We start from the raw sequence: 288,358 nt of genomic DNA on the forward strand, positions 1-288,358 counted from the left end.
GCATGAGTCTCATGGGTTGCAGCATGTACTATGCCACCCATGGGAGTCCATGCAAACCGTCTGCAGGCCTGCCATTTGCAGCCTGTGTGAAAAGGTGCATACACCCTTTCACTGTTGGTCACTATACAGGTCTCTCTAAATAACCCCTATGGAAGGCCCTTCCAGCCCGAAGTGCAGACTGCAAGCCCCTGTGTGTGTGGACACCCCTGCATGAGCAGAGGTGGCCCTACAAACTCAAGTTCCAATTCCCTGGACTTTGTAAATGCGGGAAAGCCATTTTAGCTATGTACTGGCCACTGGTCACTACTTGTGGTCCAGCCACATAATGGTAACTCTGAACATAGGCATGTTTGGTATCAAACATGCGGAAACATACCCCAACACTGACTCCAGTATTGGTGGCATGATTCCATGGACTCTGGGGGCTCCTTTGATGACCCCCCCTCACCCCCCCACTACTGCACCTTCTAGTCTTTCAGGGTCTGCAAGTAGCTCACGCTGCTGCAGCCCCGGAGGCAGGATTCTGCCCTTCTGCTGCTTGAGCAGCTCGCGCAGGGGAAGGCAGAACAAAGGATTTCCTGTGGGAGAGGGGATGCAACCGCCTCTCCCTTGAATATAGGTGTCACTGGGCTGGAGAGGGGTAGCCTCCCCACACCACCGGTTTTGCTTTGAAGGGCACATTTGGGGCCCTCCTTGCATAATCCGGTTTTCTCCAACACAGGTGGCGGTTCAGAGGGGTCCTCTCTGCCTTCTGCCAGCTTGGAAGACGGTGAGCCCTTGCCTCTTCCTTCAAGACAGAACCCCTGTGCACCGCCACTGTTGCAGCAACCAAGGCTTGTTGACTCCTGTTCCGAGGGATCTTCAGGCTCCAAGTATCTCCAGCCCCCAGCACTCTGCAAGGACAGTCTCCTCTCTGCTGCGCCAGCAATGTGGGACTCCTCTTCAGGTGTGCTTACTGGGCCTCCCTGCGACATACTGTGCCTGCTGCCAGTGGGTTGCCTGTGTGGATTACGACTGCTTCTGCTGGCTCTCCCAACTGCTGAGGGTCACCCTGGACTCCCCTCCAAGGGTCAAGTCTCCAGGACCTTGTTGGTCCTCTTCAGCCTTGCAACTCTTTTTTTGCCCCTCTTGCATTTGCCAAGGCTTGATGGTGGTACTCCTGCACCACTGACTGCCTGTGACCCGACAACTGAGGTGGGAAACCACCTGCACTGCTCAAAGGACTCCTCTTCAGCTCCTGGGCTCCACAGATGGTCGTCTTCTTCCCTCGTCGACCTGGTTCTGCATCCACAAAAGTGTGGGTAGAAGCTCCTGCCCCCACTGGACACTCCATCGTGGACTGTACTCTGTCACCTTCTTTTGCAGGTCCTCTTCTACTGGAATCCACCTTTGCTTTCTTCTTGTCTGGTCCTGTTCTTTCACAATCCTTTTTCTAAGTCCTCCTTTTAGTCCCTGGGAAGACCAGGCACTTACCTCTGCTCTCCTGGTCGTGGGGGTCCTTTTAGTCCCTGGGAAGACCAGGTACTCACCTCTTGGGGGTTCTAGTTCTTCCAGCTCCCTTTTAACAACACCATGTCCTTGGGTGGGGGACTATCTCACATTCCATTTTCTTAGTATATGGTTTGGCCCTCCCCTAGGGCCTTTCTATGTTTACCAAGTATGCCAATGCTTGTTGTTTCTATGCTATTTTGTGATGGCTAATATGTATATGATTAGTGTGTACTTACCTCCAGTTGGGGGTGATTGTCTAAAAGTAATCTAGTGTTGTGTTACCCTAATAAAGGACCTTTATTTTTGTAACAATGTGTGGTTCTTTCATGTGTGATAAGTGCTATGTGACTATAGTGGCATTGCATAAGCTTTGCACATCTCCTAGATAAGTCTTGGCTGCTCATCCACTGCTACCTCTAGAGAGCCCTGGCATCCTAGACACTGTCTACACTTAACTAATACAGGATACCTAGGCCTGGTATAGGGTGACAACACCATAGGTGTCCACCACACACCAGGCCAGCTTCCTACACCCAGGGCTTTGGTACACCAGGGCTCCCCCATGGGTCGCAGCATGTATTATGCCACCCATGGGAGCCCATGCAAACTGTGTCTGCTGGCTTGCCATTGCAGACTGTGTGAAAAGGTACATGCACCCTTTTACTACCGGTCACTGCACCAGGTCACTGTAAGTCACCGCTAGGGTAGGACCTCCTAGCCCATAAGGTGGAGTGCAGGTTCCTGTGTGTGAGGGTGCCCCTGCACAAGCAGAGGTGCCCCTACAAACTCCAGCTTCAATGTACTGGGCTTTGTAAGTACGGGAAAGCTATTTTTACCCGTGTACTGGCCACAGGACACTACTACCTGTGTCCAGCTATATAATGGTTACTCCAAACCTGGGCATGTTTGGTATCAAACATATTGGAATCATACCCCAATTCTTGGCTGCTCAACACAGCTACCACTAGAAAGCCCTGGCTTCCTAGACACTATTTCACTAACTAATATGGTTCACCTGGACCTGGTATAAGGTGCAAACTCCATAGGTGTCCACCACACCAGGCCAGCTTCCTACAATGACGACCAGCGCATGCGGCACACTGATGTTGTTCCCCCCCCCCCCCAAAGCACTGATCCAGTCGGGAAAGGTATTGTTGGAAAGAAGAGAATCTCCCCTTTTCAAAGGTACCTTTCCCAAGAGGATCCCTGCTTGGGGATTGCCCAAGGAGGGATTTCTCAAGCAGGGATCCACCCACTATACACCAGGGAGGGGGTGCAGCCTGTTGGGCAAGGGCTTTTGCTCCCCCAGTATTTTGGGGGGAATAATTCAGTCTTTCTGCCCACCCGTGGGGCAGAAAGCACACAAGGCATCAGGGACCACTTTTGTTCTCAATCTATAGGGGTGGGGGCTGTCCCAAACGGCACAAGCCAATGCCCCCACTCGATATAATAGATGGGCACAGTCTTTCTGCTTCCATCCCCCAAAGGCAGATGGGGTAATTACCTCCCAGAAAGCTCACGAGACACCAAGGAAAATATATATATATATATATGCTGCCACTCACTCTCCACGCATAGAGGTTTAGATTATGCAGGCACAGGTGGAAGACTCTGCCCTGCTGCTGCAAGAGAAGGTCCTCATGAAGCAGCCGCCTAAGCAGAGGACTGAAGCTCATGCCCAGACGTTTCAGGTACCACACTCTCCTGGCCCATTCTGGAGCTACTAGGATAACTTGGGCTTGGTTGTTTCTCATCTTCAGAACTTAGGGCAGGAAAGGCAGCGGTGGGAAGGAAAGCAGGTGTATCATGCCCCACTCTAGGCAGAATGAGTATTAGAGAGAGGAAGCCTTCTTGGAAACTCCAGTGAGCAAACCTGTTGACACTGCACGTTCTCAGCAGTGGCAAGAGATTGAGCCAGGGTTCTTCCCATTCCTGGTAAATGCTCTGCATCACTTCTGGGAGTAACTGCCATTCGTGCTACACTATGAGTCAAATGAGTTAGTCTGCCCTCACGTTTAAAGATTCTGCCAGGCGTTAAACCATCAGGAAAATGCCCTGACAATTTTGCCAGTTACAGAGGCACTGCCCTCCTGGCACAGCGCCCAGGGCCCCACCCTGCCCTCCTTACTGCAGTGCCACATGGCGGTGGTGTTGTCTTTAAGAACTTGAACCAGCATCCCCATAATGGACGGCAAGAAGGCTTTCAACGCCAAGCAAATGGCCCACAACTCCAACAGGTTGATGTGGAATTGTGTCTCTGCCTGAGACCAGTGTCCTTTGATCTCCATCTCTCCTAGATGTCCTGGTGGGATTGGGAAAGGGGTCTGCTGCTGGTCCAATTGCAGTCAAGCAGCCACCTCTAGAAGTCTTGTGCAATCTCCTCCAAACTTTTGGAACCAGATAGGCTTCCTTGGTGCAAGGCCCCCTGAGACTTCAGATCCCACTGAAGAGCTCACATATATCACTTGGCATGGTCTATGAGAAGGAGCCAATAGTCCAAGAGGTCTCAGAGGCATCTGCATTGAGACCCAAGACCGAGGCTGAAACATCGGGATCATAGCCTGAAAGTCTTGGACACTCTGATCTGGAGGGAAAGCCCAGTAACACGCTTTATCTGGGATGGCTCCTATACAAGGAAGGCTTTGTAAAAGAGTCAGGTGGGATTTTGGCATGTTGATAGTGAACTCCACAGACGTGAGGAGGTTTGCCAAGATCTGGATGTGGTCCACTACTGACTGTGCTGAGCCCGCCTTCAACAGCTCATCGAAGGTGTGGAAGACTGGTACACTGAAACTGTAAAAGTATCCCGTGACCACCACCATCACCTTCTTGAACACCAGAGGGGCACTGGTGAAGCCAAACGAAAGCATGGCAAACTGAAAATGCTTGTGGCTTACCTTAAAATGCAAGTAGCACTTGTAAGCCTGCAAGACGGGAGCATCGTCCTGCAGGTCTGTACTATGATCCAGTCTTATGATGCAGAGCAGACAGAACTTGAGCCAGCATTAGCATCTTGAATTTGTCCTTTTGTATGAAGAAATTGAGAGGCTGAAGATACAAAATTGGACAAATGCCTCTGCCCTTTTACGCACAAGGAAATAACAGAAATAACATCCAGTTTTCATATCCAATGCTGGGACTCTCTCTATGGCTCCTTTAGCCAAAAGAACCTGAACTTCCTGTAGCACAATGGGCAAATATTAGTCTGAAAGCTGCTCTGTGGTGGATGTAAGAAGAAGCAGGTTGGAGAAGAACAGCTGGGCGTAGCTATGTTGAATGATCAGTAGTACCCACCTATATAATATGGCCTGTCACCCACTGAAAAAATTACTGATTCTATCACCCTCAGTGCGGTCATGTGCCACTTAAGGCAAACTAAAGAGTCCTGGAGGCTGCTGCTGGATGGGCAGGTGACTGGGAGGTTCGCTGCCCCTACAGATCTGGATACTGTCTACTGAATCCCCTACCCTAAAAGGACTGGGGTGTCTGTTGTTGGGGTAGTGGGCTTTGGTGTTGCCAGTAATTGAAAGCGTGAAGCCTCGAAAGGCGCAAAGCTTTGGGGATACTACCTTGTAGTTGTGGAGACACCTTGGAAGTGTAAAGGTTATCTATGAGTGACGCCTGAAAGTCACCCAAGAAGCTTATGGATCTCATCCATGCTTGGCATCAGAGAACTACGCTGATTCTAAATGCTCTGTTTAAAAAGGTTGGACGTGTCCAGGCCTGTGCCAGGTTGGAACAGAGTGCCTCTGGAACTGTTGGTAAGATCTCTGTGACCATGTCCCAAGCTGTATGGGAATACATACCCAGCAAGCAGGTGGCCTTGACTGTCCAGAAGTCTAGACTAGCTAATGAGAACATTTACTTTCCAAATGTCAACTCTTTTTAACTCTCTGTTTTAGTAGGGGGGTCAAATGAAAAGCAGTGGGATTAACCCTGTGATTGGAGGCCCTTAGAAGTAGGATGCTGAATCAGGAGGACAGGGTCCACTGGAGCAGGTCTGTGGGTTTGTGCTACCTGTCTGTTCACAGGTTGACAACAGGTTTTAGCCCAAGTAACTATAATTGCATCTGTCAGGGCAATGGTGAATGACAGCAAGGGTTTGGATAAGGTCTTCAGACGTTGTAAGACTTAGGAGAGGATGCTGGTTTTCCCTTCAAAAGACGGTAACTAAGTCCAGGAATTCAGCTGCATGTCTGATGACTACAGTGAAGGAGGCTGTTTCTTCCACTGAAGGGCTAGGGGGAACACAACCCAGTGTCAGAAGAAGAGTTGAATCCACTGTGCTCTTGTAGATCGAAATAAAAATTGTTATGATCATAATGTGGGGGAAATTCATCATCATCACCAAAAGCTGGCTGACTTGGTCACAGTCCGATCTGAAAGGAGCACTGATGTGCAGCACCTAAGCAACAGGGAACACTTAAGGATTTAGGAGGCCAAATACGAACATATTTTGGGGTCCCTGTCCGGAACAGCTTTGAATTTATGATCCAATACAAGCTCTTTCATGTCCTCTTTGGCCAGGTTACCTACTATGCACCGGAACACTCTTCCGAATTCTGAATGTGTCTACGTCTAATATTCAAGGAAAGTGATATGTGTTTTCAGAATTGTAACACAGCAGCAGTTCACCAACATTAATGCACATTTTTTTGGATGTTCCATGAAACATAAAAATTAAATTTCTCGGCAATAGCTCTGTAACAGACTCTCACACATTACAAATAAACGAAAGGAAAACGGTATTTAAAACAATTTGTTTACAAGATAATCAAGGGCATCAGGAAAGACTCTGCAGAACAGAGTTTGGTGTACTCGGAGGCCCCCATAAAAGACTTTGCCCATATCTTTAAACGTCTATTGCTGAGCAAGTGTGCTGATTTATCAAAATCAGAATGGATTGGGGACGGGGACATCAGAATTGTTTGGGGGTGCGACAGAGGTCGGGATAGATTTGGTTCAGAGTTGGACAACACAATAGGATCAGTTTCCTTCTGGCACTGCGCCTCATGTCGACATAGCAGGAAACGGTGTGGATCATGTGAGGTCTGCTCTGGAGCTGGGGCTGAACCGGAAGCAGGTTCTGGAGGCATAGACGGCACTGAGTGTCGCCAGTAGACCTGGAAATTTGGGGTGCATTGGTGACGCACAGGTGGCTTCACAATTCCAGATCGCATTTGGGTGCCTCAGGGCACATGGAATTGTGGCCCGAACCGAAACACCAGAGTCACAAGTCAAGGAGATCTGTCACAGATATTTCCTTCCAAGAGACTCTACAAGGCATATACCCTGTAGTTTTTGGAGGGGACATATTCCCTTGCACATTGGAGAGGAGATTTGAGGGAAAACAAAATAAGAAAAAAGATAGGAGCTAGTTCGAGATTTACATACGAACGCTCGGACAGAAAGAAAGACACTGAAGTCTAGCATACTTGGGTGGCGCTTATATACAGCTCTGTCACTTCTCGGGTAGACTAGGGTCAACGCGGAGCTGCACAATGTCACCTTTCGGGGCTCAGGGGCTATGGTAAAAAATGTGTCTGATCCAGTCTGGTACCTGGGGATATTCCAAAGATGAGAAATCTAAAGTTAGAATTATCCATCAGAACGTGTATGTTACATGTGGTTTGATGACGTGAGCTCTCTTGCTAAAGCTGAGTGAAAGCGACACCTAAAAAGGACATAAAACCACACATGTATAAATGCATACATAATCACAAACACACATATTCAAGCATGCATTCAGACACACAAATAATGCACTCCCTATTCAATGAATTAAGCGTTCCTCCTCTAAACCGAAAACACACCCAGGGAATGCCATCACCTGCTGACAGGTTCATCTCTTTATTTATACATTTTTTTCTATTTTTTTCTTATTTCTTACTTATAAAAAATTCGCATTATATTCCACAGTTGATTCATTTCCGATTCAAACCCTCTCCCCACCCACAGTAAAAAATCCCTTCACCACTTGGACTCTGCAAAGGTGGCTCACCATCATCACCAGTCCCCCCCTCCCCCCCCCCTCCCCCCGGTGTTGGACTGTGTGAGATCCATCGGAGGGCCGCCTGACTCTTTCAGGCTCCTCTTCTAAAGTACATTGAGTTTTATAGACTCCAGTACAGGCCTCAGCTGCAAGAGGTCTCTATTTACATTGTACTGAGGGTCTTTCATGTAGTCCAGCTGTATGTGAAACAAAGTCTGGTAATCACGCAGGTCTAATCTACACTGCCCTCTTATCCAGAGTTAGATCAACGTGGGTCACCCCAGATCTGTGTGTGGTTGGTATGCTCCTGCCCACCCCATACCAAAGCCAGAGGGCTACTGCCTGAGAACAGTGTGTTTCTTCTGAATCTTTTGGAACCTGTTTAAGAAACAAACTTCTCTTCCCTCACCCATGGTGGGGTTAAAGGAGCAACCACCAAACCTGGAGTAAAGGGGAGTTCACCTTGACATGGGAGCTGCAAACAAAGGAGATATTACTGAGCCAAGAAGGAGATGAGCTATCAAAAGTCAGAGTGCTGCATGAAGATTAAGTACCAAAGTGCCTGGGGATGGCACGAGAGAGGATGTGTCGTTAGTCTGGACTGCCAGAAGTGATGCCCAATTTGGGGTGGAATGAGCATGAGAGGTGGTACGGGAAGGAGGGCTATACCCAGTCTTACATGGCATAAGCAGAAGAGGTGCAGCAAGCTTTAATTGCGCAACAAGAAAAAGGGAGGATAGTGCCAGGGCAGTGAGCGTGAGGCTCAAAAAAGAAGGATATTGCCAAGTTCAGGAGAGTCCAAGCTGACAAGGTATAGCCAGGAACAGGGATTGTAAAAAACAAGCAAAGGAAACATTATCCAGCCACGGGATACCCAGGGATAGAACTTATCCTTAGGCCTCATGATACTTCAGATAGCAAAGTATCGCTAATCTGGAAATGCCTTGGTTAGATGTGGTTTCATCCTACGTGTGGATGTGATATTGCTTGGGCCAAAGGTATCAGGGGCCAAGTCCAGGAACTATCAGGATAGGAAACCCTCATCTCTCTTGCTGTACAGCACTGACACATGCTATATACCGGAGCCTAACTACCTGCCTGCAAAAGCTGCAAAGCAGCGTTTACCGAAAGATCTTCACCTATTGTCGCCCTTTTTAAGCGTATTTCCAGATCTGATTTGCTCCAGGAAAAGTGATGACACAGATTCCTTTTACACAAGATGTGGTACCTCTGTTCATTTTCTACTATGACAAGAAGAGTATCCAATGTGAAGCTGACATACGCTTCAGAGATTTTCTGTTAAAACGTCAAATATGAATGCAGTATTCTGGTCTCCTTCAGACTCAAAGCCACACGTCACAAATCCAAAACCCAGCAGCACCCACTCAGGTGTAGCAAGGACAAGAAAAATGCACAACTGTCATTTCAATGATAATACCTTAAGCCTGTGCTTGAAAAGCTGGCGCCAACCTCGGTCAAAGTCCACACTATAGTGCTTAGTGAGAGTTATGTACAGAGAGGTCCATGTCACTGCCTCATTAAACTCCATTACTAGGGTGGCTTTCATTTCTATGTTGAAGATTGAAATGTAAGCTGATAGACCCTACAACACAAACTTGCATTTCTGCAAGGAGCTGACCTTAGTACGTTTGTTCTTATGAGATAAAGTGCCTTTGATATCCAGAAACATGGCAGATACAGATTGACGTAGCTCAAATTACTACTGAGAAACTTTAGGACCAAAATGAAGGTTTGTCCTAACTCCTTCTGCTTCATGTTGAAAGACTGCATTTAAGGTTAAAGCGAAAGCCTTAAATATACTAACTTTTCCAGCATATGTAATAGACACAACAAAAATGGGCCTGAAGGTCGTTAACCTTAGATAGGACCATCTAACGAGTTAGAAAGCAAATTTCGGGGTGGCTAAAACTCAAACACCATGCCCATTAATATTTTGTAATAGAAGAGTTGTCTGAGTTGGAAGGAACCATCGGCAAACAAGAGCGAGATGAGATGTCTATGAAATTGTATTTCAAGAGAAATACTTTAGACAAAAGAAGATAGTAAGAACAAAACTATTCCTAAAACTAGAAATTGCACAAAGGGGCTTTCTCTACTTGTCTGTCAAAGAGGCTTGACATGTAGCGATGCAACCTATTTCATTTTGCAAGCCAGACAGCATAATGATTTTCCAAAACTCGATGATGAAAGTCTATTTGATTTCTTGGTGGAATTCCTTCAATCTAACTTGATGACTTCAAAACCTTTATCTGAAAGATCCAAGCCATCATTTACCCCTTCAAGAGGCACAGCAACAAACCACGTCGTTGGCTGGGGATGAATAATTTTGCATTCGGTCCGGCTCAAGAGATCCTCGGAGCTGGAATAGAGGTACTCTAAGACATTCGGTGTATAACAAGTGACAAATTCAAGATGATGAAATGAAGACTACTGTTCATTTGATTATTTTCATTTTCTAAAGTAACTTGGGATACACTGCAAAATTTATAGTACCAAGCTCTCACTTCTACTAAGTTCCTATTTTGCCCTTTAGCTTGAGTAGAGAAAGGGACATTTGGGCTTCTTTGGTGAGATCAAACCATCTCCAGATGTCCCCCACTTCAGGAAAACATTTTCCAAGAAATCCTTCATCTTTAGCCGATAAGAGGAGCCTTAAATTGGTCGCAATTATTAACAAGTTGTTGAAAGACAGATGACAGCTGAATTTCATTATCTCTGGAGAGTATTAGTGCACTGACCTGAAGTTCAGGATGATGGTGGAGTAATAAGGAGCTCCTTTGAGGGATCTACAGAAACACGCTTCTCCAACAGCACTTTAACAGATCTTAGAAGAACTTCACCTCTACCAGAAGACACTGGTAAGGGAAGGGTCATTTCCTGAAGCCTGGACCTCCCAGGACCTCACTGCGCCCCTTAATATTACCAGGGTGGAAGGAAAGTGCTTAAAAATATCTCCGCTGGTGGGGCTGCAAATCTGTCTGCACTGGTCCCTTGCAGCACGAAAAAAAATCAAATCCTCTGGAAATGTGTCAGACTGCGACCAACAAAGCATCCTTGTGTTTATTTTAGAAATGGCAGGAGACTTCTGGAATTTGTGATTCCTCTTCAGAGGTCATTATAGGAAGTCATCACCCTACACAGGGGAACAAATAACGGCAACATCACTTATACACCTTCCACCTGGAGGAGATGGCTACGCTGGCAGAGACAAGGAAGAGGGAATTAAAAAAATCCTAGTGCCTACAAAGAACTAATGTCAAAGGCATCAGTCCAGATAGTGCAAATCACTATGACACAACCCTCTATGAAATTGTGGTCTAAACAGAATTTGAGTCTGAGCACTATGATGAGCTGTTCGCTTCACCTGTCCTTACTGGCAAAAGTTGCTCTCTGCTGACAGCATATGTGTCGATGGACCATGCCTCTTCTCAGACTGATCCTGTCTGCACAGTGGGTGAACACACTTCATCTCAACTCCTCTCTCTGCTCCTAGGGAGAATGCCTTGTCTCAAAGGAATGCTTGAGGCACTGGTAACGATGCAGAGACTACCAGTGTCAAGGAGGGCGCTGGAATCGCTAAGGACTTTTCTTTTTATCATGAGGGCTGAACCTTCCCTTGTAGTTACTAAAAATTCAGGTTTTAAGCTGGGCTACCATAACCCACTCATACTTTAGAGAAACTGGAGAACTATTCTAGCCTCTGTCCTGTGCTTTGCTTGAGGCTCAGAGGCACCAGTGAAATCTATTCAATCAGTGTTTGACCAACTGAAAGATAAGAAAACAATGAAACCGTTTTTGTTTTACTTTGAAGACCACATCAGCAGTTTAGCAAGTCTCGGCTCCACGTAAAGTCAGAGCAGAGGTAGCTTGATTTAAGGTTGTGGCCAGCCCCAGATGTGTCAGATAAGACAAACACTTGCCTAGCACATTACAGCACGTGGAGGTGAGGGTCTGCTCATGGAAATTATACAAACATGACCTTTCTCCTAAGAAGTACTGGTAAGGTATTTTTCAACCAAATGTAACTTGAGGAAGAATTCCAGCAGTAACATCTTGTGCTTTGAGTGAAGCAGAGCTTATTTCAACTTAAAAAAAAAAAAAAAAAACGAAAAAAAAACAATACTGACTTAAGGGATAGCACATCTTTTACCTAGTCTCATCTCAGAAGGGGGATGAATACCACAGGTGTGTAGAGCTCATGAACACAAACGAAAGAAAATGGCTCAGTAAGGTTTGGACAATGACCCAAGCCCTCTGGGTAATGCATTGGCCTTCCGGCAGCTCAGAATATCCTGTACGTTATGAGGCTCCCGTTGCAGACGGAGTTCTACTTCAGAGCTTTAAGAAGCAGTGGGGTATACATTCAAGGAAGCTGGGTTCTTCGTGCATGGAGAAAGAAACCTAAAGTCCAAAGTGAAAGGGTCAAAGGTGCTTCAGAGACCTATGGATCCCTCCCCCCACCAGCTCTGGCCCAAAAGCAGACAACCTAATTAATTCACCAAAATTCCTGGTTTCCTTGGATTCTGCTAGCACCACAGGGTGTTGTTCACTTTATCGTTTGCTTTGGTACAATGCAACCTCTCCCCGTGGGCTGTCTCTATTCAGTCTCTCATTGACCTAATGGAGAGTGACCTCATTGTTGTGACTGGGGTGAGAAGAGGGTATCTACAAACAAGCGTCCCAGTGTAGTTGCAGATCATGGCCGTCCAGAAAGTCTGTGGAGAAGACACTGGGCGTGGTGGTGCTGAGTGGCGCCAGGCTCATGGCAGGCACCCCAGAAAGCTCCAGCCAGTCCATGCTGTCCAAATTGGCATCGGCCAGGTCCAGGCCTAGGCTGCCCACCCCGTCATGGGAAAAGTGCAAGTCTGAGGTGTCCATAGGGGAGGGCGGGTGGTCCAAGATGGCTGCGCTGCTAAGCATCTCACTGTGCAGGTCATCAATGAGTGAGAGGGGGGCCGTGCCATCCTGGTCCCCAGTGAGCAACGGCACACCAGTTGTACTCTCCAGGAAGTCCTCCAACCGGCCTTGAGGTGAGGTGGAAGAGGCCTCACCAGGGCCAGCTGGGCTAGCAGGATGCAGTTCCACAGGGAGGCGAATGGATGGTGGCAAGTCCCCTCTGGCCTCTGATGTTTCGGGGGGTGATGGTAGGGAGCACTTTGGTGCTGATGGAGAGAGCTGTTTGAAGTCAACAGGGATCTCTGGGGAGGAGAAAAAGAGAGGAGAATCAGAAGTCTGCATTCACTCTAGCACAACCAATGACGCGCGTATCTTCGCCATACACCACCTTTAAGTCTGGTTAGCTCTAGGTTAAGGTGGTATTTCAACCATATGCAATGTCCACTTCTGTGCCACGCTTACTGCTCAAATGGTTATATATATATATATTTTTTTAAAAGGACACCATCGCTCACCCACACACAGTGGCATGCTTTTTTTGTACACGAGACAGGTCTCAGTTAATTAAAATTGGATTAAATGTGGATAACGTGTTTGATATTTATGATCTACAAGATTTCGAGCACAGGGATAGGGTGACTGGTGATTTTGGGACACCCAATAGGTAACATGATGTCACATGGCTTTCGTCAGGACCCCAGGGCCTTCGTAACTGGCCTGTATTGATGTATCTAGTCCTATTTGTGGTGTGGCTAATGCAAGAATTCTATAACCTGTCGGCTAGTGTCATCAGGTATAGTGGCTACTGTCCTATGGAGAGAACGTTACAGCAAAACACATTGGTTTAGTCGCTCAAGACCGCATTTATCTTGTTCACGCAGTTTCCAATCACCCTAATTTATGTGGCTTAAATACCTCAAGTGCTCACCACAAATTATGTTTTAACCCAAGCAGACATCACCCAATTTTAAGTAGCACTATTAACTTCACGTGTTGTGAAAAGATTGCTGTCTAGTCTGGTTCACTCAGACTATTTAATCATTTAACCCCAAAAAGACTAGAGAAAGGTGCCACCCATCATCCCATTAGTCCAATGCAGGGAATATGCTCTCATAGCTGCTCCTGTTGATAGACCTGCTTCTGTGCCTCAATTAGTGAGAGACAGAGACACCGTTTGTTTCTTATGGAAGTCGATTGGTGTGTTTGTAGCATCGCATCTGACATAATTACGTGCCATTCTAGCTATATTTCTCACCATCGTGGAAGTCTGGGGATTGCAGTGTTGAAATGTTGAAAACACTTGTCCTAGACCTTGTGTTTTCGGGTGCAAACTGGCACCTATCTTCATATCAGCAAGCAATAATTCACCTAAGAGTGCTCCACTAGTCAAGTGGAGGTGGGGTGAAGACTGGCTGCCCACTTATGGTTGGGGATTTGAGAGTATGGAACAAAAAGCAGGACAGCTTTCACATGCCTCATGCCTCCTCTGGGATCACGGGATGTCTCTTCTGGCACCATGATGCAAGAGGAGCACATTTGTAATTATATTTCAGAAAGGCATAACAATTGAAATTAACAGTGCAAAACTTTTAGATCGAATGATTACAATTGATGTAACTGCCATGCAGATTTTATTTTTACATTTTCAAACTTAGTTTCAAACTCCATGCCTTTCAAAGGATATGTTTCAAACTTTTAATGCAATATGCAACAGTTGGAGGGTGGTGATGGGAGAGGGACAGCAGGCTTGAATCAGATTATTCCAACACCAGGATCATAAGAAGGCCTCTAGATTGTTACCTTTTTTGCAGTGTTTATTTCACCTAATGATATGATCATGTGATTAAGGGGAGGGAGGGCACTAGATTTTGTATTGTTCTGTCCTCTCCCATAGCTTGTTTCATTTTAAGAGATTTTGGAGTCACTATCCAAATTGGAGAACTCACAATTCCAGTTTGGGAGAATTTCTAAAGTTACCAAGTCTTGGCCTTGAACAGGACAACTTGTAGGGCATCATGCAACAAGACGAGGATGGAAGGTGATTCAGCTTAAAAAGCAGAGTGAGATTCTTATTGTTCCAACATCTGCCCTATCTCCTGTTTCTTTCTACTCTTCCCTCTCGTTTTAGGGATGTAAGTAAGATGTCAATGGTGGATTGTCAAGTAAGTCAATTACAGTTCAAATGGGAACTAATTGGGCTCAGGAGTCTTTAAAAACCTGCTGTTTCTCAGGGGTGGAAAGTGAGGGATTAATGGCGAGTGGCCCAGGAAGATAAACTGCAGTTAAAATAAGGATGAATTGGCCCCAAGAGCCCTCAACTGCCTACAATCAGCCATCTCTTGTGGGATACAAAGTGAGATGCAGGCTACTTCACTTCTTCTCTGGCCAAGACTCAAGCTCAACTACACTCTGAATCTAATGTTCACCTGTACTTTTGAATGTGCTCTCAATTGTGCATTGTGAGACCCCAGCTCCATCTTATGACTCATCATCTAGCATTATCCTCCTCATGAACCCCCAGTCTGCCTACACACCTTCACCTCAGATTGCTCATAGCACATTCCTGCTGAGACTCAAGCTTACCACACTCAAGATCCTACCTTCATCTCTGAGTGCCCACAGGCGCTCTTCTCCACTGGACACTGGGACTCACCTAAACTCTGTACCACACATTCACCTCTGACCACTCACCACTACTTCTTCTACCTGAGACTTAGGCCCACCTCCACACAACACCATACTGTCTCCTCTCAATGTCCGACACCCTCCATCTCCTCCCAAGACCTCGCTCACCTCCACTCCGTATCAGGATGTCAAACAAGTCATCCATCTGCTGGCTGGAGGTTCGGTTTTCCTGAAATGAGAACACAGCGTTATTGTACTACTGCCCTTAATTAAGGAAACATCAATCCATGCCCTCAATCCAAGCAGAGTGCCAAAGCCAGAGTTTAACCAGAACATGGAAACCCCAACCCTCCCACCCTATAAAGTACCATAACTCTTACAACAGATTCAGAACAAAAAAAACATGTTCATGACAACAAACTTGTCAAAAGCTCCCCAAAATGTGTGGCAGGGTCACAGGATGGAAGAACTGAGCAAATGCCCGATGTTAGAAAAATGAATAGGTAACTCACTTGGTTTATAGAGGTGAGGAGTTGGAGAATAGACGTTGTGGGAAGAATGTTGGAATTTTGGGTGTCCCAGAGGACAGAGATGGAGTTCTGAAAGAAAAGCAGAGGATTGCTCTTCATAAATGGTGTGCAGTAGTCAGATACCACATACTGGGAAAAGCACTCAGAGGAACCACCCTCTCTAAGCCAAAGAATTTGGAAGAACCACCATGAGCGTTAACAAAGCATAGATATTCTGGAATTAAATAAGATGTGTATTTTAACGCTCTACTTCTTGTTTTGCTCACATAGAATGAAAAGCCCCATCCGGTGAATGACTGTTTTGTTCTCTAATTTAGGGTGGATACCGTACAGCAAACAGTTATTTATCTGAAGTACAATTTGTCTAACCCTTTTATCTGTCATAGATTAAGCATGTCTTGCATATTCCTGAAACTAGAGGCCAGATCTTTAATGAACTTCAAAAAAACAGAATCCTGTAGTTATAAGCAGAGGGAAATCTCTGAAGTTCTGTTTGACAATATCCGGTCTTATTACAGAACCCTCTTGCCCTTGATGCCTCTGTCTGATTCCTTTAGTTGTGGAGAAAGCTTAACCTATGAAAGATACTGAACTAAAAAACCAGAGCAACAGGCAAGCAACGTTTTTTGCAGCATGTTTCTGTAACAGACGTGTTTACCAAGAAAAGAGTAGCAAATACAGATGATCTTGAAGAAGCAAGTGTTCAACTAAAAATGCCCTAATCTGAGCAGAATTCTAAACACTACATGGCCTCATTGGATTCTAATGCATGTCAAGATAATCAAACAACAGTGCCTGGCAAAGATGTGTACAGAGTGGCAATTTGCAGCTTTGCATATTTCAACTGGAAGAAATTGTTTCCAGAGTGCAACCATGGCTGCCTAACTTCTAATGAAACGTACTATGAGCTTTTCAAATAGTAGTCAATTTTTTAAAAATTGTTCCACTTAAAATATATATTACATGAACAACTCTGTCAGACTTTCTCATTGTCTCCCCTACCTACACTATTAAACTGAATGGCCATCCGGCCACATAAGAAGTTTACAACACGGACAATAAAACAAGTAAACAAGTGGTAGTAATATAAAACCTACGAAGGCAGACTTGATTATGATTTGGACTTACAGAGTACAACATGTCCCCAGGGCACCTCACACATGTGCACAGCCTCACTATCCTTGACCAAATGCCCAAAAGAGCGTTGCTTAAACCTCTTAACGGATTAGGTTTTATACATTTATCACTTTTTCTTTTACTAGAAAGATCTGTTTTAGAAATACACTACCTTACAATAAGAAAACATTGTCCAGTATGGAAAACGTTTTTTTATATATGATGCTGGGTTTGTAGCTTACATTGCAGATGTATAGGCTGTGCACTCTCCTGCCATGTAGGTTTGGAATAATACAAATTATTTTCCTTTGGATGTCTCCGGCATTATTCTAGACAGTGGTATACATCCAGCATAAGCTCTGTTTGTTCTTCTAGAAGGCTGCATGTCTTCAGCTGTGATTGACTTATCATGGAATAGTATCACACCCTTTTTACTTACTTACAGAGGTAGCAGTAGTGAGCTATTTCATCTGCTTTCACTGTGGAGGTGGCACCTACCTGAAACAATTCGACCTTTTTCTTGATACCAGACTGCAGGAGAAACGACAAATTAGCTGGCAGAAGTCCCAGGTAAGCAGTGTGGATTTTGGATTATTAAAGTCCATGTTTTCCTAAAACCTCAAGGTACATCTGCCACCATTATTATACTCAGGTGTGGCTGCCTGCTCTGTGGATTTCCCCACTAAATGGCCACAGCTTTTTGTGGCACTGAGCCCTGGGATTCCCAAATGCCCAGTACTCGCGTCTAGTGGTTGTTGATGCATTCCTGCAATGCTCACATCTTTAACCTTGGAAAGAGATAGAAACAAATAGAAAGCTTTCATCGAAAAAAGAAGACAGAGACCTGCAGAGACACCAAAGCTTGGAAAGTGAGAATGAAGTTTGCGAGAGACAATATTCTTTTGAATGGGAGTGTATGAAACCACTGTCCGAAACTGTATTTTAAGGTCTATTATGCGAAGTTTTTACTTCTTATAAAACACTTTGCAACCTTAGGACTTCTCAGCAGCTCATTAATATTCAACAGTTTGAAGGGGAATCAAACTGGACTTCCCTGCTTTCACTACAAGTGTGTCATGGTGCACAAATTAAGAGATGGCCACAAAGAAAGTAATCTTACTGTTCATTTACATTCATGCCTTACTTTTAGAGCTGGCTGCGGCACACAACTGGTGAAGACATGCCCTTGAATCTAAAACTGGCAGCTGGAGAAGTTTTCTGTCTACTACAAATCTGTATCTATTGCAAACAGGAGTTTGAAGAACATTACACTAAAGATCGATTTTGTCTCAAAATCCCACTTCTTAGCCAGATCATTTTACGGAGTGGAGATTCCTTTGTAAGCAAACAAGCATATTCTATGACTCAAGGTCCAAGGCAGGATCAAAACCTAGGTCCTTTCAGCAATAAGACCTTCCCTACCTCCATTTATACATGAATATATGAAAGTCATCTGAAGTAATTTTGGATGCTTTCTCATCTCTGGCCCACCTACCTCTGTGACCAATCTAAAATAAAACTCGAACTTTAGGGTTTCCTACCAGAGCTTCTTATAGAACATGGATTGAGTGTTCTTATGGTGACAGATTTAACACAGACAAGTTCATCAAGGCAATTACCCACACATACTTTGCCAATCAGACTCAAACAGCTAATAAGTAGGCAAAGTGCACCAATGCTCACTTAGAAAAAGCAGCCAATATGGAACCTGTACAATATACCTTTGCAGTTGATCTCAGGAATATTTCTGTTGATGTGCAGCAAAAAAAAACCAATGATTTTCAACTGGATGGGGGTCAGAAATCAGAAGATGGTGGAGGATCCAGAAAGGTTCTCAGAATTCCAGGGCAGATCCTCACTAGCTTGCTCTAGACCTGTTCTTTTCTGGAGGCCACAAGCAGTTGATATTGCACATCTGACCAGTGTATGTGAAGCATGTAAATATTTGAGAGATCACTACTGTAAAATTATAGGGGCGAGGGAACTCTGAGCATACAGATGATCTGTTGGGGGGGAATGAGAGCCAAATACAAAAAAGCCTTTAGAGGGACATTTTATGGAAAAGTGGGACATATAAAAAACTGAGTCGCAAAGGCCACAATGCTATATGGAATGAAAACAAAATAGCAGCAGGTGTAAGAAGGGACAGGAGAGGTGTACTGCTCCTAAGTTTGTCGACACAGATAAGTGGTATGCAGGAAGGCTTCACCCATATCTGCAGTGACCATGGTTTTGATGGGTCCCCACCCCATTTCGCTGAACCACAAAGTCTCACCTCTGCCGATTTCGGCTGCTGCTTCACTGCCTCCTCATAGCCTGGTGGCTCCTTGGCTCTAGGTACTGCCGGTGGTGTGAAAAATATGGAAGTTGGAGAGTCTGTCTGTGGGGCTGGCAGCACCGGAGATCCTGGATGGGAAGAGTTCTGTACACAAGAGGAGGGAGGTGAGAGAGGGACAGACCAAAACAGAATATGAATAAACAAATCCAAATTAGATGAACACTTTCCACACCTCACCTAAGCCAAGCCTCTTCCTGCCGCAATGCCTAACCAACCTATATTCACCAACTTTCTCTATTTTCCTGGACCCAAGCATGTCTCTTACCTTTTCCCCAACATTTTCCCCTAGCCCCCTGTGCCTACATGACCAACATTCTGTAGACTCCATCAAAACATTAAATGTTTCCCTGGCTCCTATACACCATTTCACCTTGTGCCACCAGCCATTTTGCTGGTCCCATGAGTTCTGTTGCCCTAATGTTACCCACATCAGGCATGCAAAAACACAGCCCACTTCACGGTCTCAGAAGTCCTCAGAGTCCCTGACCTGGTCTAGTCTCTCCTTTCGCTTGTAACCCAAATTACTCTGTCCCTCTCCCACTGCCCACTTTCCTTTTCATGTCTCACATAGCTCCATGCCACTTACACCCCACATATCTCACCCCTCTCGGAGTGCCTCCATGGTCTTAGTTGATAGTACTTACCTTCTTCCCGGCCCCTGGCTGGTTGGTGCCTTTACTTCTCTTTGGAGACCGTTTGTGAAGCCCGTTGAAGAAAGGCTGGAGGTTGGGCAGTGCAGAGAAGGAGATGACAGAGCTGGGGAGGTCTTCTGCACCCATAGTGCTGTGCAGTGCTGGGTTCTGGCCCTACACAGAAGAAAAAGTTACTTATCATCGGTAACCCTCTTTCTTTCTATTTAGCCACAAATTCCTCACCTTGTAAATGCCCCTAGCCCCCCAGACTGGATCCATCCATTTTTCACAGCCTTGCTCCTGCACAAGAGCAGGTGGCATTGTGCAGCTTCATATCCACTTTCTCCTACCTCGGAAATCATGGCAGTCACATATAAGCACCACCCCTTTGTAGAGACATCAGTTTCTTTCATGACTCCGTCCAACCAGTCGGACACGGATCTGAACAAGTTCTCAAATGTGACATTGCGTAGCTCTCCAATTTGGGGCCTTTTTATAGATGGAGAAAAGAGTCAATTTCATAGAAAGGGATGGGCAGGGAAGTGAGAAATCTGTGATTAAAAACAGTATCCACCAAAATATTCTTCTTATGGATACTTTAAACCTCAGATTCTTCACCTTGTGGAAAGATATCAAAGCACTACCTTCCAAGGTGGTGGGTGTGTAGAATGGCTCAAACCAAAAAAATAGCCAAAGTAGCCCTCCCAGCAGAGCCGCCATCAAGGCAATCATTTTTTAATGACGCCTACGTCATGGGTTGACAGATGTCCAAGACAGGCACTCCACATGCCAATGCAGTGGAAGCAGCATTAGCTCTGGTCGAATGAACCCTCAGACCTTTTAAAGGCTGTGTCAATCAATCAATCAAAAAATTTGTAGAGCGCGCTACTCACCCGTGAGGGTCTCAAGGCGCTGGAGGAGGGGAAACCGGGAAGGTCACTGATCGAACAGCCATGTCTTGAGCTGTGTCTTGGCCAATACATAATACATTTCAAGACAGAAGAGTATTTACCTTGATATAGTCCTTGACTGCACGCTTTACCCTTCTTTGCCACAGCAAACCTCACAAAAAGCTGATCAATGTAAAAGATCTAGACTCTTTTGGGGTCTGAACAGTGAAGCATCTCCTCTTTCGAGGGACAAAGTGGAGGAAAAAGTGGCAGTGGGTGATGGATTGTCCAATATGAAAAGATGTCACAGTCTTCAGGAGAATTGCCACCCTAGTCCATAACACCAGTTTGCTCATGAAAAAAGTGGTACATGGTGGAAGAACAGAGAGAGCTTGTAGCTCACTTATGTGAAGAGCTGAACATATTGCTATGAAAAAGACTATTTTGGGAGTCAGTAGATGTATGGACTACTGTGCATCGGCTCAAAAAGGGGTACACACCACTAAATTGAGAACCAAAATAAGGTCCCACTTTGGCATAACGAAAGACTTGGGTGGAAACATATAAGCCAGACCTTTAACAAAATGTGTAATAATGATGTCCATAGGCGATGTGCTCTAGTTTCTTTTATTGAATCCTGGATAAATATCTCATCCACAGGTAAACAGCCCACAGCTCTCCTCACATCATTTTCCTCCTTCCCCAAGCCTTGACTAACCACCCACAGAATCTCCATCCCCACATTCCATGTCCCAAGAAGTATTCCATGAAAAGATATGGATGGGCTACATAAACTACAGGTGAGAATACCACACACCTTCCCCCCAAAACCAACACAGTAAACAAACCTCAGAAACTATAAACATCATATACAAGAATCAAGTATGCTCTACAATATAAATAAACCTACATAACAAAATTCATTCAGAATATATAGAAAATCAGACACTTTTCCTCTTTGAGATCACAATACGATTGAGATTCCATATGCGGCCATCATCAACTTTTACAGCATTTTTGAACAATTTCTTTACTCTAAACGGACCCCAAAATTTGCTTTCACCCTTACCCAAAACAGGTCTCTTAACCAAAACTTCATCACCAACATTCACATTCACATCACATACATGTTTCGTTCCATCAAAGTACTCCTTCCTTTTCTCCACTGAATTTTCCTCACACGTCCTGTCATACTCTCCATGTGACCAAGAGACAGCTTTATCCTTACCCCCAGTAACCCAACCAGGAACAAGCATCGTATTGGGTTTCCTTCCCCTGAATAACTCAAAAGGAACAGATCCTGTCGTAACATGTGGTGTAAAACGATAAGCTATCAAGAATTTTCTCAAGCCTTCCTTCCAACATCTCCCTGCAGTTACCTCCAACTACACACACTCCTTCACACACCTATTAAACCTTTCAACAATACCATTCCCTTCAGGATGATATAACGAGCACAACTTGTGCTTAATCCCCAATCCTTTCAGATACCCCTCCATTTCTTTGGACACAAATTGTGGACCATTATCAGTAAGGATGGCATTGGGAAAACCCTCTCGAGCAAACACCTCTTCCAGAAGATTGATTATTCTTTTAGTTTCAATACTACTAACTATACCAATTTCCACCCATCTGGAAAATTGGTCAATTAAAACCAAAATATAACTGCTTCCACCCTTACCATAAACAGGTCCAACAATATCCATTGCTACAACATCCCACGGCCTGTTCGATAAACTCCTAATACCCATCGAAGGTACTCTCGTTTTATAGATTTTGTCGCTATTACAACAGTCAGAGCAGTCTCTAATTACTCTTTCAATACCTAAATCCATCCCAGGCCACCAATAATTCAAACGAATCCTAGCTTTGGTTTTACTTATGCCCTGATGCCCACTGTGACCAAGTTGAATGATCCTCTCAACTAACGCACTCGGTACCACTAATCTCTCACCACGAAACAGTAGACCATCTGAAACTGACAACTCATCCCTCATCTTCCAGAACGTTTTCAAGATATTAGAATTCCTTACATCATCAAAATTCCATTTGTCCTTAAGGGAATCACATACTTTTTGCAAAACGGAATCATTTGCAACAGCATGAACCCAGTCATCATGGCCAACAATTCCTTCCGTAACACTACACACACTGAAATCGTTTTCCGGGCTTTCACACACATTTTCCTCTGAAACCGATGACAGTCTGGACAAACAGTCAGCTGTATTGTTATACGCTCCTGGAACATAAAACATTTGAAAATTAAAATCCTGAAGATTAACCACCCACCTACTTATCCTGGAGGAAATTTGGTCAAGACCCTTTTTCATAAAAACTTCAATCAAAGGCTTGTGGTCAGTATACACATGAAAAGGTCTTCCCCATACAAAATTTTTGAATTTGTTTACAGACCAAAAAACACCTAACGCTTCTCTCTCAATTGTGGAATAATTCACCTCAGATCCTTTTAAAGTTCGTGAACAATACACTATCGGTTTCCAATCCTGTCCTTCTCCTTTCTGTAAGAGAACACCACCTAAACCTTTCGTGCTAGCATCAGTCATGATCACACTCAACTCATTTGGATTGAACGATTTCAAACAACCCACACTAGACAATTGCTTTTTCACAACTACAAACTCGTTTTCACACAAATCACTCCACACATATTCAATACCTTTTTTCAGTAATCTCCGCATATTTTCTGTTATCATAGCTAAGTTAGGTAGAAACTTTCCATGAAACTCCACCATACCAAAGAAAGCCTGCAATTCTTCTTTGTTCTTGGGCGACTGTAGTCTTAAAATACCTTCTATCAAATCTTGTTTTGGGTATAGACCAGTAGAAGAAATTCTGTGCCCCAAATACTCTATTTCTTCCTTACTAAAATGACACTTACTGAGTTTTAACGTGAGCCCATGACCTTGTAGGATACCCAAGACTCTCCTAACCCTTTCTTCATGTTCTTCTTTAGTTCTCCCATACACCAGAATGTCATCTTGAAAATATTTCACACCTTTCTCCGCCCTAAATAGATCATGCATTAACCTTTGAAACACCGATGAGGCTGATACCAACCCAAACGGCATCCTTATGTATCTAAACGTTCCAAAAGGAGTAATGAACGTAGTGAGATTCCTTGAATCTGCATGAAGCTTCACCTGATGGTAGGCTGAGGCTAAGTCTAACGTACTAAAATATTTGGCACCATGCAAAAGTGTAACCATTTCCGTGATATTTGGAAGTGGAAATAAATCACTCACAACAGCCTTATTTAGATTCCTTAAGTCGACACACAGTCTGATATTCCCCGAGGGCTTACGTGCGACAACAATCGGAGAAACCCATTCTGAAGCTTCAACAGGTTCAATGATCCCACTCTGACATAGATTATTCAACTCTTTCTCCACATCATCCCTCACCGATATTGGTATTGGCCGTACCTTACAAGCCACAGGAATTGCACCTTCCTTAAGTTTGATGTGATGTACATATTTGGTGAGACAACCTAGAGTGTCACTAAACACACCCTTGAATTCACGCACAAAACTTGGTACACTTTCCTTATTAACTTCTGTAGAAATTTCACACACATTATTAATACTCTTAAGAAAGTCTTTTTTGAGTAAAACAGGTGTGGTATTGTTAGGATCTAAGATGACCTCTAGTTCTCTTTGATGGGGCCAGCTTAAGACGCTATCCCCTTTTACCGGAACATAGATCTTGGCATAAATGGAGTTTGACTTGAATACAATTTCCGATTTAAAGTATCCCCTTAGCTCAATAGTTAGACCTCCATAGCCCCCAGGGACAACATCTGGGTCTTCCAATTGTACTTTATCACTTAAATATTTGTCAAATATCTCATTTGACATCAACGTCAACCATGCTCCAGAATCAAAGAGAACCTCACACTTAATACCACACATTATTACAGTGTCTCTCGGATAATACTTTTTCTTCCCTTGCTCATCAACCATCAATATACAATCCTGTATCATTTTGACTGTTGAATCCTTCTGTGACCTACAGCATTTCGCAAAGTGCCCACGTTTTCCACATATTTTGCAGATAGCATTCATAGCAGGACACTTTTTAAAGGATGCAAAATGTCCTAAATTTCCACATCGAAAGCATTTGGTATCTTTGAATTTCGGTCTCTGAATTTGTGTTAGTTTCGCATTATCCTTTTCTCCTTCTGCAACTAATGCATGATTTTCCTGTTGCTCGTTTTTAGGAAATACTTTATTCACTGAAGGAAATCTGTTCTTTTCTAATTCCCCCACACATGCTAAGGTATGTTCCACACTTTTGGCAATTGTCACAACTTCTTGTAGAGACGGATCGTCCTTACTCCAAAGCTCTTGCCTGATCTTGTCACTTGAGCATAAATTGATCCCTTATACGTTCTTCTAACATTAATCCAAATTTGCACGTAGCTGCCAATTTCCTTAAAGCAGTAATGTACTCCTCTATAGATTCATTTGGAGCTTGTTCCCGCATACCAAAGTGATATCGCTCCAGAATTGTGCTAATCTTAGGAAGATAGTGTAAATCTAGTTTCTTTATACAGAGTTCAAATTCATTTAAATCCGTTCCTTCATCCTCTGGCTCAGGTAAAGTTTCAAAAATTTCCAGTCCTTCACACCCCAAACAATGCATAAGAAGAGAAACTTTTCTTTCATTTGATAGCGATGAACCACATACTCTTGTATAGTGCAAAAATGACTTTTTCCATTTTGACCAAATAATAGGTGCTTCTCCAGGTACTGTTAAAAAAAACGGAGGTGGAGGTATATTTTGCATTATGGTTATTTTTTAGAGAAGAATTGAATCACAATAAAAATTAAATCTTCTAAAGATATAATCTTATAGTAATTCCTTTATGTTTTACCTTTGAATTACTATTTTGTAGAATATCAAAGTCATTAGTATGTCATTCAAACATGAAGACCATTTTCTACAGGCAATTCACCTTGTACTGTGTGAAGAAAACTTTAAGCTGTGGGCTGTTGGCTGTGTCGGGGCTGCCAAATATTGTTGTAGACTATTTCAAGCTGTTTCACGATGGCACCGTAGCTGCAGGTGAGTTAATTCTTCCTTACTCTAAATGTTTGATTTTCACCATTTAAAGATAACCCGTTCGTTGTTAAATGACCACCACAAGCGTTATCTATGGAGCCTTTTCTGAAAGTGCCGCAACAAGCGCGCGATCGTCATCTGCCCTGTTCTTCTGAAACGGAGCGCGCAACTAAACAGACACACGGCGCCCGAATGCAGCGCTCTGCTGGAGCGTGACAGCGCTCGCGGAAACCATTCGGTATTTTAAATATAAACCCAAACGTCGAGTTACTTGCGACAATTACAGAAAAGTATTTTTCTCGGTGAAAAAAAAAAAACGTAATGGTTCCCACCTTCACCATACCATTAGAGTAAAACTTTTCCTCAAGCAGGCAGTTTATTACTAGGATCTTTGGATGTTTTCCTTTCTTCCTTTGTATTTTCTTTTTTCTCTTCTGTACTTTTCCTTCAATATTCTCACTCTTAAATAAAGAAACCAATCCATAAAATTAGAACTGAAAACAAATAAAACTCACCAACTGTACCTCCTGAAAACAGTACAATAGGTTCCAACTGTCCAACGAAAATCATAAATCCAACTGCTGTGTTGAGATATTCCATTGAACACATCCCATCCTCGTCGCCAGTGTAATAATGATGTCCATAGGCGATGTGCTCTAGTTTCTTTTATTGAATCTTGGATAAATATCTCATCCACAGGTAAACAGCCCACAGCTCTCCTCACATCATTTTCCTCCTTCCCCAAGCCTTGACTAACCACCCACAGAATCTCCATCCCCACATTCCATGTCCCAAGAAGTATTCCATGAAAAGATATGGATGGGCTACATAAACTACAGGTGAGAATACCACAAAATGCATCACAACAGGTGATTAAAATAATGGAGGATAGCCAAAAAGTGCATAAAAGCTGAAAGGGTTTAAAAAAAAAAAAAGTCTTCGCTGAGCTAAAGACAGCCCAAAAAGCAGATAATCTGACAACTTATCCTGTAATAGGTTTACACTGTAAAAGTTACACAGGCCACAAACTTGTCCCAGTGTCCATCATTAACAGATTTTGGATCTGGACACCTGGCTGCCAGAATGACATCCACTACTTGGTGAAGCGAACAAAGGCAATCATCTGTTGCCGCTCAATCACTATGATTCAAGGTGTAGATTGTGCAGGTCGGTGGGTAGGACCCTCCCCTGTTGCTGTGACAGAAAATCCTCTCGAAGCTACAGCAATGTTGGAAGACAGATGCTCATGCCCTGAAGATCCATGTCCCACACTCTCTTGCCACTATTTGGAGCCACTACGATGACTTGGGCCCAGTAGTTCCTTATTTCTTTTAGAACTTGGGACAGGAGAGGCAGTGGCAGGAAGGCATGCATACAGGAGTATCATCGTTCTTTCTAGGCAGAATGTGACTCAGAGAAAGAGACTTCTTGAAAACTTCAATGTGCTAAAGTGTTGACAGTGCGTTCTTGGCGGTGACGAGGAGATCAATCAAGGGTCCTTCCAATTGCTGAAAGACTCCCTAGTCCACCTTGGGTGTAGCTAATGATCCCTCTAATTTTTTTCCCCTTTATGCGGATAATAAAGGTGCGTTGTGCAGTACAGCCAAGGATGCAAGCACCGAAGACAAGCTACTACTTAATATGCAAGTATGTGTTTCGTGCAAGCTACCAAAATCAGTGGCATAGCAAGGGTACCATCAGCCTTAATCTAAACCAGAAAAAATGACCTCCTCTCACCTTTGGTTTGGCATTTTAAGACTCCCATTACAGTGGCGCAGTGGGCTCCTTGCACCTCTGAGTACCGCTGACTCAGTCATGTGCCCTAATCATCCTATGTATAATTTATCTCTCCTCGCTATTGTCATGAATCTCTTATCGCCTCCTCACATCTTTACTTATCTCTGTCCTCTTCCACTCTATCTCTCTCGCTTGTCCTTATCTCGTTCCTCCCTTTTAATTTTGTCTTGTCTCCTTGAATCTCCTTTCTCACTTTTTTCCCTGTCCTGATCTCCTTTACTTCTACCTCATCCTGCCTCCTCTCTCTGCAAACGAAAGCCTCCTATTCTCTCTTCCCCAAACTCTCTCTAATCTCAGAGTCCTCTCTCTCATTCTACCCTTTCTCTATCAAATCTATATCTTGACTGTGCTTCTCTCAAACTCTGACCACCTTGGTTGCCACCTCTGTCTACCTATCCCCTTTTAAAAAAATCTGTTTTATTCAAGTTTTCAATTTGTTACATTCGAAGAACACAACTACAAAACAACCCTGAATGGAGGTGGGGGGGAGGGGAGCAGGAAACATGGCGGCCGGTGAGGATGCGGGTCGCTGAGCGCGTGAGCAGAGGGGCCTAGCCGGAGGGAGGGGGAAGGAGCGTGAGGCACCTGGATATGCTGGTTTACCTCGGGCACAGAGGAAAGCAAGGTTAGCTCCAGAGTTATTGTGCTCTGGACCTACGCAGTCCTGGAGCTTAGGAGGAGCTGTTCATCTGTTGCACGCTTCCATCTCTGAGGAGGTCGAAGCAGGGGCAGAGTCAGCACAAGCAGGGTGCTGACCCTGAAGGAATGTGCAGTGGATGGTGCATCTGTGGCTGGGGTAAGAGGAAGGAGGAGATTTTCTAGGCCAAACTTTGCGGGCACAAGAGAAGGAGATAGTAGGTTCGGCCGGAGGAAGCGCAGAGAGAAAAGGCCCTGGGGGAAAAAAAGACGTTTGTGCTTCTGGGAAGGTGAACAGAATTAAAGGTAAGAGTGGGGACTGGAGGGGGGTGCTAGGAGAGTATGCAGAAGAGGACACAACATGGGATCCCAAAGGAGGAAGGGTGTAAGTGGAGGAGAAGTAATTTGAGAACCAAGTCAAGCAAGAAAGGGAAAGCGAAGTCCCCTGTGGGTGGGAGGCAAAGAATCACCCCATCGTTAAGGTCCTACTTTAAAATTCTCCCCTCAGTGGCGTTAGGTAATTCTTGCAGTCCCATGGAGGAAGGGGGAGAGGAGGAAATTGAATTTCTTGCCAATATAGCGGTGGATAAGGAGGGGACTAAGGTACAACGAGTAGAGACGGCAGTGGTGGATAAGGGCGAGGAAACTAAAAGGACAGTTCCCTGCCCCGGGGGTAAATCTGGAGGTTCAAAGTGAACAGACCGGAGAGACCTCCTCTGTAGAGAACCCCCCAGGCTGGGTCAAGGCACAAAAAAAATAATGCACCAGGTCAAGCGCAAACTTCGATGATGGAGGAAGGGGCGGAAACCCAAATGAACTCCCCTATAGAAGTGATGATAGTAAGGTTTTTGGAGGAGATTAAAAAGGAGTTTGCAGTGTCTGAGGAAAATCAAGCCGGTATAAGAGAGGCCTCCGAAATATTGGAAACAAAATTTGATTTGTTGGCTAAAAGAATGCAGGTATTGGGAGAGACAGTAGAAGTTCTGAAAGGAGACTTAGTGTTAAATAAGCAGGACTTGCTGCAATCAAAAGTGAGTGAACAAGACCTACAAGATAAATTGGAACGGCTAGAGAATGCGGCAAGGAGAACAATTAGAGAATTTTAAATATACCAGAGGGGGTGGAAGGAGATGATATCAAGTCGTACATAGTCTCACTTATCAAGAGTGCACCGCAGTTGGAGGAGACAGATACGGTCATTGCTGCAGATATTTAGAAGATCCATAGGGACCCCTTTTTGGAGACTTCCCAGTCAAAAAAAAGCCACAAAAGATTTTGGTGAATTTTCAGACCTATGCACTGAAAGAGAAGATTTTGTTAAAAGCATTAAAACAAAAAACTTTAAGGGGGAAGGATTTCTCTTTTGAAGTTAGGGTGGATCTTGCCAGAAGTACTCTCAACAAACAGTGGAAACTAGGGAAACGTCTTGAGGACTTCATGTGATGTATAATAACAAGATGTATGATGTGAGAGATCTAAAAACAGCGGATGAACTGTTAGGGACTATCAGGAATGGAACATCCTAGATAAGGAGGTTGAGTTTATTTTCTCATGTTACTCTGGCAAGGTCTCTCGGAGGCGCTCCTAATCTGGGCACATCAGCTACCCCATAATGAGACATGGACGGGTTCCCCTTAGGTGAGGTATGGGGGGAGTGGGGGTCACGGAGTGGAGTAGAGGGGGAACACAGGGTGGGAAGCATTAAGGAGGAAAAGGGGGAAAAACACTCATTCACCTCAGGCTTACTAAGCGGCAATACTATTTTAAAGAAGAAAAGGGGTATTGACTACATGAAACTGGGAGGGGAAAGCAGTTTGTTGCGAGTTATGACATGGAATGTGAATGGGTTGAGAATTAGAGGAAGGAAAAAATAGAATTCTGCAATACCTGAGGGATACTCCAGCGCATATTATAATTTTGCAGGAGACCCATTTGACAGGAAGGGAGTATTTGAAACTGTTTAAAGCTGAAAAGTGGGTCCAATATTTGGTGTGCACAGAAAATAACTCTAACATTGGGGTTAGGCTATAATAATTAAGTGGCAGATTAATGCATTAGTCTTAAAAGCTGTTTCAGATAATACAGGATGCTGGTCGGGTCGATTGCCAATGATTTGAAACCGATGAGGAAGATGTTTTTTCACCTTTTGGATTTTCCTAACCTGGTCATTATGGCAGGGGACTTCAATGTGTTGCTGGGCAATAATTGGATAGATCATCAAGTGCGAGGTCAACAGTCATGCCAAAACCAAAGACTTTCTTAAGACAAAAATGAGAGAACTTGGTCTATGTGATATTTGGAGAGTAAGAGCAGAGGTTTTCTCATTTAGGAATAAGAAATACGGCCATGCTTCTAGGATAGACTATTTTTTGATAGCTCAAGGACTAGTGGAAGCGGTTGATAAATTAGATTATATGGCTGCACATTTATCGGACCATTCGGCCGTGGCATTAACAATTAAATTCACCACAAAAAGGGAGATGGACACTAGACCAGTATAGAGTTGCTGGAGAACGATGTTATGACAACTGTTTATCGAGACAGAAGAGTTCTTCAAATTTAATATTGGTTTGTCACCAATAAGTGTGATGTGGGATGCATTTAAGGCGTTTATAAGAGGTAAAATAATGAGCCTCACTATAGTCAGGAATAGGAAGTATAAGATGGATATGAACACATTGGAAGAGAAATTGGCTGAGTGTGACCATTTAGGAAAGGGTGGGGTAGAGTCTTTAGACAAGTTGGAAGTCACGAGGAGATACTTGAAAACACAATTGGAGGAGTTACTACAGATAAGGTTAAAAAAAAAAGATGGGATGCTAGCAAATTAGCCCATTTTGAGTATGGAGAGAATGCAGGGAAACCGGTAGCATGGAATGCTAAGACAGATAAGACCAAAAACTATATTAGAGAGCTAGCCGATCGAATGGGGGTGAGATGGACAAATAGTAATGATAAGGGAGGCTTTCCAATTGTTCTATTCACAGCTATACAAGGATGGTATAGTGGTAACGACAGAAGAGGTTAGAAGATGGGTGGGTGCGGATATTCTTCCCAAAATTACAGCCATAGAGAAGGATTTTATGAATAAAAAAAATTACCAAGTGAGAGATTATGTCTGCGCTTAGGCTGGGTAAGGGAGGGAAATCGGCAGGCCCGAATGGTATCCCGATAGAATTGTATAAAATATTGGGGGAAGCAATTGTGCCAATTATGTTAGCTTTGTTTGAAGAGATTTATGAGAAGGGGGAGAAACCTCCAGAATCTTGGAATGATGCAATAATAACTTTGGTTTTGCAGCCAGGCAAAAATCTGCCTTGATGCGAGTCCTACAGAGTGATCTCACTATTGAACGCAGATTATAAGATCTTTGCTAAGGTGATGGCGGAAAGAGGCTGAATAATGTGGTGGGTGGGCTTCTTCATAAGGATCAGAAGGGCTTCACAAGGGTAGGCACCATCATGAGCTAACATCTTTAATAGGGGCTTCTGATCTGGCAATAACGTTTAGCCTCCCTTTAGCAGTTGTAACGTTGAATGCCTCAAAGGCTTTCGATAAGAGTGAAGTGGGCCTTTTTAGTTACCATCTTAAATAAATACGGATTTGGGGACAAATTCTGACGGATGTTGGGCCAAATCTATTAGAATCCCTCAGCTAGGGTACTAGTAAGCGGGAGTTTGACTTCTGCTTTTCAAATAACTAGGGGCACAAGACAGGGGTGTCCACTTTCAACGATATTGTTTAATTTATACATTTAACCTTTAGCCAGAAGAGTAAGGCAGGACCAGAGGATTTTACCCTTTTTGTATGGTGGATGGGAGAAAAAAGTCTCTCTATATGCCGATGATTTTCTTCTGTGGATACCGGTTTTACGTACAGCATTGCCGGCAGTCTTAGATATAGCTGAGGAGTTTGGAAGAAAGTCGGGCTATTAGGTCAACGCAGAGAAGACAGAAATAATGGTGTGGAATCAGAGGTTGGAGAGCCCGCTAATAAAAACTAAAATGAGATACTTAGGCATTAAGATTGTACAAGATATTGAGCAGATTTCAGTTGTTAACCTTAAAAAAGTGCGTGCGGAGTCCTGCAATTTGATGAAAGGCTGGATGTATTTACCTCTGTCAATTTTGGATAGAATGAACTTGGTGAAGATGGTAATTCTGCCCAAGGTTAGTTTTTTATTTAATTCAATCCCGTTACAATTTGATAAAACGCTGGTGGCTAAGATCCAACAAGACATTAACTCATTTATATGGGCACAGATGGGAGTAAGAATCTCATGGAAGAAGCTACGGAGAAGAAGGGAGAAAGGGGGATTAGCGGTACCTGATTTGCAGCTATATGGTTGGGGATTACAACTTAAAAACGATAGGATGATCTTCTCCGCCCCGACACCACAGAGGTGGGATGCATGTTTAAGGCTACGCCAGGGGAAGTGAAGGGGGGGGGGTTCAAATTATTTTCTGTTTAAATTCGGGGAAAGGAAGGGTGGGCACAGAAAGCAGGTAGGAGTCTTGGCTCAAAGCATCAGAGAGAAAAAGATAATGGAAGACCCCTCCCAAAAAAAGTAGTGGCTATCTGGTATTGAGAAATGGTTGATGTAGTGGACGGTGAATTTAACTTAGCCAACAACTTATGGGGAGATTCCTTCCTTAAAGTACAACTGCAGACTGCAGAATGTGTGGCAGGCATGTAGGCGTACTTTGTACTCAGTGGTTAAACCGGCCCCTTACAAATGGAACCAACTACATGTACTGCATAGGTCATATTTGTCACCTTGTAAGCTGTCAAAAATGGGGTAGATTGGGGTGGCAAAATGCGGAATGTGTGGAATAGAAAAGGCTATGGATGTCCACATGTTTTTTTTTTTTTTTATATATATATATATAATTTTATTGTAAGCACTGCAAAATGATACAAAACCCAAGAGGGACCGAGGTCCCAACATTTACAAACAATAATACTAAATTAATCAAAGAATATAGGCAACGGATGGAACATTGGGACATTGTCAATTGTTCTTCGAAAACATACCACAATAATCACTATAATCAAAAAAAAAAAAACAATAGAGGGGAAGAGAAATAAAAGGGAAAGGGAAATAAAAGTCAGGGATGGGGAATAAGCAGAACATCGTGCTATAGGACGTCTTTGTACAGGGGAGCAGAAGAGAATAGGAGGGGTAGACAATTTAATAGGGTGGTGGGAGCAGGAAAACAATGTCATCTGGCCCCCCGGGAGTGGAGAGTTCACTCCTCCCTGTATCGGTATCCGGATTGTAAGCAAGTTGCAATGCTTTTATACAGTGTGACATCAAGATGAGGTTGGATATCTTTACATTTGAAGGCAGGCTGTCAGGGTGGTGGTATACGCCTGGGTGGTGAGTTGCCGAGATAGCAGATCAGTCTGGATATCAGGGTCTGAGTTCTTTAGCTTCTCTCGGCACAGTCCATGCTTATTACTTAGTGTTCTTATGCTGACGCAGATGGATGGGTCTACGACCGAAGCTTGCTAATGAGAATAGAAGAGACCTGGATAGTGCCCCTGATGGAACTGAGGGAAAGGGAGAGGAAAAATGGAGAGTAGGAAAAGAAGAAAAAAGAAAAACTAATAAGGGGAGGGGAAGAAGGGTGATCCATCAAAGAAAAAAAGAGAGAAGGGGGGTGGGAGGTGGGGGAGGGGGGGGGAGGAGGGAAAGTGGGGGAGAAAGGGGAGGGTAGGTGGTTTCAGGCAGCATACGGTCGTCCCCCAGTAAGGAAGGGGGGCATACTTGGTTGAATAATTGGGCTTGATCTTGTAGGTTATAGATGATTCTTTCATGCATGGTGATACGGGTCATAGCTATGATCCATTCTTCCGGGGTTGGGGAGACAGCCGATCACCAGTGGCGTAGGATGCAGATTTTTGCAGTGGCTAGCGCTGTGTGTAGCAATCTCTTGTGCGGTCTGGTTAAGTCTGGGAGAGAGGTCGTGTCATATAAAAGTATGAGAGAGGGGGGGAGTGGTGCCAGGAGTATCATGGATTCAGCCAGGGTGGAGCCCACCACGCCCCACAGCAGTCGGATCGTTGGGCATTCGGTAAGGATAGGTTTTAGATCGCAGTATGTCTCTGGGCATCGCCAGCACTTCGCGTGTGGGAGAAGTCCTGTGCTGTGCAGTTTTGCTGGGGACCAGTGCCAGTCGTGTAGGACCTTGAAGAGGCAAAACTTTAAACGTGCCTCTCGGGTACCTCTGTCCAGAGCCTCTAGGATGTCTTCCCAGTCCTCCGGTTTTAGTGCCTGTTGTAGTCGGGTTTGCCTTTTTAAGCGCAGCTTATCCAAGAGGGGTTGGGAATAGAGATGCCGGGTAATTAGGTCATAGAAACCCGCCATGATTCCCCTATGCTGTCCCCACTGTTGCAAGTAGGCCACTATGGGTGAAGACCGGGATCCCCATCGGATAGTCTCGGTCCCCTGACAGATGCAGTGCTTGAGTTGCAAATATCTCCACTCTTGGCTCGGTTGAAGATTGAATTCTTCCCGTTGCCTGAGGAAAGATTTGAGCGTGTCGTTTTCCAGGATCTGGGAAAGAGTATGGATGCCAGCCCTCCTCCACTGCGGCCAGTCAAGCACTTCACCGCCTATCCGAAGTCCACTGTTACGCCACAGGGGTGCGTGGAGGAGGGGTGCGTGGAGGAGAGGATGGACCCCGAGCAGGCGGTGGGCCCTTTGCCAGGCTGCTCGCGTCACCTTCAAGATGGGGTTCACCGAATTGACGGATGGGAGGTCGTCGCGATAAGGCCCTCCGAGTCCCTCATTCGCGGATAGCAATAGCTTCTCCACGGCAATCCACTGGGGCGGATCCGGGACTTTGGACAAAGTGTGGGACAGCTGGGACAGGTGTAGTGCGAGTGAATAATGCTCTACCGACAGAAGCCCCATGCCTCCGTGGGAGCGGGGGGCTAGGAGTTTAGCAGACGATAAGTGTGGTCGCATTAAGCCCCATACAAATGATCTGATGAGTGCATCTATGTTTCGTAGCGTATGGAGAGGCACCTGTAGGGGGAGGAGTCCTAGAATATAGGTGAAACAGGGCACCTTGACCATCCTTACCGCTTGTACTCGACCCCACATAGACAGGCCCAATTGACTCCATTTTGCAAAATCAAGCTTCGTCCGTGCAATGAGGGGGTTGATGTTGTCCGGCACCATATGCACTAGGCCCGGATTGACTAGCATTCCCAGGTAACGTTTCGGTGTCCAGCGAAATCGGAAGCCTAGGAGTGCTGCTCTTGTAGTCATCCGCGAGAGGGGGAGCGCCTCGCTCTTTTCCCAGTTGATGCTGTAGTCGGAGAGGATTGCAAATCCATTGATGACCTCCAACAGGGCTGGTATGGATCTTTCTAGATCTGTGAGAGTTAATAGGACGTCATTGGCATATAGATAGATTTTAGAAATACCTACCGGTAACGTGAGACCTGTGATGGAGGGGGAGGAGCGGATAGCTGCAACAAGGGGCTCCATTGCTAGCAGGAACAGAAGTGGTGAGAGGGGGCAACCCTGTCGTGTACCTCTACGGATGGGGAAGGGGTCTGAGAGAAAGGCTCCACAATGGACTCTTGCCGCGGGCTGGTCGTAGAGTAGTCTCACCATTGAGATAAATCTGTCTCCTAGACCAAATCTCTCCAGTGTTGTAAACAGGTAAGACCACTCTATGTGATCGAATGCATTTTCCGCGTCCAAGGACAGGGCCAGCGCCTCCTCCTGTAGGTCCCTAGAGGCCCATAGGGTATGGCATATGGTGCGCAAGTGGTTCCTTGAGGTGCGGCCTGGTACAAACCCCACTTGTGTGTGGTGGATCAGAGACGGTATGACTTTGCGTAGCCTGTTGGCCAGGATACTTGCTAGGATTTTGATGGCACCGTTTAAGAGAGATATGGGTCGATAACTGCCACACAGCAGGGGGTCTCTCCCGGGTTTTGGTATGATGGCTATCATGGCATTATTGGACGGATGTCCACATGTTTGCGGAATGTCTGGAAATCCAAAATTTTTGGGAGGCAGTGGGGATAATGGTCTCAAGGGTATTCGGGGGTCGAGATTCGGATTAACCTCCTTTTGGTTATCTTCTGTAGATTTCAGAGGATGAGAAACCTTAAAAGGGACACACAGAAACTGCTGTTTTATGCCATATTGTTAGCTAAATCTGCAGGAAATGGGTAGGCAAGGTTTCCCTGTCCTATAAAGAGTGACTGGACCAACTGGCATTTGCATTTAAAATGGACACAGTAATGGGGATCACCAAGGTGAATACATTTTGGTTACCGGTTAAAGCTTGGATGGGTAAATACATGGTGATGAAACAATATCTTGACCTATGATTACTCACCTTCTGTGCCTTGCGAAGCTGTTTAATCCAGTTTGGTATATCAACCCCGTGTGAGGTATGATGAGAGAGAAGAAGGCCCTCCCGGTTAATGAAGCAGGTTGGTCACAAAGAGTGAGGAAGACCTGGAGTCCAGGGTGAATGAGGACAAAAAAAAAAACCAAGAAAAAAAAAAAATATATACAAAACAAAACCCTTCCCCCACCCTCCTCGGATAACAGCAATCATGTGCAAAACCACTTAACTACCGTACTAATGAACTTCTTTCCCTCAGAGATTAACCCATTAGAGTGCCTGGTGTTGCCCTATAGTCTTTTAATTGTCCCTTTCAATCCTTTTCCCTCCCCTCTTGTTACCTAACACCTTTTGTTATTATCATCCTTCCTTCCTTCCCTTTTCCTATCCATTCTATGTTTCACACCCCTTTCATTCTTCACCTCAGCATTTCTTGCTTATTCACTTATTCCTTTTTACTCTCACTCCCATAGTTCATCCTCGCCATACATGCCCCCTTTTCTCTCTACACTTGTCTCCCTTTTATCTCACTCTCTCCTCCAAATCATCTTCTCTCTTCATTTTTCTATTATTTCGGTCCTTCCTATTACTCTGCTTTACTATCCTGCACCTTTTCTTTCTTTCCAGTCCCCGTTCTTTTCTCCTTGTCTCTACTCTCCCATCTTTATTTTCATTCGGTCTTTCCTACATCCTTTGTCAATTTTCTAACACTCTGACTACTCTGCCTTTATTCTCTCCACTTTATATCCCATTATCACTTACCCTTCTATGTCCTTTCTTTATTTCCCTCCTCAATATCACTCCTCCGTAGTTCCTCACTCCTCCTCCCAGCCTCTTTTTATCCAGCTCTATTGCATTCCAACCGTCTATTTTTCTTCATTTCCGTTGCCTTTTTGCCTCATTTTTCAACTTCCACCATGTCTCCTTGTCCTCTTTTCTTTTCTACCTCATGACAAGCTCCTACACAAACCCAGTGAATGACCATTTGGCCTGTGCAGTTGGGGTGATAACTCTAGTCGCTAATGATGTCCCCCACTCTGAGTAGCCTCTGACTCTTACGCAGCAGGGCCTCAAATATTGCACCTACTTACCCTAGGTTGCTGCCTTCCAATAATTGTAGGTAAATGGGGCCTAGATTGCAAGCTGGCTACTGTTGGCCACAATGTATGCGCGGGCACCCTCAGCATGTACCGGACCTCGGAAGGTCCCTCTACCAGAGTAAGCTCCTCTGTGGGTATATGCATGCCCTACATTTCACAGGATTAAATACGTGAAAGGTTGTGTGTAGGAGTGTAAATCAGCCTTCAAGACCCATGTGCTGAGTTCCCTTTCTTCACAGAGCTGTAACTCCATCTAACTGAGTTAAGGTTTCTTCACTGGCACCTCCAGAGCCCAGTGCTGATGTCCCCATTCACCTTGAGTTTTCCATAGTACTGACATGCTTATTTTCTGTGTTCCCTGCAAGCCATTCTATAAATCCTTCATACCACTTCCCCTGTGCTGAAGTGCCTGTCTCAGAGTGTCAGCCCTCCAAACTCTACCCCCAGTCGTTACCCCTGTCCGCTAGTGAGAGCAGACTGATCCTCTGAACTCTACTCTACCCCCAGTGCTTACCCCTGTCCGCTAGTGAGAGCAGACTGATCCTCTGAACTCTACTTCACATGGATATGGAGGATTGCATGCCTGACTACTCCTTCTCATTTGCACTAACTGAAGCGTCCAGCCAAAAGTTATACCTTGATGAACTATTTCCCAACTCATTGATGCTCAGTGTATCGACCTTGGATGAAAGGCTTAAATTACAACCTGAGCTCAAAATTCTCCTTAATCTGGCTCACTATTCCAAGAATAGAGCTCTCCCAACCTGCCATCTGAGGGCCTGGTGCCACAGGAAACATGGGACCTCTCCTTGCCCCCCTCTAAGATGCCCTTCAGTATGACTAACTCAAAGGAGTGGAAGGAAGGGAGTGCACAAGCAAGATGCTGCTGGCACTGAAAAAAAGGGGTAATGGGGTGAAGAGCGGGGTAGGCTGAGCCAAGGGTAATCTCTGGAGAGAAGCTGGGACCGGAGCCTCAGCAGTGGATTAGACATAACAGGGGTGCTCTAAACTGGGCCTGCTTTATCAGAGCTACTCAATTTACGGCCTTGTGCCTTAAATACTGCACAGCTGTCTTTATTTGACCTTCAGTGATATCAGCTAAAAGTAGGACTAGGGCAGGAATCTGGAGTTCTTGACTGACTTGGACTAGACTCCTGTTCTTCTGGGCAACTGCTTTGGGAATGAAAATGTCACTTACCCAGAGTACATCTGTTGGTGGCATCAGTCGCAGTAGATTCGCATGTTCTGCAATAGCTCGCCATCTGGTGTTGGGCCGGAGTGTTACAAGTTGTTTTTCTTCGAAGAAGTCTTTCGAGTCACGGGACCGAGTGACTCCTCCTTTTGTCTCCATTGCGCATGGGCGTCGACTCTATCCTCGATTGTTTTTCCCCGCAGAGGGTGAGGTAGGAGTTGAATTGTAGTAATAGTGCCCATGCAATGGAGTGACTAAGTATGCACCTATTTAAGGTTGAGATGATACATATATAAATAATTGAAGGTAACTTCTAAACTGCTACAGGCTCCCGGGGAGGCGGGTGGGCACATGCGAATCTACTGCGACTGATGCCACGAACAGATGTACACTGGGTAAGTGACATTTTCAGTTCGATGGCATCTGTCGCTGTAGATACGCATGTTCTGCATAGACTAGTAAGCAGTTATTTCCCCAAAAGCGGTGGATCAGCCTGTAGGAGTGGAAGTAGTCTGAAATAATGTCCTTAATACGGCTTGACCTACTGTGGCTTGTTGTGCGGATAACACGTCTACACAGTAGTGCTTGGTGAATGTGTGAGGCGTAGACCATGTGGCTGCCTTACATATTTCTTGCATTGGGATGTTTCCTAGAAAGGCCATGGTAGCACCTTTCTTTCTGGTTGAGTGTGCCCTTGGTGTAATGGGCAGCTGTCGTTTAGCTTTAAGGTAGCAGATTTGGATGCATTTAACTATCCATCTGGCTATACCTTGTTTTGAAATTGGGTTTCCTGCGTGAGGTTTTTGAAATGCAATAAAGAGTTGTTTAGTCTTTCTGATGTTTTTTGTTCTGTCAATGTAATACATTAATGCTCTTTTGACATCTAATGTATGTAGTGCCCTTTCAGCTACGGTATCTGGCTGTGGAAAGAACACTGGAAGTTCCACTGTTTGATTTAGATGGAACGGTGAAATAACCTTTGGCAAAAATTTAGGATTGGTTCTTAGGACGACTTTATTTTTGTGTAGTTGTATAAAAGGTTCCTGTATAGTAAACGCCTGAATCTCGCTTACTCTTCTTAGGGAAGTAATGGCGATGAGAAATGCCACCTTCCAGGTTAGGAACTGTATGTCGCAGGAGTGCATGGGTTCAAAAGGTGGACCCATAAGTCTAGTTAGGACAACATTTAGGTTCCATGAAGGAACAGGTGGTGTTCTTGGTGGTATAATTCTCCTAAGGCCCTCCATGAATGCTTTAATGACTGGTATCCTATATAGGGAAGTTGAATAGGTAGTTTGCAGGTATGCAGATATTGCTGCAAGGTGAATCTTAATGGAAGAGAAAGCTAGGTTAGATTTTTGTAAGTGAAGCAAGTAACCCACTACCTGTTCTGGAGTTGTGTGTAATGGTTGTATTTGATTAATATGGCAGTAGCAAACAAACCTCTTCCATTTACTTGCATAGCAGTGCCTGGTGGATGGCCTTCTGGCTTGTTTTATGACTTCCATACATTCTTGGGTAAGTTGTAAGTGCCCGAATTCTAGGATTTCAGGAGCCAGATTGCTAGATTCAGCGATGCTGGATCTGGGTGTCTGATCTTTTGGTTGTGCTGTGTCAACAGATCTGGCCTGTTGGGCAATTTGATGCAGGGTACCACTGATAGGTCTAGCAGCGTTGTGTACCAGGGTTGCCTTGCCCAAGTTGGTGCTATCAATATGAGTTTGAGTTTGCTTTGACTGAGTTTGTTTACCAGGTAAGGAAGGAGAGGGAGAGGAGGAAAAGCGTAAGCAAATATCCCTGACCAGTTCATCCATAGGGCATTGCCTTGGGATTGTTTGTGTGGGTATCTGGATGCGAAGTTTTGGCATTTTGCGTTCTCCCTTGTCGCAAACAAGTCTATTTGAGGTGTTCCCCAGAGTTTGAAATAAGTGTTCAGAATTTGGGGGTGAATTTCCCATTCGTGGACCTGTTGGTGATCTCGAGAGAGATTGTCTGCGAGTTGATTTTGTATCCCTGGTATAAACTGTGCAATTAGGCGAATTTGGTTGTGAATTGCCCAATGCCAAATTTTTTGTGCCAGCAGGCTTAACTGCGTGGAGTGCGTCCCCCCCTGCTTGTTTAGATAATACATTGTTGTCATGTTGTCTGTTTTGACGAGAATGTATTTGTGAACTATTATTGGTTGGAAAGCTTTTAGTGCTTGAAAAACTGCTAGAAGTTCTAGGTGATTGATATGCAGTTTTGTTTGATGTACGTTCCATTGTCCTTGTATGCTGTGTTGATCGAGGTGTGCTCCCCACCCTGTCATGGAAGCATCTGTTGTTATTACGTATTGTGGCACTGGGTCTTGGAAAGGCCGCCCCTTGTTTAAATTTATGTTGTTCCACCACAGAAGCGAGAGGTAAGTTTGGCGGTCTATTAACACCAGATCTAGAAGGTGACCCTGTGCTTGAGACCACTGTGATGCTAGGCATTGTTGTAAGGGCCTCATGTGCAGTCTTGCGTTTGGGACAATGGCTATGCATGATGACATCATGCCTAGGAGTTGTAATACCATCTTTGCTTGTATCTTTTGTGTTGGATACATGCGTTGTATGATGGTGTTGAAATTTTGAATTCTTTGTGGACTTGGAGTGGCTACTCCTTTTGATGTGTCTATTATGGCTCCCAGGTATTGTTGTACCTTGCGTGGCAGAATTTTGGATTTTGTGAAATTGACGGTGAACCCTAGTTTGAAGAGGGTTTGTATGATATGATTTGTGTGATTTGAGCACTCTATTAACGAATGGGCCTTGATTAGCCAGTCGTGTAGATATGGGAACACATGTATCTGCTGCCTTCTTATGTGTGCTGCGACTACCGCTAGACATTTGGTAAAGACTCTTGGTGCGGTTGTTAATCCGAAAGGCAGTACCTTGAATTGGTAATGTATTCCTTTGAATACAAACCTTAGGTATTTCCTGTGCGATGGGTGTATTGGTATATGGAAATAAGCATCCTTGAGGTCTAAAGTTGCCATGTAGTCGTGCAGCTTTAGCAATGGCAATACTTCTTGTAGTGTGACCATGTGGAAGTGGTCTGACTTGATGAAAGTGTTCACTACTCTGAGGTCTAGGATTGGTCTCAGTGTTTTGTCCTTCTTTGGTATCAGAAAGTACAGTGAGTAAACTCCTGTGTTTATTTGTGTGTTTGGCACTAATTCGATTGCATTCTTTTGCAATAGTGCCTGCACTTCTATCTCCAGGAGATTGGAATGGTGTGTTGTTAAATTTTGTGCTTTTGGTGGTATGTTTGGAGGGAATTGTAGAAATTCTATGCAATAACCATGTTGGATAATTGCTAGAACCCAAGTGTCTGTAGTGATTTTCTCCCATGCTCTGTAATAATGACCTATTCGTCCCCCCACTGGTGTTGTGTGGAGGGGGTGAATGACATGTGAGTCACTGTTTAGTAGTAGGGGTTTTGGGGCTTTGGAATCTTCCTCTATTTCTAGGGAATTGCCCTCCTCTATATTGTCCCCGAAAACCTCCTCTATACTGTCCTTGGTAACTGGACGGTGTGGCTTGTGAGGTGCTGGCTTGTGTGCTTTGACCCCGAAACCCCCCTCGAAAGGGCGTTTTACGGAATGAGCTGTAATTCCCTCTGCTCTGCGGGGAGTAGAGTGCGCCCATGGCTTTGGCAGTGTCCGTATCTTTTTTGAGTTTCTCAATCGCTGTGTCCACTTCTGGACCGAACAGTTCTTTTTCATTAAAAGGCATATTGAGAACTGCTTGTTGAATCTCTGGTTTAAATCCAGACGTTCGGAGCCATGCATGCCTTCTGATAGTTACAGATGTATTAATTGTCCGTGCAGCTGTATCTGCAGCGTCCATGGAGGAGCGGATCTGGTTGTTGGAGATGGCCTGTCCCTCCTCAACCACTTGTTTTGCCCTATTTTGTAAGTCCTTGGGCAGATGTTCAATGAGATGTTGCATCTCGTCCCAGTGGGCTCTGTCATAGCGCGCAAGTAGTGCCTGGGAGTTCGCGATGCGCCACTGGTTTGCAGCTTGTGCTGCGACTCTTTTACCAGCTGCATCAAACTTGCGGCTTTCTTTATCTGGGGGTGGTGCATCTCCAGATGTGTGAGAGTTGGCCCTTTTCCTAGCTGCTCCTACAACAACAGAGTCTGGTGGCAGCTGTGTAGTGATGAAAACCGGGTCCGTAGGAGGCGGCTTATACTTTTTTTCTACCCTTGGTGTGATTGCCCTACTTTTAACCGGCTCCTTAAAGATGTCTTTTGCGTGGCGGAGCATACCAGGGAGCATAGGCAGGCTTTGGTATGAGCTGTGGGTGGAGGAGAGTGTGTTGAATAAGAAATCATCCTCGACCTGTTCTGAGTGGAGGCTTACGTGGTGAAATTGTGCTGCTCTAGCCACCACTTGAGAGTACGCGGTGCTGTCTTCTGGTGGAGATGGCTTCGCAGGGTATGCCTCCGGACTGTTATCTGACACTGGGGCGTCGTATAGGTCCCATGCGTCCTGATCTTGGTCACCCTGGCTCATGGTGGTGTGAGCTGGGGAGTGTGATGGAGTTTGTGCTGGTGAAACGTCAATCACGGGCGGAGGTGAGGGTGGTGGTGTAACTCTTTTCACCACTTTTGGTTGTGGTGTTTGTTCCGTCTGGAACTCCAACCTCCTCTTTCTCCTAATGGGGGGAAGGGTGCTTATTTTTCCTGTCCCCTGCTGAATGAAGATACGCTTTTGCGTATGGTCCACATCAGTTGCTTGTAGCTCTTCCTCAAACCTATGCTTTTGCATTTGGGAGGTTAGCGAGTGCTCTTCTGTATAAGAGCCTGAAGCTGGGTCGCTTGCAGTTTGTTTCGGCATCGAAACTTTGTCTGCGTGTTTTTTCGGCTCCGAGGTGACTTTTTTCCTTTTCGGGGCCGAAACCTCTCGGCGTCGATCTGTTTCTGTGCCGCTGTCTCGGCGTCGAGCCGTGTCCACACCGGCATCTCGGTGTCGAGGCTTGTCTCCAGCACTTTCTCGGTCCCGAGAAGGCTGCGTGCCGGTGTCTCGACCGGAGTCGGACGATCTCGGCACTGTTTGGGCCTTTTTCGGTGCCGATGGTCGGTCACCGAATTTATGGGTCGAGCCATGGCCTGGTGGCAGTGGCGTCCCCTGGGCCTTGTAAATGTGTCTCTGTGTGGTTTTTGACGTCTTACTCACGGTTTGTGTATCGTCGAATCCTTCGGAGTCGGAGTCTTGGATCGAGAAGGTACCTTCCTCTTCCTGTTCCTCGAACTCCCGTTGGGCTGTCGGTGCGGACGCCATCTGAAGTCTTCTGGCTCGACGGTCTCGGAGTGTTTTTCGGGACCGGAACGCACGACAGGCCTCGCAGGTGTCTTCGCTGTGCTCAGGTGACAGGCACAGGTTGCAGACCAAGTGTTGGTCTGTGTAGGGGTATTTATTGTGGCATTTGGGGCAGAAACGAAACGGGGTCCGTTCCATCGGCGTTCTTCAGCACGCGGTCGGGCCGACCAGGCCCCGACGGAGGATCGAAAAAACTACCCCGAAGGGCACCGGAGCTCTTCGATCTTCGATGCGGTGTTGAATGTAAGTACGCCGATCCCGAACGCAACAATACCGACGAAAATCTACCGAAATTAGCTAATTGTCCGTTCCGAAACTCGGAGCGACAGGAACACGTCCGAACCCGATGGCGGAAAAAAAACAATCGAGGATAAAGTCGACGCCCATGAGCAATGGAGACAAAAGGAGGAGTCACTCGGTCCCGTGACTCGAAAGACTTCTTCGAAGAAAAACAACTTGTAACACTCCGGCCCAACACCAGATGGCGAGCTATTGCAGAACATGCGTATCTACAGCGACAGATGCCATCGAACATATGGTTCAGTTTCCAGGCAAAACCCTAATCTTTCCTCATTGACTGATCACACCTCCGAGGCCCTTCCCAACAGAGGCACACAGCACAAACAGATCTTGGAGCTGTACTCTTCCATCCCTAGCTACGGCTGCCAGAAGAAGTGCAGGCCCAGCCCGGATCAATGCCAAGCATTGGTGGCTGCTGTCTTTTAAAGTGGGGTGGCATAAGTAGGACTATTATAAAGAGGCTTACCTTGACGATGCAGGCACTCTGAGTCCTGAGGTTAATCCTGCTGCCTTGCGCTGCCTGCTTCTAAAGAAGTAACCTAGCTGGGAAAAATAAGCCCGAGCTCCCCAGCCAATCCAAGCACTGCTCTTTTGCTGCATATAACACTAAGCAGCATAAAAGCATAGCTAGGATTGGCTGGGGCATGCAAGCACAACACTTCATTGAAGACCGATGGGGCTGTGTCTTTGCTGACACAACTCCATGGTAGCCTTCAATGTGGAAGCCCAAACTGCGCATGTCAGATTTGCCACAGTAAAATTTCAGTCTCAGCCCCTTTACCCCTATAAATAAATCGCCGCTGATGCCAAGTACAGTGAATTTACATTGGGCTAAAAATCAGTTATTCAGTTTTAAGTAAAAAAAAAAAAAAAAAAGCAATCTTTATAAATTTTGTTTAAGAAACACTACTTCCATAGCGCCTGTGGTGGCGCACATGCAACAATCTTTTTTGGCGACCCTCTCAATGACCTCCTTCTCTATGGATTCTCTCACTGCCATCCTCCATCAGCACTTTACATCACAGAGACAATCATTATACAGAGACAGTGAATCATATGTGTGTAAATCAGTCTATAGTCTATGAGACAATGAAGATTAAAAGATATAGGAATCACGTCATTGCTACTATCAGGCAGTGTATTTAAAGATTATTTGGTCTGGAGAAGCACAAACTCAGGATTTAAAACGTACCCCAGTGGTTGGGTGGTAGCTTTACAAATAAGACTCTACTTCCACCCAAACAAATTCTTTCTAGCAACAGTAGGACCATGAATGACCAGGAAAACAATATAAAAGTTCTAACCTATCCCATGCAGTTTGCAAGCAGCTCTTTGACCACAATTCATAGGTCACTGTGCTGTATTAGGATTATAACTTATGAATTGCAAGTAACAAAAGGACCCCTGCGACAAAAGCAGTAACCCACTGAGCTATTCACATCAACAAAGGTTCTGTGAGTTGCATGGTAAACGTACTTCGCAGCAGGTGTATTAACTCTCTGCACTACTTTATAAGTCAAAACTGGCACTAGACAAAGATCCAAATCTCTCCAGAAAGAACATTAATCACCAGAGTTATCTTGACATTTTTATTGTTGCTTTAAAACTGCTGAACACACAGCACAACCCTAAAACCAGCCCCGCTCCATAGGCATCCTGAACCCATGTATTTGAAGGAGCTCTCGTATGTGATAACGAACGAAAAAAGGCTTGGTAAAAAAGCATTTGGCAAGTCTTTAAAAAAATAATCCAGTTCAACATGCTTACTTCACCATGCCCTAAAATGCTCCATTCTGAAATTAAAGGAAGCAGCAGCCCCTTTGTCTTTGGTGCATGTCCTGGTCCTCCGGCAGTGCAGCCTGCTACACACAAAAGAGGAGTTGTCACACCTGAGAATAGAGGAGTTTGCTCACCTGCTGTATGGCATCGTTGAAATGTCTTTTTATTATCCCTTTTGGTCCTGGCCAGGGCACTCCCAGAGACAATCTCGTCACAGGAAGAGGCAAGGCTACACATGCGGGCAGCCTGAAGGGAACATAGGGTGTAGCTGTCAATCGTGATCCACTAGGCACTGCCGAATGGGTTTGTCGGTTTGCATCGTTTAAAGATCCTGCTAGGTGGTTTTACGACAAGGGAGATGCCCTACGGACTCGACCAATTCCAGAGGCACACGACCCATAACCCCACATTGTCCTGCTTGATGCAGTAGAACATGACAATAATGTGGTCGGCGAGGAGCTGGACCAGCCTCGCTTTGATGGACAGTCGGAAGACCTACAATGCCAAGCAAAAGGTCCACAACTGCAACAGGGAGATGTGATGGTGAGTCTTCGCCAGATACCATAGCACTATGATCTCTACCTCTTCCAGATAACCTCCTCAAACCAACAGCGATGCATTTATCACCACCCTCAGGTATCGGAGGGGTATGGAATGGGTTCTGCCACTGGACCAATTGCAGTTGAGCAGCCACCACTCAAGGTCTTTTGCAGTCTCATTTGAAACCTGGACGGAATCAGACAGATTTCTCAGGTGCTGATCCCACTGCAGAGCTAGCATGTGCTAACTGGTGCAGTTGAGAAGCAGGTTTTAGGAGGCCAAGAAGTCTCAGAGCCACTGTCACTGAGGCTAAGGAATGAGTCTGAAACAATGGGATCATAGCCAGAATGTCTTGGATTTTCTGAACTCAAGTGCCACCTTGAACAAGCTCGAGCAGCTTGGTAGCCGTACCAGGCACAGCAGAGGACTGAGCAGTGCGCTGCCTCTGAGTGCCTGGACGTTGTCGGCTGGATCCCTAACACCTGTCTCAAAAGGACTGAAGGTGTCTATAGCTGTGGAGGTGGGCTGAGGCACCGTAAGAAGCAAGTTATTTACCTGTACACTGTGGTTCTCCAGTATTTATCTCTTTTATAGATTCACATGCTTGAATCTTGTCCATCGTAGGAGTACCACGGTAATAGTAATAAAAGCAGTGCTAAGGCATTAGCATTAAACTCTGTTGAAAAAAACAATAGCAGTTAGAAGCTAATTCTCATTGATTTAATACACCAAAACGTCAGCTAATCAGAGCAAAGGCCCTGAAGCTCTCATCCCCTGCAGAGCCACCATACCTCAGATTTCAAGCACAAATGTAAATAAAGTAATAGTGGTATACAACTGGTCAGTCTTAACGGGGAGGAGGGAGGGTCGCATGTGAATCTATAAAAGATATCCATACTGGCGAACCACAGTGTATAGGTAAGTAACCTGTTTCTTCTTCAGTATTATATCTTTAACAGATTCACGTGCTTGAATGAAACTAGTTAGCAGTATTCAATGAAAAATGGTGGTCGGACCCACCCCGCTATGAGATACTGTAGGAAATTGGCTCTGTATGTACTATCTCAAAGTGAGAGATAGTGTGCACAGAGTCCAAGGGTTACCCTTAGAGGTTGATAGTGGCAAAATTAGATAATACCAATGCTCTATTTTGTGGTAGTGTGGTCGAGCAGTAGGCTTATCAGAGGGTAGTGTTAAGCATTTGTTGTACATACACAGGCAATAAATGAGGAACACACACTCAAAGACTTACTCCAGGCCAATAGGTTTTTATATTGAAAAATACCTTTTCTTAGTTTATTTTAAGAACCACAGGTTCAAGATTTGCAGTATGCAAAAACAACAAGTGATGGACGGAATGCTGAACATTGTCAAACATTCACCCCCAGTCACAGATCTGGGTTTAATCCATCGTTTTTTTGCTGCCCATGCCATTCCAGTTTGGACCCAGCCATATGCAAATCAGTCTTGACCCTGTTCCCCATGGGAACAGTCCAGCCCGAACTGCTAGGCCAGGTCTTCCCTGGACTGGAAACAAGCATCCTGGGACCGGTTTCGGGGTTTCACCCCTCATCAGACAGGCTAGCTTGAATCCAGTGGCATGGGAAGCACGGGACCCACGTCTGGGCATACCCTTCCCACTTAGGGCGACAAATGCAAAAACAACAAGTGATGGACGGAATGCTGAACATTGTCAAACATTCACCCCCAGTCACAGATCTGGGTTTAATCCATCGTTTTTTTGCTGCCCATGCCATTCCAGTTTGGACCCAGCCATATGCAAATCAGTCTTGACCCTGTTCCCCATGGGAACAGTCCAGCCCGAACTGCTAGGCCAGGTCTTCCCTGGACTGGAAACAAGCATCCTGGGACCGGTTTCGGGATGGATTAAACCCAGATCTATGACTGGGGGTGAGTGTTTGACAATGTTCAGCATTCCGTCCATCACTTGTTGTTTTTGCTTTGTCGCCCTAAGTGGGAAGGGTATGCCCAGACGTGGGTCCCGTGCTTCCCATGCCACTGGATTCAAGCTAGCCTGGCTGATGAGGGGTGAAACCCCGAAACCGGTCCCAGGATGCTTGTTTCCGGTCCAGTGAGGACCTGGCTTGGCAGTTCGGTCTGGACTGTTCCCATGAGGAACAGGGTCAAGACTGATTTGCATATGGCTGGGTCCAAACTGGGGTGGCATGGTAAGCAAAAGAACGATGGATTAAACCCAGATCTATGACTGGGGGTGAGTGTTTGACAATGTTCAGCATTCCGTCCATCACTTGTTGTTTTTGCTTTGTCGCCCTAAGTGGGAAGGGTATGCCCAGACGTGGGTCCCGTGCTTCCCATGCCACTGGATTCAAGCTAGCCTGGCTGATGAGGGGTGAAACCCCGAAACCGGTCCCAGGATGCTTGTTTCCGGTCCAGTGAGGACCTGGCTTGGCAGTTCGGTCTGGACTGTTCCCATGAGGAACAGGGTCAAGACTGATTTGCATATGGCTGGGTCCAAACTGGGGTGGCATGGTAAGCAAAAGAACGATGGATTAAACCCAGATCTATGACTGGGGGTGAGTGTTTGACAATGTTCAGCATTCCGTCCATCACTTGTTGTTTTTGCTTTGTCGCCCTAAGTGGGAAGGGTATGCCCAGACGTGGGTCCCGTGCTTCCCATGCCACTGGATTCAAGCTAGCCTGGCTGATGAGGGGTGAAACCCCGAAACCGGTCCCAGGATGCTTGTTTCCGGTCCAGTGAGGACCTGGCTTGGCAGTTCGGTCTGGACTGTTCCCATGAGGAACAGGGTCAAGACTGATTTGCATATGGCTGGGTCCAAACTTGGGTGGCATGGTAAGCAAAAGAACAATGGATTAAACCCAGATCTATGACTGGGGGTGAGTGTTTGACAATGTTCAGCATTCCGTCCATCACTTGTTGTTTTTGCTCAAGATTTGCAGTAAACACTTTAAATGCAAGGTACTTCACTTAGATACTTTAGGAACTTTGAATAAAAGCAATATCATATACAGTCTTTGTAAAAATGGCAATAAGCTATTTTCAAAGTGGACACTGTGCAAAAATCAACAGTTCCTGGGGGAGGTAAGTAAAGGTTAGATTAGGAGGTAAGTAAGACACAAGTCTCAGTTCTGGGGCACAGGCAGCCCACTGTTGGGGGTTCAAGGCAACCCCAAAGTAACCACACCAGCAGCTCAGGGCCGGTCAGGTGCAGAGGTCAAAGAGGTGCTCAAAACACATAGGCGCCTATGGAGAACAGGGGTGCTCCGGTTCCAGTCTGCCAGCAGGTAAGTACCTGCGTCCTTGGGGGGCAGACCAGGGGGGGTTTGTAGAGCACTGGGGGGGGAGGTGGGGGGGGGGGTTGGAGGGACACAAGTAGGCACACAAAACACTCCCTCAGCGGCACAGGGGCGTCTGGGTGCAGTGTGCAAAGCAGGCATCGGGTTTCAGGTAGGAAACAATGGATGGACCCGGGGGTCACTCTAGTGGTGCAGGCAGGCACAGGGGGGCTTCTCGGGACAGCCACCACCTGGGTTAGGCAGAGGGTCGCCTGGGGGTCACTCCTGCGATGAAGTTTGGTTCCTTCAGGTCCTGGGGGCTGCGGGTGCAGGGTTGGTTCCAGGCGTCGGGTCCCTTGTTACAGGCAGTCGCGGTCAGGGGGAGCCTCTGGATTCTCTCGGCAGGCGTCGCTGTGGGAGCTCAGGGGGGTCGTCTCTGGTTACTCACGTGCTCGCAGTCGCCGGGGAGTCCTCCCTGAGGTGTTGGTTCTCTGAATCTCGAGCCGGGGGCGTCGGGTGCAGAGTGAGAAGTCTCACGCTTCCGGCGGGAAACGTGTAGTCTTTGGAAGTTGCTTCTTTGTTGCAAATAAGTAGCTGGTTTTGAACAGGGCCGCTGTTCATTGGAGTTTCTTGGTCCTTTAGTCCAGGGCAGTCGTCTACAGGCGCGCAGCAGAGGGCAGGTTCCCGGACACACCAAGGACGTGATACATTCGTTTTCCTTGGTTGATGCTAGCGCAGACCTAGGGAGCCCAATCTCTAATATGGGATGGGCGACTATACTGACCGATTGACTTAGGCATATTCTGTCTTCCACTCTGTAAGTAACTGTACGTGCACTTGATAATATTACTGATATATAGGAGAAGTAGTTTTATAATCACAGGCTTTTTTTGTGGGTCCTGAAGAAGCGTCACTGGATCACTTTGTGACCAAACATAGACGCGAAACATGTTGACGATGCAGGATTAGGTGAACTACCTTCCCTGATTATAGAGTGTAACGGTACATTATTCCCAGTAACACTCTGATATTTTTGTTTTTAATATTGGCCTGAACCCAATTTCTATCGCATTAAAACAGTGGCTTAGGTTCAGAGCTAATTTTAGAGTCTTGTCTTTTGTTCTACACTCTCCATCTTTGATTCAATTCTTTTCCCAGACCACCGTTGTTAGCAATTTTATTATGGTTGAGTGCCACCCAGAATGCTGGGCGGCCCGCCAGGCATTGCAGCACCAGTCTGGCGAGGAGTAAGCCCGATGATGATACCTGTCACCCAAAAGTGTGCTTGAGGGCTCTCCTAAGTATACTCAGTATAGATTTGCCACCTCTGATCTCTTTCTTGTTTTCTCTCTGTCGTGGAACAGTGCACTTATTTTGATATTATACAGTCCTCTGAGGCTTCAGAGGTCGCTGGTCCCTGTTGGATGCGTCGCTGGTTGCAGGTTTTCGAAGTGGAGACAGGCCGGTAGGGCTGGGGCCAAAGCAGTTGTAATCTTCCTCCTTCTCTGCAGGCTTGTAGGTCAGCAGTCCTTCTTGTTTCTTCAGGTTGCAGGAATCTAGTTTCCTAGGTTCTGGGGTGCCCTTATACTGAATTTAGGAGTGTGTTTAGGTCTGGGAGGGCAGTAGCCAATGGCTACTGTCCTTGAGGGTGGCTCCACCCTCTTTGTGCCTCCTCCCTGTGGGGAGGGGGGCACATCCCTAATCCTATTGGGGGAATCCTTCAAACTCAAGATGGAGGATTTCTCAAGGCAGGGGTCACCTCAGCTCAGGACACATTAGGGGCTGTCCTGACTGGTGGGTGACTCCTCCTTGTTTTTCTCATTATCTCCTCCAGCCCTGATGCCAAAAGTGGGGGCAGTGGCCGGAGGGGCGGGCATCTCCACTAGCTGGGATGCCCTGGGGCGCTGTATCAAAAGGGGTGAGCCTTTGAGGCTCACCGCCAGGTGTTACAGTTCCTGCAGGGGGAGGAGAGAAGCACCTCCACCCAGTACAGGCTTTGTTCCTGGCCACAGAGTGACAAAGGCACTCTCCCCATGTGGCCAGCAGCATGTCTGGTGTGTGGCAGGCTGGCAGAAACTGGCCAGCCTACACTAGAAGTCGGATTGGTATTCAGGGGGCATCTCCAAGATGCCCTCTGGGTGTATGTTACAATAAATTGCACACTGGCATCAGTGTTCATTTATTGTGCTAAGAAGTTTGACACCAAACTTCCCAGATTTCAGTGTAGCCATTATGGAACTGTGGAGTTTGTGTTTGACAAACTCCCAGACCATATACTCTTATGGCTACCCTGCACTTACAATGTCTAAGGTTTTGCTTAGACACTGTAGAGGCATAGTGCTCATGCACATATACCCTCACCTGTGGTATAGTGCACCCTGCCTTAGGGCTGTAAGGCCTGCTAGAGGGGTGACTTACCTATGCCACAGGCAGTGTGAGGTTGGCATGGCACTCTGAGGGGAGTGCCATGTCGACATAGTCTTTTTCTCCCCACCACCACACACAAGCTGTGAGACAGTTTGCATGTGATGAGTGAGGGGTCCCCAGGGTGGCATAGGACATGCTGCAGCCCTTAGAGACCTTCCCTGGCATCTGGGCCCTTAGTACCTGGGGTACAAGTTACAAGGGACTTACCCGAGTGCCAGGGTTGTGCCAATTGTGGAGACAAAGGTACAGTTTAGGGAAAGAACACTGGTGCTGGGGCCTGGTTAGCAGGGTCCCAGCACACTTTCAATCAAAAGTTAGCAACAGCAAAGGCAAAAAGTTCGGGGGTAACCATTCCAAGGAGGCATTTCCTTACAAGTACCCATCGAGAGATGGTACGTTTTCCACAACCTTCCCTTTCTTCACACCCAAATACCCAACAAAGAGCTGATCGTCCACCCGAAAATCTGAAGTATGATTTAGATAGAACACAAATGCTTTTTTGGGGTCCAGGCGGTGAAGTCTCTCCTCCTCATGAGAAGCATGTGGAGGTGCGTAAAAAGTAGGCAAGGTGATGGACTGGCCTACATGAAAAGGCGTAACAACCTTGAGGAGGAAGGAAGCCCTAGTGCGCAACACAACTTTGTCAGGGTGCACAGACCAGAATGGAGGGTTGGAAGAAAGAACTTGAAGTGAGGAGCCGCAAAGGGCAACTGTGCATCGGCTCAAAGGGAGTACACATTAAGTAAGGACAAGATTGAGGTACCACTGAAGCATGATAAATGGAGTGTGAGGAAACAAATGGGTGAGACCTTTTAAGTAATTTATTCCCAAAAGGAGATTTAAAGAGTGAGGGCTGATCAAGTAGCTTCAGAAAGGCCAAAATGGCCGATAAATACCCTTTAAGGGTGCCCAAAGCAGAGCCCAGCTGGGCCAAAGAAAGAATGAACAAAAGAACCTCAGATAGAGGAACAGAAAAGGGATCAACAGATTTTTGGTACACCGGATTTGGAGGGGACCTCGGTGGCCAGAGCTGAAGCTGCCGGCACAGAACCCACAGGCCCCCCGACAAACCCCCTGAGCCCGAAGGCACCGTATCGTGGTCAGCCTTCCCAAAAATGAGGGGCATTGGCCTCATAAAACTCCTTTAATTAGGCAGGGGTTGCTCCGGTCCCCGGAAATTCAGGGAAGCGTGGAGTGGACCCAGAAGCAGGCTCTGAAGACGTAGGTCTCGGGCATCTACGCTCTTCCTGTGTCGCATCAGCTGAGCGACAGGATGAAGTCGAAGGGCGACGGGACCGCTTAGACGACTTCTTCTTCTTCTTACCTGTGCCCAAAGACTTGGAGGAAGAAGAATTGTGGTGGCTCTGCAAACGGTCTAGAGACCTTCCCCTTGGGCGAGACCGGGACCTATGCGGAGTCGAGCGCCGGGCCGCCATGAGCTTGAGGGACTGCTCTCTCAAGGTCCTCGGGGGCATGGCCTGGCACCCAGAGCACGACTTCGTATCAAGGTCGCGCTCCAAGCACCACAAACAGACCAGATGCGGATCCGTCACCATGTGGTGACAGTCCTCCTATGGCTTGTAACTGGTCTTCGTGGACATCTCGACACACCAAAAACTCACCAAAGAACTCGACAAAACTGTCAAACACTGTCAAAGAGAGACCAGGGTAGCTGTCTCCGGATCAGTGTGTGGCGTGGAAAGAAAATAATTGACATTACTGCGCTAAGGCGTCGTCTATGTACTACTCCCGACGTCATCACGACGACTATGATGCCAACAACGCCAGCGGAGGAGACCGACGCCACCTACCGATGCACAAGTGTATTGCCCGAAGAAAATATCTCCAGATCCAGTCTGACGTCTGGGGGAAAGTTCTAAGGTAAGGAATCTGTCACCAGAAGTCTCTATCAGATCTGGTAAACCATTACACATAAAATAATACAGAAGAATTGAGATTAATACCTGCATACATTACGAGAACAGTCTTCGCAGGGTAGCCTGGCCAGCCACTACATCTGCCTTACTTCAGGAATAAAGGCAGTAATGCTTTGTGAAAGTATAGGTGTTCGCCCATGTCACTGCCCTGAAGATGTCCGGTAAAGACACTCCTGCGAAGAGGGCTGATGATGCTGAAACCTTGAGTGAGTCTTCCCCTTTGCAGCCAGCAGACATCCAACATTCTCATGACATTGTTGAAGAGACCCAGCGAGCACTACTAGCCCACATTAAGGCTTGACCTTTTCTTGAAGCAGAGAAAGAAATGAGCAATTGATTTGATTTTCATAAAGTTTTTGTCCTTTGCAAGTAGAACTTTAAACAACCCTTCATGTCCAGAGAAGAAATATGTTACTTACCTGTAACTGTAGTTCTCCAGTATTGGACACTTTCATAGACGAGAGCGTCGTCGACGGGGGGCATCGCCGACGGATGTGTTGTCGCGAGAAAAGCGCCGACGAGATGGGGTGCACCGTCGACAAGGATGATACTGTCGACGACGAAGATCCTGTAGCAGCTGCCGTCGACATAGGGTATCGTCGACAATGGCATCGTTGACAGTGCAGAGCTAGGCTTCTTAAATCTGTGAAGCACTTTAGGAGGAGGAGTGGCCGGCTCTGAAGCAGTTTTCTTAACTTTTTTGAGGGATTCTGTACCCAGTCTTTTCTTCTGTGGAGGGCCATGCTTTGATGTCTTTTTCCTAGGTGGCTCTTGCCCCTCAGAACTTTCTTGTTTTCTTTTAAGAGGTGTTTTAGGGGCAGAAATAGAAGAAGAGGCACTGTCCTCATCAGAGGCAGAGTGTCCAGTCTGACCCTCCATGTCCTTCAGGGTCTTGGTAGAAAACTTCCTGCAGATTTTGCAGTCCTTAGTCTCGTGGCTGGAGTAAAGGCAGTAAATACACTCCTCGTGTGGATCCTCCACATATAATCTCTTTTTTAAGCATGAGGCACAGGATCTGAAAAGGCCTTTCTTTGGTGTCTCTGACATGGCAGCCAGTTTGAATCACCAGAGTAGATAGAAATATCCAAAAGCTGAGGAAATCAGCCACTCATTTTGCACTCCTGGGACATGCTCCTCTTTCAATGCAATGTCGTTGGCTATCAGTCTCTCCCGTATTTGCTGTGCTTGGGCTGAGATAACTGGAGATCTCATCCCTCTTTAATTTAGCAGATAGAACATGGTGGTACTGTTGTCTGTCCTGACGAGAAACGACGAGCCTCGTAACCTTGGAAGGAAGGCCTGAAGATCGCGAAAGACTCCTTCAATTCCAGGAGATTTATGTGACATAATGCTTCTTGACTGGACCACTTCCTGTGGACCTCTAGATCCTTCAGGTGGGCTCGGCATCTGTCCATGGAGGCATCTGTTGTCATCACCACCTGGGATACTGTAGGTAGGAAGGAGAGACCCTGAGAGATGTTTGCTTTGACCATCCACCAGGCCATCTTCATCTACAAGTTTATTGAAATGATGTCAGTAAAAGAACCCAAACAAGGTGTCCACTGAGCATCGGGCTGTTCCTTAAAAGGTCTCATGTACAGGCGGCAATTGAGAATTACCAGGATGCAGGATGACATCAGAAACGCACCCTTTTGGTATTTTTAGCCTGAATATTATCTAGAATTCCCCATCCCCACTCCCTCATCTCCGCAAAGCGGGTGTAGGGACTTGTGCTGGCTCGTTTAGACAATCATCTGCCATCTTACCATCTGAATAGAGGCATTTCATACCACTGTGTATCTTATTTCTGTTCGGAATCTGCAGTCTAGCAGACATCTTATCCTTGATTTAGGCCTGTTCAATTTTGGCTAGGAGGATTGTCAGCATGGAGAGGTAGATGTAATATATAATATATAGGTGTGAATAGCAAGTACTTATTTGTGATTTCTCGCTTGTAGGTGCATCCTTTATAAACATCTTGTGCTGATGATGACCCGTTTCTGACGGATTTAGTATTTTGGGTCGAAATGTCAACATGTTTTAATGGGGACTGTTGATCAATTTGACTGTGATTTTCAACATCGCCATCTTGGGTGTTGTATTTAAGATCATAAGATCCGGTAAAGTCACATATTGTATAAAAGTGTATATAACACTGGTGCACTTTATACTCATTTTACCCACCTTCACTGCGCCATCAGTTTATAGGAGCACCTATGTATGTAAATTATAGCTCTTTTCCTTTAGTTTTTTTTAATTTTTTATAAAAAAGATTATTTTCCATGAGAAATATAAAATCATAACTTTTTTTCAAAAGGAAGCACAATTTTGTTGAAGTTCAAATAAAGGTCATTATTGACAGAATAAACCTTACCTACAAGGGTTTTATTTCATTACTTGCTATGGAAGTCAAAGGCTATACTTCCCCTGGAAGGATCATTTGTTGGATGCTCTCTCAAGCAGATCGTGAAAAATGCCGAAATCCACAGGCAGTGAATCGACTGGTGGTGGTGGAGGAGACGCTGGCATTGGTGTGACATAATCATCTCACTCATCATGGACATTGGTATCTATCTGAAGCTCACCCTCTTCCAACTGCTGGTCATCACTGTCCTGGAAAGTATCCAGAATTGATATTTGTAGGAAAGTTCACTTGTTGGCATGGTTACCACCCCACTTTTTGCCTAATATTGAATCCAACTAGACTGAGAGTGTGCTGGGATCCTGCTAACCAGGCCCCAGCACCAGTGTTCTTTCCCAAAAACTGTACTATTGTTCCCATAATTGGCACACCCCTGGCACACAGTCAAGTTCCTTGTAAGAGGTAACCATTGTACCAAGGGCCCTATGGCCAGAGAAGGCCTCCAAGGGCTGCAGCATATATTATGTCACCCTGGGGGACCCCTCACCACGCACATGCACACTGCCTTTGCAGTTTGTGTGTGTTGGTGGGAAGGAAATTGGCAAAGTCAACATGGCACCCCTCACAGTGTGCCATGCCCACAAACCCCTGCCTGTGGAACAGGTAAGTCACCCCTCTAGCAGGTTTTACAGCCCTAAGGGTATATCTGCATGAGCAATATGCCCCTACAGTGTCTAAGTCCATTCTTAGACATTGTAAGTGCAGTGTGGCCATACTGAGTACACGGGCTGGGAGGTTGTCATTACGAACTCCACAGCTCCATAACGGCTTCACTGAACACTGAGAATTTTAGCATCAAACTTCTCAGCGCAATATACCACACTGATGCCAGTGTTGGTTCATTGAAAAATGCATCCAGACGGCATCTTAGCCTGTATGTTAGCCAAACTGCTAGTGCAGGACTGACTGGTTGTGACCACATGGGGTGAAAGCCTTTATGCTCTCTGTGGCCAGAAACAAAGCCTGCACTGGGTGGAGGTGCTTCACACCTCCCCCCCTGCAGGAAATGTATCACCTGTGGTGAGCCTCAAAGGCTCAGGCCTCTTACAGTGCTCCCAGGGCACTCCAGCTAGTGTAGATGCGAGCCCCCGGACAAAGCCCAACTTTGGCAGCAAGTCCGGCAGGAACATTTAGGGAAAACAAGGAGGAGTGACTACCTCAGCTGGGACCGCCACTAAGGTGTCCAGAGCTGAGGTGACCCCCCCCTCCATGCAAAGTCCTTGATCTTAGTTTGAAGGATAGGGACCAATAGGGCTAGGTCTCTGTCCCCCTCCCCAAAGGGAGTGGACACAATAAGGGTGTAGCCACCCTCAGGGAAAGCAGCCATTGGCTGCTGCCCTTTGACCCCTTGCAGGCCCCTAAATGCAGGACTTAAGGGCTTCCCTGAACCTAGCTCGCCAGATTCCTGGTGACCTCACATGAAGAAGAAGGACTGCTACGCTGCCCATGAGCAGAGCAGACTGAAGACGCAAACTGACTTGGCCCCAGCCCCACCGACCTGTCTCCAGCTTCAAACGCCCTGCAAAAAAAAGGCGACGCATCCTGCAGGACCAGCAACCTCTGAAAAGCATCCAGAGGACTGCCTGCACCCCGGAGGGGTAAGAACTCCTGTGGACAGAGGCCCTGTCTAAGAAAAAACTCCATCTGAGGACTCCAGAGCCTCCCTGGATCCGCAAGTCCTGTCCACTCTGCGCCCAACGCCCACAGCCTGGGTCCAGGTGGCCCAACGGACTAGAGCGGGTCCCAGGCGATTCTGAGCAAGTGCCCACCCTTGGTTGACCCCTCCTGTCCACCCAGACGACGCCTCCAGCCTGAATCCGGAGGATCCCTCTGACCGCTACAGAACCACATGAAGATTCCCAATGCTTAAAAAGGTACCCCTGCAACAGTAGCCCCCTTACCCTGGGAAATCTGACCTTTGGTGCAGCAACGTCCAGCAGGCAGCCCACCTCCTTCTCCAGCCTTTGGTTTCCTGGACCCTATCCCCTGGACTTTACCTGCAGCATCTTTGTGGACCTCAGGGTTCCCGTATAGGAAAACATTGGGAGCCCGACACTGTGTTTGCACCCTGCACCCGAAGACGCGGGTACTTACCTGCCAGCAGGCCTGATTACAAGTGCCCCCAGTCTCTATAGGAGCCCGTGTTAAATCAACCTCAACTTTGACCTCTGCACCCGTTCGGCCCTGGGCTGCTAGTGGTGGGTGTTTGGGGTTAACTTGAACAACAACCTGTTGACATCTTAACCCCCCAAGACTGGAACTGTAAGTCCTGTACTTACCTCAAAACCGTAGTAACTTTTCTCCCCCACCCAGACCTTTTGCTGAAAATTATAGTGTCAACTTTTAAAACAGATTATTGGTATTTATTCAAAAACTGTTCAACTTGTCAAATTGAACCAATGTGGTATTAATATATATGTTGGATACTTACTTGCAAATGTACATACCTGCAACTTGAATCTTGTGGTTCTAGACATAAAGTAACAAAATATATATTTGCTATAATAAAACCATTGGCCTGGAGTTAGTCATTGAGTGTGTGCTTCACTTTATTGCCTGTGTGTGTGTACAACAAATGCTTTGCACTACCCTCTGACCGACCACACTACCTCAAAAGAGAGCATTAGTATTATCTATTTTAGCCTCTGGGGAACCCATGGACTCTTGGCACACAATATCTCTTTTTGATATAGTATATACAGTGCCAGCTTCCTACAATATTGGTGGGGATATAGGTCTGTCTTTCTGAAGCCTAGGTGTGCTCTGCGGAGCAGGAGTTGTGTTCGGGACCTCCCACCTCGTGGAGGCTGCTGAGTGAGGTTAACGTCAGGGAACCGTGTATAACAGTAATTTAGCATCAGGTGTAAGTCTGTGACCAGTGTAATTGAAACACTGATGGAAGGTTCCTGAACATCGTGCTGCTCATCCTCTTCTTCCTCATACAGATAATGCTCCTGGAACATATCATATTGTTAAACAGAGATATGCCCCTAACAGAACAAGAGTAATCGCCTTCAAGGTAGGCTAACTGATCACCTTCCGCTTCGTCGCCCTCTGATTCCTGACACTTCACCCTTTATTCCAAAGGGCTGTACATGGGGCCAAATATACTTTCATCCTTTAGATTCCTGAAATTCCAGTGGAGAAATGTTTGAAAAGTCATGAGGAAGAGATGGAGTTGTGCCCTTACTGGGAATGTGGAGGATGAATTTTACCCCCGTCGACGGGTGCATCGACGGAGGTGCAGATGACGCACAACTGAGAGGAATCTTTGTAGATGGGGCAGCAGTGGGAGTGACCCTCGGCACTGAAGTGGTTGGTGAGGAATTCTTCGTTATCGGAGACGGTCTCATTGCCATAGACGAGGGTATCGTTGTCACGTTTCTGTCAACGACGCGGACGCCATTGTCAACATAGTGGACCTCGGCATCAACACTGGTGACTGCGGATGTTCTTGGTGACACAGAAGCCATAGACAGTAAGTTCATCATTGACGGTGCTGTTGACGGTTGATTGGTCTTTGATGAGGGCTCCTTGAATGGGGTATGAGGAGCAGATGGAGGTGCTGAATCAGACCTGTGATGAGGAAGAAGGGCCAGCTGGCTCTTTTCTTGATCTTTTTTCCTTACTAGTCTATCTGCTGTGAGTCCTAGATTTTTTTTTAGAGACTGTGAGATCTGATTCTCCCTCTTTCTAGAGGAGGTATGAATCTTCTCCTCACACTCTGAGTCTGAGATAGCCTATTTTTGTAGCCATAGAAGAAATCCATCCTCCTGGTCTTTGAGGGTTTTTGCACTAAACGTCTGGCAGTACTTGCATTTTTTCAGCTTATGTTTAAGATAAAGATGGTACAGGCATTCTTTTTGTGGATCCTCAGAATAGAGCCTGGATTTTCTACAAGTCTTGAAAGGCCTAAAAAAACCCTTGTTAGACTCAGACATTTTGTGTGGAAACACAGCGAAACACACTTCCAAACTGTACCTCAGATGATGGTAAAAGGTGTAGATATGAACTGGAAACTGTAAGTCAAAAACGTTAACAGTGACACACTCTGACTGAGCAGAAGTCAGGGAGACTCCCTAACACACAACGTACGGTAAGAAATCTGAGGTATGGAGGCTCTGCAGGGGATGAGTGCTTCAGGATCCCTGCTCTGATTGGTTGACGTTTGGATGTATTTAATCAAAGTGAATTGGCTTCTAACTGCTATTGTTTTTTCCTTGGAGTTTAATGTTAATGGTTTAGCACTACTTTTAATACTATTACCGTGGGACTCCCACCATGATGATGGGGAAGATTCAAGAATGTGAATCTATAAATGATGCAATACTGGAGAAGGGGTTAAACTTGTGGAAATACTGGCACAGGGAGGCCAAAGGAGAGCGTAGTGGGCCTACTTTCTTTGAAACGCTCAGGACTGAGTGTTTTATCTCCAAAGGGACAGGTGCTGTCAAATGGCATGTCTGGGGGTGATAGCCCACACTCTCTGAGGCCAGAAACTATGCCTGCTCCAGAGGAAGGTGTTCACCCCTCCTCCAGCAAAATGGCTAGTGAATCTGCAAACCAAGGCCAGGGACTTCAAAGTCCCTGCAGCCTTTGATATGTGACTCCGGGTTTCACCGACCTGGTAGATGCCCTCCCTGAGGCCCATTTGGCACCAGAACAGGCGGAAAATTAGCTATGCTAGTAGGCGTGTTACACTTCCAGGCTAGTCACACCCCTAAGTTGGGCTGCGCCTGATATGCCCCACAAAGGAAGGGTTTCACCATTTTGTTTTTGGTGCAACTTGGAACTCTGGGACAGGGTTATGCCAACTCCCAACAGGAAGTGGTCACATTGAGGGGTGTAGTCACACCAGGGGTAAGTAGCCCATTGTCAACTACCCTACACTCCCCTAAACTGAGTATTTATGTGGCCCACCTGACACCAGGGACGCAGATTCGATTGGCTAAGGAAGAAAAAGGACAAAAAAACAGCTGATCAGCGTGAGAGCTGTTGACTAGCTGTGAACTTTTGGCGCCAAACACTGCCTACCTGCTGCTGTCCTGACAATCACAAGGGCCCGACTTGCCCTGTAGCTGTGCATCTTCCAAAAGCCTCGGGGGGCTGCCAGCACTTCGCCAACCAGGCAGCATCTCCCTTGGAGTTAAGGAGCCACTTCCGGGCAACCCACAGGCACAGACCGTAACCTCCAGTCCTTTGATCTGCTGACCACCAGGTCCACCGATGCAGCAGTCACAGAGGAGGAGGTCACCATGCTCCAGGAGGACATACCCATCTTCCAACCAAGTTTGGAGACACCAAGACCCCCAGGAGTTGCCCTACAGCAATACCTGAGGCACCGGAGCGGTTGCCAGCACCAATGCTTGTTTGTGTCTAGACCAGACACCACTGCGACTACAACCGACCTGCTCACCGAGAGATGACAGAACCTACGAGGCTGACCACAAGAGTGGCACTGCTGTTTGTTTTTCTTCCCGCTTTGCAGGTCTGACTAAGAACCGTGGGTGCTTTCAACACATAGGAACCACTGACCAAAACCCTCTTCACCCGAGCCCCCTGGCCTGGGTCCACAAACAGACTCTGCCCCCTTGCTGCCAGGACCCTCATAAACTGACCCCCCCCACCCCCATTGGGAGCTCCCGGGCTTTCCCCCAAGTCCCCCTCTGCATCCTGCTTCTAGGTGGCCCCTCTTCTTCGCCAACGGTGCAGGGCGCAAGGCTACCGACCCATCCAACACATCGGCACCCAGACACTCCAGGGCAGGTAAATCTGAACTGCTGGTGGCTCACTTGACCTTGACTCCCCTAGCACGTTGAGACCTAAAAGGGACCCCCGAAATACATTTGCAAGCACTTGTATGTAGTACATGTTTCTATCTTCATAGGAAAGCATTACCGTGTAAAAAAGCATTGGTTTGACATTTCTGCCTCATTGAAAAAATTGATAACTCAAACAGTACTTACCTAATTCTGAAGATTTTGGGATCTAAAATAATATAAAAATATGTGCTATTTTTCTAAATTGGTAGTGAGTTTCTTCTTGGGTGTATATCTCATTTATTGACTGTGTGTTCAACAAATGCTTAACATTATCCTCCGATAAGCCTAAACTGCTTGCCCACACTACCATAAAAAGAGCATTTGGGATTAATGAACAAGTTACTTACCTTCGGTAACAAGGTATCTGGTAGAGACTCTATCTAGCTGCAGATTCCTTACCTTAGAATTCCCTGGCGTCAGCTCCGAATCCGGAGTTTTTTCTGAGCAGTACCCTGCGCGCGCGGCGGACGGCGTTGTTCGGATCCGCGTGCGTCAACCAGCTCCGCGTGCGTCGTCAGCGTCATTGGAGCCGTCTATGACGTCACTGTTGTCTATATAGACGCCGTCTCGGCGCGCGTACGCCAGTTCTTTTCCACAACTTCCCGTGCCAGAAGCGCAGAGTCGTGGAAGAACCAACCAATACACTTTTAACCTCTTTGACTGTTTGGTGTAAAAACACTTTCATACCTTGGGGAGGAAAGAGGCACGAGTTCTTAACACCACCTTGTCAGGATATATCATGAGATAAGGAGGTTTAGAAGATAAAGCCTGCAGCTCACTCACTCTCCTGGCAGATGTAACTGCCACCAAAAAGGCTGTCTTAATAGTGAGCAGCCGGAGAGGACAGTTATGCAAGGGCTCGAAAGGAGCACACATAAGGAAGGTAAGAACCAGATTAAGATCCCACTGGGGCATAATGAAAGGCACAGGTGGGAACAGATGTACAAGCCCTTTCAAAAACCTCTGTACTATAGGTGATTTAAACAGAGATGGTTGATCAGGCAACTGAAGAAAAGCCGATAAGGCTGCAAGATAGCCCTTAAGAGTCCCCCAACGAGGAACCCTGCTGGGCGAGAGACAAAATAAACAAAAGGATGTTAGACAGAGAAGAAGAAAGAGGATCAATAGACCTCTCTGAACTATAAGAAACAAAACGTTTCCAACGGCAGGCGTAGATCTACTTAGTTGAGGGACGCCTGGCTGCCAGAATGACATCACTCGGGAGGGAGGTCATAAACCATCAACTGTCACTGCTCAATCTCCACGCATGAAGGCGCAGCGTTGACAGGTTCGGGTGGAGAACCTTCCCCTGCTGCTGCGACAGAAGATCCTCCCGAAGAGGCAGCCTGATTGGAGGACCGATGCTCATTTTGAGAAGCTCTGGATACCAAACTCTCCGTGCCCAATCCGAAGCCACAAGGATTACTTGGGCCCGGTCATTCTTGATTTTCTTGAGAACTCTGGGCAGAAGTGGCATAAGCGGAAAAGCGTACAGGAGGCCTGAACGCCACTCGTGACGAAAAGCATCACCTAGCGATAGCCCCCTTGGAAACTCCAACGCGCAAAACTGCTGACATTGCGCGTTCTCTGCGGAGGCGAACAGATCTAACCAAGGCTCTCTCCACTTCTGAAAGAGTCCTTGCGCCACCTCCGGATGGAGACACCATTCGTGATCCTCTAAGCATTTTCGGCTGAGTTCGTCTGCTCTGGCGTTCAGAGAACCTGCCAGGTGTTGAACCACCAGGGTCATTCCCTGCTGTTCCAGCCAAGTCCAGAGGTTTAAAGCCTCTTGACCAAGGGTCCACGACCCCACACTGCCCTGCTTGTTGCAGTACCACATTGCGGTAGTGTTGACCGTGAACACCTGCACAACCTTCCCTTTCACAACAGGAAGAAATGCTTTTAATGCTAGCCGGATCGCCCGAAGCTCCAACAAGTTGATGTCGAGCCCAGATTCCGCCGGAGACCAGTGACTTCTGATCTCCACCTCCCCCAGATGGCCGCCCCATCCCAGAAGTGATGCATCTGTCACTACCGTTAGATCTGGTTGGGGAAGGGAGAGGGGTCTGCCCTTGACCCATTCGCAGTTCACTAACCACCACTGCAGATCTTCCGCAGTCCTCTCCGAGATCTGTACCACGTCGGTAAGATTTCCCTGATGCTGTGCCCATTGGAACTTCAGGTCCCACTGCAGAGCCCTCATGCGCCATCTGGCATGCTTGACCAACAGGATGCAGGAAGCCATGAGTCCCAGCAGCCTCAAAGTCTGTCTCACCGAGATCCAGGATAGAGGCCGAAACATCGGAATCATAACCTGAATATCCTGAACCCGCTGATCGGGAGGATAAGCCCGATACTGCACTGTGTCCAGAACAGTTCCGATGAAAGAGAGCTTCTGAGAGGGAGTCAGGTGTGACTTCGGCACATTTATAGTGAACCCCAGCGAATGCAAGAGGTCCGCCGTCATCTGGAGGGGGGTGACGAGAGCCTGGGGCGTAGGAGCCTTCAACAGCCAATCGTCCAGGTAGGGGAAGACTGAAATCCCTGACCTGCGCAAATGAGCTGCCACCACCGCCATCACCTTTGTGAACACCCGAGGGGCACTGGCGAGACCGAAAGGAAGCACGGTAAACTGATAGTGCTCGTGGCCCATCTTGAACCGCAGGTAACGCCTGTGGCTTGGCAGGATAGGAATATGGAAATACGCATCCTGCAAATCCAACGCTACCATCCAGTCTCCTTGGTCTAGGGCAGACAAAACCTGAGCAAGAGTGAGCATCTTGAATTTCTCCTTCTTGAGGAAGAGATTGACGTCCCTTAAATCCAAAATAGGGCAAAGGCCTTTGTTCTTTTTGGGAATCAGAAAGTAGCGGGTATAACAACCACTGCCTACTTCTGATATTGGGACTCTTTCTATGGCTACCTTGGCCAAAAGAGCCGTAACTTCCTCGCGGAGCAAAGCTAAATGGCCCTCCATCAGCCATTCCTTTGTCGGAGGGATAGAAGGAGGGAAAGACTGGAAGGGAAGGGAGTAGCCCCTCCATATGATCTGTAGGACCCACTTGTCCGTGGTGATGGAAAGCCAGTGAGGGAGATGAAAACAAATTCTCCCTCCAACTGGACGGACGTGATCCCGCAGAACCACACTAGGAGGGCTTGGGCGCAGTGGAGGGGGGCTGTGTGGCGGCCGACCTCTGGCCAGACCCTCTGGGTCTGATGGTACCACAACCACGTCCTCTTCTGGGATGCTGTGAAGCCTGAGGACGGTGGCTAAACTGTGGCTGGCGTGGTACCACGCCCCTCCCGAAGCCTCAGAAGGGGCGAAAGACAGACTGCTGTCATACCAGTGCTGAAAGGCCCAAGGATCTGGCCGTGGCTCGAGAATCCTTGAACCTCTCAAGCGCGGAGTCTGCCTTTTCGCCAAAAAGGCGAGAGTCATCAAAGGGCATGTCCATCAAGCTGGACTGGACATCCCCTGGAAAACCAGTAGAACGTAGCCAGACGTGGCGACGTAGGGCCACTGACGATGAAATCGCTCTGCCCAGCGAGTCGGTCGTGTCCAAGCCACACCGGATTGTAAACTTGGCTGCATCTCTCCCATCCTTTACAGCTTGGGTGAGAGTGTCCCATACGCCCTCCGGGACCTGGGGCAGCACTTGCGCCACCGTATCCCATAAAGTATGGGAATAACGGCCCAATAGGCAAGAGGTTATTTACAGACCTCAATGCCAGGCTGGAGGAAGAAAATTGATCCAGCTTCTTGGATTCCCTATCCGGGGGAGCGGAAGGGAAGGCACCACAGGAAGTAGAGGCTTGGACAACCAAGCTCTCAGGAGTGGGGTGTTGTGTCAGGAAACTAGGATCGCTGGGAGCGGGTCTATGGCGGCGGCCAACCGTCCTATTCACAAGAGCCCCTGTGCTGGGTTTGGACCACGTACCCAGAAGGACGTCTGTAAGAGCCTCATTGAAGGGAAACAACGGCTCCGATGTTGACACCCCCGGCTGAAGCACTTCTGTCAGGATATTCGTCCTGACTGGCACCGTAGGCAAATCTAGGTCCAAGACCTCAGCTGCCCTACGCACCACCATAGCGAAAGAAGCCCCCTCCTCCGTAGCCACATTCGGAGGAGAGAGCATACCAGTATCTGGAGATGTGTCCAAGTCCACTGGCCTCCCCTAGATCCTCATACCAGTCCTGCTGCAATCCTGATTCTAAAGGGTCCTCAGACCCCTCCCATTCCTCTCCTGCGTCTGGCTGTTCCAAATAATGCTCAGACAATGATCTGGGCCGAATCGGCTCCGTCGAAGTAGGAGTCGACGTTGTACGACGTCGCTCCGGATCATCCGGAATAAGGATGGGGCTGCCACCGGTGGGCGTCGGTGGCGGAATCGTCGATGTCGGACCCGGCGCCGAAGGAGGTCGACTGTGAGAGACTGAAGCCACCGGTGTCGAATCCAAAGGGGCCCCTGCTGACCCTGCGGGGCCCGAAGACCCACCCGAGGGTACAACCCGCTCAAAGATGAGACGCATGGCCTCGTAGAATTCTTTTATTTGAGCGGGGGTCGATCCGGTCCCTGGAAAGGGGGGGGGGGGGGGGGGGGGGGAAGACGCAGATTCGACCCTGGCGACGGCTCCGCAGAACCGCGCTCGGAACATCGACGTTCCCTAGACGCCTCGTCGGTCGACGGGCGTGGCGAAGACGAAGTCCGCTTGGACTTCTTCTGTGTGCCTCTTACCTTCCGATGACCTCGAATGCGAGGAAGAGGACTTGGGGCTCCGGGAACGGTGCCGCGACCACCTCCTACTGCGAGACCATGACCTCCGCGGAGTCGAACCGACCGAAGATGAATGTCGGGCCGCAAGATGCTTAAGGGATCTCTCCCTCAAGGCCTTCGGCGCCATGGTCCGACAATCGGAGCACGAGGTGGAATCGTGGTCCTTGTCCAGGCACCAGAGACAAACTCGGTGCGGATCCGTCACCGCCATGGTGCGATGACACGCACCACACGGCTTGAATCCTGTCTTTCTCGAAGACATGACTCCAAACAGGCAAAAAAGGGTAGACAAACCGTCGAAGCAGGGTAGCTCTTTCCAAAACTGCACTTAACCGGCGCGGAAGGAAAAGAACTGACGTACGCGCGCCGAGACGGCATCTATATAGACGACCGTGACGTCATAGACGGCTCCAACAAGCATAAGGTAAGGTTGTTACGATTTATTGTGGTTTGGAGGGGCTCCATTGAGAGGGATAGTTCTTTTGTGAATGGTATTGATAACAACAACATAAATTTGCAATTTACAAGTCAGAGAGCAACACCCAAGTTAGTTTCTTAGACTTAGAGGCATGTGTAGTCAATGATAGAAATGAGACAAAATTATTCAGGAAGGATACTGCATGCCACGGGTTTTCACTCACAGCATCTGAAAACAAGTATTTAGTATTGAGAAATGTTACGGGCTATGAGAAATTGTAGCCGGGAAGAGGATGCATCAACATCCCAGAAGGAGATGATCTCTAGATTTAGGGAACGAAGATATACCAGAGAGCTGCTAGATAAGAAGGAATGGTTTCTTACCTGTAACTCCAGTTCTCTCGTAGGGGTATTTCCATGATAGTCATAAGCACTGAATAGTTCCGCGCGCCTGCGGGGACCCCGGAGCACTGATGTGAAGTATATTCTTAAGTGCAAATACCAGCCCTTTGAAAAAGGTCTGTCAAAAAAACACTTAAGAATAACAATGTGCAGCCTATGTGAACAGCTACACAGGCCAAATTGTTAAAAGAAAACAGTTGTAGTGTAAATTCACGTTTAAACATCTATTTATTCTATAAATGTAATAACAAATACATTCTCATATTCTATTTACACCTCTCATGAGAATAAAACAATGCAGGGCAGTGTAGCCCATAGGCTGCCATTATACAGAATGTAAATAGAGCTGTGCCTTTAAGAAAGTAAAGTCTTCCTGTTTCCCATCATGCACAGCAAAAGGCAGCTGCCTCAGTTCTTTTTTGGAGGCTTGTAACCTGACATGAAGGAACAAAACATTTGTTGGAGTACCAACATCGATAATATTCATGGCAACTTGTTCTATGTCAACTCCACTGGGGAGGAGGGAGGGTTGCTTATGACTATCATGGAAATACCCCTACGAGAGAACTGGAGTTACAGGTAAGAAACCATTCCTAAAAATCGACCAGTTCACGACTACAACGGGCCAACGGGGAGGGGGAGAAGTGGCTGGTGGGGGCCCAGCCCCAGACGGGGTGAGTGCCATTCTCCAAGCTATTCAATCATCGCAGATGGCCGTAGAAACGAAAATTGGAGAGGTGCGAGTGGACATGGGCCTCATTAGACAGGACCTTAGAAATGCAGTAACCCGAATTACGGAGGTGGAAACCCGAGTTTCTCAAACTGAAAGCGATTTATCCGACCTCAAAACCAAAGTGGCCCAGCTACAATCCCGAACCGGCGAGCTTCACCGCCGTGCAGAAGATGCGGAAAACCGGGCCAGACGCAATAACCTACGCTTCATAGGTTTCCCAGAGGGCATAGAGGATGACAAGGCCGCCGAATTCCTGGAGAAGTGGATCAAATCTTGAATGCCGGACCAATCCCTCTCGCCCTTGTTTGCAATTGAACGAGCCCACAGGGCGCTCGCGCCTCGCCCACCTCCGGGCGGCCCGAAGCGCCCGATGATCGCACGATTCCTTAACTTTAAGGACAGAGACAATATCCTCAAGGAAGCGAGGTGGCAAGATGGTACGCAGTGAAAAAACCACAAAATTCTAATTTTCCCGGACTACACCAGAGAAGTCCAAACCCGCCGTAGGTCGTACGAGCATGTTAAGCAAAAACTTAGGGCAATGCAACTCTTGTACATGCTCCTTTTCCCCGCACGCCTCAAAGTCCTCATGGCTGGGAAAGCCTAATTTTTTGAATCGCCTGAGGAGGCCTGGGACTGGCTGACAGAGGAGGGCATCGGAGCCCGTAGGGGCCCCCCCAAAACCACTGGGGGAACCCCACGTGTCGAACTCTCATCATCGGAGGGGCCCCGGAGGAGCCGGCGACGCACCAGATCCCAGAGAGGCAGACAGAAAGACTTGAACACCCCTGCAGAGGATGGAAGGACCCGGGACCCTAATCCTCATACCGAGACTGGCACTGAGGCTCTCCCGGTGTCCCGGACACCGTCCCAGTCCGCCGAAAATGGGCGATTGAGTCAGTCTCCGGTGCTCGGCTGACAGGATGCGTGAGGCCCCTGCGCGAGATGTAGGGGGATTCGGGCTACGCTTGGTCCGCTCAGGCGACCCCCACTGGGACTAACATTGATAGCCCCGGAGACTTCCTAAAGTACGGTGTTGAACGCTTGATTTGTGACTGCTAATTGCAATTGATCCGATTGAAAGGAGGGGTCCATCACTCCACTCCAATGACAGCTCTACTGGCTGTCTGGTTTTGGTTGGGTACATGGGCGACAGATGCTTCCGGGGTGGGAGTATGGGGAGGGGGGGGGTTGGGGGGGGAGTTTAAATTAGGTTTAAGAGGCGACAAGTTAGTTAGCCTGGATCGTAATTTCAAAATTTCGCTGTCACGTTAGAAATGGTCATCCCTGGGCTTGCACCCACACACCCAAACATGCTCAACATCGGCATACCTCACGCTTGGCCCTCAGTAACCCAGGTCCTCTCCTGGAATGTAAACGGACTATTAGACAAGATCAAAAGATCGGCAGTATTTAACACCCTCCGCAGGTATTCCCCCTCAGTAGTTCTCCTGCAAGAGACCCATCTTCTAGGGTCCAGATGCCCTATGCTTGCGAGGGGAGGATACGATAGGGTATACCATGCAGGGTTTTCCAGAGGCTCTAGAGGAGTGGCTATTCTGCTCCATCGATCTCTGCCCATGGTGATCACATCCACGCAATCTGACTCACAAGGTAGATTCATGGTAGTCACAGGGACTCTTCATGGACAACCGCTAAACTTGGTGTGCGCCTATGCGCCCCTGGCATATCTTGACTCCTTCCTACTTTCGCTCCACCGAGTAACCTCAGGACTACCCCAAGGAACCACCCTACTGGGAGGCGACTAACGCAGTTCTTGACCCAAAGCCGGACATTTCTGGGGAAACTACCATAAATAGATCCAAGTGGGCCTCAGCCCTAAGTAATTGGGCGGAGAGCCTCGGCTTGTGTGACGTACCTGGCATCCCAGAGAACGCCAATACACACATACTTCGGCAGCCCACCAGACGCAGTCCAGAATAGACCTGGTGTTCATGCCCGCCTTAGATTTCTTAAAAGTCGCAGGGGCGGAGATTCTTCCACGGGGGGTCTCCGACCATGCACCAATGCGAATCCGACTGGGTAGAGCAGACCTTACCAGACGGCCTATGTGGCGCCTGAACGTGTGGCACTTGCAAGATAAAGAGTACACCCAAGAGATCAGGATGCATCTCGGCCAGTATTTCGAGTTAAACGAAGGCTCGGTTCGGTCCCCAGGAACGCTATGGGCTGCCTGCAAGGCCAGTGTTAGAGGGCACGCCAAAAGCATTCTTCGGTCCCGTGAACGGGATCAAAACTCCCAGATCACTGAGCTAGAGAACAAGGCCCTAAGACTCGAATGCCAACACGTAAACTTGGCATCGGCTTCGACTATGAGGAAACTGATCAGGGTAAGAGAAGATATCAAACACATAATGCTAGAATCGGCCAAGCACATGTGGAGAGCCTCAGCAGCCCGAATCTATGGATGGGGGGATAAAAACGGGAAGCTGCTGCATTGGCTGGCCACCCGCCCCATGGCTAACAGAATTATACCCGAGATCTTAGATGACTCGGGCACCCTTGTTAAAACAGCAGTGGAAATCGCACATAGCTCCGCCTCCTACTACGCCCGTCTATATGCCAGACACCCACGCCCTGTTATTGAGAGAGTCCCCCCTACTAAATGAGATTACCCTTCCCGGGGTATCCCCAGAGGCGAGAGATAGACTGGACGAGGCCATTGGCCTTGTGGAGGTCTGCAGTGTAATATCGGGCCTGGCATCAGGCAAAACCCCCGGCCCGACGGATTTCCAGCGGAATTTTATAGTAAATGCAGCGACATTCTGGGTCCCCACCTGCTTAGCATGTACGAAGAAGCGGAGAATCAAGGCCGCTTCCCAACAGAGATTGACCATGCCACTATTGTGGTGATCCCCAAAACCCAACCCCCATCACGACACTGTTCAGCATACCGGCCTATCTCGCTCCTAAATGTTGAAGTCAAGGTGCTCTCTTCGATCCTTGCATCCAGACTGAAGGAGGTAATGCCCACGCTGGTGCATCCTGACCAGTGTGGTTTTATGCCTACTCGTAGCACAAGGCACTGCATCAGACGGCTACACCTGGCTTTGGCACACCGCAAAGCGCTATCGCATACGCAATTGGCACTGCTTTTACTCGATTTTGAAAAGGCCTTTGACACGGTAGACTGGTCCTACCTCGAACAGGTCCTATATAAAAACGGGCTCGGACCTAAATTCCGGGGATTAGTGAAACTCCTATACTCTAACCCGACTGCCCGAATCAGGGTGAACGGAGTAGTCTCCGAGCCAATCCCCAATGGCCGCGGGACTTGACAGGGATGCCCGTTATCTCCCCTGCTCTTCGCACTAGTAGTAGAGCCGCTGGCGATGTTACTGAGAAACGATCCGCTGATCGAGGGCTGGCGCTGGCCCTCTGGCTCGGAAGACCGAGTGGCTTTGTACGCTGACGATGTGCTCCTGTATATCTCCAACCCATCCAAAAGCGGCCCACGCGTCCTAGAGATCCTTAGACTTTTCGTGGAAGCCTCAGGACTGACCCTGAACCCAGCCAAATCTTTACTGATTCCCCCTCCATCACTCACGCAACTGTATAGATTGGCAACGGAATATACGTGTACGGAAAAACAGCTTCAAATACCTTGGGATACATATCTCACTCCTGCCCGAGTTAGCGTGGGAACTTAATGTCACGCCGCTTACAAGGAAAATCAAATCCGACCTCCTGCGCTGGAAGGCCCTCCCCCTGAATCTACTTGGCAGAATAGCGCTGTACAAGATGATGATCCTCCCCAGGCTCTTATACCTCCTGCAGAATTTTCCACTTCCCATCCCCGTGAGATGGTTCAGGGAGATGGACTCTTTAGCACGCCAATTCATATGGAGTGGCTCACGCACAAGATTGTCGCTAAAAACCTGTCAGAGGGATGTATATGAGGGTGGACTGGGCATGTCGAAAATTCAATACTATTATCTAGCGATGCACACACTTGTAATCAATGACTGGGTGGGAGGTGGATGGACAGACCCCGCATACCAACTAGAATTACAGACAATGGGCTACCCACGGATCTTTGACACACTGTACGGGAGCCCGATCCCCGAGAGACCCCAGACGTGACCAAAGTGGTACTTCTGGGATGGCGTACCGCCCAGAAAGTGACGGGGTGGTGGGGACGTCTAACCCAACAAACCACGCTATGGCATGGAAGGCAGCTGATACAAGTGGCAGGTCTGGAGGGCTTTCAGAAATGGGACACCATAGGGATCTCCACACTGGGAGATATCTGGAGAGGGTCACACATACGATCTTTTCAAGACCTCCAGAAACAATATTCCTTAAACAAGACACAGTTCCACTGATATCTCCAGTTACGCCATGCCCTATTAGTTCACCTACAGACAGGAGACACCATACCCGAGCATAGCCCCATGGAAGCTAAGGCACTGATGGGGGACCTGGAAAAGGGAGGGGTTTCTCAGATTTATCGCACCTTAATCACTGCCGCTGAGGGACCCCTGAGAGAGCTTCGCCAAAGGTGGGAGAATTGGGTGGGACCCATGGAAGAAGCGGACTGGAAAAGAAGCACTAATGGTCCCACGCTCTCTAACAATGACCACACGCCTCCGGTTAATACAATCCTATTTCCTACATGCCGCATACCTCACACCCGCCATGTTACATAAAGCAGGCCTCCGCCCCACAGCGGAATGCCCCCGCTGCAGGTATCACACGGCTGATTTCTTCCACATGGTATGGGCATGCCCGACTATAACGGCCTATTGGGAAAAGGTGGTGCAAGAGATATCCGGGGTCCTACAAGAGGAGGTAAAGAGGTCGCCACTACCCCTCCTTCTGGGGGTCATGGGAGATACAGGGCTACGAAGAGCAGATCGATCCTTCTTAGGGGTGGCTTGTCTAGTGGCCAAAAGAGATATAATGGCAGATTGGAAGACCAGGGTTGCTCCGGCACTGGCTAAGTGGAGACGGGGAGTGGATTGGTGTGCGCAGCGAGAGAGACTGGTGTATGAGGCCTACACAAACATAAGAAGATATGGGGGAAGTGGGAGGGTGTAGCGGGCCTTTAAGCGTTTGATTGTGAGCAATATTTAGTAATAAAAGGTGGCAGGGACCGAGGGTTTAACCATTATTGTTTGATGCCCATTGGCATCATGCTGAACTGTAAACATCACTGTTTTATGCAAAATTAATAAATTCTCTTTATCAAAAAAAAAGAAACCATTCCTTCTCTCGTAGGGGATTTCCATGTATAGTCATAAGCACTGAATAGAGTAGCAAGCCCATCCCCATAACCGCGGTGGAGTAGACAGAAGAATACTGACAAAAAACATGAATCATGCAAATAAATTCTTAAGCAAGGCCTGTCCAACCTGCGCATCTGCCCTAGCGTCTGTATCAAGGCAGTAATGCTTAGTAAAGGTATGGACCGACTTCCAAGTGGCAGCCTTGCATATTTCTGCCAAAGGGACATTTCTCATCAAGGCTGCAGTAGCTGCCTTCCCTCTAGTAGAGTGGGCTTTTGGCCTACCCCCAAGGGATTTGTTCGCTAACTGATAACATAACATTATACATGAAACAATCCACCTGGATAAAGATTGCTTAGACGTGCCCAACCCTGTTCTAACTGGGTCATAGTTAATAAAGAGCTGTTGTGATTTACGTAAGCTTTTTGTCCTGTCCAAGTAAAATTTCAAAACCCTCTTTACATCCAGAGAGTGCAGATTTCTCTCAGCAGGAGTAGTTGGATTTTGAAAGAAAGTTGGTAATGAAATTGTTTGGTTCACATGAAAGTCGGAGACGACTTTTGGTAAAAATTTTGGATGAGTTCTCATTACCACTTTCGCAGAATGAAAAACCGTGTAGGGTTCTTGAGCGCAATGGGCCTGGATTTCGCTAACCCTACGCGCTGAAGTGATTGCCACCAGAAAAGCAGCTTTCCATGTGAGATGTTGAAGCGATGCCTTATGTATTGGCTCGAATGGAGGCAGCATCAGACGTGATAGGACAACATTCAGTTCCCATGGAGGAGAAGGCTTTCTAATGGGAGGAAAAACCTTTTTTAAACCTTCCAGGAAGTCCTTAATAATTGGAATCCGAAAAAAGGAAGTTTGTGATGGGCTCTTTCTGTATGCCGTTACAGCCGCCAAGTGAACCTTTATTGATGACAGTTGTAAGCCCGATTTTGCCAAACTTAGCAAGTATGGCAGGATAGATTCCTCTCCACAGGAAACCGGGTAATGAAAATGTCACTTACCCAGTGTACATCTGTTCGTGGCATCAGTCGCTGAAGATTCACATGTTGTGCATAGCCCGCCATCTGGTGTTGGGTCGGAGTGTTACAAGTTGTTTTTCTTCGAAGAAGTCTTTCGAGTCACGGGACCGAGGGACTCCTCCTCTTTGTCTCCATTGCGCATGGGCGTCGACTCCATCTTCGATTGTTTTCCCCGCAGAGGGCGAGGTAGGAGTTGTTTGTTAGTAATAGTGCCCATGCAATGGAGTGAATAAGTATGTACCTATTTAAGATTTAATATATTTACAAATGTACAAAGTTGAAGCTAACTTCCAAACGGCTACAGGCTCCCGGGGAGGTGGGTGGGCACATGTGAATCTTCAGCGACTGATGCCACGAACAGATGTACACTGGGTAAGTGACATTTTCAGTTCGATGGCATCTGTCTCTGTAGATACACATGTTGTGCATAGACTAGTAAGCAGTTATCTCCCCAAAAGCGGTGGCTCAGCCTGTAGGAGTGGAAGTAGTCTGAAATAAGGTTCTTAGTACGGCTTGACCTACTGTGGCTTGTTGTGCTGATAGCACGTCTACACAGTAGTGCTTGGTAAATGTGTGAGGCGTAGACCATGTGGCTGCCTTACATATTTCGTGCATTGGAATATTCCCTAGGAAGGCCATGATAGCGCCTTTCTTTCTGGTTGAGTGTGCCCTTGGTGTAATGGGCAGTTGTGTTTTTGCTTTAAGGTAGCAGATTTGGATGCACTTAACTATCCATCTGGCTATACCCTGTTTCGATATTGGGTTTCCTGCGTGAGGTTTTTGAAATGCAATAAACAGTTGTTTAGTTTTTCTGATGTGTTTAGTTCTGCCGATGTAGTACATTAGTGCTCTTTTGACGTCTAATGTATGTAGTGCCCTTTCAGCTATGGAATCTGGCTGTGGGAAGAACACTGGTAGCTCTACCGTTTGATTAAGGTGGAACGGTGAAATAATCTTTGGCAAAAATTTAGGATTGGTCCTTAGGACTACTTTATTTTTGTGTAGTTGGATAAAAGGTTCTTGTATTGTAAACGCCTGAATTTCACTTACTCTTCTTAGAGATGTGATGGCGATGAGAAATGCAACTTTCCAGGTTAGGAATTGTATTTCGCAAGAGTGCATAGGTTCAAAGGGTGGACCCATGAGTCTTGTTAAGACGATGTTGAGGTTCCATGAAGGAACGGGTGGTGTCCTTGGTGGTATAATTCTTTTGAGGCCTTCCATAAACGCTTTAATGACAGGTATCCTAAATAGTGAAGTTGAATGGGTAATCTGCAGGTATGCAGATATTGCTGCTAGGTGTATTTTAATGGAAGAGAAGGCCAGGTTCGATTTTTGTAAGTGTAGTAAGTAACCCACTACATCTTTTGGAGATGCGTGTAATGGTTGAATTTGATTATGATGGCAGTAGCAAACAAACCTTTTCCATTTGCTTGCATAGCAGTGTCTAGTGGATGGTCTTCTAGCTTGCTTTATGACTTCCATACATTCTTGTGTGAGGTTTAAGTGTCCGAATTCTAGGATTTCAGGAGCCAGATTGCTAGATTCAGCGATGCTGGGTTTGGATGCCTGATTTGTTGTTTGTGTTGTGTTAACAGATCTGGCCTGTTGGGCAACTTGACGTGGGGTACTACTGATAGGTCTAGCAGTGTTGTGTACCATGGTTGCCTTGCCCATGTTGGTGCTATCAGTATGAGTTTGAGTTTGTTTTGACTCAATTTGTTTACTAGATATGGAAGGAGAGGGAGAGGGGGAAAAGCGTACGCAAATATCCCTGACCAGTTCATCCATAGGGCATTGCCTTGAGACTGCCTGTGTGGGTATCTGGATGCAAAGTTTTGGCATTTTGCGTTCTCCTTTGTTGCAAATAAGTCTATTTGAGGTGTTCCCCAAAGTTTGAAGTAAGTGTTTAGAATTTGGGGGTGAATTCCCCACTCGTGGACCTGTTGGTGATCTCGAGAGAGATTGTCTGCAAGTTGATTCTGGATCCATGGAATAAACTGTGCTATTAGGCGAATGTGGTTGTGAATTGCCCATTGCCATATTTTTTGTGCCAGAAGGCACAGCTGTGTCGAGTGTGTCCCCCCCTGTTTGTTTAGATAATACATTGTTGTCATGTTGTCCGTTTTGACAAGAATGTATTTGTGAGTTATGATTGGTTGAAATGCTTTTAATGCTTGGAAAACTGCTAGTAGTTCGAGGTGATTTATATGCAGCTTTCTTTGATGTACGTCCCATTGTCCTTGTATGCTGTGTTGATTGAGGTGTGCTCCCCACCCTGTCATGGAAGCATCTGTTGTTATCACGTATTGTGGCACTGGGTCTTGGAAAGGCCGCCCTTTGTTTAAATTTATATTGTTCCACCATAGAAGCGAGAGGTATGTTAGGCGGTCTATCAACACCAGATCTAGAAGCTGACCCTGTGCTTGTGACCATTGTGATGCTAGGCACTGTTGTAAGGGCCGCATGTGCAACCTTGCGTTTGGGACAATGGCTATGCATGAGGACATCATGCCTAGGAGTTGTAATATCATCTTCGCCTGTATTCTTTGTGTTGGATACATGCGTTGTATAATCTTTTGGAAATGTTGAACCCTTCGTGGACTTGGAGTGGCTATTCCCCTTGTTGTATCTATTGTCGCTCCTAGGTATTGTTGTACCTTGCACGGCAGAATGTGTGATTTCGCATAGTTGATGGTGAAACCAAGTTTGTAGAGGGTTTGTATGACCTGATCTGTGTGGTGTGAGCACCTGGTCAGTGAGTCGGTCTTGATTAGCCAGTCGTCTAGATACGGGAATACGTGTATTTGCTGCCTTCTGATGTGTGCAGCCACTACTGCTAGGCACTTTGTGAAGACTCTTGGTGCAGTTGTTAAACCGAACGGCAATACTTTGAATTGGTAATGTATTCCTTTGAATACGAACCTTAGGTATTTCCTGTGCGAAGGATGTATTGGTATGTGGAAATACGCGTCTTTGAGATCTAAGGTTGTCATGTAATCTTGTTGCTTTAGCAATGGTAACACTTCCTGTAGCGTGACCATGTGAAAGTGTTCTGATTTGATGTATGTGTTTAGTGTTCTGAGGTCTAGGATTGGTCTCAGTGTTTTGTCCTTCTTTGGTATTAGAAAGTACAGTGAGTAAACCCCTGTATTTGTTTGTGTATCTGGTACCAGTTCTATTGCGTTCTTTTGCAGTAATGCTTGAACTTCTATTTCTAGGAGGTCCGAATGTTGTTTTGATATATTTTGTGTTTTTGGTGGTATGTTTGGAGGGATTTGTAGAAATTCTATGCAATAACCATGTTGGATAATTGCTAAGACCCAAGTGTCTGTTGTTATGTTCTCCCACTCTTGGTAATACTGACTTATTCTTCCCCCCACTGGTGTTGTGTGGAGGGGATGAGTGACGTGTGAGTCACTGTTTGTTTGTAGGTGTTTTGGGGCCTTGAAATTTTCCCCTGCTTCTAGGGAATTGTCCCCCTCTGTATTGGCCCCGAAAGCCTCCCCTTTGGTACTGTCCCTGGTAGGTGGACGGTGTTGACTGTGAGGTACTGGGTTGCGTGGATTGACCCCGAAACCCCCCTCTAAAGGTTGTCTTGCGGAAGGTGTTGAAAGTGCCTCTGCTCTGCGGGGAGTAGAGCGCGCCCATGGCTTTTGCAGTGTCAGTGTCCTTTTTTAGCTTCTCAATTGCCGTGTCCACTTCAGGCCCGAACAATTGTTGCTCATTAATTGGCATATTGAGCACCGCCTGCTGTATCTCTGGTTTAAAACCAGATGTTCGTAGCCACGCGTGCCTTCGGATGGTTACTGCCGTGGTAACCGTTCTTGCTGCTGTGTCCGCTGCGTCCATAGAGGAGCGTATCTGGTTATTGGAGATGTTTTGGCCCTCCTCAACCACTTGTTTCGCCCTCTTTTTTTAGTTCTGTGGGTAGATGCTCAATGAGGTGTTGCATCTCATCCCAGTGGGCTCTGTCATATCGCGCTAGGAGCGCTTGAGAGTTTGCGATGTGCCACTGGTTTGCAGCCTGTACTGCGACCCTTTTACCGGCTGCATCGAACTTTCGGCTCTCCTTATCTGGGGGTGGTGCATCGCCCGATGTGTGGGAGTTTGCTCTCTTGCGAGCCGCCCCTACCACAACCGAATCTGGTGGCAGTTGTGAGGTGATGAATGCTGGGTCTGTGGGAGGTGCTTTATATTTTTTTACCACCCTCGGTGTTATTGCCCTACTTTTGACAGGCTCTTTGAATATGTCCTTTGCGTGCCTTAGCATTCCTGGGAGCATAGGCAGGCTTTGGTAGGTGCTATGTGTGGAAGAGAGGGTGTTGAAGAGGAAGTCATCTTCGACAGGCTCCGAGTGTAGAGACACGTTGTGGAACTCTGCTGCTCTAGGCACCACTTGTGAATATGCTGTGCTGTCTTCTGGTGGTGAGGGCTTTGTAGGATACGCCTCAGGACTGTTGTCCGACACTGGGGCGTCGTATAAGTCCCAAGCATCTTGGTCCTGGTCACCTTGGCTTAAGGTGGTGTGAGCCGGTGAATGTGACGGAGTCTGTGCCGGTGAAATGGGAGCCACAGGTGGAGGAGAGGGTGGTGGAGTTACCTTCTTCACCAGTTTTGTTTGTGGTGTTTGTTCTTGTTGGAATTCCAGTCTCCTCTTCCTCCTAATAGGGGGAAGGGTGCTTATTTTCCCTGTTCTACTCTGTATAAAAATCCTTTTTTGAGTGTGGTCCACCTCAGTGGATTGTAATTCCTCTTCGAATCTATGCTTTCGCATTTGAGAGGACAGTGATTGTTCCTCTGAATAGGAACCGGTAGTTGGCTCAGTTGCGGGTCGTTTTGGCACCGAAACCATGTCCACGCTCTTTTTCGGCTCCGAGGAGACTTTCCTCTTTTTCGGAGTCGACCCCTCTCGGCGTCGATCCTCCTCGGTGCCGCTGTCTCTGCGTCGAGCAGCTTCGGCTCCGCTATCTCGGCGTCGATCTTTGCCGGCAGCACTATCTCGGTCCCGAGATGGCTGGGTGCCTGTGTCTCGACCCGAGTCGGACGATCTCGGCACTATTTCGGCCTTCTTCGGTGCCGATGGTCGGTCACCGAGTTTATGGGTTGAGCCATGGCCTGATGGCAGTGGCGTCCCCTGGGCCTTGTCAGTTTTCTTATGTGCTATCTTCGACGTCTTACTCACTGTTTCATGGTCGTCGAATTCGTCCGAGTCCGATTCATGGATCGAGAAGGCTTCTACTTCTTCTTGTTCCTCGAAATCTCGGTGTCCTGTCGGCGTGGATGCCATTTGCAGTCTTCTGGCTCGGCGGTCACGGAGCGTTTTTCGGGACCGGAACGCATGACAGGCCTCACAAGTTTCTTCCCTGTGCTCGGGCGACAGGCACAGGTTACAGACCGAATGTTGGTCTGTATATGGGTATTTGTTGTGGCATTTAGGACAGAAACGGAACGGGGTCCGTTCCATCAGCGTCGATGTCACACGCGGTCGGGCCGACCAGGCCCCGACGGGGGATCGAAAACTACCCCGAAGGGCAACGGAGATGTTATCGTATCGATGCGATGTCGATGCTATCTAACCCGATCCCGAACGCAACAATACCGACGTAATTTTCCGATTTTGAGCTAACTTTCCGTTCCGAAACCCGGAGCGAAAGGAACACGTCCGAACCCGATGGCGGAAAGAAAACAATCGAAGATGGAGTCGACGCCCATGCGCAATGGAGACAAAGAGGAGGAGTCCCTCGGTCCCGTGACTCGAAAGACTTCTTCGAAGAAAAACAACTTGTAACACTCCGACCCAACATCAGATTGCGGGCTATGCACAACATGTGTATCTACAGCGACAGATGCCATCGAACATGTTGTTATCTAAACACCACACACAGAATATTTTCCACTTGCTTGCATAAGCCGATCTTGTGGAAGGGCGCTTTGCTTCTTTCAGAATTTCCATACAGTCCTGAGGTAGGTTCAAGTGTCCATATTGCACTAGCTCAGGAGCCATGCTGCCAAACTCAACGATGAGAGGTTGGGATGAGATATCTGCCTTCTGAACTTCGTGAGCAGGTCCGGACGATAAGGCAGCCTGCTGTGTGGTTTGAGTGACCGGTGAAGAAGGTCTGGGAACCACCATTGGCGTGGCCATTCCGGAGCAATTAGGATCATTTTGGACTGAGCATTGGATAACTTCTGGAGGACCGCCGGAATCAGGGGAAGCGGTGGAAAGGCGTAAAGAAATGCTCCTGACCAGCTTATCCACAGGGCATTCCCCAGTGTCCCTGGATGGTAATATCTGGAGGCGAAGTTTTGGGATTTTTCTTGTTTTCTGGGGTTGCGAATAGAGGGGGTACCCCATAGTGCGAAAATGGAACGAACGACGTCGTCGTGTAGCACCCATTCGTGGTTCTCGTCCATTACGCGACTGAGGGCATCCGCTTGAACATTCTGGATGCCAGGCAGGTGAGTTGCCACTAGCGACAGGTTCCTGGCTAGAAGCCAATGCCAGATTATCTGAGCCTCTCTGGATAAAATCCTGGACCTGGTGCCTCCTTGTTTGTTCACGTAGTACATAGTGGCCACGTTGTCCGTCTGGAGAAGGAGAGTTTCTGCTCTCAGAGAGGGAAGGAAGGCTTTGAGCGCAAGGTGGACTGCGCGAAGTTCCAGCAGGTTGATGTGATAGAGACTCTCTCCACTTGCCTTGGACTCGAAGATGTTCCATGTGCGCCCCCCATCCGAGCAGTGACGCATCTGTTACGATGGTTTGAGCTGGAGGCTGTTGTTGGAACGGAATCCCCACCAAGAGATTGCTGGGTAAACACCACCACTTGAGGGACTGTAGGGCGTGGGGAGAAAGGAGGACTTTGTTCTCCCAATCGTCCATCAGTTGACACCACTGATCCTCCAGGTTTTCCTGTAATGGTCTCATATGGAGGCGAGCATTGGGAACGAGATGGATACAAGACGCCATCGAGCCCAGTAGAGAAGCTATTACTCTTGCAGTGGTCTGAGGAGTTTCCTGCAGTTGTTTGCACTTTTGGAGAATCGATAATCGTCGTTCCTCCGAAGGAAACACCTTTCCTAGATTGGTATCTATAATGGCCCCTAAGTAATGCAACCTCTGAACAGGCGTTGCTGTGGATTTCAGGATATTGACTTGAAGACCGAGCTTCTGCAACAACTGTAGAGTCCATTTGAAATGTTGTTGCGCCTCTAGATAACTGGAGGCCTTTATGAGCCAATCGTCTAGATAGGGGTAGACAAATATTCAGTGTTTCCTCAAGTGGGCGGCTACCACCGCCATGCATTTGGAAAAAGTTCTCTGCGCTGATTTGAGGCTGAAGGGTAGAACCGCAAATTGGTAATGACGTTTTCCGACTGTGAACCTTAGGAATTTTCGATGTTTCTTGGTCACCGGAATATGAAAGTAAGCGTCGCAAAGGTCTATTGCACAGAGCCAGTCGCGCTGACGAAGATGTGGGTAAATTTGGTGCAAGGATAGCATCCTGAATTTCTCTTTGCGAATCCACTTTTTTGCTGTCCTTAGATCTAAAATGGGACGAAACTCTTGCTTGTCTTTTTTCGGTACAAGGAAATACCTCGAATAAATCCCCTTCCCTTGCTGGCTGATTGGGACGGGTTCTATGGCTCTTTTTTGTAATAGAATAGTGACTTCTAACTGAAGAGCTTCGAGGTGGTGGCTGGCTGTTTTGGGTGGAACAGATGGTGGAGGACTGGTGAATCTGAGAGCGTAACCATGTCTCACAATATTCAATACCCAGGCGTCTGATGTGATGTGTAGCCACTCGTCGAGATGATTTGAGATACTTCCCCCTACCGGAGTGGATAACGGAGGAGGGGGAAGCGAAGATTCAGGGCTTAGACGCGGGAGCCTGTCGAGCTGTCTGAGTTTGAGGTGTTGAACGACCCCTTGTCGACCTTCGTTGTGTGGAGAAGCCCCTTTGATGCTGCTGCTGTTGCTGTTGGCGTGAAGACATCCAGTGTGGTGACTGATACCGGTGGGTGAAAAGTCTTCGCTGATATGGGCGGAATACCTTTCGTTGTTCTTTTGGTCGTTCCATGCCTACCGCTTTCAGGGTATCTAGCTCAGACTTCATTCTGCCCATCTCATCATCGGCATGAGAACCGAACAAAGTGGAGCCTGAGAAAGGTAAATTTTTTATTCTCTGCTGTGCTTCTGGTTTGAGAGATGTAAGTCTCAACCATGCATGTCTTCTGAGCGCTATTCCGTGAGCATAGTTATGTGTGGATAGTACCGAAGAATCAGCTGCAGCACTTATTACTTGGTTAGAAACCATGGCTCCCTCGTCCACGACCTCCAGGAAATCTTCCCTTTTGTCCTTAGGAAGATGTTCCGCAAACTGCAGTACAGAGTCCCAGAGGGCCCGATCGTATCTCCCTAATAAAGCAGTAGCGCTGGCTGCTTTCATCGTGATGGCTGCAGTAGAACATACTTTTCGTCCTGCAGCATCGATCTTTATGCTCTCTTTATCTGGAGGTGAAGAGGAAGACGGTGATGTCGAATGCAATTTCTTTGCCGCTACTATGACCACCGAATCCGGTACTGGGTCCGACCTCAAGAATAGAGGATCTTGTTCTGGTGGACGATATTTCTTAATAAGTCTGGAAGGAGCAGACTTTGTTGCGGCCGGTGTAAGAAAAATATCCATTGCCGGTTCAATAAGACCTGGAACCAGTGGAAGCAAAGGTCTGGAAGATTTCTGACGTCGATGGGGCAGGTACCGCCAGCGGGATATTCAGTTTGGTTGCCCCTCGTACTAAGACCTCCTGGAATGTATTCACATCATCTATGGGGGACACTTTCGGGGACGGTGAGTCCGATAGGGTTGGAGAGTAGTCCCGTGTACACGAAGAAGAATGTCTATGATGTGAATGCTGAGATCTCTGCCGTGATTCATGACGATGGTGCCGAGAGGAAGATGAACGTCTAGAGGAATGTCCAGAACGTCTTACAGATCGCGTCAAAACAGACTCTGAAGGAGGAGCCGGAAGAGGAGCCGTAGGTGTTACCGGTGTCTGCGGCAACGGCGACTGTCGAGGAGAGAGTTGTGGAGACGCTGGAATCAGGATGAGTGAGGCAGAGGATTCTGACGTGGTATAAACCCTTCTAGGCCTCTTTGATTGTCGCCTCAACGTCGACACACTCCTCGACGTCGAAGTGCGGTGACGGCGAGTGCCTTTCGATGTCGATTCCTCTCGCCGTTGAGAACCTCTCGACGACGACCCTCGACGTCGTTGTGGTGACAGCGAACGTCTCCGACGGCGAGCACTCTCCCTCGACGTCGATCGCTCTCGTCGTGTCGACGGCGAGCCGGACTCAGATCTCCTCAACGTGGATCGTCCTCGCTGTGTCGACGGCGACCCAGATCTCGACGGCGAGTGTCCACGCCGTCTCGACGGCGAAATGGCTATCGACGGCGAACGATGTCTCTTCCTCGCTGGTGAACCACTCCTCGACGGCGAGCATGTTGGCGCCGTTCCCTGTCTCGACGTCGACGCCCTCGACGTCGTCGGAGACCTGTGTCGTTTTTTAGCAGGTCTGGTCGGAGTTATAGAGGAAACAGGGTGAGCCCTGGTAGAAGACTGACCTTCTCCTCGCTCTGTGGTAGAATGACCACTTTTTCTCCTGTCCTCTTTCGCCTGAAGTCGGATTTTCTCCCCGTCACGAAGAGTTCTTCTGGAGAAAGTTTTACAGATGTCACACGACTCCGGTTTGTGGCTGGATGGAAGGCAAATTATACAGACCCGATGTGGATCTGTTTTAGCCTTTTTTCTGCCACAAGAAGGGCATTTGTCAAAAAGTGAAGGCATTTCTGAACTAGAAAAACCTCAAAATTCTGTCAGAATTTAACAGAAAAGAGTAGGAAATGATCACTCAATGTTAAAAACGTCGAGTGAAATTGAAATTCAAAAGATTTTTAATGAATTTCTGTCACAAAAAGGCTTTGTGAGGTAGAGCTCAATGCTTCAGGGTCCTGTCAGAGAGGAGCCGGAAAAAAGAACTGAGGCAGCTGCCTTTTGCTGTGCATGATGGGAAACTGGAAGACTTTACTTTCTTAAAGGTACAGCTCTATTTACATTCTGTATAATGGCAGCCTATGGGCTACACTGCCCTGCATTTTTTATTCTCATGAGAGGTGTAAATAGAATATGAGAATGTATTTGTTATTACATTTATAGAATAAATAGATGTTTAAACGTGAATTTACACTACAACTGTTTTCTTTTAACAATTTGGCCTGTGTAGCTGTTCACATAGGCTGCACATTGTTATTCTTAAGTGTTTTTTTGACAGACCTTTTTCAAAGGGCTGGTATTAGCACTTCAGAATATACTTCACACCAGTGCTCCGGGGTCCCCGCAGGCGCGCAGAACTATTCAGTGCTTATGACTATACATGGAAATCCCGTACGAGAGAACCAAGGTTGCAGTCACTAAAAGAAAAATGGAATCTATCTTTTTTGCCAATAAAAATAAGAAGCAAGATAGTGAAGGTATTAACTAATCACATCCTACAGTAATCAAGAAAAGGGCCTTTAGAACATTAGTTTGTAAGCCCTGGTATATTATCAAAGCTGATCCAGTGACAGGACAAAAGATTTCAAGGAACTCTTCAATAACATATCAAAGAGCTTTTTCAATGTGTGATGCCCTTGTTAGGCGTGGTCAAAAGGTAGTCCGACACAGAACATGGTTAGAACAGAGTAGAAGGTTTCACAATTGCAGCACGTGCAAAGTGTGTCAGATACGGGTGAATACCATAGAATACTGAAACCCCATTTCACAACAGACCATATATGATATAAGGTTTTTACACCAGCAAAACAGAGTATACAGCTTACGTCCTAAATTTCAACTGCAATCTCAGGAATGTGGGCAGCATAATGCTTCAGGTACACAAATGGATTTTACAGCACATGAGGACCATCAAACATAGGGACCACACCTATCCAAGTGGCCAGGCATTTTGAAGAGGAACACAGTCAGGATGTGAGAAAGCTGAAGTATTTTGTTATTGATGCAATACAGAGCAATATGAGGCGTGGTAACAGGGAAAAGTCCCTCAGTCAAATGGAAATGAGATATATTCTGAATCTTGACAGCAAAACACCAAATGGCTTAAATGCTGATGATTAATTATATATGTGCCTATAAATATGTCAAACTAAATGATTTATCTTGCTGTATAGCCCCCATTAGAAATATGTGTTCTCCCACTCATCCTCCATTCATATTTTATCCTCAGAGTATAATCCCCAATTCTTCGTTGCATAAAGGATCAGAATACCACTTTAAAGTTGAACAATCTTGCATATGGTTATTGAGTAGATACAATTAGTGACTGATATGAAGTTATTAAAGGTTTTATGATGGCTGAATAAGCAACCCATGTTTGATCAGCAAGCAATGTGGACTAATGGTGGTTGGTCATATAAGCCCACTTGGGCAGACTGTTTTAAATATTTTTTTTTGAATTTCACTCTTTGAATATTGATTTTGAATATTAGCTTTGGATTTCTGTTTGAATGAGTTCTGTGGATTTTGATTGTATTGTGGAGAATAATTAGATTGTACATTATATGCGTATTCGGGTATTAGGAGCTCCAATTGTAAAACTAAAACAAGTCATGTAACGTGCAATTAGAAATGTGTGCAAATCATTTTAAGAAGTATTTTGTCACTTTCTATGGTGTTGTGATGGTGCCACAATTGTATGTGATCAAGGCTGTGTTAGTCAGGTGAAATGCATCAGGGCAGAGAGAGAACAACTGCAAAAAGTCAATTTGGAGCATTTACAAAAAGTGTCTGCTTCTTCGCCATGGAAGGTGTGAGAGTGGTTTGGCAGTGCAATTTACTTTTTTTTTTGGGGGGGGTAAACTGAGGAGAAAATCAAGTAGCTAGCCCCGGATCTGCGTCAGAAGGAGAACTGACATAAGCGCCCAGGGGCTCTGGTGTTATTTACGGGGCAGCATGGACTCGATGCAAGAGCCAAAGTTCCCATACCTGCTGGTGAGTAGGAACAAAGCTGAGAAAAATCTTCAGATCCAGTCGGGGACCTGGGTGGGGAATTTGTGGGTAGTTTTAAGCTTTTCACACATCATGAAATTGAGTTAGCGTTCAACAGAGAAGAATTTGTTGTCTTTACACTACTGAGAACTGGTGATAGTGCAGGGTTGTTAAAAGACTACTGCCCACACAGGGGAATGAACATCAAAAGCCCCCATTACAGTAGAGGAGCTGCTGGCCAAGAAACAAGCCTCCATCAGTTTACAACTAGAAGCCTCCAAATAATGACGACCTGCCCAGCAGGGGGGCAGACATTTAGAGGTTTTATTATAGTTGGGGAGTTACTGGCCATCAAGTAGGAGCGAACATTGTAAAGGATATATCAACCAACTCAGTGGAGTGCACAAGGGGACTCAGTCAGGGAAAAACAAAAGCTTCCACAGAATGAATAAACTTACCAACAAAGAGAAGTTACTCACTCACCTCTGTAATGGAGCTGGAGCAATGAGAAATATGTCTGAATATATAGCAGTAACTGACTTTGTGTCTGGGCAAGGCCTTAAGCTGTGAACAATGCCCATCATTCTTACCTTAGAAGCTGGTTGATGTACAAGTCCTCCAGTCTGCAGCTGTACTGAGGGCTGGGAATCACTGGTACAGAGGGGAACGGGTGACTGGCTGGAAATGCTGTTTGGTGCAGACTGAACTCGCTGTGGGGGCAAGAAGAAAGGGGTGTGGTATATGAGGACAGCCCAACTAGGAATGGAAACTGTGTGGGAACATCCCAACAAAGCATACAAACAATGTTAGTTCCATCCAACGTTAACAACAGTGAAACAAAAACTCTAGAGACACAGACAACATTGGAAGAATCAAATACACTGACAGGAACAGTCACGGTCAACACATCCACTATGACAGAACTATGGAACACACAAAAAATGACAACTACTGAACATATGGAAAGTGACAGAACCACAGACCAGACGGGCAGTGACTGAACCATCAAACATATGGACAGTGTCAAAACCCAAGAAGACAACAATTGTGACACCATTGAAAATCCAGTAACAAAATATCAGAAACAGAAGTGGTATTACTAGTGAAGGAGAATGTAACACACAGCTCCAGTAAACACAACAAATGAACCGCCAAACACACTGACAGAACCAGCCAACACACTGATACTCATCAGATCATCACAAATTAAATCTAAATTGCCATCTTTCAGTCAAAGTTGACTTTTGTTAGTACAAATGGTAGGTGACAATCTCCTGAACCGTGGGTTTTAAAGGATCTTATTTGTTTAAAATGCAGTACTGTACAAACCTCATATTTTGCTGCAGTGCAACCCTGTTTGGTGGCTGTCGGGACTCCTTCAAGACAGCTGTGTACTCTTGAGGCAGGTGAAGATAACTAAACTCTAATATACCTCAGGTGCCAAATTGAAAGATTGAGCAGCTGGGGATCCTGATGCCTGACCTTGCCTCTGTGTGAAAAATTCCAGCCTATGGGGAATCTTCTCTGGAGGCTGAGAGACAACTTCAAGAGAGTGAAATAGCAAGGCTGTCTGGCCCAGGTTGCCGCTAATAGGATGAGTTAGTGATGTTTGTCTGAGCTTTCTCAACACAAAGCCAAGTTGTGAGAGATCTTATAAAGAGTAGGTAAATATCCCTGACAAGTTCATCCATAGTGCATTGCCCAGGGACTGTGAATGTGGGAACCTTCCAGTGAAGCTTGGACATTTTGCATGATCTGGGGTAGTTAACAGGTCTATCCGTGAGGTGCCCCAATGTGGAAGTATGTATGAAGGATCTGGGGGGTGGGCCTCCCACTCATGAACATGCTGATGCATCCTTTGCAGGTCTGCAAAGTCATTGTCCATCACTGGGAAATGCTCAAAACATGAGGTGAACGTTGTAGCAGAGTGGCTGATTCCGGATCCTCTGCACTAGAGGAGAGAGCGGAGATTAGGTGTGTGCTGCCTTACTACTAGATGTAATATATGGTAGTCATGTTGTCTGTTCTGATCTGGACTACCTTGCCCTGAATGACATTCAGAAAGGCTTTGAGGGCTAGCTGAATGGTGGCAAGGAGTTTCAAGTAACTCAAGTGACAATCTTGGAGCTGAGAGGGTCCGGTTTGTGTGTATTGGTTGAGACGAGCACCTCACTATATTGAGGGAGGAGTCTGTGGTAATGGTCAGCTACAGAATTGGGTCTGCAAAAGGCCTATCTTTCACCATGTTGGTGCTGTTCCACCACAGCAGTGAGTGGTGCTCTTTGACCTGCACCAGCACTAGATCTTCCTATTGACCTTCCACCTGAGACCACTCTTGAAGGGGGCACATGTGCAACATTGCATGAGGAACAATAGTGATACAGGAGGCCATCATCCCTAGGAGGCGCATAACAATGCAACTGTCAGCTGACGAGTGGGCTGAAAAAAAGGCAGCAGGTGCTGAAAAACAGAGACTTCTTGTACATAGGGGTAAGCTTTACCTATCACACTATTCAAGATGGAGCCTAGGGAGGGCTTTATTAGAAGAGATTGTGGATGGGGCTTGGTGGCATGTATAGTGAAACCCAAGGTGTGTAGCATGGACACAGCCGCCTGACCGTGTGCAAGACCCTTAAGCCTGCTGCTGTTCTTGATCAGCAAATCGTTGAGGTAGGGGAAGAAATGAATGCCTTACCAGAGCAAATGTGCTACCACCACTGCTAAGCACTTTGTAAACACCCTTGAGTCTGAGGCGACCCTGGAGGCAAGTTCTTTGAATTAGTAATCCACGTATCACAAATTAAAGTTACTTCCTAAAAGGATGGTGGATGGGAATGTGGAAATAGGTGTCCCTCAGATCCAGCACTTTCATGAAATTTCCTTGCTGAATGAGGGAGATGACCCCAGGCAGAGTTGTGATATGGAAATGTTCCGATGTGACATATTCATTGAGGGAGACTGAGATTTGAGGAAACCTTCCTTATTGGGAGTCAGAAAGTACAGCAATTATACCCTGATCCCTTGGTGTTGTGAGGACGCCAGTTTATAGAAGGGCCTGCATCTCTTTCAAGAGTAGCAAAAGGTGTTAGTCGACATTGATGCCCATGGTGGGATATTGGGGTGTGGGATGAAATGCAGTTTGAGGCAGTAGGTGTGTTGGATGACAGCTACTACCCAATTTTTGTTGTCCGCTCCACCCAATGGAAGAGGAAATCGCGTAATCTCCCCTCAACAGGTGATGTGTGACTGGGGAGATGCGGACCTGTCAACTCACATGGTGCCATCAAATGATACACTATACTGTCTCCATTCACACAGTCACCTGGTGAGGAGCCAATATCACAGACTTGCAGGGAAAACAAACTGGAAAGCTCTACAAACATTGGATTTCCAGCTCGTTTTCGGAGGCTCTGAACTGCCGAAGTCCATTAAGGGTGTGGAAGCACCCCAGGAAATCAGTACCAGCCTCAGCAATTTTCATTTCTCGTTGTGGAGGAGGGGGTTTGGGGACCGGGCACAGGAAAAAGTGAATCTTAGATGCTACTTGGCACGAGGCCACACCATCTGCAAGGCCCCGTCTCCTCCTCACACTGAATTTTTTGCTTTAGTAGGCAGGTCTGGGGATGCAGGGCAAGGCACTGCTTAGAGGAAGCAGATCCTTTCTGTAGCCCCACATTATCTCTCTCCTTACTGCCTCCTCCCTATTGTACCCGCTGCTGGCTTATTGATGGTAAGCCTGCTGCAGCCTTTGGCTTGAGAGTGGCTGCTCAAGCAAGGGGGTTTTGATCGCCACTTTGGGCTGTTGCTTCCGAAAGGAGCCATGTATGTTGTAGCCTGGGCAGCACTCATGGACTCGTCTGTCTCTTATGCTCCTTTATCTTCTTGAGCATCTCATTAACCTGCAGCATAAAAAGGTGCTCTGTCAGCTGGGAAGTTGAGGAAATATTGTTGCACCTAAGGTTTGAACCCAAAGATATGGAGCAAGACGTGGTGCCTAAGGATGGCACAAGTGCTGCCGCGCCTCGCAGCTGTGTCTGTGGTATTCAATGTGTAACAGATGTTTGCACTGGAGAGGATTTTGCCCCCTGACACTCTCCTCCCTCCTGTAGGAAAATGCCCTTTTTTACACGGTCACCCCTACCGTTTGCCTGGTATTCGATGCAATTTTGACTGAAAGTGCACTGGGTTCCTGCTAATCAGGTCCCCAGAGCCAGATCTCTTTGCCTGAAACTGTGCAGTTGTTCCCCAATGGGCAATTCCTTTGCGCCCCCCCACTTGGTGCAGCTAAAAGTGAAAACAGGACATGACACAAAGCCTGCGTGCCATGTCCCCTAACACTGCATGCAACATATGTAAGTCACCTCTACAGCAGGCTTTACAGCCCTAGGGCAGGATACATTATATTACATGTATATATCATGCACAAGCAGATATGCCACTGCTATGTCTTTGTCGATTCTTGGACTTAGTAAGTTGACAGGGAAGCCGTTTTACGTACAAGGTCAATAAGAGTTTCCCTGCTACATGATGGCTTCACTGAAAGTAGGGGTGTTTGGTATCAAACATCTCATATTAATAAGCCCTCACTGATGCCAGTGATGGATTTATTAAAACATGCAACACAACAAGATGATGGATGGAGTGCTCAAACTTTTGAAACACTCACCCCCAGTCATAGATCTGGGTTTAATCCATCGTTCTTTTGCTCACCATGCCACCCAGTTTGGACCCAGCCATTTGTAAATAACAGTCCAACCTCAACAGCCAGGCCAGGTCCTTCCTGGACGGGGAAAAAGCATCTTGGGACTTGTTTCGGGGTTTCAAAACGTCAGCCAGGATAGCTTAAATTCAGTGGCACAGTGAGCAACAATGGATTAAGCCCAGATCTGTGACTGGGGGTGAGTGTTTGAAAAGTTTCAGAACTCCGTCCATCATCCTTTTGTGTTGCTTAAGTCCCCCTAAGCGGCCAGAATATATGCCCAGACATGGGTCCCTTGTTCACTATGCCACTGGATTCCATCTAGCCTGGTTGAAGAGGGGTGATACCCTGAAACCGGTCCCTGGATTATTTTTTTCTGGTCCAGGGAGGACCTGGCCTGGCAGTTCGGGCTGGACTGTTCCCCTGGGGAACAGGGTTGAATGATTTGCATATGGATGGGTCCAAACTGGGGTGGCATGGTGAGAAAAAGAACTATGGATTAAACCCAGATCTGTGACAGAGGTGAGTGTTTGAAAAATGTCAGCACTGCGTCCATCATCCCTTTGTGTTTAATAATGCATGCACCCAGAGGACACCTTGGAGGTGCCCCCTTAAAACCTACTAGTACTCTCGTGTGTTGGCTGACTGGTATCGACCAGCCTGCCACCACAGATGAGTTTCTGACACCATGAAGGTGAGAGCCCATGCTCAACCTCAAGTGCTCCCGGTGAAGGAAGCCCAATGCCTCAGGACAACTCGGCACCCGCCACCCCTGGCCTGTGGAGAAGAGGAGCTAAGGTGTCCCCATGTCCCGAGCATCTCAAGACTTGAACCCACATGTTGGTTCTCCTCGACTAGACTCCCTGTCGAAACTTGCAGCCTCTTTTCAACCGGACTGATCCCCATTGACTAACATGGGGCACCCGATGTGGTGCTACACCTCTGCACCCGGCTGCCCCAGTGCCACCCGATGTGACCTGTTGGTGTGGCCTTGACCCTTGCCCAATATTCATCTTAAGTCCAGGATATTGTTCCCTTAAGTCGCTGTACTATACTTTAATGCAGTACTTGTTTTTCCTCCATCGGATAACGTGCTGCTTCGACTTTTGAAACCTGAAAGTATTTTTCTTGCAAAACTCACTTACCTGAATGTATGGATTGTGGTGCCTAGATATATATTTAAAGATAACTTATTTTTGTAAATTGGTGTGGATCTCCTTATTGAGCAGTGTTCCCCATTTACTGACTGTGTATGTATTTGCAGATGTCTAACACTCCTCTCAGATAAGCCTAAGGCTGCTCGACCACACTATTCCCTAAAAGAGCACCTTGGGATTGCTAGAGCAAGCCCATGTCCACTAGTAAGGGAACCCCTGGACACTTTGCACAATATATCTCAGTAGATTTTAAGATTTTAAACAGGCACAAACAAAAACAACATGCCACTCTTAACAACTTTGCAACCCCTTGTCTATTAAACAATAAGGCTACTCTACAAAAAAACTACACTCATCATGTCACTCTCAGCCACCAAGTCCACCACCAACACACAAAGACCCAACAAAATGCATCCTAAGCCTGCTGGACAAGGAACACTATATAGACAAGCATTTGCAATGCAATGGACCTGGTGTTTGCTCGAGTTAGAGCTACTAGCGTTATAAACTTCCAAACTTGAGGTGTGCTCCCCACCCTACCATGGAAGCATCTGTTGTGATCACGTATTGAGGCACTGGGTCTTGGAAGGGCTGCCCTTGGTTTAAATTTATAGGATTCCACCATTGAAGCGAGGTGTGTGTTTGGCGGTCTATCAACACTAGATCCTGAAGTTGACCCTGTGCTTGTGTCCATTATGTCGCTAGGCACTGTTGTAAGGGCTGCATGTGTAATCTTGCGTTTGGGACAATGGCTATGCATGAAGACATCATGCCTAGAAGTTTCATCACTAATTTTACTTGATATTGTTGGTTTGGGTGCATGCTTTGTATTACATTTTGGAATGCTTGTACCCTTTGTGGACTTGAGTGGCAATCCCTTTTTTTGTGTTGATTGTTGCTCCTAAGTATTGTTGTATTTGATACAGTTGTAAGTGTGATTTTAGGTAGTTTATTGAGAACCCTAATTTGCGAAGGGTTTCTATGACGTATTTTGTGTGTTGAAGACACTGTTTCTGAGTGTTGGTTTTTATTAACCAATCGTCTAGATACAGGAATACGTGTATGTGCTGTCTTCTGATATGTGCCGCTACTACTGCAAGGCTTTTTGTAAATACCCTTGGTGCTGTTGTTATCCCCAATGGTAACACTTTGAATTGGTAATGTACTCCTTGGATTACAAACCTCAAGTATTTCCTGTGTGAAGGATGTATGGGTATATGGAAGTACGCATCCTTTAGATCTAATGTTGACATGTAGTTTTGTTGTTTGAGCAAGGGGATCACATCTTGAAGTGTTACCATGTGAAAGTGATCTGATTTGATGTAAAGATTTAGTGTTCTGAGATCTAAGATGGGTCTCAGAGTTTTTTCCTTTTTTGGGGTATTAGAAAATACAGGGAATAAACACCTGTTCCTTTCTGATGGTTGGGTACGAGTTCTTTTGCCTCTTTTTGTAACAACGCTTGGACTTCTAGTTGTAATAGATCTAAGTGCTGTTTGGACATGTTGTGTGTTCTTGGAGGCACATTTGGTGGTAATTGTAGGAATTCTATGCAATAACCATGTTGGATAATGGCTAGGACCCATGAGTCTGTAGTTATTTCTTCCCAATTTTTGTAATAATCTGCGAGTCTCCCCCCCCACTGGTGTTATGTGTTAGGGATTTGTGACATTGAAGTCACTGTTTAGTTTGTGAGGCCTTTGGAATTTCCCTCTGGTTTTAGGGAACTGTCCACCTCTATATTGTCCCCGAAAGCCTCCTCTTTGAAACTTGCCCTGGTATGTGGGTCTTGTTTGTGAGATTGAGGGTTCTGTGCTTTGGGCTCGAAACCCCCTTCTAAAGTGTGGCTTTCTAAAGGTGCCTCTGCTTTGAGGGGAGTACAGCGCGCCCATGGCTTTGGCCGTGTCAGTGTCCTTCTTTAGCTTCTCTATAGCTGTATCCACCTCCGGCCCAAACAACTGTTGTCCATTAAAAGGCATATTAAGCACAGCCTGTTGGATCTCTGGCTTAAATCCGGAGGTGCGGAGCCATGCGTGTCTCCGAATTGTGACCGCTGTATTCACAGTCCTGGCGGCTGTGTCAGCTGCGTCCATTGCCGATCGTATCTGGTTGTTGGAGATACTTTGGCCCTTCTCCACCACTTGCTGTGCACGCTTTTGAAACTCCTTGGGAACATGTTGAATGAAATGCTGCATTTCATCCCAATGAGCCCTGTCATATCTTGCCAATAAAGCCTGTGAATTGGCAATGCGCCATTGATTGGCTGCCTGTGCTGCAACTCTTTTCACCGCTAATTCAAACTTTCGACTTTCTTTGTCAGGTGGTGGTGCATCCCCAGAAGTCTGTGAGTTTGCCCTTTTGCGTGCTGCGCCTACTACCACTGAGTCAGGTGTTCGTTGTTGCGTGATGTACACATGGTCCGTAGGGGGAGGCTTGTACTTTTTTTCCACCCTAGGTGTAATGGCTCTGCATTTGACGGGGTCTTGAAACACTTGTTTTGCGTGTTTTAACATCCCTGGTAACATAGGCAGACTCTGGTACTGGCTGTGTGTTGACGACAAAGTATTAAATAAAAAGTCATCCTCAATAGGTTCAGCATGCAGTGCTACATTGTGAAAAGAAGCCACTTTTTTCGGTTTCGGGGTGCCGATCTCTCGGTGCCGACTTTGCTCGGAGCCGGTATCTCGGTGTCGAGTTTGGTCGGAGCCAGTATCTCGGTGCCGAGTATACTCTGTGGCGGTATCTCGACCGGAGTCAGATGTCTTTGACACGTGTGTGCCCTTTTTCGGTGCCGATGGTTGGTCACCAAGTTTACGGGTTAAGCAATGGCATTCCGGCGGTGGCGTCCCCTGGGCTTTCATGATTTTTGCGTGAGTTTTGGCCGGGGCAGGTTTACTCACGGTTTTCGCCGGCTGCTCACTTTCGACCTCGTCCGAGTCCGAATCGGCAATTGAGAAAGTCTCCTCCTTCTTCGACGTCGTGTTGTCCTGATGGCGTCGATGCCATTTGAAGCCTTTGAGCTCTCCGGTCCCGTAGCGTCTTCTTTGACCGAAATGCCCGACAGGCCTATCAAGTATCCTCTTTGTGTTCGGGGGACAAACACAAATTACAGACCAAATGCTGATCTGTGTAAGGATACTTACTGTGGCATTGAGGGCAGAAGCGGAATGGGGTCCGTTCCATGAGCCTTGAAGACGCACGCGGTCGGGCCGACCAGGCCCTGCCGGGGGATAGAAGCCCCGAAGGGCTACCGGAGCTCTTCTTTTATTCGGTGTCGATCTGCTATAACTAACCCGATACCGAACGCCAACAATACCGTCAAATTATTTGAGATTTAACTAACTTTCCGAACCGAAACACGGAGCGAAGAGGAACGCGTCCAAACCCGATGGCGGAAAGAAAACAATCTAAGATGGAGTCGACGCCCATGCGCAATGGAGCCGAAAGGGCAGGAGTCCCTCGATCTCGTGACTCGAAAAGACTTCTTCGAAGTAAAACAACTTGTAACACTCCGAGCCCAACACTAGATGGCGGGATATGCACAGCATGTGTATCTGCAGCTACACATGCCATCGAACATACAATTACAATATGTAAGCTATTCCATATAGGTTTCAAGCAATTACAGGGGTAAAAACCCACAGACATAGATAGCAGACTTTTCAGAGGAAACTGAAACCTTCTGAATTTCGACACTAAATGGCAGCTGAACATTCTTTAAGATAAAAATATGACATCCTATTTAACAGGAATGATCCTCAATTAACTTGATTTCGATATCATTTTTTAAAAATGTACTTCAAAGGAAAGTTTGTATGCACAGATAAATATGCCTCTACTTAAACATCTGAGCATATAAAATTGCAGGCTTGTTCTTCAGTCATATTTTTAATACCTATAAGCATAACAATGACAGCATGTGAACACGTTACATTTTTATCAACAATATTCATCACAGCATTCCAGTTTACTTGAAAAGAAAATTCACTTCTTTTATACAAGTAAAGATTGAGAATGGAGATTTTGAAAAAAATAAGTCAGAGAAATGTATTTTCTCTATTAACTTACTGTAGGAAGTTGGCTCTGTATGCACTATTTCAAAGTAAGGAATAGTATGCACATAGTCCAAGGGTTCCCCTTAGAGGTAAGATAGTGGCAAAAAGAGATAATTCTAATGCTCTATTTTGTGGTAGTGTGGTCGAGCAGTAGGCTTATCAGAGGGTAGGGTTAAGCATTTGGTGTACACACACAGGCAATAAATGAAGAACACACACTAAGAGACAATTCCAGGCCAATAGGTTTTTGTATAGAAAAATATATTTTCTTAGTTTATTTTAAGAACCACAGGCTCAAGATTTACATGTAATACTTCAAATGAATGGTATTGCAGGTAGGTACTTTAGGAACTTTGAATTAGCAAAATAGCATATACAGTTTTCACATAAATGACATATAGCTATTTTAAAACTAGACACTTAGTGCAATTTTCAACAGTTCCTGGGGGAAGTAAGAGTTTGTTAGTTTTTGCAGGTAAGTAAACCACCTACGGGGTTCAACTTTGGGTCCAAGGTAGCCAACCGTTGGGGGTTCAGAGCAACCCCAAAGTTACCACACCAGCAGCTCAGGGCCGGTCAGGTGCAGAGGTCAAAGTGGTGCCCAAAACGCATAGGCTTCAATGGAGAAGGGGGTGCCCTGGTTCCAGTCTGCCAGCAGGTAAGTACCCTCGTCTTCGGAGGGCAGACCAGGGGGGTTTTGTAGGGCACCGGGGGGACACAAGTCAGCACAGAAGGTACACCCTCAGCGGCACGGGGGCGGCCGGGTGCAGTGTGCAAACAAGCGTTGGGTTTGTAATAGAAAGCAATGGGAGACCAAGGGGTCTCTTCAGCGATGCAGGTAGGCAAGGGGGGGGGGGGGCTCCTCGGTGTAGCCACCACCTGGGCAAGGGAGAGGGCCACCTGGGGGTCGCTCCTGCACTGGAGGTCGGATCCTTCAGGTCCTGGGGGCTGAAGGTGCAGTGTCCCTACCAGGCGTCGGGTTCTTGGAAGCAGGCAGTCTCGGTCAGGGGGAGCCTCGTGATTCCCTCTGCAGGCGTCGCTGTGGGGGCTCAGGGGGGTCAACTCTGGCTACTCACGGTCTCGTAGTCGCCGGGGAGTCCTCCCTGAAGTGATTGTTCTCCACAAGTCGAGCCGGGGGCGTCGGGTGCAGAGTGCCAAGTCTCACGCTTCCCGCAGGAAACGCGTGTTGTTTCAAAGTTGCTTCTTTGTTGCAAAGTTGCAGTCTTTGGTGAACAGAGCCGCTGCCCTCAGGAGTTCTTGGTCCTTCTAGATGCAGGGCAGTCCTCTGAGGCTTCAGAGGTCGCTGGTCCCTGTGGAAAGCGTCGCTGGAGCAGTGTCTTTAGAAGTGGGGAGACAGGCCGGTAGAGCTGGGGCCAAAGCAGTTGGTGTCTCCGTCTTCTCTGCAGGGTTTTTCAGCTTAGCAGTCCTCTTCTTCTTAGGTTGCCGGAATCTGAGTTCCTAGGTTCTGGGGAGCCCCTAAATACTGAATTTAGGGGGGTGTTTAGGTCTGGGGGGTTAGTAGCCAATGGCTACTAGCCCTGAGAGTGGCTACACCCTCTTTGTGCCTCCTCCCTGAGGGGAGGGGGGCACATTCCTAATCCTATTGGGGGAATCCTCGATCTGCAAGATGGAGGATTTCTAAAAGTTAGAGTCACCTCAGCTCAGGACACCTTAGGGGCTGTCCTGACTGGCCAGTGACTCCTCCTTGTTTTTCTCATTATCTCCTCCGGCCTTGCCGCCAAAAGTGGGTCCGTGGCCGGAGGGGGTGGGCAACTCCACTAGCTGGAGTGCCCTGGGGTGCTGTAACAAAGGGGGTGAGCCTTTGAGGCTCACCACCAGGTGTTACAGTTCCTGCAGGGGGAGGTGATAAGCATCTCCACCCAGTACAGGCTTTGTTACTAGCCACAGAGTAACAAAGGCACTCTCCCCATGTGGCCAGCAACATGTCTGGTGTGTGGCAGGCTGCTAAAACTAGTCAGCCTACACGGTTAGTCGGTTAAGGTTTCAGGGGGCACCTCTAAGGTGCCCTCTGGGGTGTATGTTACAATAAAATGTACACTGGCATCAGTGTGCATTTATTGTGCTGAGAAGTTTGATACCAAACTTCACAGTTTTCAGTATAGCCATTATGGTGCTGTGGAGTTCGTGCATGACAGACTCCCAGACCATATGCTCTTATGGCTACCCCGCACTTACAATGTCTAAGGTTTTGCTTAGACACTGTAGGGGCATAGTGCTCATGCCCTAACCTATGGTACAGTGCACCCTGCCTTAGGGCTGTAAGGCCTGCTAGAGGGGTGACTTATCTATACTTCATAGGCAGTGTGGGGTTGGCATGGCACCCTGAGGGGAGTGCCATGTCGACTTAGTCTTTTTATCCCCACTAGCACACACAAGCTGGCAAGCAGTGTGTCTGTGCTGAGTGAGGGGTCCCCAGGGTGGCATAAGGCATATTGCAGCCCTTAGAGACCTTCCCTGGCATCAGGGCCCTTGGTACCAGGGGTACCAGTTACAAGGGACTTACCTGGATGCCAGGGTGTGCCAATTGTGGAAACAAAAGTACAGGTTAGGGAAAGAACACTGGTGCTGGGGCCTGGTTAGCAGGCCTCAGCACACTTTCAAATCAAAACTTAGCATCAGCAAAGGCAAAACGTCAGGGGGTAACCATGCCAAGGAGGCATTTCCTTACACTTACAGCAAAGTGAAAGCACTTTTCAGTGGGAAACAGCTCAAATGACAAAGTTTTTGGTTTAAAAAAAAAATGATGAGGCTCCCCTTGAACCAATCATGTTGACATGTATGACAGTTTTCTCTGCATTTAAATGATCCACACTGAAAATGGCTACTGCATTAAATCATTGCTGCAAGCACCTTTTTACTTGATGTATGTAACCAGTGGGAAAGTGGGAAATGCCTGCCTTTAGGCAGTTCTTCAGTTTTCAAGTCGCAGGAGGCACAATGTGACAGTAAGGACTAGTAGATCTGAAGACAGTATTGGACTAGGCGTGCAAATACAGACTTCTATACAGTTCCTAAAAGGTGAATGGAAATTCACATACACACTTCCGCGGGTGAGGAACTAGGCAGCAATGGATGAAAGGTTTAGCACCACTTCACAATTACACTTTTTTGGCCACACAGTGTGGATGAGTAATCATCGTCAACAAAAAAACATGAAGATTCAGATTGCCTGCACAAAATATGCACTGTTTCATTACAGCAACCAAGTCCATGTACTCAAAGTGGTACCCATTCTCAATCTGAACATTCTTCATGATTAGTACAGTACATGCTTGAGTGATTACAACTTACTGTTCCTGTTCTATCTCTGTTAGCTCTTACTGTTTACCTACCGCATTGGTTACACACTCTTTGTATCGTAGTATCTGGAAGTATGGGGACAAAGGATATCTTGTGCCCTGGTCCAAATGGAAGCTTTTGTCAATGGCTCATGGGCAGCACTAAGAGAAGCAAAGTGTTTCTTATCGCCTACACTTAGTGCAGAACGTGGTTCCAATAGGCAGCTCTGTGACATTGTGAAACTCTATATCTGTGCCTCCCCAGCTCTCCACAGTATAATGCCTCATCCAAGATTCTGCTTGCTGTAAACCAGTGCTTGAAATGGAAAAATTAAAGTGCAGGTACTCTGTGCCAGAGTACCTGCTTGTTTCTGAGAAGTGCCGGTACTCTCCAATTAAAAGTATTACGTTTTTCTTGAGATGTGCCGGTACTCTCCCTCTCAAAATAAAAAAGTGCTGGTACTCAGTACCGGAGAGTACCGGCCCATTTAAAGCACTGCTGTAAACTGAATTGTTACGACTGTGGAACCAATTGTGAAAGACAGTAGGGGACAGCCGATTATGAGAGCCAATTGAGAGGTCCTATGGAACTTTTTAGGCAATTTCCCTTGTGGTTTCCTTTGTACTTTTTTCCCTGCTTCGGATAAGAGTCTTTGTAGCTTCTTTAAGTTGTCAGGTCTGTCCCAAAAGAGTGATAGTCTAGTACAATTGACCACAGATTAAGCAGAATAACAGCACCAATGAGAAGCGTGCCTGCAAGTCTCTTATCACCAATACCATGGCATTAAATTCACTATGTTAGCTTTTAGATTCTGTTACTGAAGTTGGATACAATTACGTTTTCCATAAAATAAATCGTACACAAGAGAAATAGCCTATGGAAACCCCTATTAGCAGGGTGACACATCAAAAGCCCATTTACGAATCTCTTAAATGCTGCTCTTGTATGGCAAATGCATTTGCTTAACCAAACACCTACCTGTCTCATTCTTTTCTGGTCCCCTCTTCTCAATATAAGTTTGCCCTGGCTCACTGTAGGCTCCGGGTTTCCCAATTCTGGCATTCATGCCTCCCTATTGCCACGGTCTCCTTTGTCCATGGGCCCTGCCTGATCTACCAGACACAACCCTTCTGATTAGACTGGCTTATGAATAGAGTTCAGGTTAGGACTCCGTGAGGAAGGGCTGAGCAGAAACGCCTCTGAGGGATAATTGCTTGTTTAGTGTCAGTATGAAAGAAAATAAAATTTTGTGATTTCTGGATTGCATGGAATCTATTTCCACACTTTGATATGTGTCGGAAGTTAGATATTGCCACACATCTTTATAGTAACCACTATGTAATGCAATAAAAACATTACAGATTAATTTCTCCCACTTATTGTCTATTTTTAACACTGGACAAATACTGTCCCTATCAAATTTCTGGCACATTAAAAAAATAAAACACTGATAACATCTTAATTGTAGAAATTGATTGGCAAGCCACTAACAAATACACTGAAATCAGGATACCCCTACACATGCCACAAAGATCATTAGACGCCGATGATGTTCTTTTGATTGTAGCGTAACCAGGAATAAAAATAAATCGGCTCTTCAAGTATCTGCAATATTCTGAAAGCAAACCAGCTACTGCATACAACAGAAGTCACAATTATATCCCCTCACAAAACAGATACCCCAAAACATGTTCCGGGGCCCCTTACAGATATTCACAGACAGCTTTGGGCACCTAGAAATATAGGTACCATGAAGAAAAGAAGAATTATCTGCAGTAACCTATCCCAACTTTTGAACACGTTTAGGGTGGATGTCGGACAGTGGAGGTAGCAGCCACAGTAGCTTCTGGGCCAAGAAGCAATGTTTAAAATAATACTGTTACATACATATACTTAAAATCTCCAGAACATCATTTCCAGTGTATCAGATGAATACATCTGAGACTGAGATTCGACTGTTCATATGGGGGTGTGAGCTTGTCAAGAATTTTATTCTAGGGAGGTATAAGATGGGGGCATTAGTCTACATGATGTACCAACGTATATTGGGCCTCACAATTAGTGGAAGTCAATGAGGTGGCCTTTGCCCAGCAAGAATAACCTTCTTTGAGAGTGGACAGACATGTGATAGTGCCTTGCAGTTATTCAGCAGTCTTATTTAGGAGGAATTACAGTAAAACTCTGCCCAAGCACGTACTAAGCTGCAAACGCATGGACCAAGACCTCAAACAGTTATTAACTATATAGGAAATGTAACTTTTAGAAAGTTATCTTTGCCTGAAGCATTTGGAGGTTGATGTGAATTTTCTCTTCGGCAACTGCCCAGCATGTACTTGGCCTGAATCAGGTTTGAAAATATTATGAAACCTGCTCCCAGAGCATAGGCAACAGGCTGGGAGTGGGAAGTTGCATTCTTCACCTGGCAGGAAGAACAGCTGGTGCGGGACTAGGAAATTATTCTACTTCAAAGAAGCTTTTCCTGTTGCAAATAGGTTTTAGGTGGCATCTGCAAAGGACCCAGGATTTGTCTCCTTAGTCAGGCTTGCACCACACCGAGAGGGAGTAAAGCTACCCTCAAAACCTGTTTTGAGTGACCACAGAGGAAAAATGCGCTGCTCATAACCCTGGTTCTACCAGTGGCTGGGCTTACAGGCTCTGCAAAAGGAGAGAAGGCGTTCCCCCATTTTGAACTTTGAGAGTAAGGGGCACCATATGACTGTTTGCAGTAAGGAAAACAGGATGTACTGAAAAGACGGGTAAGATTCCCCCTAGGAGCTTTTATTCCACTGGTTAGGGAGTGCCCATGAGTCACCTGCACCCAACAGCTGGTGACAGGCATAAATGTGGCATCCCAAGGTAACCTCCTCAGAACACTTATTGGACCTGCGAAGATCAAACAAGGACTACACCTGCAGCCTGTGACCAGAGAGGAGCCCTTAAGGACCTACTCCCTCTTGCACTCATCACAGATATGCGGACTCCAAGAGTTAGGTGGTTGACCACCCTATGTGGCTACAGGGACAAATAGAGCTCAAGAAGCCTTTTACAGGAAGAACCCAGCTGTCGAAAAGCAACTGGACCTGGACTGGACTTTGGTACTGGCCTCTGGTTGACACAATGAGAGCCTCTAAGTGCCCTCCCATAAGGTCCTGCGGACCTCAGAACTGGACTCCTGTGGTTGTTTGGGCATCGGAAGAAACTCAGAAAACTTTGAAAAACTTTTCCTCCAGAGTTTCAGGGGGATATGCCAGAAAAAAAAGTATTTAACCAGTAGTTCCATGGTATCTGATTCAACTTCATCTTTGTCCTAGTCAAGGCTCCCAGCACTTCCTAAAAAACGACTAAGTTCCATTCTCCATTGGGACTCAGAAATTTTTTAACGCAAAATCACCAAAGCACCATAGGGACCAACTGGCTACAAGTATACAATCTTCGATTCCATTACGGCAGCTACAATTTCAGCAGTTGCCCGCTGAAGGAGAAGCTTTTTCTCAAAAGATGACAAAGTCCCTTTCTGTGCTGGGACTTAGAATCTTTTTCAAACTTTCTCAACTTCCTGACTTTAACCAAGACCAATCCACTTGCTGTATCCAACCATGGCTCTATTGCGGTTAGCTAACAAATTGCACCTAAGTCCCGGCCTACTACTTCCATAGAATATCATTGGCACTTTGCACTTTACAAATTGCACCGAAGTCCCGGCCTACTACTTCCATAGAATATTATTGGCACTTTGCACTTTTTGGTGCTAGTTTCACTTAAACCTTGCAAAATGATATTTCTGGCTCACCTTACCTTACTAGATTTTGGTCTTAGTTGACTAATAAAATATTTCTCTTTTTGTAAAATGGTTGTAGAATTTTATTGTGCTCTGTATGACTTTTTCCACTGTGTATGCACTGCTTAAATACTTTACACACTGCCTATTATTTAAGCATGACTGCTTCTTGTCTAGTCACCAGGGACTGAGCAGAGATTTATTTAACTTAATTTGTGTGACATCTAGCAGGTGGTGGCCTTATCCTTTGAGGTGGACATTTGCCTACCAAAGTAATAATTCACTTTTGTTAGAGGGGCTTGCACTTTCTAATGGGTCTTGGAGTTGGCAGCAGTAAATTGTTAACCACTTGTATTCTAGAGAATGATTCTCCTCTTTAATGGCTTGTACTTTAAGAGTGGGCAATCTGACTGCAGGCCGAGCCACTGATGAAGACACTGAAGCAGTCACTGACATCACTATTTGCATGAAAAATATCAGTCGAGGGACCGTAGTAAATATGTGCTATTGCTTGTTACAGTTTCTTAAATTACTTCTCCCTTAGCTTCATTGTCTTAGTTAAGAAAGTTGTTAGCCCTTCCCATTCAACTCAAAATGCTGCTCCTCCACAACATCTTTCATGGCGTCAGCTGTTAAAGATTACTCCCACCCCACGCCTGCATCGTCCCAGCTTTGATTTACTGGGCTTTAACTTAGATAAGTTATGAAGCTCCGTGACGCGTGATTGAATAGTAGGCATCACACAAAATTGAGGTTGCCACCTTTACCAGGATAATGCAGCTCATCTTGGAGAGAGTCCCGTCCCTATCATCAAAAATCAAACATGGACGGGACGAAAGAAACTAAAAATACTAACTTGTCAGATACCAGAAAATTGATTTCATTTACAAAGTCAGTGAATTAAATTAACTTGGAACCAAAAGGGAGTGGTGTTAAACATGGAAGGGAGTAGAGGAACAAGTGCTTTGCAAAGTCTTTCTGAATCTACTGTACAGTGGGAAATCAGATCAGAGATAATGCAGCAGTGATGGGCATTGTCGGTTTCACCTCATCATTATTATAATGTTGTATAAACAGTTCTTAGTAGGGATGGACAATTGTGATAGGAAAAAGAGTGCAGGGTCATTCTGCAGCTAACAGGAGTAAAGGTATGTGAATGTGTTAACATTCCCTGCTGACTAATCACTCAACACTACTCCGAACCAGAACTTCTAGTTGACCCACAGTTAGTCTGAAAGCCATCACTGTACTACTGCAGAATATGTTAGTTTGAGAGTGCACTTACCTGTAGCCCTGTCCGTCCCTGGGGTGACTGGCTTCGTACCTCTGCATTCTGATTGGTAACTGTGAGAAGCAGGTGGGCCCCAGTGGAGTCAGTGATGATGGCCGGTGACCCAGTCCCCTTCAGAAGCTGACTTAGGCCTCCAGGTGGGTGGCTGAGGAACACGTGTGGCACTGCTGGCACATGGCACGTCTTTGTTGCTTTGGGTGAGTGCTCCTGCTTCACAGCTGCTGGCTTTGGCAAAGAGACAGTTTCTGAAGTGTCCATTTGGCTGGAGGAGGACGCCTTGGCTGAGTTGAAATGTTCTGCTTGGCCTGGGTCGTCCTGGCTGGGAAGGAAAAGGGTACTGGGCTCCTCAGACTGGCAGGGAGAAAAGTCTACCTCCTGCTTGATTTGCTGATTGGGCAACAGCTGGGCTGCAACTAATGGAGAGGTGGTATTGCCACCTGCTGGTCCTTGCTGCTGTGCCCGCTTCTCCTGCTCCAGCTGCTGTCGCAGCATTTCAACCAGCTGCTGCTTCTGTTGCAGCCGCCGTGTCAACTCTTCAATCTGCTTGTCCTTCTCCTGCAGCATCTGGTCCTTGTCAAGCATATCAGAATCCCTGCAATTTGCTGGGGAAGTGGCAGCTGGTGGCTCCTCTTTTACTGGTGGTGCTGGTGAGGCCTGCAAGGTCAGCTGCGTCAGTGGGGAGGAAACCATCTCACCAAAGGCGTCACAGCACGAGGCTTCATCCAGGCTGAGCAGGGAGTGCTCAGAGGGGGTTGGGGACAGTGGAGGAGAGGAGCTGGTGCTGCCAAATATCATAGGTGTCTCTGCGGGTGCAGTGCCCAGTCGTCCAGCAGAAAACGCCACCGGTACTTCTCCTGTTTTGGGCCGTGTAGGACTGGGTTTGGGTACAGTGTTACCATCCTGGTGGGATTTCAGCCTCTCGATCAGGTCAGTTTTTGTACCTGACACAGGAAGACCCCGCAGCTTCAGTTCTTGCTTCAGCTCTGCCACCTTGTGGAGGGAAACAAAGACAAGTGACTGTTAATACCAGACACACAGTATGGGTGAAAGTGGATGGATCAGTTGCGGCAATGCCCAAGAGCCGCAAGTCACGGTGCACAACCACTGCCAATAAACAGTCTTCAGGGAGTATCACGTGTGATGGCAAATATGACCCCCAGGTATATCCACTGCCCCACATGTATAGATAAGGCTGCAGCTATTCTGACTGCCCATTCAGAGGGAAAAAATTCCTTTCACCATATCGGTCTAATAACTACATACATAATCTCTATTCTCACAAATCAGTCCATTCACTAGAGCTTAAGACCCCATTAACCAGCGGTTTATCAGTATCCTACAGGTACTTAACCCAGGTATAACCAGCCGCATAAATTAAAAATGTCAGTGGATTGTCTCATAATAAAAAAATATTTTCTCCTAATGCAATATTCACTTATGTCTGCATTTAGCTGTTCTGTGAGTGTTTCATTTGTACGGATGCATTCAATGTAAAATAAGTTTGCAGCTAAACATGAAAGGTAGTTGTGCATTAAAGACTCTCCCTGCAGGCTATGATCATTCGTCTGCAGACTGTTAACACTGCTGTTTTTTTTTCGGTTCAACATACCGAAGGCCTGTCCTGAAGCCCACATGTAAAGTTTAATACTGACTCTGCTGCCTGGATTGCAGGTCATTTAGCAATATTCTTCTGAAAGTCCTGCATTCTACAGGACATTAGGAGTCAAAATGATCTCCAGACAAGGTGGTGCTTCTGAAGCAGTTGTTTAAGTCTGACCTGTGCTACACACAACTGACAGATACAGACTCTCACAACATCCTAAACAGTTGTTTCGGATTCCGATGCATCTAGAAGTCTTGATTGGTGAGGAAGTAAAACGGATGTACCTGTGATTACAGTTCTTCAGCATTGATATGTTCCGTACAGCCAAAGGCTTGAATAATTCCAAGATGTTAGTCTAGAAATCCTCATAGCTAATGCAAAACAATGTTAAGAAAGCAAAATCACATTTAAACAGCCACAAACCACATGTAGCAAATCCACCTCACAATATAACAAACTCGAGCCAATGAGGTGGAGAGGTTTGGTGCTCCAATTTTCTGCAAAGGCTACACCTGTCAGATTTCGTACCCCAAAGAAATTCAAGCAACCTCTCGAACAGGGAGGAAAAAGGTCACCTTAAAATGTATCCAAGATATAAATGCGGAAAACTGAACAAAGGCACAAACTGTGCGATTCATTAGCAACATTCTTAATTTCTCAGATGATGACTAATGTAGGTAATGCGCCCAGAACAGAAGGCGCTACAGTATGCTCGGGATTAGCAGTGACTACAGCACTTCATTGTGGATTTCTTTGTACACTGCGGATGGAATTTTGCAATTCTTGTGCTTACGGATACTGTTCGGTCCTTGGGTTTCACTTGATTATCATCACCAACTGAGATGTTTATTTGTCTTAGTCAAGTCTGAATAGACCCCACACGCCACGCTATAAGAACATTAAGAAATATTGTCATCTCATTCGCACTGGAGTATAACTAAAATACATTTTGTGACATTATCTACATTATGGCCAGTATTTGATGATTTAATAGTGTTTCTAAAGATTACATAGTTTACTGAGTGTGACATACCATTCTGCATTTAGTATGACCACACATAGTTCTCTATTCCGCTTGCAAAGAACTCTTGGGACAAGGAGAATTGGGGTGGGTGGTGAAGAGTATAAGACAATATTTTTGACCAAGGATTTGAAACATCTGCTCCTTCTGTCCTGGGATACCGCCACCAGCTGGCAAAGAATTGTCACTTGGAGTTTTCTCTGTTGTGAAAAGATCCTGCAGAGGGATATGTTTCCTTTAAAACACCCGCTGAAGCTATCCTGAATGTAGTTCTCACTCAAGACAATCGGCACAGCTTCTGCTTACGGCATACGCCAGGATGTTTTACAGTTATGGAACGTATTCCAATGTCAGTGTGATGTTGTGCTTTGGATCCCAGTGGAAAAAGGAGCTGGGTTTCCTGAGACAGCCTTTGAGATTTTATTCTGCTTTGTTTTCTGATATAGTAAAGAGTAATCATTTTGAGGACAGAAAAGTGATAAGAATGCCTTTAGGGTAAGTGTGACTGCTCGTAATTTCGGAATGTTTATGCAGAAAACAGTTTTCGATCAGCCCAGAGATCAATAGTTGAAAGATCCTGTAAACGATTTGTTTGTCCCCTTGTCTTTGACTTGTTTCTACTATAGGTTTAACTGTTCCTAAAGCAGCCCCATCCACATGATACATTGTGGAATCAAGGGAACGCAAGAAGACATCACCCCCTGCCACCCCAGAGTACCTTTTATTTCCCGTACTGTGCTTCATTACACCAACTTTATCAGTCTTTTGCCTCTTTCTTGTTAACATATGGGGTGCTAATGTGAGGTCAAAGGGAATTGCTCTGAATTGGTAACGTTAGCCATCTACCATAAAAAAGTAGGTATCGTCAAAGTTGTGTATGTATAAGGCCATTCTGAAACTTTGCAGCTTGAAGAACCTATTCAGCACTGGACAATCCAAAATAGAGCAGCACTCTGTTGACCTTTTGTCAATAAGGAGAAACCTTGAGTAGAAGCCCCAGTGTTATTGAACTTTTGCACTGGCTCCATCATAGACTTCTGAAATAGTCTAATAATTTCTGATTGCAGAAATTCTAGCTGTAGATGATGTTCCATCCTTGGAGGTTTTGATGGCAGCTTAGAAGCAAAATTCTATTGTGTGTCCATACAATATGATGCCCAATACCCTGAGATCATATGAAATTTGATGGTCCAAAGCAAGCAATATTCCTCCTCTGGTATGGGAAATAATGCTGCCTCAGGAAACACATATGCAAGCCTGATCCTGGTCCCTGCACTGGCTGCGGCCTCCTGTTAGATGTTTTCGGTATTGTGATGTGGACTGGGATTGTAAGTAGTAATCCTGTCAGTATGGATGAACATTTTTAGACTATCCCAGCTGAAAGGAACTTTAACCATAAAGTTGTGTTTATGGTATGAATGGAAAATGTCACTTACCCAGTGTACATCTGTTTGTGGCATGAGACGCTGCAGATTCACATGCTGTGCATTATCCTGCCATCTAGTGTTGGGCTCGGAGTGTTACAAGTTGTTTTTCTTCGAAGAAGTCTTTTCGAGTCACGAGACCGAGTGACTCCTCCCTTTCGGCTCCATTGCGCATGGGCGTCGACTCCATCTTAGATTGTTTTCCCCGCAGAGGGTGAGGTAGGAGTTGTGAGTATACTAGAGGTGCCCATGCAATGGAGTATTTATGTATGTACTTAATGTGTATTAAAAGAATATTTATTTACATATTTACAGTTTTCATTCAACTAAAAACGGCTACAGGGGAGGTGGGAGGGCGCATGTGAATCTGCAGCGTCTTATGCCACGAACAGATGTACACTGGGTAAGTGACATTTTCCGTTCGGTGGCATGTGTAGCTGCAGATACACATGCTGTGCATAGACTACCAAGCAGTAATCTCCCAAAAAGGGGTGGTTCAGCCTGTAGGAGTTGAAGTTGTCTTAAATAATGTTCTTAATAAGGCCTGTCCTACTGTGGCTTGTTGCGTTGCTAACACATCTACACAGTAATGCTTAGTAAATGTATGAGGCGTAGACCAGGTGGCTGCCTTACAAATTTCTGTCATGTGGCGCCTTTTTTCCTAGTGGAATGTGCTCTTGGTGTAATAGGCAATTCTCTTTTTGCTTTAATACAGCAAGTTTGAATGCATTTAACTATCCATCTGGCAATGCCTTGTTTGGATATAGGATTACCTGCATGAGGTTTTTGGAAGGCTACAAATAATTGTTTTGTTTTACAAAATTGTTTCGTTCTGTCAATGTAATACATTAGTGCTCTTTTTATGTCTAATGTATGCAAGGCTCTTTCGGCTACTGAGTCTGGTTGGGAAAAGAAGACTAGAAGTTCCACAGTTTGGTTTAGATGGAATGGTGATATGACCTTTGGTAAGAATTTTGGATTTGTACGGAGAACCACTTTATGTTTATGTATTTGTATAAAGGGTTCTTGAATAGTAAATCCTTGTATCTCACTTACTCTTCTAAGTGATGTGATAGCTATTAGAAAGGCTACTTTCCAAGTCAGATATTGCATTTCACAAGAATGCATGGGTTCGAATGGTGGGCCCATGAGTCGTGTTAATACAATATTAAGGTTCCACGAAGGTACTAGTGGTGTCCTTGGGGGTATGATTCTTTTTAGTCCCTCCATAAATGCTTTAATGACTGGGATTCTAAAAAGTGATGTAGTATGTGTACTCTGCAGATAGGCAGATGTTGCAGTGAGATGGATGGAAGAGAATGCTAAATTAGACTTTTGTAAGTGTAATAAGTAGCTTACAATGTCCTTTGTGGAGGCATGTAGTGGTTGAATCTGATTAGTGTGGCAGTAGCAAACAAATATTTTCCATTTGTTTGCGTAACAATGTATAGTTGTAGGTTTTCTTGCTTGTTTAATGACCTCCATACACTCTTGTGTAAGATTTAAATGTCAGAATTCTACGACTTCAGGAGCCAGATTGCTAGATTGAGCGATGCTGAATTCGGGTGTCTGATCTGTTGTTTGTGTTGGGTTAACAGATCTGGTATGTTTGGTAATTTGATGTGGGGGTACTACTGATAAGTCCATCAGTGTTGTGTACCACGGTTGGCGAGCCCAGGTTGGTGCTATGAGTATTAGTTTGAGTTTGTTTTGACTTAGTTTGTTGACCAGATAAGGAATGAGTGGGAGAGGGGGAAAAGCGTAAGCAAATATCCCTGACCACCTGATCCATAGTGCATTGCCCTTGGATTGAGGATGTGCGTACCTGAATGCAAAGTTTTGGCATTTTGCGTTTTCTTTTGTTGCAAACAGGTCTATGTTTGGTGTTCCCCAGCGGAGGAAGTGATCCTGTAGGATCTGGGGATGAATTTCCCATTCGTGAGTTTGCTGGTGATCTCGACTGAGATTGTCGGCTAACTGATTCTGAATTCCTGGTATGTATTGTGCTATTAGGCGAATATGATTGTGAATTGCCCAATCTTTTGTGCTAAGAGACACTGTTATGACGAGTGTGTCCCCCCTTGTTTGCTGAGATAATACATTGTTGTCATGTTGTCGGTTTTGACAAGAATGTGTTTGTGGGCTACCAGTGGTTGAAATGCTTTTAAATGCTAGAAACACCGCTAGCAGTTCCAAATGATTTATGTGAAGTTGTTTTTGTTGATTGTCCCATTGACCCTGTATGCTGTGCTTGTTGAGGTGTGCTCCCCACCCCATCATGGAAGCATCTGTTGTGATAACAGCTTGAGGCACTGGGTCTTGGAATGGCCGCCCTTTGTTTAAATTTATAGGGTTCCACCATTGAAGCAAGGAGTGTGTTTGGCGGTCTATCAACACTAAATCTTGAAGTTGACCCTGTGCTTGTGTCCATTGTTTTGCTAGGCACTGTTGTAAGGGCTGCATGTGTAATCTTGCATTTGGGACAATGGCTATGCATGAAGACATCATGCCTAGAAGTTTCATTACAAACCTTACTGGGTAGTGTTGGTTTGACTGTATGCTTGATCTTACATTTTGGAACGCTTGGACCCTTTGTGGACTTGGAGTGGCAATTGCCCTTTGTGTGTTGAGTGTTGCTCCCAAATATTGTTGTATTTGGGATGGTTGCAGATGTGATTTCTGGTAATTTATAGAGAACCCCAGTTTGTGTAGAGTTTCTATAACGTATTGCGTGTGGAGAAGACACGGTTGTTGAGTGTTGGTTTTTATTAGCCAGTCGTCCAAATATGGGAATACATGCATGTGCTGTCTCCTTATGTGACCGGCTACTACTGCTAGGCATTTTGTGAATACCCTTGGGGCTGTTGTTATTCCAAACGGTAGCACTTTGAATTGATAGTGTACGCCGTGCATTACAAACCTTAAGTATTTTCTGTGAGAAGGATGGATGGGTTTGTGGAAATACGCATCCTTGAGATCCAATGTTGTCATGTATTCCTCCTTTTTTAATAAGGGAACCACGTACTGAAGTGTTACCATGTGGAAGTGGTCTGATTTGATGAAGAGATTCAGTGTTCTGAGATCTAAGAGAGGTCTTAACGTTTTGTCCTTTTTTGGAATTAGGAAATATAGTGAGTAGACGCCAGTTCCTTTCTGATGATTGGGTACGAGCTCTATTGCTTGTTTTTGTAGTAGTGCTTGGACCTCTATTTGTAATAGGTCTAAGTGTTGTTGGGACAGACTGTGTGATCTTGGTGGTACAGCTGGCGGTAATTTTGTGAATTCTATGCAATAACCATGTTGGATAATTGATAAGACCCATGCGTCTGTGGTAATGTGTGTCCAGTTTTGATAAAATGTGGTTAACCTCCCCCCACTGGTGACAAGTGTTGGGGTTTTGTGACATTGAAGTCACTGTTTGGTCTGGCTTGGTTTGGTTGCTTGGAACTTTCCCCTTCCTCTTGGGAATTGTCCTCTATAGGAACCACAAAACCCTCCCCTTTGGTATTGTGCCTGATAGGTGGGGCTGGTTTGGGAGGTGGAAGGCTCTGATGTTTGTTGCCGAAATCCTCCTCTGAATTGTGGTTTCCTAAAGGTGCCTCTGACTTGTGGGGAATAGAGCGCACCCATGGCTTTGGCCGGGTCCGTGTCTTTTTTTAACTTCTCAATTGCTGTGTCAACTTCCGGCCCAAATAACTGTTCTTGATTAAACGGCATGTTCAGCACCGCTTGTTGAATCTCTGGCTTGAATCCAGAACTTCTTAACCATGCATGCCTGCGAATGGTTACCGCCGTGTTGACCGTTCGTGCTGCCGTGTCTGCCGAGTCTAGTGCGGACCTTATCTGGCTGTTAGATATGGCCTGTCCTTCTTCCACTACCTGTTGGGCACGTTTCTAGTGTTCCTTGGGCAAGTGCTGTATGATGTGTTGCATCTCGTCCCAGTGTGCATTGTCGTAGCGAGCAAGTAGGGCATGCGAATTTGCAATCCACCATTGATTGGCTGCTTGTGCTGCCACTTGTCTGCCCGCTGCGTCAAACTTTCTGCTTTGTCAGGAGGTGGAGCGTCTCCTGACGATTTAGAGTTTGCTCTCTTTCTTGCCGCTCCTACAACCACTGAGTCCGGTGTAAGTTGTTGTGTTATGAACACCGGATCTGTTGGGGGAGGTTTGTACTTCTTCTCAACTCTAGGCGTGATAGCCCGTCCCTTTACAGGCTCCTGGAAGACCTGTTTCGCGTGTTTGAGCATGCCCGGGAGCATTGGCAGACTGATAGGAAGCGTGGGTGGATGCCAAGGTGTTAAACAGGAAATCATCCTCCACTGGCTCTGTGTGCATTGCTACCCTGGATAGTAGCTGCGTATATGCAGTACTGTCTTCTGGAGGTGATGGCTTTGTTGGATAACAATCCAGACTGTTATCCGATACTGGTGCATCATATAAGTCCCATGCATCAGCATCATCCTGTGTCATCCCAGTACGTGTGGGTGACTGCATTGTAGGTGTTCCCACTGGTGACAGTTGTGGTGAGTGCGGTGGGGACGGTTGTGGTGGTACCCTTGGTGGTGGGGATTTGTCTCTAACCACCTTTGCCTAAGGTTGCATTTCAGTCTCCTGAAATGCAAGTTTCCTTTTAGATTTGAGTGGAGGTAAGGTTTGTATTTTCCAGTCTCTTTCTGGATATGTAACCTCCTTTGTGTATGGTCCGGTTCCTCCATACCTAACTCTTGCTCAAATCTATGTCTTTCCTTCATTTGGGTGGAAAGTCCTTGCTCTTCTGTATAAGAGCTTCTTTTCGGCTCTGAAGCCGCTTTTTTTGGTACCGAGGTTTCAGGTATAGTCTTTTTCGGTTCCGAAGATATTTTCCTCACTTTGGGAGAATCGAACTCTCGATGTCGAGATCGTTCGGTGCCGGAATCTCGACCGGAGTCGGACGTCTTCGGCAATTCTCTTGCCTTTTTCGGTGCCGATGTTTGGTCACCTTCTTTTCGGTGGGTTAAGCCATGGCCTGCTGGCAGTGGCGTCCCCATGTCCTTAAATGTCTTTGTGTGAGTTTTGGACGGGGCAGGTATACTCACTGTTCGCTGCACCGTCGAGGTTCGGTCACTTTCGGATTCGTCAGAGTCCGTCCCCTGGATGGAAATGCTTTACTCCTCTCTGAGGTAGAGTTGCTCTTTCGGTGTCTAAGCCATTTGCAGTCTTCTTGCGCGTCGATCTCTCAAGGTCTTTTCCGATCGAAACGCTTGACAAGCCTCGCAAGTATCCTCCCTGTGTTCAGGTGATAAACACAGATTACAGACCTGGTGCTGGTCTATATAAGGATACTTCGAATGACACCTAGGACAGAAGCGGAAGGGGGTCCGGTCCATTAGTCTGGGACTAAGGGTGTGGTCGGGCCGACCAGGCCCCGGTGAAGAACGGAAGCCCCGAAGGGCCGCCGGAGCGCTTTTGATGTCGGTGCCGATACACTAACACTAACCCGGTACCGAACGTTAACAATACCGTCGAATTTTTTATAATTTAGCTAACTTTCCCGATTTGAAATATGGAGCGAAGAGGAACACGTCCGATCCCGATGGCGGAAAGAAAACAATCTAAGATGGAGTCGACTCCCATGCGCAATGGAGCCGAAAGGGAGGAGTCACTCGGTCTTGTGACTCGAAAAGACTTCTTCGAAGAAAAACAACTTGTAACACTCCGAGCCCAACAGTAGATGGCAGGATAATGCACAGCATGTGTATCTGCAGCTACACATGCCACAGAACAATTCTACACTGAAATACACGAAGAGACCTTGCAGTGTCAGTAACTGTTTGGTTGCCAACATCTGCATGCTTTCCAAACAAATATTGCCCATCAAACGGCATGTTTGGCAGTCTAAATTGGATCTTCATACAGAAGGATGCACTTCCGCCCAAGTCGCTAAATGGTGAAAGCCAGTATATGAGGCATCAAGCGGGCATATACAAGTGCTGAAGAATTATACTCACTCTTTAAGAATTAATTTAGCCTGCTAGTGATAATCATCCCGCACCTTTTTCAAAAGGGGCTATGTTTTGCAACAACTGGTGAAGTAATGTAGGCGGGCCGCTGAAGATGCCACTTGGGAGTTTAACTAGCTGAGAAGGAAAGCGAAAAGAAGTGCTTGAGACAGTTAAACATAATATGCTGGAGGACTTAACTGGTTATAGAAATGTTGCATTAGGCACTTCATGAAGTTCAATTTATTCATAGGGATCAGCATCATTGGTCACCTGTCTGAGAGTACTTGTCGGCAACCCTGTGGGAAGTGGCACTCCCCGGGAACATGCTGCTGGTGGAATTCCAATAATGCTCCCTTCTACGAATACTTCTAGGAATGTTCTTTACCAATCTTAAGATGGCCGCCATCTGCAGTGACTAGTTTAAGATGTCCACCATCTACTGTGATGAAGTTAAGAGGGCCACCATCTGTTATAAATAGTTCAAGATACCTGCTGTAGCTAAACACCAACAAGACTACGTGAACTCTCAGTGGCCATCTCGGAACAGTTTCTATTTAAAGGACCCTGTGACAGTCAGAGCGCACCTGGCAGAACTTCACAGCTCCCTCCTGGCGGAAGCAATGATATCTTTAGGCACTTCTGGTGTACCTTTCTGGCGGCAAGGAGGCAAGTCAGGTCATCAGCACTGGGCCATGGTGGCAGACTGGTTGAACCGTGGATTGGTGCAAAGATGGGTAAGGATCTACATTGGATATGGTTACAATGTTGCACAGTATTGCTAGTGTGCAATGCAGTAGGACACCTATTTCGAACACAAAGACAGAATTTATCATCTACTTCATGTAGGAAAGTACCCTCTTTCAGGCACATGTACCACCACTTTTTTGCCTGTTGTCAGTATGTTTTTGACTGTGTTCACTGGGATCCTGCTAACCAGGACCCCAGTGACTGTGCTCTCTCCCCTTAAACTTGGTTGCTTGGACCACATACACCCCACACTTGGCATACTGGTGCCTCCATATAAGTCCCTGGGATATGGTACCCAGGGCATTGGGGCACCAGGGGTCCCCCATGGGCTGCAGCATGTATTATGCCACCCATGGGAAGCCCAACAAAGTGTATCTGCAGGCCTGCCATTGCAGCCTGCGTGAAAGGATGCATGCACTCTTTTTAAACTGCACCCGGTCACTGTAAGTCACTCCTATGGTATGCCCTCCTAGCCCAGAGGGAAAGATGCAGGTACCTGTGTGCGAAGCCACCCCTGCATGAGCAGAAGTGCCCCATGAACTCCAGCTCCATTTTCATGGACTTCGTGAGTGAGGAAAGCCATTTTACACGTGTACTGGACATAGGACACTGAAGGAAAGTGCCTTCTTTCTTGGCATGGTTACCCTAATTTTCTGCCTGCTGTCAGTGTGTTTGACTGTGTCCACTGGGATCCTGCCAACCAGGACCCCAGTGGTTATGCTCTCTCCCATCTAACTAGGTAACTTACTTTTTTTTTCCACAATTGGCATACTGGTCCCCCCATTGTAAGTCCCTAGTATATGATACCTAGGTACCCAGGGCATTGGGGTTTCAGGGGATCCCTATGGGCTGCAGCAGTTATTCTGCCATCCATAGGGAGCCCATGCAAAGGGTTCTGCAGACCTGTCATTGCAGTCTGCATGAAACATGTGCATGCACCAGTTTTCCCTACAGGTCACTGCACCAGGTCACCGTAAGTCACTCCTATGGTAGGCCCTCTCAGGCCAGAGGGCAGGGTTCAGGTACCTGTGTGCGAGGGCACCCCGTCATTAGCAGAGGTGCCCCCACAAACTTCAGATCCATTTTCCTGCACTTTGCGAGTGCGGGTAAGCCATTTTGCACTTGTGCTGGACAGAGGTCACTACCTATGTCCAGGTACATAATGGTAACTCCGAACGTTGGTATGTTTGGTATCAAACATGTCGGACCATATCCCAATACTGTTGCAAGTAATGGAAGTATGATTCCATGCACTTTGGAGGCTCCTTAAAGGACCCCCTACAATGCTACCACCAGTATTACAGGGTTATCCGGGCAGCCCATGCTGCTTCCACCGTTCAGACAGGTTTCTGCCTCCTGCCACTTGAACAGCTCAAGCCCAGGAAAGCAGAACAGAGGATTTCCTTCGGGAGAGGGAGGTAACACCCTCTCCCTTTGGAAATAGATGTTACAAGGCTTGGGAAGGGCAGCTAACCCAAGCCACTGGTATGTTTTGAAGGGCACATTTGGTGCCCTCCTCACATAAATCAGTCTGCATCAGTTCAGGGACCTCCAGTCCCTGCTCTGGCGCAAAACTGGACAATGAAAGGGGAGTGGCCACTCCCCTGTCCATCACCACCCCATGGGTGGTGCCCAGAGCTCCTCCAGAGGGCTCCTTGATTCTGCCACCTTGAATCTAAGGTGGGCAGAGGCCTCTGGGAGCATCTGAGTGGCCAGGTGAGGCAGGTGACGTCAGAGCCCCCTCCTGATAGATGATCACCTGGCTAGGTGACCAATCTCCCTTCCAGGGCTCTTTAGGTCTCCCTCTTGGGTGGGTCCTCAGATTCCACGGGAAAGACTCTAGCAGGACTCCTCTGCACTGTTTACTTCGACTACTGGACACTCAAACCGCAACTGGTCTCCACAGAAACCCACAATCTGCAGCAACAGCGCTGACTTCGCCCTGCAACATTGATTCTCCGGCTCCTCCCAGCAACTGCAACATTTCCCCGGCTGTGCATCCTCTGAGGGCAGCAAGTCTTCAGCCTGCACAAGAAGGAATCTCCCTTGGAGTGAAGGAGTAACACCCCCTGCATCCGCAGGCACCAACAGCAACGACGACCGGCTGCGTGGATCTCCTCTCATGCCGAGCTGCATGGATCCTGCATCACGGGTGGTGGTCTGGAATGGTCACCTTGGTCTTCTCTGCCAGCTGTCCAACTTTGGTGCAGCTGCTAAGGCTTGTTGGCATATCCTCCAAGGGATCTTCAGGCTCTGTGTATCCCTAGCACTCTTCCCTGCGACGCACAGTCCTCTGCGTGCTTCTCTTGCGGCACGGGACCCTTCTTCAGTTGTGCTGCATGGGCTCCTGTGCGACTCATGGGTCCTTTTACAATGGGTCTTCTGTGGGGGCTGCTTTTTTTTCTGTGGACTCTCTGCATTGCTGAGGGTTCCCTGGGACTCCCCTCCATGGGCTGAGTCCCCCTGGACCTTGCTGGCCCCCGACAACTCCACTTTTCGCCTACTGTGCTCTTGCCTTTGTCAAGGCTTGTTGGTGGCTTTTCCACACCACAGATAGACTGCAATCTTCAATCCAGCGAGGGGAATCAACTGCATCCACCAGAAACTCTTCACCTACTCCAGGGCTGCATTGCTGATCGTCTTCGTCCTACCGTCGACCAACTCCTGCAACCACAGATGGGTGGGTAGTGGTTCCTACCACCACCGGACACTTCTACAAATTCTGGACTTGGGCCCCCCCCTTTTTTTTCCAGGTCTTCCTTCTCCATGATCCACCGCTGGTTTCTTGCCTTCTTGTCTGGGTGGTGCATTATTCTTCTTTTCAGTCCTTTCGGTGGTTCGGGGAAAAAAACAGTAATTTACTCCTTTCTTCCTGGTTGCTGGGGGGCACTGTGGTTCTTACCTTTTGGGGTTCCTAGTTCCTCCAGCTCCTCTCTACAGATTCCACTTACCTGGGTGGGGGTCCTGAATTTGCATTCCATTTTTTTAGTATATGGTTTGGGCTCCTCCTAGGGTCACTATTGTCTATTGGAATTTTATGCCTATTTCTGATTACTAGTGTACATATTTAGTGTGTCAACTTACCTGCTGTTGGGGTATTGCTTCTCTAGTACTTTTGGTACTGTGTTACTATAATAAAGACCCTTTATTTTTCTAACACAGAGTATTTTCTTTCATGTGTATAAGAGCTGTGCGACTACAGTGTTACTGCATGAGCTTTGCATGTCTCCTAGATAAGCCTTGGCTGCTCATCCACAGCTACCTTTAGACAGCCTGGCTTCTAGGCACTGCCTACGCTTCACTAATAGGGGAACCTTGGACCTGGTATAAGGTGTAAGTACCATAGGTAGCCATCACACACCAGGCCAGCTTCCTACACTGCATTTCTTGGGACAATAGTACGTAAGACAACTCAATGCTGCTATTTCCGAAAGTGTGAGAAGACGATCGCACATTATTGGGAATCTTTTTGCATGGACTTGCTCACATTAGTATATAGTATTGTGAGCCAATGTAAGGCAGCTCAATTGTGATGTAACACGAGGGTGGCTACCATGCAAGGTAGTGTGAAGTAACACAGACTCAAAACTAGGAATAAGAGACTTTACTGTACCGAGTTCTTGGCATGTTACATGTGTTTGTCAGAAACTATAGATCCTGTTGTGTTGTTCCTTTTCTGCTCATGTGTTTGAATGAAAATACACTGCTTTGCAAAAGGGCACCTATGAGAAAAGCTACTACATTTCAAATGATACATTAATGTCATAAGTTGCAAAGTGTATTTTCCTTTACAGGTCTCCTTCCTCACAGACCCCTTCCTTATTCCCTTCCCCTCATCTAGGCACTCTGAGACTCGGGTGAAATTCACTCAGAGTTGGAGCTGCTGGCAGATGGGCTTCTGGAAGGTACTGCTCCTAAGGATCCTCAAGACCTGACACACCCATGCCCACTGGCTGGTGCATAAAAGGGCATAAATGTAGCAGAAGTGTGGCATCCCACTGCACCATCCTTAGAACACGTTTTAAACCTGCGGAAGATCACAAAAGGACTGCACCTGCTGACTATGACCTGAGACTAGCCCTAAAGGACTCGACCTCCTCACTATTACACCCTGGACAACGAGGGGGACTCCAAGGATCAGTTGGTTGACCTTCTGTATGGCTACAGAGAGACAACAAGCTGCAAGAGGCCATTTCCTTAAAATAACCAGCTGACCAGTGGCAACTAGACTGTGATGTTGGCCTGAGCCTGACACCCTGAGGGCCTTACACACATGTACTCCTGTGGTTGTTTGGGCACCAGATTTTGCTTGTCAAAAAGTGACAAAATCCCTTTCTGCGCTAGGACTTAGAAACCTTTGACTTCCAGACTTTCACCAGGACCAATCTACTTCTTGTATCTGACCAAGACTCCACTGTGGTCGGCCTCAGATTGCATGTAGGTCCTGGCCTACTACTCCCGTAGACTATCATTGGTGCTTTTGGTGCTGTTTTCATTTGAATCTTTCAAAAATTCATATCCTTGGTTCCTCTTATTCGATTTTTGTCCCTTTGCTGTTACTTTACCTAAAGTTTACCTTTATTCTAGAATTGGTTGTGGCATTTTATTGTGCTTCCTGTGACTGTTTATGTACTGCTTAAATGCTTTACACATTGCCTTTGGTTTAAGCCCGTGTGGTTTGTGTCAAGTTAGCAATGATGGAGTACAGGTTAACTCTACTTAATTGGTGGGACTTCTAGTAGCTGGTGGCCTTATCTTTACAGTGAACATTTGTCCACTCTAAATATTAATAAACTTTCCTATAGCCATGTTAGCGGTCTCGTCATTAATAAACAGAGCAGGCTTGCTTCAAAATCTATAAATCACTTTTGTAGCATGAACACAGGGCCCTGAAAAAGCACTTGACAGCCCTGTGTGTGAATGCTCTCAGGAGGACTGAGCCTTTTAGCCAATAATACTTTACCAAACAATAGGAAACCAAGTGTGTAATGGAGACTTTTGACAACAGATTTCCTGGGGTAGTGCCACCACAAGTAACAAATGTTGGCGCTGATAAGGCCTAAGTGCGGACAACTTAAAATTGAAGAGCTGCTGGAAAGGATTAACGTCATTCAAAGCAAGTTTTGGGAGCAAAACAACAAGATAAATTTAAAAGTTGAGCAAAAGAAGAGGTAAGTATGAAAAACAAACTTGTCCCCATGGTGGAAAGACGATTCGCTGCTACAATTAGAGGTCAAAGGAGAGTATCAGGCCATTCTGCTAAGAACACATTTAGATAGTGGTTTATGTGCTGGTGAAATACTGTGCTAAGTTCTGGGGTCATCGGGACCAGAAGCAAACATCCCAGAATGGACTATTAGACTGCCACAACATCTTTCACACTGTCAATAAGTAAATCATTCTTTTCTGAAGATATTAAAGAAAGAGTTGACAATACTGTGTCTACTATGAAGGGCTTGCGGATCAGACGATTTTTGTTCACGTGGTTTGACTGCTTACACCACATATCTGAAGAATGATCTCCCTGTACCTCAAATTATGAAAAAAGCTCAATGTAAATAAGTGTAGGTGTGTAACTTTATGTCATCTAAAAAACCTGGAAATGGTGTTGCTCAGTATTGTCACTACACTATTCAAAGTAACGCATACTGTGTCCGAGATGCTCCTGTGGCAGTAACAATATTCTCAGAGAGAGCTAGTGCTAAGTCCAAAACCGAATGAAATAAATCCGGAGCAGGACCTGTATACAAGATTGTGGCCTGAAGCCTGTCACGGCACCAGCAGAGTGCTCACCTTCATGTCATCCAGGTTACCAGGGAGTGGTCCGGGCTTAGCTGGAGGAGCTGTATTGCTGTTCTGCCTCAAAAGCGTGCTAGAACCGGTCGGAGTAGCAGAGAGAGTGCACATGACTGTGCTGCTTTTGCTGCCGTTGCTATTCTGCTGCTCCCCCGGGGGTCTGTGAAGAAAAACACAGCCAGCACAGTCACAAGGAGGTCAATGTAAATATAAACGTGGCCTTATGTTTAAGTGTTCTGTGACCAGATCTCATAAACTGGAGGAGCGGAACGTAGTCTGACATTGGTGTATGCATGCAGATTGATGTCACATGATGGAGAAAAGAACAAAGTTAGTGAATCTTAATCACCAAAGAAGCAAAATATCGTCTGATGTCATCAGTTCTGAATTTAGATTCCCTAATGAGCGGAGAATTGATTCCTTTGCTGAACGTGTGTATTTAGACTAGATTCCAGGCACTGCAGCAGTGGAGCGTGGTCTGCAGGTCTCACTGTGTACTTGGAGCGACCTCACAGCAATGTTGGTGTGGATCATGGTACATTTAGACTGATCTCACAAGGTGGAGTAGACAGTTACTGGTTCTCGTGCACTGGAGAAGCAAAGCATGACCTGTCACAATGAGTTGTATGGAAAATGTCACTTACCCAGTGTACATCTGTTCGTGGCATGAGTCGCTGCAGATTCACATGCTGTGCACAGTCCGCCGTCTGGTGTTGGGCTCGGAGTGTTACAAGTTGTTTTTCTTCGAAGAAGTCTTTTCGAGTCACGAGACCGAGGGACTCCTCCCCTTTCGGTTCCATTGCGCATGGGCGTCGACTCCATCTTAGATTGTTTTCCCCGCAGAGGGTGAGGTAGGAGTTGTGTATGTTAGTCATAGTGCCCATGCAATGGAATGAATACGTATGTACATAATAAAGGTTAAAGTAATATATTTACAAATGTACAATTGTTTAAGATCTACTTCTAAACGGCTACAGGCTCCCGGGGAGGCGGGTGGGCGCATGTGAATCTGCAGCGACTCATGCCACGAACAGATGTACACTGGGTAAGTGACATTTTCCGTTCGGTGGCATGTGTAGCTGCAGATACACATGCTGTGCATAGACTAGTAAGCAGTTATCTCCCCAAAAGCGGTGGTTCAGCCTGTAGGAGTTGAAGTAGTTTGAAATAATGTTCTTAGTACAGCCTGACCTACTGTGGCTTGTTGTGCAGTGAACACATCTACACAGTAGTGCTTGGTAAATGTATGAGGCGTAGACCATGTTGCTGCCTTACATATTTCGTTCATTGGAATATTTCCTAGAAAGGCCATGGTAGCCCCTTTCTTTCTGGTTGCGTGTGCCTTTGGTGTAATAGGCAGTTCTCTCTTTGCTTTAAGATAGCAGGCTTGAATACACTTAACTATCCACCTGGCAATGCCTTGTTTTGAAATTGGATTTCCTGTATGAGGTTTTTGAAAGGCAATAAATAGTTGTTTTGTCTTCCTAATTTGTTTTGTTCTGTCAATGTAGTACATTAGTGCTCTCTTGATGTCTAATGTATGTAGTGCTCTTTCAGCTACCGAATCTGGCTGTGGGAAGAACACTGGCAATTCTACTGTTTGATTTAAGTGGAACGGTGAGATAACCTTTGGTAATAATTTTGGATTTGTTCTTAGAACTACCTTATTGTTGTGTATTTGAATAAATGGTTCTTGTATGGTAAATGCCTGAATCTCACTCACTCTTCTTAGAGATGTGATGGCAATGAGAAATGCAACTTTCCACGTTAAGTATTGCATTTCACAAGAATGCATGGGTTCGAAAGGTGGACCCATGAGCCTTGTTAAGAAAATGTTGAGGTTCCATGAAGGAACAGGTGGTGTCCTTGGCGGTATAATTCTCTTTAGGCCTTCCATAAACGCTTTAATGACAGGTATTCTAAATAGGGAAGTTGAATGAGTAATCTGCAGGTAAGCAGATATTGCGGTGAGATGTATCTTTATGGAAGAGAAAGCTAGATTTGATTTTTGCAAATGTAGTAAATATCCTACTACATCTTTTGGAGATGCGTGCAATGGTTGAATTTGATTATTATGGCAGTAACAAACAAATCTTTTCCATTTATTTGCATAGCAGTGTCTAGTGGAAGGTTTTCTAGCTTGTTTTATGACCTCCATACACTCTTGTGTGAGGTCTAAGTGTCCAAATTCTAGGATTTCAGGAGCCAAATTGCTAGATTCAGCGATGCTGGGTTTGGATGCCTGATCTGTTGTTTGTGATGTGTTAACAGATCTGGTCTGTTGGGTAGCTTGACATGAGGTACTACTGACAGGTCTAGTAGTGTTGTATACCAAGGTTGTCTTGCCCATGTTGGTGCTATTAGTATGAGTTTGAGTTTGTTTTGACTCAATCTGTTTACTACATATGGAAGGAGAGGGAGAGGGGGAAAAGCGTACGCAAATATCCCTGACCAATTCATCCATAGAGCATTGCCTTGGGATTGATGGTGTGGGTACCTGGATGCGAAGTTTTGGCATTTTGCGTTTTCTTTTGTTGCAAATAGATCTATTTGAGGTGTTCCCCAAATTTGAAAGTAAGTGTTCAGTATTTGGGGGTGAATTTCCCATTCGTGGACTTGTTGGTGATCCCGAGAGAGATTGTCTGCTAGCTGGTTCTGGATCCCTGGAATAAATTGTGCTATTAGGCGAATGTGGTTGTGAATTGCCCAATGCCATATTTTTTGTGTTAGGAGACACAACTGTGTCGAGTGTGTGTCCCCCTGTTTGCTTAAATAATACATTGTTGTCATGTTGTCTGTTTTGACAAGAATGTATTTGTGGGTTATCATGGGTTGAAATGCTTTCAACGCTAGAAATACTGCTAACAGTTCTAAGTGATTTATGTGAAACTTCCTTTGATGTATGTCCCATTGTCCTTGGATGCTGTGTTGATTGAGGTGTGCTCCCCACCCTGTCATGGAAGCATCCGTTGTTATGACGTATTGTGGCACTGGGTCTTGGAAAGGCCGCCCTTTGTTTAAATTTGTACTGTTCCACCATAGAAGCGAGATGTATGTTTGGCGGTCTACCAACACCAGATCTAGAAGTTGACCCTGTGCATGTGACCATTGTGATGCTAGGCATTGTTGTAAGGGCCGCATGTGCAATCTTGCGTTTGGGACAATGGCTATGCATGAAGACATCATGCCTAGGAGTTTTAATACCATTTTTGCTTGTATCTTTTGTGTTGGATACATGGCCTGTATCACCTTGTGAAATGTTTGAACCCTTTGTGGACTTGGAGTGGCTATCCCTTTTGTTGTGTTGATTGTCGCTCCTAAGTATTGCTGTGTTTGACACGGCAAAAGGTGTGACTTTGCATAGTTGATGGAGAAACCCAGCTTGTGAAGGGTCTGTATGACATACTTTGTGTGACGTGAACACCTTGTTAGCGTGTTGGTCTTGATTAACCAGTCGTCTAAGTAAGGGAACACGTGTATCTGCTGCCTTCTGATATGTGCAGCTACTACTGCTAGGCATTTTGTAAAGACTCTTGGCGCAGTTGTTATTCCGAATGGCAACACTTTGAATTAGTAATGTATTCCTTTGAATACAAACCTTAGGTATTTCCTGTGGGAAGGATGTATTGGTATGTGGAAATACGCATCCTTTAGGTCTAATGTTGTCATGTAGTCTTGCTGTTTGAGCAGTGGGATTACGTCTTGTAATGTGACCATGTGAAAGTGGTCTGATTTGATGTAGGTATTTAGTGTTCTGAGATCTAGTATTGGTCTCAGAGTGTTGTCCTTCTTTGGTATTAGAAAGTACAGTGAGTAAACTCCTGTGTTTTTCTGTAGGCTTGGGACTAATTCTATTACGTCCTTTTGTAGTAATGCTTGAACTTCTAGTCCTAGAAGATCTATATGCTGTTTTGACATATTGCGTGTTTTCGGTGGGACGTTTGGAGGGAATTTGTGAAATTCTATGCAATAGCCATGTTGGATAATTGCTAAGACCCAAGTGTCTGTTGTTATTTCTTCCCAAGATTTGTAGAATTGGCTTAGTCTTCCCCCCACTGGTGTTGTGTGATGGGGTTGTGTGACTTGTGAGTCACTGTTTATTTTGAGGGGTTTTGGGACCTTGAAATTTTCCCCGACTTCTTGGGAATTGGCCTCCTTTATATTGTCCCCGAAAACCTCCCCTTTGATATTGACCCTGGTAGGTAGGTGGTCTTGTCTGTGAAGTGTTGGTTTCTGTGGGTTGACCCCGAAACCCTCCCCTAAAAGGTGTCTTCCGAAATGTGCCTCTGCTCTGCGGGGAGTAGAGTGCGCCCATGGCTTTGGCTGTATCGGTGTCCTTTTTTAGTTTTTCAACGGCAGTGTCTACTTCCGGCCCAAACAATTGCTGTTCATTAAACGGCATATTGAGCACAGCCTGTTGGATTTCGGGTTTGAACCCAGAAGTGCGCAGCCAAGCGTGCCTCCGTATTGTGACTGCAGTGTTTATTGTCCTTGCAGCTGTATCGGCTGCATCCATGGAAGACCGTATCTGATTGTTCGAGATACTTTGTCCCTCTTCCACCACTTGTTGTGCTCTTTTTTGGAACTCTTTGGGAAGGTGTTCGATGAAATGTTGCATTTCATCCCAATGAGCCCTGTCGTATCTTGCCAAGAGTGCTTGCGAGTTGGCGATACGCCACTGATTTGCTGCAACTCTTTTTCCCGCTGCATCAAATTTGCGGCTCTCCTTGTCTGGAGGTGGTGCGTCGCCTGATGTATGAGAGTTGGCTCTTTTACGAGCTGCCCCCACAACTACTGAGTCCGGTGTTAGTTGTGTTGTAATAAATATTGGGTCTGTGGGAGGTGCCTTAGATTTTTTCTCCACCCTCGGAGTTATGGCTCTGCCTTTAACTGGCTCCTGAAATATTTGTTTTGAGTGCCTTAGCATTCCTGGGAGCATGGGAAGGCTTTGATACTGGCTATGGGTGGAGGACAGGGTGTTAAAGAGAAAGTCATCCTCAATAGGTTCCGAATGTAGTGAGACATTGTGGAATTCGGCTGCCCTTGCGACCACCTGTGCATATGATGTACTGTCCTCAGGTGGTGACGGTTTAGTTGGATAGGAGTCTGGACTATTGTCAGACACTGGGGCGTCGTAGAGGTCCCATGCATCGGGATCATCCTGGCTCATTGTGGTATGAGCTGGTGAGTGCGTTAGTGGTGGAGTTTGCGCCGGTGATGCATGTGTTGATTGTGGTGGAGAAGGTGGTGGTGTTACTTTCTTTACCACCTTTGCTTGTGGTTGCTTGTCCCCTTGTTGGAAAACAAGTTTCCTTTTCATCTTGATTGGGGGAAGAGTGGTTATCTTCCCTTTGTCTTCATGGATGTGAAGCCTCCTTTGAGTGTAGTCAGTCTCTACAGTTTGAAGCTCTTCACCAAATCTATGCAATTGGGTGTTTAGTCCTTGTTCCTCTGTATAGGAACTAATTTTCGGTTCCGAGGCTTTTTTCGGTACTGAAACCGTTTCGGTAGGCTTTTTAGGCTCCGAAGAAGGTTTCTTTGATTTCGGTGTGGGATCTCGGTGCCGAACATCTTCGGTGCCGCTGTCTCTGCGCCGAATTTCCTCGGAGCCGGTGTCTCGGCTCCAAGGTTGCTGTGTGGCGGTATCACGACCGGAGTCGGATAACTTCGACACCAGCATGCCCTTTTTCGGTGCCTTGGCTCGGTCACCTAGTTTGTGGGTTAAGCCATGGCCTGTTGGCAGTGGCGTCCCCTGGGCTTTTGTGGACTTTGAGAGTCCTAATTTTCTACGTCTTACTCACGGTTGTTATGTCTTCGGCGTCGGATTCCCCCGAATCAGACTCGTGGATGGAGAACGCTTCCTCTTCGTCCTCGAACCGATGTTGTCCTGTCGGCGTGGACGCCATTTGCAATCTTCTGGCTCTTCAGTCTCTGAGCGTCTTCCTCGACCGAAACGCTCGACAGGCTTCACACGTATCCTCCTTGTGCTCCGGGGACAGGCACAAGTTACAGACCAGATGCTGATCCGTATACGGATATTTGTTATGGCATTTAGGACAGAAGCGGAACGGGGTCCGTTCCATCAGTCTTGAAGTCGCACGCGGTGGGGCCGACCAGGCCCCGACGGGGGATCGAAATTACCCCGAAGGGCCACCGGAGCTCTTCAAGATTCGGTATTGATTTGTTCTAACTAACCCGATACCGAACAAAACAATACCGACGATTTTTTCCGAGATTCTAACTAACTTTCCGACCCGAAACACGGAGCGAAAAGGAACACGTCCGAACCCGATGGCGGAAAAAAACCAATCTAAGATGGAGTCGACGCCCATGTGCAATGGAACCGAAAGGGGAGGAGTCCCTCGGTCTCGTGACTCGAAAAGACTTCTTCGAAGAAAAACAACTTGTAACACTCCGAGCCCAACACCAGACGGCGGACTGTGCACAGCATGTGTATCTGCAGCTACACATGCCATCGAACACATAGAAACTCTAAGGGGCAGAGCACTAATGTGTGTATTACGCACGTGCCCTTCAAGAGCAGGACATGATAAGGTGTAATCAGTATGTGTAGTTAGACTGCTGGGATTCTGTAGCACGAAACGTGGTCTAGGATTATCAGTGGTGCATTTCGACTGCACCTCAAACTAAAGGAGTGTAGCATGCTCGGACAGAATTGGTGCATGTATCTAGACTGACTGACTGACAGAGTTAATGGCTCTCAGCACATTATGGTCTGAGGTTATCGGTTTTACATTAACTTTAAGAGTACAGGAGGAGCATAGCAAATGGCTTGTTCTATTAATGCATATTTAAACACAGTTTCTTACTTTGGTGGAGCAGGCAGGATGGTCTGGTAGTTGTAATGCTGCTGCTGCTGGTTCAGGATCTGTAGCTGCAAGAACAGCTGCTGCTGCTGCAGGATTTTGGCATAGGACGAGTCCATGGGCAGCTCTCCTTTATCCTGTTTCTGGTCTGGGGGGATGTATTGGTGGTACTTGAGTTTTTTCACCTTCGGTTTTGGATCCTTGGACTTCTTGCTGCGCTGAGACTTCTCGCTGGCTGACTTGGGCTGGCTGTGCTATTGAGCGAAAAGAGAAGAATGGGGGAAACACTAGATTTTAAGGTTTGGCAACTGAAAAATACATTGAAGTCTGACCAAAGACACATTACCCGTGCTTTAGTGTCCCCTTTGTCTTAACAGAGCCTGAAACAGGAACAAACTCAAGAGGTTCAACAGTAAACAGCGCAGAGAACGGACGAAAGTTCCTGGTGCTCTGTCCAAGTACCTTGTTTTAATATTCTGGTAAGCCCAGTAGGCTTTCTTACACTTGAAACCAGTGCCCTAAGTCTACCTGCAGGTGCTCTGCATGGCTGAGATAAGTTGGTCACCAACAGAATGCTTACCTGTACAGTGTTTGGGGCCCTTGGTGGCTACCTACCACCCCTCGCCAAGGCTATGCTACAAGTAGTATAACAGCAGCAGGTACTTTTTGAAGCATCATCAGGTGGAGACTGCTTACTGTCTCTTCCTGATAAACTTGTGTAGTAGGTCATAAATGGAAAATTCCAGTCCCCTTGTCTGTAACCAAAGTATGTATGAGAACGTTTGGGAAACATGAGGTGGCATACTCATTTTGGGTTCCGCATCAAGAAGTACGAACTTCTACAGTTCTAGGGTGCTCCATCTGGTTAAGGCTAATTAGAACTTGCAGTCTCACCTCTTTCTCCATGCCCAACCAGCCCCCTTTGACATCTTCAGCCCCAGCTGCTCTTCTCAATTGCTCCCTCCCTATAAATGTTCTGTAAAACTAGGTCCAAAGAGTAGCTTCCAATATAAATCCTGCAACAAGAAGACCTTTTATTGCTCACTGTATCTGGCTCAACCAGTCCCACCACACCAACCTGTCACTCGGCTTGAGCAACACCTACGCAAATAAATGACCAAAAGGCAACACAAGCTTGCACACATTTTACAGTAAAGAGGGGCTGCTTCTCGCACCTCATATCCGTGTCTTTGTGTTGGAATATACAAACTACAGAGGGCAGTTTCATTTGAAACTCGTCGCTACGGAGAGAAACGCACTAGCTAGAAGATGAGCTTTGAATTAATTTCCTCTGAAAAATGTTTGGGGATAACTTTCAACGTAACTCGTAAACTAGATGAGGCCAAAAACCCAAGAACTGGAGATGTCCTGAATCCTGCACATATCCAGTGCTCACCTTTACTCTTTTGGAGTGACTAACACATGTGCAGCGGAAGAAGATGACTGGGGGCTTGAAAATCTGCAATCTATCTTTTAAGGGCAGCGACCATACCCTAAGGAATACATGAGAAACTCTGTGGTGCTGCTGCGTATTGACCAAGGACACAGACTGCTCAGTGAGCCGTGGACCTGTTCTGTTCAGCGAGAGCCTGAGTTCAGCAATCTACTGCGATATGGTTAGCATGCGAAGCCGGTCATGACCGGGGACCCTATAACTGAGCCCAGCGCGACTTGCGCTTCCTTCGTGAGTGGCGCTGTGTGTTTCTCTTCTACTGTGATTCCAAAAGACCAATCTGAGGACTTCTGATGGCTCTGTGGGGCCAGTGTGCCTTAAATTGCATTTATTGCCCAACAGCTCCGCCAGGAGGCCTATGTGTGTGTACCTTGCACTTCCTGCCCATCTACTTCTCTATGTAGTGTTGAGGGCTCTGAAAAGGCAACGAAACCCAGTGCGCCTGCAACGTGCATCTGCTGAACAATGACTTCGCTGTGAGGATTCAAACACTGCTGAGAATGTGTGGGTGAAAAGAGGAGAAGCTCAGATATGGGAGCCACACAACAGTGATTAGGAACATAATTAAGGATGACTCTTGATAAAAAAAGACCCATCATGAGATGTTCAGTACGTTTTTATTTTCGCCTTAAGAAAGCCCGAGGGCTTGCAAATGCCTAAGCGAAACCTGTGCCACCTGGATACCGAAATTAGATTTCATGCAGACTGTAAAATAATTATTGGCTCCATACCGAGATCAAAGTTTGCATTTCAAAGGCTGGATAACAGAATAAAAAAAATGTACCACCTTTAGTTTCTAGACAACTTTCTCTTTGCGTATGAAGTGCTTATTTTCATTTATGACAATCATGCGTAAGCCGCTTGCCTGCACCCTGCATTCACCAAGGGACATTTTCGTTAAGCGATGTGGACTGCCAGGGTGCTGCAACTTTTTCCCCCTGTCTGAGGCTGCCAGAAAGCCAGAGGCGCTGCTGCTCGCGGACTCCCACTTCACCCTGAAAATGCTGCTCTTTCCACAAGGAGTCGCTGGCCTCAGACAAGGGATGGGTACAGCATGTGGTCCCGGCTCACATATAGCCAATGAACAGGATTTAAACCAGTTACCGGACTGTGCTGTAAGGGCGCTTGCAGAGCAGACCCTTGTACTTGGCTGTTGGATGGCATTTTCATGCCAAATGACATTCCTGATCGCTGCCTCTAAAGCATAGACACAGAACGTTAAAGATGAACTGAGAAGTACTTCAAGGTTACTTAACGGTAGATGGTACCGCTATACAAGAAATCTAATAATAAAAATAACAATACTGGTTGAGAAAGTTACACAGTACTATAGGAACTTTCTTAAATTACTGAAACTATTCCTTCATGGTTATTAAAGTGTTGTATTAAATAATAACTATAGTTGGGCATTCTCTATTGTGTGGTAGCGGAACTAAACATCCACCCCACACACCCTTCAGGCGTAAGCCCTGACAGTTCCGACTTTAATCCCCAAGGGAGAGTCAATGCCTAAGTATTATCAGTATTATCTGGTATTTGCATGTCCAGGAGCAGCACCAATACATCTCACAAGGCTTGCCTATCTGCCCTTGGGCTGTGCAGGACATGGAGAACTGGCCTCACAGGAACTTCCCAATATGTTTACTTGTTTTAGTCTAACGCCACCACCCTCTGAGCCAGCCTTACGACAGACGTAGGCCAGCAGTGGGCCAGTCTTTCCATCTCACACTAAGGCCTGCCTGCTGCACAAAGAACAGAGTCACAAGTCAAAGCATTATAGAAGAGGCAGACCTTTTCTTTATCGCGCGTCATTGCATTCTTAGAAGCATGATTCCACCCAGCAGCTTTATCAAGCTGATGATATTAGTTCATGTTATGTAAATAACTCATTAACAAGGTCTATGATGTAAGACCTGTACATAGTTCCCTTGCTAGATTCCTTCTAAACGTTAGATGGAGTTTGCCAGATTCAGCCAGAGAGCTAGCACATACTGGGGAAAGTAGTGCATTTGAAGAGTTGGTCACAGCTCCTGACTGTCAAGTAGATACTCCGATTCACATGCTGCAAATCATGTGGAACAAAACTCTGCATTTTGCGAGAGGGCATCGCTCCTGGCTTCTAGGCACATAAACTTGAAGCCCATGCTGCTTTGCTGCATATTATACAGAACTCAGCAATTGTTTCAATGAGAGCTCTTTGCTCCTCCCAGCTTTTAGGCAGATAAATCTGAAGTCATAATTTCAAATGTAACCCCCATCTAACTACACCACTTTACAGCCCCGTGATGGTTGTGCCTCTCCCTCTTCATTAGTCTTGGGGGGTGTCCCTGGTCAGTATTAGGCTCCAGAACCCCATCAGTGGTGTGTGTTTAAAAAAAAAAAAAACTGGTGAAGAGAAGACCATCAGGTTTTGCTAAAAAGAGACATCTCAAGGAAGCAAATACTGGTCACATCTATGAGCTCATTCAGTGCCCTTAGCTCATCGCAGGCATCCTCCTGTAGGTGAGAGTACAAGGGGGAGGCTGCAGTGTTCTTTTCTGTTCATGAGTCCAGATTTTTCAGTAGGAACTAGTTGTGTTGTCTCTAGTGATGTGAGCTGCATCCATCCTAGTCAATCTGCGTGGTTTACGAATATCACCATCACCCCTTTGTAGTCGTGGACCTCTTTTGTTTTTTTAGATACAAGTTAGGTTGACCCGAGAATTACTAATGTGTCTTAGGTGACCAATTGTCTTTGTAGAGTTGTGTCACCCAGTGCATTGATAAAAACCTGCATCATGTTCTGACCCAAATGTTATGACTGGCCACATGTTTCACTGCCATTACATTTTTGGCAATTTCATCAGGGCCACAGCATCAAATACATGCTTAATGTCAACCAAATTCCTGTTGCAAGTACAGAGAAAGTAGTATCAGGACCCATCTCTATTTCGTCCATAGTGCACACTAGAACAGTTCCCATTATTCCACTAGAAGGACTGTATACCAGTGAGGTTCAGCACAGTGTTGTGGATTTTATATTTATAGTAAAGATAACCAAGGTGTATGAAAAGTCTGTTACAGGTGGTCTTATGTATGACAGCAGTGATGACGAATATATTCACAGTGGATACTCTCCTCCTAAGCAGATAGGGGGCGGAGAGATGCTCGTTGGGGTGGTTGCTGCCGTTTCTTCTATTCATGTATCATAAATGATTACAGGTAAAATATTACTGGTGTTCTAAATGTACGATTCTTTCAGACTGTGATCACCTTGAGTAGCATGAGGGTGTACCCAGCATGAGGACATTTTGCTACTGAGCTCATCCAAACTTATGCCCCACGGTGGCCCATTTTAATATGTATCCACAAAGTGTTACCTCTTAAATTAAATAGGCTGCAGTGCAAAGAATGCATGTTACAGCCAACAGTGTTGTGAAGGGCAAAAAGTGTCATACCAGCATATTTCAGGTTCATTCCTGAAGAGGACGTCCAAGCCGGGCAGACACTAATTAGCAGCACTTAACAGCATTCCATTTCCCAACACCAAAAGATGAAGGCCGAGTTGCCCGTGTTGGGTATTGAAACTAGTGAGCTGCAAGTGACTTGAGATGCCACCGGTCAGCTTTTAATTGAGCCATCTTTCTGGCTTTTAAAGTCGCACTGTATATGGTGCTTCTCACAGGCAAAGAGAAGATGGCGCAGTTCGTCGATCGTTGACATATCCGTGCTTTGCGAAGACTAGCAGAGATATTTAATGGATTCAACGAAGAAGTGCACAGCCGCAAGCAAAAACAAAAAAAACACCTTTCTTCTGTCCGTAGCACGTTAGAAATTAAAAGTGTAAAGTCCCTACCTGAGCACGAAGAACCTACACCGCACCTGTTAGCTGGCATCACGCATAACATCAACTAAAACACAGGTATCAGAAGCGGGTTCCCTTATACTAAGGGCACAATACCTTTCATATGTCACTCGTGGGAAATACAAAGACAGCTAGACCAACCTTTTCAGCGCCTACCTTTTCGGTGTAATCCACACCGGTAAACACTGCTCGAGATTCAGTTAAAAGCAAAGGCTGGGGGATTTGTATGTACACTTACTTTGATGAGCGCTGGTGGTGGCTTTGCCGCTGGGGAGCCATTGGTGAGATGAGGTGGGCGCTGCTGAGGAGGCTCAGACGGGGCAGGAGGTTCTGGGGGGTCCACACTGAGCTGTACTTGAGGCACAATCTGCAAAGAAAGTGCAAGGTAGATTTCAGGGCACCTGAAAAGTTGGAGAACGTAAAACAAGATAGACACAAAGGAGAGATGGCGTGGCCATGGACACAGGCTAGCGTGACAGGGATATAGAAGGTTCCTGTCACAGGACAAAGAGACCAAATAATACAGGCCAGGGGAATGGGGCAGAGGACACAAAGAATGGGTGGCACAGGAGGTGGTTGCAAGTAACATATACAGGGGTAGCACAAGTCACAGAAGCAGATGGTCGAAGTTATATGCCGGAGGCATGTGGCAAAGGACATGGATGGTGGTAGGGTAAGGAGACACGCATGGGAGAATTCATAAGGTGAGGAATCCACAGGTAGTTGTAGCCATCAGAAACAGAAGGTAGGTAGCAAAGGGTGCCTCATGATGTACACAAAGGCAATACCATAAAAGACTGGGTATGGGTAGTAAAGGACATATAGGATGTAGAATAGACCATACTGATTAAGTGTCACATGATACACAGCTGAGATGGGCGATTATTGGATGTCAAACCACAGTGGCTAAAAATACTGACACCTTAGTATCTCAAGTTAACAGAAAGGTTGTCACCTCACCTGTCCCAGTGTCCAAGGGGCTGGGCAGGGACCAGTGGTGAGGGGATGGGTCTCTGATCCTGGTGCTTGGACTGGGCTAACCGCTGCAGTTATCTTGTTGGGAAGCTCGATGGGTGATGGCACAGAGCTCTGCGACTCCTGGCTGGCTGGCTGCTCGGGGGAAAGGGCATCACTGCTGTCCTCATCAAACGAGGAGCTGTCTCCTACTTGCAGGTATTCCACTTGTCCCTCTGTAGCAGAGAGTGGAGAGCAGAGGATGTTAGAACTGGGAGTGAAAGTGGACAAAGACCAGCCAGTTCACCCAATTCAGCCTAATAGGCCCACAACAAAGTTATCCCTGACATGACACAGACTAACATTCTACTAGCCACAATTCCATTCTGTGGCACCCCCGTGTCAGTGAAGTGCACGTGTCTTCTTGGTGTGGCTCATCTCAGGTGCATTCCTCACAGTGGTCCCATCTTTTGGCCGCTTCTGGGTTGCATTCCACATTTCTCCTGTGTTTTCTTCCTCTCTTGTTTGCTGATCTCTCCTCTTGTTTCTGTGCTTTGCCTTGTAACTGATAATAATGTCAATAACATTTACACTAACTCCTCCTTTTCTCATCATCCTGCCTCCCCTCCTCCCACCACCCTGCCCCCACCTCAAAGACGTCTTAAGACAACTTCCCTTTAACTGCTTCTTTCTCTCCATGGGGAGGGTTTTGTTTCCCACCTGTTTTAGAAGTCCTAGCTTCTCGCCGCTCTCATCCCTCATGCTTTTTTACCTCTATTGTCCTTGTTCTCTTCTCACCTTCTTGTGATCCCCTAACTTCTTGTGGCCCCTTACCTTTGCAAACAATTACTTCTTTCAGACTGTGATCTCTGGATACAAAATGCTCTCCAAAAGTTCTATCAAGGCTAGCTTCTCTACTCTCGCTACCACTGTTGCTTTCAACTTCTATTCCCATGCCCTCCACTTCTGTTCCCATTCCCTCCTACTCTCACACACTGGTCTATTTTCCGGTAATCTTTTGTAGTCTTTCCCACTTACCAATAATGGCTTCCTTCACACTAGTCTCCACAGGAAGGATATTCTTCTCCACCAGTTCCATGGGACCGGGCCTCTGTGCGATTTTTTCATTCAGGTCGTCAGCCAGACGCGCACGCTTCAGCTGCAGCTGTTTGGCCTGAAGCGACGGTTCCGCGGAGGTCTCTGGAAGGTGGAAAGAAACCTGTGAGACCCAGACAAACTTTGCCACCAACACTGGCCTTGCACCAGCTCCCTACAAACTCCAAAACAGAGCACATTCTCTGGATGGTGTGGGCAGCGACATCCAGAAAGAAAATCACACACAGAAGTCAGAATGTAATGCAGGCTTCGACACCAATAGTCCCAATCAAGTGAAGGAACACTTTCATCCCATGTTTCCCACGATTTCAGATCCCCTACATCTGATAGTCAATGCAGAGGATGCTCAGAATTGGTGACTATGACACACTTTAACATCCACAGGGACAGACTGTGACCCTGAAAGACCCAACCCCTGCTCCAGCGCTCTGCAAGGTCCATTGTGTAGAATGTTTTATTGATTCCTCGTACACAGGCTTCCCCCCAGCACCCGCTCCCTCAAAGTGTTCAAACAACAGAGATATGGGAGAGGAAAAACGCCAACAGCCTTCAGATTTGGATCCAGGCTTATCTAAGTTAAGGGAGGGAAGGGCGTGGTGCCAAGAAAGAAGCAAGTTATTAGGACAGTTGTTTAAATGCCTCTGGGCAGGTCTCATACTATCCTCCTCCACAGGTCTCAGTCCAACAACTTTTTGCAAAAAGTGCAATAAAAATGAAAAAGTTATCAAATGCTGAGACGACTAATGTAAAGCCAAGTTTCACAAATCCACCTTTCATGTGGCCCCCAGCTTCCTTAAACAAAAATTCCAAACTGTTGTAACTCTGCTGCCTTAGCATAAAATTGGTATCCCTCACCAGGTGGCCCCTTCATAGTCTTTAAGGTCTAGGAAACCAAAACACAGAATTTTTGCTCTGCAGAATTCTGCTTTTCATTCTTCCAACCGACAGAGGTTAATAAAGAGTTGCATAATTCTGGTATTCCTATGGCGCCCATTACAAAACAAAACAAAACAGTTTTTCTGGGGACATAAAACAGTGAAAATCTGAACAATAAAATGTATCCTCCAAGTATTTTAATGGTGCTTACACATGTAAATAATCAGTGTGGAATCTGCATTTAACAATGTCGCTGAGAGCTAATGAAACCACTGTATCCAATGGTAAAACTTTACATGTGTAACCCAGGCGGGGCGTTGTTTTTTTTTTTTTTTTAGAAGTGGTGGCAAGAGAGGGAACTCCAACAGTAAGGTTTCAAGTATTACATTTTAACCTAAGGTTTACGGAGGATGACGCAACACGTCATACCATCAAGCAACAAACAATATTCAGTGAGCCAGTAACTTTCTGGAGAGAGGGGGATTCAGGAGGGCTCTGAATCAGAACCAGGTGTTTTTTTTCAGTTCCTTAGCTAGTGATTTACAAAGAGGGGGTCAGTGCCGTAAGCAATGTTTCTAACCCCGAACATTAAAGGTTGGGTTGATTTATTGATCTTTTCTATACGTTTTTAATAGTAATAATCTAAATGCTAGGCACTTGTATCCCATTTTATAGATAGATTTTCAGAATAAGCATATGGCTTTAAAATTTAATCCTGTATAGTGTGCAAAGCCTGTGAAGACTGCAGAAAAGGCCAGGAAGAACTTTGTTTCTGCCATCTATCTCTGCAGTTCCCAACCTGTGTTCCGCGGACCCCCAGGGGTCCGTAACACAATACCAGAGGGTCTGCAGTCCAGAAAGGCACTTTTCCAGCTATGGTCTCTCAACAGAAACACATGCATGTTTTTATATTTATTACTTCATTTGTGCAGCAGTTTGAAAAGCATGGAACAGTTCTGTGTACATTCAGCTGCTTTCGGTGGGTGGGAGAGGGGGGGGGGGGAATAAAGGCAGCAAGATAACTCTGATGATTAATGTACCTACTGGAGAGGGATGGGAGTTTTGTCTGGTGGCAGTATTGTCTCATATAAGATGGTGCAGATGGTTAATATGCCTGCTGCAAAGACCGTGTATCATGCAAAGAACAGTATTTTATGTGCATAGTAGTGGGTTACTGCTTTCGTCACAGAGATTATTTTGTTGCTGTGCAGTTCATAAATTAAAATCGTAATCTAGCACAGTGAGCTATGAACTGCCATCAAAGAGCTTCATACAAATTGAATGGCACAAACTAGAAATGTATGTTTTTTCTCAATATTTCATTATACTTTTGCTGCTAAAAAAGGTTTGTTGCGAAGAAATACATTCTTATTAAAGTCAGTGCTAACCACTGTGTTATGTTCTGAATCCTGAGTTTGTGCTTCTCCAGACCAAGCACTTGTAGAAAATGTCTATTAGTATGGATGACATGTGCATCCTACACCTTGTTGTCCCCTGTAAAGTACTCCAACACCCTGCACTTGTATGAAAGGTGCTATAAAACAAATGAATTACATGTGGCAGAGAGGCTATGGAGAGGTGGGGGGGCTCTTATGGTTTTACTTCCTTTCCCCACCATATATTTAGGTGAAAAAGCTTTCTCAGATCTTCTGTACCTAAAAAATTAAAATAGAAATTGCTTGGGAAATGTAGAATCCGACCTGAGGATTCAGCTTTCCTAAATAAAACCAAACACTGAAAATTTAATCGCCAAGATGCAGCACCAACCTTACCATTAAAATGTTTCGATTTTTGTATATTTTTTCAATATAAAATAATGATATCTTTAGCAAATGGGGAATTTGTTGGGTGTGTACTGGTTTGTGCACTTTATGTGAATTGCTGTTTCAATGTTTGAAATTTAAATTGTACAAATTGCTTGGGGGCCCCCCTTCTAGTAGTGATTCAGTGGGGGTCCTCAAAAGTCAAAAATTTGGAAACCACTGATCTATCTAATAAACAGGTCGCTGCATTCTAAGTGATGTACAATTTGTTCCCTTCTTCTTGCTTCGTCCGCAAACAAAGATGCCTCCCACGGTCAAGAGTATGAGAATAGAGGTTCTCATGGGCATCTTTGGTGGGAGTTTTGAGGGAGGAATTTTTTTTTTTTTTTTTACTGCTATCAGGTGGAGAAGACCAATTTTAATGGAACGGTCTATTCTGTGGTCTTCTACTCAGCGATCACACAGAAGTGCTGGGATTACCTCGGGATAATACAGCAACAAGCAATGAAATATTGATAGGGGTGATGCAAGAAGTACAGTGATTTCTTTACTTTTTAATCCATGAAGCGAAGGGAACCGCAGTATGGGATTTAGTAGTGAGAGAAGCAGGATGATCGGAGATGGAGCAGAGGCGCAAGCCAATTTAAGTTACAGGGTAAACACAGTAAGATCGGTTAAGAAATGATTGATAATTTAGTCATTAAATCGGATGAAGTTTTGTTTGGATGATTTTTAGAACTTTAAAAAATATTCTGTCCCATGGAGAATGGAGAACTGATCCCAAAACGAACAGGGCACACCTAGAGCATAAACTGCGACTGAAAAAAAATAGGACAAAATTAAACATAGTATTAACCCCAAATAACCAAATAATCAACAGTGGTGAGCCTACTTCCTAGGAGGGTGTCTGTAGTTACCTATATTTGTATCTTAGTATTGCTCCCCTTAAGTTGTCTGGTGCTTAGCAATTTGGTGTTATCTCAGCTAACATGTATGTCAGGGGATGGCACTGGCCTGCTGCTGATAGAAATGACCACCATATACTTTCCTTTGTGGACCAATGAATAAGACGAAATCAAGCAAATTAGCGATGGAGCACATCCTTGCAGCATTAAATGACACTTTCCTAATCAGATTCTGTTGCAGCCTTTAGGGCCTGCCTTCATTTGTGCAGGAAGGATTGGATCTATTTGAACGCTGTATCCTGGAAGTGTGTGACTATTATGTGTCTTTACAAATAGAAGTTGCACTCCAAGGCATCAAAACCTGCAAAGCTGGGTACTTATTTTGGAACGCCAAAATTTGGGAAGACTTTTCAGACTGGGTTTTCAGCAATTACACCTAAAGATGGGTTGGTTGATATCCAGTAGTCAATTTGCCTGCATATTATGTATTTTTCTAATATCTTTGCTAAATGAGGTGTTTGTCTTTACTGTCATCAGAAATAAGTAATCGTCAAAGGCCATGCTTGGACTTAAAACCTGATTTGTCAATACCCAGTATTTTTGCTGTTACATGGTCTTGTACATTTTTACAAAACAGCAACTAGCTTTTACCTGTGTAGGGAGGATTATATTCTGGTCTTAGGCTGGATGTGGTGTTTGGATAAATGTTTTCCACAGATCTGGGCTAACAGTTGCTTATACTACTATTTCCAGCACCACAACAGTGCCACTCGATTTGTTGGGGATAAACAATATGTACTTGATAATGACATGCCCAGTCCCTGACAAGCTATAGTGGACAAGTTTTCAGACATGACCCAGTTGGGCCCTTAAGGTATCTAAATTTCCCTTTCATGATAAAGGCATCTTCATCTTACATCTTTATCTTACAGCAGACCAAGAAGAAAGAAGAGATAAAACTATTAATTTCATCAGGTTTAGAGAGTCAAAGCCTTGCGTTTGCACTATAAATGGCTGAACTGATATCCACCCATAAGGGGCTTCGTAGTTGCAATGTGTTTAATACTTGCTAGGAACCAGCAAGGAGAACGAGGAATACAGCAAGATAAGAGACTAGAGAGGGTCTCCCCACTGAAACAGGTACATTTGTTAACATGAGGACAATGCCTGCTTGCAATCTCTTGTCTGCAGTGGGGCGCTGGCAGTAGCTACTACAGGCTGTATGGGGTGCTGAAATACCCACTACTGGGCTTGTTTTGCTTTCTAGTGCATGTTAGGGAGCTTTGTGGGCGCTGCCAATATCCGTACCTGCAAACATCTACATTCCAGTGATTTGCTTCTTTAAACCTGGACCAACTTTCATCAATGTTACTCTCCTAGGGTATTTCTACATCCACTACTTTGCAACCGTATTCTATAATAATGAGGATGGGGAGGCCATAGAGAGGCCAGCACTGGTACAAAGTTTTTAATTATATACCGTTTGGGTCAATGTTACTGGATGAATGTACTTTCAAAATGACTGTTTATCACAAATCATTTGAAAAATGTCCTTCTTGGAGTACCTAAGACTGTGCCACATGTGGTGGCCTCATATCGGTCTTTAAATCATATCACATTATGGCCTATGTTGCCATCTTAGTGTACACCCTCAGTCTTAGTTAAAAATCCACCACTAAAATGTAAATACGTCTTTGGTCACGTTATCGTGGGTTGGGTAGTTGTCTCAGAGGTAGGGCGAACCACAGGACCCACTACAACTTATTGGAGTTGGCCCCAAATCTGCTTGCTTTTTTTGTTTATTCCATACAATGCATACTTATATGTTGTGTATTTTTCGAATGATAACAATGATCACTGCAAAACTTGTTTTCTCCTGGCCGCATGGATATGTACCTGGTAGAGGCACTAGTGATTACATAAACCAGGCAATAACCTCAATTGATATCACAATGGAGCAACACGATCCATTGACAATGATGATGCTCGATACTGAAAAGACATTTGATTGGCTTTCTTTGCTTTATTTATACTGGCAAGTAAAAGATGGGGATTAGCTTTCTTTCTGTAAACTTGCTATATCAGAAGCCTAAAGCAAGCACTTTAATGACTGGTAAAAAGTGGACAGGTAAATAGAAGAACACGACAGGCTATCTGTCATCTCCATTATTCTTTGCTCTTTACTTAAAACACGTTTTGCGTAAGCTACTAACAGCTGGAGCTATACGATCTGTCAATTCTAAGGCTTAGATAACAAAAGTCTTAGCATAAGATGATAATATTGCAGAGTTCTCCCCAGAGGTTTATAAGGCAACAGAAGCTATTGAAATGAAGCTGTCCGCTTTGGTGCAAATTCAGGTCATGTTTTAAACAGAAACAAAACACAAATAATATCTATACGCTTCTGTCTTACACAAGATCCGAAGGTTGTAGAATAGTTTGGGGTCAAGCTTTCAGCAAAAGTCATTGGACTGATGCAACTTAACTGTAAACCTCTTCAGAAAGTCCAGCGGAATTTCATAAATTGGCATTGAATACAGGTTGGCCTGTGAGGTTGACGTAACAGTGTTAAAATGTCAATTTTGCCACAGTTAATATTTCTTTTTAGGGCCATACCTCTTTCCTTAATACCCAAATGGTTTGTGAAAATTGATTCTTTTATCAACAGTTTTATATGGGGCTATAGAAGTTCAAGAAGAGTGGTAGGATTTCTCACTGTCCACAGAGAACGGTGGTTGGGCTCTTCGCAACCGTAAACTTTACTAATATGTTGCTATGTTGAAAAATACGGGTATTATCATAAATGGTAAATTGTGTACAATCTTGTTTGAAGCTGAGCTTCCTACAATTTATACATTCGGTTTAAGATGCTCAAGGTTAATTTTTCAGTTATATAGAATGTAGCTCCTTAAAAAAAATCCAATAAGGTGAGACCAGCAATCAACATCTGTAGGGCCCGGTGACAGCACAATAATAGTAACGAGATTAACAGATTTACCTCGATTTTGCAATGTACACTTTAACAGGTATTTCTGACAATTGCCATTGCCAAATATAGGAAAAGGCTTTTATAACAGAGTTAAGACATCTTTTTTTCCTAATGATAGCAATCTAACTTTTTTCAGAAATGTGCATTTTTGATTACATTTTTGCAGATTAGAGATTTGTTTTTACAAGATTAGTCATTTTATATATTTATATTTGAAAATTTTGTAAAGCGTGTTAATGCCAGTGGCGTCTTGGCATGGAGGGTCAGAACCGTAACTTACAGGAAACCAAGGTCAGTATTCAGCTATCCATCAAAGCCTTCAGAGAATAACCAGGTTTTAAGTTGCTTCATACAGGTCAGGTATCTTGGCTGCGCTCTCAACTGAAGAGGTAGTTTATTCCAAATTTGGGCTGTGATGTCAAAAATACTTCTGCCTCCCCAATTCTGACTCCTAAATTTTTGCTCATTAGTTGTTCTGGAAGCTGATGATGTTAGCACTCTTTGCGGCTCATACCAAACAAACGTTCTCTTCACATAGTCGGGGGCCGTTCCATAAAGGGATTTGTGTGCAAGGCAGAGTGCTTTGAACTTGATTCTCTCCCTTGCAAGTAACCAATGTAGATGCTTCAAAGTTTTAGATACACATTGGAATTTAGGGATCTTCATCAAGAACTGAGCTGCTGCATTTTGAAGACATAGAAGTTTCTTTAAGGAGCGTTGAGAAATGCCTAGATATAAGGCATTACAATAATCTAGTTTAGATCAAATTAGTGAAGTTACCACAGTCTTCTGTAACTCAGCGGAATGTACTGACACACCTTTCTGATATTTCGCAACAGAAAGTAGCATTCTGATGTCAATTTATTAATCGGGTAATCAAAAGCTAAGGCTTGATCAAAAACAATCCCAAGATTTCTGGCTGCGGCTATGGGTACAGGCAACGTTCCCAGGCTTTGTGGCCACCAGACGCCATTCCTAACCGGATCAGACTTACCGAAAAAAAGAACCTCTGTTTTGTCGGAGTTCAACATCAAGCTGTTGCTAGTCATCCAATAGGCGATAGTCCTCATGCAGCTACTAAAATGAGCCGCTGTGGTCTGGGAATCTTCTGGGATGGAAACAATTAATTGTGTGTCATTTGCATAAACCACCAGGATAAAATCAAAAGAGTGAATTAAGTTAGCTGAAGAGGCAACATAAATATTAAACAAGGTCGGGGCTAAAGACCAGCCCTGTGGTACTCCACAAGGTACGGAGAAAGACTTTGATACCAAATCACCCAGGGCCACTGAGAGCTCTCTCTGGGATAGAAAAGACTCCAACAGATCTAGTGCCAGGCCTCTGACACAGATTCCTGCCAGTCTGGCTAACAAAAATTAATGGCTGCCCACCTGAGTCCAGAATACGTCACACTTGGTCTGTCTCCATAATTAGAAGCGTCTCGGTACTATGGGAAGGTCTGAACCCAAACTGAGCTGTGTCTAATAACTCATTCTCCTCCACATATTTAGCTAACGTACCCATCATATCTCTTTCAGCACTTTGGCTGGAAACGGTAAGCATGAAATAGGGCAATCGTTTTTTACCTATTTTGGATCCAATGATGGCTTTAACAGTGGGAGGAGCTTAAAACCAGCTTAACTCCGATCTCCTTATTGGAAGCCCTTTACAGCAATAAAATAAACATTAGGATGTTTTTAATACAGGCTCTCCTGATGATCTGGAAGCTCAAACCATATCTTGGAGTATGAAGCTGAATCTTGAGGTTACTGTGGTTACATTTCAATAATCAGTTTGTATTGGTCACCAATTGATGATGTCTACTAATCTCAAGATTCAGCGCTACAAGGCCATTATTAGTCTGTATTATGCCCTGGTCAGATTACATAATTAGAGTCAGAATGTCCAAAATGTCACCAAGAAGACACAGACTTTTTGCAACTGTTTTCACAAAATTCAATGCTGCAAGTGTATCGCAAGTCAATAATGTAGGATGCTGGCTCTTTTTATAATATTGCATAAAGAGATATGCTGGGTAAAGAGCCCAGGTATCCCTTGTAAGCAGACAGGGTCTTGCTCTAGCAATCCAAAGGTGCTCTATCTGGGGTAGTGTGGTCGAGCAGCCTTAGGCTGCTCAGACAGGAGTGTCAGACATTTGTCGCATACACACAGTCAATCAATGATACACACATACTCAATAATGAGATCCACACCAATTTAGAAAAATAACACATATTCATATATATTTTTGGACAGCAAGAACTTCGTAATTGGGTGAGCACTTTCTGAGTTATCACTTTTTTCAGTAAAGTGAAAATTCACTTGCATTGACTTTAACATGGTAGTGTTATTCTATGGAGATTAAACATATACTGCATAGGGTCACTTAGCAACGACATACAGGACTCCGACAAATAAGGTGATTATGGAGCACAGTCTAAGGCAGCACCAACAGGTCACCTCAGGGAACACTGGGGAACCTGGGTGCAGAGGTGCTTTTCAGCAAAGGATGCCCTGTTCATTATACTAGGAAAACTGTCCTGGTGGGGAGAGGCTGCAAGTAAGGACTGGGAGGCCTGTCCGGTGGAACTCACAGGGGGGTCTCTGATCTCAAGGAGCCTGGGCACACAGGGAAAACATCGGTCCATGACAATTCGGCCTGGGGGGCTCGTATGCAGTGGTGTTTTGTCAGGCGGGGGCTGCGCTGTGGGGGGTACTTATGGTTTCTGTGTTCCCTGCAAAAAGAGACTGCCGTCAGGTACGGGGGTCCAGTCCGCCCAAACCCAGAGGGACTCAGCTCTCAAGGATCTCAGGACTCCATTGGCACTGTTGACCCACTTCTATTCAGGTGTGTCGGAAAGTATTTTGGGTGCAGTGGTGCTTTCTGGTGTTTGTTGTGGCGGTCCAGGGCTCTTGCAGTTCTTGCTTTCCTGCAGAAAGAGGATGCAGGTGGGGACTGGTGGTCCAGTCTAGTAAAACCCAAAGGTGGGCTCCACTATTGAGGGCCTCTGTTCTTCAAAGGCACTGTTCATTCACTAGTACTTGGGCTGTGGGGCTCAGGTGCAGTGTTGTTTTGTCTGACGGGCCTGCACTGCCAGAGGCTTTCTGTCTGTCTGTCTTTTGGAGTGCCTGCAGAGTGCAGGGGAGTAGCTCTGCTACTCCACAGGAAATGCTGGCTGTATCTCGAAGTGCTGGCAGCCCTCCTAGGTTTTTGGAGGCTGGTCAGCTGCATGATGAGTCATCTTTTACGCAACTGTCGGGGACAGCAGGCAGGGTTGGGGTCAAGTCAGTCCCTACGCCTCTGTTCTTGCTTCTTGCAGTTCTTCGGTGTCCTTTTTCTTCTTGGGTCAGTAGAATCTGCTTTCCTAGTGCCAGGAGTTTCCCTAAATACTAGATTTCGGGGTGTTACGGGAAGTGAAGTGTAGTAGGCAATGGGCTACTTACCCCTGGTGTCACTACACCCCGTTATATGACCACTTCCTGTGAGGAGTAGACCTAACCCTGTCCCAGAGTTCCAAATTCTGCCATGACCAAGGTAGTGGGACTTTCCTAGAGTGAGGCACATCAGGCATCTCCCAACAAAAGTGTGTCGGACCTGGGTGCTCGTCACACTTCCTAGCATAGCTAATTTTCTCCTGGTGCCAAATGGGCCTCAGGGTAGGAAGTGGCATCCTGTCGGTCTGGGGGCTGCCGGTGTCGCATATCAAAGGCAGCAGGGACTTTGAAGTTCCTGGCCTTTGTATGCTTAATCACTAGGCGTCCTGCTGGAGAAGATGTGAACACCTCCGTCAGGAGGAGGCATTATTTCTGGCATCCAAGAGAGTGGGCTCTCACCTGCAGGGAGTCATAAACTTATTTGTTGTGGCAGGCTGGAATGTACCAGTCAGCCAGCACACTAGAGGACTAGTAGGTTTCAGAGAGCACTGCCAAGATACCCTCTTACGGGTGCATGCATTAATAAATCTATCACTGGTATCAGTGTAGGTTTATTAATATGAGGTGTTTGAGTCAGACCCACCATTCTTAGGCACACAAAGTTCCGGCCTTGCTATTTGCAGGTAACACCACTTTGATATCTCAAACCCTGAGTGGTTTACAGAAACTCCTTACATGTTTTGAGGAATTCTGTTCCGCTCGGGGTTTGAAAATAGACACCTCCAAAACCAAAATGATGACGTTCAATCCCCATAGATCTTTTAAAGGGACGGTTACACCTGGAGGTACTCCACTTGAGAAGGTGAAATCGTTTAGCTATCTTGGCCTAATGCTATCGGAGAACGTGTCTTGAAAGCCACACACCGCTAAACAGGTATTGAAGCAAAAACAAATTAAAGGGGTTTTAGTCAAGGATTTTGGCCTTTCTTACACTAAGCTGATTCGTTCAATACTCCAAATCCATGAAGCCAAGGATGTGAGCTCTGCTCTTTATGGTGCAGAACTATGGGGCCAAGCCAACGCCCTAGAAATATCAACTGTTGAGAATACCTTCCTAAGAAAGGTCACCTCTCTTCCTTTGAGCACTCCGCTACTTTCGCTTTTCAAGGGCTTGGGCATGAAGAGAATAGGTAATAAGGCTTAATTACGCCCTCTTTTGTACTGCAGGCGGCTTTGGACAACCCCAGAGCTTGCCCCCTACACTGTAGCCCTGCAGGCCGTAATAGAAGCTGTTTGCTCCCTTTGCATTCCATGGCTCAGATATATTAAAAAGTCACTATAGATGCTTGGACTCAGTGAGCTTTGCGATTCCCCAAGTATTGCTCCGTTTCTGTCAAAACTTGAAATTAAAAAACAATACTGGAGGGCGGTATACTCTGAGGAGCTGGGGGCAGCACTTCACTCCTAATTATCACGCAACTTTATTGATCTGAAAGATATGAGTAAATAAGAGGCTTTTGGGATGCAATTCTGGTCCCCAAAGACAGGAAGTTGTACTTCCAGTTTCGTGTAGGAACCTTACCATTAAGATCATTTACCAGGTATTGGTCATCTGAGGGGTCACCACTTGTCCAGCATGTAATGCTTCTATTGAAAATCTGCATCATGTTTTATTAGTTTGCCCTACTATACAACCCCTCGCAGGAAATGGCGTGCTCCTGCCTGTAGGTTGTTGGGAGTTCGTAGGTCTCCTGTTGCTCTTCAAATCCCTAGATCAGATACTCATTTGGCATTGGTTACTGCCGTTGCCAAGTTTCTTGGAGCGAAGTGGATTCTTAGAGCAAAAATCTTATTTACACTAACATGATGCATTTGTATAAATAATTTTGTACTGAAGAATGCTTATGAGGAGTATCAAGGTTTGTATTATTTTTTTAAAATGTATTGTAATGATTTTATTCTTATATGTATTTATTTATTTTTTGTATTGTTATGCGTATTTATGGCCCATGTGGCCGAAATAAAGTATTTTGATGATGATGAAAACACCATAAGTTTCAGTGAAGCTGTTATGTATCTGGGAAACTGGTTTTGACCAGTTCCTAGTCCATACCTTAAGCTGGCTTCCCTGTTTACTTGTAATAACTAAGAATTGACTTATGAATCACATAGGCATATATGCTCATGCAGCTATATCCACACATGCAGTATAATGAACCCTGCCTTAAGGCTATAAGGCCTGCTGTAGAGGTGACTTACATATATTGCATGCAGTTGTCTTCAGGCATGGCACATAGGATGTGTGCCATTTTGTGTTTTCACTTTTGTCTGCACCATGTCACACAGCCTGCAATGGCAATCTGAATAAGTGTGGAGAGGGGTCCGTTAGGGTGGCACAATACATGCTGCAGCCCTTAGGGACCCTCTTTAGTACCCATAACCTAGGTACCAGGGGTAGCATTTACTAGGGACTTACAGGGGTGCTAAAGGTGTTGCCAATTGTGGAAGAATTGCACAGTTTTAGGGAAAGAGATCTGGCACTGGGGACCTAGTTAGCAGGAACCCAGTGCACCTCCATACCAATTGCATCAAATACCAGGCAAAAAGCGGGGGTGACCAGGTCAAAAAGGGACACTTTGCTACAAATAACACAAAGTAAGCAATATATTCCAAACAAACGCATTTGTCACAGACCAACCTATTATTCTAGGAACTGATCATCTGGACTATAACCATCAGTTTGAGGCAACGTCTGTTGACACTCTAGTTTACGATTTTGCATTGCAGACGATAGGTTAAATCCCAGTCGGTCTAGCAATGGTAGTCTAGATATTCGACTTGCTAACCTTTGGAGACTCCTTTATATAGGTCTACAGGTAAAGCAAATATTGCTAAAGGTAAGAAAATCAGGGGATTACTAGGAAACTGGTAAAATCACAATGCTCAATAATTTCATCACGTTTAAAGTTACATTTTTTATGCTTTTAGTTTATAGCCTTGCTGTGTGTGGCAGGGCTTGCCTGGTAAAACATAGATGTTACATAATAGATAGTCCACCATGAAGTGTACTAACTCTTTAGAGTGTTAAGTATGACAGTTAGGGTTTGGAGAACTGATATTCTGAATGATTATTTTAGCCAATAAGTCAGTGTGAATGTGAAAGATTGCCTTATTATTTTAGCACCATCAAAAATAAGAGAAACACAGCAAAGAGGAATCTTCGACTTTGCTGTTTGGAGAACTACGTGTAGTGAATATCACTGCACATAACAAATTTGAAAGGAAAGAGGAAGCAGAGCTGGTTAAAGCTGCTTGCCTTTCGAACACATCTCTGACAAAGGCATTGTTTGTGCTTTAAAGTGCAGATACGAGAAGCTTTACAGCCCCACCCCAAGTAGAGCATCACTGGGAAGAAAGGTAAAAAAAGACCAAGTAATTTGAGAGAATGAGACACGGGGGCTGATTGCTAGAGGGGAAATGTCAAAGCGGCACGATCTTATGATAAATTTCTTATATAAGAAAGGTATTTTTTTTTTTTTTTCAATATCTTTTGCCCAATTCAACGAATCTGCACAAACTTTTCAAAAAAGTGAATTCAATTCAGCTCCTAGTCGAACGTTTTGCCAGCGCCTTGACACCCTTAGGAAATTTGCTGAGCTACATACATTTGTATCATTTAATTTCAAATGGGTGGCAAGAAAAAAGCAGGGCCAAGAACCATCGATTTCAAGTGTGAATTCTCACAGGAAACTTTGTTCTCTGATAATAAAAAAAAAGGCTGAACGACTTTACACCAAATTTGGCAGCAAGTCAGAACTTTACTTAAAAAGCATGCTTTTTGTTATTTGGTGTGAACCAGGTAAACCAGTTCAGTAGTTTTTGAGAAATGTGTGCTTAAAGTCGGTGGCCATGAAGGGTTTAATCTCCTGGAAAAGTTAGCAATATCTGGACCATTATGTACTGCGAGGGTTCAGCAATGTCGACTAAAAACTAAAAAAAATTAAACACTCAAATCTCCCATGGTACCTCCTGCACAAGAAAATATTGCGAGGGTTACTACAAGACTCAGAGACTTGGTCCCCGTGTTCTGAAAACATTTTCAGAAAGGTAAAAAAATAACATGGGCCACCGGTACTGCAGTGCCATGCAAGCTTCTTTCGGGGAAGGGTGGGGGCTTGCATGGCAGGTACCGCAGGAATACCACAGTACTTAAAAACAAAAATGTCAAAAAATAGCAAAAGGGAGAAGACAATGCAGGTTCTGCAAGCATGGTCAAAGACAGTGCATAGTACCGTCAGCCATGCACAGCAGGGGTTGGGCGCCGGGCATGCCTGGTTGGCTGCAGAAGGAGGGTTTGGGTGTTGGGACGGTCGAAGGCTGCACAGGGGGGGATTGACTGCATGTGAAGGTTCGGCTGTTGATCTAATTTAGAAAATGATCAAAAGCACCAGAAATTCACACAAAAACCACAAGGTTTGACGTGACGTTCTAGTTAGGAATTAGACGCGCAAACAGTATAAAACCCCCAAATCACTGAAATACACCAGTTTTTTCAGCCAGAAAACTATGCGGGCCATACCAAACATGCACAGCTTATCATCTCACATATTACATTACACATGACATGTTGAAATAAAAAAAAATAATAATAAAAAAAAAAGGACGAGAATGCCTATTATATGTTTGCGCAGCGATGTGTGCAGGGCATCACCGAAGGCCAGTGCATGACAGGGTCTTAACCTGTTGCATTATTAAAAAATATATTATGTTCAGTTTCTGATGATGTTCTGTACTTATGATGATGAATTAAACTTTTCACACTTTCATAATAAAGAAAAAAAAAAATTCTCTTCTCACGGATTTTGAAGATCCCTTTACTTTACAGATATGTGGCTGGTGTTTGCGTGTTATGATCTGTACGAGTCAGCGCGAAAATAATTCCTCATTGGTTGCTGCTAATTAGATGTGGTTAATGTCTGCAATAACGAATCATCTGATAGATAACAGTGTGTGTGCAGGGTCAAGGGAAAAATGAAACGTCCTGCACACCTACATGTTGGAGCAGCAGGGAACTCATGTCAGAACAGGTCGAGTTCCCCATGCATCTTGCTATAGGTATCTGACTCTTGTAACATGTGCCCCTGGTCCCTTGTGAGCATAAATTTGGTTCCGCAGTTCACGTACCTTCCAATATGTGCATCCTCACCAGCTCAGCCCGCTGCGGCCTCGATCGGATCTTTCGCTTCAGATAATCCTCTGTCTGTATAAAAGAACACGTTAAACCCTTATAGCGGAGTCAAGACCTATAAGTGCACTTTATACTGAAATAGTAAAACCAAGCACTACATTGCATAGAGGGAGGCTAGAGCTGTTAACAAATAGTGTAGGAAATATGTCTGATTAGAAGGAGGGTTGGGTGGAGGTAATACAGCTACTAGTGAGAAGGATCATTAAGATAGGGTTGGAAGGGAGTGAGCAGAGAAATCATAGATGAAATCCCTCCTCTAACCCACGTGATATCCCATCATACTCTTCAAACCTATGTAGGCTCCACAACCTTCAGCAGAATACATAAGAGTGACACCTCCTTGCTGAGAAATAAGACAGCACCTTGGACGGAGAGCCATGTACTGATCTTCCAGTGACACCTGCTAGCCAGGGCTGGGAGTACTGCTAAAGTAACAAAGCCTCCGGTGGGGGGGGAACAGGCAAGTACTCTTCTGACAGTGACTCCACCTGGAGGGAATTCTTCCCAAGTAACACAACCATGAATGAGAAAAACATACTATTACTGTTACACCTTCTGACCAGGGTCGATAGTGCAATGAAATACCCCAGCCCCTGGCATGGAAAACAAGTACAGTTCTTTAAGTGACCTTCTGCTGGGACAGGGTATGGTACTCCCACTATTTCTTACCCGGGCTCGTTCTAGGCTCCGCCTCTGCTCATGAAATGCTGCTGGACTCTTCAGAGCTGCAGGAAGGGAGAAACATTGGATAATTAGAGAAACAGATTGAATAATCCACTGCCCAGTCCATCAGGTGAGACATGACTTGTCGGGAAAGCTCTGTTAATTAGGGAGGGCTTCTACTTGTGATGTTTCCACACAGCTTTTATTTTCCTGTGCTAATCTCAACACAAGGAAATTACGTTTGTTTACTTGGGGGAGAGGGTGATGTCTTGTCTCAGTTGGGAATCTGATCTCTTTACAAGTGACCACGGTTTGCCAGTCAATCATTTCTTCTGGTCTTGCATTTCAAAACGTTTTAATTGTTTGCTCCTAGTTGCTTGGTTATTTCCTTTTTGTCCCTCTCACACAATATTAGTGCAACTTGCGGTGATCCAGGGCAGGACGAGAAAGTGCAAATCTAATGCTTTGTAACACTGGATCTCTCACCCAGAAACTAAAAAGGCAGGGAGGCATTTGTAGGAAATCCTTAAGATACTGACAGAGACAGGCATTCAAGAGCAGGAGACCGTCTTAAGAATTTTCCTTCAATAAAGTGAGTCATACATTTGACCTTAAAGGCAGCAAGGCCAAGTTCTCTACAACTGTGAGGTGCAGAAACGTTGCCCTGCTTATCTTTTTTTTAATTTTTTTAAAGGAAGGGTAATACCCTAATTTGTTGGCTGCTGTGGTATTTTATCACTACCTGATATACATATATAGAGTTTTGCCAATAATACACCTCCCCACCACTACCCAGAGTCCAGGCGTACTAACAACTCATAGGAAAACAAAAATGGCTCTTTAGGAATCAATAGACGTTTATCATTTGGATCAATAAATCATTAATTATTAATGTCATAATATAATGATTTATTTTATTTTCATCAATTTCGATGGCTCACTCTCTGCGGTATTCACCAATCGCCATTCTCACTTAATCTAATAAACATTCTTTTAACACCACCTAAAACCTTAAAAACAAAATATCATCTGAAATCATTATAGTAGGATAATAATAATTATTGTTTTATTGATCCAAATGACAAATGTCTATTGATTCCTCGAGAATCATTTTTGTTTTCCTAACAGTGGTATTTTATCACAGCAACCAACAAAATGGGGTCTTATGTCTATAATGCCTCTGCTAGGCACACTAAGATTCCAGAACCAATGGACCAGAAAATCAAAAATTCAGAGAAAATTTCGAAAGACTGCTAGTATTAGGAGCACACAGTAGCCAATAAAGTCAGCATCTCTGTCCTGGGTAACGGCATGTATATTAAGATGTTTACTGCAAGTCCTTCAGCAATGTTTTAGGGCTTAGTTAGGGATTAGATCAAAAGAATTCTGCAGACGCTAAGAGGTTTTAGGGTATTTAGATGTAGACCTGTGTGGCTAAGGGGACTATGAACTCTGCATAATGTTAGGTGGGGTATCTTTGTGAGGGGGGCAGTCCAATTAAAGACTGTTGTAAATTTAGTGATGACGTTGCAATGCTATTAATTTTGTTATTAAACTATTTTTTAGGTCGAGCATGTTTGACCTCGTGTATACTTAAAGTATACTCCTTATGGCTTAAAGCAGTTTCATTTGTTGATTGCAGTGTCCTTTAAAAATTCTTGCTCGCTAGTGGTCAGCTCTGCCTTTTTTCTCCCTCCTTTTTCAGTTTCAGAGCAGTGACCAACTACTGTATTATTCTATTTTGGTTTCTTTATCTGTTGCTGTGACGGACTATTTTTTGATTCTCCTCTTTCGCTGTGGTATTTTAGGCAGGTAGCTGCAACCTTTTACTGCAGCGTTCCGTTCCTTCCATCTACCCCAATGTCGCTGACACTTGTTTTGCTTTTATTCCAATGCCGTCCTCATTTACCTCAGGCTCCTAAAACAAGCTTCTTTTTTTTTTTACAAAAGAAACACCCGGTCCTTATCAAAAGGCACAATATGCCCTTTCTAGTAGAATGTAGATATACCTAGAAGCAATGATGTGAAACTTGCTTAGCCTGGCATCGCATCTGGAGTTTCTCTCTCGGTCTCGCCAGGGCCCCTCCCTGCTAGCACTTACAACAACACACATAGAGCATTGCTAATCTCCTTTATTGGGCCCATAAATCTTCTCAGGCTACTCTGCTGGTTGAAATGCGAGGCAAGAGTGCTTGCAAGACTTTTCATTCTGGTAAAAAAAAAATACAACCTATTTTCCAATTTTTGTTCAGACGTGTACACAACTGGAGGTGGTGTATTCATCTTCTCGGCTCTACTAAAGGATTTCTGATGTCAGTAGGACCACCAAAACATGGCAGGAAAAGATGAAATTATGAGACAGGGTTGACCAGTTTATGTGGCAAGAAAAGTCCAGTTCAGAATTTACAATGCCAATAGCTCTAACTCAAGAAAATGCGAGACCTACAGTATTGCAAATGCTTGTTTGTTTTCTTGCCTAGGTGTATATAAAGCCCTGTGGTGTCTAAAGCAGGATGGTTGGCTAGCCTTTTTACTCTTAAAAAAATAAATAAACGTTGGTGTTATTTGTGGTTCGAAAGATTTTGCTTGTGAAGAAAGGCTGGTTCGCCCGATGACAGCTTGTAATAATCAGCTGTGGCTTGTTTGTGGACACATCTGTCAAGGATCCTGCTGGTCTTGTGTAAGTAAGTTTCTAAACCACAGAGAGCTTATCTTTCGAACAACAGGGTGTACTGGCCATTTCCTTAGGCATTCTGACTTCATTTGTTTGGATGTTTGTTTAGTGTGACTCCGAGATGGGTGAGCAACTTGTTTAAATAATTAGTGGATGGAGCGGAGGCTCAAGATTTTAATGAGAGAAATTACGTTTTCCATAGCAGCCTGAGTTGGATTTGAGGTTTTGGGTGGTTGTGTAGTAGCAGGGACTAGACTTATGGATTAGAATCTGTAGGAAACTCACCTGGTGTGTGGCATGTACATATGGTACTTACCTATTATACCAGGTCCAGGTATACCCTATCAGTGAAGTGTAGGCAGTGTCTCTAGAGGTAGCTGTGGATGAGCAGCCAAGGCTTATCCAGGAGACATGCAAAGCTCATGCAATACCACTACAGTCACACAGCACTTACACAAAAGAAAGAAAACACTTGGTTGTACACAAATAAAGGTACTTTATTTTTGAAACACAGTATCAGAAAATACTAGAGAGGCAACCCTCCAATAGGAGGTAAGTAAATACATTAAATCTATACATTTATACACACTAATAAACAGTAAGAGGCGTAAAAAGGTTAGAGAACAGTGTAAAACAGCAATAAGCAATAGTGATCCTAGGGGGTGCCTATAACCATATACTAAGAAAGTGGAATGCGAATACAGGGCCCCACCTAGGTAAGTAAATTGTGTAGAGGAGAGCTGGGAGTACTAGGAAACCACACAGGTAAGTAATGTAGTACTCCCCCCACCCCCAAGCCAGTGACCAGGAATGCAGGAGTAAAACACTGGATTTCCCCCAAACCACCCCAAAGGATGAAAAAAGAAATAGAAGACACCCAAAACAGCCTGCGAGAAATGAGGAGTGGAATACCGAAGATGGAGACCTGTGGAGAGAGGGGACCAAGTCCAGAAGTGTCTGTGGAGTCCAGGGGGAGTAGGAGATACTAGCCACCCACAGGTACCTTTTGAGGTTGGTCGACAAAGTCAGTACGGCAGCACAGAAGCTGGAGAAGAGTTCCTGATGCGTGCAAAATGTATCCCATGCTGGAAGCTGGATTGCAGATGGGTGCTGGTGAAGGGTTTCCACTAACAAGCCTTGGCAAAGGCAAATTCACAGTTGGAGGAAAAGAGGTGCTGCTGGTGACCAGCAAGGTCCAGGAGGACTCTACCCAGGAGGGGGAGTAACAGGGGACCCTCTGCATCGCAGAAGGCCCACAGGAGCAGAGGCAGCCCCCACAGGTGTCCCACAGTACAGGGACACAGAAGTTGCTGAAGCAGCCCTTGAAGCACCACATAAGTTGTTCCCACGTCACCAGAGGACCACACAGAGGCCCAGGAGTTGCAGGAGGGAGTGCTGGGGGCTGAAGGCAACATTGCCTGAAGGTCCCCTTGGAGGTGGAGCAAACAAGCCGTGGCAGCTGCAAAGGACGGAGTACACAGGGGTACAGTCTTGCATGGAGTGGAAAGGATTTACCCCCACCAAAGTGCGACAGCTGGTAGAGAGGACCAAGGGAGAATCTCTGGACCACCACCCGTAATGCAGGACCCACGCCACTCAGGATGAGGGAAGATCCACGCAGCCGGTCGTCGTTGAAGCCTGGTACCTGTGGTTTCAGGGGAGTGATGCCTTCACCCCAAGGGAGATTCTATGTCCGGACCGGAGGCTCAGATTATGCTTTCTCTTTCTTTACTGACTTAAAATAGCAGCCAATCAAATACAAGTAAACAAAAAACTAAACATCCCATGATGCTCCACATAATGTCACATGGTCCAATCACCAATAGTGCCTTTTGTCCATAAGACCCATGACCCTCGACGTCACTTCCTCTTTCTTTGCTGCTTCGCAGCAGATAAGTGCTTCAAATTTTATTATTCTGATTGTACTGGTTTATTATGTCTTTTTATGCATTTGTATACTGTATTCAGCGTCCCGATTTAGCGCGCTTTCTCTAATTGTGTAAACGCGTCTTGCGCTGTTCTTTTATCGGCCTTTTTTAACCGATTCTGTCTGCCCGACCTGTGGAGCAGGAGCGCCGCTGCGTGTGCTCCACGCAGTCTGTTTTCCCTGGATTTGGCCTCGTGCGCGCACGTATCTCGTTCCCGAGCCGATTCTCAGTTTCATTTCTGAGACATCGGCTCGACGAGTGCTGCTCGCGCGTACTGTGGCACACAAGGATAATTGAATTTGTGCTCCCTGACGCCCCGTTCGTGATTAATAGAACGAGGGTTGTAAAATTCAGATTAGGCTTCTGCCTAGAGTGCCATCAGGCAGCTCCCTCCACGCTTTATAGTGGGCACACATAGTAGTTTGCCTGATTTGGGTTTTTTTGCACTCCCCCTGCCATTTAGAAGTATTTTAAGAAATATTAAAAGATTTATTATATAAATTATAAGTCTTATACGTTTATTTCTTGACTACATTTTTTCCCTACTATTACAACATGGCTCAGTGGGAGAATCAAGACACTGAATATTACACAGAAGAATTGGGGAACCAATTGGAAGTTAATTTAGTGGAAGCCCTTGATACTAGGGTCCAGCAATCCGTTAATGATGTTCTTGTGAGAGCTCTGGGTCCCTTCTCAGGACCACTCTTTGATTATGCATGCTCGCAGGGTTGGGTCCAAGGTCAGCAACCTCAACCCGAGGGAAAAAAGGCAAAGGCAAAAGCAAATAATTTGGAGGACCCTAACACTGATATTAGTGGACTTCACGCAGACGCTTTTGACAAGCTTCGCAAGAAGCATAGTGGTGAACATAATTATAGTTCAAAAAAGGATATTTCCTTTTCTCCTTCCTCCTCGGATAAAGATTCTTCTTCTGAGACTTCGGACGACTTGGAACCTCCAGTTCCTAGTAAGAAAGCAAAGAAGGTCGTTCCGACTTGTCATGTTTAGGAGTGCGACCCCACGGAGATTATGCACCCCAGAGCTTCGAATTGGGTTCCTCCTCCTGAGGTGGCACAATATGTGCAGGCTAACATTAGAAAGAGTTTCGATAAAGAGGTTCGTTCTCGATTGAGAGCTGAGTGTCCCAGGCCTGATTTAGAAGGTAGAGTCTCTGATACCCCCGAAATAGACCCCACTATGGTTACATTTATGAAGAAGTTTGCTAAGGATCCCAAAAAAAGATTGGATAGATCATGGCGTAATTGCCAAGATAAACTGTTGGACCTTTCCGGCCCTCTGACTAAGATTCTTGAGATGGCTTACCTGGCTAAAGAATCAGGATCTCCTGTAGACACAGACGTCCTTATCGGTTGGGCTCAAAGAGCTGTTTGTCAGTTAGGAAACACTAATTGCGCCATATCTTCCGAACGCAGAAAATCTATCCTAATGCGCATCGATCCAAAACTATCAGATCTAGCATCTTCTGAAACGCGCCCTTCAGCTGAAGGTCTTCTTTTTGGGTCCTCATTTATTAAGGATCTAGCCAAGTTCTGTTCCAGCTTTTCATCACTAGACAAAGCCCAGATGTCTCTTAAAATATTTTTTAGACGGGCCTTTTTGTCAGGGCCGGCCGTTACGGAGGACGCGTGTCTGGCCGAGGAACATTTAACAGTCCTCAGAACTATTACCCCAGAGGTAGAGAAGGTTGGTATGGTGAGCAGGACTCCACCTTCTACCCCACTCACCCTAGAGGAGGGCGCCCTCGCTTCCACAGAGGCTCACGCAGAGGACAGCAAGGAGCCATACAGGACACTAGTTTCGCAGGTGAGCATTATTCATTTTTCTCAGGTCACACTTGGGGACAGAGTGGCATTGTTTTTGAAAAATTGGAGAAAAATCACCGGAGATCCTTGGATTCTCCAAACGATCAGGGGTTTTCACCTAGAGTTTATCAGTACGCCCAAACAACACAACCCTCCTCTTCAGATGTGTTTTTTCCTAGAAAATCAAGCTTTTGTAGACAAAGAGATCCAAACCTTATTAGAAAAAGGTGCTGTTCAGTTTTCCTCCCCTCATCAGCTTTTCTCAGCCCTATTTTTGTGGTAGACAAAAAAGGGGGAGGACACCGCTTAGTCTTGAACTTAAAGGACTTCAATTATTAGATCCTAAACAGACATTTCAAGATGGAGGGCATCCATATGTTAAGAGATATTCTATTAGAAAGAGATTGTATGGTCCGGCTGGACCTAAAAGATGCTTATCTGTCAATTCAAATACCCCCCCCCCCCCCCCCCCAGGAGATTCCCTCAATTTCAGTGGAAAGGTCAGTGTCTAGAGTTTCATGCTCTCCCGTTCGGTCGGTCTGTCAGCCCCTTCGTGCTTCACGAAGCTACTGAGACCTGTGACGGAATGGTTAAGAACCAAGGGTGTCCGATTGATCATATATCTGGATGATATTTTACTGATGGCTCAATCTCCCGAAGTCCTTCTGACTCACTTGAACTGGACCATCAGTCTTCTGCAAGATTTAGGTTTCCTTATCAATGTGCAGAAGTCATTATTAAAACCGACTCAGGTGATAGACTTCCTGGGTTTTCAGATAGACTCAGTCCTATGTCAGCTTCTTCTGCCCTCTCAGAAAATTCGCAACATCGAGAGGGAGTTGAGGTCGATTCTGACCATCTCAACTGTGTCTTTTTTAGGAGCACAGCCAGGGTAGTTTGGGCTTGTTAGCCTCATCTATTCAGGCGATCTTCCCAGCTCCTTTACATTACCGAGCTCTACAGAGACTCAAGATCAGACATCTGCAACAGGGTCTGAGTTACTCAGAACAGATCCCACTGACGGTCGAGGTAAGATCAGAGATTCAATGGTGGCTCCAGCATATGGAAGCCTGGAATGGCAGAGCGATTATCTGATCTCACCCAGAGGTGGTGATCAAATCCGATACCAACCGTTGGGGTTGGGGCGCCCGTTGCAACTCTCTAGTGACAGGAGGCAGATGGTCAGAGTGGGAACAAACCTTACATATCAATTGCCTGGAACTTCTAGCGGGTTCCTTTGCCATAAAGAGCCTTTCCCCTCAGAAGACAGATTGTTGCATACTTTTGCAGATGGACAATGTCTCAGCAGTGAGGTATGTCAATAAACTGGGGGGACGAAATCCAGAATTTTGGCAGAGATTGCCAAGGATTTTTGGCATTACTGTCTGACACAGCGACTAATGGTTACAGCAGAATATCTGCCGGAGGACCAGAACATTGTAGCGGACTGGAATTCCAGATACCGGACAGACTCCAGCGACTGGAAACTAGATCCAATGATTTTCTCCCAGATAATCAAGGAATGGGGCTGTTGCGATGTAGACCTGTTTGCATCTAGCCTCAACTGTCAGATTTCAAAAAATTTCAGTTGGCGACCAGATCCTTGTGCAATGAAGACGGATGCATTTCTCCAAGACTGGTCTCAGATTCGGGGTTATGCTTTCCCTCCATTTCTGATGATTTCCAGGGTGTTGTCTCAGGTTCTGAGACTGAAGACAGAGCTTGTTCTGGTGACACCCTTCAGGAGAGCACAACTTTGGTTCCCTGTAGCTCTGAATTTAGATTGTGCCTCTCCTCTTCTCATCCCTCCTCGTCGGAATCTTCTTCTGAATCCGGAGGGCCTTCAACATCCAATGATCTCGTCAGGGAAGTTGACTCTGTTGGCTTGGTGGATTTCAGGTCAAGATGGAGTTCCCCAGGCATTTCGCAACAAGCTGAGGATTTCATTAGGCAGGCTTGGGCCGGTAGTACCCATAAAAGGTATAAATCAGCCTGGCGCAGATGGAATAGTTGGTGTGATGGAAGAGGTGCCAATCCGGTGGAAGCACATTTCCTAGCAGAATTAGCTAGTTCTGGTTTAGCATATCGGACGGTCAATAATTTTAGATCAGCCATTTCAGCGGGACATATACCTTTTGAAGGTAAACCTGTTGGAGAACATCCTTTAATTTGTAAATTACTGAGGGGTATATGTCTTTCTAAGCCGCCTCAAGCAAAATATTCAGTTTTATGGGATGTTAATGTTATGTTAAAATTCTTAGATTCTTGGCCTGCCAATAGGTATTCATCTCGCAAACAACTTTCGGCAAAATTGACCATGCTTTTATGTCTCATTTCTTGTAATAGAGTGTCTGATGTCAGAGCACTAGATTTATCTGGTAGGGTATATTCCCCAGATGGAGTTATTTTTACAGTGACAAGAAGGACTAAAACGAATTACAGGTTAGTATCATATCCAATGTATCCTGTCAATTCTAAGTTATGTGTAGTTCATTGTTTAAAGGAGTATGAAGCTGTTACAGAAGAGTTTAGACATGATGTTAAAGGTCAATTGTTAATTTCGTTACAAAAGCCTTTTAAACCAGTTACATCAGCTACAATAGCTAGATGGATGAGATGGTTAATGAATGAAGCGGGTATAGATACCAATAATTTTGGAGCTCATTCTGCTACAGAAGCTATGGCCTCAAAATCTTATGCTCTGGGTTCCCGTTTGGAAGACATTATGAAGGCTGCAGATTGGTCTTCAGAAAATACTTTTCGTAAGTTTTATCATAAGCCTGTGTTGAATGTAGCCTCTGTAGTAACGGAGCAGCTTTAAACTAGCATAATCGGAGCCTCTGGTCCTGAAGTAGAATAAAAGAAATTCTAGCTTACGTGTCAAGAATTTTCAATTCTATTAAGGACACGGACTCGAGGATTATCCCACCCTTAAGAACAATTATCATTGAGTAAAAATGTTAACTATTGAGACTGAGGATCTATTGTTATTTTACCCACCCATTTTAATGTCAGTCATATGGATATCAATTATATTGAAATGTATTCAATTTATTGTGAATATTACCTACCTGTTTTATTATTTTAGGTTCTGATCAGAATGCCTGAATTTTCACGACTTCATGTAGAGATTTGTGCATATGTTTTGCTGGGACTGTTTTCCCTTCGAGTTGGATTCTTCAAGATTTTGTCATCCTGTGGGAGTGAATCGTCCGATTCCTGGTTTACAAGTTTGTTGTAAGAAGTTTCGATTTCAATTTGAACTGTATCTGATTTGACCAAAGAAAGAGGAAGTGACGTCGAGGGTCATGGGTCTTATGAACAAAGGGCACGATTGGTGATTGGACCATGTGACATTATGTGGAGCATCATGGGATATTAAGTTTTTTGTTTACTTGTATTTGATTGGCTGCTATTTTAAGTCAGTAAAGAAAGAGAAAGCATAATCCTCGCATCCGTGTCCTTAATAGAATTGAAAATTCCTGACACGTAAGCTAGAACATTTTTTATTCCTTCATCTTCTTGTGCAGGCTGATGAGTTGCAGTCTTCTAAGGATACACAGCCAGGGAACTGTTGCAAAGCTGGCAGAAATTCTGGATACAATGTTGCAGAAGAGTCTTCCTTGTGGATCTGCAGCTTGTAGGTTCCTGGAGGGTCCAGTTGCGGTCCCGGAGGCCAGAAGTCGAAGCAGAGGTTGCAGAAGAGTCCTGCTGGAATCTTGCAAGCCGAATCTGAGGACCCACCCCAGAGGAAGACCCTATATAGCCCAAAGGGGGGGTGCTTGGTCGCCTAACCAAGTAACTACCTATCAGTGGGTGCCTCTGACGTCACCTGTCTGGCCTGGCCACTCAGATGCTCTCAGAGTTCCTTACCAACCTTGGAATCGAGATGGCAGAACCCAGGGACCCTCTGGAAGAGCTCTGGGCACCACCCCTGGGATGATGATGGACAGGGGAGTAGTCACTCCCCTTCCCATTGTCCAGTTTCACGCCAGAGCAGGGACTGGGGGTCCCTAAACCGGTGCGGACTGGTTTATGCACAGAGGGCACCAAATGTGCCATTCAAAGCAAACCAGTGGCTTGGGGAGGCTACCCCTCCCAAGCTAGTCACACCTCTTCCCAAAGGGAGATGGTGTTACCTCCCTCCTCCAAAGCAAATCCTTTGTTCTGCCTTTCTGGGCTCGATCAGATCAAGCAGCAGGAGGGCAGAAACCTGTCTGAGGGGTGGCAGCGGCTGGGGTGTCTGGAAAACCCTGCGAGGTTGGTGGTAGCAAGGCTGGAGGTCCTCTAAGGAGCCCCCAAAGTGCATGGCATTATACTTCTAATACTTGCAACAGTACTGGAGTATTGGTCTAAAGTGACCAGACTCAACCTGGTGCCACAAATTGGAGCAATGAGTAATTGATGATTACCCAAAGCCCGTTTGGCGGAAGCTGACTTGGAAGGCTGTTTTTGTGAATGGGGGCTATCACTTGCACCACAAGTCAATAGTGCGCTGGGGTGAGGGTTTCAGTCAGAGTCAGGATTAGGTACAAATTACATAACAGTATGAAAACACAGACTTCAAAAGCAACTTATTGGAAAGGCAATGGAGGGCATATAAAATACCTGAATTTATTAGCAACCTTCAGTAAATTGCACCAATTTACAAGAAAAACATTAGATGCACATAAGCTTTGTAACTACATATTCAGATAAGCTGTGATCACAACCAATCCAGGACTCGCCTCTGTGTTATGAAAGAATGAACATCACCTTCAGAAAGCTCTTCCCAGTACCAAAAGCACAGTGATTTGTTAAAGTTCTACAGGAACAAACACAACCTGATAGGAACGGATATCTAAGCTCTATGAACAAAATCCCTCTATCCTTAAAACAAAAGTTAGACCGACAAATTACTTTGTAAACATGAAGTCCACAACTGCAATAAACACATTTGACCTGGTAATACACTCAAACTGTTCCCTACACTCAGGATTTTTCCAGGCTCATTTAAATGTAGATAATTAACTTCTCAAAAAGTAAACTGATCCAGATCTTCATAATTACAGACCAATTACAAATGTACCTATATAGAGGAAAACTACTGGGAAATACATAACAGTGCACAACCAAACAGATTATGGCTGCTTCTGGTTGAAGGAGACAGCTGAATAATAATAATCATCATCATCATCTCAAATGAGCTTTCATATGACCAAGTACAGCAAATTACTATAAAATACAGCACACTTCATGGGCTTCCAAGAAAGGCAAAGTTTGTTCACCAAACTTAGAACCTTGAAAATAAAAGCAACTGGTTCAGATATTAGTGGGTAGAGATGATTTTAGTGAAAGGAAATAGTTAAAATGATTTTGATGGAAACATTTTGAATAAAAAGTGTACCATTTTTCATTTTGTTGAAATTGAGTATGACAATTTTGGCTTCACAACATTTAATTCAAAATGTGCCTTATCTATCTCTGGGGTGTGGAATTTAATAAAATATCTACATGTCCATGGGACAGGTTGCTTCTTAAATCTACTTGTCCTGTAAAAAAAATCTACTTGTCTCTTTGGTCCCATGTAGTGCAGCGACAAATTATGGCAGCACTCCCATTATAGAAGCGCTCTGATAATAGCCTCTCTGATTATGCCAGGGCTACTACTGTAGTAGGGCTTGAATATTTGCAGTTTCAATATCTATTGTAGCAATTTCCTTATTTTGCCACCTTTCTGTGGATCTACATACTGGGGATGAAGGAAGCAGCAGTAGTTCCAGGGCTAAAATGCCTTTGAGTTTGCAAACCTACTAACTTGCATGTTTTAAGGATTTTCACCAGCTCTTCTCTAATCTTTTCCCATAAAGAAAAAGGTTGGAAGTTTACTCCTGACAATGGCAGAAGTAGAGGTTCTTCCAGGGTTGAGAAAAAAAAGTGGTTGGAGGGAAAGTGAACTTGTAAATGCTCAATATATTTTCACGGGCAAATCTACACATGCATATTTGCGCATGCTAAAATACAATTAACAAATATTTTCTAGGAGTACGATTTCCTAGTTTACTTCTGTAAGTTCTTGTGCATTCATGAACCAATACCATGGGTGCACTTTTATGATTTCTTTTTTTTTGTTTTAAAGAACTGGGTCCCTAATTAGGTCTGGCGTTAAGAAAGGCATTTTGTTTTTATTAAGCTTCTATTTCTCTCGCTATCAGCTGGCTTTACTGTGAATTATTGATACACAAAGTAGTTTTGTTCAGTGCCAGGAACTACTGTGGCAATCAGTGATGTACCTAAACTGGAGGGGACCCGCCCTGTAAAGAATATGGAGAGGGCCCTCTCGAGACTCACTCAGGGTAGGTGCTTTGCTGAGGGGAGCCCACGTAGGGGGCGGCAGGGCCTTTGTTACACCACTGGTGGCAATGTGTGCTTTTTGAGAACAAAAGCTTTTTTTAGGGTCGAGCCTGCTTTGCATGCGCTCGCGCATGCGTATAGCAGGGAGACTCTTTAATATTTAGAAAAGGGCTCCGAGCCCTGTCAACTTCACGTCAGTGCTTTTTATTGGTTTGTGGGCTTCCCTAATTAAATCGGCTTGCTTTCATTAGTCGAAGGCACGCATAGGTCATGCCTTTTCCGGTGGCTAGCCCTATTCGAGCGCAGCGACCAAGTACAGAAAACATGCGAGGCTCGCTGTTTTCCATCCGGCTGGTGGACTTTTTTTTAAACTAATTTACGAGCCCGATCTCGCTTGGCAGAAGTCGAGCGCTTTAACTACTTGATTTCACTTTTTCGGGTTACGTGCATAAATGCACTTTTGCCCGATAGGTGAAAAGTCGGGTTAGGAGTTTACAACGCGTTCAGCTCTAACACGAGCAAACGCGAGACCCGATGCATTGTAAATGCTTGTTTCTTTGTGCCAGTGTTTGTTACAGTGGTGAGGGCTGACAGTTCCCACAACAATAAAGTGTCACAAAAGCCATGTAAAAAAAAAAAACATGCATTGACGAAACCAAAATTCTCACAAATATGTTGGATCGTTTGGCTTTGCCAGTACCTGTTTATTTCATGCTTCCTATAATCTTGTCAAAAATGGTTACACTGATTTTCCGTTAGGAATATTTTTGGGAAATACTAGCATGCATCAACACATTTTACTAAATGATGCATCAGAGAAATAGCACCTAAAATGTTATAGTTGTAAAACATTTTTTTCCTACTTGCATTTTTTTCTGAACATTTTATTTTGAAAGCAAAGACACATGACTTGCTTACACGCTTCTGCAAATATTTGCATCCAATCAGAGAGCATTCTGGGAGCATTATACTTAGCCCCATATTGTTAAACTTTTCAAACGTGTGTACACTTTTTTTTTTTTACTGAAACTACTGTCAGTAGTGCACTGTGACCTTAAAATGTATATTTACAGTGCTCACCCTAACAATGAAGGATTTTCATTAATGAACCATAAATACAAGTTAGAACAGCATTACCATATGGGCTCACATTACCTCAACTGCAGGCAGCTCCCTTCTGTGTAAACTGGCAGCCAAAGGGTTTGTGCTGCAGGGGTTGAGGCTACTTGTCCTAAGGACAAAATAAAAATGAAAACGTGTTGCCCTTGACCCCAAACAATATCTCCTGGGCACCAGGTGATAGGAATTCCACATGCCTGCTATCTTCTTAAAGCCAGGGCCTAGGTACAGTGGTAGTTTAACAACAGTTCTCAAATCCGTGGGGCAAGGACCCGTTCACAGATCGTAGGTTTAGAATGCTTCATCATACACTAATTTATATGCTGTAAATTTTATGAATACTTCTGTGGTTTTAATATAGTATGACTGGCTAAATCACCATTAAAAACTAAACAAAAGCAACTTAAGTGTTTTTGGCTACATTTTTTCTAGTACGACTAGTTCTTCTAGAAACTGAGCAGAATTTACAGCCTGTATTGATGGCACTGAATACCTCAGGAATACAGCATGTCCCATGAGCTCTTCAGTTTTTAGCTGGAGATCTGGGAATCTTGATGGTGTGCATCCTTCAATCAGCATGTACACAATACCCAAACCTACTTAAAAATGCCTTCAAACATTGGCATCTGTCACTGTGAGTTGTGTCGGACAAAGACAAAATTCTGAAAGCCATAAACGTTCTTGCTAATGAGGTCTCAAAAAGGCAGAGATCCTGCTCTTTCCTGGAAAACTGCCACCCTCTAAAACATAAATCAGTGATCAGATAGCCTCTTCTCCATAAACTCAACAATCACCATTACTCAGCATATTAAATCATAGATTAAATTTTAGATTACCAACTCAACATAAGCTTTAGCAAAGCCAACAGGCCTTCCCTATTTGTTTTTACTTTTTTTGGCATACATATGGAATACACAAAAAATAAACGAGTGACCCAGCAGCCCAGGCACATACGCCATGGCACTGATGTATGCTCCTTTTCTAGGAGCTCTACACGTCATCAGCCAAAATGGTGTCCTTCACAGAGCAACACAGCCAATGGATGATGTAGGTTGACCCTCTGTTTTGTGCTGTGTGCTGCTGCGGGCGGAATCAAATGGTGAATGACAGCTGAGCAGACCAATAGATGAAGAGGGCTGACCCAATGCCCCTTCATGTATGTCTACATGTATGTATTTTTATTATGTTTATTTTGGAAAACATGAGGTTGGTGAACATCTATACCTGTCCCTAGGCTGGACCTAATGAGCATACACACCAACTTCCATAACAACTTCTTTGTAAGATGAAATATCAATTCCTCCCAGAGGCTTCAAGATGGCAATTCACTCAACAATTTTGTCCAGCACCGACAATGGAAAAATAAAAATTGCTTTCTACCCTCTTTAATCAAACACCTTAGTGCCTCTAAAAGCAACAGTTCACGCAGCCCGATGACTGTCATAGGAACATAAAGAAATGATTAAATCACCCCAACCTTAAAAGGTCTACATTGGCTCATTCTAGAGGCAACACCTGAATTTAAAAATTCCCAATTCCATTTTCAGTTCTGCCACCTCAATCTGGTAGTCTGTACGAATAGCACTGCAACTCTCTGAATGAATCTTCAGAAAACAATACATGACTATTCAATTCTGACAATAAACTGATAATTGAAATCTCAAACTTCCACTAATGATGCCCTCCCCTCATCTTGTCTTCCAATTCATATTCATTTTCCCCTTCATTCCATACCTTTGTAACATCGATCAGCTACCACGCTCTTTGCAAGTTATGTTATTTCTTACCGGGTGATAGTCCTGTTTCTTCACTACATTATTTAGCAATTTACTCTTGTTATATGTATGGTGATTCAATGCCCTACACGCTATTCTAAGCTGTAAAATATTTTAAATAATTAACATTCACCACCCCATCAGGCCACTTTAAAGCATTCATAAGCAATCTAAAAAAAAAATCAACATGCACGATCTTTTGTTATCATATTTGGACAATTTTATGTTACTTGGAGCGATAGTTTGAAAAACATATGTTCTGAAAACATCAGGCCTTGAAAAGTCATGAAAATGTTACTAGATCTGCAGGTTGAGTAGCTTGAATAATCTACTAGACCTAACTGTAATATACCCTGACCCAGAAACAGGTCTCAAATTGTGTAATCCTAGGCAAATATTCTATTTTACAGTCAGCTTTTTCTTCATTCTCACATAAGAGTGCACCTTCAAATATGTGAGTTCAGCATTTCTGTTGTAAAAAAAAAAAATCATTTTTTTTTAATTAAATAAACTAAACGTTTGCTCCATGTATAATAAATCTAGCCCACATATAAAGTACACATGATCCATGCAGGACTTGCCTCTTAGTTTGCTGATGGCTTTGCCATCAGGGCAAAGGTGTTTTTCAGTTTATGTTTAAAACACTTACTTTTAATAAATATATCACTAAAGCATGATGTGGTAGCGCACTGTCATTTACAGACAGTAAATTTCCAAGAAATGTCTGAAAACCTTCCCACTAACTTGCAGCTTTACTGATAAAACTATATAGTGTGTTAACAACGAACTGTGAAAATTGGGTTTCAGAAAACCTTTATCATTTGCACATCACCAAGGAAATTGTTCTGACCTTTTTTTATCCAATTAAAATATTTTTCTCATCACACAGAAGTACAAAAAATGGTCTTGCACAACTACTGAAATATATTTTGAAATGTTAACTTAGTTATATAAATGTTGTGTGTTAGGAAAAACCTGATACCAAAAAGCCTTTCATTTCACATAGGTCAGACAGTTCACCTGAACAAATCCTGGAACTCTACAGTCGCAAGGAAATGTATTTGCATTGCATGAAGACAAACTGACTTCTGACCTGACTCCCAACACAGACAATGTGACAAGAATACGACTTAAAGGCATCTTAATTGCTAATTCAGTTTCTGACACAACAGAACACCTGTTCTTTGTCCACTGCCAGAAGGGTGGAGTGGAATCTAAAAATAGCTCGACCCCAAAATAAAACTAGCCATAGGGAGTGGTCAGTAGATTTTTCGAGCCCTGAACAGAATTCCAATCTTGCATGTCAGATATATTAGTATTTTGGACTCCTTAAGGAATGTAAGTGCTGAAAATAAAAATGTAATCTTATTGGTGATACACATTGAGTTTATTGATAATCCTGTAAAGCAATTTATGATGGCAACAACATTTATTAAAGACTAAATATTGTTGGTCAAGTGCTGTAAAGAACAAATGTAATGAAAATTATCTTAATGGTGAGATCTATTTATCTAATAATTCGGATGAACAGTATCTGCAGCAAAGGTATGTAATGTTCAGGAGTTGGTGTTATTGTTCCTAGTGTTAGACAGACATGTATACACACCAGATGAAATGTAATCTTTTAGGTGAGACCTGTTAATGTCATTTTGTTCTTAGTTTAAAATGAGACTGAAGAAAAGATGTATTCAACGAAAAAAATGGGGACTTAAATGCAAACATTTATGGAGTACTCTAAAAGTTACACATCTTAGAAGAGGAAGTGGAGTGACCCCAGAAAAGACGAAGTAGCCACTGTTATGGCATTACGAAAGTAGAGAGTGGGGACCAAGGTATTTATGAGCCATCCAAAGCAAGTTGCAAGCTAGGGAGGGAATCCTAAGAGAGTTGAAAGACAAGAATGTCAGTCCGTTTTTTTTTTTTTATCCTGGTAAAATCGCTTACATGCAAAGACATAATTAAATTACACTTCTTACAAACACGTCAATAACTTTATTTCCAGGAACATTCTTAGAACATCAAACACATCACAAAAAAACGTTCCTATTACACAGTAAAACCAAGTAAATAAACGGTAAAGAGATGGTTTGCTGCCTGGATCCATTAGCATACAGCCATCCCCCTAAATCGCTTTAATAGTAATATCTCATTGATCGCCCACGGCTGCCCTGAATTTGGTTACTTCAAGCTAAACAGTATTTCTACTTCTAAGGCCTCTCAAGCCCACATGAAAGGGCAGCAATTCAGCTACGTTAAGAGGGTTATTGTACTGGTGGCCTTGCAGGCGAGGAAGTAGATTCTAAATAGATCACTGAGATGATAGGAAGTCAGGGAAGACCGCACAGCATAGGGTGATATGCTAAAATAAAATGTGCTCGAAGCGGCAACCAACCTTGTGCAGAATGCAGAATTGCTTATAGTGGTGAGTTTGACGACTAATCCATGTCTGTAAGTGTTACATTTCCAAAATCCGGTTACAAAGTGCCTGCAGTTTATACTGCAGTTTTCAAATGATCAAGGGGGATTAGCAGCCTGATTCTGCTCAGGGCGTGGAGATAGGAATTCAGTGATTTAGCTACCTTGTTTATCTAAGGGACTATGGAAGAGCTTGATGTCAACTACAACACAACACTAACAAAGTCCGCTGTATGGATGCTTGACAGCTATAGTCTGACACCAAAATGAAGCACTATGGTGACAAGATCAAATAAAGCCCGACATTACTAAAGTGCATTATGAGGCTCAACGACAGCACAATATCAGGAGGTGAAATTCAAATTAACACCTATTCATCATTTTTTTTAAAGATACATATTTGTGCATAAAAAAGTAATGGAACACCTCACTATTTTAAAAGCAAGTGCCCTAAAATTAGGTACAATATAACAGAATTATTGGCCTATACAAGCAAAATGACTTTTGTTGGTTTCTGGTACTATACACAGTTATATGTTAAAAGAAGTGGCATTACCAGGCTGCAGCACAAAGAAGAATAAAAGGGGCACACTAACACAAGACAATTTATAAACATATTTGACAGACCAATACAAGAACAATTAGAACCCACTATGCCCCAAATCTGTACAAAAAAAAAAAAAAAACTTGGTATACATAATCAACCATGTCCAATCAATAGTCTGAGCAGAAGAAGCAAGAAAAGATAGTCACTGCAATTATGCCACTTTATTGTGCCTCTTCCAATTGCAATACCAGGTACTACATATATAACAAAAGTGCTCACAAGGGTGTGAGTGATACAGTAGAATCACTTTTGAAATTAAGTGGCAAATTGCACTGTACATGGTTGTTTACATTCTCTGGTCGAACCACTGATTGCTTTCACGGTTTATTGAGTATATATTTCTCAATGACCGCAAAAAATGATTTGCTCCTAACATTTGATAGCCAACATGGTTTATAAAGTATACCGAGTATCAATTATTACAATTACTTTTTGTTACACAGAAAGATGCTTCGCTGAAACATTAATGCTGTTAACTGTATTATGTTCACATAACACAAAGGGGCCAATAGGGCAGCTCCTGTGATTTTACTTCTGTCCCCAATCTGAATATCTTGAAGTAAAGGGGTAAAACATCCAGCCCAAGTGACTAAAGAGAAAGCGACTGCACACCTACCCCATTTGATCTAATTATTGATCCAACACCGTAGCGGCGTTCAGACTCCAGTAGTGCCTTAATGCGGGTTTCAGGGCACATTGAAGTTCCAACACTATCTGGAGATTAAATCTTTCTTAATTACCAACTGGTTTGGTCTAGCTAACACCTCTACGTGTTGTTAGATGCAGTCCATCATGCAAACTGAAACTCACATACTCCAGCTACGAAGACTCTCTCCTCTCAGACTGGAAGTCAAAGCATTGGCTATAAGTGAGCAACATAACTTGCCTTCTGAATGGATATAAACTTTTATGCAACAGAAAATCCGCTAGTTTGATGCCAGTAAGAAAGAAGGCTTCAGGTATAGATTCAAGAGAAGCAATATGAAGCGGGTGGGGTTGCTCTGGATGGCACACACTGGATTAATGGCCACAGAACTGGAGACCAACTTTTAAGCATGATACATCAAAGGTTCCACTATACTCAGTCCATCTGCAGCTAAAGCAATCTTTACGCTTAGTAAATATCATGGACAGATGAGTCCGTGGAGAGCAAAGTGTTGAACAGCTCTTCCTGGAGGAATGTCAAAGAAAGCTGTTGTGGGGAAAATTGAGAGTGGGGGGGATTAGAAATCTTCTTTCTCATTATTTTAATTGTTCACTGAACCCACAGATCTACATGTCTGCATTGAGGATTCCTGTATCAATACTGGTCAAAGAATTTCGATATATCCATAGGTCAGGATCAGAGTTCTATATGTAAAAAAGCTGCACTCAAAAAGATCATGAGAACATGGTGTACAGGTCTGACCGATGTTCTCCTCTGAGCTGCGGTGAGTTACAGTGAGAGAGCACATTTCTTCACTTCCCATGAGGATGCAATGAATTTTGTCATGCACAAGAACCTCTCCAACCGCAACACAGCCACAGCATCTCAACACCATCTAAAACAGCAGTCACGTATCGGGTTTTAACAGTCTTTATAGGTTTCATGCATGCAACATTCTTGCTATACATATTTAACGTTTGTGCAAGCAATTTGCTATCCACATCTCTCTTGCAAGATAGTTGTGTAAACTTCACTCACTAATTAGTGCTTCTGAACAGCAATCGTCAAGCTGGTCGGCTATCCACTTGGAACATTGCAAGTTGTGGCTTTCCGGTCATATGTCTAGGTGGGTTTTTCGTCACTAAGTTAGGGTGGTTGTTGCTGGGGGGAGGCTTTTGGCTCATGTTCTGGGTATGGATTTAGGCGTTCCACTAACGATCCGCTTGCAAATGCAGAAGCACATCGGCATAGGTTTTGAACAACTTGAATGTTCATTTAATCTTCGGTACAGGTGAGGACATGTGGGTCTGGGAGTTGATGGTGCAGAATGTTAAGGGTCTGGACATTCATGCAAAATTCTGTATGATATCTGTGTCTGAGTCCTTTAAGGAAGCTGCAATGCCAGAGGCCTCCCACATGACAGCTTATAGGTATGAACTCCTGGTTAGAAAGTGAGAGCAGTGCAACTATCACTCCCAGTTCCTTGATGCAATCAATTATCTCCTGACTCAAACCTTAAATTACATAAACACTACAGTCAGAGAAGGGCGCACGCTCATTGCTGTCGCAGCTTGATAATGTTTCTCACTTCATGTGATCCAACAATAGAAAGATGCTGAGGTGTTCTGAGGATATGATGGATTAATATCAAAGGTTCCCCGATGTTGAAAAGACACTGAGAGGAGGCCTTGAATCTTTAGCTTGATAGATTTAAAGATTCTGGCAGGGTGCGTCCATCCGCAGCTAACACATTTTTCTCAGTGAGCGTTAATGAATGAGGGATGCATAGAGGGTGAGTATTCTCTCTCCCTGTCTGTCCACTGTGCAATGTCCAGGACACAGTACATTATTAACTCATCTGAATACTAGCTAGAGTTACTGACTCCCTCACTTTGTCAAGACTGTGTTTTTGAGCAGGGGGAAATGACCCCCCTGATTTACAACACTGGCTCAAATGGGAACAGTCAATAACGATTATCAGGATAGCCACAAAACATGCACTTAAATACAAAGAATCTAAATTGAAATCCTTTACATAGTGGTTATCCTACGAAATCTGGCACAGATTAAGCCCTCTCTCACCTGCACTGGTCACCCTGTTTTACGGCAAGACCAGAGACTGCAATTGTGAAGCCCATGACAGAAGGTGACCCGTTGATTCCTAAGATTGTGAAAATGGACCACTGTAAGGATTTTCAAAAGATTTTTGCCTCCACTCTAGAAAAATGATGAAGAAATATTCACATATCTTAGACAAGTTGAGCTTGCTGGGGTGGATGGGGCACAGAGGAAAGAACTAATAAAACCAATTACGATGAGGGAAATTTGCACCTGACAATATGAATTCTGCAAATGTGAAAAGGCTTCCTGAGCTGAGGTCCTGAATGAAGAGCCAACAAATAGAAAAGTGGTTCAAACAGATTCTATAAGCGAACTGCTAATGACTTAGTTACACAAGGTAGAGATAAGCCTCCAGCTACATAAATTGAAACAAGGCGAATCCTACTCATATTTTGGTTGCTGAAACTCGCTCGTCCATTCCTTATTCCTGGTACGAGCACTAAAACGGGCTGTAGAAACTGCAGTCTTAAACGACTCGAATTTCACCAACTTCAAAGGAAGAAACTCTAGCTCCAATGCAGAGTTCCATGTGGTTTCATTTCTGCTTCAGGAGTTTGGTGAAGTTGGCGAACAGCCTGTCTGCTCGTACAACTTGTAAGGTGTGCACAACTAGAAGATGCATTTGTGTTGGTCGGAGAAACAAGGCAGGGTTCCCACATTCCTAAGTTTCAGTTTACAAAAGCAATGAAGTAGCTGGTTTGTCTACTGAGCGAAAAGCACAATGACACTGATTTTAAAATCTAATTGCACATGTGTGTTCTTTCACTGTCCAGGTCTAAGACACACCCCTGGTATGTCGGAAATCCTAATATTAACCTACATTCTCAAGAAAAAACAGTGAATTCTAGACATTCTCTCTGATAACAGTTACCTACAAAATATTTAAGCTCTTCATGTTAATAATCTCCACCCAAGCAAATGTAAACCTCTTTTTTAATATGGATGGTGGAGTCCATCAAACACTTGAACATGAAGACACCTGTAGGGTAAAGGGTGCTGATCAACGCAGAGCTATATTAGTAGCCGACACTGAAATGCATGCCCGCTGTATCAGAAGAATCCAGTGGAGATTATTGAAGAATCTTTGAAAGGTTGGGCCCAAATGCCCAGCACTTTAATTGTGTACATTTCGCTTCCCAAGTTACTGTAGGGTTTCACCAACATTGCTCTCTGAATGTTGGCCTTGTGTGCCAGTCACCCTAGGTGGCTGATTTCCAAACAGACCTTGGTGGTAGCTAGTCACCTAGGGATCTATCTTTTACATCCAAACTTAGTATCCCGAGTCTGTTTCTGAATTATAGTCTCATGATTGCCCTGAAGGATTAATTCTCTGGTTTTCCATCCCATCTAAGTAACGTGCAGCAGCAGGAAGGTGAACCCTACACAAAAACCAAACCTATGCCGACTTTTCTCTGCTCATTTGAGGAGAGCTTCGTCCATCTGACCTTCTACAAAGCGCCTTGCCTGTCAAAGATGAGCCCTGTCGCTCGAAGAAGAGCCAGCGCATCAAAGGAACAGGTACCCATTTAGACAGAGCCATGCCTGAGCGGACAGCCCAAGTTCTAAAAAAAAGCCTCACCTAGCGAACCCCAGATTTTTTTACCAGTTTAGGGTGGACTGATTTGCAATGAAGAACTGCATGTGCTTGCCCTAAATATATTGATACTTATGAAGACCTCTCTCCTAGAACAGTTGATAATCAGATTGGCACAAACGTGTTTAGAAAGCCGATGTTGCTTTATTCTAGCAATCACACTAGAGATTTGCGTGATGGCTTACCATATGGGCCATTTCTCGGACTACAGAGAAACTGCAAGTGGAGAAAAGATAACTTCTGTGAGGCAGCTGAACAAGCCGAAAAGTTGTTAGTTAGAGGCCCCACATCACCTCATAAGACGTTCCTCGAAGAATACTTGATTTTGCCCTAGAGAGGTTCTGCTCCAAACCAAGCCATGTACTATGAATACCCATATTCCATTTGATTTCACTTTTTGCCCTTCGAGCAATCAAGTGAGCAAAATAATTAAGAGAAATTGGGGAATTCTACGTAATTCATCCATTTTTATGCCCCGCCCTTTTTTTTGTTATATAAGTCACCAATGTAGGCGACCTCTTGGTAGATGCTGTGACCTGGACTCCAAAAATTAACATCAATCAGTCTAACACAACCTCCTGGGGCTTGCCGCTAATAGTTGACTATTTTAAATGTTGGAACTGTACTGTCTGTACCGAGACCATGAACATCAAGGAATTTCGAGTGGGTGCACAAACACACCCTTTGAAACAGATAATTGTCGTACCAGTAATGTAATGTAAGCCATTCGTTGTCCATGGACTTACTCTACATTGGACAGATGACACGGATGGTGAAGACCTGGATCATACAACACAAAAGCAGGATTCGTTACAAGCTGGAGAATGCTCCATTGGTCTCTCATTTCTTGACACACAATCATACTGAAACGAACATGATTTGGCAAGTGACTGATCAACCAGTCCTCCCTCTGGGTGGAAGTGATTTAGGACAATTGTTGCAGCGCTTTGAGTGCCGTTGGATCACGTGGTGTGACTCAGTGAACAATGGACTGAATATTCTTGATGAGTGGAATAACGGGGCTAGTTTATAAACAGTTTTACTTCTTCATGGAGCTGCATTATGAGTTTTTGGATGAACAGTTGATTTCTTTTGTTTTTTTGCAAAATGTCATTGATAAAACTCATATAAATTTAGGAATATACTTCTTCTTTAAGAAAAACAGTACTTTTATTGGACATTTAGTCCCTTGATACAAATGCAGTCATTGACTACTGTGTAAATGTTGTAAACAATAATTGTTCAATTAATACACTGAGTCTAGTGGATTTAAATAATTCATAATGAGTGTGATTGTCACATTTTATTTTCCATTTTCTCATTTTAATTTTGTATATAGACTGTGTGGTTGAAGGGCCTTCTTTCTCTTTTCTTTTACCCCTACCCTTCCTCTTTTTACTTGACCAGTGCTGCTTGATTTATTCTTATTTTTAGTCGGGTTTTGGCTGCCACTTAATTTTACACTTGTACTTAGACCTTTTGTTTTCAACTAAGTTGATATTGTTAGTCCAGTATTCCTTCCATATTTATTAATTTGGGTTTTGTTTGCCCACATGCTCCTTACCCAAATAATGGTCGGTGGGTCCCCCTGGGACATGGATAGGGTGAACCACACCACTGCGGTCTAGTTTTCCAGTCGGGGACGGTTTACCTTTTTTATTGGCGTCACCACACGGCTTCTCACTATGGGGGAGTTAGCCGACTGCTGCAGTCAGTCCACTGTCGGAGCTAAGTGCGTTGTTACAATTCCACCATCCTTTACAGTGGCACGTTCACGTGCTACATAATGTATTATACATAATTTGCTGCCCTGGGTTCTTAGGTGCTTACGACTGATTGGTAATTTGATGCCATACTCCTTCAAGACGGTCTTGATTGTTTCTGGCTATCTGGATTGCTATATATTCTGTTATTAATTCATAGAGGTAAGCGTGTTTCCAGATTAATTCAGCTATTATAAGTAAATGAATTCATCCCTTAAGATCGGTTTTACATTTTTAGGTGCCTGTGACTGTTTCACTCAGACTTGAATAAGTATTGCTTTTTTCCCCTGAGCAGGTAGACTTCATCCTTGGGTTTGGACCCTTTGGACTGTTTTTTGGCCTTCTTGAGAATGAGAATAAATCTCGAGTGGTTAGTTTAACTGAGATTTTTTGCAGTAGCACCCTTCCTCCAGTGAATGGAGCTCTATGGTGAACCATTTTAGTTTTCAGTTAAACGGAAATTAGGACAAAATGCCCCTCGTATGGAACTCTACAGCAACCACCCTCTGCTACGGTTTGTAGAGGATTCCGGGTCTCTCTTCATTTATACAGGTTCACTTTTACTGCCAATCTCTCCTGTCAGGTCGGTAATTTTTGGCTATACCTACTTCCTAATACAGCCATGGCTCCAATTCCCTATATCGCTAACTCTCTTCCTCTTTTCCTTTGCAGCACTACATTATCTACGCGCATTATTGTCCTGCTGATGACCTTTCTTTTGATGTGTTTCACATGCGCCATTCACGGGCACTGGTTCACGAGCACTGTGTGTTCACTTTGCTTTATTCACTGCACCTATTGTTGGTAAATGTTGATGCTGCTATATAATTTCTTACTGATTGATTTGACAATACAAAGGCAGTCCATGACTTGGTGCTCTCTCTTTGTGTTCTTATTCATTATGTATTAAGTTATTGTTTTCATTAATACCAGTTGAGACTTTGTTGTAGAAATCACTAATTACACAGGTCTCAACGGGGTCTAAGGGTTCTCCTGTGGTCTGTTTTGTTGTGCCCTAAATATATTGGCAGCTGACCTTTTCTTCTCCTACACCCCTTTAACACAGCCTCTAATCAAGCACTCCTTCCCAACTTCCCATTCACTATTCCAGACGAACATCTTTCTAAACTCAATATGCTACCCATCATGAATCTAATCTGACCTAGCTAGTCCTGAAATATGTCAACAATTGCCTACTCTTCTCTGTCTGATTCTGTCGCTGTTCTACTACACCCTCTGCACTGGCTCCTCGCCACTCTGTGTCAAAACTCTGACAAGCCTACCTTTACTTAGGAAATATGCTGCTCAATCCTCTCCTTCAAACTGTAAACTGGTCATTTAATTACCCTACTAATCTGAAACTCTACAATGACTTGTTTTCAAAAGACTTAATTTTTGCTTCTGTCCGAGTAGCTTTATTAACTCACTTCAGTCTGAGTTCTGAGCATTCCACTCCACGAAGACTGTCATTTGTCAAGTGTGTCAATCAGTCAATCAATCCTTTATTTGGTTATAACAAATATCAACATAAAACACATAAATACCTCAATTTAAAAATCATAATTTAAAAATGTTGGTTAAAATTTTAAAATCCAAAATCATCTACACTTTTAGCATAAAATGCATATTAAAACAGATTAAAGAATTGACACTATTCTGCCAGCATATAGCCCCTTTTAAAAAAAAGAGTCTATGCCCCCACACACCAGAGCATCATGTATGCAAAGATAAGCTGGGTGGCATTGCACAAACCCCTTACTCTTCACTAACGGCAATAAAAATATCCATCTGAAAGGAGCATAAAACTTGCAGAAAAGGGTAAAATGAAATCGTGTCTGGGGAAAACCCACGGGCTAATTTGTATAGATTTAGGATCGTACGGACAAAGCAGGAAGCACAAATTGCTTCTGACAACACCTCAGTGAAAGCGAGTTATAAACGCCCTTTCCCAGACATTGTGAGGTACGCCTCAGGGTCGCCTGCATCTTCAGCATTAGAAATTCCCTCACCGTCTGATCATTAATTCCTCCATCTCTCTATTTCTTCTCATAATTTCAAAAACCTTCTCCTTCACTCAACCCTTATCAGCGTGTTTCAGACACAGTGGGGCGAAAGAAAATCTCAGAGCGACAAGAAGCGTGGCTGCCTGTTTAATATAAGCTAGCCAGGGGATATCGAAACCTCGGTCGCAAGCCAGGCAATCGCGGATCACCTCCCTATTCATCGAGGCACAATCATTAGACTACACAGAGATCCACAGAAGGAGAGACGCAATCTTGATGCGGTCACCCACGAACTCCAGGTCCAGTTCCTCATGTAGACAATACCCAGAGGAGTGAGGCCCAACACCAATTAACCGTCTGCAGAAGCGATTCTCCTCTATTTGGGGAGTCCTAGTACCAGAGTAACCCTAAATTGAGGCACCATACGTTAAAACCGGAAGGCATTTACGTCTATACACCTCAAGCAGTGGTAATATAGGCTTATTTCCCACCCTTGTCTCAAAGTCAAAGGCATCTACTGCTGCATTAAACCGTGCACACTGCCTTGAAATACAGGGCACCCACAACCCTTTTTCAGCAAGTCATACCAAGGTAAGGAAACTCGTGCACATGACTGATTTGTCAGTTAATCACTACTGGCCCACCTTACTCAGCGGTTTGCAACAAACCATAAAATTGGTTTTACTAATATTTACCTCCAAATCTAGGGCAGACATAAATTCAACATAAGCATTACCTGCCACACCGAGGCCATTCATCTTACGGGCCAACAATACTGCATCATTCGCATAGATCATGGATGGCACGCTCAGTCCGTTCATTTTGGGGACATACTTGCATCTGTCTACCCAAAAATTATGCAACCCATTCGTATACAGGAGAAACAGAATAGGAGCAAGAAAACAACCCTGCCTAAAACTGGATTTTAGTGTTAGATGTGGGAAGACACTAAGATTACTATAGTGTGTACACACACACACACACACACACACATATACACCCCAGTGTCTTCCCCAGTGTCTCCAGGGGTTCATTCCCATCCACTAGCTTGTACCAGGCATAAATGTGGCATCTCCAAGCACCTATTTCCGAACACTCCTGGACCTGTGGCAGATCAGGACCTGTTGTCTGAGACCTGAGAAGAGCCTAGAAGACTGGACCTTCTCTCCCTCTTGTATCCAGGACTAAAACGTGGACTCCAAGGATCATAAGACTGACCTCCTGTTAAAGCTACAGAGATACAACAAGCTACAAAAGAGCCTTTTCTTCAACTGTTCAGCTGACTAGTGGCAACAGAACCTTGACTGGACCCTCCTCTGTTGGCCTCTGCCTGCATCACTGTGAACCTCTACGTGCCTCCAGGGGTCGTGGGGGGCTTTAGAAGTGTACTCCTGTGGTGTGGGACTTAAAGGGCTAAAATCAAAAGGTAACACTTTTTAAAATCTTTGAATGGGACGAACATGGTTGGTGTATCCAACCGGCATTCCATCACGATCAGCATCAAACTGCACCTAGGTCCTGTTCTACCACGACCACTATCATAGGCAGTTTGGACTTCTTGGCACTGTATCTGCTTCTGCTTAAAACTTTTAAACAATATATCTCTGGTTCCAGGTATTGGATTTTTTTTCATTTTGTGTATTAATTTTTAGTCTATGATTCTAATTTGTTTTGGGAGTTTTATTGTTTTGTGTTTCAAACTGAATCTTGTAGTGCTGTTTGAATACTTTATACACTGCCTCTAAAATAAGTCTGTCTTCCCTATGCCACAGTTACCAGGGGGTTGAGCTCAGATTTATTTTGTGACTTTACTGGTTCACCCTGACAAGGAACAGAGATTACTGCTTGAGGTGGGTACCTACACCCTCAAATGATAACACAATTTCATACATACCAAAAACAGCACATCACCCATCCTTATAATCTTCTTTGCGCCATTTTACCACCATGAGCTTTTCAAAACTCCTCTCTACACTAGTCTCACTGCTCTTTCTCCGTCTCATAGTGCTTGCTCGCTTCTGTGCCCTTCCTCTTTCTGTCAGGTGTCCCTCGGGGTTCGGTTCCTGGTGCCTTCTTAGTTTCTCCGTACACAAAAGCTATGAGAGACATCTTTTTGCAGCTATCTAAATATTCCTCTCCTTTATGACTTTTTACCCGACCTCAAATCTCGCACCTCAGACTGTTTAATGGTCTTTTGTCAATGGCGGCCCTCTAACTGCTTGTCCTTAACACTCTCAAGACTTAAATATTCTAGCTGCCAGAGCCCTCTGCTCACTATCCATTTCAAACATTTTCCCATCCAACATTCTCAATTCCTCGTCCTCTGCCAGAGGTTTTGATGCAATATTTGATGCAAGTATCAACCTATTGAAATTCATTTTTACTGCTGGCGCGTTCTAGGCATGAACATCCTCAACTCCCACTTTTCTTAGCCAAGTGCTTGCTAAATGCCGATCGATTCAACATTTTATTGGTCAGCATACCCCAGTATGCTCTTGCATCTCTGGGCAAAGTTATTAACTTCGGCTCTCACACACTTTTCAATTTTCACAGACAAGCCTTCACCCACCATTCACTTTTGATACCAAGCAGGTTGGCCCGCTACAAAAACAGGTGGCTCTATAATCTTCGGGTTCTCTTCCTTAAATATATTGAAGCACGCACTGCTTAAGTTTCTATTGCACCGAAATCTCCACTTAGCTAAACGTAACCTACTGAGCACTGCCGAGCCTCCCTGTGTGCCACTTGGATGATTCTGCACTCTAATCAATCAGTAACATTATAGAACTATTATGGAACTATTGGTGTATGAAATAGAGTATTTTTTTAGTTTGTAAATTCTATTAAAATTGCACGAAATTGTTTTCATAGCTAAAAGTGGTTTGCCAGTATCTCGCATGATTTTTTTTTTTTTTATGCCAGTGTGCGCCTCGCATAAAAAAGTATCGCGAAATGCCAGCAGGACACTGGTTTCCGCAGAAAATGTCTCTTGGCAAGACGTTTTTATTAAACAAGTCTCACACTAGTAGCTTATAACATTTTTTTTTACAGAAGGTGCACACCTACTTAAAAAAAAGATATACAAATCGCATCATGAGAAATTTCCCGAAAGGGAATTTTGTGAATTTCACTAGTGTAATTAAAAATGTTCCCAGTACTCAAGGGATTGATTACCTTCCCAAACAACAGAACCGCAAAGTCCTGTCCACGTTTCAAACTGCCTCTCAGAAAGACCTCTTGTCTTTTCAATTGAGAATCCACATAATTCCTAGTCATGAGCGTCATCTTGGCTTTAATGTACATATTACCAATGGCCTGAGGCAACCAGTTGGTTGTCCTCTCTGACGCAGTAACCAAATACATGCACGCTACTATTCTGCACCTTCGGGATTCCTCCACATCGTGATTTATAATCGGCCTTACATACTACTCTCGCACTTGGAAATACTTCATCACTGCTATCCATAGTCAACTAGCCATGTGTAGGTTTCACATCCTCTACAAATAACCACGTAAACATCAGGGGTGTGGCATTCCTTTTGTCTGACATTCAGGACAAATAGTTTGGAGTTAAAAGCAACAGGTTTTCATGTTTTTGTCCACTGGAAATGTAGGCCCAAACCTATGCAGCTCAAGCCCTTTGGTTGTCAGTTTACAATACCACAGTACGGATCTGTAAAAGATGATTGCCTGCCATTCAGTCAAGATGTCTATCCATTTGTATAAATTGTTCCAACAGATATATATATATAGTTCAATATCAGGGTGAACGCTGTAGAGGAATGCTGCGGGTTGCTCGCTCAATCTGCACTGATTGTGGTTTCAGTATAAAGAAATGTGTGTACACCTTTGCAAAATGTAATAACTGACGCTATTAATAATGTTTTCAGATCACAAGCATAAGCATGAAAGTGGCATAAGTGGCTGTTTGCGTTCTAATAAAATGGGCACACAAAAAGTGCAACTTGGATAAAAACAGTTTTGTTAAATGAAATGTGCAACTTTATATACCATTTCTCGGAGGCTTCATTTAGCAAAGTGTTTGATGGTTACGAATAGTAAAGTGCACCTGCAGGTCTGTGTCCTTCCGTTGGCGCAGATTTACGACTTTCAGGAAATTCCAAAGATTTACAAGGAGTATGGTTTCCAGGCCTACTTCTGTGAACTCTTGTGAATTCCATTTTCGCATGTGTAAATATAAATGTGTTTATACGCTCATGCAAAATCTGAAAATTGATTGCAATGTACTCGTCCAACACCAGCCTTTTTACCCTCCCTAGATAAAGTGTTAATGCTGCCTTTGTCATGAGACAATTTCCATCCTCTTCCGGCGTATGAAGAGATTGAAGAGGAGTTGGTGGGTACCCCAAACCATGATAGTTTGTGGATATGCACAGCTCACGTGTCATTCCATCCCTGGAACTACTGCTACTCGTCTAGTCAACTAACAGTCCCTGAATGGAGATTTCCAGAAAGACTACAAAATCAGAGCCTTGGTTCAATCCAAACCCTAATATAATATAAGCCCTAACATTATCAAAGGGCGATTATCAGAGCTCTGCTGCAACTGCCACACTGCACTGCCTGGCACCACAGGGGACAAGTAGAGTTTTTTTTTTTTTTTTTTTTAGGACAAGTACATTTCTGAAGCACACAGTACCCTGGACATATAGGTATTTTGCAAAATTGCACATTGCTGAAAAATGTTTGTAGTAGAAATATTCTATTCCCACATCTTATCAACAAAAGCAAAACATATGTGTAATATGACACCCCACACTCCTTAGTCCATGAATGAATTAACTCACAAGCCTAAAAGCCCATCCCCACAGAAAGTATATATTTATAAACCTATAAATGCCAAAAACTATAAAGACCTTCGTATTCCTGCACCTATGTATACCATATGACTTCATATCACCAGGGGCACAATGTTTGTAGTCCTGGGCTTTGCTATATCAATTTACCTGAAGCTGCATTACTAGTTCACGTCAACTAAAACAACTGGAAACACACACCTCAAACACTGATCTGGATAAGACAAGCTCAGGACTGGAACAGGGTGTCCCCAATACTTAATTTGAGCGGGTGGTTGCCAGTGGGGACCACCGGCACTCATTTCTGGGGACCAGCACTGACTTTTCTGCATCAGAGATTCCCAGCGAGTAAGAGGGGAAAACAAGCAAAGCAGAAAGATGGAGGAAGAGAAAGACGGAAAAACTGTCATAAAGGGAGAAACCACTGACATTTACTTGCACCGGCCGCCGGCTTCTGAGCAGAACTTGAGGCACCGGCACTCATTATTTTACAAATTAAGCACTGGGTGTCCCGGTGACACACATCCATCTAGTAACCTTACCGCTACACCTTTGTTTGAACACGACCCTCCTCTTTCCCACTATGGTGAAATTCTTCTCCAGTCCCCCCACGTAATTATAAATGTTCCCGTCCCTATGTTAGACGCATGCAGCAACACATAAGTGAAGCACACTATGGGAAACGACCCACTATCAATTAGGGTCAAGTCTGCACTATACACAAAATAAAAAATAAGATAATTACGTTTAAAAAAAAAAAGAAAAAAAGTGTAAATGGCATACTGAGCAAGGAAGTGGGTAGAGGGCGCGATTTCTCAAGAATACCAAAGATACTGTGAGGCACGCAGCGGGTGGTAGGGGGGCATGGCTCAGGGAACTTCAGGGGTGGGCTATCTTAGAGAAATGCAGAACACACGGGGTGATTTTTAGAGTTCGGGAAGTGAAAGTGACAGTGGAGGTGGTCACACACGGGAAGCACTGGGGTCGGTTAACGCGCCTCGTTAAAGGAATTCAAAGAGAAAACAAGGCAGAGATGAAATACGGTACAAACTGAAAGAAGCCTGGTCATCGTAGTGCATGGAAACATTCAGCCGTCGGTACATGTCAATCCCAGCATACAGCCAGCCACGCATTCCGCCCTGCCAATGCACCTCAACACCGACCTGTGGCACCTACGGCTGTTCCACAACTGCTACCCACAGACAGCTAACTGGGTGCATCTGCCCGGACCCGCAGCGCCCCTTGGAACCGCACAGCTGTGTCCCAGCAGCTGTCCCAGTACTAGGACCACACCCCTCGGCCAGTGCACCGGCACCCTGCCATGCCGTACACCAAGTTTTATAGTACAGAGACACAGCCCTCTCGGTGCACCTAAGCCCTGCCGTGCACCTAGCTTTGCAGTACCGTGACACAGCTCTACTAGTGCAGCTCAATCCTGCCATGCAGTACCCCTAGTTTTTACAGTACTGTGACACAGCTCTCCCAGTGCACCTCAATCCAATCCTGACCTGCAGCACCCGTGGCTATGCCAGGACCAGGACTCACACACAGCTCAGCCAGTGCCACCCAACCCTGCTGTGAAGCACACCTCTGTCCAGTACTGTCACCCACACACAGCAGGCCCCGCCCCAGAGGTAGAAGTCCTCGATGGTACTCACGTGGCATGATGCCCTGATTCACCAGCTCCTCCCGGGTCCGTCGCTGCTGCAGCTTCAGCTGGAGCACTGCAAAAGTTGAGAAGAGAGGGTCAGAGACAGCATCCCCACCTCACCAGGTTCACGCGCCTGCCGCGGAGGCCAGTGTGCAGCCTGCAGGTGTCCGCTCCTGATCACAGTATGGCTGTTCTGGGGGTTCATGCGCCTGCTGCAGGTGTCCCCGAGTAGCCTGCAGGCTTCAGGTGCACCTCGTAGTACGGCTGTGGTTGAGCAGGGAATCAGAAACCACTTGCAGTACGGCAGCTCAGGGGCTTCTTGCGCCCACTGCATGGGGTCGTGTGATCTGCGGGGGTCTGGTCCTGTTTGCAACCCATGGTAAACATTACATTATAAGATCCTCCCCGGCCAGGAGCCTGAGAGAGAACCAGAAACAGAAGTCCCCCAACTGACAGAAGCAATAGCAGAAGTGACGAAAAGCCACCGCTTCCTGGGAGGCGGGAGTGGGGGAGGAAGCCGCAAACGCTGAAAGCGGGACGATAGATAGACAGCAGGAGGCCGCGCCTAGCGGTGAGAGAGTGGCAGCTGGGCGGTGTGAAGGGGGACCCTTGTGAGTTCACAAGAAATGCCTAGGGCAGAGCTGCATCCCCATAGAAGTCCTTACCACAGTGCAACAGGGCATTGGGCGTCACTGATACACAAGTGTTTTCTTCCACAGGACATTTTAATGGGTGTCACTGCTGCACCTTTATTTTCTCACTTCAAGGCCTCAGCTTACTATGAATGAACACTAGGTGTCACTATAACACCAGAGTCCCCTATTTCCAGAGTCACAGTCAAGGCCATAGTGCAACTGGCCACTTGGTATTTATCACTGCTGCACTGTTGTCTGTTCACTGCAGGACGTCAACCAATGCCATGCTATGAATGGACACTAGGGGACACCATGGTGTGACTGCTCTCTATGGGACGGCAGCCAGTGCTGTACTGTGACTGGAAACTGTCACCGACGCACCAGTGTCTGTTCTTTCTATGACCTCAGCCAATGGGATGCCTTGACTGGACACTGGGTGCTGCTGCTGCACCAGTCACTGCCCTCCCCAGGATCTTAGAATGCCATACTGTAACTGAACACTGGGTGTCACTGCTGCACCAGTGTCTGCTCACTGAAGCTGTCTGCCCTCCTCGGTATTTTAGGATGTCATACCGTGAGTGGATGCTGCGTGTCAATGCTGCACTAGTGTCTGTCCTCCCTGGGATATTTAGGTTGTCATACCATGACTGAAAACTGGGTGTCGCTGCTGCACCACTGACTGCTCACTGGAGGGCTGCCCTCCCCAGGATCTTAGGATCTCATACCTTGACTGAACACTGAGTGTCGCTGGTACACCAGTGCCTGGTCACTGACAGTGTCGCCCTCCCTGGGATCTTAGGTTGTCATACTGTGACTAGACACTGTGTTGATGCTGCACCAGTGTTTGCTCACTGACAGTGTCTGCCCTCCCCAAGATATTAGGATGTCATACCATGACTGGACATTCCGTGTCGATGCTGCACCAGTGAGTACTCACTGACAGTGTATGTACTCACCAGGATATTTAGGCTGTCATACGGTGACTGAAAACTAGGTGTCATTGCTGCACCAGTGACTGCTCACTGCAGGACTGCCTTACCAAGGATCTTAGGATCTCATACCTTGACTGACCACTGGGTGTTGCTGCTGCACCAGTCTCTGGTCACTGACAGTGTCGCCCTCCCTGGGAGCTTAGGTTGTCATACTGTGATTGGACACTGTGGGTTGATGCTGCACCGGTGACTGCTCACTGACAGTGTCTGTCCTCCCCGGGATCTTAGACATACTTTGACTGAACACTGGGTGTCTCTGCTGTACAGTGTCTGCTCACTGCAGGACTGCCAGTGACTTCCCTACCTGGGATCTGTGGATGCTGTAGGTTGATGCTGCATCAGTGACTGCTCACTGACAGAGTCTGTCCTCCCCTGAATCTTAGGATGATATACCATGACTGAACACCGGGTGCCGATCCTGCACCAGTGTCTGCACTCCCCGGGATCTTAGGATGTCAGACCTTGACTGACCACTGGGTGTTGCTGCTGCACTAGGGTCTGGTCACTGACAGTGTAACCCTCCCTGGGATATTAGGTTGTCATACTGTGAATGGAAACTGTGTGTCAATACTGCACCAGTGTCTGCCCTCCCCAGGATCTTAGGATGTCATACTGTGACTAGATGCTGGGTGTTGATGCTGCACCAGTGATTATTCACTGACAATGTCTGCCCTCCCCGGGATCTTAGGATGTCATACCCTGACTGAACACTGAGTATTGCTGCTGCACCAGTGTCTGGTCACTGACCGTGTCACCGTCCCTGGGACCTTAGGTTGCCATACTGTGAATGGAAGCTGTGTGTCGATGCTGCCCCAGTGTCTGTTCACTGACAGTGTCTGCCCTCCCCCAGGATCTTAGGATGTCATACCTTGACTGAACACTGGGTGTTGCTGCTGCACTAGTGTCTGGTCACTGACAGTGTCGCCCTCCCTGAGATCTTCGGTGGTCATACTGTGAATGGAAACTGTGTCAATACTGCACCAGTGTCTGCCCTACCCGGGATCTTAGGATGTCATACTGTGACTAGACACTGTGTTGATGCTGTACCAGTGTCTTCTCAATTAGTGTCTGCCCTCCCTAAGTTATTAGGATGTCATACCATGACTGGACGTTCTGTGTTGATGCTGCACCAGTGATTACTCACTCACAGTGTATGTACTCACCAGGATATTTAGGCTGTCATACGGTGACTGATCACTGGGTGTCATTGCTGCACCAGTGACTGCTCACTGCAGGACTGCCCTCCCCAGGATCTTAGGATGTGACACCTTGGCTGAAAACTGGGTGTTGCTGCTGCTCCAGTGTCTGGTCACTGACAGTGTTGCCCTACTTGGGAGCATAGGTTGTCATACTGCGACTGGACGCTGTGGGTTGATGCTGCACCGGTGACTGCTCACTAACAGTGTCTGTCCTACCAGGGATCTTAGGATGTCATACCGTAACAGAACACTGGGTGTCGCTGCTGTGTCTGCCCACTGATATGGTCTGTCCCCCCTGGGATCTTAGGATTACATACTTTGACTGAACACTGGGTGTCGATAATGCACAAGTGTCTGCCCTCCCCAGGATCTTAGGATGTCAAACCGTGAACAGACTCTCTGTGTTGATGCTGCACCGGTGATTACTCACTGACAGTGTCTGTCCTCCCCTGAATCTTAGGATGATATACCATGACTGAACACTGGGTGTCGATCCTGCACCAGTGTCTGCCCTCCCTGGGATCCTAGGCTGTCATACTGTGACAGGACGCTGTTTGTTGATGTTCCACCACTGGTCACGGACAGGGCCTGTCCTCCTTGGGATGTTTAGGTTGTCATACTGTGAATGAACAGTAGCTGTCGCTGATGCATCAGTGACTGCTCACTGCAGGACTGCCCTCCTGAGGATCTTAGGATGTCATACCTTGACTGAACACGGAGTGTTGCGGCTGCACCAGTGTCTGGTCACTGACAGTGTCACCCTTCCTGGGATCTTAGGTTGTCATACTGTGACTGGACGCTGTGGGTTTATGCTGCACCAGTGACTGCTCAATGACAATGTCTGTCCTCCCAAGGAACTTAGAATGTCATACCATGACTGAACACTGAGTGTCGATGCTGCATCCGTGTCTGCCCTCCCTGGGTTCTTAGGATGTCATACTATGACTGGACACTGTGTGTTGACGCAGCACCAGTGTGTGGTCACTGACAGTGTCTGTTCTCCATGGGATATTTAGGTTGTCGTACTGTGACTGAACACTGAGTGTCGCTGCTACACCAATGACTGCCTGTCATACCTTGACCGAACACTTGGTGTCGCTGCTGCACTAGTGTCTGGTCATTGACAGTGTCGCCCTTCCTGGGATTTTAGGTTGTCATTCTGTGACTGGGCGATATGTGTCAATGCTGCCCCAGTGTCTGCCCTCCCCAGGATCTTAGGTTTGTAAACTGTGACTGGACACTGGGTGTCGATGCTACACCAGTGTCTGCTCACTGACAGTGTCTGTCCTCCCCGGGAACTTAGGATGTCATACCATGACTGAACATCGGGTGTCGATGCTGCACCAGTGTCTGCCCTCCCCGGGATCTTAGAATGTCAAATTGTGACTGGATGCTGTGTCACTATGCTGAATCAGTGCCTGCCCACCCAGTGATCTTGGGGCGTCATACTGTGACAGGACGCCGTGTGTCAATGCTGCATCAGTGTCTGGTCACTGACAGTGTCTGTGCTCCTTGGGATATTTAGGTTGTCATGCCATACCGTGACTGAACACTGGGTGTTGCTGGTGCACCAGTGCCTGGTCATTGACAGTGTCGCCCTCCCTAGGATCTTAGGTTGTCATACTGTAAATGGGTGCTGTGTGTCAATGCTGCACCAGTGTCTGCCCTCTCTGGGATCTTAAGATGTCATACTGTGATTGGGCGCTATGTGTCGCTGCTGTACCAGTGTCTGCTCACTGACTGTCTGCCCTTCCCGGGATCTTAGGATGGCAAACTGTGACTGGATGCTGCGCCTCTATGCTGCACCAGTGCCTGTCCTACCCGGGATCTAAGGATGTCATACTGTGACTGAACGTTGTGTGTTGAAGCTGCACCAGTGTCTGGTCACAGACACTGTCTGAGCTCCCCATGATATTTAGGTTGTCATATCATGAGTGAACATTAGCTGTCACTGCTGCACCAGTGACTGCTCACTAACAGTGTCGTAGGGTGTCATACCGTGACTGAACACTGGGTGTCACTGTTGCACCAGTGGCTGCCCTCCACAGGATCTTAGGTTGTCATACTGTGACTGGACACTATGTGTTGATGCTGCACCAGTGATTTCTCACTGATAGTGCCTGCCCTCCTCCAGGATCTTAGGATGTCATACTGTTACTGAACACGGGTGTCGCTGATGCACAGGTGTCTGCTCACTGACAGTGTCTGCCCTCCCCCAGGATCTTAGGCTGTCATACTGTGACTGGACACCATGTGTTGATGCTGCACCAGTGATTTCTCCTCCGGGATCTTAGGATGTCATACTGTGACTGAACACCGGGTGTCGCTGATGCACAGGTGTCTGCTCACTGGCAGTGTCTGCCCTCCCCAGGATCTTAGGTTGTCATACTGTGACTGGACAATGTGTTGATGCTGCACCAGTGATTTCTCACTGACAGTGCCTGCCCTCCTCCAGGATCTTAGGATGTCATACTGCGACTGAACACCGGATGTCGCTGATGCACAGGTGTCTGCCCTCCCCCAGGATCTTAGGTTGTCATACTGTGACTGGACACTATGTGTTGATGCTGCACCAGTGATTTCTCACTGACAGTGCCTGCCCTCCTCCAGGATCTTAGGATGTCATACTGCGACTGAACACCGGATGTCGCTGCTGCAGAGGTGTTTTCTCACTGACAGTATCTGCCCTCCCCCAGGATCTTAGGTTGTCATACTGTGACTGGATGCTGGGTGTCGCTGCTTCAGTGGTGCTGCTCCCTCCAGGACCAGCTGCTCCCGCAATACACACGGGTGAGACGCGGGAGGGGGAGTTTGCGGTGTGGGGGTGCGAGCAGTCTCAGAGTGACAGCCTTCGCTGATCAGTGGCCGGGGGACTTTTTATAGAAGTCCAAGAATAACGCGGCTCATGTCTGTTTATCCACAAGAGGAAGTGAAAAGTCAGAACGAAGTATAACTGCGTGAGGTGGGAGGCAGAGCCTGTGCGTGGTGTCGTCAGGCGCCCCTGTTCTGTGGAACTCTGTAGCGTGAAAGAGTTGACAGAGTCCGTGTGTGAGTTAGCAGAGGAGCAGAGCGGCTTTGTATGTGAGGGTAGATCGCTCGACACTGCGTGAAGGTGATGCTCTAACACTGTGCGAGGGTGTCACGACGAAGCTCTCTGCGTGTGCCAGTAAGCCGAGCCACCCACAGTCCCCGTGCGTGACTGTCAAACACTATCGCCGAGTGTACGCGTGACACGCGGGTGCTCTCTGTCCGAGTATCTTAGCGTGAAGGGGAGGCACTAACTGATGCTCTGGGAGATGAACACTCAGTGGTGGCTGGTCGATTCTGAAAGTGGTGAGCCGTAAGAGCAATTCATGAATTTGGGTGAGTGAGCGTAGTGCTCAAACTGAGCTTTTCCAGTGGGGTTATGCGGGATTCTCTTCCCGAGAATATGTTAAAACCTTGGGGTGAAATAGTGCATTTTCCGGCACAATTTCTTTGAAAATGCAATAAGAACTGTTTTTTCCAATTTTTCAAAGGGTAATTCATAACATTTTTTGTTCACGGTCAGGTTTGCCAATGGAGTCTGACCTAATCAAAGGCAACACCTACACCAGGCTCGATGGCTTAGTATCTCCACCTTTAGTGTAAATGGGAGGGGCACAGAAAAACCCATCTAATGGCCAAATTGGACAATGTAACAAAAAAGCTTGGGATCAATCCCAGATTCCCTGGTTCATTATATTGTGTGTTCCTAGGGAAAAGGCCACGTTTCACTGTGCCTTTTTGTCCTTTATCAAACCAATTAAAATAATAAAAGACAAAGACCACAGTGAAATAAGACCATTGCCTAGGATCGCACGACTTAGTTAAGCAGGAAGTCAGGACTGATAGAGCATCTTGAATTAGTCTGTGCTAAACCTCTCTAGCAGTTTTCAAGACCACACAACTAGCATCGCAATCTAGGCCACATATAAGGTGCATATGATGAATCACTCGTCTGTCATGGTTAACTAGCATGGTTATTCTGTTGGTGGGGTGAGTGGCAAAAGCCCTCATGTTTAGAGGCTATCACCTTCTAACAAACACCATTCACTGTACTGCACAGTCTAATTGAGAAAACTGAAATAGTTTTGCATGTAAAATGAATGCAGTATTTCTTTAACATGCAGAATTATTTCAGTTTAGTACACTACACATACATTCATATTTTTCACCTTTATAGGAGGCCCAATCAGTTTTATCTGCTGCCCCATGTGTGTTCCCCTAAAACTCAGCTCTAGATACACCCCTGCCTCTGATTCACGCCCTCCCATTCATGATCGAGAGACCCGTCTGCTCTCCAGCTGACACCACTGCTCCCTGTGTGAGAGACAGACATGCCTCCCCAGTGTGCAGCACTCTTCCCACATGTGAGGGTGAGACACTCGGACTCTCTGGGGTGTGAGGGTGAGACACAGGCTCTCAGGGATTTGAGGGTGTGACACTCGGACTCTCAGGGAAGCGATGGTGTGACACTCAGACTCTCAGGGAAGCGATGGTGAGACACTCAGACTCTAAGGGATGTGAGGGTGAGACACCCAGACTCTAAGGGATGTGAGGGTGTGACACTCAGACTCTCTGGGGTGTGAGGGTGAGACACTCAGGCTCTCAGGGAAGCGAGGGTGTGACACTCAGACTCTAAGGGATGTGAGGGTGGGACACTCAGACTCTAAGGGATGGGACACTCGGACTCTCAGGGATGTGAGGGTGGGACACTCGGACTCTCAGGGATGTGAGGGTGGGACACTCGGACTCTCAGGGATGCGAGGGTGGGACACTCGGACTCTCAGGGATGCGAGGGTGGGACACTCGGACTCTCAGGGATGCGAGGGTGGGACACTCGGACTCTCAGGGATGCGAGGGTGGGACACTCGGACTCTCAGGGATGCGAGGGTGGGACACTCGGACTCTCAGGGATGCGAGGGTGGGACACTCGGACTCTCAGGGATGCGAGGGTGGGACACTCGGACTCTCAGGGATGCGAGGGTGGGACACTCGGACTCTCAGGGATGCGAGGGTGTGACACTCGGACTCTCAGGGATGCGAGGGTGTGACACTCGGACTCTCTGGGGTGGGGGGGGGGGTGAGACACTCGGACTCTCTGGGATGGAAGGGTGAGACACTTACCGTTTTTCCTCTCACTCAGGGGAGGCTCTGGTGCCCCCGGGGTAGCCGTCAGTTCCATGTCTGGCTGTAGCGAGAGCTCCTGCAGCTCGTTGGCCACGGCCTCACTCTGAGGGCTAGGCGCCTCGAGGTGCCCCGCCTCAGTCTCACTCGCTGTGCCCCCCTCCAACCCCACCCTGGAGGCCGAGGGGGGCAGCCGCTGCACCCCCAAGAAATCCACCCTGGCTTTCGTGACTGCAGCCTGGTGAAAGAAAGAAGAGAGAAGCGAGAATGAGCATAACAACCGGCGACACAAAAAGTGCACAGATCTCACAAACAGCAGACCCATCACTCGGGGCTAACAGTTCATGCAGGCTTAGAGAAGCAGATATATCCCTCAAGTTACAGCGCGCTCAAGAGCCCAGAGAGCGGTGCTATGTCTCGAGGCACATAGATTACATATGCTCAGACAGCAGATTGACCCCTTAGCTTTAACAGTTCAGACAGCCTCGGCAGCAATGCTACACCCCACGGTACACAGATCTTGCAGGCACCGACAACAAAACTATAGCTGGAGGCACACACATAATAGAGGCCCCGAGAGCAGACATGTCCATTAGGTTTAATAGGTCTTGCATTCTCAGAACGCAGAGCTTTCCCTTGGATTGTAAAGAGGTTCCATGCAGCCGAGCTAAACTTCGAGCTATAAACACTCTACAGAGATGGCAGAGCTATCCCACGGATTACACATATCTTAAAGGGGCAGAGATGTGCCTCAGGTGAAGGACGTATGAAAGACAGCTGAGATACTGCTTGGAGAACAAGGATGTGGCTGCTAGCGCCGGCCTACAAGTTACAGATGGTAGAGCTATCCGCGGTAAAACACGGGGACCGACATCCGGCTCTTGAGCTACACTCTTAGTACAGAAAGTACAGCTATTTCCTAGGGTTTGGTAGATCTGCACATGCTGGGGCCCGTCACTGGCTCCGCAGGGCACCGGGGGCTGGATCTGGTCCACAGCGGTGCAGGGAATTCCACTGCCACTACCTCCCTTCTTCAATGCACGCACCGGCTGCGTGCTTCCCCCTGCCTGGGCCTGCCCAGGCTTCCAACAATTCCACAGATAAAAAAAATAGGAAAACCTAATCCAAAACACCAGAATACAAGGCAATATCACCCAAGGTGGACAGCTAAGATTCATATCTTTTCCTAAGAGGAAAGCCGGATCTTATATAATTTAAAATGGCATGTCAAATTGTAGGGATTCCCAAGCATTGCAAGAATATTAAGCCCTCATTGTGATGCCTCAGACTCATGCTGCGCAAAACAGGAACCAGGAAAGAACATCTGGGTTCAGACTACAGGGTACGAAGCAGCATAAAGTGACCTGTGCATTGCGTGGCAATATTACACACACAGGGCGGGAGAACGGAGTGCCATAACTCTGACAAGGGAAAAACAAACTTACGGTGCAGCGTACTCATTCTCACAAGAGTTAGCCAGTGGCAATGAGTGGGGCTGACAATCCAACCTAGATACGGCTCGGTACCACAAGTTACATTAGATGTTGCATATTTAACAACTGATTCCTTAGCCTGGGCCACTTCCATAGGAATGTTGCTACGGTACTCTCTGATGCATAACTTATGTTTGGGCCCAATAATGCAGGGGCTTTCAAATAACTTGGTAAAACCTAATTTTTGTAATGAGCCTTTCAAGTATGAAATCCACAATACGCAGTCTGACGGATCAAATGGCAGGCAGTCAGCAAAACATGTTCTGGTTAAACCAGCTTCCAATGTGCTCCATATTTTAACCCAAAGCAATAAGTGGGCCACACCAATCAGGTCTTCTAAAAATGTTAATCCTAGTTCTTCATGGTATATTAGGGAGGCGGTGCCTCCTGGTAGGTGCAGAGATCTGCGGTTAAAACGATTTTCTGCTCTTTGAAGAATATCAACATTGTTATAACCCCACTGGCCATCCCATACGTTCCCACCGCTAAGCACTTGCTCCTATAGAGACTCAACATCTCTGCTATTGTTTATGCTTTTTGGCAGATTTAAAGATCGCATCAATGTTCCTGTTCAGTGACTGGAGTCCGGATGTTAGTGGTGAAGACCAACTAAGGGTTTGAGTGAAAGGAATCCCTAAATATTTTAAGCCCTTCACCTTTGGTAAATTACACTCCACCCATGTTAAAGCAATTGGACTTTGTACCAGGTGGACAGCATGTCAAAATATAGGATTTAGTATACTTTACTTTGAGGTCTAAATCATTCATATATGCTAAACACAAGTCCAAAAGAATCTGAAGATCATCTGTTGGGTGGGCATTTAGCACCGTATCCTCTGCACAGAATAGGATGGGGATAAGCTTATCCCCCATGCGGGGGACATCCTTCTCGCTTTTGGGCAAGTAGTTGTTTATCCCATTTATTTATATAAACAAAGGTTGCCAAAATACACCCCTGCCTAACTCCCCGCATGCAGCAAAGTTGGGGTGACCGCTCTCCCAAAGGGCCATACTGAACCGTATCTATGTCTTGCTGTAACTGGCTAATAAGTGTTAAAGGTTCAGTCTCTACCCCCGTTTTTGCCATTTGATCCCTTAGCTTGGAACGGCTGACCAAGTCAGAGCTCTTGACAAATCAGTGAAAGCCAACTGCACAGAACTCTTTTGCACTTTGACACATTTCACCACAATTAGGTAGAGGTTTAGGCATTGTTCAATACTACCTATACCAGGCCTAAATCCAGATTGGACATCTGTCAAAGTATTATTGGCCAGGGCCCACTCATCAAGGTGGGACTATAAAACACATCCAATAATTTTGGCACTAGATTCACTGAGGGAAATGGGCCGGTATCAGCTTGGCTTGGAGCGGTCCCTTTTCTTAAATTTCAGGGCTATAGTGGCATACCTCCAGGAATCTGGAATAGGTCCCAGAACAACTGATCTAAAAGCATTTGTAAGTGGTGGAGCCCACATGTAGATGTTAAATTTAAAGATGTCAGCTGGGACACCATCCGGACCCAGGGCCTTAACCTGGAGTGCATTTATTCATTGCTGCAATTACCTCGTGAACTTCAATCAAATTGTGAAGTTTGCGAGGTTTATTGGCCAGACAACAACTAAACCCATCCATCTTGTACGTTTCTTTGTGGGTGAAAATGTGTGTAAAATGGGGCACCCAGGCGTCCACTGGAATGAGATTATCAATACTAGGTGTGTCTGTTTTCTTGAAGAAAGGCCTGTTGACCACTCCCAGAATTTGGAGCTATCCTTAAGTCTACCTCCCATTTCCAGATCTTCCCAAGCTTTTGCTCTAATTTCCACTTTTCTTACTTCTAGGATCTGCTTATATTCCTTCCTGACATTCTTGACATTGCAGGCGATTTGAGGATTCCTCTTCACTGACCCCCCCATCAATTTCCCATGAGCAGCAAAACAGGCTGTATCAAACCATCATATGGTGCTGTCACTCTAGCAGTTGCAGGAGATGTACGACCATTTGAGATAGACCTACAAATATCTGCAAACTCTGATTGGATCTCTTCAATACTTGAACCGACTATCAAGTGCACCATGATAGTAGCTCAAGCAATTCCAGCTATAGCTTGTTCGAAGGCCACTGGGTCAACCCTGTTCCTATTTCGTTGCACTCCCTTATTCTTAGAAAAAGTCATATTATCTGATCTTTTAGATTTAGGGATTTTAATAAGGAAACCCAGGGTAATCACAAACGAATTATGGTCGCTTATGCAAGTGTCGCAACCACAAAATCATTTAAAAACAAGATAATTCAGAAGATAAAAGTATATGGTCTATGGTACTCCCAGCATGGCCTCCTGTAAAAGTTGGAACACAGGGTCTTTGAAGCCACAAATATCAGCTCTGACGACCAGGATATATTTCAAGAGTAATTCATTCAAGGCCTCATCATAGAGTGTATGGACAAAATGTGTTGCACTTTCACATTTATAATTGAAAAGCGCAAACCTAAGTATCGGAACACATACAAGTAGCAATAGTAAAGTCACTGACCCATATAATTTAGACAACATGATCAGTAGTTGTTGAAAAAAGAAAAAAAAAAAAAAAAAAAAAGAACACACTAAATAATCATCCAGTTGGTTGATTATGTTCCTTGTCAACTGGGTGAAAATAGTGTAATAAAAGTTAATTGAGAGAATATCACAGTCAACAGAAAAAGATAAAAGGGTGACCAAAATGGGGAGAATAGGGTCAATTAACAGAGAAAAGACTAGCAAGGCCTCCTCTCAATCTACTCGCCTTAGAAGGTATTGCAGGTCGATAAAAGGCATGATACCCATCACTATGAAAATCCTCCATCATCCAACAATTAATATTGTGAGCATTTATAAAACCAACCTAGTCCGGGTTTGACAGTTTCAACCAGGCTCTGGCAATATTCCAGGAGACAATACTTATCACACTCATGCCGGGGTTTGTTGAGGGCTTATCTAACAGAGCTGCATCCAAAATAGAAGGTTAAGAGTTGCGGGGATCAATTTGAAGATGATAGTACTGAGAACTATGTAGGCCTCCAATAGCTGCTGCCTTAACAGTGTCATTGTTCACAGATGAGGACTCTAATTTTTTATTGACAGGGATCAAAGAAGAGTGGCATTAGTCAATATCTTCTAAAGAAGCCAATGGTTCAAAAGAGTCATGGGTCGCTATGCTGTATCTGTGTAAAATATTTTAACAATTGGTTTCGCCATTATATACTCTAGAGATAACTGATTGTCTATAAAAAATAACCCAGTGGTAACACCTGAATAGAGCCTGGTGAATAAAACAGATTTTCAAAGAAGTCTAAAAATGATTTCACCATCCTAGGGAACCTAAAAGTCGCTATAAACACAGTCTTCCGTTTGATTCCATTCAACTAAAACCAATCCACAGTGTTCTTCTGACCATCTGGATGTCAGATGAGAAATCAAGAGACCAACCAGTCTTACTTTTGAGCCAGCAGATTACTTTATTTTTCAGGCTCACAAAATCTTCATGGGTTGAGGGAGAAACAGTTGGAACAGATTTTTAAACCAGGATATATAGGGTGCAGTCGGGTGGAAGTTGATGAAAGTGATCATCTTTCTCCATGGATTTAGAAATGTCAGTACTTTCAGCAATCTCATCTCAGCCAGGGTTGGCTGACGACTTGGTTCCCTTCTTGCTATTGTTATTATTCTTATTGTCTTTTACACCCATTGAACGATTATTTGCAAAATACTGGAGGTAAGGAGGGCTCAGCCGATGGCACCTCACCCCAGGACCTGCAGAATCCAAAGTATGAAGGTAGAGAGTTGACAACATTACCTAATTTAGCCTCAATAACCCCTAAACGGGCATACATATGTTCAAACTTGCTCGATATGAGATCCGCTCTAGAGGCCTTAAGGTCACGGACAAGAGCATCAAAGCCCCGGACGAGGACATCCCTATCAGCCTGCTCCTTTAAAGGCGCTGGGGTTGGAGTTGTAATCCAGAGTCTCTTGGATTTAGAGCTTACTGTAGGTCTCTTTCTTTTCTCAGCCTGGCCCTCAAATCTCTTACTAACCCTGTGCACATTTGCTCCTCCCCCTGGGAAGCTGTAAATACAGGAGAACAGAATGCAACTGCCGCTGAAGTTTTCTTAATTGGGGCGATAGGATCATTAGCGTCATTATTTGGGTTCTTCCTCTCATAGATTAAGTAAGGCTTGCATGACAATTTGGGGGCAATGAAAGAGACTGCGGTCCGCCAGCTAGATCCTTTTAGAGATCATCCTGACTGCTTCCTGCAGAAGCCAGTCAAGGGTAGTCGCAGTACTCCCAGAAGCAACCGCTGTTGTTTTATGCTTTCCCATGTCTTACAGAGGCAAACAATCCTCCAGCAAAAGGAGAGACAAGACGACGAGCAGTTTCAGCGAGCCAACAAGGGTAGTAAAAAAAGGTCAAACAAAGCACTTTTTCTCAGCGTTAAAACCGTTACACGAGCAGCCAGTTTACAAAGTTTCTTAAAGAACCCCCAAAAAAGTCATATCGATCTTACCAAACTGGTAAATCCCTAATGCAGTGCCACGGGGGGGGGGGTCCTACCCCTTCCTGTCGCTGACAGAAGCATAACGGGCCTGCCCTTGAACCGAGGTTCGCCCGGGCGCCTAGGTTCAACTGCCTCACTTTTGGAAATTGCCCTTTCTGCAGGGTAATACCCAAACCTTTTGCCTTTCTCCTCCTGCTTTTCAGACCCTCTTTTTTTTGGCTTTAGGAGTCTGGGCACTTTACCACTACTAATCAGTGCTTAAGTGCATGTGCTCCCCCTGCTAAAACTTGGCATGATTGGCTTACACCTGTTTGGCTCATTTAATTTACTTGTAGGTCTCTGGTACAGTGGCATCTGAAATACCCAGGGCCTGTAAATTAAATGATACTAGTGGGCCTGCAGTGCACCTTGCACCACATACAGAAGTAGCCTTTCAAACCTGTGTCAGACCTGCACCACAGGGCTTGCGTGTGCAGTTTACCTGCACACTGACTTGGCAAGTCAAACTACTTGCCAAGGCCTAAACTCCTTTTTAACTACACCTAAATTAATCCTAGGGTAGACCCTAGCTAGCCCTATGGGCAGGGTGCTGTGTAGGTGAAAGGTAGGGCATGTACCTTCATTGTGTTGTACGTCCTGGTAGTGACAAACAGCCTATTTGGTTTCTCAATGCTGTGAGTGCCGCCTCTCATAGGGCTGCATTAGGAAATGTCCATGCATATGTCTAAGTGGTATCTTCTGATCTATGAGGAGCAGCGTGGGCATGGTGAATATGGTTGGAATGGTAGTGAGAAATGCTGCTTACCGGTGTAGGTTGATTTTTTATTACTATTGTAAAAATGCCACTTTTAGAAAGTGGGCATCTCTCTGTGCTTATTATCTCTTGCGCTTTGAAGCCTGACTCCAATCCACGTCAGGACGAAAGCTCCACTTGGTGCTTACTTTGCAGACAGCCATAACACAAGAAGGGCTGGGTGGGACAGAAGAGGCACCTGCGGAATTATAGTCTTCCTGTGCTGGAGATAGAGTGTGACGTACACACCTTACATGTGAATGGGCTGTGTCCTGCACTCACACAATGGATTGATTACCCCCTACTGTTGTCTGGAGACAGGGCTGGGTTGAAAGGCTGTTATCCGTGACTTAAAAGGACTCCTTTGAAGTTACCCCCTGAACAAAGGCATTTTTGAGTATAAGCAGAGATCTTGCCTCCTCATGGGCAGCGTACATTTGGAACTGGGACCGAACCTCTGCCAGAGGGACTGCTGGACTGTGCAAAGGACTCATCTGGACTGTTCTTCTTTTGCTGCCCTGCTGCCTGGTGTCTACTGTGAGGCCCAAAGAACTTGTCTAGATTGCTCTTCTGCTTGTTGCCCTGGTGCCAGCCTGTTCCCTGACTTGGTCCCAATTGAGACACACGGAAACACTGTGATATTGTATGGACCTGGGACACAAGATGCTGCTGGAAGGACTCACCAGGAACCGCCTTGGGAAGAACAGCCACTACTTCCATCAGGACCTTTGTGCTGGTCTTCTTGCCTGGGCCCTGCAGCCTTGTGCCCCTCAGCTGTCTCCAGGGAATGGGTAGTGTCCCCCCTTTCTCCCTGCATTTATGTTTCTCTAGCGCGGTTTTCTTTTTATGGGAAGAGGTGGGCACGAATAAAGTGCTCCTTTCTGCGCTGTCCCAGCACGTGAAGAGCGATTAATGCCCATCTGAAACAGCGCGTATAGAGAGCTTCATTTTTTAGTCTGCTGCAGGAGCAGGGAGCGCCCCCTATCACTGTGGTTGTGCTCTCCCCCCTCATTTCCGACGCAGGAGAAGCACAGGAGAGCCCGCCGGCAGCCTCCTGTCGAACGTGGACATAGCGCTCATTCCTTGGTGCCACGGGGGGACCAGCGGGTACTTACGGACTGAGATAGAGCCGCAGGGACGGCCTAGCTCCACTCAGCTGCCCCTTGTGCCTTTGTGTGTGCCTCTGATGAGGAGACAGTGCCACAGCCAGGAGAGTAGGTTGCCGGTAGAGGGGCTGAGGGAAGAAGAGCGTGGTGCCTCTGTCTCCCCTGTGGGCCCGGAGGATCTGGAGCTGGGCCGAAGACAAAGAGTCTCAGAGTGGGCCGCTGCGACGAGCTACATCAAGTGTTCATGGGCAGCTCACCCCCTCTGGAATCGTGTACCGGGAGCCAAGGGAAGGTCCCCCCTTTCCGGTCCCTACTGAGGGTAAGCCCCTCTGTTTATTCTTGGCAGCAGAAACATACAGCTGGCAAGACTGGAAGAGAAGCTTTGACTGAGGTCCCGTGCCTGCCCAGCCTGTTGATTATTGTAATCGCAGTAGTAAGCACACAGGGGCTCCTGCGGCCTACGTGGAAGTATATCTGTGCAAGGGAGCCTTGGCTTCCTAGACTTACGGCCAGGACAGGGAGGAATCCTCATCGGAGGTCCCGATCCTGCTAATGCTTTCCCTGAGGTATTTACTGCTATTGTGTAGTCGAGGTGCATGTGCACCGGCCCTGTGTGTTTATACGGGCGATTTTAGAGACAGATGTCCCTAAGAGGTATGTGATGAAGGATCTTTCATGTGCTTGTGCCTTGTATTGGCATGCGTGATAAGGTTTTATATGACTACGGAAGTAAGGGACTGGTTCACTCTATGTGCATTCTTGGTCATAATGATGACCTGAAAACTACTTGTTTAGCAGAGGATTAGTAATCTTTGCGATGATCTGACAACTGCTCTCTAGCAGGGTACTAGTGATCTATGTGACAATCTGACAACTGCCTGAGTTGCAGAGTACTACTGATTCGTGTAATTTTTGGCCTAATAATGATTTATTCAATACAGTATATTTTTATATAACTTTTTGCAGAGTTTCCTTTGTGGTGTATTTATAGCGGCATTATACACATTGCCTCTGGGATAAGTAGGACTGCTCGTGCCAAGCTACCAAGGGGGTGAGCAGGGGTTAACTTGGGTGTGGAGCTCCCTTGCCCTGACTAGAGTGGCAGCTCCTGCCTGCCTGAGGGGCCTACCCTAAGGAACCCCATTTCTAACACTCAGGCTGGCGCCCGCAAATGGTGGTTTGATGTACGTGTTTTTCAAGTGTTTTTTTTTGTTGTTGTTTTTTTTTTAATCCACAGATTGCACATGGCGGAGTGGGGAGCAGTGCACTAGGTCTTCTTTGATTTTTTTTATAAAATTTAAGTGTATGCCCTACGCCTGGACTCGGCTCATTAACATCGCATGCCTTAATTATGTGATTTAAAACAGAAAGGTAGAGGCTTCATTCTTGCGTGCTGGTTTTGCACCAAGCTAACTGCGCAACACCATCTGAGGTAGTATGGAGGGCACCGACCAACTCAAAATCTGCTTGCATAGTACTTCTGCCCCGTCTACAGGGGTCACAATCTCTGGCCAAAGAAGGTGCTCTTCCGTGGCAGAGAGGAGGCAGCTCATCTTCATGGATCACCTTCCCCTCACTGGTCACCGGGTTGTGGTTCCAGGTCTTCCATGGGGGAAGGAGGGACCATTCTTACCAGGGAGAACCGCAGTGCATACAGGGACTTCATGTCCGACACAGTGTGTGACTGGCCTAATATTGTGTCAGGCCACTTCCTCCTTGCTGGAGTCCCCGCCATGAGGCACAAAGAGGCACTCTTCCAGGTGGATAACGCACAATGTATTAGAGGGCAGGGAGTGTCCAGCTCCCTTCAACTGAGGACTGGCACAGCAAACAACTCACTTATTAGTTCGTCAGGCCACTTCCTGTCCTCTAAGGCCCCAGGAACAAGTTCCACAAATAGACCCTGTTTTATTGTAAAGATTGCAATGTAGGTGGAGGTCACAATATATTGTTACTCTTTTGTCCGAGGCCTGATAGCCCACGCTCGGAGCAGTGGTAAAAACCCTATGCAGACATGCAAGGCTAAAAGCTGCCCTATGGGTCCGTGTACACCTCACACTCACCAGCACATCCAGAACTATATATAAGGAGGCTTTGCAGCAAGAATCGGAGATACATTTGCCCTTTTTTTGTAACCATTGCCCCAGAAGTGTCACTGTAGCTCAGAGATGTTATGCTTCTAGTCACACTTTAAGTCTTTCATGGAAACGTGTATACCCGCTGCCCCTGACAGCACTACCACTACGTGCATCGAACTGGGACAACTTGCATGAGCTCCAACTTTGGCCCCGATGACGACCCCACACCACAGTTGAGATATTAAGGGGTTGAAACGTCAATTATATTCCCTGAACAGATTATTCCTGTGAAACTGGTTTAAAATGTATACCTCTGTAATGTTGCACGTTTATGCTGAACTATTAGGTTTGTTTTAATTTCATTTGATTCCCGTGCTACTGCACTTCCTAAGTTAATAATAAGTACTGTGCCCCTACACCTATTTTTGTATTCACTCGTCAAAAAACCACACACGCACGAATTTTGATAGACTTCAAATTCTACTTTTATTATTTATACAACAACCTCGGAAGCAGGGTCTGAATTATATGCAAGATGCTGTATAACTGGTATCTTACCCCAAGAAACTCCAATACATGCAGCACCAGAAAAGAACGGATCAAAGTTGGAGATAGAGTGGAAGGGAGGTGATGTGTTACAAGTGTGGTAATCATGTCCACGACTACAAATGCAAATGTTCTGGAAGAAGGTACTGAGTCCTATTAAAAACTCGCTGGTATACCATGTTCCGGCAGATCTGGCTATTGAAGTGCTAGGACTGAGACGGAGTACTACAATGCACTTTTCGAACAATGATTGAATATGGATCACAATATATTTTATCAGCTGTCAAACAACTCACAGCTGCTAAATAGGACAAGACACCTTCTTTCCATAGATGAAATTCTAGTAATCGAAATGTCATTTAGGAGCTGGGAGAGATAAATTAAAACAAAGAGAAAAGAAATTGGAAGAGACGCGTTGACCATTTACGTCACAATTCATTGTTGGTATAATGGCCTAAACCTTTGTGTGCGTTGACCCACTGGTGGGGCTCATGATATAACACACTTGACTTCAAGGTTTACCATTACCATTTTGAATATTATACGTGTCAAAGAGCAACTTTAAGATACTCGTCCCGTTAGCATTTTAGTGGCACTGTGTAGCTCCAATGTCTACTCTCCCCTGGTGAGGGACAGGCATCAAGAGAGCCTTAAAAACTGTACATGTCGCTAGGAGTACTACAGACTGTCTCATAATCCTGATGTCTACTCCATTGTAATAAGAAAAATGGTAAAAAAATAACCCACAGTCCTTGCTAGCTCGTTAAGTAGATATGCTGCATTACAAGCTCTTAAAACCGTGTAAATGTACTGAAAGGCAGGGCCCCCATATTAACTATTGGGTTGCCATGTCCCATGCAAGTCTGGGGCAGCAGGCGTCATCTGAAAATCTGCAGAGAGTACGTCCTTCAACTAAGGCTGTTCTCAGATTATTGAAAGAGAAAGGGTGCGCCTTGATGGACATTCCCCCCTTCTGCTGCATTTGCTCTCCCACGCTGCCTGATTATTCCTCATTTTTTTGTTGCTGTTCCTTATTTTTTCACTGCTGTTATTGATTTTACTCATCGTTCCACATTTTTTTCCACAGTTGTTATAGTTTTAGTTTTCATAGCTTGCTTTAAATTGCTATTATCGTCATGGCATCCGCTGTACTTTGCATTTTCTGCTGTAAAATTTGTATTCTTGTTTGTAACATTGTGTCCTGCACTTTAACTCTGTATCTAGCCACTAATCTGTGTTTCTCCTGCGGTTTACCTTTGTATCTCTTTAGCCCTACTGTACTCTCGGTTTTTAAATTGCTGTTTTCACCTGTTTGGTTGTTTTTCTGTTTTCGGCTTTCTACGCCACTTCCCACACTGGCGCTTGCTCTTCCTGCCATTTTTCGCCTGCTTCCCACCTCCAAGCACCCCTCCTTCCTCCCAGGACCTACGTATTGCCCAGCACCAGGAACCCTGGTTCCCCACTCACACAATGCTACACTGCCTCCGAGCTGTGTGCCCTCGAACCTGCAAGAACAACTGCTGCAGCATCTCGCCACAATCTACAGAAGGACCTTCCACCTATCGGCACTGCCTCTTCGCCTGCATCCCTGGGGAACTGATCACATGTCAACCACTACCACGCCGACCAGTTCCACCCCAGATCATGTCCACTGCCTCCTACTTAAAGCACAATACCTCTGCAAGCACACCACTGAGATCACCATCTTCTCCCTCACCCCCAAAGTCATCTTCTTCACCAAAACCTGGCTCAAACCTGCATCGGTGCCCAACAGCTACAAGATAATATACTGAGGCCACGTCGACAAACATGGAGGCAGAATCGCCATCATCCGCAAGGAAGCCATACACTGCACCATCACAGCATACAATATCACCCCAATCATGGAGCACCTCAACTTTCAACTTCACACCAACGCAAAACCACCATCAGAGGCACGCTCCCCTACAGACCCCAAGGACCCCATCTTCTGCCACGCGATCCCTGTTTTCATTACACCACTCGCCATCGACTCCAAGCACTACATCTTCCTCAGAAACCTGACAACACCAACACTGCCAACATCCTTGAAAGCATGAACACTCTCGGCCTCACTCAAGGAGTCACCAACACGATGTACAAAGCAGAACACACACTCAACCCCAACTTCACAGCCAGCGACATTCAAGTATAGCCACATCACTGAACTCACCTGGACAGACCACTCCATCGTCCACTTCACCATCACAGGTCCCCCAGCACCACCACCAAACCGCCCAGCACCCCTTACTGAAGCTTGAACAAAGTATCAGAGAGCCAATAGACCAACACTGTCAACTTCTACCACCAGGACACCTCAACCAACCTAGAACAAGCTCTCAAAACGTCTCCGCCAGGATCACCCACAGAGTAGCCCCCATCAAGCCGTCAAGACCAAAGATGCCCTCCAAACAGGCCAGCTGGTATACCACGAAACTAAGAACTACAAAACGCAACTGCAAGCAACTAGAAAGAAGATGGCGTTCAAGCAAGGACATCACAGACCGGGCATCCTATAAAACATCATTCAACCAATACTACCAACTCCTGAAAAGGACAAAAAAGAGCACCCTCGCCAACCGCACTGAGGCCAGTGCCAACCACAGCAAATAGCTATTCAACATCATCAGAGAGTTCTCCAACCCATCAGCTCCCGAAAGCATTAGGAAAGTGCCCCTTTTTGACATGGTCACCCCTACTTTTTGCCAGGTAATTGATGCAATTTTAAATGAAAGTGCACTGGGTTCCTGCTAACCAGGTCCCCAGTGCCAGATCTCTTTCCCTAAAAGTGTGCAATTGTTCCCCAATTGGTAAAACACTTGGCCTCCCTCTAAGTGCCTAGTAAATGGTACCCCTGGTACCTAGGCATGAGTACCAAAGAGGGTCGCCAAGGGCAGCAGCATGTTTTGTGCCACCTTCCGGGAACCTTCACCTGGCACATGCAGACTGCCATTGCAGGCTCTGAGCCTTGGTGCAGCTAAAAGTAAAAACACGACATGGCACACAGCTTGTGTGCCCTGTCCCCTAACTGTGTGCAATATATATAAGTTACCCCCAACAGCAGGATTTACATCTCTAAGGCATGGTGCATTATATTGCATGCTATGCCCTTGTTGATTCTTTAAAAAAAATGTTTTATTGTAGATCCAACAACATACAAACAAGCACTGTAGCTGTTGATCGAATTATTTGAATCGTGAGACCCCCCCCTACACTGGATCCCACATACACAACTGACAAAATGACGGCAGTATCAGGGCTGGAGCACAGCTGAAAATTTCCGATCTCTCATTACTCCCTCTTTTTGAGAGTGTGGCAAGCTTATTACGGAGTGACTTCTGTTCGTCGGGGCTCTCGACCCAGTCCCAGCAAAAAGTGGTACAAAAGCCATGTCAAAACAAAACACACAATGATGAAACCAAAGACTCACAAAAAAATGTTGGATCAATTGGCTTTGCTAGTGCTTCTTTAGTCCCATAATCTTGTTGAAAATGGTCACAAAGATTTTCCATTAGAAATATTTTTTCGAAATACTAACATTCATCAACACATTTTACTAAATGACGCATCAAAGAAATAGCACCTAGTAGCGAAACATTTTTTTCCTACTTGCATCTTTTTCTGAACATTTCAGTTTGAAAGCAAAGAATCATCACTCTTCCATACAAGCTTCTGCAAACATTTGCATCTAATCAGAGAGCATTCTGGGAGCATTTTACTTAGCCTCATATTGTTAAACTTTTAAAACGTCTCAATACTACTTTTTTTTTTATAAGAACCACTGTCAGTAGTGCAGTGTGACCTTAAAACGTTTACAGCGCTCACTCTAATAATGAAGGCTTTTCATTAATGAACCATAAATAAAAGTTGGAACAGCATTAACAGATGGACACACATATCACCTCAACTGCAGACAGTTCCCTTCTCTGTAAACTGCCAGCCAAAGGGTTTGTGCTGTAGGGGGTTGGGCCTATTTGTCCCAAGGACAAAATAAACATGAAAACTTGTTGCCCTTGACCCCAAACAATATGTCCCGGGCGTTGGGTGATAGGAATTCCATCTCCCTGCATCCCCCCCCTTTTAATTCTATGCCCCCAGGCCACTGACATTCTGTGAGAAAGTAGCCTCTTTCTAGCCTTGTTACCCCCACTTTTGGCCTGTTTGTGAGTATATGTCAGGGTGTTTTCACTGTCTCACTGGGATCCTGCTAGCCATGGCCCAGTGATCATAGTGAAAACCCGATGTTTTCAGTATGTTTGTTATGTGTCACTGGGACCCTGCTAGCCAGGACCCCAGTGCTCATAAGTTTGTGGCCTATATGTACGTGTTCCCTGTGTGATGCCCAACTCTCTCACTGAGGCTCTGCTAACCAGAACCTCAGTGGGCTATGCTCTCTCTTTACAAATTGTCACTAACAGGCTAGTGACCAATTTCACCAATTCACATTAGCATACTGGAACACCCTTATTATTCCCTAGTATATGGTACTGAGGTACCCAGGGTATTGGGGTTCCAGGAAATCCCTATGGGCTGCAGCATTTCTTTTGCCACCCATAGGGAGCTCTGACAATTCTTACACAGGCCTGCCACTGCAGCCTGAGTGAAATAACGTCCACGTTATTTCACAGCCATTTACCACTGCACTTAAGTAACTTATAAGTCACCTATATGTCTAACCTTTACCTGGTAAAGGTTGGGTTCTAAGTTACTTAGTGTGTGGGCACCCCGGCACTAGCCAAGGTGCCCCCACATTGTTCAGGGCAAATTCCCTGGACTTTGTGAGTGCGGGGACACCATTACACGCGTGCACTATACATAGTTAACTACCTATGTATAGCGTCACAACGGTAACTCCGAACATGGCCATGTAACATGTCTAAGATCATGGAATTGTCATCCCAAAGCCATTCTGGCATTGGGGAGACAATCCCATGATCCCCAGAGTCTCAAGCACAGACCCGGGTACTGCCAAACTACCTTTCCCGTGGTTTCACTGCAGCTGCTGCCAACCCCTCAGACAGGTTTCTGCCCTCCTGGAGTCCAGCCAGGCTTGGTCCAGGAAGGCAGAACAAAGGACTTCCCCAGAGAGAGGGTGTTACACCCTCTCCCTTGGGAAAAAGGTGTCAGGGCTGGGGAGGAGTAGCCTCCCCCAGCCTCTGGAAATGCTTTGATGGGCACAGATGGTGCCCATCTCTGCATAAGCCAGTCTACACCGGTTCAGGGATCCCCCAGCCCTGCTCTGGCGTGAAACTGGACAAAGGAAAGGGGAGTGACCACTCCCCTGACCTGCACCTCCCCTGGGAGGTGCCCAGAGCTCCTCCAGTGTGCTCCAGACCTCTGCCATCTTGGAAACAGAGGTGCTGCTGGCACATTGGACTGCTCTGAGTGGCCAGGGCCAGCAGGTGACGTCGGAGACTCCTTCTGATAGGCTCTTACCTGTGTTGCTAGCCTATCCTCCTTCCTAAGTAGCCAAACCTCCTTTTCTGGCTATTTAGGGTCTCTGCTTTGGGGAATTCTTTAGATAACGAATGCAAGAGCTCATCAGAGTTCCTCTGCATCTCTCTCTTCACCTTCTGCCAAGGAATCGACCGCTGAATGCTCTGGACGCCTGCAAAACCGCAACAAAGTAGCAAAGACTACTGCAACCTTGTATCGCTGATCCAGCCGCCTTCTCGACTGCTTTCCTGGTGGTGTATGCTGTGGGGGTAGTCTGCCTCCTCCCTGCACTAGAAGCTCAGAAGAAATCTCCCGTGGGTCGACGGAATCTTCCCCCTGCAACCGCAGGTACCAAAAGACTGCATCACCGGTCCTCTGGGTCCCCTCAGCACGACGAGCGTGGTCCCTGGAACTCAGAAACTCTGTCCAAGTGACTCCCACAGTCCAGTGACTCTTCAGTCCAAGTTTGGTGGAACTAAGTCCTTGCCTCACAACGCTAGACTGCATTGCTGGGTACTGCGTGATTTGCAGCTGCTCCGGCTCCTGTGCACTCTTCCAGGATTTCCTTTGTGCACAGCCAAGCCTGGGTCCCCGACACTCTAACCTGCAGTGCACGACCTCCTGAGTTGTCCTCCGGTGTTGTGGGACCTTCTTTTGTGACTTCGGGTGAGCTCCAGTTCACTCTTCTTCGTAGTGCCTGTTCCGGCACTTCTGCGGGTGCTGCCTGCTTCTGTGAGGGCTCCTTATCTTGCTGGGCACCCCCTCTGTCTCCTCACGCAATTGGCGACATCCTGGTCTCTCCTGGGCCACAGCAGCATCCAAAAACCCTAACCGCGACCCTTGCAGCTAGAAAGGCTTGTTTGCAGTCTTTTTGCGTGGGAACACCTCTGCAAGCTTCTTCACGACGTGGGACATCCATCCTCCAAAGGGGAAGTTCCTAGTCCTCTTCGTTCTTGCAGAATCCACAGCCTCTACCATCTGGTGGCAGCTTCTTTGCACCCTTAGCTGGCATTTCCTGGGCATCTGCCCACTCACGACTTTAGTGTGACTCTTGGACTTGGTCCCCTTGTTCCACAGGTACTCTCGTCTGGAAATCCATCGTTGTTGCATTGCTGGTATTGGTCTTCCTTGCAGAATTCCCCTATCACGACTTCTGTGCTCTCTGGGGAACTTAGGTGCACTTTACACCTACTTTTCAGGGTCTTGGGGTGGGCTATTTTTCTACCCTCACTGTTTTCTTACAGTCCCAGCGACCCTCTACAAGCTCACATAGGTTTGGGGTCCATACGTTATTCGCATTCCACTTTTGGAGTATATGGTTTGTGTTGCCCCTATACCTATGTGCTCTCATTGCAATCTATTGTGACTGTACATTGCTTGCATTGCTTTCTATTGCTATTACTGCATATTTTTGGTATTGTGTACATATATCTTGTGCATATTTGCTATCCTCATACTGAGGATATGCACTGAGATACTTTTGGCATATTGTCATAAAAATAAAGTACCTTTATTTTTAGCATATCTGTGTATTGTGTTTTCTTATGATATTGTGCATATGACACCAGTGGTATAGTGGGAGCTTTGCATGTCTCCTAGTTCAGCCTAAGCTGCTCTGCTAAGCTACCTTTTCTATCAGCCTAAGCTGCTAGACACCTCTTCTACACTAATAAGGGATACCTGGACCTGGTGCATAGTGTAAGTACCCCTTGGTACCCACTACAAACCAGGCCAGCCTCCTACACATTCCACGAAAGAATCCTGAGGGTGGGAGCTTTTTATAGCAGTGGTTTTTAAACTTTTTAATGCAGAGCTCCCAAGAATTTTTCACAATTATTCTATTAAGTTGGCAACGTTTAAATATGTCTAGACTTATTTAAACATTGCAGTTAATTTCTGTTACCTTTTTGAAAATGTAATAAATGTGTTTTTCTGCTTAAAACAAACCACTGTTATCTGCATAATGCTTCTTTTGGCCAGAGCCTGGTGCCTCCTCTGGGATCACTTGATGCCCCCGAGGGGGGCCCAGCCCCCAGTTTAAAGACACATGTTTTATAGGCTAAGCCATAAGTGTCTAACTAGGAGCTGAAAATTGCAGAGGGAGGGAAAGGGGTCTGATATGTTCAGGAGGTTCGCGAAATAAACTTTGGAGCTGATTTTGCACAGTGTATTTTAAAACAAAACAGAGAAATATTTCCCATCAAACAAACCCCCCAACCCTGTCACCCTGCCTAGCAGGAATAAAACCACCCCCTAACTGAGCAGAGCACCTGTTGCCCCATCATAACATAGTCAACATCTGGGGATGTGGCCACGTGAGACCATGTCCGCCTACTATCCAAACAAGTAAAGAAAGAGGTTTTACCAAAGATAATCAAGTCACCATTGAACTTGTGGAGTTGTGGTGGGGTGGGGTGGAAATGAGCAGCAGAGACTTCCTGTACAGCTGCTATCACTGTTCCATGTTGGACAGCAGTATGTCTCGAACGGCAAGTGCAAGTTCGGCTTGTGTAATCACTAGTTGTCCCGGTGGTGAGGAGACATTTGTGTCCTGACGGTGGCCTCGATCCGGTTCAGTCTCCGTACTATCACGACCATTCTGTTTGCTTTCCCAACAGGCTCAAGGACTGTGTCTTCCAGCCTTCTTCCAGCGCTTCAACCAGCCCCATGTTTTGTCAGGTGAAGAGAAGAACCATGTTTTCCCCTCGGCTTGCACTCTGAGTTTGCGTCTGAGATAATCCCTGCCGGCTGCCTGGGGCTGTTATATGAGCTCCTAGCAGCTTGTCAGTTTCCCCCACCCAGAGCCACCCAACGCCCTTACCATCTCCACAAGGAGCACAGAATCAAGCCACTTAGCCACCACAGGTCTGTTTGACTGTGGGACTGAACTCTGAGCCTCCAATGCCATGGCCTACCTCTTCATGGGCCGTTCTGTAGTGGAAAGTTGCATCTTTTTAGGTTAACCCAGGAGTCTGCTTACCCGGCGTTGCATCTTTTTAGGTTCTTCCAGGAGTCTGCTTACCCGGCGTTTGCACATCACAATGCTAGGACGTGGGGTCCCAGGACTCGATGCAGGAGCTGCTCACCTAGGTGGCTGCTGTGCTTTAGGCAGGGGTGTAGCCACAGGAACCACTGAGGCCCGACCCCCCTGCCCCCCAAACACCAAGCTTCACGCAAGGGGGGTGGTGGTGAGCAATCAGGTTCGAGTGTTTTAACCACCAAATGGCTAACAGGGCCACCCTTGCAGCAATGGTCGGGGGGGCTTCCACTATTATTGCAGGGGAAGAAGGGTCCTGCATCCATCCACAGTACAGGCTCAGCTATCAGGGCACTGAGGTGCAGGAACTCCGGCAACCACACAGGCCGCCTCGGCCCGAGTCATGCAGGGTTCCTGTTTACCTGCTGGTAGGGCTGCACCTCCTCCAACACAAGTGCTACCTGGAAGGAGGCCCAGAGAGTCGGTTGTCTCCATGGGGGCAATCCCTGTTTGGCCTCCTACACCACCTATTCGGTGGCCGCCCGGCACCACTGCTAGGCCGCCCAAAAGCTCTCTCTTTCAGGCCCTTTTAGGCCATTTTGTTTCTCGACACCGCTCGGGTGTGCACAGCGGGCAGACAGTGGCCTAAAAGGGCTTCATTGGTGCCACAGGAACAGAAATAACTCTCTCCCGTCTGCTGTCCATCGTGGGGCCGGATTTATGCTGGGTGATGGGGGATTATTACCGGCGGCCACTGTACGCTGTTCTACAGTGCAACAATCTTCCCTAGTAGCCGGCCACGACCCTCGTCTTTGTTGATTCTTAGACATAGTGATTGAACGAGAAATCCATCTTAAGTGCAGGAGCTGGACACTTGTCAATACGAGTTCCCCAGGTGCATGATGGTTTCACTGAAAATAGGGATGTTTGGTATCAAACATCTCGTATTAATAAACCCTCACTGATGCCAGTGATGGATTTATTAATACATGCACCCAGAGAGCACCTTAGAGGTGCCCCCCCTGAAAACCTACCAATTAACATTGTGGGGACTGACTAGTTTTAGCTAGCCTGCCACCAACAGAAAAGATTCTGGTCGCTAGGGTGAAAGCCTTTGCTCTTGGGCGATCAGAGACAAAACCTGTTCTGGACGAAGTGTTTACACAGCCCACCCAACGGGATGACCTGCAAATCTGCATTCCAAGGCAGGAGGGGGTGGTTCAAAGAAGCCCACCACCCTTGGTATGCAGATCTGGCTTCACTCAAAGGAGAGATTCTGAACTCCCTGATAAAGGGCCCATTTGGAACCAGGACAGGGGGAAATGTAGTATTCAGAGAGGTGAGTCCAACCCTCAGGTCAGTGCCACGCCCAATGTGAACTGCCCGATATGGACCCCACATTTAGAAATCTGACATCTTGGTTTTGGCAGATGTAGGAACTCTGGGACAGGATTATGTCCACTTACCACAGGAAGTGTCATATAGGGGCCGTAGTTACCCCAAGGGTAAGTAGCCCATTAGCTATTACCTTACACTCCCCTAAACACACCAAAATTCAGTATTTAGGGGAGCCCCTGGCACCAGGAAATCAGATTCCTGCAGACCTATGAAAGAGGACACTCACGAGCCGCAATAGCAAAGCCTGAGCTAGAAGCACCTGACTTGGTCCCAGCCCTGCTGGCCTGTCTACTGTTTCTGCCGATTTGCACCAAAGTTGACTCGTCCTGTAAGCTGTTGTGTCTCCAACATCCTGGGAGGCCTTCCTGCCTTCGACAAAGGCACAAGAACTCTTGTGGAGCAGAGGAGCTGCTTCCCTGCATCTTGCAGGAACCACAAGAGGACTCCGACTGCAAAACCCTGACACCTGAAAGCACCACTGCATCTGTGCTGGCTAGCCAGAGGTGAAGTGGGCAAATGGTGCCATTGCAGGCCCACAGCCCTCCTGAGACAAAGCTGCCTTGGACTTGTCCACTGTGGACACACCAATGCCGCCTGCAGCCTCTGTGCGCAGCCCAATCAACTGCAAGTGCTTCAGGTGGAGAAACTAGATGTCTCAGGACACCTATGCACCTGTTGCCCTGGGCCAGTAAAGAAGAGGACCGAAGGTGTCCCTCCACCCCAAAGCATCTCAAGACTTGAACTCCCCTGTTGGCTCACCTCGACTGGACTACCAGTCCAAAACTGAAGCCTCTTTTCAACCACATCGATGCCCATCGACTTACATTGGGCACCCAACGCCGTACTATGCCCCTGCACCCGCCACCACATTACTACCCGGTGTGACCTGTTGGTGTGGTCCTGGTACTTATCTTAAGTCTAAAAGTTTGCTCCCATAAGACAATGTACTACACCCGAATGCAGAGCTTGTTTTTCTCTCCGTAGGATAACATTGCAGCATCCAAAAATTGCACTGTCGAATTTTCAAAACTGTAAAGATTTTTCTTGCAAGAAGTACTTACCTAATCGTATTGATTCCGGTACCTAAATATATATAAAAGATATTTATTATTTTTGTAAATTGGTGCTAATCTCCTTCTTGCGTCGGGTATCTCATTAATTGACTGTGTGTGTATTTGCAGATGTCTAATCTGATAGGCCTAAGGCTGCACAACCACACTACCCCCCAAAAGAGCACCTTGGAATTGCTAGAGAAAGCTCCTGTCCACTAGTATGGGAACCTCTGGAATCTTTGCATGGTATATCTCATTTTGGTATATCATATAGACTCAACTTCCTACACACCCCCTCCCAGGAACTCTGCGACTCCGTGGTAGACTTCATCCATAACAAGATTTCCAACATCTACAAAAACTTCGAGACTCAACCTACCGCCACAGACATCCTGAGCCTATCCAGTCCCAAAGAGGCGAACCCCAACCATCTGCTAGCCACCTGGGACCCTCTCAACACTCAAAACACCAAAGCCATTATGAACTCTGTCCACTCAGGAGCACTAACTACCTCCTGCCCCCACCATATCTTCAACTTTGGGAGCAAGATGATCAGCAACAAACTCTCCACCATCCTCAATGCATCCAACGCCACAGCCACCTTACCCGATGAATGGAAATAGGATGAAGTCAAACCCCTCATCAAGAAACCATCCACCAGCCCCAGCAAACTGAAGAACGTCCATCCCATCTTCCTTCTCTCTTTCTCCAACAAAGACCTTGAGAAAGCCATCAACGCCAACTTACTGAACACCTAGAGAATAACCTTCTAGACATATACCAGTTTGGATTCCGCACCAACCACAGTACCGCAACCACCCTCATTGCTGCCACCAGTGACATCAGAGCCCTCCTTAACCGAGAAACTGCAGCCCTGATCCTTGACTTCTCACCAGCATTCAACACCCCACCACCCCCTTATCAAGAAACTCCACCACATCGAATCCAAGGAGACACTCTAAGATGGATCACCTCCTTTCTCGCCAGAAGAACCCAAAGAATATGCCTGCCTCCCTACAACTCCAAACACAAAAGCATCATCTGTGGGGTCCCTCAAGGCTCTTACCTCAGCCCCACCATGTTCAACACATACATGACCCCCCCCCCGCCCCACATCATCATAACCCATGGACTAACTAAACATCATATCCTACGCTGACGACATCCAGCTCATCCTCTCGCTAATCGAAGGGCCCTCCACCATGAGGGTCAACTTCCACAGGTGCATGATGAGCATTGCAGACTGGATGAAAAACAACTACCTGAAAGTCAACTCAGAAAAAACAGAAGTACTGATCTTCGGGAACGCCTCTCTGTTGAACGACTCCTGGTGGCCTTCTGTATCGGATCCCTCACCCACACCAACATACAATGCCCACAACATCATCCTGATCAGCAAGCTCACCGGGGAAAAAACAGATCAACCCAGTCTCCTCTGCATGCTTCTTCACTCTTTGTATGCTCATCAAGATCTTCAAATTGCTCCCGGTCAACATCAGACAGACCGTCACACAAGCCCTAGCCACCAGCCGTCTGGACTATGACAATGCACTCTATGCAGGAATCAACTTGCACCTCCTGAAGAGACTACAGACCATACAGAACTCTGTGGCCACTCATCCTCGACTTCCTCAAGTGGACCCACATCATTCCCCACCTCAGGAAGCTCCACTAGCTCCCCCCCCCTTCAGCAGAGATGCCACTTCAAGATACTGATCCACACATACAAAGCCCAGCACAACAAAGGACCAGCATGCATCAACTGTTGCATGAACTTCCACCAACCCTCCAGACAACTTTGCTCCGCCTCCGTCCACTTTGCTCACACCCCCACATCCGTTGAACCCGCAGTGGAGGATTTTCCCACTCTAACCTTGAGCCAAGTCCTGGAACAACCCCTCTTTTCACCTTGGGACTTCACCCTTGCTTCTTGATTTCTGGAAGGGACTCAAGACCTGGCTATTCGACTGAGCCCCTGAAGCAAGATCCTCAGCGCCTGAATTCTCTCACGGGTGATTAGCTGTGCTCTACAAGTCATGACTGAGAGATTGCTTGATTCTGAGGTGGTAGCAATGACTCGCTGTAGGGACAGAGGGAGCACAAAGTAAAGCCACTCCAGATGAGGAGCATGGACTCAATGGTCATTTAATCTCTGGCCACCCTATATTTACTGTCAATGGGGGTGTGGCATTTTATACCAACTACAACGAGGTACGGTAGATGCCCCAAAAATGTTATTACTAATGCTTTTCCGAGGCCAAACACAAATAGGTGAAATAATGCACAATATCTGAATCGACAAGACACGGCGGCAAAACTGCACGGGAGAGTAATAGTTTCATTTTGTGGCAGAAGATAGAAGAGAAGAATGAATTGCTCCCCCCTTCCCCTGTCTGTGTGCCCCCTCCTAATCTTTTGCCATTCTTGCCCCTGGGTGTAGTATTAATGCCCCACCTTCTTAGTGAATGCTCCTTTCCTTGCACCTTTTTCGGCTGTCTTTGAAATCAAATCTGTTTAATGGGGCGTTTCCCACCAGTTTTTTTGGCTTCTCTCAAGCATACAATTTTTCTTCTTCATCATGCCCGTTATTATCTTTGATGTGTCTTATTCTCTTTAAGAAACCGGTGCAAAATAACCTTTTTCTTAGTACTTTTTCCCTCAGTGTGCGTCGTTACCCACTTTGTGGAAACTTTTGTGATCTGTTTTGATATACTGCAGAGCTCTGGCCCATTCCAACTCACCCTATCATAGTCTTGCTAACAAACGGTGTACAAACAGGAATGAAATAAAAATACAAAAACATTGTTTTCCTGCAGCGTAGGGAAACTGTGGATGGAGGCACGAATGGTGCATCAACAATTCCACCCAAACCCCCTCTCCCCGCCACTTTAACACGGTACAGGGAGTCCCAAGGGGAGGGTGAGGCGAAGGCCCAGGTTTAAAAACATCTACTCCGCTCTGTGCCTGTCCGCACATGGAATGAAAGCACCTGAGGCTTGGAATGTCCCCCACTCCACTACCCCGCCCCCATCCACGACATTTCTCTTCGCGGTGACATGGCCTCGCCGACCGTACACACACTGACAGGGCTTCAAGGGTGTCTGGCTCGGGAAGCACCCACACGACGAGCACCTTGAAGCTGCGGAGTGATGTAATACGGGAATGTTCTCGTCTCCTAACAAGAAGTATATCCGGGGAGGGGCAGGACGGCGCTCTGAAAAAATACTTTTATAACGTGAATTATTCTCGCAGGGAGGGGCAGGCTGAGGCTGCGGGGAGATGCTCTGATAAGAGGAATCACTACCAAGGAGGGCGGGTGCACTGGGGTTGTTCAGGGAGGGTCTTTTCACTGGGAGGAGGGCAGACGCGCCGTGAAAATGTGAATTACTTTCAGACAGAGGGACGGCTCGAGAGAGATGTTGTAATGCAAATTACCCTCATAGGGATAGGCCGCCCACGGCTGTAGAGATTTTTATAACCGCTGAAAAGAACCATGTGCTGTGCAAACGTTATTTTATATAATAATTACTCTCGGGTGAAGGGGCAGGCCGGGCAGTAGGCTAACACGCATTACTTACACATCGAGGGACACTGGAGGGCTAGGCTGTGGAGAGGTGTTCAGGGAAGAGGCGGCAGAGGGTGTGGACAGATGCAATTGTATGGAAAGTTCCACCGATATAAATTTACTAATACGTGGTGGGACAAAATGGAGTAGTGCAGCAGAGCTTAAAGTGGAGCGGGTCTCAGACCCGGCAATTATTAAAAAATGTTTTTTAAAATTATCCTCAACGGGCCCTGCGTTCATGTCCTTATCTTTGCCGCAAAAGCATTTATCAATTTGTCAACATTCATTATATTAAAAAAAAAAAAAACTTCCGGTACTTCATGTCAGCGATGCAATACCAATTTATAATTCGCATTTTTCACTTTGTCGTTCGTTCTTTAAAATTATTTGCTTTTTTCCCCCGATGCGGTGCTTCTGTAGTTTCTTCTTCATGCAACATTTGACTCTTGCATTACACATACTTTGAACTGTTCGTTTCTAGGTGTCTGTGTGAGCGCACGTTGTGAGGGGGTGTTCATGACAGGTTACAACTGAAGCTCTGGAGCCGAATTTGAAGATAGTAAGGATTTGCTAAGACTATATAAGCATCCAATCCTTTGCTTCTCCGCAGAGAACACTGAAAAATAGTCACGTGTTTGTCAACTGTGATTACCAATCGGGGCCAGAATAGGAACCCAAGGCAGCCCTAGCAAATTTTGTCAGACCAGTCCTCATAGGGTGCATAGTAAGCAAGCCTGACCATTACAGTGGGGCTTCTGGGGTTCTTCCCCCAAGTAAATTTGGGAAAAAAATGGCACAAATGTGCATTCTACAATACATTTTTCGTTGAGCCTAAACAGCGCTTGCACTGTCGTTTAGCAACCTGTTGTAGATGGTTTTTAGGTTGAGTCTAGACAGCGCTTGCGCTGTTACTTAGAGACCTGTTGTAGATGGTTTGTGAGGTTCAGCTCCACCAACTCTTGTAATTTGTGCATGCCAGGGTCTTTTAAAAATCCTTGCTTGCTACTGGGTAATTTTACTCTTTGTCCCACCTTTTTTCTTTTTGGTCTCCTCCCAGAGGATCGGACCAACTACTATCTAAATACACTGCTCACCATTTTAAGCTGTGTTCAGGTTCTACTTTGATCTTTCATCTTAACTGAAGAGGACAGCTGTCTTTGAACTCTGCCGTAAACAAGTCACATTTGTTATGTTACTGCTGCTTATCAGCACAGCACCTGCTTCATAGCTGCTGCGCTTCAGGTTTCACAATGGCAGGCGTGCGCCTACGTTTTAGTTACAAGAGCGCCACATTTCATGTTTTAGGGCAGCACCCCAATTTCTTGTTTTCAAAATAGCTATCGTAGAGCTTGCGGGTCGGATTCCTAGCCCACGCCCATCCTTACTGCACCTCCTGCTCTGTTTGTTCCATGCCCTCCCGGACTCTCTCCCGCCCAGCGTTCATGTCTTCCCAGCCCCATTATGAACCCTGAGCATACCAACCTCGGACAATCTCCCAATCTCCTCCTGCCATACATGAGAACTGTCACTCCCCAACAGGGCAGACCCGAGGAGAAGGGAGCAGAGATGCCAAAGAGCAGCAGGAGATAAACTCCAGCGCTATCCGGCACAGGATGCTCTCTTTGCAGACTAGTGTTGTTTCCTTCAAGTTTTAAGTGAAGACAACATTCCCTTGTTGCACAATAAAGCTTTGAAACAAAGGTGATTGCGTTGCAACATATGAAGTACACCAGTTGTCCTGCGCCGGGTGCGTGTTGCTGGTCCTGGGTCGCGCTAAGGTAGAACGTAAGTTTGCGTGTGAACAAGTTATGAGGGCGCGCTTGGAATCGAGAGGACAGCGTGCCACAGAAATGCTCTGGGTCCTTCACATGGAGAGTTTTAAATGATGCTTAAAGCTATGTCTGTATTATTGATCTAGTCGGGTAAATACAGCAAAATTCCATACCATGTTTTACAAGGGCACAGAGATCAACATAAATTAACACTGCGACTGTGCAGGTGTCCATGTTGAATAATCAGTCTAGGATGCGGCGATGACGCTAGTATTATACTTCACCTGAATACATTAGTTGTATCAGATTTTGCTGCTGTTTGGTTCTCTAGCTGGCATCACTTTTGTTATCTGTATTGCAATATCTTCTTTAAAAGTAGAATTTATAAATGAATGAACAGGAACTGCGCAAGAGCAAATACTGGAGAGAGCTATAGCCGGCACCACTGTTAAAATATTTTTCTCCGGTAAATAATCTGCAATATCCATGTATTTCTTAATGAGTGTACATGAAGAATCCTCAGAACGCGGCCTTTAGAACAAGGATTTCCATCCAACTGCCCTCAATGCAAACATAACATACTGATTACATATAAAGTATTCTGGTAAGGAATGTCACACGAAGAACATTCCTTCCTACAGTCCGCTATACCTTGGGTCTTTTTGTTTCTTATATGCACAGTATAAAATACGTGGCTTCTAAGCCCACAAAGAGGAACATCAAACGTCAGCATAAACAGTTTATTACTATCACTATTAAATCACAAGCATAAAATCAGCAATATTTCATAAAAAGAAAATAATCCAAAGAAAATGATAAAATCACTGAAAATATACATGTGATGTATAACCACACACAACAGTCTTTTTCAACACACTGCAACAGCAGGAACTTAAAAGGCAATTAGGCAAAATAAAATATTTAGCAGCAGGCCTAGCAACAGAAACATGGACTCAGTGGCTACCGTTTATTAGTAACATAAAAAGACTGAACAAAATAGACATATCTAGAAGCGTGGAAAAGGACGAAATGTTAGGTTTGGACTTTTGTTCAAATATTATATTTAAGGCCAATACCCGCTCGTCAACCTCTCTTATGCCATCAGAAATCCTTCAACCGATTTCTTTGTAAGATAACCAGGCCAGGCCAAAGGTTTATACATATTTCGGGATATTTAACTAGATCAATAGACAGTGGGTTACCAAAGATGCCACAGACCCTAATGCAAGCAAGGAAATTGGGCCCCCAATGCCCTGATTGACAGTAAAAAAAAAAGGTAAAATTTAATTATTTAAACGATGTGATGTGGACCCCGCACAGCCATGGGCACTTGTGCCATAACACCTGCTGCACTGTTGAAAGCTATGCTCTGTGACCGCTGCCTGTCCTCTCTCTGGGCTGGAACTATGCAAGAAGGCTATGACTTGAAGCTTGAGGTGGTTGCTGCAGAAGTGTCCAGCCAGCAACTTCACAAGTAGGTAGTGTTAAACAGGTCAGGATAGCTGAGCTGCACCCGTCCACATCTGGGGATTGCAGCGCTTGACAGAGGCCTGTTTTGCTTTCAGTTACATTGCCCAAGCTCCCAACACTCACTTCGTCCTAGAAGAGCAAAGAGAAAGGTACTTGGCAAGCACTAGTGAAAAAAAACAAATCTGAACTCGCTAAGTGGACTTGCAGGTACCTTGGAGCTCTGGGTCCTGGTGCCACTGCACTGGCTGCACCACTGATAGCTGCACCCTTGGCTTGAGATTAAAGTTCAAAGACACAAGCCACACGGCTATGAAATATGACTTGGAAGGTTAAAATGCTGGAATGGCTTGCTACGTTTTGTGCAGATAATTACCCGGACATTTCTTGGTTTAGGAATGAATCTTGTTCCCAAAACAAAACAAAACAAAACAAAACAAAACCGAGACAGGAAACACAAACCCCCCAGAAGCGAACTGAATGTTATCTAGCCGCTGTACTGGCGGTCTACAGGCCTTATTGTCGAACCTCTGTAAGGATCACTGGAAATAACAGGCCCCTGCTATGACTTGTTCATGCTGAGATCAGTTGCCTCCTCCTCCTCTAAAAAGAACAGCGTGGCAGCATGGTTTTACCAAAGGGTCCCCCATCAGGGTATAAATAACTACAACCATGTTTGCTGCTGCTTCTTGCATCAGGTATACTCAGTAACAACTCCTTTGATCGCTTCTGTAATTCACCACGCCACATAATTTCACTACCCAAATATACTCCACACAATTCCACTGCACACAATTCTACAATTAAGAAATCCAGTACAACCCACATAATCCCACTCCATACCATATACATCCACTACACTCCAAACCAAAACACTTAGGTAAAAGACACTGGCCCTCAAATGACATTAGCGGCAATGCCATCCCGCTATCAGGCCACCTGTGCGGCCTGAAGCTCGCCGGCCCTATTATGGCTTCCCCACCGCCCCAGCGGGGAAGAGGGCCTTAACATTGCAGCCGGCTTTTAATGGAGCCGGCGGCAATGTGGCGGTGCAGTGGGTGCAGCAGCACCCGTCACACAATCCACTGCCCGAAATTCAGGCAGTGGAATGCGCAATGGGGCTGTGAATTGGGGCCCCTGCACTGCCCATGCCAAGTGCATGGGCCCCCCATACAGCCAGCTTTTCCATGGTGGTGTTTACCACCATAGACAGGCTGGCGGATGGGGACTCGTAATCCCTGTGCTGCCCTGGCGGATTACAACCGCCGGGACCACCAGGCTGCACGGCTGCCACGGTCATAATGTCGCTGTCGGACCGCCACTTTGGCGGTGGTACGGCCGCGACCCTGGCGGTCTAGTGATCGCCAGGGTCATAATGACCCCTATTGTCATTTACAACACCGATTGCTCTAACTCTCGCAAATGCGATACCTATTGCATTGCAAATGCTTTTTCATTATATATTCAGTTGTATTTGTTTTTAAAGCATAGTAAATGATGACCTTACAGAGCACCAGGATACAGCAATCTTTATTGGAGTTTTTCAAGGATTCCCTCACCATCTCCCACTAACAGGGTCTCTCATCGAAACATGACCCCTCTCTCACGTGTATTTCATTTGTTTTATACTTTTTTTTTTAACATTAGGATAATCAATGCTGCTCTTTGGTGGCAGTTCATAGCTCACTGTACTAGATTAGGATTGTAATTTATGAACTACACAGTAACAAAAGGGTCTCTGTGACAAAAGCAGTATCCCACTAAGCACTGCACATAAAATATTGTTCTGTGATCTGAATACTACACGTTCTTTGCAGCAGGCATTTTAACCCTATGTGCTACCTTAGATGAGTTCAAACTGCCCCTAGACAAAACTCTGATCTCTCTCCAGCAGGTACAATAGTCACCAGAGTTAACTTGGCACTTTTATCATTGCCTGAAAACTGCTGGATAACAAAGAACTCTGCAGTGCTTTTAAAACTACTGCACAGCCACCCAGTAACAAAAGTGGCCCCCAAACCTTCCAGCCTTCAAGGGAAATGACTGATGTCCGGTCCAGCCTTGTTAACAATTTATGCAAAAAAGGCATTCAGGAGGTACACAACTGCTGAAACTTTGAAAGTGCCAAAGAAAAAGAAATTGATACATTTACAGGTGAGGAGGGTATGTAAGTGGCGGTGAAGCATGTTACAGAAGGAATGACATGTAGAAGCAGCAGGAGGGCAGATTGGGAGGTCATTGATGAAGTGGAACGATGTGACATGGGAGATATGCAGACGGAGGATTTCAGAACCAATGAAGAAATGCCTCTAAGTGACCAACTGAGTTAGAGACTGCAAAGTAATGTGAAGGAGAGGACTGGAGTGATTGAAACACTGAGGACGACTATTAATTCTACAGACTTTAATAATGTTTCCTTTACTGTCTCATACTTCCAGAATACAATTAGTTGCAATTCAAATTATTCACAACAAAATCATTGTCACTCATTTATCTCGTACTGTTAAAAAAAAAAAAACACTGGCAAAGTCAATAGGTTTAGCTTTTTTAAGCCATAGGTTCATTGGTGTGTGATATGGCTGGTTGCAATAAAAAAAAAAAAAAAAACTTATAGAAACACCCACGTACTGGTTGGGTGACATGGTTCGTGGAGCCCAGGATTCCAGTTTGGAACCACATGCTTAGATACATAGGTCATACCTCCAGAAAGGATTCACTGTTATGAGTTGATAGCCACTCTGCTTTTAGAGACTCTCACCCCACCATTTTCATACAACGTATAGCACTGCTATGCAGCGATACTCACCTCAATCACTTTTTCCAGGAGAACGGGCAGCTACATGCCATGCCACCAGACGTCCAGACTGCAAAAAAATCGAGAAAGGAGGAAGGTGATGCTATGAATACTGAATGAAACCAAAAACTCTTCAGAGAAGGAAGGTGAACCACAGGCACATATCACAAATATCTGCAACTTAGCATAGTGTCAGATAACGCATTGTAACCACAGACAGAGCACCACAGTTGGCATACAAAAGGCACTGTGTGTCCACTCCCAGACATAGACGAATGGCAAAACATTTCAAACAACTGCAGCACGTCACAAGGAGAGTACCAAGGACACAGGCAGTGCCCCACAAGCGAACTTGGTGGGCACCAGGGGCACAGAGGGAGAGCACCACAGACCGCATAACCCATACCATAGACTATAGCCATGCACCTTAGGCTGTGCACCTTGATCCCAGACAGGCACACACAGAGGGCATTATTGTCACACAGACAGCATCAAAGGCCGTGCACATTGGGCAAAGGAAGAACATAAAAGAGAGGGCACAAAGCATATGCAGCAGGTTGTAAGGACTTGTGGTGCTTGGGCTCCACCAGTAAATTTATGATAAGGGCACAGGAATTAGGCCAGGACCCTTCAATCTGTTTATAAGGTGAACATGTGTGAGACTCATGTATTGACAGATGCCTTCTCTCAGAAAGACAATGGGTGAGCGATCAGCATTTGCCAAGGAGTCTGACATAGGGTGTCAGACAGTGCTTAAACTGAGCCGGTGGTTTCCGGTTCTCAGCACTGGCACTTAATTGTCAACACAAGCACTTATGACAGTCTGCCACATGGTGGCGCTGTTTGTCTAATTTAGTGATGAGCACAACAACAGTTGTGTACTAATTCAACCTGCATTTAAAATGACTAATAACTGTCCCACAAGTAAAGTCATCCTGCAGGACACGCTTGTCAGATCACATTCCCTTGCGACTGCTCATGTGAACTGGGCCTCAACAATAATTTGGTGAACCTGGCTCCTATGGCACAAAGGCCACCAATCCTACACTATGGGCTCTAGGCACAGGACTTCAGGACACAACAGACACAGAGGGAGAGCACCACGTTCACAAACAGAGTACCACACACAGCAGGCCACAGGAAAGGAGAAATCACCACAGACAGCAGACTATGGACACGGGGAGAGCACCACAGTCATGGAGCAGACAGCGATGGAAAACTTAAAATTACTGAACAAAAGATAGATTGTAAGTGATAAAATATCATACATTGCTCCAATATATTGTGCCCTCTCCTGCAAACCACTTCAGTTTAAAACTCTAAATCAGAACAGGTGAACCACCACTCGAAGGTAAGACTAATATATGATCCATAACCGTTTCCAGGGCACAGCTGACACCACTTCTCAGAGAGTATACAAGTGATCTAGGACCAGCAATGTCACATAAAACGCTAAACTGCTAATTGCTAAAGATTGCTAAAAACAAATTAAAATAAAAAACAAATTAAAATGTGGCGAAGAGTGCTGCTGGGAAGCAGGGCGTCTGCGGAAGGCTATCAAGGTTCATCACCACTCCTCGCAAATGGTGTACTATTCTCTCTGGCCTCCTGAAATTCTGTTGTTCAAGATGGTCATGGATAAGCAGCCTCTATTCACCACCAGCCAATGCCAGCCGGGTGGTGTTGCCACACTAACCTTCCAGCTCAGCTGAAGAGTGCTGCAGGCAATTTCCATTGTAAGTGGGGTCTTGATTTGCAGTACTGTTGATTGATGTCAAACAGGAGATAAGTAAATATCAGTAGTTGGGCAGTTATTTCTTTACAGTTCCAGCATGGCTACACCTTTTCTATACAACGCAGTGCTGCAAAAAAAAAAAAAAAAAAAAAGGAATATGGACTTTCATATGTCCAACATGGCCAGCATTTGTCATGCTACACTGTACAGTTGGAAGGGAAGACGTCTTAATGTTAGACTATTAAAACTGACCCAGTAAATGCTGTGGGTAGGTTAAAACTTTGTTCTGGTCGAGTTGTATAGGTTGGTGTTGGGGTTGTAATGGCCTGCTCCAAGGTGACAGTGGGGGCTTGTAGGCTAAATGGAAATATGCCGAAATGCAGAGCACTATTGTCCTGCATACCTTATATGTGGTGCAACCTGTGTGGTTTGGTTGCATTGTCATTGTGTCTTCCGTCATGTTGGTCTATCTCTGTGCTGGAGTGAAGGGGCACTTGGAAAGGCCCGATGAGGACAACTAGGACAGAACCCAGGAGGGTGAATATAGTGGGAAAGCAAGGAACTTGGTTGCTCAAGGACAGGCTACTCGGTAGCATGGTAGGGGCAAATAGGTGGTAAAGAGGCAGATATTCCAGAACCCTTCCCCACCTAAAGTCTGTACCTCAGTGACACCACGGACAAACCAAAAAACCCACTGGTGGCCCATCTTAAGGCCGTTGCATAACCAGTAGTTGAGAAGTCGGGATGAAGTAAGTGGATGGTATTCCTATGATGCTCAGAGGAGCTCATCTTGTAATCTTTCAAGGGCCAGACAACAGCTTAGCAAGGCAAGCAAAGTTCCCCCTCTCAGTCACCAGAGATTATCTGCTGCCTTGGGATTTTAAGTACTGGGACTGAACTTTAATGGACTTTCTCCTGGACAATGATACGTGGCGGAAGTGATGAGCTAATAGAAACTAAAATATATTTCTATGTTTTATCCAGTTGTTTTGTATCCCCTATTTGCTCTCATTTTTATTGCATGGATGGATGTGTCTGGTTAGCTAAATACCGTTTTACTGATTTTTAAAGTCACCTTTTAGTTGATGTAATTTGAGAAAGGGTGGCCGTTACAATAAGAAAAAATAAAATTTGCAAGACGTCTAGAGGTGTGAAGTTGTAAATAGAAGCTAAGGCTATTTCCTACATAGAGAGAGTAGGAGGGAATCTTTGTTTCATATAATACACCCTCCCCAACAACACAAATCCACCCCCTCTGCTCAGCCTGTCACAATTCCATTCTTTAGTGCTTTTTCTGTGGGCATATGCCTTTATCAAACCCTTGCAGAAATCTTCCCCATCAACTCTATTGGGCCCAGGTCACAACTATTCTTCAAGACCAAGGGTCACAATGGTTCTTTTCTGCCAACAAATGATTTGTGTATACCGAATGGATAGGGCGTTTGTGCCCACACTATGGCAAAAAGCTATCACTCAGTGGTTGAAATGCCCTACTCTCTGAAGCAAGGGTGGGCTGGTTTCCCCCTACATTTGAGCTATACTGCAGAGATACTGTGGTGGGGTGCCCCAAAATAAGACAAGAAGCCGATTTCCTCTGGAGCCAGATGAAGAGTTTATTCTTCATAAATAAGGGACCCACACTGGGAGCTGCTCTCAGATCCTGAAGTAACGGCCGACTGAATAAAGAGCTGCCCGTACTCCAGAACACTGAGCAACAACCAATGGATAAAGGTTCCATTAGAGGAGCGTGCATGGAACACATACAGGTAATTAACCAGTACAGTTTAAGTCATAACACAAATACAATAATACAATAAAGAATACTATAAAGGTATAAAGTACATACTATAACACCTCCCTCCTTTATAATGACAAACAAAGCAATAAAGCTCTAAACTAAAATAAAGTCTCGAAATTTAGAAGGTAACTTAACCTGTCTCGAACTTCGAGTTGTAACACATCTAGAAGTCTGACTCATCAATGTGTCTATCGCCACCCAGATTTGAATCAGACTGATGATTAGAAACAAAAACCAGATCCTCAGAGTCAGACAGGTGATTGGAATCAAAATCCGAACACCTCAAAGACCCAACACAGGCAGAACTCTTTAGATCAGTTGATAACATTGAATCCTCTTTATGCCTTAAATGAGACATGTTCCTGAAAATTTCGAGCTGCTCTAGGTTAATTGGAATCACACTACTTCTGCTCCACCAACCACGTTCCTCTGGTAATACAGAAGCTTTAGTAACTTTAAGAACTTTAGATGGAAAACAACATTTTGATTCCCCTTTCCTAACCCTAAAAGGTTTCTTTAGTAAAACCCAATCATTGACTTTCAAATCAATTAGTTTAGTAGAAAACCTCTGATCAAAATTACACTTCCGCTTCAGTTGTTTATCAAGGACTCTACTCCACATGGTATTCTCAACAGTCAACTGAGAGGACTTGACAAAATCACTCAGAGCATGCAACATCCACCATGGCACCAGTTTGGTTCTGGGATTGCTTCCCCTAAGTAGTCTGAACGGAGAACAACCAATAGTTGAGTGAGGGGTGGATAGGTATGCCCAAATATTTTCTTGCAGAAATTCTGCAGTATCAACATTAGATGCCAAGGAAGTTTGGATATCTTCCTTAAGAATCCGATTGACCCATTCTACTAATCCATTAGCAGATGGACTGTGTAGCGCTACTCTAAGATGTTTGATGTCGTGTAGCGTTAAGAAATCCAGAAATTTTTTAGACAAAATATTTGAACCATTATCAGTAACAATTGTGCTAACAGACCCTTCTGATCTAAATAACTTACTCAAAATGTTGATTGCTACATCAGAGTCTGCATCAGAAGTGAAAGAATAATAGACCCATTTGGAAAAATAGTCTACCACCACCACCAGATATTTCATGCGTCTTGGTAACAAGTGAAACGGCCCAGAGAAATCCAATGCAACCTTATCCCAAGGTTTCTCAGGCAAAGGAACAGGATACAAAGGCTTAGAGACAGTCTTCCAATGCTTATCCGAAACAATGCATTCTGGACATCTGTTAACAAAAGAAGCTACTTTAATGAAGAAAATCTGTGGCTGTGTATAAACAGTGGTGCGCACTTCCAAATTGTTTGCTAGAAAATAAATTATGTGAAACAGTTATTCGAAGTCCAGAATCTCAGAGTTCTTGTATCAGGAGTGCCGGAGTGGTTCCACATCTAGCCACAAGGTGTGTGGACTGCGAGCTACTTGTTTGTCTAAATTAGGCCACCGTTAGGACATCTTAAGCTTCCTGGAAGTAGCTGAGATACCGAAATGACCATCATGGGCTAGTTTGATAATCTTATTTCTAATATTGGTAGGAGGAACAATAAGATCACCTCTTAAGCAAATACCATTCTCACATGTGAGTTCATTCGACACATGATAAAAGGCTCTAAGTTCCCCAGACAAACTTCTTTCAGCAGGCCATTTGGACTTCAAAAATTCTAGTACTTTGGACAAGATAGAATCAGTGGACATTGAAGTCACCCATTCTTGTTCAGAAATATGATTGTTAGACACAGCCAAAATGTCCAACAGAGCTACAACACACTCCTGTTCAGAGTTAACTTCTAATGAGGCATCATAGGGTAAAGGCAAGCGAGACAATCAACATAGAAGTTCATACCTCCATGCACGTTCTTCACCACTAGATAGTACTCTTGCAACTTGGATAGAATACGAACCAAACGGGCTGACGCTTTGCCCACACCATTTTAATTAACAAATAAACCAAAGGTTTATGATCAGTGAAAACCACACATTTGATGCCCCAGATATATGTCCTAAACTTCTGAACAGCCCATACGCAAGCTAAAGCTTCTCTTTCAATGGTACTATAGTGTTTCTCTGCCTCAGTTAACATCCCGGACGCGAAAGCAACTGTGTTCTCGCAGCCGCTCACCCACTGGCCAAAAACAGCACCAATACCAACCAAGCTGGCATCCACCATGATAAACGGGGTGCCTGTGGGATTAAAGGGTTGTAACGCAGGAGCATTAATAACTAAATCTTTAACTCTGTCAAATACAGAGTTCAATTCATCTATCCACTCAAATTTGGTTCCTTTTTAGGGTCGAGCCTGCGTTGCATGCGCTCGCGCATGCGTATCGCGGGGAGACTCTTTTGTATTTAGGAAAGGGCTCGGAGCCCTGTCAACTTCACGTCAGTGTTTTTGATTGGTTCGTGGGCTTCCCTAATAAAATCTGCTTGCTTTCATTAGTCGATGGCTAGCCCTCCTCGAGCGCAGCGACCAAGTACAGAAAACATGCGAGGCTCGCTGTTTTCCATCTGGCTCGTGGACTTTTTTTCTCTAATTTACAAGCCCGATCTCGCTTGGCAGAAGTCGAGCGCTTTACGTACTTGATTTCACTTTTTCGGGTTATGTACATAAATGCACTTTTGCCCGATAGGTGAAAATTCGAAGTTAAGAGTTTACAACGCGATCAGCTCTAACATGAGCAAACGCGAGACCCGTCGCATTGTAAATGCTTGTTTAAGTAGTGATCTGAGAGGTTGCACCTCCATGGCATACCCCGGAACAAATCTAGCGTAATATTCGCAGAGTCCTAAGAAAGATTTTAAAGCATCTTTATCTGAGGGTGGACATGCCTTTCTAAGAGCATCCACATTGCTAAATTTAGGTCTGATACCCTCTCCAGAAATGACATGACCAAGGTATTCCACCTCATTGACCAACAATTTGCACTTAGTAGGCTTTATCGTCATACCCTTGTCTCTCAAAATACATAAAACCTTTTTTTAAAGTTGCACATGTTAATTTTCTGCCACTGTATGTATCAGAATGTCATCTTGGAAAGCTAAGACTTGTAGCAAGTCAGAAAATAAATCATCCATTAACTTTTGAAATACACTTGCCGCTGAGGCAAGGCCAAAAGGCAAGCGTAGATACTTGAATGCTCCAAACAGGGTTACGAAAGTGGTTACATCCTGAGAAGGTTCACTCAAGTGAATTTGGTGGTATGCAGAGTGAAGGTCTATGGTAGAAAAAAACTTTAGAGTTGCCTAGATTCGTAATCATTTCCTGAATGCGTGGAAAGGGATGGCAATCTACGACAATATTTTGACCTCAAGTCTACACATAGCCTTAATTTGCCATTCTGTTTCCTGGTAATTACAATGGGCGGTACCCATTCTGAGGAATCTGCAGGAGTGATTATCCCAAGATTGAAGTTTTTGCAATAAGGACTTCAAGTCTGCCCTTACACTCAGGGGTATAGGTCTTACTTTGTGTATAACAGGAGTTGCACCTTTCTTGAATTTAATGCAGTGCTCATATCCCTGAACCTTCCCAATTTGGTCTTTAAATACTTCTGGGAACAAATCAACCATGCTTTGTGTGGTACAGCTAGGTATACATACATTAGATACAGAATCTGAGGGAAATAAATGAGGTAAATCACCAAGAATTACTGGAACATCATGTCCAGGGCGAAGTATTATCCCCAAACGTGCCAGGTCTTTCCAAACTGCAATATTACGCCCATTGACAGCCACATACATTTTAGTGACAATAGTTCTGCCGAGACACTGGAGCTCTGATGAAAAATAACCCAAAAGGTTAATGTCTTGTTCCCCAAACGCCTTGGGAGCTACATCGGGAGATTGTAAAATGATAGAGTCCTGCCACAACTTAAAAAATGTGTGATCAGCTAAAATGGTGATGGGAGCCCCTGAATCAGCCAAAACGGAAATAGTTTGGGAACGAATCACCACATCACACACAGCCCCCTTTATAACTTTCTCTTTTTTGCTACACTGCTGACCCTCCGGAAAATCAACAGTCAATAACATTTTAGAAAATTGGTTGGAACATTGTGAGACCTCGTCATTAACATCAACACTGTTGATCTTAACTTTACTAAAAGCCCCTGTTAGAGGGTTGAGACTGACACACAGCTTGAATGTGCCCCAACTTCCGACAATTGTTACATCTTTTCCCAAGTGCCGGGCAGGAAGGGTCATTACCTACATGAGATTTTGAGCCACAACGGAAACATAGTCTAGATGATTTTACCACCCTCGCCTTGGACTGTTTGCTCAATTTATTATGAATGGCACAAACAGCTCCATCCTCACTAATAAGGTCAACGGTGCTGTTCTGATTAGCTAAAACTTTGGAAGTAATTATGGACCTTTCAATTCCTTTAGCTAAGGCCATGACTTCCTCCAAAGTTGGATTATGGCATGACAGAAGTCTGTCTTGTATCTTTTTGTGGAAGCAATAAAACACAAATTGATCACGAATGTATACATCAGTACTTGAACCAAATTCACATTTAGCGGCTAATACTCTTAAGTTAGCGATATACTTAACTGATTCATCACTCAATTGTTTGCGCATAGCAAAATTAAATCTTTCAAGTAAAACATCCAAGTCATCAGAATAGTGCTTAATCATACGCTCTTTCGCTTCAATATAACAGTTCCATATCACATCGCCTCCACCAGGGGATGGAATAACTGGTAAGTGATCAAAGATCCTTTGAGCCGCAATACCGAGATGATTAAACAGTAAAGCTTTCTTTCTAATAGGAGAATATTCCATGGCATCAATGGCTGCAAGATAGTTTTCGAAAATGCGGAGCCATTCAGCCCATTTGATGTCAGGCTTACCCACCTTCTGTAAAAAAGCTGGTGGCTGTACAATGTTTGGATTCGTTGCCGTAACAAATATATAGGAAACAGTACACATGTTTTTATATAATGAGAATGAGAAGTCAACAGAAAAACACAGTACAAGTAGGTTCCCAAGTGAAACAATGTGCACACAGCAAGTAATACTCTTCCAGAATGTCGTGTCTTTGAAAGAAATCCAAAGAAAGAAGCCCGTAGTATCAGCGTGAATTGAGCTCAAATCGAGCCCAGGCAGCCTTTCCCGTTTATTATTTTTTTCTTTCTTTTTCGGCTCGATAGGAGTGAGCAAGCGCGTCGGAGAAACGCGCAACCAAAGCAACACTTGGGTAATTAGGGTAACGCCTCAAGGACGACGCTATGAAAGCCCAGGAAGACCGTAACCAGGGCAACACCTGAGGCGCAACATCAGAGGAGCGCGAGAGATCCATAACCAGGGCAACACTCAAAGAATAACAGTGGCTAAGCGCATGGGGCCTGTCCTATGGCCATAATGAACAGTTTTAACAGGGAGAAGGATATAAGCTCCTCCTACTCACGTAATCCAAAGTAGAAGTAAGCTCCTCTCAAAAGATTTCTTCCGGGAAAACAAAATAGTGTTGAAAATGTAAGCGCAGGAGGAAGAAGCAGCGCACGAAGAAGCAACAGCTCGCCGATGGGTCCCCTCATGGCAGACGGCACCGTTGGCAACCCCACTCCTGGTACAAAATTGTGGTGGGGCGCCCCAAAATAAGACAAGAAGCCGATTTCCTCTAGAGCCAGACGAAGAGTTTATTCTTCATAAATAAGGGACCCACGCTCTGAGGTGCTCTCAGATCCTGAAGTAACGGCCGACTCAATAAAGAGCCGCCCGCACTCCAGAACACGGAGCAACAACCAATGGATAAAGGTTCCATTAGAGGAGCGCGCATGGAACACATACAGGTAATTAACCAGTACAGTTTAAGTCATAACACAAATACAATAAAGAATAATATGAAGGTAAAAAGTACATAATACAGATACCCACCTGTCTGAACAGCTGCAGCAGTGAGAACTAGAAAAGTACAGAATACTTGTTTAAACAAGGTGGAAGAAGCACCACAGTTCTCAATTCAAACACAACATTTTTTGTGTGTACATTCCTTAGGTAGTTCTGACAGGAGCTTGCGCCTATTATATGCTAATATCCAGGGAGTTAGATTATTTCTTTAGGGAGACCTGCTGCAGCAAGCCTTGCAGACTGATGCACTCACAACCCAAGAGCAGACTTCTCCCACAATGACTTGACACTTGTCACCCCTAAAAGAGATTGGGCTACCAACCTACCCAGATCATTATTCAACCGCTCCACACCAAGAGGGGCAAGTCACAAAAGCATTTATGAATATGGGAGTTAGTATTACAGCTGAACTCTTTTACATACTCGTTCATGCCTTCGGAAATCGGCCTCGAAAGATTCAATTCTCCGTTACTAAAAGTGTATAGAAGGTGTTGTCCTTTCTATTTTCAATAACGGTTTATGAATATATAAAAATATTTCATATTCATTTGGTCAAATTCCCCAAAGACAAGCAAGAGGATATACAAGAGTACTACATGAGTATTTTTTAAAGTAGTCTTGCAATCCTTTGTGATTCGGCCCCTGAGGTAAATGGAAATATTATCCAGGAATAACAGTCTTATGCTTTTTTGTTGGATGGGATATTCCGGTGGTGCATCACTATGACATCACACATCCTCACAGTGGTCCTGGAGTCCATCTCTGGCAGGTCAACTTATCGCTCTTGGAATAAGGCTACTTGCCAACAATCCCAAACAGTGTCACTGTAGATGAGTCAGCTGAAGATGCAAGTCTTCTGACTGGGGGACTAGAATAAGATGTTCTGGCTACTATCAATATCCTAAAACGAATATGGAATACTATCCCATTGTAATAATTGGTTGGGTAACCATGCCTAGAGCCATCAGTTTCTTAACACACACTAATTCACTCATTCACATAGGAGTTTATTACATCTCGTGGCCTCTTGTGCACACTGCACCTTTGAGTCACTCACTATATGTAGTGTTATCCCACACTGGATAACATAAAAATCTGTTGTGGGTCTGTCCCTGTTTTGCCTATAGTGGTCTTCCCTGCTGTATAGTGGAGCTTGGTTTCAAGACGCGGTCAATGTATAGCGCAGACACAATCACTGCATGTTTATCCCAGATTCTTTTTGCGGTAGATATTTGTTTTTAGGCAGCTCACAATGAAGAATGTTACAAGGCTTTCTAAACCAGCTGCTACTCTTGCGCCACTAGTACGAAGAGAACCCCCAGGGTCCTTGGGATTAGGGATGGCCCTCACTGGAGACTCTTGCGGGAGTGGGTAATTACAGTACAAAGAAAATCCTAGAGATTACTAGGGACCTGGGGTATCAGTAATATTTAAAGCACAGCGGTCCCTATGATAAGAGTATTATTGTGAGATAAGTAGTGATACATTGAAAAAAGTTTTAATAACATGTATAGAGACAGACAAAATATGCATGGAATTTCAAGGAAATAGAAAAGAAAATAGTGATTGATGCTCTAACAATCGTGATACTTTTATGTAAAGCATGGGTATACATGCATGACAAGTCAAAGTACAAATATGGCTTGCATGTCACAAATTAATAACATAAGGGTGGATTTATGTCAATGGCATTTCGATCCATTATAAGTGGAGTAGCATCATAGGACGTAACTCTGTTTAAGTCTGAAAGGTTACTAAGGGAATTAGGGTAACAAATAAATAACAGATCGTACATAAATTAAAAACATAAAAGTGAACAATAAAGCATGAAAAATAAATAATGTCTCTTGACACAGTGAAGACGAATACATGAGTGCAGCATTACTGTAACCTGATCTCACAAGAAGAGGCGTCCTCAACACCACATCTCAAACAAAGAAGGGCTTAAGCATCAACACCGTCCCACAAGCAATTGGCATCAATGGATATCGCGTTTCGCAGGAACCCTCAACAACACACTGCACAGGGACAGTGACCATCAAGGCAACATCTCACGTGAACAAGGGGCCTCAAAACCACATCCTACCAGTAGGGTCCCTAAAGACCAGGTCTCAGAAGAGAAGATGCCTTCAGTCCCTTATCTCACAAAAACATGTACACTCGGCACAAATTCTCACAAAAGGAGGGCTTGGAATTGCACATCCCACAAGAATAGAGTCTCTCAGCACCACATCTCACAAGGGAGCAGATGTGGCCTAATGGTCTGAGCTTTCGATTTTAGTGTAATGTACTCTGGTTCTATTGCAAAGCTCTCCAATGCCCCTGGGGCAGGTTAGTGCTCCTAAAAACTACAAAAGAGTAGGTGCCCTCACAATCCACCTCACAAAAGATGGAGGCCCTCAACCACAAACCACTCAAGATTTGGGGTAATCAAGCAAAATCAGGACAACCAGACTTTACAGTCATCTGAAACTCACAAATTCCCTTCCTTCAAAGAAACTTTATTTTCTCAGAGAATAATACAAAAATACAGTTCAACATGTTCTAAGTGTCAGTCACTGTTCTTACAATGACACCTGTCCAGGGGCAGGAAATGTGTTTATATAAGAAAGCTCCTAGAAAGACAGCTAAGAACTGTTCTTAATGTGACACCTGCTGGAGGGGCTGAGTGCTGCTCTAGTAACAAAGCCCACGGGGAGACAGCAAGTGACAAGTACTGTGTCACTCAACTGCAAGAAAACTTTGAACTAAATTTCTGTTGGTGCCAAAAAAGTAAAGCATGCGAGCCCAATCCTCCCTAAAAGAGTTTTGTTCTCTCTTCTATCCAATCATCTATCCATTCATCCTTCAATTCTCCTACTTATATCCTCTATTTCACCTTTAATTTCTAATATACATTCATTCTCTCGTTCATCATTCATTACATCCACCAGTCATTCCATCCATCATCTACGCATGCATACATCCATCCATACAACCATCCACCCTTATATCCACCCTTTGACTTATCCATCCTCCCACCCCTTACTCTGATTTCCCTTCACCGTCATTCTTTCACAAGTTCACTCACCTATCTATTCAATCATCATTTCACCTTTTCATCCATCTACCCCCCTAAACCATCCATCCTTCCTACCTTTCTTTCATACTCCCTTCCATTCAACAGTTCTTATTTTTTACTTTTTTGTTTTACCTCCCCGTCTTTCGTTCTTCCTTGCTTCAACTTACTCTTCTATTGGAGCTGACACTCTTCTATTGCGTTAATTATGAGCTTTAGTCTGTCGAGTAGAGGACAGAAGAGGAGGATGAAGAACATTACGCCTTCTGTATCTACTAAAGCAAGTGGTTCATGACAACCTTGGTGTCACCTGGCCGACAAGATTAGAGTGCTGCTATAGGAAGAGTGAAATTCTGATCATATAATGACATCCTTTTGGGGGCGGGGGGGGGCTAAGGAGTACAGTTTAGTTACCACATCCCCTGGCAGGGCAAAAAATTACTGCCCTACTGTCTCTGTCTGGGTGGCCTGATCCCAACTCTCAGTTTGTCGCCGGGTGGCTTGTCTCTCTTTGTCAACTAGTCTATGTGGAATGTTCCCCGTCAATCTATCTCAGGATGGATTGCTCATGTTTGTCTGTCCCCGGGTGGAGTGCAATTGTATGTTTGGGTTGATCTTGTCTGGTGGTCTGTCCCTGGTTGGACTCCACCTAACACTCTGCCAGACTGTCTGTTCCTGGTTTGTTTGCGTGTGCCCTTCAGTCTCTGTGTGGGCTGTGTTTCATTATGTCTGCCCATAGGCGGATTTCTCCTGACTGGTTGTGAGTGGATGACTCCCGTACGATCACTAGTTCGGCCCGCGAATTCGAATTACACCAGAGTAATTTCACGTTACTCTGTGACGTGAAATTACCGAAAATTATGCAATTACGCCTATTTGCATCATTTCCGGCAAAAATGCCTAGCAAAAAGCACAAGAACACAGTGCAAGCGGCTGCTGGTGTTACTGTCAGATTTTAACATTTAGCAGTATTTTCTAAGCGCAAATGCATCCTCTGGTTCATTTGGGACGCGAAGGTATATTTTGTACTAAGAAAATAGTGCTACTTGTAAGATTATACTCCTCGTGTAATTTTGCATTATCTCCTGTGAATTTCTTAATTACGCTATAGCAAATTACGCCCACCCCTATTCCTAGTTCAACAATTCCTGCATGTCACTGGATACAGTTTCCTGAAAATTTGTCACTGGCTAGACTGCACCCAACTGTCGGTAGAACTTCTGTCAGCCTTCAGTGGTCCCTTATGTTTGTCTTTCTCGTCAAGAGAAGACTATTCCAGTCAGTCTCTCAGAAGAGCGGTGCAGTCCGTCGTCTGTCTGGGTAGAGATCTACAGACTCTACAAGATTCTGACTGGACTGCTGTTCTTTTTGAGTCTGCACTTCCGTGGATAATATAGGTTTGTCACTCTATCCCTCAGTTAATTCTTCATGTTAGCCCCTCTGCGACTAAATTGGTCATGCCAGCCTGTCTACTGCTCTGGGCGGTTTGTCCCTGACAGGACTGCTATAATATTGGTCCATGCTAATGCTCCCCTCCCCTATGTCTTCCCCAGCTCCTCACCTCCTCCCTGGCTCCTCAACCTCCTTTCCGCCCCGGCGCTTCTCCCTCGGTCCAGACTGGGAGGGGAGTAAAAGGAGAAACTTTCAACCGGAAGCAGACAACTACCCTGCCCTTCTGACTGACAGCAGAACCAGTGACATTGAGGACGGACTAATGCTGTTTTGAGGATGTCACTTGCCGGTGGCGTACCCAGCAAGGGAGTACACACGGGAGCCGTGTAAACCTCTGGCACGTCCTAGAGTAGAATCAGCCCTTCTTATTACTTTTTTTGTTTTGTTAAAATTTCCATGTACAATCTAAGACGTTTTAGAAAATGCTAATATGTTATTTCACATTTAATTTAGCTACTTCTAAGCAATTTTTCTCTCTTTTAAATTAATCGTTAGGTGTCCGTTTGCTATATTTTTGTGGTTATTCGGGACTTTTTGTTATTTTATATATATAGAGAGAGAGAGAGAGAGAGAGAGAGAGAGAGAGAGAGAGAGAGAGAGAGAGAGAGAGAGAGAGAGAGAGAGAGAGAGAGAGAGAGAGAGAGAGAGCACTCTTTTCATTTTAAGATGGCCGCCCTTTGTTTACACACGGCTTTTTTTTCGTCCCTCTTTTGTTTCAATGTGTCTGAGGTCAGCAGCCAGTATGTAATGCGATACTCATCCTGTTTATCCCCAAAAGCAGCTGAGTGGTCTTTCACGGGTCCCACAACCGCTAAAAACATGCTTTATTTTATTTAGGGCTTTTGTGTAAAGAAAATGTAATTCAATTGCAAACAATGTACATTTCTGCAGGTTGGAGACGTTTGAGGTGTTAATACTTTAAAAAAGTCATATTTTTGGGAAAGATGCCTGGAAATTGTTGTTTACATTCCTTAGCTTACTGAAGATGGTGAAAGAGTTCGGCAGGGGGAAACCTGCATTATTCTGTTTTTTTCACTGTGCAGTCTTTCATTGGACATTCGGATGCCAAAAAGTTGAAGCTCAGCCTCAGAACGTTTTGGAATAGTAAAGGATTACCTCTAAGCAGCGGCGTATCAAGCCTCAAGCATCATGTGTCAGGTTCACATTGACCCCATTTGCCACCACAGTGCTGTGTGCTTTCATTTCTGCCCGTCCATTGCTTGTGGTCGAGCCGCATGAGACCAAGGGCCAGATGTAGCAAGCAGTTTTGCCCATTCTGTGTCTATGGGAAAATGTGTTTGTACATATGGCCCCAAGTTCTTACAGCTCAGGGTGCAACCTAGCACCAGGGAGCACACGTTCTTTGAATTCTATGTCAGGACCCAAGGCTCTGATTATGCTTTTCTCTCTTCACTGCACAAATTAACAGCAGCCAATCACAGTAAAACATGAAAAAACTACATCATCCATGAACCCCCAAGTCACATGCTCCAATCACCAACAACATAGACCTTTAAGTCCCCATGACACCATTTTCATATCCTCTTTCTTTGCTGCTTCGCAGCCAGTTGAGTAGCCTTAATGATTCCTATTCATTGTGAAAGTTAAGTGTGTGTTCTATTGTTGGTTTGCTGTTCCAATTGCATTGTTCGTCCTTGCTGGTTGCTGTGCAGCGTGCTTAATTTACCGACATTGTTGTTTGTATCGGCACGCCTCCCCAATCAAGAGCACATTGTCACTGTGCTCAGTAATAACGTTTCTTTTTCTTTTAGGGGAGCACTTTCAGGCTCCTAAGTCCACAATCCTTTTTTGCAGGCTCTTCAATAAGTGGAGTGGGACACAGCCGTTGCAGTGTAAGTGCAAGTTTAGGAGTCATTTCTAAAGAAGATGTGTGATTAGTTTCAGCTTTATTGAGAATGCTCATGCTCACAATCAATAGCAAACATACTGTCATGCATACAATTGCTAAGCCAATACCTATGTATTTACAGCACCTATTGTTTCTAACCTGCTTGTTGTGATTACTCATGATGTGAAGAATCAGAAAGTAGAAGGAAAAATTAAACTATGCTGCAAAACCCAATTGTGGTCTTCAATCTTCTTTGTGGTTATTTACAGCTTTTAGTATCTTCTCCAGAACTTCTGTCAAAAATCAGAAACTGTTGTCAAAAATCAGTTTAGCAGCTTGTCAAATCAGTTTTTTTTCCAAAGGCTTTTCAGGTTGTTTCTAATGTCCCTTTCCTTTATCAGTTTCACAGAATCATTTTCTCAAAGTTCAGTTCATGGACGAACTTCATGTGCCAAAGTATTGACCTGGAATCTCACGATCAAAACAAAATGACATTTGCTTTGCTAATCACTGGTTGTTGCATATGCCCATTCAGGACCTGAATATCTTCGATTTGCAACTCATTTTCTGTTCAGTCTTCGATCTCCACTTAATTCTCCATCACTCAAATCTTCTCTTCTTGTGGTGTCTACTTCTTGTTTGATTGTTGACAATGTGACTGAGTCCTTTTTCTTAATTTGTGATTTTGGCCACTTGTCTTCTTTCAGTGTTCCCTTTGTCAGCGCTATTTTCGGTGCTGGACTTACAGCTTCTCCTTATTCTGCAGGATTTTGGCTTCATGTACCTGCAGCTGGCTCTGGAAGAGTCAGATCTGTTTGACTCTGATCTAACTCAACCCCTTCCATCAAGTCAGTAGGCTGCTCTGTCTGTATTTTGAGATTTTCTGCTTCTGGGTGAGCCGTCCTCTGACTAGACTCTCCTGCTGCCTCAGTTGAGACTGGTTCAATGTCAATTTCCTGTAAGTCCTCCATCTCGTCTCTTACAGGGGTATCTGGATTTTCATCTGTCTGCGCAGAGTCTCTTTTTGACGCTCCAGTTTCCTTCTCTGCTTCTGGAGTTTGTCTGGATGTTGTTGGTACTCTCAACAACTCTTCTTCATTGTCCAAATTACAGGGTACTTTTCAAGTGTGACTGGCATGTACCGAGTTTGAAACTCTTGCACACATCACAGCATTAGTAGTAACTAGTGCTACTAGATGGAGTCCCTTTCACCTGGGCTCCAGACAAGTCTTCTTCACATGTTTTTGGATCACAACCCAGTCTCTAGCTTTCAAGTTGTGACTCTGATCTTCGGACGAGAGCACAGTTGTGGCCTTCACCTGATGAGAAAAAGAGAGAACCACATCAGCCAGACCCTTGCAGTAATCCAACACCAGATCATCTGTTATGTTCACAAGAGCATTTGTAGGAACTGCTGGCAACCTCACTGCTCTGCCCATGAGGATCTTGTATGGGGAGAGTCCAGTTTTTCTGTCGGGTGTATTTCTCATACTCATCAGAACTAACAGCAGTGTATTCTCTATTTCATGTTTGTGGATGCGCACATTTTTGCAAGTCGTGACTTCAGGGTACCATTCATTGTTCAGCGAGTCCTGAGGCTTCAGGACGATAGCTACAGTACAACTTCTGCTCAATGTTTAAGGCTGAACATAGTAATTTAATTACTTCGTTATTGAAGTGACTTCCTCTATCTGATTCTAAATAGATCGGAAAACCAAAATGTGGTATCAGCTCCCTAAGCAATAATTTTTCTACGGTAAGTCTGTCATTCCTACGTGTTGTTATGCTTCAACCCAATTCCTAAAAATGCAAATAATCACCAACACATACCTCAACGCTCCACACACAGGCATCTCAATAAAATCCATTTGCATTCTGCTGAATGGACCTCCAGCTCTTCCAATATGGCTCATGTTAACGACTGTTCTTTTTCCCACGTTCATCTGTTGGCATATGATACAATGGTGACAAACTGCCTCGGCATCTGTATAAATTTTGGGTTAAACCAGAATTGTCTGAATGTTCGTATCATTGCGTCCCTCCCAACATGTGCTTGACTGTGGTAGTATCTAGCCATTTGTGTCAGCAAACAATTTGGTAGCACTACTTGTCCCTCCCCGGATACCCAAACATCATCTTCTCTTTGTAGACATTTCAATTTCACCCATGTTTTTCTTTCCCCTTTGTCAATTCCATTCTGCAAGCTCTTTAGCTCTTCCCAGTTATCAACAACAGTCAGTGCATAACTTGTACAGACTTCTTCTTCTGGCAACAGTTCCCATTTGTCTTTGAAGAATATACAATTCAGTGCGCAAAACCTTGCAACTTGATCAGCATATCCATTTCCCATTGAAGCGAAATCTTGTGATCTTTGATGGGCACTGCATTTCACCAAAGCAATCTTTTCAGGCATTTGTAAAGCTTGTAACAAATCATGGATTCTTTCACCATTTCTAACTGGTGAATCAGAAGAGGTAATTAAACCTCTGTGTGACCGTAGCTGGCCAAAGTCATGCACTATTCCAAATCCTTACTGGTTGTCTGTATAAATGGTAACTTTAAGCTGTGCAGAACCATGCATGCTCTAGTAAGAGCCACCAACTCGGGTACTTGTGCAAAAAATACTCCCCAAAGCCAGAATGCTTCGAGTATACCAGAAATTGTGCACACAGCATATCCTGCTTTTAATGTTCCCATGTTATCCCTTAAACAGGAACCATCAACAAAAATAACCTGGTCATTTTCTTCTAATTTGGTATCCCAAATGTCAGGTCTGGGTTTTGTGCACAATTCAGTAACTTCCAGACAGTCATGTTCAACATCTTTCATTTTGTCAGTATCAACATTTTCTTTCATGAGCAAAGTTGCTGGGTTAGGCACTGTACACCTTTTCAGAGTAACATTTAGGGAAACTAAAATTACAGTTTCGTATCTGGTCAGTCTAGCATTTGTGAGATGCTGTGTTTTCGTCCATGTGAGCAAAACTTCAATGGAGTGTGGGACCAAAACAGTTAACGGATGTCTCATCACAATGCTCTCACTCTAAGTGAAGCTCAAACCAACCTCTGCCACAGTTCACAAACAGCCAGGCAAAGCTGCTGTGACTGGGTCCCAAGTAGCAGAAAATATGCGACTGGGCAATTTACACCACCATGCACCTGTGTCAAAATAGAAAGAGAACATGCATCCCGCTCGTGACAAAACAACATGAATGGTTTCGTGTAGTCAGGTATTCCCAAAGCCAGAACTTTGTACAGACTTTCTCTCAACTCAGTAAAGGCTTTCAAACAAGCTTGGTCTAACTCTAGGGGGTCAGTAACCTTGTTGTGCATCAGCTTCTGCAGTGGTTTGGAAATGATTGAGAAATTGGGAATCCACTGGCGACAATAGCTCACCATTCCCAGAAACTTTCTGACATCTCTTTGTGTAGCCCGGGGATTAATCTGTAGTATGGCAGTGACTCACTCTCTGGAAATCTTTCTTGCTCCCTTTTCAATCTGATGTCCCAAATATTTCACTTCTTTCTGGCAGTACAGCAATTTGTCTGGGAACACTTTATGTCTTTTTTATCCCAAATTATTTAGTAAGGCAATAGTATCTTGCCTGCATGCTTCCTTTGTTTTTTAAACAACCAACAAATCATCAATGTACTGAACCAAGGTTGATTGGAAAGCCATTTCCAATGTTTCCATATTCTTTTTCAGTATCTGATTAAAGATGGCTGGGGATTCTGAAAAACCTTGTGGGATTTTGCACCAACAATATACGCAATCAAAAACTTTAAAGCAGAAAAGAACATGGCTATCCTCATTAAGAGGTATGGAAATGAATGCTTGAGAAAGGTCCACTATGGTGAACCATTCAGTGTCACATGGGATCTGAAATAATGTCACTGCTGGAATTGGCACCACCGGACAACATTTAATCACAATATCTTTGATTTTCCTCAAATCCTGAACAATCCAAAAATTTCCAAAAGTTTTTCGTAAACCTCTGATAGGAGAATTGCACGGGCTGCTCAGTACTTCTTTTAGGACACATTCTCTAATGAATTCTGCAATTATAGGTGCAATCCCTTCAATAATTTCTTGTATCATAATGGTATTGGGGGATCTAGGGAAAAACTGCATTTGGTCTGACTGGGACTTAAACTGTCTCAGCTCCTCTGATTAGACAGATGTCTGTCCCTAAAAAAATCCCACACTTTCATTTTAAGTGCTCCCTGCAGGTCGGAGGGAAGGTCTAATACTGTAAAGACAGGGAAAAACCTGATCAATGGGTACTCTTCACTTATTGAGTTGCAGTCGGTTTCCCCAGACTGGTCATTTTCATCTCCACTATTTGTTTGAATGGCAGTCCCATTATGTGAATAGGTCATTGAACATCTCGTTTTGCATAGCAAGTTCCTTCCTAGTAAGGAAACCAGAATTGAGTCACAAACTACAAATTTGTGTAAGCCTTTTAAATTTTCAATTTTAACTGAAATTGGTCCCGTAATCAGGTTGGTCAAATATTGATTTGTAAATCCCATGATTTGAATTGTTTTCCCTGAAAGGGTTATGTTACGGACTTCTGCAGTTCTTACAATGAAATGTGTTGCTCCTGCATCGACTAAGAGTGAGACTTTGTGACCCATTACCTTTCCTTCCACATATGGACCCTTTTGGTCTACTTTTAATGAAGCTGCCAACACGCATTCTTCTTCATCTGAACTCTTGCTCATCAACTTATCATTCGATTCATCCTCACTATGTAATGGGTATTGGTGTATTGTGTTATTACTGGTGTTAAACCTTTGACCTGTGCCCCGCTGAGGAAGCTTCATCTGCTGCTGCTCCATTGGAGCTTGAGGTATCTGAATTTGTTGCTTAAGTACCATTTGAACTTGAGACTGCATTTGCTGTGATTGTGGCAACTGAAAACGTGGCATTTGCATTTGTTGCATGGGCTGAGGACCTTGCACTTGATTCGCATTATTCTGGAAATTAAACATATGACCTCTCATTCTTGGTCCTCTCATGTTTGAAAAAGGATTGTTTTAATTCGTCTGTGTGACAACACCTTCCTATCCTAGCATCGGACACTCCTGCTTCCAATGTTCGAGGCCACCAAAAGCATGACAAGGTAACGTCCTTTTCATTGCATGCATATCATTCTGAGTAACTACAGTGCTCAAATCAACACCACGGTTCACATTTCCATTTCCACCACAACCTCTACCTTTTGCCTGATTCTGAAACAACATGTTTCCCTGATGCTGCTGTGGAAAAATTCTCTGCATTCTTGATTGTTCCACTTTAATCTGCATTACCATTGCCTTCTCTTTCAACTTTCTCTGCTTCAGTTCAATATATTCACTACAGTATTTGGCATATTGCAATATTTCATCAATCGGCTTTGCTTGCCAGCAAATCAAATGTCTCTTAATGATCTGGCTAATTTCAAGTCTCAATCCTTCAACAAATCTGAACACAAAATGAATCATGTCTTTCAGCCCAATTTTCTGTACCACTGTAATTTTTGAGTGCCTGCAACAATCTCTCGTAGTATGCATGTATGGACTCCTTTCCTTCTTGAGCTGTCCTATCTATTCTCTGCCAATCGATATTCTTGGGAGAAATTCTTGTTTTAAAAAAATGTAGTCATCTTATAATAGTACTTCATTACATCATGAGATAGTGCACCTGTGGACAGATCTCATGGGGGCTCTCTCGTTGGCCAATCTAAACCCCTTTTGTATTCAACCCACAAATCACTATTTCTATCAGGTTATTCAAATCCTCCCACAGGCATTTTGCAAGCTTCACAAACCTGTCTGTTTGTTGGTATCATTCCACTGGCTTCTCTCCCAATATCTAGTAGTCATTTGTAAATGACAGAATGTCATTTCTGCTCCAAGGGACATGTACAAAATTCCCCCCAGGAATTTCTCTCATTGGTGATATTTCTACTGGCTTGTCAGTGTGCTGTACACTAGCAATTACATTTGCAGACTCCCTTTTCTTCTTGTCTCTTTTATTTGCCCATCTGCCTTCCCATTTATCTAATGTTCCCTATGTCGGAATGCTCTGGATTAATTCCCTACTGTGAATTTTCATTCTCTGTATTTTCATGTTCTCAATAGCCTTTGAGTTAAATTCTAACCTGTAACTTCTCAAATGCTTTGTTTTCTCAGTCTCTGTGTCTATTTCTCTGCCAGGTCTGCTAATCTCTGGTGTACCGATCCTGCTTTGTTGGTAATTATTTTGCACAAGATGCGCAATTCATCTTCAGTATATGAGTCGTCTACTATTTTACGCCTGGTCAAATTTAATGGACTTCCTCCATTTGAATCTCCTGGTGCGCTATTCAGCCTTTCCAGTCACTCGGTTAATTGCTGGGCTGAAAAACCTTGCAATGAGATATTGTAATTACTTACATTGGCACTTGTTAACGTTAAACATTGAGTCTCTGGAGTCATGAAAAATAGGTTAGGACCTATGTCTGGTCTCCCCGGATTATTCGGTGGAGTCCTGGAATAATTCAAGTCAATTAATGGACCCGTCATGTCAAATGTTTGATTCATCGGGGACATGACTCCTGTATTTACATTGAATCTCTCCATTTCTGCACTCGAATTCAAAAGTTTCTGTTCATTGCTCTTATTATTTCCCTGAGAAAACAATGGTATAACGGGACCAATACTAACAGCGTCTGGAATCAGTTGGATGTTTTGATCTCTAAAGTACATTACTCCTGTATTCTGATTTGTCAACATAAATGTATTTGTCTGTGACACTGTTATGGGAGGATTGTCTGAGCTTGCATTGGGGATATCAGATTAGGTGTAGATTATATTTGAATCAATGTTGGCTTCTGATAAACCTGTCTCATTTGGGAAACTTGTCCTGTCAGCACCATTATACTTGGTGCAGAATTTACAATAGGGACATCTGGATAAATCCTAGGTATATCAACTTGCAGCATAGGGGCCTGAATTGTGGAAGTGGTAGGGATAGTATGGCCAACCTGTACTTGATTGGCTTCATGTCACTTCAGTAGGTACTGGAGCAGTAGGATCTGCACTAGTACTTGGACCTAGTACTTGGACCTGTCTCATGTGCTTCATACAGTGGAGGACGACTTCTCAATAATTGCAAAATAAACGCATCATCATCTGAGTCTTCATCATAGGTCAAAGACTTTCTAGACTCTTCTCTTGACTCTTTTGATTTCTGGTTCTTTTCCTCAGCAGGATGCGAACCCTTCTTCTTGGCATTCTGTTTGGCATTGCTCTCGTCCTCTTGTGTAATTGCAGGAAACATCTTAATTCCCTGTAAAGCCTCAGTTCTCCAAAATGTCTGCTCACCATCCCATCTCACCTCAGCTAAAGTTTTCTTAGCTTTTCTCATTCTCCTCTCAAATTTCTGTTGATGTTGCTGTCTGGTCATTAACTTCCAAATAGCCAATGCTTCAAACTGTGCAGGTCTTGTAGGAGGTTTTGAATCATACTGTACTCTCTTCAAGTTCCCTACGATTCCCAAGTTAGAGGTCGCATGGGCCAGAAATGCTAAACTCCCTTCCCTTTCTGTATCTTTGCACCATTATTTTAACCAAAGACATGGCGCAGCACCTTGTTCTTCAAATACGATATATGCGGGTGTGCCTTCTGGCAGTGTAATTTCTCCTATTCTAACTGGAATTAACACATCTCCCCTTAGGGCACTCTTTAATGCTTTGAAAATGTTGATTTTCTGGTTTAAGCTACGCTTCAATCAAATCAGGAAGTAAATTTCAATCCCAAAATCCTTATCGCTTGCCTTTCTCAACCAATAACGCTTCACGGTTGTCCACCAATCCGTTCGCAACTTTTCTAACGTATCCCAGCGCGGACCTAGTGACGTCACACTCGTACGTACAGCGGCTGACAAAGCCCTCCAGCCTGTCTTTCTCAAATCAGATCCTCACCAAACTAAATGCAAATATTGTGAGCACTAAAGAAAAATCTACAGGTAGGAAACACAATCGCTTCAGAAGCCTCACTGAATTTTGAAGTGCAGCTTTTAGCTCTAACAGATACTCGTTCGATCTCAGTATCCCTGACTAGCAAGCAAAATGTGTCTAGCAAATTCTACCCTTGACTGATCATTAGATCCTCCTGGTGAACTTAGGAATCACCAAATCTCCGTCAAAACTAACACTCCCTTTTAACACACAGTCTATGAGTTTGTCAACCATGCCAGATTGACCTATTAAACAGACAAATTACAACATCAACCAAGTGTTTTCTACACTTGTACAATAACCAATACTTCAGAGTCTTAGCCCACGCAGGGTCCGTATACCAACAGCCACGTGGGCAATATTTTGAGCACATAGCGCCACATGCAAGTGAAGTTCGATAACGTCCCTACATACACCCTTTGGAGTACGCACACTCCCTAAACAACTACATTTGAGTACGCAAACTCCCTATTTACTCATAAACATCACAATTCACCTGCGATTCACTTAAGCAGTGCAAGCACAAAATCTATTTCACTCACAATTCACACTTGGAACGCTGTGAACATCTTCAAACAAGCATTAGCAAAACCCAAGTTTTCGGGAAAGTCATTAAATTGTGTCTGTACATTAAAGACATGGTAAACTCTTTAGGGGACATAACCTTTTGTTTCTGCTACTAGAATACTTTATTATCTACAACTGAGAAACCATGGCTGTCTCTTAAGGAGACGTAACCATCCTCTTCTGCTGCCAAAAACTGTGAGCACATCTGGCCTTATTTGGTCTTTGATAATTTATTTATAATGGGACGCATTAGAGGTTTGATGGACCTTTTGACTCCACTAAGAGTGATCCACCATGGATATCAAATTTACTCCTGGCCTAAACCCCAAGAATACTAAATGTTCAACAAATCATCATCAGCAATTAGGAGTCAGTAATTGTCAACACACACAAGGTTACAATTTTATTTTACTAGATTAAATGCTAATATCACATAAATCAATCTCAGTACTAAGTGATAAGCATATACAAACAACACAGGCTGACCAAAGCGGTGGAAGAATCTCAATTTAGACAACACGTTTATCATTAAACCTTCAAGGGTTAAGGTACAAACCAACAACAATACCTGCGCGAGATAAATTGTATACATTGGTTAGCAGATGAATCAAACCAATCTTTTGTTGATAACAATTATTTTAACAGTGACACACTAACTAATCCTATAATTTGAATAGCATATATGGGCTTCATGCAAAAAGGAAAATTGACAAAAACATAATTTTGAAAAACGTCTGGCTAGGGCTCTAGCAAAATAGCAGTTTGTACATAAAAGAAAGAACAAAATCTGTGATAAAGACAGATGCGTTTTTATCACACCTTTCCTAAACGGATCAGCAAACAGAGACCTCTTCATCAATGGGAGGCTCGTCCGGTCTTCATTAGGCAAGGAATGAAAGGAATCAGTTCAGTCAAAATGGGGTTTTAAGCTAACCAAACCAATTAAGCAAGGTTAATAAGACTAAGAGAGACTCCAGGATAGCAATAATGGCAATAACTATAGCTACAGCAATAAAATGGCGGTAAGGGACAGAGAGAAAAAAACGTGCCACTCATAAGTGACAGTCTTGATGAATCGAAATCCTAAAAGTAACTTGTAAACTTTCCATTGGTCAGTTCCTCTTGGGTTCATAACAGAACAAATAGGGTTTAATTTTCCATGTGAGATAAAAGTTCGACAGTCTTACACAGGTTTGTGAATGGATCCTCTTCTCACATTCCCATCTCCAGTTTTGTCCGGGGACACTTTTGTTGCAAATCATAGTAGGACCATTGTCACGTCGTGGGAACAGGAATTTCTCATGCACAAAAGATACAATTGTATCAAAGTTCGAGTGTAACATTACAGAAACTGGTTCTCACAGAAAAGTTCGAAGAATCAATTTGTTTAACATTGCAATATTACATTTGGTCAGCACTGTGTGAACAAAGAACAAACGTGAATTCTGCTGGGACAGAAAAACATTCACAAACATTTTCTGATTTATGAAACTTGACATGAGACCTTCTCAATGAGGCCCCTCATTTCCCCATTAGTTATGTTCATTTAGTTTCATAAGTAAAACATTTAATTAATTCTAGTTAATATACATCACATATCATTTTTTTTGTCCTCATTCACCTCAGCCTCTAAGCAAACTCTATTCCGAAACCTTTCGCACCTTCTCAACTCTCAAGAACAGAGATGGCTCGTGCCAGAGGGCTCCATTTAGCTCTCAGATGGCCTCTCCGCCGTGGAGGGAAACCACTACCGGGCAGGAGATCATGGAGAAAGGTGTATAGTCATTGGACATCTGGGCTTCCTTACCCCCAAATCTTACCATTAGGATCTTACTCCCAAACCAGATCTAAATATGTCTCTTTAATTACCGCTCCATTCTACCAGAGGAGTCCAAAGATTCTCCTTTTTTTTCCTAGCGCCTCCTGCCTCCAAATCCATTTTTATGAAAAAGAGCATTGAGCCAATTCAGATGTGTCGGGGGGACCCGGATATCCATCTCCTACAGATTTCTCTTCTAGCCAATACAATAGCATAAAACAAGAAGTTTCTCCTACCTCTGTTTCCCTCTTCACACCACAGTTCCAATTCCTGTGATTGTCCAAATATTATCAAGGGGAAGGATACTGTGATTTTGGGCCCTAATATTCCCGAAATAATCCTGCATACTTCTTCACAAAAGTAGTAGATGCCAGGACACTCCAAAAACATATGAACATCTGTTGCCCTTTCTAACCCGCATTTGAGGGATTTTACTACCTCTCCTTTTTATTTTAGAAAACTTATCAGGCGAAATATAAGCTCTATGTATAGAGAAGAGGTGTTTTTTCCTTAATGGAGCAGGTTTTACTACTTCAAATAAAGTGGACAGAGACGTTTTCCACCATCTATGCACCATCTCCCTTGATATGAGGTCTCCCCAAAGATCTGTTGGCAGAATAAAGTCTCCATCTAATCCTTTCACGATTCCCCTATACCAGACCGTAGTCTTTTTTGGAATGGAGGAAAACACAGGTAGACTATCTTCAAACACATTTACTGAATCCAAGTGCCCCTTAATACCCAGTGACCATTCTTTTATCTGCAAATACTTCAGCCTGGACAGGGACCCCCTGGTTTTCTCCTTTAGCTCTTCCCATGAGAGCAAATTCCCTTCGCGGAAGAGGTCCCCGCAGACATCTATACCAGCCTTTTTGATTTGCTGGGCAAGTACATCTTTAAAACATTCTGGTGTACCCAGGTATTCCCAGATGGGGGTGTTTTGATTGTAGTAGTTTGCTTTCGCTGTTAGTCTTAACTGATACCAGCTCTTAGCGAGATCTTGCAATATCTTCAGTTTGACCTTTTTGAAAAACTTAGGGTCTCCAAATTTGTGTAAGAAATGCCTTGATGCCCCTCTAACAGTTATAGCCATGGCCACACTAATCGCTGTGTAATCTGGATATTTAAATACCATCTTTGAATTTTTAAGTTGAGCCCCAGCATAGTATCTTAGATCTGGCAAAGCCAGGCCTCCCTTCTCCCTCCTTCTGCACAGCTTTTTCCTAGATATCCTTGGGCCCTTTGACCCCCACATGCAGGCATTTATGGCCTGCTGAATTTTATCAAAGTATCCTTTCTGCATTGTAAGAGGAAATAGTAGAAAACCAAAAAAACCACTTGGGTAAAATTGCCATCTTAATCAAGCTAACCCTTCCCAGTATCGTCAAGGGAAGGTGTGCCCACCTTTGCATTATCCCATTACATTCCACCAACAATTTAATTTTTATTTTTCTCTGCCGGATGCTCAATATCATGTGTAATTGTTATACCTAAGTACCTCATTTCCTTTTTTCCTTGGAGCAGGTTTGACTGCAGGTTCCAGGACATTATTTCTGTCTTTTCAGCATTTACCCGGTATCCTGATATCCTGCCAAATTTCTCTGCTATATATAATACTGCAGGGAGAGCTGTTGATAACTCGCTCAGTATATACTAGGAGGTCAACCGCATATAAGGCTACCTTTTTCACTCAGCCTTTGCAACTGAAAGGGGAAATTATCGAGTTCTGCCTGATTTTTCTGGCCAATGGTTCTATATACAAATTAAACAGAATGGGAGACAAGGGGCAGCCCTGCCTGGTAGCTCTTGTAATCCTAAAGGATCCTGTGAGATTCCCATTTACTAATACGCTTGCCGAGGGTGCTTTATAAATCAAATCAATGGCCCTGCAAAATTTATCTCCCAGATTACAACATCTCAGAATCGATTTCAAATAATTACGATTGACCCGGTCAAAAGCTTTCATTACATCTACAGTAACAACCGCCAGAGGGGTTTCAAAAGAGGTAGCCAAATCTATTGCCCCAATTAAATTAAAAGTAAATTTGTGTAAAAATCATCCTATAGAAAAACCTTTCTGATAAGAATGTATCAGGCTATTCAATACCCAAATTAACCTGTCCACTAATATTTTGGCAAAAAGTTTATAATCACTGTTCAGTAATGATATGGGTCTATATGATGTGCATTTTGCTGTTTTTTTTATCTGGTTTTAAGATTAATGTGATAGTTGCCTCATTGCATGAAGTTGGTATATGGGTTCCACTTTCAAGAATCCCACCAAACAGTTCCGCCAAGGCTGGAATAATTGAGTCCCCCAACACCTTGTATAGTTCCACCGGAATACCATCTGGACCAGAGGCTTTCCCCCTCTTACTCCCATTTAAATTCTTCTTATCTCTTCTGGGGTAATAGGTCTATTCAGGAGTGCCTGTTCCCCCTCTGTGATACTTGGGAGTGTGTCCGGCCAAAACCAATCATCTAAATTTTCCTCTCCCACCTCTAACTCTTCTGTGTGTAAAGTTGAGTGAAAAACTTTTGAAAGGACACCTCTGTGGACTTGCTATTCATTACTCTCCCTTCTGACTGATCCAATTCGATTTCTTCAATATAATTCCGTACTTGGTCCAATTTACTCTTCCAAGCTCACAGCTTCCCCACGTTTTAGCCATATTGAAAGTGGGCCAATTTACCTGCTTCCCACCTTTTTGTAATTCTAATTTGTAGCACATCTTCCAACTGCCATTTCATTTTATTTAAGTTATTCCTCAGGGCCTCAGTTTCGCCTATCTACACCAACTGGCACTTATACCTAGATTTTTCCTGTTCTAAGTAGCTTACTTTGTGCCTTAATTGTTTATTTTTATAACTAGAGGTGCTCATAATCCTCCCTCTTATAACTGCTCTAAAGGTACTTCAAACTACTGGTAACGGGGCAGACCCCACATTATCTTTAACCCCTACGGTGCCCTGGACGAGGTGATCTCATCCAGGGCACCGGTTCCCGGGTGCCTTGGACGAGATCACCTCGTCCTGCACCCGGGAACTGGGGGGAGCGCTAGCGCTCCCCCCATGTGCTCCCCACCCACCCCCCAAGGCAGGCTCCCCTTCCACCCCCGAACCCCCCACCCGATGCGCGCTGACAATCACAGAGGGCCTCCTCCCATCGTGCTGGAAGCTCAGCTTCCAGCGCGATTGAAACAGAAATGCTGATCACGTGGGGGAGGCCCAGAGAGGCTTCAAAGGGAAGGAAAGGAATTTCCTTCCCTTTGAAGTCTCTCTGAGCTTTTCAAAAGCCTGATTGCTTGCAATCCGGCTTTTGAAACGCCCACTAGACACCAGGGATTTTCTTTTTTTTTTATGAAACTGACATAAGGGAGCGACCCCTTGGGCAAGGGTTGCCCCCAGGGGGGGGCATTTTTTTGGAAGGCCTTTTCTGACCCCCCTGGGGGCAGAAACCTCTAGGCACCAGGAATAATTTTTTTTATTTTTATTTTTTTGTTTTTTTTGGAGGTGGGGAGCGACCCCTTAGGCAAGGGTCGCTCCCCTAGGGGGCAAATTATATTTAGGCCATTTCTGTCCCCCTTGGGGGCAGATTGGCCTATTTTTATGAGGCCAATCTGCCCCCAAGGGGGGACAGAAACCACTAGACACCAGGGAGTTTTTTTTTTTACGTGAATTTCATGCAAGGGGAGCGACCCCTTAGGCAAGGGTCGCTCCCCTGGGGGGGGAATTTATTTTAGGCCATTTCTGCCCCCCCTTGGGGGCAGATTTGCCTATTTTTATGAGGCCAATCTGCCTCCCAAGGGGGACAGAAACCACTAGACACCAGGGAGTTTTTTTTTTTTAACGGGAATTTCATGCAAGGGGAGCGACCCCTTAGGCAACGGTCGCTCCCCTGGGGGGAAAATCTATTTTAGGCCATTTCTGCCCCCCTGGGGGGCTGATCAGCCTATTTTGATTAGGCCGATCTGCCCCCAAGGGGGGCAGAAACCACTAGGCACCGAGGATTTTTTTTGTTTGTTTTACAAATGGGGAGCGACCCCTTGGACAAGGGTCGCTCCCCTGGAGGGGGAAATTGTATTTAGGCCATTTCTGCCCCCTTTGGGGGCAGATCGGCTGATTTTTGCTACGCCAATCTGCCCCCAAGGGGGCAGAAACCACTAGGCACCAGGTATTTTTTTTTTTGCGCCAATGTCACGCAGGGGGAGCGACCCAGTAGGCAAGGGTCGCTTCCAGAGGGAGGGTGTTTGGGGGGTGGGGGGCTAAATTTATTTTAGGCCCGCAGATCGGCCTATTATTAGGCCCCGGGGGCAGAAACCTCTAGGCGCCAGGACAATTTTTTTTTTGTGTGTGTTTTTTTTGTTTGTTTGTTTTTTTAGAGATGGGGAGCGACCCATTAGGCAAAGGTCGCTCCCCTGGGGGGCAAATTGTATTTAGACCCGGGCGATTTTAGGTCAATCTGCCCCCAAGGGGGCAGAACCAACTAGGCACCAGAGATTTTTTTTTGGCGCCAATGTCATGCAGGTGGAGCGACCCCGTAGGCAAGGGTCGCTCCCAAAGGGGGGTTGGGGGGGGGAATGTATTTTAGGCCATTTCTGCCCCAGATCAGCGCCAGGCAAAAAAAAAATTGTGTTTTTTTTTTAGAGATGGGGATCGACCCATTAGGAAAGGGTCGCTCACCTGGGGGGCAAATTGAATTTAGACCATTTCTGCCCCCCTTGGGGGCAGATCGGCCGATTTTAGGTCCGAAACCACTAGGCACGGGGATTTTTTTTTTGCGCCAATGTCACGCAAGGGGAGCGACCCCGTAGCAAGGGTCGCTCCTGGGGGGGGGTTTGGGAGGCAAATTTATTTTAGGCCATTTCTGCCCCCCCGGGGGCAAAAACCTCTAGGCGCCAGGGCAAATGTTATATATATATATATTTTTTTGTTTTTGTTTTTTTAGAGATGGGGAGCGACCCATTAGGCAAGGGTCGCTCCCCTGGGGGGCAAATTGTATTTAGACCATTTCTGCCCCTTTTGGGGGCAGATTGGTCGATTTTCGGTCAATCTGCCCACAAGGGGGCAGAAACCACTAGGCACCGTTTTTTTTTTTTTTTTCCGCCAATGTCACGCAAGGGAAGCGACCCCGTAGGCAAGGGTCGCTCCCGGGGAGCGGTTGGGGGTGGGGGGGGGGGAATTTGTTTTAGGCCATTTCTGCCCCCCCTGGGGCCGGCTGAGCTAGAGGCCAAAATCCACCAGTAGGCACTTTGCAAAAAACACCTCTGTTTTCTGTGAAAAAATGTGATGTGTCCACGTTGTGTTTTGGGCCATTTCCTTTCGTGGGCGCTAGGCCTACCCACACAAGTGAGGTACCATTTGTATCGGGAGACTTGGGGGAACGCTGGGTGGAAGGAAATTCGTAGCTCCTCACAGATTCCAGAACTTTCTGTCACCGAAATGAGAGGAAAAAGTGTTTTTTTGGCCAAATTTTGATGTTTGCAAAGGATTCTGGGTAACAGAACCTGGTCAGAGCCCCACAAGTCACCCTATCTTGGATTCCCCTGGGTTTCTAGTTTTCAAAAATGCACTGGTTTGCTAGGTTTCCCCAGGTGCCGGCTGAGCTAGAGGCCAAAATTCACAGGTAGGCACTGTTTTCTATGAAAAAATGTGATGTGTCCACGTTGTGTTTTGGGCCATTTCCTTTCATGGGCGCTAGGCCTACCCACACAAGTGAACTACCATTTTTATCGGGAGACTTGGGGGAACGCTGGGTGGAAGGAAATGTGTGGCTCCTCTCAGATTCCACAACTTTCTGTCACCGAAATGAGTGGAAAACGTGTTTTTTTTAGACAAATTTTGAGGTTTGGAAAGTGGAAAGGATTCTGGGTAACAGAACCTGGTCAGAGCCCCACAAGTCACCCCATCTTGGATTCCCCTAGGTCTCTAGTTTTAAAAAATGCACAGGTTTTGTAGGTTTCCCTAGGTGCCGGCTGAGCTAGAGGCCAAAATCTACAGGTAGGCACTTTGCAAAAAACACCTCTGTTTTCTTTAAAAAAATGTGATGTGTCCACGTTGTGTTTTGGGGCATTTCGTGTCGCGGGCGCTAGGACTACCCACACAAGTGAGGTATCATTTTTATCGGGAGACTTGGGGGAACATAGAATAGCAAAACAAGTGTTATTGCCCCTTGTCTTTCCCTACATTTTTTCCTTCCAAATATAAGAGAGTGTGTAAAAAAGATGTCTATTTGAGAAATGCCCTGTAATTCACATGCTAGTATGGTCACCCCGGAATTCAGAGATGTGCAAATAACCACTGCTCCTCAACACCTTATCTTGTGCCCATTTTGGAAATACAAAGGTTTTCTTGATAGTTATTTTTCACTTTATATTTCAGCAAATGAATTGCTGTATTTCCGGTATAGAATGAAAACGCACTGCAGGGTGCAGCTCATTTATTGGCTCTGGGTACCTAGGGTTCTTGATGAACCTACAAGCCCTATATATCCCCGCAACCAGAAGAGTCCAGCAGACGTAACGGTATATTGCTTTAAAAAATATGACATTGCAGAAAAAAGTTACAGAGTAAAATGTAGAGAAAAATTGCTGTTTTTTCACCTCAATTTCAATATTTTTCTTTTTCAGTTGTTATTTTCTGTAGGAAACCCTTGTAGGATCTACACAAATGACCCCTTGCTGAATTCAGAATTTTGTCTACTTTTCAGAAATGTTTAGGTTTCTGGGATCCAGCATTGGTTTCACGCCCATTTCTGTCACTGACTGGAAGGAGGCTGAAAGCACAAAAAATCGTAAAAATGGGGTACGTCCCAGTAAAATGCCAAATGTGTGTTGAAAAATTGGGTTTTCTGTTTCAAGTCTGCCTGTTCCTGAAAGCTGGGAAGCTGGTGATTTTAGCACCACAAACCCTTTGTTGATGCCATTTTCAGGGAAAAAACCACAAGCCCTCTTCTGCAGCCACTTTTTCCCATTTTTTGAAAAAAACAAAATTTTCATTGTATTTTGGCTAATTTCTTGGCCTCCTTCAGGGCAACCCACAAAGTCTGGGTACCTCTAGAATCCCTAGGATGTTGGAAAAACAAGGACGCAAATTTGGCTTGGCTAGCTTAGGTGGACAACAAGTTATGAGGGCCTAAGCGCGAACTGCCCCAAATAGCCAAAAAATGGTCTGGCACAGGAGGGGGAAAAGGCCTGGCAGCAAAGGGGTTAAATAAGTCTTCTGTTTACTTGCGTAATTGAGATATAACCCCATCATCTAATAATAATGAGCAAGCTAATGTCCATCTTTTCCTACTTGTCTCCTGAATAAAAGTAATTTCTAATAAAACAGTTGCGTGGTCTGATAAATGAGCCAGAAAATATGCTAAATTATCCACAAGCTCTCCCAGCCTCATGTCTACCAAAAGTAGTCTATGCGGGAGGCATGCCTATACTTATTATTAAAAAAGATAAATCCTTTTTTTTCCAACTTTCATCATCCCCCTCAAGTATCGCCGGGACTTCTGTGTTCCTAAGAATCTACATTTATCTGACGTATCTAACTTGTTATCTAGAACTACATTAAAGTCCCCCACCATTATAATTGGATCAGGGAACTGAGATAGCTGGGAAAACACCCCTCTAAGTGGTTCTATGTCATCACTATTTGGACCATAACACCCTACCAATGTAATTTCCCTACCACCAGCCTGTACCTTAACTATAACCAAATGTCCTGCTGAATCTGATCCTGTGTCTAAGACTACTATGTTAGCTTGTTGCTTAAATAATATAGCCACGCCTTTAGTGTAGAAATTGTGCTCAGTACAGATGCACGTTTGGACCCCCCCTTTGTGTTTTAAATTACTTCACACACTCAATTCTCCCTAAATACGTTTCTTGCAGAATCAATATTTGTGCTGGTGAGTCCCTTAAGTATTGAAGTAACCTATCTCTTCTTCCCCTAGTTCACAGGCATTAACAATCCAAGAAAGAATTTGAAAGGCTATACCTCTGGACCCCTGACCACTACCACTACTAGCTATCACTAAAGTGCGGTGTGAAAACTGACCAAGGTGAACAAAGCTCTTTTACTATTTCTCACATATGCTCCCCACCCAGTAACCCCTCACCACCCTCCCCCTCCTCCCATCCCATGGAGAACCTCCCAAATCTAAGGACCAGTGTTAGCCTAAATTTTAGAGCACCCCTAGGTTCCTGGGAAAAATCAATCATACACTATCAAAACCTTTACTGGTATTCAACAGGCCCACTCTTAATTAACAGTTCATCTGCTCCATTGGCATCCCTTATATTATACATTTTATTGTTATGCATAACTCAGAGAAAGGCAGGGAATTTTAGCTTTGCTGATACACCTAGCCTCTTGAATTCATCCAAACGTCTCCCCAAATCCCACTGCTTGTTTATAGTGGACCTAGATAAGTTCGACCTGATCTCAAACGAAACATCCTTCACTCTTAAAGTTTTTAGTTTTAATGCTTTGGGCCAAATATTTTCTTTCAGCTCATAGGTTTGAAAATTTATTAAGGTTTTCTAAGGTTTGCTGTGATTAGGCCTCCTCCTAAAGGGAACTCTATGGATTCTCTGAATATCCCTTTCAATCTCTTCTTTGCTTTCCTCCAGCATAACCACAGATTTGATAAGAAAAAAACACAAAATGACTTCAGATTTTCCCTTTCCGCTCCTTTCGGTACGTTCAACAATCTTAGGTTATTTCTTCGGGAGCTATTTTTCAAATGCTTTAATTTATTTTGTAGCTCCTGCTCGTTCCCTTTCAATACCTGAATCTCTTCGTTATGTAACCTCAATTCTTCTTTCATTGCTCCCACGGTTTCCTCCAAAGCTTGGGTTCTTGCAATCAGGAGGCCAAACCTTTTCTCTAATACCTCACAGGCTTCCCTTATCTCTCCCTGGTTTGTCTTGGAAATTGCAAAGCCTTTTTTTATATCTTCAGAGATAGCAAGAATCATTGCCTCGACTGGAGAGCCTAAAGTGGAGCTGGGGGTGGTAGAAATTATGGACCCCAATGTAGTCTGGACCTGAGGAACTAAAGACTGCAAGTCAAAAGCTTGCAGGGGAGCGAACACCTTGCAATTCCTTTGCAAGGGGGTGTCCCCAGCGCTCACATGCAAACACTCAGTATGCCTATTAACTTGAGGAGGCAAGAGCGCACCACTCTCTACTACCTCAGTGATGCCACTATTCTGATCACCCTCTTGTGGACTGAGGTCCTCCATTGCCTGATTGTCCTGAATAATCTCTGCCCGACCGGGGGTGAGCACTGTAATCTCCGGTCTGACCTTAAAATAGGACCTCAAGGAAGGTGTAACTTTGTTTTTGATTTTGTGTTTATTTGTTACACTTCTCTTCTGATCATTATTCCCATTGCAGCATACAGGCTCACCGTTAGCTTCTACTGCTTCAAAGCCCCCTTTCTGTCTCCTGCTAGACTCCTCTTGCCCACAAACGCCTCCTTGCACTCCTGACCCAAGACTCTTGGATTCTCAAATCTATCCAAGGTTACAAACTGAAGCTTTACAGCTTTCCCGTCCAACCGTTCCTCTTGGGGAACTGTATTTTTCCCTTCAGGAGCAAGAGGTCATGTCAGATGAAATTCAGTCCCTCCTTCAGAAAGACACCATCTGCCCTTTTTCCCCTCATCCTTGAGGTTTCGTCAGCACAATCTTTCTAGTCAGCCAAAGAGGCAGGGTTTCTCGCCTGGTGCTCAAATTGAAAGATTTCAATGCATGGATGGTGTACAGGCACTTCAAGATGGAGAGTATTCACCTCCTTTGAGACATACTTCAAGAGGGCGACTGGATGGTTCATTTGGACCTGAAAGGACGCGTACTTGACTATACCCATTTTCACCCCTCACCAGCTATTCCTTCTATTCTATTGGCTAGGTCGTTGCTACGAGTTCAAGGTCCTTCCGTTCGGCCTTTCCTCAACTCCATGGTGTTTCACCAAACTGATGAGGCCCGTTGTGGGGGCACTTCGAGCCAAGAGCGTAAGGCTAATTGTCTACCTCGGCGACCTGATTCTTCTGGCTCAGGGTTCCCAGACAGTAGGTCTCCATTTGTCCTGGACAATCTAACTTCTTCAGAATTTGGGGTTTATCATCAACCAACCAAAATCCTGTCTGATCTCACCCCAATAGATGGAATTATTGGGATAGATTCAGTGTTGTCACAAATTATTCTTCCATCCCAGTAAATCCAAAATATCAAGAAGGAGTTGAGATGTGCTTTACAAAGCCCAACAATCTCGTTGAGATTGGTAGCACTGATTGTGGGCCTTCTAGCGTCATCCATCCAGGCCATCTTTCCGGGTCCCCTCCACTACAGGGCCCTGCAGAGATTCAAAATACCACACCTTCATAAAGGTTTGTCATACTCAGACCAAGTTCGCCTCTCAGCAGACGCCAAGATAGAAATTAACTAGTGGCTAGACTACATGGATGCCTGGAATGGCAGAGCGATTTTTGGCAGCTACCCGGACATAAAACTAGAGTCAGATGCCAACAGAATGGGCTGGAGAGCCAGATGTGGGCCCCTCTCCAAAGGGGGGGGGTCGTTGGCTGGAGACCGAGCTCCAACTTCATATCAACTGCCTGGAACTTCTAATGGGTTCCTTCATGATCAGGAGTCTTTCTCCCTCTCAGACAGATTGTTGCATATTGCTAAGGATGAACAACATCTCAGTGGTTCGGTATGTCAACAGACTAGGAGGTACGAAATCTCAGATGCTGGCGAAGATAGACTTTTGCCTTTAACATCAGATTTGAGTCATGGCGAAAGATCTCCCTGGGGAGAAGAACATAGGAGCGAATTGGCACTCCTGTCATCTCCGGGACTTTAGCAATTGGAGGCTTCATCCAAGGTTTTTCTTCAAACTCAATCACAAATGGGTTCCCTGCTCTGTGAATCTGTTTGCCTTGCGCCTCAACCTTCCTTTTAGATTGGTCATTCCACCTGGGGTATGCCTTCCCCCCCATTCAACATGATCCCCAGAGTCCTCTCTCAAGTGAGGTGTCAGAAGGCAGAGGTCACTCTTGTGACTCCTCTCTGGAGGGAGCAATCATGGTTTCCTATGACTCTGGAGATGTTGTGCAACATTCTTCTCCTTATTACCTGTTGATGGACCAAGTGGGTCTTCCACATCCCATGATCATTTCAGAACAGCTCAGATTAGGGGGCTGGGAGGTTTCAGAAGTAGATGGAAGATGCCAGGCATTTCTCAACAGATTTCCGCTTACATCAACCAAGCATGGGCTTCAAGTACCCATACGCGATATGCTTCGGCATGGCGAAGATGGGTTTGTTGGCATGATGAAAGGGATTCTGATCCCGCTTGGTCTGATGTCTGCCTCATGATTAATTTTCTGTCCTCCTTTGCGGACTCCAGCATGGCTTATAGGTCTAGTAACAATTACAGATTGGCCATTTCTGTGGGACATATTCCAGTTAATGGAAAGTCTGTGGGTGAGTAGCCTATTGTATGCAAGCTCATAGGAGCATACGCTTGTGTAAACCTCCCCAAACCAGGTATTCTTCATTGTGGGACATTAATGTGGTCCTCAAATTTCTGAATTGTTAGCCTGGTAACAAATATCTTTCACGTAAGCAGTTATCTGCCAAATTGACCATGTTGTTGTGCTTGATATCTTGCAAAAGGGTGTCAGACGTTCGTGCTTTAAACCTTACGGGTAGAATTTTTCCCCAGATATCTTTTTCCATTTGCAATGTAGGAAAGTGGGGTGTTATGCAGTGAGACTGGTTAGGCTCAGGAGCGGATCGCTGGGCTTTGTTAGGATGGGACAAGGGCGTACGGGGGGGTACTGGGGGCAAATTAATAAAACACAGAAAAAAAAAACCACTTACCTGCTGTGCTCCCACGTCGCTCCTCTCCCGTCACTGCAGGCAAGCTCAGGCTCCCAGCCTGCCCTGCGGCCAATCCTGAGGCTCTGAACAGGATTGGCTGGGAGCGCCCAGCCAGGGCACTCCTAGGCAGACTAGGAGCCTGTGCAGTCTCTCTCCAGCCCAGCAACTGTGTTGCAAGCATTCATCTTCCGATCGCGCTGGAAGCTGACGTCACTTGGGGGGGGGGGTAGAAGGGGAAGGGGAAGCGATTCCCCTTCTATCCCTGCCCTAGGGGGGTGGTGGGTGGGAGGCCACATGGGGGAGCGCTAGGGCTAGTGCCAGGACATAACGGTTAGGAGCACTGTACAGCGGGACGTAACCGTTACATCCACAGCACAGAAGGGGTTAACAAACGAAAAGATAATAAACATGGTTTATTATCTTTTCGTTTGTTAAAGGTGATTTGCAGCAGCTGCTGCTGGTGGGGGGGGGGGGGCAATGCTCCTGCACCCTAACGGAGGAGACGTGCCTGGTTAGGCTTTATTAGTAATACTCAGACGTTATCCCTTACTGGGTCCTATGGATTCACACTAAAAAATCCCTAACTCAGTGGTTACTAGAGGAATGTATGCTAAGAATTTCAGAGTACCAACATGCACAGTAAGCAATTGCCACAACTCAAAAGAAATTCAACACAGATTTATAAAAATAAAGCAGATTTGTAGATAAGTTAAGACACCAAAACAAAGACAATCCAATGAGTATAACCAGAGTTATGGATTTTTAAAGGAGACATAATTCAGTGCATTTCACTCTTGCAAAACATTACTATTGCGGTCAATGGGAAATTACACTAGTGACACTCTGTCACTTGCAGGTCGACTTCAATGGAAACCACTGGATAGTAAGGTGAGGGCGTTACCAGTACCAGGGTCCGGCAGTCTGTGGACTTTTACCTGGGTCGTAGGGCCTGGGTACAGAGTTGTCCTGGCTGTCCCTGGTGCTGAATGCCAGAGCTGGGGGTGCTGGATTTGCTGCTGGGATGGTGCTAGTGAGGAACAGGGTGGAAAATCTCAACAATCAGGCCAATGGGGTGCTGGATTGAAGTTGCTGTTGGGTTCCCTTGAGGCACAGTGTCAAACAAAGTTAGTGGTAGCCCGACTGGCCACCAACAGGACTTGGTAGTAACATTTGCAGCTTTTGGCTGCTTCGGCATGCTGTAGTCTGGAAGAAAACAGTAGCCGCCTAAAACTTGTTGGAGGTCAGGACTATGTTTCCCACAATGCACTGGACCATTTACTTTTGGGCAATCCCTCAGTGAGTCAGATGGCCAGTGATTCTGTATAGACCAGGTAGCCCACCATAGGGGTGTGGCTAGTCTGGGGGTGTACGTCTCCTGACTACCTAATTTGACCACCTGCCCAGGTTGTAAATGTGCCTGGGGTGGCTTTGTCCACCTATGGGAGGCCGCCTACTTGTATATCAGAGGCAATGTGGGCTTTGAAGCTCGCTCACTGGCTTGAAATGCCACTTCACTAGCCATCCTGACAGAGAGGTAGATGACACCTCCCACCCTGGAAGCCCTTTGTTTCTGACTCCTGGATGTGTGCACACCTCCTGGCAGGGGCTAAGACTGCTGTGTTGGATGCAGCAGCTTCTAGGCTGCCAGCCGTGGCACTGGACGGCTGGGGTAACCAGGTGGGTAACCTCTAAGGTAGCCACCTGCGTGCATGACACATTAAATCTGACTTGGGGAAAAAGTCAGGTTTGACGAGACAAGTTGTTTGATACCAAGCATGACACCTTTCAGTGGGACCACAATGCAGCTGGCAACCTCAGGATGCCCAGGTGCCAGCCCATGTTTTCCTCTGGCCCCCTGAACACTTATAGTAGCCCTTAATGGAAAGAGGCTACTATAAGGCCATATAAACTTGTAGTTATATGTCCACACCTTTAATATAATACACCCTGCTTCCTGTGCTCAGGGGGCCTACCTTAGGGGGTGACTGACATATATTGAAAATAGTGCTGTGACCTTGCCACTCATGGTGAGGGCACGGTCGAGTTTGGGCTGTGTGCACTGCTCATACAGTCTGTAATGGCAGGACTGCTGTCATCTGTTTACCTGGGACACTCAGGGTGGCACAATCAATGCTTCAAGCCCTGGCGACCCTTTAACTCCTATGCCCTGGGTACCACTATTACCATTTTCTAGTGGCTTATAAGGGAGTCAAAAGTCCTTGCCAACTGAGCTTACCAATTTACAGATATCAAACTTTAGGAAAATAGCACTTGGGCATGTTTAGCAGTACACTGGTAGAAACGGCTAGCAGTCTTCTCAGAAACACATTCTCACTGGCCTACAAATACGAAGTACTAAAGTACCCCCATATTCCTGCACCATAAGTCATAACAGAGCAGCAACGTGCTTTGTAGATATTAACCATCACATCTAGGGGTTTAGAGCCTAACTTCCCTGCGAACCTACAAATTGCCTCTGTTGTTTGTTCAAAATGGATTTCCCTAACCCTCGTTAGAGGGACCCAGGTACATTTTAGGTGTTCATCTCTGGTAGAGGTGATGCTTTAGAAGCATTAGGTGACCTTCTGGTGTGTGGAGTGGCCAACCGATCATTGTTTTTTTTCTTTTTGAGTGAGGGAAATCCCATGTTTCTAATACTGTCAATTAGGATATTGCTTTTGTCAATCGCTGGGTTCCCATTGAAGACATCTGGATTAGAAACTTCTCTTGCTTGTTCTTTATTTAGAGCATGCTGTGTGGAAAGAGGGTCCACATTGGCGCCATTATCCAGACCCATTAAGAGTGCTTTTTTGGTTGTCCCCAACCTTTCTTCCACACAGTCCATCTCTGTGTTAAGAGCACCAAAAGCGTTCATGAGAAAGCTTGTTCTAGTGACGGTTAGGGGGGTGGTCCTTGGAAGATAGTGATAGTGTTGCAGATTTCCTCTTACCAATGATGTGTGGGCCTTCAGGTGCCCAACAGCCCCAGTAAAATTATGAAATGAAATGAAATGAAAGGCCAAGAGTGGTGGCCTAGCCCAGCCTGGATTGGCTGCATATGCGGGCAAATGGTCCCACTGTTAGCCCGGTATTTGCCCTGGCACGTGCCCTGTTGCTTCCCACGCTCCATGAGACTTCTGTACTTTTTATGCAACTGCCCGGTGCGCGAAGCAATGCAACTGCCTCCCTAGCTGTAGGGAGATCTGGTAATGATAGCCCGGGACCCACCCGGAGAAATAGAAAGCAATCAGATGCCCCAATCTGCGTGTGACTTCAATGCCATTTATGTGCCCGCCTGACACGTGAAGCAATGCAACTGCCTCCCCACTCACATAGAGATCCGGTAGTGTTAGTCTGGACACCACCATGAGGAATCAGCAGCAATCAGGCGTCATGTACTCATTTGATGTTGAGTCAGGGATACACGCCGAGCTGAATGTGGAGCCAGGTGAGCTGGAGTAAATCTGCCTCTGTGAGACATGCCTGGGGAAGAAAAAAGCAGGTGTACTTTCAAACAAATGCATGGGCTAGCATGTAGCAGACGCAATTTGAATGCAGCAAACACAGAAATCTTTGCGCAAAACTAGATGAAGAAAGTCACCACAGCCTTGTAGCATCATGATATAGAAAAGAGACACTGGTAGAAAAAGGTTCTCTAGTTGGCAGTGGTTTGCACCCTGTCCAAGTAGGAACCCTCACTCTAGTCAGGGTAAGGGCGCCACACAGCTAAGATAAACCCTGCTCACCCCCTTGGTAGCTTGGCACAAGCAGTCAGGCTTATCTCAGAGGCAATGTGTAAAGTATTTGTACACACACAGTAACACAGTAAAAACACCACAAATGTACTCACCACTTTAGAAAAATAATCAATATTTATCTGAATAAAACAAGACCAAAACAACAAAAATCCAACATACACAAGCAAAGTTACGAATTCTGGTAAGCTTCTATACACTCCCTCCTGCACAACTCCACCCGCTGCTGCCACTGCTGCTGATACCTCTGAGACCCTGCCGGCTCTGAGATCTGGGCCCACCTCCACCCACCGGCACCCGCCTGCACCTCATCCCTGGAGGCCTAGTGCCACCTGTATCCGCTCTTTGCACTGTTGTGCTGCTGCTATTGCTTATTGCCCTTTTCCTGTGCTCCGTCCCTGCTGCTGCTGCCGCTGCAGCCCTGCCCCCTTCCTTGTGAAGCACGTTCCCGCCCTCCTTCCTCCCAACTGACCGACCCCTCCCAACTCCCCTTCCTAATGGCGCCCACGGTGCAAGGAGGGGAGACTCCACCTACCCTCTGGTCAGCGTATGTTTGTTCGCTCCTGCACAGCTCCACCTGCAGTTGCTGCTGATCCCTCTGAGAGCCTGTGGGCTCTGAGATCGAGGCCCACCTCCACCTTCAGGCACCCGCCTGGGCCTCATCTCCTGTGGCCTAATGGCATCTGTATCTGTCTGTTTCTGTCTTTCTTGCCTTTTCATCTTTTTTACTCTTTTTGTCTGTTTTTCCTCTCTTTGCACTCTTGTGATGCTGCTATTGCTGTTTGCTGTTTTCCAGTACTCCATCCCTATTGCCCCGCCCCCACCCTGCAAAGCGATTTCCCGCTCTCCTACCTCCCACCTGACCGGCCTCTCTCACCTCCCTGCTATTCTTAATGGCGGCCGATGTGCGACCACGCAGCTGCTGCGCCAAAGGCAAGCCTTTCGGCGCCTGTCTGTGCCTGGACTGCACCCAGCACCACAGACCCTGGTTCCCACACCACCCACCGATACGATGCCAACACTGTATACGCCCTCAACCCTGGAAGATCCTCAGCCTGCCACCAACCCAAAGAAGAGTCATGGACCATTCTCCTGCTGATTCTGCTCCCTCACCTGCCACCGCAAGCCACACCACCCCACCCATAGCCCAGACGGACTCCTCAAGTGCATACTCCTCAACACACGCTTCCTCGCCAAACACACAGTAGAAGTTTGGGAGCTCCTCGACTCGATCTCCCCTGACGTCACCTTACTCACAGAGACCTGGATCACCCCCACCTCATCCCGGGCATCGCCACCGTTATTTCCAATGGTTACAAAACCATCCACAAAGACAGAGTCAATCGACCAGGAGGAGGTGTCGCCATAATCTACAGGAACACCCTCTGCCTGTCGACCACTGTCGAGATGCAGAACCAGCCAACCACCCTTGAACATCTACACTTCCAAATTCAGACCAACCCGAATACCTCAGGTTGTGGCACGCTCACCTACAGATCGCCCGGGCCCTGACCCCAGTTCAGCGAAACCATCGCCAACCTCGTCCCCTCCCACGCACTCACCTCCACCGACTACATCCTTCTCGGCGACCTCAACTTTCACCTCAATAACCATGATGACCCAAACACCACAAGCCTCCGGGTCAACCTCGCCACTCTTGGTCTCAAGCAACTAGTAAACCTCCCCACTCACTCAGCAGGTCACACCCTCGACCCTACCTTCTCGTCAGGAAACAACATCACCAACTCTCACACCTCTGAGCACCATTGGACCGACTACTGATGCGTCCATTTCGATTTTACGAAGACCACAGCACGCCACCATGCCCCTGCTCCCCTGGCAGAAACTGGAACAAAGTCTCTGAAGTCCAACTCACCGACACACTCCGCCACTCCCCCGATGGATGCCACAAATGCGAACGACTCAGCACGCAAACTGCACTGCTGGATCACAAAATGCACTAACACCATAGCCCCCCCCCAAGAAAACCTGCCAGAAACAAGCACTGTAAGAATCCTAGCAGGCTCACAACAGACCTCCAAGAGTAAAAATAATACACCTGTAGATGACTGGAACGAAAATGGAGAAACAACAAAACAACCGCAGACCACATAACCTACAAAGAGGCAGACACCAACCACCACCAGCGCATCACATCCTCCAGGAAAGCTGCCATCCAAGAACGCATCAGCATCAATGCACACAACAGCAAGGAGCTATTTACCATAGTCAAGGAATTCATGAACCCTTGAACAGGCACCTCAGACATCCCCCATCTCAAGACCTTTGCGACAACTTTGCCACCTTTTTCCACAGTATAATCCAGAACAAATACGAAGGATTCAAGAACCAAAAACCGCCCCCACAGCCCACCAGCATCACCACGAACTGCACGCCGCACCAGACCCTGAACCATTGGACCCCTGTCTCCACAGAACACACCCAGAAACTCATGAACTCCATCCATTCAGGGGCACCCTCGGACCCGTGTCCACATCACATCTTCAACTTGGCCAGCGCCACCGTCGGACCAGAGCTCGGCCGGACTATCAATCATTCCATTGAAACCACCACCTTCTTATCCGACTGGAAGCACGCAGAGATTAACCCTCTACTAAATAAACCATGTGCTGACCCAATAGAGATGAAGAATTATAGACCCATCTCTATGCTCCCCTTCCCTGCCAAAGCAACAGAAAAGGACATCAACATGCAACTCATGGAGTTTCTCGAGTCAAATCACATCCTAGACCCCTCCCAGTCTGGATTCAGGAGCAATCACAGCACCAAAACAGTCCTTCTTGCAGCCACCGTTGACATCCGCGCCATACTGGACCACGGCGATTGGCCACCCTCATCCTCCTTGACCTCTCTGCCGTGTTCGACATAGTCTCCCACTCCACCCTTTGCACCAGACTCCATGACACCGGCATCTGCGGCAAAGCACTGGAATGGATTTGATCCTTCCTCACCAGAAAACCCAGAGTGTCAGACTCCCACCCTTCACCTCGGCATCCAAAGAAACCTGCTGCGGAGTATCCCAGAGATCCTCACTAAGCCCAACTCTCTTCAACACCTACATGGCCCGCTTGCTAAAATCGCCAGACAGCACGGCCTAAACATCGTCTCCTACGCCAATGATACCCAGCTGCTCCTCTCCCTGACAGCCGACCCATCAACAGCCAAGAGAAATTTCCACAATGGAATGAGAGCATTCGCCACCGGGTTTGTGAGCTAATTTTAATCTTTAGTTTGACTCTCCTAGTTTTCTCTTTTCCATACTCACTCTTGGGGTCTTGGCATCATCGAGATAAGATCTCCGGCAAAGAGCCCCCCTTCGGGGGGTGCCCGTCAGACATTGCAGCGCCGGTCTGACGAGGAGCAACTCCGATGATGAAGCATGACACCCAGTTGGGTGTGTGAGGATTCTTGCTCCTAAAATGTAGGACTCCTTTGTATCCTTTCCCCTGTTTTTCCTTTGGGACAGTGTATCTTGTTTATTTTCATTGTATTAACATCGGGAGGACATACACTGGACCATTATTCCTCCCTATCCCTCTGTTTAATATTCATGCAAATTGGACTACGGCAACACACTCTACGCTGGCGTCACAAAGAAGCTAAAAACAAAGCTGCAGAGAATCAAGAACACAGCAGCGAGACTCATCCTGGCATCCCCCGCCACAGTCACATCTCTGCCCACCTCAGAGACCTTCACTGGCTCCCGGTTGACAAACGCATCACTTTCAAGCAACTGACACATACCTACAAGGCACTGCACAACATCGGACAGGACTACATCACCCCCGCCAGGTAACTCCGATCAGGAAGAGCACAGCTGTAGGCAGATCCTTCTCTTACCTCACAGCCCAGACATGAAAACACTCCCACACAACCTCAGACAGGCCACCTCGCTGAATCAGTTCACAAAGGATCTCAAGACCTGGCTTTTTGAGTGATCTGCATGCCCAGTACAGCACCTTGGGACCCCATGGGTGATAAGCAGCACTTTACAAGTGCCTGATTGATTGAAACTTCAGTATAGCGCTTAGAAACACAATAGCTGGGGCTATCACAACGTCTTGACGGAGTCGTTTCCAACAGTCCGATGCCACTCGTGAGAGAGTATGGGCCGGTCACGGAGTCACACAGATCCCAGGTACAGTACCTTTGAAAGCGATGAAACATAAGACATTGCATGGAGTCGGTGAGGTGAGGCATCACTGGAGCCTGTGCAGCATTGGCTCCTTACTGCTACCGGGGAGGTGAGGCGTCAGTTCCTTACTGCTAGGCAGGGGAGGTGATGCGTCTGTTCCTTTTGGTTGCAGGGGAGGTGATTCGGAGTCAGTGGTGAGATGTCGGTTCCTCACGATTCGGCAGATTCGATAAATCCACCAGTTCAAGACGCAAGGCTTTCACTTGGCAATGTCGCGGTCACACCACTGGCTCACAGCTGCTGCAGGTGAGTCAGAGTCGGGTGTCCCAGATGTTAGGGACAAGGCACTCAGTCCTCACGCTTTGGGGGGACTTCAGAGATGCTACAGCGGCATCGGGCTTGTGGCGTCAGACATGGTCACTGCACTCAGCAGGGACCACGGCTCCAGTGCAGGCAGCGGCACGGAGTCAGTCAGCAGCGCCATTTCCGATGCCACTCTGGAGTCAGTAAGCTTGTTTCTTCTTGGTTACACCAGAACTCACCCCTAAGGGCACAAGAACTGGATTTGGCACCACTTGGCGAGTCAGGCCTCTCAGCAAAAAGTCCAGAAGGATTTTAAAGTTGTGGTCTCAAAGGTCCAATATATATACTAATTTCTGCCTTTGAAGCTGGTAAACTTCAAAGGAAAGTCTTTGTAGTGCACAAGACCCTACCTTTCCTGCCCCGGCCCCAGACACACTACATGGGGTAGGAGACTGTTTTGTATGAGGACAGGTAGAGCCCTAGTCAGGTTTAAGTGTCAGGTCCTAACACCCATCTAGCCCAGGAAGACCCATCAGGATATGCAGGGCACACCTGACCTCCCTTTGTGTGACGTCTAGAGTAAATTCACAAACAGAACAACTGCAATCCTGACCCAGACTTGTATTCCAGCACACAGGCAGAGAATAGTTAAACAAGAAAATGCCCGCTTTCTAAAAGTGGCATTTTCAAACTTACAATCTAAAAACCAACTTATCAACTTCACCAAAAGATGTATTTTTAAAGTGTGCGTTCAGAGACCCCAAACTCCACATCACTGTCTGCTCCCAATTGGCAATTACACTCAAAAGATATTTCAAGGCAATCCTACATGTTAACATATGGGAGAGATAGAGCTTGCAATAGTGAAAACCAAATTTAGAAGTGTTTCACCATCAGGACATGAAAAACACACCAGTACATGTCCTACCTTTTAAATACACTGCACGCTGCCCATTGGGCTGCCTTGGGCATGTAGTAAATGAGAAGGTTTGGGCCTGGCAAATGGGTGCACTTGCCAGGTCGAACTGGCAGTCAAAACTGCACACACAGACATTGCAATGGCAGGTCTGAGACATGTTTACAGGGCTACTCCTGTGGGTGGCACAATTAGTGCTGCAGACCCACTAGTAGCATTTGATTTACAGGCCCCGGGCACACAGAGTGCACTTTACTAGCAACTTACTAGTAAATCAAGTAGGCCAATCGTGGACAAACAAATCACCAATTCCATTTTACACACAAAGCACTTGCACTTTAGCACTGTTCAGAAGTGGTTAAGTGCCCAGAGTCCTAAAACCAGCCAACAGGTCAGAAAAAATACAATGAAGAAGGCAAAAGGTTTGGGGATAACCCTGCAGAAAGGACCATTTCCAGCAGAGATATTTTGGCTAGAACAACTTCATGAGTTCTATGTCAAAATAAGACGTGCTACGTCAAAATCATTAGGTAAACCCTATTTAGGTTTTACATTTTGGACTCTAGAAGGAGTGAACATGGGACGTATGCCAGGGCCCTTGCATCACAGCCATCTCTTTCCTTTCTGATGGCAAATAGACTTTGAAGAATCTAGTGCCCAGAAGAGCATTGAAGATGCAGTAAAGTAAATATTAGAGACACTTGCACCTACAGTAGAATCCTATAAAAACAAACACATTAATATGAATAAAGATGGAATACTGAAGAGCAGAGATTTCATTTATTTCAAAGAAATTAGAACTGTCACACTAGTACTGATTGTATTATTAAAGACATCACAACAAACATAAAAAGGGTAATATTAACTGCTAAGCAACCATATATTTTACCAGCAGTTTCTGTAATCTCAATGAAATGTATTGGTTCAGCCTGTGAGTCCTCTTTCTGCAAAAAAAAAAGTGACTTGCTTTAATCAGGAGCATTGATTCACAAGAGGCGACACAGGATTGTTGTGACATTGTAAGCAGTGATTGAGCTTCAGTTAAGACTCATGAGACTCTGGAAGGTCCAGGTCACCAAGGGAAATGAGAATATAGCTACTAATCACAGTTTCCAGGTTGCTGATGGTACTATATTTTAAAAAAGGACATGGGCCTGATTTAGATGTTGGCGGTAATGATCCAGCTGTCAACTTTTCACCTGAAAACCCACTCGCTGCCGTGGCGGTCCGAATGCTGTATTTAGATGTTTGTGGTCCCATAGCCTAAAGTCTGCATTTAAACTGCTTTGTCCGCCAAGAAACACCTCCTACATTAGAGAGGGCAAAGTGAATGCCGAATTGGGCCAAGCCATCCTTCCTGCTGTGCAGATTTGGGTGTGTCTTACCACCAAGCAAAAAGTGGCAGTCTGACCTCCCTTTCTGAGTTGGCCGATTGGGTGGAAAGGGGGTAAAATCTCACCTTTTTCCCCCATTCCACCTCTGTCTATTACTGGACACAGCTGGACAACACCTGCCATCACTGCTGCCACAGACCCATAGAGCAAATACACCCCTCCATTGCCAGACTCGTAGGTATGAATGCCGCATTGCCATGATACTTTGAGTGGGTACTGCACAGGAGGTCCGGGTCATTGCAGGCATATACATGTTACAGAGATGTTTTTTAAATCACTCTGACATGCATATGTCAGGGAGACAATTGTGTCACACATGGCTGGGAACACACTGGCACAACATGCATATCGCATGCCTACACAACTGTAATTGTGTTGTCATCATTCATTGCCAAATGAATGCTGGCACCACAATGACGGTACACTCACACTTGAGAGCGGTGTCCATGTGTGAGCATTGCAAAGGGACCTGTACTAGTAGGTTTGTGCTATCAGTTGTGTATGTGAGTCAGTACATGTATGTGTGTGTGTGTGGACTGGCTGGTTGAGGTGGAGGGAGCTGGAGTGGGTGATGTGGTTGCGTCTGTATGTGTGTCCCTTGCAAGTGAGACCAATGTTGTTGTGTATCTTGTATTGCTATGTCACATATTCAGGTGAGTGTTGTTGTGTGGCAGACGTTGTTGTGATGTGTGTAGTTGGGCTTATGTGTGAGTTTATGTAGCTGAGTGTGTAGTTTTGTTGGTTACTGTGGTTTTGTCGTGCATGGGTGCAGAGTCAATGGTGTGTGTGTGTTGTGTCATGGATGTAAAGAAATGGCTCCCTGTTGCAGTTACCCCCCACTTTTTGCCTGATACTGATGCTGACTTGACTGAGAAGTGTGCTGGGACCCTGCTAACCAGGCCCCAGCACCAGTGTTCTTTCCCCTAAAATGTACCATTGTCTCCACAATTGTCACAACCCTGGCACCCAGGTAAGTCCCTTGTAACTGGTACCCCTGGTACCAAGGGCCCTGATGCCAGGGAAGGTCTCTAAGGGCTGCAGCATGTCTTATGCCACCCCAGGGACCCCTCACTCAGCACAGACACACTGCTTGCCAGCTTGTGTGTGCTGGTGGGGAGAAAATGACTAAGTCGACATGGCACTCCCCTCAGGGTGCCATGCCAGCCTCACACTGCCTGTGGCATAGGTAAGTCACCCCTCTAGCAGGCCTTACAGCCCTAAGGCAGGGTGCACTATACCACAGGTGAGGGCATATGTGCATGAGCACTATGCCCCTACAGTGTCTAACCAAAACCTTAGACATTGTAAGTGCAGGGTAGCCATAAGAGTATATGGGCTGGGAGTCTGTCAAAAACGAACTCCACAGTTCCATAATGGCTACACTGAATACTGGGAAGTTTAGTATCAAACTTCTCAGAATAATAAACCCACACTGATGCCAGTGTTGGATTTATTAAAAAATGCACACAGAGGGCATCTTAGAGATACCCCCTGTATTTTACCCAATTGTTCAGTGCAGAACTGACTGGTCTGTGCCAGCCTGCTGCTGAGACGCGTTTCTGACCTCATGCGGTGAGAGCCTTTGTGCTCTCTGAGGACAGAAACAAAGCCTGCTCTGGGTGGAGGTGCTTCACACCTCCCCCCTGCAGGAACTGTAACACCTAGCAGTGAGCTTCAAAGGCTCAAGCTTTGTGTTACAATGCCCCAGGGCACTCCAGCTAGTGGAGATGCCCGCTCCCTGGACCCAGACCCCACTTTTGGCGGCAAGTCCAGGAGAGATAATGAGAAAAACAAGGAGGAGTCACTGGCCAGTCAGGACAGCCCCTAAGGTGTCCTGAGCTGAGGTGACTCTGACTTCTAGAAATCCTCCATCTTGCAGATGGAGGATTCCCCCAATAGGATTAGGGATGTGACCCCCTCCCCTTGGGAGGAGGCACAAAGAGGGTGTACTCACCCTCAGGGCTAGCAGCCATTGGCTACTAACCCCCCAGACCTAAACACGCCCTTAAATTTAGTATTTAAGGGCTTCCCTGAACCTAGGAAAACAGATTCCTGCAACAACAAGAAGAAGGACTGCCTAGCTGAAAAACCCCTGCAGAGGAAGACCAGAAGACAACAACTGCCTTGGCTCCAGAAACTCACCGGCCTGTCTCCTGCCTTCCAAAGAACTCTGCTCCAGCGACGCCTTCCAAAGGGACCAGCGACCTCTGAATCCTCTGAGGACTGCCCTGCTTCGACGACGACAAGAAACTCCCGAGGACAGCGGACCTGCTCCAAAAAGACTGCAACTTTGTTTCAAGAAGCAGCTTTAAAGAACCCTGCAACTCCCCGCAAGAAGCGTGAGACTTGCAACACTGCACCCGGCGACCCCGACTCGGCTGGTGGAGAACCAACACCTCAGGGAGGACCCCCAGACTACTCTACGACTGTGAGTACCAAAACCTGTCCCCCCTGAGCCCCCACAGCGCCGCCTGCAGAGGGAATCCCGAGGCTTCCCCTGACCGCGACTCTCTGAAACCTAAGTCCCGACGCCTGGAAAAGACCCTGCACCCTGCACCCGCAGCCCCCAGGACCTGAAGGACCGGACTTTCACTGCAGAAGTGACCCCCAGGAGTCCCTCTCCCTTGCCCAAGTGGAGGTTTCCCCGAGGAAGCCCCCCCTTGCCTGCCTGCAGCGCTGAAGAGATCCCTTGATCTCTCATTGACTTACATTGCGAACCCGACGCTTGTTCTAACACTGCACCCGGCCGCCCCCGCGCCGCTGAGGGTGAAATTTCTGTGTGGGCTTGTGTCCCCCCCGGTGCCCTACAAAACCCCCCTGGTCTGCCCTCCGAAGACGCGGGTACTTACCTGCAAGCAGACCGGAACCGGGGCACCCCCTTCTCTCCATTATAGCCTATGCGTTTTGGGCACCACTTTGAACTCTGCACCTGACCGGCCCTGAGCTGCTGGTGTGGTAACTTTGGGGTTGCTCTGAACCCCCAACGGTGGGCTACCTTGGACCAAGAACTGAACCCTGTAAGTGTCTTACTTACCTGGTAAAACTAACAAAAACTTACCTCCCCCAGGAACTGTGAAAATTGCACTGTGTCCACTTTTAAAATAGCTATTTGTGAATAACTTGAAAAGTATACATGCAATTGAAATGATTCAAAGTTCCTAATGTACTTACCTGCAATACCTTTCAAACAAGATATTACATGTTAAATTTGAACCTGTGGTTCTTAAAATAAACTAAGAAAAGATATTTTTCTATAACAAAACCTATTGGCTGGATTTGTCTCTGAGTGTGTGTACCTCATTTATTGTCTATGTGTATGTACAACAAATGCTTAACACTACTCCTTGGATAAGCCTACTGCTCGACCACACTACCACAAAATAGAGCATTAGTATTATCTATTTTTACCACTATTTTACCTCTAAGGGGAACCCTTGGACTCTGTGCATGCTATTCCTTACTTTGAAATAGCACATACAGAGCCAACTTACTACATTGGTGGATCAGCGGTGGGGTACAAGACTTTGCATTTGCTGGACTACTCAGCCAATACCTGATCACACGACAAATTCCAAAAATTGTCATTAGAAATTGATTTTTTGCAATTTGAAATTTTTCTAAATTCTGCTAGGGCCTTGTGTTAGTCCCTGTTAGCATTTCTTTTAGAGTTTAAAAGTTTGGTAAAAGTTTGAATTAGATTCTAGAACTAGTTTTAGTTTCTTAAAAAGTATTCCAACTTTTAGAAGCATAATGTCTAATACAGATGTGAATGTGGTGGAGCTCGACACCACACCTTACCTCCATCTACAGATGAGAGAGCTAAGGTCACTCTGTAAAATAAAGAAAATAGCAATGGGCTCCAGACCTTCCAAACTACAGCTCCAGGAGCTGTTGGCAGAGTTTGAAAGAGACAACCCCTCTGAGGATGGCAACACAGAGGATGATGATAGTGACTTGGAGGGTGATTCCCCCCCACCAGTCCTATCTAGGGAGAACAGGGCCTCTCAAGCCCTGACTCCACAAATAATAGTCAGAGATGCTGGTTCCCTCACAGGAGGGACCAACAACTCTGAAATCACTGAGGATAACTCCAGTGAAGAGGACATCCAGTTAGCCAGGATGGCCAAAAGATTGGCTTTGGAAAGACAGATCCTAGCCATAGAAAGGGAAAGACAAGAGATGGGCCTAGGACCCATCAATGGTGGCAGCAACATAACTAGGGTCAGAGATTCTCCTGACATGTTCAAAATCCCTAAAGGGATTGTGACTAAATATGAAGATGTTGATGACATCACCAAATGGTTCACAGCTTTTCAGAGGGCTTGTGTAACCAGAAAAGTGAACAAATCTCACTGGCGTGCTCTCCTTTGGGAAATGTTCACTGGAAAGTGTAGGGATAGACTCCTCACACTCTCTGGAAAAGATGTAGAATCCTATGACCTCATGAAGGGTACCCTGATTGAGGGCTTTGGATTCTCCACTGAGGAGTACAGGATTAGGTTCAGGGGGGCTCAAAAATCCTCGAGCCAGACCTGGGTTGATTTTGTAGACTACTCAGTGAAAACACTGGATGGTTGGGTAACTGGAAATGAAGTGCATGACTATGTTGGGCTTTATAATTTGTTTATGAAAGAACACATTTTAAGTAACTGCTTCAATGAAAAGTTGCATCAGTATCTGGTAGACCTAGGACCAACTTCTCCCCAAGAATTGGGAAAGAAGGCGGACCACTGGGTCAAGACTAGGGTAACCAAAACTTCCACTGGGGGTGACCAAAAGAAAGGGGTTACAAAGACTCCCCAGGAGAAAGTGGGTGACACTAGAAACAAAGAAAAAGAGTCCTCTGTAGGCCCCCAAAAACCAGAACAGGTGGGTGGGCCCCAAGACACAACCCAAAACAAAGGTGGGTACCAGGGTAAGAACTGGGATGCCACTAAGGCATGGTGCCATAACTGTAGACAGACAGGGCACCACACCAAGGACACTTCTTGTCCCAAAAACAAACCCCCTAGCAAAATCCCAGGGGTGACCAGTGTAGCCATTGGAGATGACTCCTCAGATGAGGAGGTCTTCATAGCCTTCAACTGGAAAAAGGGCTCAACAGGTGAGTTGGAGATTCCAGAGGGAAGTAGACACTTCCACCACCTACTGGTGAATGGAATCCCAGCCACTGCCCTGAGAGACACTTGTGCCAGTCACACTATTGTGCATGACAGGCTGGTGTTCTCAAACCAGTACATCCCAGGTGAGATGGCCAGAGTAAGAGTTAGCCCAGACAGGGTCACTGATAGGCCTGTGGCTTTTGTGCCCATAGAAGTGGGTGGGACTTTTAGCTGGAGAAGGGTGGTAGTCAGTACAGACCTCCCCCTTGATTGTCTCCTTGGAAATGACTACCCAGAGGTTAGTCAGAGCCGAAGAGAAGAACTGGTCCCGTGCCAGTCCTCTCCCAAGGATTCTGGAGGTCCTGCCCCTGCAATAACTGCAAGTAGGCCCCAGAAGAAAAAGAAAAGAAAACAGTGTAGGAAAGGTGGACAACCTTTAGCCAAGGTTCCAGCAAGCCAGGCAGAGTCTGCTCCAGTAGAGGAGACCTCCAAAAGTGGCACTGGTAAAGTCCAGCCTGACCCACAAGAAGTCCTGGCTAGTCAGGCAACTGTTAAGCCTGAGTGGGTGGCTCCTCAGCTAACAGAAGAAAGAGTGGAAGAAGGGTGTTTACTACAAGATGTGGTAACCCCCCACTCTAATACAGCAGACAGGCACCCTGAACCCAAAGAATCCTGTAACTTAGCCCCTTCCCTTGTAGGTGAAGAGCTAAAGGTGTGGTTCTGGGCACTGACAGCTGTCAGTGGCCTCTGCTGGGTGTTAGCCTTTATGGCTGCACTATCCTTGGCATGGTGGTCAGACCCCATGCCAAATAGCAAGTTAGGCCCCCTGACCCTGTTGGTCATGGTGGGGTTACTCCAGCTCGGGGTAACCTCTTTGGGTAAGCTAGGGGTGACCCTGGCTAAGATAAGATTAGCAGAGGTGGATACCTCTAACCCCAAAATAGAGAGAATGGGTGAAGACATTAAAAGCACAGACAAGAGGCAGTTCAGACTAGGTCCTATCACTGTGGAAGTGGGTCAGTTCCCCAGGGGGAATGACCTAAACAGGAGGATGTAAGGCAGAGTAGGCCCTGCAACAAACCAGCCTATTTCCTCTACTCTTCCTCGCCTGACGGACTAGGAAGACTCTCCCAGCTTTGGCTGAGTCTCCTGGCCTGTGGGCTGGGGGGGGGCTTGTGTAAAGAAATGGCTCCCTGTTGCAGTTACCCCCCACTTTTTGCCTGATACTGATGCTGACTTGACTGAGAAGTGTGCTGGGACCCTGCTAACCAGGCCCCAGCACCAGTGTTCTTTCCCCTAAAATGTACCATTGTCTCCACAATTGGCACAACCCTGGCACCCAGGTAAGTCCCTTGTAACTGGTACCCCTGGTACCAAGGGCCCTGATGCCAGGGAAGGTCTCTAAGGGCTGCAGCATGTCTTATGCCACCCCAGGGACCCCTCACTCAGCACAGACACACTGCTTGCCAGCTTGTGTGTGCTGGTGGGGAGAAAATGACTAAGTCGACATGGCACTCCCCTCAGGGTGCCATGCCAACCTCACACTGCCTGTGGCATAGGTAAGTCACCCCTCTAGCAGGCCTTACAGCCCTAAGGCAGGGTGCACTATACCACAGGTGAGGGCATATGTGCATGAGCACTATGCCCCTACAGTGTCTGACCAAAACCTTAGACATTGTAAGTGCAGGGTAGGCATAAGAGTATATGGGCTGGGAGTCTGTCAAAAACGAACTCCACAGTTCCATAATGGCTACACTGAATACTGGGAAGTTTAGTATCAAACTTCTCAGAATAATAAACCCACACTGATGCCAGTGTTGGATTTATTAAAAAATGCACACAGAGGGCATCTTAGAGATACCCCCTGTATTTTACCCAATTGTTCAGTGCAGGACTGACTGGTCTGTGCCAGCCTGCTGCTGAGACGCGTTTCTGACCTCATGCGGTGAGAGCCTTTGTGCTCTCTGAGGACAGAAACAAAGCCTGCTCTGGGTGGAGGTGCTTCACACCTCCCCCCTGCAGGAACTGTAACACCTAGCAGTGAGCTTCAAAGGCTCAAGCTTTGTGTTACAATGCCCCAGGGCACTCCAGCTAGTGGAGATGCCCGCTCCCTGGACCCAGCCCCCACTTTTGGCGGCAAGTCCAGGAGAGATAATGAGAAAAACAAGGAGGAGTCACTGGCCAGTCAGGACAGCCCCTAAGGTGTCCTGAGCTGAGGTGACTCTGACTTCTAGAAATCCTCCATCTTGCAGATGGAGGATTCCCCCAATAGGATTAGGGATGTGACCCCCTCCCCTTGGGAGGAGGTACAAAGAGGGTGTACTCACCCTCAGGGCTAGCAGCCATTGGCTACTAACCCCCCAGACCTAAACACGCCCTTAAATTTAGTATTTAAGGGCTTCCCTGAACCTAGGAAAACAGATTCCTGCAACAACAAGAAGAAGGACTGCCTAGCTGAAAAACCCCTGCAGAGGAAGACCAGAAGACAACAACTGCCTTGGCTCCAGAAACTCACCGGCCTGTCTCCTGCCTTCCAAAGAACTCTGCTCCAGCGACGCCTTCCAAAGGGACCAGCGACCTCTGAATCCTCTGAGGACTGCCCTGCTTCGACGACGACAAGAAACTCCCGAGGACAGCGGACCTGCTCCAAAAAGACTGCAACTTTGTTTCAAGAAGCAGCTTTAAAGAACCCTGCAACTCCCCGCAAGAAGCGTGAGACTTGCAACACTGCACCCGGCGACCCCGACTCGGCTGGTGGAGAACCAACACCTCAGGGAGGACCCCCGGACTACTCTACGACTGTGAGTACCAAAACCTGTCACCCCTGAGCCCCCACAGCGCCGCCTGCAGAGGGAATCCCGAGGCTTCCCCTGACCGCGACTCTCTGAAACCTAAGTCCCGACGCCTGGAAAAGACCCTGCACCCGCAGCCCCCAGGACCTGAAGGACCGGACTTTCACTGCAGAAGTGACCCCCAGGAGTCCCTCTCCCTTGCCCAAGTGGAGGTTTCCCCGAGGAAGCCCCCCCTTGCCTGCCTGCAGCGCTGAAGAGATCCCTTGATCTCTCATTGACTTACATTGCGAACCCGACGCTTGTTCTAACACTGCACCCGGCCGCCCCCGCGCCGCTGAGGGTGAAATTTCTGTGTGGGCTTGTGTCCCCCCCGGTGCCCTACAAAACCCCCCTGGTCTGCCCTCCGAAGACGCGGGTACTTACCTGCAAGCAGACCGGAACCGGGGCACCCCCTTCTCTCCATTATAGCCTATGCGTTTTGGGCACCACTTTGAACTCTGCACCTGACTGGCCCTGAGCTGCTGGTGTGGTAACTTTGGGGTTGCTCTGAACCCCCAACGGTGGGCTACCTTGGACCAAGAACTGAACCCTGTAAGTGTCTTACTTACCTGGTAAAACTAACAAAAACTTACCTCCCCCAGGAACTGTGAAAATTGCACTAAGTGTCCACTTTTAAAATAGCTATTTGTGAATAACTTGAAAAGTATACATGCAATTGAAATGATTCAAAGTTCCTAATGTACTTACCTGCAATACCTTTCAAACAAGATATTACATGTTAAATTTGAACCTGTGGTTCTTAAAATAAACTAAGAAAAGATATTTTTCTATAACAAAACCTATTGGCTGGATTTGTCTCTGAGTGTGTGTACCTCATTTATTGTCTATGTGTATGTACAACAAATGCTTAACACTACTCCTTGGATAAGCCTACTGCTCGACCACACTACCACAAAATAGAGCATTAGTATTATCTATTTTTACCACTATTTTACCTCTAAGGGGAACCCTTGGACTCTGTGCATGCTATTCCTTACTTTGAAATAGCACATACAGAGCCAACTTACTACATTGGTGGATCAGCGGTGGGGTACAAGACTTTGCATTTGCTGGACTACTCAGCCAATACCTGATCACACGACAAATTCCAAAAATTGTCATTAGAAATTGATTTTTTGCAATTTGAAATTTTTCTAAATTCTTTAAAGTCCTGCTAGGGCCTTGTGTTAGTCCCTGTTAGCATTTCTTTTAGAGTTTAAAAGTTTGGTAAAAGTTTGAATTAGATTCTAGAACTAGTTTTAGTTTCTTAAAAAGTATTCCAACTTTTAGAAGCATAATGTCTAATACAGATGTGAATGTGGTGGAGCTCGACACCACACCTTACCTCCATCTACAGATGAGAGAGCTAAGGTCACTCTGTAAAATAAAGAAAATAGCAATGGGCTCCAGACCTTCCAAACTACAGCTCCAGGAGCTGTTGGCAGAGTTTGAAAGAGACAACCCCTCTGAGGATGGCAACACAGAGGATGATGATAGTGACTTGGAGGGTGATTCCCCCCCACCAGTCCTATCTAGGGAGAACAGGGCCTCTCAAGCCCTGACTCCACAAATAATAGTCAGAGATGCTGGTTCCCTCACAGGAGGGACCAACAACTCTGAAATCACTGAGGATAACTCCAGTGAAGAGGACATCCAGTTAGCCAGGATGGCCAAAAGATTGGCTTTGGAAAGACCGATCCTAGCCATAGAAAGGGAAAGACAAGAGATGGGCCTAGGACCCATCAATGGTGGCAGCAACATAACTAGGGTCAGAGATTCTCCTGACATGTTCAAAATCCCTAAAGGGATTGTGACTAAATATGAAGATGTTGATGACATCACCAAATGGTTCACAGCTTTTGAGAGGGCTTGTGTAACCAGAAAAGTGAACAAATCTCACTGGGGTGCTCTCCTTTGGGAAATGTTCACTGGAAAGTGTAGGGATAGACTCCTCACACTCTCTGGAAAAGATGTAGAATCCTATGACCTCATGAAGGGTACCCTGATTGAGGGCTTTGGATTCTCCACTGAGGAGTACAGGATTAGGTTCAGGGGGGCTCAAAAATCCTCGAGCCAGACCTGGGTTGATTTTGTAGACTACTCAGTGAAAACACTGGATGGTTGGGTAACTGGAAATGAAGTGCATGACTATGTTGGGCTTTATAATTTGTTTATGAAAGAACACATTTTAAGTAACTGCTTCAATGAAAAGTTGCATCAGTATCTGGTAGACCTAGGACCAACTTCTCCCCAAGAATTGGGAAAGAAGGCGGACCACTGGGTCAAGACTAGGGTAACCAAAACTTCCACTGGGGGTGACCAAAAGAAAGGGGTTACAAAGACTCCCCAGGAGAAAGTGGGTGACACTAGAAACAAAGAAAAAGAGTCCTCTGTAGGCCCCCAAAAACCAGAACAGGTGGGTGGGCCCCAAGACACAACCCAAAACAAAGGTGGGTACCAGGGTAAGAACTGGGATGCCACTAAGGCATGGTGCCATAACTGTAGACAGACAGGGCACCACACCAAGGACACTTCTTGTCCCAAAAACAAACCCCCTAGCAAAATCCCAGGGGTGACCAGTGTAGCCATTGGAGATGACTCCTCAGATGAGGAGGTCTTCATAGCCTTCAACTGGAAAAAGGGCCCAACAGGTGAGTTGGAGATTCCAGAGGGAAGTAGACACTTCCACCACCTACTGGTGAATGGAATCCCAGCCACTGCCCTGAGAGACACTTGTGCCAGTCACACTATTGTGCATGACAGGCTGGTGTTCTCAAACCAGTACATCCCAGGTGAGATGGCCAGAGTAAGAGTTAGCCCAGACAGGGTCACTGATAGGCCTGTGGCTTTTGTGCCCATAGAAGTGGGTGGGACTTTTAGCTGGAGAAGGGTGGTAGTCAGTACAGACCTCCCCCTTGATTGTCTCCTTGGAAATGACTACCCAGAGGTTAGTCAGAGCCGAAGAGAAGAACTGGTCCCGTGCCAGTCCTCTCCCAAGGATTCTGGAGGTCCTGCCCCTGCAATAACTGCAAGTAGGCCCCAGAAGAAAAAGAAAAGAAAACAGTGTAGGAAAGGTGGACAACCTTTAGCCAAGGTTCCAGCAAGCCAGGCAGAGTCTGCTCCAGTAGAGGAGACCTCCAAAAGTGGCACTGGTAAAGTCCAGCCTGACCCACAAGAAGTCCTGGCTAGTCAGGCAACTGTTAAGCCTGAGTGGGTGGCTCCTCAGCTAACAGAAGAAAGAGTGGAAGAAGGGTGTTTACTACAAGATGTGGTAACCCCCCACTCTAATACAGCAGACAGGCACCCTGAACCCAAAGAATCCTGTAACTTAGCCCCTTCCCTTGTAGGTGAAGAGCTAAAGGTGTGGTTCTGGGCACTGACAGCTGTCAGTGGCCTCTGCTGGGTGTTAGCCTTTATGGCTGCACTATCCTTGGCATGGTGGTCAGACCCCATGCCAAATAGCAAGTTAGGCCCCCTGACCCTGTTGGTCATGGTGGGGTTACTCCAGCTCGGGGTAACCTCTTTGGGTAAGCTAGGGGTGACCCTGGCTAAGATAAGATTAGCAGAGGTGGATACCTCTAACCCCAAAATAGAGAGAATGGGTGAAGACATTAAAAGCACAGACAAGAGGCAGTTCAGACTAGGTCCTATCACTGTGGAAGTGGGTCAGTTCCCCAGGGGGAATGACCTAAACAGGAGGATGTAAGGCAGAGTAGGCCCTGCAACAAACCAGCCTATTTCCTCTACTCTTCCTCGCCTGACGGACTAGGAAGACTCTCCCAGCTTTGGCTGAGTCTCCTGGCCTGTGGGCTGGGGGGGGCTTGTGTAAAGAAATGGCTCCCTGTTGCAGTTACCCCCCACTTTTTGCCTGATACTGATGCTGACTTGACTGAGAAGTGTGCTGGGACCCTGCTAACCAGGCCCCAGCACCAGTGTTCTTTCCCCTAAAATGTACCATTGTCTCCACAATTGGCACAACCCTGGCACCCAGGTAAGTCCCTTGTAACTGGTACCCCTGGTACCAAGGGCCCTGATGCCAGGGAAGGTCTCTAAGGGCTGCAGCATGTCTTATGCCACCCCAGGGACCCCTCACTCAGCACAGACACACTGCTTGCCAGCTTGTGTGTGCTGGTGGGGAGAAAATGACTAAGTCGACATGGCACTCCCCTCAGGGTGCCATGCCAACCTCACACTGCCTGTGGCATAGGTAAGTCACCCCTCTAGCAGGCCTTACAGCCCTAAGGCAGGGTGCACTATACCACAGGTGAGGGCATATGTGCATGAGCACTATGCCCCTACAGTGTCTAACCAAAACCTTAGACATTGTAAGTGCAGGGTAGCCATAAGAGTATATGGGCTGGGAGTCTGTCAAAAACGAACTCCACAGTTCCATAATGGCTACACTGAATACTGGGAAGTTTAGTATCAAACTTCTCAGAATAATAAACCCACACTGATGCCAGTGTTGGATTTATTAAAAAATGCACACAGAGGGCATCTTAGAGATACCCCCTGTATTTTACCCAATTGTTCAGTGCAGGACTGACTGGTCTGTGCCAGCCTGCTGCTGAGACGCGTTTCTGACCTCATGCGGTGAGAGCCTTTGTGCTCTCTGAGGACAGAAACAAAGCCTGCTCTGGGTGGAGGTGCTTCACACCTCCCCCCTGCAGGAACTGTAACACCTAGCAGTGAGCTTCAAAGGCTCAAGCTTTGTGTTACAATGCCCCAGGGCACTCCAGCTAGTGGAGATGCCCGCTCCCTGGACCCAGCCCCCACTTTTGGCGGCAAGTCCAGGAGAGATAATGAGAAAAACAAGGAGGAGTCACTGGCCAGTCAGGACAGCCCCTAAGGTGTCCTGAGCTGAGGTGACTCTGACTTCTAGAAATCCTCCATCTTGCAGATGGAGGATTCCCCCAATAGGATTAGGGATGTGACCCCCTCCCCTTGGGAGGAGGCACAAAGAGGGTGTACTCACCCTCAGGGCTAGCAGCCATTGGCTACTAACCCCCCAGACCTAAACACGCCCTTAAATTTAGTATTTAAGGGCTTCCCTGAACCTAGGAAAACAGATTCCTGCAACAACAAGAAGAAGGACTGCCTAGCTGAAAAACCCCTGCAGAGGAAGACCAGAAGACAACAACTGCCTTGGCTCCAGAAACTCACCGGCCTGTCTCCTGCCTTCCAAAGAACTCTGCTCCAGCGACGCCTTCCAAAGGGACCAGCGACCTCTGAATCCTCTGAGGACTGCCCTGCTTCGACGACGACAAGAAACTCCCGAGGACAGCGGACCTGCTCCAAAAAGACTGCAACTTTGTTTCAAGAAGCAGCTTTAAAGAACCCTGCAACTCCCCGCAAGAAGCGTGAGACTTGCAACACTGCACCCGGCGACCCCGACTCGGCTGGTGGAGAACCAACACCTCAGGGAGGACCCCCGGACTACTCTACGACTGTGAGTACCAAAACCTGTCACCCCTGAGCCCCCACAGCGCCGCCTGCAGAGGGAATCCCGAGGCTTCCCCTGACCGCGACTCTCTGAAACCTAAGTCCCGACGCCTGGAAAAGACCCTGCACCCGCAGCCCCCAGGACCTGAAGGACCGGACTTTCACTGCAGAAGTGACCCCCAGGAGTCCCTCTCCCTTGCCCAAGTGGAGGTTTCCCCGAGGAAGCCCCCCCTTGCCTGCCTGCAGCGCTGAAGAGATCCCTTGATCTCTCATTGACTTACATTGCGAACCCGACGCTTGTTCTAACACTGCACCCGGCCGCCCCCGCGCCGCTGAGGGTGAAATTTCTGTGTGGGCTTGTGTCCCCCCCGGTGCCCTACAAAACCCCCCTGGTCTGCCCTCCGAAGACGCGGGTACTTACCTGCAAGCAGACCGGAACCGGGGCACCCCCTTCTCTCCATTATAGCCTATGCGTTTTGGGCACCACTTTGAACTCTGCACCTGACTGGCCCTGAGCTGCTGGTGTGGTAACTTTGGGGTTGCTCTGAACCCCCAACGGTGGGCTACCTTGGACCAAGAACTGAACCCTGTAAGTGTCTTACTTACCTGGTAAAACTAACAAAAACTTACCTCCCCCAGGAACTGTGAAAATTGCACTGTGTCCACTTTTAAAATAGCTATTTGTGAATAACTTGAAAAGTATACATGCAATTGAAATGATTCAAAGTTCCTAATGTACTTACCTGCAATACCTTTCAAACAAGATATTACATGTTAAATTTGAACCTGTGGTTCTTAAAATAAACTAAGAAAAGATATTTTTCTATAACAAAACCTATTGGCTGGATTTGTCTCTGAGTGTGTGTACCTCATTTATTGTCTATGTGTATGTACAACAAATGCTTAACACTACTCCTTGGATAAGCCTACTGCTCGACCACACTACCACAAAATAGAGCATTAGTATTATCTATTTTTACCACTATTTTACCTCTAAGGGGAACCCTTGGACTCTGTGCATGCTATTCCTTACTTTGAAATAGCACATACAGAGCCAACTTACTACATTGGTGGATCAGCGGTGGGGTACAAGACTTTGCATTTGCTGGACTACTCAGCCAATACCTGATCACACGACAAATTCCAAAAATTGTCATTAGAAATTGATTTTTTGCAATTTGAAATTTTTCTAAATTCTTTAAAGTCCTGCTAGGGCCTTGTGTTAGTCCCTGTTAGCATTTCTTTTAGAGTTTAAAAGTTTGGTAAAAGTTTGAATTAGATTCTAGAACTAGTTTTAGTTTCTTAAAAAGTATTCCAACTTTTAGAAGCATAATGTCTAATACAGATGTGAATGTGGTGGAGCTCGACACCACACCTTACCTCCATCTACAGATGAGAGAGCTAAGGTCACTCTGTAAAATAAAGAAAATAGCAATGGGCTCCAGACCTTCCAAACTACAGCTCCAGGAGCTGTTGGCAGAGTTTGAAAGAGACAACCCCTCTGAGGATGGCAACACAGAGGATGATGATAGTGACTTGGAGGGTGATTCCCCCCCACCAGTCCTATCTAGGGAGAACAGGGCCTCTCAAGCCCTGACTCCACAAATAATAGTCAGAGATGCTGGTTCCCTCACAGGAGGGACCAACAACTCTGAAATCACTGAGGATAACTCCAGTGAAGAGGACATCCAGTTAGCCAGGATGGCCAAAAGATTGGCTTTGGAAAGACCGATCCTAGCCATAGAAAGGGAAAGACAAGAGATGGGCCTAGGACCCATCAATGGTGGCAGCAACATAACTAGGGTCAGAGATTCTCCTGACATGTTCAAAATCCCTAAAGGGATTGTGACTAAATATGAAGATGTTGATGACATCACCAAATGGTTCACAGCTTTTGAGAGGGCTTGTGTAACCAGAAAAGTGAACAAATCTCACTGGGGTGCTCTCCTTTGGGAAATGTTCACTGGAAAGTGTAGGGATAGACTCCTCACACTCTCTGGAAAAGATGTAGAATCCTATGACCTCATGAAGGGTACCCTGATTGAGGGCTTTGGATTCTCCACTGAGGAGTACAGGATTA

General features: G+C 45.6%; 1 protein-coding gene across 4 annotated transcripts; it reads right to left on the reverse strand.

Annotated features, from left to right (window-relative positions):
* Positions 1–7,322: 7,322 nt before the first annotated feature.
* On the reverse strand, positions 7,323–238,475 carry MRTFA (myocardin related transcription factor A). Of its 4 annotated transcripts, XM_069231148.1 has the most exons (19): positions 238,385–238,475; positions 224,375–224,432; positions 193,332–193,569; positions 185,365–185,430; positions 152,092–152,147; positions 151,359–151,434; positions 143,794–143,907; positions 136,189–136,350; positions 135,157–135,386; positions 134,435–134,563; positions 128,903–129,153; positions 122,070–122,232; positions 105,495–106,490; positions 87,811–87,930; positions 19,654–19,815; positions 18,947–19,093; positions 15,538–15,624; positions 15,194–15,254; positions 7,323–12,702 (listed from the first exon to the last, which is right to left on the reverse strand). In XM_069231148.1, exons 3-19 carry the CDS (start codon positions 193,387–193,389, stop codon positions 12,170–12,172), a joined length of 3,411 nt encoding a protein of 1,136 aa, XP_069087249.1. In that variant the 5' UTR covers positions 193,390–193,569; positions 224,375–224,432; positions 238,385–238,475; the 3' UTR covers positions 7,323–12,169. The 4 variants fall into 4 exon arrangements, with proteins under 4 accessions (XP_069087249.1, XP_069087250.1, XP_069087251.1 ...); XM_069231149.1 differs by lacking the exon at positions 15,538–15,624; XM_069231150.1 differs by lacking the exon at positions 143,794–143,907 and having other exon boundaries at positions 238,385–238,474.
* Between the last annotated feature and the right edge of the window lie 49,883 nt (positions 238,476–288,358).

Source organism: Pleurodeles waltl, chromosome 4_2 (assembly GCF_031143425.1).
Source record: "Pleurodeles waltl isolate 20211129_DDA chromosome 4_2, aPleWal1.hap1.20221129, whole genome shotgun sequence".
In the NCBI taxonomy this organism is placed as follows: Eukaryota; Metazoa; Chordata; class Amphibia; order Caudata; family Salamandridae; genus Pleurodeles; species Pleurodeles waltl.

Bases quoted from the DNA above. Each gene is read 5' to 3' on its own strand.
- MRTFA (XM_069231148.1), bottom strand. From the start codon at position 193,389: ATGGAACTGACGGCTACCCCGGGGGCACCAGAGCCTCCCCTGAGTGAG. The intron at 19,094-19,653 runs GTAAGTACTATC...TCTTGTGTACAG, and splicing joins AGCCAGGGGCCGGGAAGAAG to AACTCTTCCCATCCAGGATC. The intron at 12,703-15,193 runs GTGAGCGAGGTC...TCTCCTCCCCAG, and splicing joins CATCCTGATACGGAGTGGAG to AGATCCCTGTTGACTTCAAA.